At 37.5% G+C, this 288358-nt stretch overlaps 11 protein-coding genes and 1 long non-coding RNA gene across 19 annotated transcripts; 5 read left to right on the top strand and 7 right to left on the bottom strand.

Moving 5' to 3' along the window:
* Positions 1-795: 795 nt before the first annotated feature.
* On the bottom strand, positions 796-41591 carry LOC134661930 (nose resistant to fluoxetine protein 6-like). Its single transcript, XM_063518183.1, has 12 exons — positions 41230-41591; positions 16399-16580; positions 15000-15199; positions 12864-12996; positions 10411-10489; positions 8875-8983; positions 8438-8593; positions 7850-8359; positions 7588-7757; positions 6769-6945; positions 5074-5270; positions 796-1238 (listed from the first exon to the last, which is right to left on the bottom strand). Exons 1-12 carry the CDS (start codon positions 41489-41491, stop codon positions 1107-1109), a joined length of 2307 nt encoding a protein of 768 aa, XP_063374253.1. The 5' UTR covers positions 41492-41591; the 3' UTR covers positions 796-1106.
* Positions 41592-67177: 25586 nt separating this feature from the next.
* Positions 67178-163187, bottom strand: LOC134661099 (formin-binding protein 1-like). Of its 4 annotated transcripts, XM_063517037.1 has the most exons (15): positions 162965-163187; positions 97069-97184; positions 96074-96124; positions 94450-94594; positions 92340-92491; positions 89708-89864; positions 88382-88519; positions 87286-87486; positions 85637-85666; positions 84433-84531; positions 84008-84101; positions 78556-78715; positions 69856-70127; positions 68269-68465; positions 67178-67190 (listed from the first exon to the last, which is right to left on the bottom strand). In XM_063517037.1, the coding sequence occupies exons 1-14, from the start codon at positions 162986-162988 to the stop codon at positions 68296-68298; spliced, it is 1809 nt and encodes a 602-aa protein (XP_063373107.1). In that variant the 5' UTR covers positions 162989-163187; the 3' UTR covers positions 67178-67190; positions 68269-68295. The 4 variants fall into 4 exon arrangements, with proteins under 4 accessions (XP_063373107.1, XP_063373109.1, XP_063373111.1 ...); XM_063517039.1 differs by lacking the exon at positions 67178-67190 and having other exon boundaries at positions 69856-70112; XM_063517041.1 differs by lacking the exons at positions 67178-67190; positions 85637-85666 and having other exon boundaries at positions 84433-84507.
* LOC134661135 (uncharacterized) lies at positions 103988-107386 on the top strand. Of its 2 annotated transcripts, XM_063517085.1 has the most exons (3): positions 103988-104566; positions 104650-104713; positions 104816-107386. In XM_063517085.1, exon 3 carries the CDS (start codon positions 106192-106194, stop codon positions 107206-107208), a length of 1017 nt encoding a protein of 338 aa, XP_063373155.1. In that variant the 5' UTR covers positions 103988-104566; positions 104650-104713; positions 104816-106191; the 3' UTR covers positions 107209-107386. The 2 variants fall into 2 exon arrangements, with proteins under 2 accessions (XP_063373155.1, XP_063373154.1); XM_063517084.1 differs by having other exon boundaries at positions 103988-104713.
* LOC134661136 (uncharacterized) lies at positions 107538-110121 on the top strand. Its single transcript, XR_010097929.1, has 2 exons — positions 107538-109829; positions 109913-110121. It is a non-coding gene; the product is annotated as an uncharacterized LOC134661136 (long non-coding RNA).
* Positions 163188-163448: 261 nt separating the features above from the next.
* On the bottom strand, positions 163449-167164 carry LOC134661653 (dynein regulatory complex subunit 5-like). Its single transcript, XM_063517800.1, has 11 exons — positions 166996-167164; positions 166673-166923; positions 166427-166601; positions 165669-165846; positions 165242-165429; positions 164709-164856; positions 164414-164591; positions 164115-164328; positions 163885-164018; positions 163659-163748; positions 163449-163577 (listed from the first exon to the last, which is right to left on the bottom strand). Exons 1-11 carry the CDS (start codon positions 167159-167161, stop codon positions 163449-163451), a joined length of 1851 nt encoding a protein of 616 aa, XP_063373870.1. The 5' UTR covers positions 167162-167164.
* A 736-nt stretch (positions 167165-167900) lies between these two features.
* On the top strand, positions 167901-188362 carry LOC134661128 (myotubularin-related protein 2). Its single transcript, XM_063517080.1, has 13 exons — positions 167901-168119; positions 168446-168634; positions 170256-170330; positions 171385-171570; positions 171912-172127; positions 172894-173030; positions 173629-173754; positions 174190-174271; positions 174721-174891; positions 175335-175542; positions 178379-178509; positions 180087-180173; positions 188207-188362. The coding sequence occupies exons 1-13, from the start codon at positions 167994-167996 to the stop codon at positions 188351-188353; spliced, it is 1881 nt and encodes a 626-aa protein (XP_063373150.1). The 5' UTR covers positions 167901-167993; the 3' UTR covers positions 188354-188362.
* On the bottom strand, positions 181252-187057 carry LOC134661082 (uncharacterized). Of its 4 annotated transcripts, none has more exons than XR_010097924.1 (3): positions 185804-186118; positions 185541-185636; positions 181252-182062 (listed from the first exon to the last, which is right to left on the bottom strand). XR_010097924.1 is itself a non-coding variant. In XM_063516993.1 (3 exons), exons 1-3 carry the CDS (start codon positions 186793-186795, stop codon positions 181278-181280), a joined length of 507 nt encoding a protein of 168 aa, XP_063373063.1. In that variant the 5' UTR covers positions 186796-187057; the 3' UTR covers positions 181252-181277. The 4 variants fall into 4 exon arrangements, 3 of the variants coding, with proteins under 3 accessions (XP_063373063.1, XP_063373062.1, XP_063373061.1); XM_063516993.1 differs by lacking the exons at positions 185541-185636; positions 185804-186118 and adding exons at positions 186245-186302; positions 186623-187057 and having other exon boundaries at positions 181252-181553; XM_063516992.1 differs by having other exon boundaries at positions 181252-183904; positions 185517-185636; positions 185804-186107.
* An 8817-nt stretch (positions 188363-197179) lies between the features above and the next one.
* LOC134661090 (sarcosine dehydrogenase, mitochondrial) lies at positions 197180-218150 on the top strand. The gene is made up of 16 exons (XM_063517017.1): positions 197180-197540; positions 197914-198024; positions 198879-199021; positions 199932-200144; positions 201295-201418; positions 202509-202717; positions 203249-203432; positions 204443-204533; positions 206599-206851; positions 208881-209000; positions 210206-210348; positions 211670-211775; positions 212897-213045; positions 213664-213935; positions 216231-216397; positions 217790-218150. Exons 1-16 carry the CDS (start codon positions 197408-197410, stop codon positions 218108-218110), a joined length of 2739 nt encoding a protein of 912 aa, XP_063373087.1. The 5' UTR covers positions 197180-197407; the 3' UTR covers positions 218111-218150.
* A 2342-nt stretch (positions 218151-220492) lies between these two features.
* On the top strand, positions 220493-224674 carry LOC134660615 (peptidyl-prolyl cis-trans isomerase-like 3). Its single transcript, XM_063516384.1, has 4 exons — positions 220493-220699; positions 222438-222536; positions 223635-223753; positions 224492-224674. The coding sequence occupies exons 1-4, from the start codon at positions 220559-220561 to the stop codon at positions 224616-224618; spliced, it is 486 nt and encodes a 161-aa protein (XP_063372454.1). The 5' UTR covers positions 220493-220558; the 3' UTR covers positions 224619-224674.
* A 5604-nt stretch (positions 224675-230278) lies between these two features.
* Positions 230279-232542, bottom strand: LOC134661807 (zinc finger protein 497-like). Its single transcript, XM_063518000.1, has 2 exons — positions 231956-232542; positions 230279-231878 (listed from the first exon to the last, which is right to left on the bottom strand). Exons 1-2 carry the CDS (start codon positions 232106-232108, stop codon positions 230337-230339), a joined length of 1695 nt encoding a protein of 564 aa, XP_063374070.1. The 5' UTR covers positions 232109-232542; the 3' UTR covers positions 230279-230336.
* Positions 232543-246049: 13507 nt separating this feature from the next.
* LOC134661791 (protein obstructor-E-like) lies at positions 246050-258003 on the bottom strand. Its single transcript, XM_063517980.1, has 6 exons — positions 257857-258003; positions 254916-255229; positions 254480-254600; positions 253790-253984; positions 253147-253222; positions 246050-246335 (listed from the first exon to the last, which is right to left on the bottom strand). The coding sequence occupies exons 1-6, from the start codon at positions 257894-257896 to the stop codon at positions 246095-246097; spliced, it is 987 nt and encodes a 328-aa protein (XP_063374050.1). The 5' UTR covers positions 257897-258003; the 3' UTR covers positions 246050-246094.
* Positions 258004-282771: 24768 nt separating this feature from the next.
* LOC134660678 (uncharacterized) lies at positions 282772-286596 on the bottom strand. Its single transcript, XM_063516457.1, has 3 exons — positions 286527-286596; positions 284519-284660; positions 282772-282934 (listed from the first exon to the last, which is right to left on the bottom strand). The coding sequence occupies exons 1-3, from the start codon at positions 286585-286587 to the stop codon at positions 282772-282774; spliced, it is 366 nt and encodes a 121-aa protein (XP_063372527.1). The 5' UTR covers positions 286588-286596.
* Positions 286597-288358: the final 1762 nt, after the last annotated feature.

Below are 288358 nucleotides of genomic sequence, written 5' to 3' on the forward strand. Positions count from 1 at the left end.
GTTACCTACTCGTTGATTTAATTTCCTAACTAAAACCATGATATATTATTTTGAACTCATATTTATTATATTTATCTGATAAAGGCAAAACACACAAAGCGAGTTTATTTTTGACATAATTCTTTACTGCGATGCCTTGTTACTAATAGTGAACACCATTTTTCGTATTAGTAAGAAAACGTCCATTGTGATGCCCGGGAGCGAGTATCAAATAAATTACATACTTAGTTACGATCACCTAAGTATTAGAGCATATTCTGAAACTTTTTGAATCTTAATGGACGTATACTCGTATTATATAAAAAAAACACTGCACAAATACTAAATTCAGCGGCAAATATAGGTTTACGTGTTAGAGTTCAAATAGCGCATGAAACTATTACAGATACTTAAGATTTGATTGGAATCATGTTAACTAATATAAGGCATATTTAAATAATGAACACATTCCCTTGGTAACTATCTAAAACTTAATTCGTAACAGATATTTTAGTACTTCCTCACTTATGATACATACAAACTCCATTTCTACGAGAAAGTGCACCTGAGAGCACGGCTGGAAAAACTCTGTAGGTAGTTACTCGTATAATATCACAGTTTCCAATACCCCACTCTCGTTCGTTTTAATTTTACTTATGTATATTAAATTTAATCAGTTTATAATGCCAACAATAAACAGAAAAGTAAATAAGTGACTTCTTGGAATATTCAACATGTCTATTTGGTACATTTTACATATTTGGTTCAAATTCTACTTTGAAGATTGAATAAATACTTTGAGGTGTAGAAACGCCTCCGTTGGTTGGTCTGAAGAGGCCGAATTCCTAATTTGCAGGCTGCGACTAGCAAGCATTGCTCTCCACGTGCCCTGCATATCAATTTAGTCCAGGTTCAGCTGAAGTCCACTGTACAATGCAACGACGCCGCATACTTTATTATTTTGTACGGTGACCACGACATGGATTAATGATGTATGTATAAATAAACCTACGCAGCTACTACAAATAGCTCAGTACATAGTTTCGTTCCAATATGGACAAGCGAAACGCTTAACTTATTCTAGCTATTTACTGCATCTAAATATTATTACAACTAGATGAAGCGTATTAATGGCTTTTGCTTTTGCGGTGTCCACCGCTGACGATCTTGAGCAGCCGCACAACGGGCGCTTCGAAGGCCAGCGAGATCACAAACGACGTGACGAACGCCATCACTGCATACCCCGAGTACGAAATTATCTGAAACAATAAAACATCTCGTTACCGACATAAAGCATAAAAGTTTCCGCTCTGCCGGATCGCTGCCGCGACGTGCGCGGGATAATTGTGGAGCGCCAGCTGACACCGAGAGAGCTCCTTATTATTTAGCCTCCATGAAAAGGACGTAGGTAGGATATTGAATGCCTGTCGTATATTGTCAAACTGAGTGAATGAATACGAACGCATCTCCATAATCTCCATTCTGAATCCGCTTTTATACTCTGCGGTGGAACACTTTGAAGGGTTCTTGTTTTACCCTAAAAATGAACTCCGGTGGATATTCAATTTAACGAACAAAGTTGTTGGGGAAACGATGTGCTTCGGCTTCGGCTGCACAAGTACCCTGCGGAGGCGGAGCCGAGTTCGATTGATTTAATGCCCCCGCGATGCCTCTTCTCTGTACTTGTTGAAACTGGGAAACGTGAGTGGCCAAAAATAAATTATATCCTTGGGCACACATACTTATTCAGCTTCTGAAAAATATTCCCTACATAAAAACATATTCCAACGTGCTATAATTGAAAACCGTGCTCAGTCTTTGGGACTAAAGAGAAAATCCTATCATTGCAGCGCATCTGGGATGCGATGCGAAGCGAGCGAGTTCGTGTGTGCCATTAAAATGAACAGTAGACCGATAGTTTTAATGCAAGCTGCAATATGATATTGTACGCGGTGTTGATAAATTATGAAACCCAGGGGAACAAGACTTTGATGTTAAAAGTTTTTCCCTGCGCTTGTAATGTTCGGGGCAGTTTCACGGGTCGCCGCCGCCACCGCCTCCTAAGGGAATCAAAACTGATCTGTTATTTGCATGTTTTCGTTTTCGAGCTATTTTCGGGTTGGCTTTCACTGTTGTCACATAGACACTACGGATAGTAAAATAAATAAATGGCAAAAGTATAGAAAAAGGCTTAGGTACCTACATACATCTAACTCGGGCTAATAAGTACAACTAATATTGAGTTATTGAATTAAGTTTAGGTGTGCATTGTGTACGAGTCGAGTACGTATACCTCCCCCAACTATATTAATTAATTAATTAAATTGTATTGCGCTATTAACATAGAAGAGTACCTATATATGGCGAACTTATCGCCTTAAGGCGTTTTCTACCAGTCAACCATTTGGCACTTGCACTGACATAATACTTCTTAGAAGGTGACGGCCACGCGTTGACAGATGATTAAAGCGCAACCAACATAGAGCCACTGAAGAACGTAATACCTAATGAAACTATTTATTTAAAAAAATGAATGCTACCTTCATTATCGCCAACTTTGCCTCTAGGGGAAACTTTGCCCAAAACGACAATTTTAAACAAATTCGTTAATGTAGAAAAATGTGTAATACTTATGGCCACCCTGCTATTTTTATTAGAAAACAGGTTATATTTGTGACAAAACTATATACCAAACATGAGCACAACTTGACTTGGGAATTTTCAGCGAGTTGTTAAATATAGGGTATGTTTCGGCGGGCAAAAATTTTTAGAAAAATGAATGCAAGTAGAAAAAAATTGAGAACCCTTTGACAAAAAGTTCCGGGATTCGGCTATAAAACATGAAGCATAGATTATGTCTATTGAGGTTTAATCTAAAAACTCCTAAAGACACTAAAGTTTTGGTAGTGGGCAATGTAATACGGTAATATACAGACCAATGGATGCCAACATTGCCCACCACCAAAAACGGCTTAGGGTAGTCACTTTTGACTAATTTACACAACTTCGCAAGTGTTTGTATACTAAAGTAAGTTTATAAAACTATACAGTATTTAGTTGGTCTTATTATCCTTTATTTATCCCTTTAACGCATGAAAAATACAGCAAAACTCATATTTTTGGCCATTAAACTATTGTAACAGATTTTCTCTAAAGTGACAACCCATGCTATAATAATATACTCTGCCTGGTACTCTCTTCCGAGATTCGCGAATGACCTAACTGTCACTTGCCTACGTCATCATGCTGTTTACAGGTTCTCAAACTTTAAAATGTGGGAGAATTTTAACCAACGGTGAAAATTATTTTAACGGCATTAATTTTAAGTTATTCATGTAGAAACATAGTAAAATAAAACAAATCTATACTGCCCTTTTCACCCCTACTCTTACAGTTCCGAATAGAACAGCCAACCATTTTCGTAACAAAACATTAATTACCAAGCTTACGACGTGAAAAGTTTGGAAAACACTGCGACTGCTGACACTGAGCGAGAAGGAAATAACAATTAACACGCGTTCGACAAGGATGACGGTCAGGGACAAAATGGCGGATTGTCAAATGTGACAGCGCTATCCTGTGTTGCCAGTAGTGTAAACAGAATTACCCGAACGTCTAAAATTTCTTTCGTGAATCGGAAGATATTGCTAACGAATAATTAAAAATGACGTGTTATTGTAAAATTTAAGATAAAATACAAATGAATGAAAATTATAAAATTATAAAGAAATATTTTAACTTATTAACCATAGATATAATGTACCCATGTGACATGTTATGTTGAAATAAAGTGGCAATGTTATTGTGACGTAGGCAAGTGACACTCTGGGAAGAGAAGACCATGTTTTATTAGACCATGTGACAACCCTAGTCTTTGTAAAATGCTAAGGTGAGTCTTGTATGTAAAAAGCAAAAACGGGTAAGCAACATTGCCCACCCAATTTATTCAAATGTTTATATACTTATCGCTAAGTTATTAACAGGGAATGGTAGGATTGCCCAAAAACTTTTTGTGGTCCTTCGACATCATCGTCATAAGAGCTGTATTTGAGCACCAAATTGACGTGGGCAATGTTGGCCAACACCCCGGATATCTTTGCCCGCCCTCTAAAACGCCAAAAAAAAATAGGTAAAAGCATAAAAAAAATTTCTTCAAATAAACTCACGCGTTTGATTACAATGAACGTGCTGAGCAAAAAAAGTCCTCTGATAGTATATTTTTTTTTAGGAATTCGTGTTTTTTCGAAAAAAGCGGGCTAAGTTGGCTATAAAGAGGTACCGAACTAGACCAAACACACTTTTGCAAATCAATAAGCTATTTCGTGAAAGCAGTTCGTTCGAAATAAATGATTGCTTTCGACCTGGGGGGCGATTTTTGAATTTCGACCACTCGATTTCGTGTATTTCGTTCAGTAATATCTCCACTACTATACTTCGTTTTTTTTAGCATTAGAAATTTGGTAAACAATCTTGATGTGTCTTTTAATTGAAAAACACATTTTAAAAATAAGTTAAGGGAAAAAAGTAACAATTATGAATCTAATACGATCTTTTATAGTCTTCTGCTTTCATAAGTAATAGTTATTGATTTTTAAAAAGTGTTTTTCTATTAAAAGACATATCAAAATAGCTTACCTTCTTTCAAGTTCTTTCTAATGCTAAAAAAATCGAACTATAGGCATATAAATTCTACTAATAGAATTGAAAACGAGTGGTCGATACCACTCGATTCCAAATTTCTATCACTCGTATTTCAAAAATTAGCATTTCGCCATTTTCCACCGATATTCGAGTGACAAAATCGAACGATCGAAATTCAAAAATCGGCCCTCTGGTCGAAACTAACTCAGTGTAGGTACCCAAAATAAACTACTACAGGACGAGAGAGTAGGTACATCTCGCATTTCACGGGTTTAATTCGGGCTCAATCGGTATGTACCTACATTATTTTTGTTCACCTACATTTTAAGCGGCACTTAATTAGGTATTTAAAAATAATAAATAATAATAATGTGCTAGGTGAATACAATAACAAAGTATTATTTAACGCATTAGCTTGATATATTATTTTGTCAAGTTATTACAAATACTGACCACCATAGAGTTCTGCAAATGAAAGGGTCCATCCAGAAGAAAGCAGGTATACATCATGATGGTGGGGTGTACGAGGTAGGCGCAGTAGGTGAGCCTGCTCAACGGCAGCAGCCCCCGGTACGACAGCACCGAGTTGACCAAACCGCCGTAGCCGCAGCAGCACGCGATGCTCACCCAGGCCAGCGCCACGCCCCACGCTGCGCATATACATACAAATATTTAAAACCAGATTTTATTAAATACCAAAAACCTTATCATTAGTTGTGTAAGGTGATTTGACTGAATTAATAATCATTTGAGGGTATTATTAAAATCGGTTGGAAGTCAGCTGTCAGTTATGACACTTATGACAGCTGGTGACAGCTGTCAGGTTGGTTTGGCGGCAAGTGGGAGCATGGCGGGGATTCGAAGGTTAACGGCCGTACGGTTCGGACGCTTGGGACAAGCGAAAGGTGTTCAACAAAGTTACCTATTATAGGGAATCATTGTAGTACCTACCGTGTAATAGTAATCGATTAAAATTATATATTATATCGTATTGTGGAGTTTTACTACAGTTGGATGAATCAACTGTAAGCTGCGTCAAGTAAACTGTTTAAAGTACAATTCCGCGGTGAACCGCAGACGGCTGCTGCTAGCAGCTTCCTTTATAAAACCGTGCGGTACTCGCCGTCTGCAACCCAGAATGGAATTCATTTATATCTTTGTTATATGTAAGCCACTCGAAAAATCCAGTTAGTTAAGTACAATAAACATCCGAGCTTAACATTTTTCTGTTTTTTGCTACCAGGCATGGAAACAAAAAACAAAATTCCGTGCACTGCTATAAAAAAGGGTCACATTTTCTATTTTCATCTCTCTCACGGAACGGAAAAAGAAGGATATTTTACGCAATAAAAAGACTGTTTCTAGTTAGAGTTGGGAAAGACTTGAGTTTTATGAGTCTAAATTAGACGAACTCGAATATGCCGAAACTGCTGCTGCTTAACTAACTAAAAAGGACTCGAGATAAATAAAAAAACCCATTTGTTATACCTATAGGTACTGAAATCAAAATTGTGGCTTTTGAAATAAGTACTACAACGTATTTTAAAGTGCGTTACAAATAGTTTGAGTTTTCTCTAGTAATCACAACAGCTTAATAAAGAAGATTTAACTAAATGACTAGTGTCCAAAATACTGAGTCCAGTTCAAAAAATAAGTCGCCAGTTGGCAACGACCCAAGGCTTTAGGTACCAACACTATTCTTAGCCATTGCATGTGTGCTTTGAGCTTTGGAACCTATTGAAGGCGGAAGGCAAAATGGTATGCGTACTGCGAGCCATAGGAGTTTTAATTAAACGAACTTTTATCAGTTTTTGCAGCTTCATAATTTATGTAATTCACTTTGAAACTAAAAAACTTTGAACAATATAGGTAGAAATAAAGAAGCTATGTTTTAAAACACGACATTTTTTTAAAGTTATGGATAGGTAGGTATTTTAAACGGTAACGGTTTCACAATATATTTTAAACGGTGACGGTTTCACAATATCGGCATCAGTTTAGTAAAGTAAATTCGTACCTTGTTGTTTTAGAATCCAATGCAAATAACAGCCCAAACACCGGAATAACCTCAATACAACAAAGTTATTTAACAGCTTAATTATTTCTTATGTAGAAAAGTCTAAAAAACCTTTAGTGTGTGTACGTTACCGGTATGTCCCACACTGACGTAGAAAGCGGTCGGCCAGACCTCAAAGTAGCCGTCCACCATCCCGAAGATGAGGCTGCCGATGATGGCGAGCGACACCGGCCAGCCCACGGCCACTAGCCAGTATGGCATCTTCACCTGGCACTTCGTCTTGTGCAGGTACCAGCCCACAATCATACCTTCAAGTTATTGGTTTTGTTAGTTTTAATTCATATAAAATAATTATATCATGGGTAGAAATTGTCTTGTGTGCTCTGCCACAAGCCAATTTTATATACACAATAAAAATAGTATAATAATAAATAATAAAATAATAGTCGTAGTATTAGTAGTAGTAAGCATTTTATTGTACACAATATATTTGTACTCCGTGGTTTTATTTGAATTTAGACATTGTGTTATAATCTGCTGTATGACTTATTTTATTATCCAAAGACTGTAAAAATACCATACTAATAGAAAATGTTCCGAAATAAGTATATTCAAAGCGTCATCAAGTGTCATTCAAGTGTATTCCAAATGTTCGGAAAGTCCTAACGGAAATGATACAATAACTTGGTACCTATCAATATTTTGTGAAGTGAAAGATTGGCAGCCGTGTGAAGTTATCGATATAGTTCATCCGGCCCATCGGTTTTTGTGGAACGCGTTTAGGGCGGGCTCACTGACCTACAAAGGGGATATTTGAAACGTACTTACAATCTAACAATATAAACGTTTATTTTTTTGGGAAAGGTTCGATGGATATTACAGCAAAAAAGGACAACGCCGCCCCACTTGGGAGTTCGATGAGGAGTTTTTATAAGAGTTTATAGCCTTACCGACTAAATAGGGACCGATTCTGGACCAGGGTTTGTCGTAGAGCCCGTCGAACATTTCAAACGGCTCCTGTATTCGAGCCTTGTACATGCTCGACACGGAGATGTAGATGGTGGTGGCCCAGGAGCTCACCATGATCACACCCAGCAAGCCCACAGCAAACTTTGGATGCCTGATGGATTCAAACAAGCACTAAATAAAGTCTCAATAATGATTAAATATAGTTTTAACAATCTTCTGACGATTTAATTGATGTCCACTTACTTCACTGATATCAACAGTAATATTATGCCCACGACATAAAACTGCATGTCATTGGCCATGTACCAGGACCAAACCATACACATTTCACGCTGAGAGTATAGGTTGTTGATGTAGAGCAGATTTCTCCACCAGAACTGGTCACAAGTGACGTGGTCGTACTGTGCCGGCTCGAACACCGAGTGCGAGTTGGTATACCGAAGAGTTATCTCGTTTAAACCAATCACGAAGGCGTACGCTGGTGATAGTCGCACAACTCGATAAAAAAACAGAACCACAAAATTCTTGATTAGACTGAAAAATTCCCCCCGCGTATATAACTTTCCTTTAGGTTTCTCTAGTAAGTCCTGACAGAACGAACTCTGGCTTATGACGGATACCGATAAAGCGGAATTCGTGTAGCCGTTCATATTTTTGTTAATATGCTGTTTATCTTTCTGCTGCTTCACTTCTTCTCTTTTTACGGCCTTTTTGTCTTCGGTTCTTAGGAACAGGACTGTAACAAGTAGGCCACTGGAAACAAAAAAATAAGTAGGTACAATGTTATTTACTTGTAAGCGTCCAGATTTTAACAATTTTTACTATACGTACCTTATGAAGAAGAAACTGTCCACGCAATAGGAAGCGTTGCCAACAGATTGGTACATGAAGTTCCGTTCTATTATAGTCCTCATTGTCTTGTTCGTAGAGATGTAGAATACAGTCAGGTAAGTATGTACCATTATCACCCATACCACCGATAAGAATCTGGAATACGTATTTATGTTAAGGTGAAAATAATGATATAGCCCACTGATATAGACAACTTAATAGAGCATTTCCAGGTGAAGCCGTCGTCGATCTGTACCGGTGCTCTGTGCGAAAATATCACCTAAGAAGTGTAATATTTTTTTCTACATTTATCATATGATCTAACATTTCGATTGATTAATTATTAGTAACTAATTTAGTACAAATGCTTGCCTCACTGTAAATCAAACCACGTAGGTTGCTTGGATTTAGGTTGAAATTAGTAGTTCAGTATGTACCTGATTCCATGTAGTGAAGTGAGCGCTCCGTCGGTGGGGCGATGCGTGCTGAGGATGGCGCGACCATTCGACAGCATCGAGAACGATAGTAGCACCTCGGCCCATGTACCTGCGCATTAAGGGCCATCTGTTGTGTGTTCTAACAGCACCACACTTAATTGACTAAAGGTAAACCTTATTTCGTTGCAATAAGGTTTACGAAAGACAACAAGTGACACCGATTTTATAATATATGTTGCCTCAAGCTTATACCATTACCATTATATGTAGATAGAAAAATTAGCTAAAGCCTCTCTTATCTGCACGTGAAGTGTTCGCATTAGATTTACCATATGTAAAATTGGTAAAAGGATGTAAAGTCTGCAGACTCATTATACTCCGTCTTTATGATTAAATTTCCATAAAGATTGAACAAAAATGGTTGTCAAGGTCAAGTTATTTTATAAACTGTACCTTACTCACTACATAGTATAAAACAAAGTCGATTCCCGCTGTCTGTCTTTTCCTATGTATGCTTAGATCTTTAAAACTACGCAACGGTTTTTAGGGTTCCGTACCCAAGGGGTAAAAACGGGACCCTATTACTAAGACTTCGCCGTCCGTCCGTCCGTCCGTCTGTCACCAGGCTGTATCTCACGAACCGTGATAGCTAGACAGTTGAAATTTTCACAGATGATGTATTTCTGTTGCCGCTATAACAACAAATACTAAAAACAGAATAAAATAAAGATTTAAGTGGGGCTCCCATACAACAAACGTGATTTTTGACCGAAGTTAAGCAACGTCGAGCGGGGTCAGTACTTGGATGGGTGACCGTTTTTTTGCTTGTTTTTTTTTATTGTTTTGCTCTATTTTTTGTTGATGGTGCGGAACCCTCCGTGCGCGAGTCCGACTCGCACTTGGCCGGTTTTTTTTAATAGATAGAGTGATTCAAGAGCAAGGTTTATGTATAATTTGTTAACCCGTGCGAAGCCTGGGCAGGTCGCTAGTAATTTATAAACTGTAGGTACCTTAATAACTTAACTGTACCAGAAATCAACCTGTATATATTATATACAAATACTTAAATACATAAAAAACAACCATGACTCAGGAATAAATATATGTGCTCATTACACAAATAAATGCCCTTACCGGGATTTGAACCCAGGACCATCGGCTTCACAGGCTACAAAAATCATCTTACCTCTCCCAGGATATCCAATAATACCCCCTAGATATTTTTTACATTGATGGTAAACAAGCATACGCTTTCAAGCCTACTTATTCGGTATTTACTAAATATGTACTTAGTTTGTTCGCGTTTCCATACTTTTAGCATGGGTTGTAGGAACATAAAGTGCCCGATGTCTCTCCCTGGGGCATACCTGACTACATTAGTAATTTTCTTTAGAATTCTACATGTCGCCAATAGCAGATTTAAAGTAAATGTTCAGTATTATGTAGAGAGAACAATATACCGATTATATAATATTACATCACGGCAAATTGCCGGCAGCTGTCGTAACAGTTGCAGTCGCAAATCTGTGTACTTACCGCAAGTTTCCCGCCGAAGGTCTCTGTCTTGATTGTCTTTGGTTGAGTTCCCATCGGCTTGATGTGTGCCGTCGCTGACCTAAGAAATTGACACAATTTTATTTACATTATCGCTTATGCGACTGCATTCATCCATTCATTGCCTACGGAACCGAGGCCAAGGTTAGCTAAGAAAACCGCTTTTGTAAATTAGTGTAATTTGGAAAATTTGTCTTACACCGCTTTCATTCTTGTCCCGAGTATAGCGTTGGTATTGTAGATAATAAATGGGGCATTATCTATGAAAAGGGGCCTTATTGTCGATGGCGCTTACGCCGCACAGCGTCGCGCGGCATTGTATTTATATCGGAGCATCGTTAATAATGGCGTAACCGCCATCGTCAATAAGGTCCATTTTCATAGATAACGTCACAATTAGTGATTGCGATAATAAAGTATTTTTAAAATAAGTACCTAATTTATGTGACCTAGCGGTTTTGTTCCTCTATCGATTTCATCAATGATAATAAAATGTATTATTAGTGTATCTCTTGAAAAAAAAATATGTTGGTGATTAAGTTTATACTGATTTGGGGTTACTTTGATACCCCTTTATTTTGACGGAATCCGATAGAGGGTACTGAACCCCAATAAGGAACAAAACTGCAAAACAACAAAAAATCCGTTTGCAGGTTTAGAATTTATAATGATGGTGGGATTGCTTTGACAAAGAAGGCAAGAATATTTTAGGAAAATAACGCTTTAATGTATTACGAAACTGAAATATGTATTTTTATTTAGACGTATCATAAAATAATGTTAACTACAAAATAACTAACAATATTTAATTATCTATCAGTCATGTTAATGTTATATGAAGTCCAGGTAAGTACCTACTAGACTGTAACCTACCATATCAAAAGAAATGTGAGTATCGGTTAGAAGTGTACCATAGATGAAGTTTTTTTTTTCATTTCAGTGATATCACTACACTTTATAATACAAAGTCCCCCGCCGCGTCTGTCTGTTTCTTTGTTTGTATGTTCGCGATAAACTCAAAAACTACTGAACGGATATTCATGCGGTTTTCACCTATGGATAAGAGTGATTCTTGTGTATAATTTGTTAATCCGTGCGTAGCCGCGGCGGGTCGCTAGTTTAACATGAAATTTGTAATCAATGTAACCACTCACAAGCGATCAAACACACCTTTACGTGTAAAACTCAAAAATAAGGTCGCTTAATATTATGATCTGTTGATACAGACTCCCACAGCTCAGGCACAATGCATATACATTTACTATACTGAAAATGGTACATTACGAGCTATTTGAAGCTCATAAGATTAATACTTAGGTTTAGGTACTAATTTTTAATTTTATTCCATCTACATGCGTTAACTTGCAATCTGCATTCGTCAAGTAACTTACATGCCAAAGCCCAAAGAACCCGTTCCCCGGTATTAAAAACCGAAACACCCCTAACAAGCTAAATCAATCAACGAAAATGCTAAGCTTTTATACTCGTTTTAGTGAAAGCTTAGTCTTAGTATAATTAGATAATGTCAAAGCAAATGGTACAAGTACATATGTAAGTAGTTATTTGATGTTTCTACCCTTTTTATGAGCACACATTCAGCCAATTTGGTCAAAACGATGGACGCAAAAGTGAAAAACTACTTTTATGATGTAAACATTAGCTAGATTAAAGCTGTGCTATTAGCAATGTTACTAATTGCAGCCGAATATGCCGACGCTTTTGTGGGCGTGACAGACAATGAAACTCGATTTACCTCCTTAATTTATCTTTGTGGTTTCAGGCCTTCAGTGTCCTAACAATATCGTAATATTTAATGTGCCGGGGTTACAGAGCGGGACGATTCACAGTACACTTATAGATTTCTTGTGCGTAGGAGTTAAAACATTATGTAAGTAAATTATTCAGAACACTTAAAAAGGTATGGGAATTATATGAAATTGAGAGAATATTAAAGTCTTATTTGTATTTAGAGTCCCCAGCAAGCTCGGCCGAATTTCATCTTCCCATACAAACGAAGTTTCGTTGTCATTTTAATACTACGTGTTGGATTGTAATGAAACTTGCACATGCACATACAATGGCATGGGGTATATCTGGTCCTGTAATTACACTGCTAATAGAGCAAATACAAGTTTTGTATGAAAACTTAAAATCGATGTATTTTTTTAAAGCTACATACAATAATTACAGGACTAGATAAAGCTACCTTATCCTATTGCAAGTACACAGTTTCAGAGCAATGTAGCTTTTAATATTAAAATGAGAGCGTAACTACGTTTGTATGGAGAATCAAGCCTGCTGGGGACTCCAGGCAAGCTCCAAAACTTATCCCGACATTCTACCTATAATAACATTTATTGACAGATTAAAATTTCAGACAAACATTTGTGCGACTTGTTATTTTTATTTTGTGAATAAAGAGTTTGATGCGGTACCGGTTTGTTGTTGTTGTCGTGTTGTGCCAGCTCCAGGTCGCTCGGGTCGGTGCTGTGTTTGAACCGGCGCTCTAAGTAGCCCTCGTAGCAAGAAGCCGTCACCATCAGCAACAAAACTATAATGGATACGGTGCTGCAAAAGAGAAAGTGACAGATGAAATACATTACAAAAGCTTGCAGTATGTACATGATGGGCGGCTTAGCGCGTAGATCAGTTTTATTTATTGTGCAGAACCAGAAATTGAGCGATGCCTGCTGAGTATACCATAAATCACACAGCGTCGAGACTGTTTAAATAATAGGCAATCACAGATCTGATTGAGGTATACCTAGAGATGATGAGTTTCCTGATTATAAGACTCATTACAAAATAAAAACAAATATAAACCTATACTTGAAATGTACGTCGCGGTTTGTAGGTAATGTACCTCTGTGTCAAATTGGCTTACCCAATGGGCATGCACAACTTTCGAATATTTTTGTGACGATAGTCAACAATCATGAATAATTAGATCACAGACGGCGTTGAAAAGTTAAAGTTACCCGGGGTTCCCTTATGTGTGCAAGCAGGTAATATATATAAACACTGGCATTTTATGTTACAAAATGTTAACGTTTTAGTTTCATTTTAGTTCTGTCCCCAAAATAATCAACCTGACATCGCGTGCATTCTTAAATCATTGAAATTAATCGATACAATGCACGGCACAGGGTTGGTGGGCTGACGCCATTAAGTGTTCCAATGTAAACTCGGCATGATACCTATTATTGGATTTTATTTAATCCTCAAACTTGAAAGGCTGGAGATTCGAGATACAAGAATATAAGTACAATTCAAATATGTACCTGGTCCGAGAAAGCAAAATGTTATCTCGCTTGCCTCCGACGCGTCCGCACCCCATAACTTACCCCACCGTACACCCTTCCGCTTTACAGGCCCCAAGGCCACGATTTTCGTATTTGTACTAGAAGTAATTATATCAAGAAATACAATCTACATATTTTTATCTCGTAACCAAAACCGCGTTTTCCTAATTCAGATTAAACTTAATTTATGAACTTTCGACATCCTATAGAGGTAAAGAGTAAACGTATATAAAATAAGCCCTTATCGTAGGTACTTTATTTTCGTACATTATTATAATCTGCGAGCACTAGAATATTCCATTAAGCAATGTTTCACGATAAGATAACTCGGTTTACTCTAATGGTTTGCGGGGATCAAAAAAAAAATACATAAATAAATTGTGAACGTTAAGAATGAGGACATTTGCCTAATTATGTTCATTATACCTCAATTTCCAAGTGGATTGCACTAAACGACGACAGACACACTAATGGCTATCCATTGTGAATGCCTGCGGAGTATTAGTTAGAAGAGTTTTAATATTTCAGCCAGCCTGTAATCATATTTTATTCAGTCCAATCTTGGGGGTGTTTTCCCGGAGAATTTATGAAAACCGTGATTTATGTAGAAATCATAACGCGGCATAATTTATCGTTTTATTTCTGTCCTCCGTCGCGGCCTGCGGGCTGTCAGAGCGAGCTGGGCAATAGGGATTGAGAAATGCATTGCAAACCACTATTTTCCACTGCTTAAAATTTTAAATTATCGTTATATTCTATTGTATTTTTTTTTACTGAAGTTTCTCTGCATAAAATGGTTATTAAGAACCGCGTAATATGTCTTACCGACCTGCCTCATGCATTAATGATGTAGGTACCTAACTAGAAATATCCGCACAAAAACATGTGTATTACCATTGATTCTTCCTCGCGTTGTCCCGGCATTTTGCCACGGCTCATGGGAGCCTGGGGTCCTCTTGGCAACTAATCCCAGTAATTGGCGTGGGCACTATAGTTTTTACGAAAGCGACTGCAATCTGACCTTTCAACCCAGAGGGTAAACTAGGCCCGTATTGGGATTAGTCCGGTTTCCTCACGATGTTTTCCTTCACCGAAAACCGACTGGTATTTCGTACATAAGTTCCGAAAAACTCATTGGTACGAGCCGGGGTTCGAACCCGCGACCTCCGGATTGCAAGTCGCACGCTGTTACCGCTAGGCCACCATCAGCGCTTCCAATTGTTAATTCATTAATTTGTGTATTACAATTGTTAATTCACTAATTCTTACCCTAAAATATGCAGCTTTGTGTCGTGCAGTATATTGTAAGAGCTGGGGACAGGCCGCACGCCGACGGTTCTGACGGCGGACGGCAGGCCAGCGGCAGCCGCCCGCGCGCTTGCCGCGGCCTCCGCCTCGCTCATGATGGCCAGGATGGCCGACTCATTACACGACGCTGGTAGACACTCGCCCACCAGAATCACTCTGCTCTGAAAGTTTAAGTTTATTTCAAATAAACATTTCAAATTGTAAAATACCTGCACGGTTATTTTTCTCAAGTTACGTACCTACAATACAAATACTCTTTATTCCACTCCTCATTACAGAATACAATACAAAGAATAGAGAAAAGAAGAGGTCTAGGTTAATCTCAAAACATATTTGCTAAATATGTAACTATGAACTAAAGTAATGTAACGTATAATTAACTAAACTGTTAAATATACTCAAAATTAACGAGAGTTGGTACACTTGGTACATTAGTGGAGCTCACAGGAACCACTTTCCGTGTGTAGTACCTAATTGACTTGACTGTGGAGCTCGACTGAAATCGTACACGTGCTGGTTTTAGTTATTAGATACATAGTAATTATTAATTGCAGTACGTGCAGTTTCACGCAAAATGAGAATAGATAGGTAAGATAGGTATACACGTATATTTTGATCAATGAATAATAGTTACATTACCTAACCTAGAGAGCAACAGCATCAGCATGCCTATAGTTGCCTTTAAATAAGCAAAGACTCATACAAAATATATGACGCTTTCGTAAGCTTCGTAGGCTTTTAAATTTATTATGATTACAAAAGCTCTCAGCCGACTCGCAAGGTGCAGGCCTAGGTAGTAAGCCTTGTAAGAGCACTGCTAGTAAAATATCAATTGAATTTGCTTTAGTACTTCGCTTAGGTCCTGTACATTACTGAAATGATTTTGCTAGGAGAAAAGAAATTGTAAATGCTTGTGTGCCTTAAAAATACTTAACTGAAACCGAAAAGGCATGTTAGAACTAACTAGTAACTCAGTTAAGTAACTATTTACTTATTTCATCATAGGTACTATTGTCGATAAGGCACAAAAAAAAATGCGAATATAATTAAATACTCATGACAGTTGGAGAACACACACAGAATAATAAAATAAAAAGTCAATGTACTAAGTTTACTCGTATTATTATTTTAAATATTTTTATCACTGTGGTGATGGTCAACATTGTAGCCTTGTGGGTCATTGCAGCTTCATTCTTATAAAAGCTTGAGCTGTTGTACTTGTGAACAAATATGCCTCTTGACTTGAAATAATAATATTTTTTTAATAAACTTCCTCCTTTAACTTGGTACCTAAGATATTGTCCCCCTAAGAAATAAGTAACTGTTTTTCCTGGATAAGCATAAGAAATCAACAAGTTACCTGGGGCAAGTGATCCTCGTCTAGCGTAACGTTGATCCTGACCATGTGGAACTTAGTGTCGAAGGGCGGCGTGGACGCGTAGTACTGCTTGAGGTGCAAGTCACGGCACGAGCTAAGCGAGCCCAGCCAGTACTCGTTGCCAAACATCACGTTCTGGTTGTACTGCCCTGACGCGTCGTACACTGGAACATACGTTTATTAATGTACTAGCTGTTGCCCGCGACTTCGTACGTGTGGATTTGTATATTGGTAGTTATATATTCTACATTAGCTTAGAACATTATGCAGCAAAAGATAGCAGTAGGGACGGTTAATCATTTGTTAATTATTGTACAACGCATCAGATTTGTCTTACACAACCAGGCCACGAAGTTTCAAGCCCCTAACTGAATAAAATTGCTCTCGATATAATCCCTCTCCACAGGCAACTAATACTCATCGAGACATTTCTAAAAACCCCAAACACAATTAGATTGCATTGTTTTATCACAGAGTTCCTATGGCCACCTCCTGTCTCCATCATCAGATCAGCTCGACGGTACCATAATATTGCATTGTCACCCGACTTACATATGTATGCAAATTTTCAGCTTCATCGGAAACCGGGAAGTGGATCAAATTTAACTTGCAAGATTTGGTTACAGACTGACAGAACAACGGGACAGGTGAAAGTAAATAAAAGCTTGTAAATAAAAACCTACTATCTAACTATCTATTTACGAAGTTTAAAGTTCCTAGCTTTAAATAAAATTTGAACCCTCTACCAACTTTCAATCCCTTTTTAAACCTTTTAGGGGATGAATCTTTAAAAATGCTCAAAATTACTTTTCTTATAATATGCCTTTATACAACGATTCAAATAAATGTTTGACCTCCATACAAATTTTCAACCCTTTTTTCACCACCACCACTGGGGGTTGAATTATCAAGAACTAATAAAATACCTTTTTACGAAGTTTCAAGTTGCTAGCTCTAAATAAAATGTATACCGTATACAATCTTTCAACCCCTTTTGAACCATTTTAAGGGATGAATTTTTAAAACGCTGAAATTACTTTCCTTGTGTTCTAATAATATAGCTTAATACAAAGATTCAAGTCCCGCACTCTCAAAAATATTTGATCTCCATACAAACTTTCAACCCCTTTTTCACCACCTCAGGGGATGAATTTTCAAAAACGCTGAAATTACTTTTCTTGCATTTTAATTTAATACCTTTTTGCAAAGTTTCAAGTTCCTAGCTTAAAATAAAATTATCACCCCAAGACGAACTTTTATCCTCTTTTTTAACCCCCTTATTATGCCTTTCTAAGAAGTTTCAAAGCATTTGTAATGGATTCAAACTTTCAACCCCTTTTTAACCACCTTAGGGGATGATTTTCAAAAACGCTGATATTAGTTTTCTTGTATTTTAATAATATATCTTTTTACGAAGTTTCAAATTCCTAGCTTAAAATAAAACTTGAAGCACCATACAAACTTTCATCCCCTTTTTAACCCCCTTAGGGGTTGAATTTCTCAAAATTGCTTCTTGTACACTTTATAAATGTAATCTGGTGTGCAAATTTCAACTTTCTGTCTTTTGTAGTTTCGGCTCTGCGTTGATGAATCAGTCAGTCAGGACACGTGCATTTATATACAGGGTGCTTCCTGTAACAGGAGCAATAAATTAAACTAAAGGCTGTACTCATCAAACTGACCAACATTTGTTCAGCAACTTTAGTTTAATCTAAGACGCAATGTATTGCAAATTTTGTTATGTTTAAAGCATGACAAGCAGCGTCAGACAAATTGATGTCAGCGTACATTGAAGGCAATATTTATTTTGTATGAAAAAGAGGAAGTCTAAAACACCCTGTATATAGAAGACTGTCTGTTGTCAAGATCCGACGTTGATTATTATACACTTCTACTCCAATTGTTTTTTAAATTGACAATTATTTAGGTACTGTCAGCATCAAAAGTAGCGGATGAAACAACGCACCAAAAGTATCTGCCACCCTGGAATAAATTTCCAAATGGAGATAAATCTACAGTTCGCATTTAAAGGTACGTGTCACAGTCTAATTGTTCTACATTATAGAGACATACCTATCTATCTATTTTTGTTAAGTATTAGAGAATGGTGGATACTTTTGATGCTGACTATAATACTGACTATAAATATGTACCTATACAGACTTTAGTTTGTGTACCTAATTCGTAGCGCATTTCCTTATGTCTAGTTATATAAAAACTCGCCAGCATGCATGAGCCCCGAGTCATACGAGTATTATGTTCTCGTCTAGTCAGAGCTTCTGAGGTTCATCCATTAAGTTAGTACAAAAATAATGTTTTAAATCAAAAATCCACACTGTTTGAGACTAATACTTATTAAGTTTAGATATATTCTACAACGGGTAGGAATTTAACAGATAAGTATAGAAAAGACTGTTACTAGGGAAAGCGTTTGCTTGGAGCCAATGAATGTAGAAGTGTCGTAGGAGATATCAATAAAATTAAGACATTTTTTTAAAGTCCATCGTTCAAACAATAAATGTCTCATGCAGTTTTATTATAAGTACGATCAAAATAAACTACATTCAACATTATTATTATTATTGATCCCATTACTGATTGGTTTGATCTACTTGTGTAAAAACTATTGAAATACATAAATATGATTTTTGTTTTTAAATAGACGAACTCCCGAACCTACCGAATAAAAAATTGGCCTTAACGTCTCAAATAACTTAACATTCTACCTAAAGATTGCATTTCGGCACTATTTTGTAAAATACTTGTATGTTGTTCTGCAATCAGTAGAAAATGTGGTATCTAAGTATGGGATGCATACCTACAGAATTAATGCCTTATTCAACTCTGAGTAGCAGTGTGAGATACGAGATTTTTCAAAGTTTCAAAGATTCAAAGTAGTGACGATTTAGCGCTACATTCGCTTCGGCCAAGTTACGTTACATAAAGTAGAAACAACAATATTTAAGTAGTAACATGATGATTTCTAATTTCATTCTCAAATAAATCTCGTTCAGGCTACCTGCATCAGCAAGCCCGAATTACCAGACAATTATAAAGATTGAGTAAATATCATTTTACATAACTAAGGTATCTACATATAGTGATGCGATAGTGACCGCACGAATATCTTGAATGGCAGTGTGTCAGCCCAATTCGCACAGCAAAAAGCGCTGACGCCGCCGGCCGGGAACACACATGAACGTTTCTTACGAGATTTTACGAGTCGGTGCAATTTATAAAAATCAATTAGGCCTACACTTTTGCAATTTTGTATGCCTAAGGCCATTTTTTAATGAATAATCTTATTATATACCATTCTTGAGAAACATGTTCGATAATCGCTCATTTTTAGGGTTCCGTAGCCAAATGGCAAAAAACGGAACCCTTATAGATTCGTCATGTCTGTCTGTCTGTCTGTCTGTCTGTCTGTCCGTCTGTCTGTCCGTCCGTATGTCACAGCCACTTTTCTCCGAAACTATAAGAACTATACTGTTGAAACTTGTTAAGTAGATGTATTCTGTGAACCGCATTAAGATTTTCACACAAAAATAGAAAAAAAACACTAAATTTTTGGGGTTCCCCATACTTCGAACTGAAACTCAAAAAAAAATTTTTCATCAAACCCATACGTGTGGGGTATCTATGGATAGGTCTTCAAAAATGATATTGAGGTTTCTAATATCATTTTTTTCTAAACTGAATAGTTTGCGCGAGAGACACTTCCAAAGTGGTAAAATGTGTCCCCCCCCCCCCTGTAACTTCTAAAATAAGAGAATGATAAAACAAAAAAAAATATATTATGTACATTACCATGTAAACTTCCACCGAAAATTGGTTTGAACGAGATCTAGTAAGTAGTTTTTTTTTAATACGTCATAAATCGCCTAAATACGGAAGCCTTCATGGGCGAGTCCGACTCGCACTTGGCCGCTTTTTAAGATAGTCACTGATTGGTTTGGCTAAACATTTAATAGTTAATTCATAAATCTTTGCATATACATATTTCGGATGAGATTATATTTAGGGTGAGATGCTATTTAGTATTTACAACAACATACCTATTTAACTTAAGCCAGCAGCAGTAATACTCTGACAGTAAACCAAATTCTGTGATTAATGTGATTTTACTTGATCTACGAGTATTGTTCTCAAATTATTTGCAAAACCTCGGGGTAAACGGAAGTTCTCGTTTACATAGGTACCTACTGAAAAAGAATCTTTCAACTCGAAATGAGTCCTTTTCGTACAATAATGATTAATGAACGTACGTGCCGGCCGAGAGGAGGGGGCATGCCTCCAATCCGACACAGAAGGGACGTATATAGACCGCGCTTCTGTAATGGAATACTTAGGCCTATTTAAGTCAGGGTGGCAGCTTGGACGGGCAGCGTGCAGGTTGATCGTCCACGTGGTGTTCCGCGATTCCCAGATTTATAGCCAACATTTATTCATTCCTTGATATACATATGTCCCTTGCAAACGAGTCGATTCTTCTCTGTATTGTGAATAATCATAAGTAGGTTTCCCACTTCAAAAAGACAGAAATCTATAGCCCCATAGATTTCTGTCTTCTGAAATTTGATGATAGATCGCAGTCAACACTGTATACTGTAAAGTCAACAGCATTAGATGTAGTTTGTCGTCTGTTTTTGAGAAATGTTGACAAATGGTTCAAGTAGCTATTCCAGTCGTAGAATAAATGATCAACCAATAAGACCTAAAACTTTTATCGATATATAATAATTAGTGGTGGTATAAAAAACAAGCAACAACGGTTGCACTCCGGGAGTACCGATAGAAGTGAAAACTCACCTCACTATGTTACCGACGCCCGGTAACACGATACATACGTTTAGCGGAGGTATTCTATTTATTTATTATATGTTATTATCATTCTCAAATAAGATCACACATTTTCATTGACATGTTTATTTACATACTGCCATGACAACGTCAAATTATTTGAACATAGGTAAAGAGTCTTGAAAAGGAGTCCGCAACATAAATGTCAAATAACATTGAGTTTTTCTTTATTGATTTAAATGCCATCTAAATTATGAGTGGCCACCTTACGGGGCTTACGGTCACGTGATCGCCTTACGCCCCTTGCGGTCACGTGATCGCCTTACGCTGTCTCGAGTTTATCATTTTTTCCCCACCTCAAAAAGTGCCCAGCACCGCTAAAGAAGTTTTCACTTCAAAAACACAACAGAGTCGCACAATAAGGGTTCCTTTGTACCTTTTTGGTACGGAACCCTAAAAACGAGTAAATAGTAAGCGAATTCAGAATTTACTGTTATTTTTATTATACTAAAGGCTAGGTACTCGTATAGAATGCCGAATAAACATCCTTATGCTTACCCACTTCTGCGGTTCTTCCTAATGCTGATAAAAACAAAAAATAGGATCTACTGTCTAATCTTTGACTCAACTTCAGTGCTGGATAAACCGTGTATTAACATAATACGTGATTTGTCACAAATAGATAACATTTCGAAGAGCTAACATTTCTAAGTTTAGACGACGTTCAGACGTCATGACGTGTATGCTATATTACTTCGGGCAGGAGTTAGGAGCGTCTCTGCGGGAACTCTGCCTGCTTGCAGTAAAATAACTCGAACCCTCTCCGACGGCGTAAAACAAACAAGTTGGTAATTTTTATGGCTCATGAAGGTACAGTACTCGTAAAACATGCCATTAAGAGTTAAAACGTTAGTACAATATCCCGAAACCAATATAAATGTAATAACGGCGTGCTTTAAGTTGGATAGTTTATAATTACACAGAAAGTTCGCGGTACGCCCTTATTAGAATTCCGTAGGCAACTAGGAACCCTTATCGTTTCGCCATGTCCGTCTGTCTAAGGTAAAAGTAAAGCTTAATAAAGTTTTAGCGATAATGTACCTACTTACTCAAAACAAATGTTAGCCGATTTTCAATATTTCACTAGAACATGAAGGCCAGACCAAATACAGGGAGTACAAGCTCATAAAATCCTTATCATTTATTTACTGGGGCTATAAAACACGAAGCTGAACATTCGCTGAGATAGGAGGAGGATTTTTGCTCGCAAGCGGGTGAGATCATCTCGTTAATTATTTATTACCATATACCTACGGATCTATTTACGGGTATTTAGGAGTTAATAATATTATACTATAAGTGGAACAGCTTCAGGTTTGAAAGCTTCAATTTTCAAAGACGCATTCACATCAAAATATCGTAGCCGTTGGCCGTGGTCACTATTGGTGGTCACGTGAATACTATTTAAATTGTAGTTACCTATACATATAGTATTAAACTTGAATTCGATTTCATCAGCGATCAGAATTGTAGAGCCCGTATTAAAGTTAAAAGCTTTTCTCCATTATATGCACGAATGGCATGATGGCAAAAGCTTTCAAAATGGATGGCCGAGGATTGTGTTAATGAGTAATAAAATGACTACCTTCGTTTTATTTATTTTTGAAGTTAGTACACGACACAGAGGCTACAAATGGCTTCATGTATTTAAAAATGGCAGAAAATATTACATACCTAACACAGCAGATTAATTGGGTTGGGATGACAATATGTTACTAAACGGTTAGGAAAATAACAACTTAAACTACCCGTGGCTAGTAACGATGTAACACTGACAAGTGTGTGGGGAGGTTCTGGAATAACATTAAGTACCAAACTATGAATGTCACTCTTAGTAATGTCATTCCCATAGTCTGCATACGTAAACCCGCTTTACGTTAAGTTAAACTTAACGTATCTAGTTTTACTTTTAGAAAGGGCAAAATGTTTATATTATGACTTTCGCAAAGCCGCAATGCCACTCCAAAGTAGTTGATGTTTGCTTAAGCCAGGCAAATATTTGGCATTGTTAGGATGTCCGTGGTTGTGCCTTCGATAATACTTCGCTTAGTAGCTTTAACGATGTAAGCGCCAATGGCTCTAATATTTTATACATATTAAGGAAAAAAATGCAAATTAAACATAGCTAATGCTCCCATTCATTTTATAATTTTAGTTCGTATAAAATATTAAAAACCGGCCAAGTGCGAGTCGGACTCGCGTTCCAAGGGTTCCGTACTTACATTACACAATTTTTAACAATATGTTTTTTTAATGAAAAGTGAGTAAAATATCTTTAAAAAACCCATCAAAAACTGCACATTTCTAATAGGTTTTCCTGTCATCTTTAGGTAAAGAACTATTTAGTGTATTTTTTTCGAAATGTTAGACTCAGTAGTTTCAGAGATAAAGGGGGGGGGGTGGTCATTTTTTTGCTTATTTTCTTGAATAACTGCTAAACTATTTATCTTAAAATTATAAAAAAAAAATATTTGAGATTCTCAAAATGAGCTCTTTCATTTGATATGTAACACGATATAGTTTGAATATGCTAATGTTTGCTCTTTTACCCCCCAAAAGTGGCCTCGATATTTAAAATTCATTTTTTTACGTTACATGTATTTTTAACAATATGTTTTTTTAATGAAAAGTGAAAAACTTAAGTCCGACTCACGCTTGACTGCATATTTCTAATAGGTTTTCCTGTCATCTATAGGTAAAGAACTATTTGAAGGGTGCACGGAAAGAACATGCTAGTCACTTCAGTAACATTTTGAGTAATCGCGGTTTTAAAATTTAGAACAATGTCAAAACGTATGGGGTAATTCCGTGACCAGGTATTATTTAACTTAAAAAAAAGTTGAGTCACATTTATTATACAGTGGTAGCAAAAGATATAACTAATAGTTCATTAACCCTTCGTATATCTAAGCACTGTTCAGTGCTCATGAATTTAAATCCATTGTTTAATTACAATAGGTTTAAATTTATTCGCACTGATCAGTGTTTAGACATACGAAGGGTTAAGAGCTCTTCATTTAGAGATAATAATCTCTTTATCCGAAAAAAGTGACTAGACATGTTCTTTCCGTGTACCCTTCATTTAGTGTATTTTTTTCAAAATTTTAGACCCAGTAATTTCAGAGATAAAGGGGGGAATGGTTATTTTTTGCCTATTTTCTTGAATAACTGCTAAACTATTTATCATAAAATTATATTACGAAGCAGTAGTGTAGAAGAGGATAGGAAAACCGTTGGTAGATCGGCAGGATTATCTTCTACCGTTGAAATATGCACACTTGAGGATAGATTCACAAGTGGACGATGAAATAATAACACGTCGAGATAGCCGATAGTTGGTTTTAATTAACAGTATCGATTACACATCAAAATAACTTAAGATCACTTCGGTTGTCATGAATTACAAAAATCAGATATCAAGAAACGTGGCGATCCCAGAGATGACGTCACGTCACAACCGCTTTGCTCGATCGCCTCAATCATAATGACCCCGGGCCGGTCTTTTCCGCCCTTCTTATATAGCCGCCAACTGTCACTGTCCAGGTGACAGCTCCGCAACGCCATCTCTGATTTCACCCAGGCAACTACCTGACGTTTCTTAAGTTACAAATCGACTAACCATGGTTCATGGTTTACGCATTGTTATCATTCTGATAGATCTCACTCCGACATATAAATAAAATATATTTGAGATTCTCAAAATGAGCTCTTTCATTTGATATGTAACACGATATAGTTTGAAAAACTTTATTTTTGAATTTGCTCTTTTACCCCCCAAAAGTGGCCTCCATATTTAAAATCCATTTTTTTACGTTACATGTATTTTTACAATATGTTTTTTTTTAATGAAAAGTGAGTAAAATGTCTTTAAACAACCCGTAGGGGTCGGATCAAAAACTAAGTACTTAAGTCCGACTCACGCTTGACTGCACATTTCTAATAGGTTTTCCTGTCATCTATAGGTATATTAGGTTAGTTTATTTTTTTTAAATTTTAGACCCAGTAGTTTCAGAGATAAAGGGGGGAATGGTCATTTTTTACCTATTTTCTTGAATAACTGCTAAACTATTTATCTTAAAATTATAAATAAAATATATTTGAGATTCTCAAAATGAGCTCTTTCATTTGGTATGTAATACGATATAGTTTGAAAAACTATATTTTTTAATTTTCTCTTTTACCCCCCAAAAGTGGCCCCCATATTTAAAATTCATTTGTTTACGTTACATGTCCGTCTTTGGGTCACAAACTTACATATGTGTGCCAAATTTCAACTTAATTGGTCCAGTAGTTTCGGAGAAAATAGGCTGTGACAGACATACGGACACACAGACACGCGAGTGATCCTATTAGGGTTCCGTTTTTTTCTTTTGAGGTACGGAACCCTAAAAAGGAGTAGAAATTTACTAGTTTCATACAAAACCGAAGGAAAATAAAATAAAATACCTACTGGAGTACCTAGATACTTGAATACCATGGTGCAGTAACGTAGGTGGTAGAGACTGACACACAGACGGACAACAAAGACTGAGGGCGACAAGTTATTTTATTGTGATATTTTTATTTTATTGTGTTACGTACCTATCTCAAGACCTGTAAATTAAAAAAGGATAGAACCCTTAAAATAATAGCCGCTAGAAAAATCAAACTAAACCAAACTAACTTTTTATTATGTTAGATAAAACAAATAAATATTCATTGCTTGTTGTACCCAGTAATCTGATTATTGATAATTCAGGCAGGAAACAGGGTACTATGATAGTTGGAGGATAAATTCTATTTTAGGAGGATGAAATATTTTATCCGTTTTTTCTGATAATCCAATGTACCCGGTTATTAATAAATTGTCGTATTATTAATATAATATTTACGTTACTACAAAGTCCGGGAAATTGACATTTGTAAGTAGGTACCTGCACTCGGTTGATGGTTGGTCGTTTTCGTCAAATACAGGAATTGAGAAAACTCCTCAAATCTTACGAGAATACATATAGCGGTTTTTGTATTTTCATCAACAAATCAAACATTTCCATTAAAAAGTGTTGGTATGTAGAGGGTGTATATGCAATCGACACTGGCTTGACACATTTAATTTGAATACAGAAGCTCAAGTTTGAATGATGTTTAATTCAAACTTGAGAATGTCAATTACTCTACTTCCAAACGCCGTCATGTAATGTTGTGTTTATAAAGTTTATAAATTAAATAATAAATAATGTATTGACAAACTAAAGTGCCTTCCAGTATTTATAATAAACCTCCAAAGACCTCCTGCAACCAATTAAGAGGTTATGGAGCCCACAAGATAAAGTAAAATTAGTTATTTGTACAACAAGTGATCAAAGTTTGATATTTCTTCGAATGCTTATTTTGAGTCCCGTGCAAGCGAAAGATTCTATAATAGATTCACGAGCGTAGCGAGTGAATCTAATTTAGAATCTTGAGCGTAGTAAGGGACTCAAAAGCGCACGAGATGTAAATAACTTTGATCTCGTGTAGTACACAACATTTTTCACCTCAGCGCAGTGAGAACATACCTATTAGACAACTTGAAAAATGTAATCCTTGTTCATCACTTAATACCTGCACTCATGTTTTCTTAAGATATACAAACAATTAAGTTTTATTACCGCAATGGAACACAAAAACAAAACGTAATAATAAATTCCATTAAAATAATATAGAAATAACAAACATTAACTGACACTTCAAACTTTTTTTTGTAAAAAAAATCTTTGTAAGATACGGTCCGAATTGCGGATACGTACTATTTGTCAACTATGGTAGAAATTCTTAAAAGTAAAATAATTAATTTTGCGTGATGATCTGTGTATTTTTTGAGTTCGTTATTTTAATTGTACAATAAAATACCTAAAATATAGTATTTTATCAGTTTTTATCAAATCTTAAACTTTATTTTTATTTATTAATTATTAAGAATTCATACTCGTACGTGGTTTGGAACGATGCGGTCTGAAGTTTTTCGGGGGTCTATTATAAACCGTGAATATACTGTTGAATGTCGTTTTAACTTTTTTTTGTCTGTTTCTTTTTGCTAACAGTGTGAAAGGGACAGAGATAATAGAACCCAAGTATTTCGAACTTTTATTAGACCCCGCATGTTGAAATGACATTTGACTATAAAGGTCACTTGAATGTCATTTTGTCTCACTCAGTGAGCAAAATCGCATTTTGCTCACTGTTTTTAAGAATCAAAGTACCCTTGTTCGAGCTGCTGAGGTGAAAAAGTAATTTTAGTGTTTCAGGAAAACGATTCAGCTTTCGTACACAAATATTTCAGAAGATAAGCCTAGCAACGGAGTTGTTTACAAAATAAGGCTAGCAACCAGTTTGACGTTTCAGTAAACCGTACGTAATTTTAAATGATGGAGAATATGGATTGCCTAAACAAATTGAATTTAAATTCCTCCTATCCTACGTGGCGTAAATTAGCAAAATTATTTCTGGACGCCAAAGGAGTTGGAGAAGACAGCGAAGATAAAGGTAAAGCCGCAAAGGCTAAATATTTTATTTTAAAATCAATAGATGAGAATATCTTACATTATGTTATTAATTGCTCAACTACAAAGAATATCTTCGATAAGTTAGATGTTGTCTTTAATTACAAAGTGGAAAAAGACAGCCACCTAAAGGTAATTTGAGTACTTATCTTGTTGAATGAGAATTTACTGTAATGTATTTGTTGAATGGGGATTACATGTATGTAATATGTGGGAAATATACAGGGTGATGTAATATGTTGGAAATATACAGGGTGATGTAATATGAGGGAAATATACAGGATGTGTTATGTTTTTTCTGGTTATTGTACTTATATGAAATTATTTATTGGAATATTGTCTTAACTAAAGAATAGCGCTGTAAATTAATGCTTCAAGCAGAGTCGATTGAGGGGGTGTGTTGGTATGTAGAGGGTGTATATGCAATCGACACTGGCTTGACACATTTAATTTGAATACAGAAGCTCAAGTTTGAATGATGTTTAATTCAAACTTGAGAATGTCAATTACTCTACTTCCAAACGCCGTCATGTAATGTTGTGTTTATAAAGTTTATAAATTAAATAATAAATAATGTATTGACAAACTAAAGTGCCTTCCAGTATTTATAATAAACCTCCAAAGACCTCCTGCAACCAATTAAGAAAAAGAAGCGCCATTTGATGAAGTGGATTTAATGATGAACACTAGAACGGAATTTTTCATCGACGCATATTTCACGTATGACGATATATTTTGGCTTCTTACAATTAGTTAAGTTTGTTAAGCAAGTAAGGGTCTAATAAATATGTTTATCTAAGTCCACTCCTGATGATGAGTTCCATGAGGAACTCAAATCTTGATTGATTCAGAATGCAATTTGTAACTTGAAATGTACCCGAAACGCGAAACTTTTGCCAGGCAGGAACGAGTCCTGCAGAATGCAGCGTCACAAATATGTAGGTAAGTACATCAAACTAATAAAAAATAATACAGCCTCAAACCTCAACAAAATATATTTTTGGTAATTAACGAAATTAAAAAAACCGGCACCGACTTCAAACATTCAATTGCTAGCGCATATAAAAGGGATAACATTTTTTATCTTCCTTGTTGAAGTAATTTTTTTAAGGTTGTTAATTAAGGTTTATTCGGGTAATTCTGGAAATTGGGTAATCCCGAAAATCATTGTAAAATCACTCATATTCCGTTGTAGTAAGAGTCAGCTTTCGGAACTATCCGCCACACACCTTATCTATGTAGGTATATTATGAGAGCATCTGCCGGGCTAGCACATGACTGACGCGACAGTATCTCGCGGCGAGATAGACTACCCGTCCCTCTTTTATTAACATAGTTAGAAAAAGACGGGTAGTCTATCTCGCCGCGAGATACTGTCGCGCCAATCATGTGCTAGGGGTGCTGGATTACATATTAAGTTATTTCGCTTTTACTGAACTGTGACGCGGTGGGCAAAGTTATTTTAAAGGGCAAAGTTTTATACTTTGACGGTACGTCACCTTGTTATCGTCTAGATTCCAAAACCAAAATAAATAAAAACGCCTGGAAATATAATATTTTTCTTATCTCTTGGACTTAGACCAAGACTCGTGCGTGCTATTTTATAACATGATAGTAATTAAAAATCGCTGTGAACACAGTCACTGTCATGGTCGAGCACTGGCCCACATCGCGTTCGCGGGTGATCAGATCAATTATGATTGTTGTGATTACACTATTAATTAATGGTGCGTTTTTAGGTAATATACAACTGTACGCGTAGTAACGTATGGCGTATGGCATTCGAATTACGACGCAGATAACAAAATAATTTTACTGTCTTAATTTTGTCAAAATTGCCAACTAAAACTGCGCATAATACTCTGGTTGTTCAATGGAAAATAGCGCCAAATACAAACCCTTTTAAGGCGAAAGTAATAAATTGGGGCCAAAGAATGTCGTTTCGACAAAACTGTTGGTAACACCTTGTCACTTTGTTCCATACTACGTGGAAAGTCGTAAGCTCATGTCATTCAAACGCCAAGAACGTATTACAATTTTACAATATACGCCAGAAAACTCGTTTGCCACTGTGATGATGAGTCATGGAAGAGAAAAAAGAAATAAATGTTTACTGTACAACGTTTAATTAATTATAAATTATAAGGTTAAAACCATTTCGGTTTCTAGACATTCGATTAGTCAAACTGAATTTGAGATGGATTTTAGCTGAATTCGTTCATAAATTATGCATAAACCAAACAAGACCGAAATTGCATTGTTAAAGGTATACAAATAGCATAATTTCGAGTTTGGCGGATATATTTCACTGCCCTATTGATAAATAGTTATTCATAGCCATACCCCGGCCGGCGAGAGCTAAAATGCGTCTGCTCCTAGTGCTTAATTAAATATCGACTATTCTATCGACATATGGATGATGATGAATAGTCGACTTTTAATTAAGCACAATTTCTTTTTTTTTTTAAACTGAGCCATTAGTATTTGTTATTTATTTCAACTTGATACCTCCACGCGTTTCTAAGAATAACCCTAAAACAATTTTAAACTGAATAAATACAAACACTTGGTTTTAATTTTGTTTACAACAATAATTAATACTTCTGCATATCATAACGGTGGTCCAAAGTGTGTGTCCTCGCACTATTAAGCTGTCAACGCATTTTTGCTCTCGCCGGCCGGGGTATGTTCATAGCTCCTCTGCTGAAAAAATATGTAATTTTCAGTTCAACAGATGCCAACCCCGTGAACTGGTATTAGTTAGTTACTAAATACATAGGTGGTTATTGTTATAGATACAGAAAAAACACACGAGATTTTTTGTTAAATCCGTAACAAGTTAATGAAAGACATTTTAGGATTTTTTTCTACCTAATGATATGACTTGTAGCAAATAAGTTTTTATACATTGAGGATGCGTAAATAAGAACCATATTGCAACAAGTGACAAGATGCGAGCGTGATTGATGAAGACTCTCCCCTACACAAATAGCAGACTTGGGCGAAATCTCTCTGCGAAGAGGCAATCTGTCTCACTCAGCCCACAATTCAGTTTTACCTATAGCTTTTACCACATACTTACTTACTCGTAAGTTGGTCTAATAATGCTAATGATCTTATACATATACACACAAACATTAGTGAACAAAGTGCAGGTTAAGATTTAACTGTCGTTTACGCGCAGGTCATACAAACTGTTGGCGACGGCTGCATGAATAATGAATTTAAGGTTGGCGTGGATTATGCTAAATCGGGTCAAAGTAGTGATGGGTTCTTGCCAGTAAGTATTATTTTTATCGGTAATTTTTACTCCACGGGTTATTCTTTAGAGATAGCATGCATTGTCGTACCTTCAAGCAAAGTTCAGCAAAGAATTCGTTTTAGTCTGGGAGCAGTAGGTACGTGTAATTACCTACTTCCAGTAATATTGGATAAATTTCCACCAAAATTAGTAATAATGGTGAAGATAATAATGATATTCGTCATTTACTATCTTGTCATTCATTACATTTTTTAACCTTTAATAAATATTTATTCGAATCCCTTATATCGACACAAATCGTATAAATAGAGGGCCGGCAATCAAAACCCCCGGCCGGGAATCATACCTCAATATTTGCAATTTTGGTTAGGTATAATAACGGGGGTCCGTGCTTATTTCCAGTATTTTGGATGTTGTTGAATTAAGGGTTCAATATTACTCGTACTGAATTCAGTCAAACCAATGTTTCCGGTAACGTTGATGACTTTAGCTGGCATTCTTCCCACTTTACCGACAAGAGCACATCACATCACTGGGTCAAAGTTTTGCTTATTTAACTAGAGATTGTGATGATACTTTGTAATGGTTCGTATAAGTGGAAAGAATCGCACTTTCACGCGTTAGTAATGAAATTTGCGATTAAATAGCCAAATAGGTTATGCGGTGTTTGCGCAAGTGCGGTGCTGCCCCGCGCCGCGTTATGTCACAGCCACGGGCCGCTTGCGCTGTTCGCGTTCTGTTCGCGCGTTTGACATGCCTGCATAGATTCCTCTCCAATAAAGCATTATTTTCTCACTTCGGTTAGCAGATGCGCGCCAAATTGTATTCGGGTCAACGATATTTCACCGTTTCATACTAGTTTAATTTGCTTCAAGCATAATTTTAATCACTCTCAGAAAGTTCGACCGCCAGAGAGTCTTTTAAACCTTTAACTACGAGTACATGTCTTGCTCGGAGCCAGTCGGAGCTACTTATCTATAGGATAGCCAGAGCTGGGCACCCTTAATCAAAAAGTTAACTTCTTTAATCGTTAATCCGTTAAATAAAAAGTTAACTTCGTTAAACGTTAAAACGTTACTTTTCAAAAGTTTTAACGGAAATTAAAGTTAATCGTTAATGGTTAACTCGAAATCGTAAATATACGCAATAGGAAATAAAACTAGTAGAAATAATCATATCGTCGTGTCGTGTGACCGCTCGGTCTCGAATAGTAAGTAAGTTGTTACATATATTTGTCTCTCTCGCACCCGTGTATCTTATATGGCAACTGCTCAGGTTGCCGCGATCGACTCTGTCATACTCTCGTAATAACAAAATTAATACGGCGCACGGGGTAAGCAATATCAGACTCTTAGTCAGTAGTACGATTCGCGCTATGTAAAGTTGCACTGCATACAAACCTAACGCAAAGTAGTCGGAACGTGATCGGCGCGGCGCGACAGCGCGCGGCCTTGGTGTGAGTAGGTACTTAGGTATTAACGATTAACGGACTTAAGGAAAGTTAACGGAAGTTAACAAGTCCGTTACAGGTTTTTAAAGTTAACTTAAAAGTTAATCCGTTACTCGAAAACTTAACTTCGTTAATTAACGATTAACGGACTTCTGCCCAGCTATGAGGATAGCACTGTTCATGTAAATACCTAAGCAATATACAAAATAAGCTGGTACATAAGCTAGATACGTACAGATACATTTAATAAGTTAGGTACAGTCAAGGTAATAAATATCGACACGCACAAAGTGCCTAAAATATGTACACTATAACTATAATATATGGGCAATACAGTGGTGTATACATATTTTTGGCACTTAGTTCGTGTCGATATTTAATATCTTTACTTGTAATAAATTGAAACTGATCAAATTGTATATTAATTGTAAATTGTATATTAATTAAGTTAAGTACAGTTTGTTGGTTTTACCCTATTTCCTAATGGAAGGGCCGAGTCTCTTAACACAAGTATTGTTATACGAGTATTTACCTACTCGTACTTAATGGGAGATTCCAGCCTTTTATGTTTTGTGTATTGTAAGTTAAACCAAAAAAACTATTTGCACACTGCAAATGTGAACAATAACCCTTTCAGGCATCCCTTCTAGTGAATTAAACGGAGAAAATAAATCAATAAATTGAGGAGTATCTTTTCCAATCTCTTGTCATCTATTGTCTCAAAAAAATATTAATTATGTAAGCGTGGCGACATAGGTACTTACCTACTTATGCTGATGTTTTTTAAGAGGCCGGTATCTTAAAATGTAAAATTGATAGATTTAGTCGATGAAATTCTACACCTTTTGTTACGTAATAAAAATAACAAGTACTGGTATCTATTAGCACGTCTTCTCATCTTGCACTTTTACAGATCATTTTTTTGAAAACAGACTCACTAAATTAGTAATGATTTTTTTTCTGATGGACGTTTAGGTAAATGCGCGTAAAGCACTGATTTTGACGATCTTATTTGTAAATTTCGTAAAATTTGGTCTGCTAAAAATGGTAATTATTACACATATCCTGTACTGGAGTACAGTGTACAGTGTGTACACTGTGTGTTCAGGTGGACCTTTAATAGACTACATTTTTGTTATATTATATTGAACAAGAGTAAATGAAAGTTAGACGAAATCAATTTTCACCAGAAATTACTTCAAAACAAGTGACAATTTTTCGTGAAACCGACTTAATGTCAACGTAATTTTGACACTTAAACAATCTACAACATTTTTTCTGAAACTGTTCTTATACATTGTATAAGATATACATCATTTTGTATAATTTGCCACTATGATTTTTTGATGAATTTTTAAAAACTGCCCCTTCCCGTCATATATTGCCGGTGACGCACGCTCGGGACCTCTTTATTAAAAGGCAAGATGAGAAGACGTGGTAATAGAAACTAATACTTGTTAAGTATTTAGATATTAGGTAACAAAAGGTGTACAATTTCAACGACTAAATCTATCAATTTTACATTTTGGCTCTAAAATCGTTAACGGGCTCTTAATGAAAGTTAGTCATAATTCGTCATTTGTTATATTCGTAAATAATACTAAGAAAGTAAAATTTGCATTTTGCCTTGTGCTAGATGGCAGATATCTAAATATTCATTTTATATCTACCTACAGAAGCGCCCTAGATATCAGATGAATATTTAGATATCTGCCATCTAAGATACTTGAAGAACAATAGTGTTGTGATCAAGACTTTTTAGGGGGCATCCATTAATTAAGGACATTTTCTACGACGAGACTACTAAGTCTTATTGTAAATAAAGTCTCATTGTAACCATTGTGTACATAAAAAGTTTTCTTGTTTCCCTTTTTATAATACGTACGTCCTTCACTACAACTAGGCACATAGTATTTTAGATGGGCAATTAATGAAAGATATTCCCATTCAAGCTTACTGGTGCCATAACTGGTCCAGTTTGAGTAGGTACCTTGCATGATATCATTGGAAAGTGTTCCTATAGAAACCGGTTTCGAATGAGGTTTGTTAGAATTATGACATTTTTACAAAATTATTTAGTCACTTGTGAAATGGTTTTCAATATTTGTATCTACTTACGTATGTGAATGATAATAGTTACCTATGAGTACAGGTGGTTTTTATATAAATAGGCGTCCTGATAAGGCGGTCACAAACTAGTAGTGCGCTCCATTCAAAGTGACTTCTTATACAAATCGTTCCCGCATCGTGAGTCTAAAATCTCTTTTCGGCCCATTGTAACGATAAAACTAAATAATTCAAGGAGCTGGCAGCCGAGAGCAGTCTGTCGGTTATTCGTAGTCAAACATACCTACCCACATCAAACCCGAAAGCTCTGTTTGTCTATTAATTTTAGATGCGAAGTCCTTTTGGACTTACCTACTAAGATTCCTGTTTGGTTACAATGATATCAATTAAAAATCTCTAAGGGACTTGAAAACAAATTAAATGAGAAGAATAATTTAAAAGTGATTCATTCATAAGTACCTACCTAAAGATGCATATTAAGCGACTCTTTTACTGAAAGCACCCTACGAGAGGACGCGCAATGATGACGCCCTCATTTTCAACGCACTTCAAAAACTAATGTAAAATATCTGTCTCACTAAATTCATATTTAAGAATCATGCGTTCATATCAAGTTCTATGTTCTATCTACAGAAATACACTCATAAAATAAAGAGATATGAAGTAAGTAGTTAAGGTAACTTAGTGTAAGTAGGTATTATTATTATTCACTCTATTTATTTTTCATCACAAGTTAGGTTATTTATAATATGGATATAAAAATAAAATACAAAAACATTTACAAAATACTTATAACCATATTATAAAAAACATACATATTATTATTATTATATTTATTATATAATATAAACCTTGCATAGTAAACAGGTTAACAATGATGAATCTATTAAACGTAGGTACTCGTACCTATCAGCTACAAGGTTAGGTAGTCTTCAAAGGATCCGAAAAATCTTTCTTCTCTGAAAATTAGTTTAAGTTAATGTGTTTCTAGATCCCCCCATTCATGACACTTAGCATGTCTCTTACTATTATAAATGAAATCAGTTTTGTCTCTTTCAATGTTTTTCGAGTTCAATCAGATAAATAATAACATTAATCTTCCTGGCGTTGTCACGACTTTTTGCGGGCGGCTCATGGGAGCCGGACCCCAGACTTGGAATCCTAAGAATTGCAGTTTTACGCAACCGACTACCATATGACCTTCTAACCCAGTGGGGAAACTAGGCCTTAGGAATAGTCCGGTTTCCAAATATCAAACAACAGGTATCGTATATAACTTCCGAAACACTCATTGGTACGAACCAGAGTTGGGACCGGCACGCTCATACCGCTAAGCTACCAAGTCTTCAATAACGTCAGATAAGTAATAAAAGTTGTATTATTTAAAGTATGCTACTGTTAAATAATATAACTTTTATTAACTATAATATTTAGTAATATCTTTACATGTGGTTATTTAATACGAGTATGTACCAAAGTACCTACTCATACACTCTTATTCCACTTAGGTACTCCAGCCATTGTACGGTTCCTTAGTATGGTGGAATAGAAACACATCCATAACCTGTTTATTTTGAGGACCTGGAGGACCTTCATAGAAAAAATCCGCCGCATTTGTACAAAAGTCAAAACTAATGGACTATAAACTGATTTCCAGATGAAAAGTGTGTAGGATTCTTGCATAAATATTTCCTAATAACCTCCTCCTTTCGTTGAAATTGCTTTAAAATACGAACTTATAATGAAATAAAATACAACATGCTATTCTAATTTAAAGTTTTGCATATTTAGCGGGCTTACTCGTAATATCGCAATTTGACTCAAATTTAGCTGGTTAAGATAGCAAAGGGCTCTGGATTGCGAGGTGACGACACAAACATAAATTACCCTGTAATATAGGACAATGACTGAGATATCTGTTTCTACAGCCGGCCGGCTACAGCTCTCATTAGACGTTGCGCCGAGGCGAATATATGCGCTTTAATAACAGACAAAGTGACAGCAATTAAGTTCTGTTTCCCTTCATTATGACACGCCAAGACTTAATTGAAATTTAACGAGATATCTTAACAATATGAAAGCACAAGTGTGAAAAGTCTATTAAAAAATAAAGTCCTCAAGAATAATGAGAAACATTTAACAACATTTAGATTATTATTTACAGTTTAGATGTATTTAGTAACCATTACAGACATGGTGTTGGTGGTGGTTATACGGTATATGAAATTACTAATGCAAAAACTTCTACAGCGAGGCCGCTTCGACATCCACGGCTTTTGTTTCGCGTCATTTGACCAAGGATTTATGATCGGTCGGTGGGATTCATTTAAAAGAAGCAATTTATTTTGAAATTTATGCATGGGTTTACAAGAGTAGAAATAATTGTAGTTTAAATGTAGGTACTTTTGACATGCATCCTGTATTTTATTAATGAAAATGATATAAGTAATATGTTGTTACCATCAGTCAAACAATAGTTTATTAGCTAGATTATAACTAGTTGAAATTTCGTTAAACAATCGAGTTCGTGTTCTAAGAACAAGTTCCATAAAGCGTTGCACAATAAACATGCTCACTGTGTATATATATATATATATATATATATATATACAGTGTGTGGCCTATAACGCGGGTGAAAAATTAAAACGTAGATTCTACTCCTCAAACAATAAAACTTTTGTTCAACAACTTTTTGAAATTATGTAGTCTTAAAAATGGCCCTTTTTCAAACAAACTAAATAATATTTTCAATGTACTTTAAATTCCGTCTAATTGACATTGCCCGTCAGTCTTGTCACCGTACAGGCATAATCAATTTCGTAATACATTGCGTGTTCGATTAAATTTTAAAGTGTTTTAAAATACAAACCACAAGTTATTTTTAAAAGTCGCTGAACAAACATTGTATAGTTTGAGGAGTAGAATCTACGTTTTAATTTTTCACCCGCGTTATAGGCCACACACTGTATATATATATATATCTCTGCAATACGTGTAGGTACTTATACATACTTATAACAGGTCGTGTCATGGCCGTAGCTAGAAATGATATACAGTTAAGTGAAAATGAGGAAAGCAGACATATGGTAAACTCCGACGAATCGAAAAGGCTTCTAATCTAGCATTATGCTGATGCGCTGCTGCGATCTACTGGTCGTAATACTAGATGACTTAAAATATTTGAATAACTAGATAGGTAAAAAAAGGCCTTCGTATCCTTAGTAATTTCAGTTGCCAATATTGAGATTGAAATACCTACAGGACCCAATAGAGTTTATCGACATATTTCAGGCCCGCGAATTGGCATAGCTGATCTCTTCAATGTATTTTATAAATATCAGAATCTGCCCGAAAATGATCGATTGTTTTGTAAAAGCCTACGTTGCAGACTGTATAAAAGTAACGAGGTATTGACGGGTATTACGGTGGCAACTCGAAAAGGCATGCACAAGTTTCCTCTTACTTGATCTTATGTAGATATTCGTACGGTACGCTCGGAATGTATGCAGAGCCAGCACTCTGATAAACACCAGGCGCGCGATGGCACGCATGTGCTTATGATTACGATAATAATTCAAACATAATTAACTGATATCACAAATTTTGAGGCGCAGGATTCTTTTTATTCAATTATTTTTGTAGCTCTGTCAATCAAAACTGTCTCATTTCGCGGGCGGCTCAGATCCCGGGTAGTATGGAAACGTCACGTCAGTTGGCGTTCATAATAATCGGATTAAATACAAATTCGTTAAGTATAACGTGACGTTTTAGGTTGAGCGCTTGGCCATTAAGCTATATAAGACATACATTTTAATTAAATTTAACTTTTATAATGATTTAATACGAATAGAATATTGTATTATTACAAAGGAAGGAAAGCGTTCTTAATAAGCATCAGGTAACGTTTGTACAAAGTATTATGACCAAATTTACACATTTCAACAGTAAATAAAAAACAATATTTGGAGATTCGTACTATTCGAAGTTTTGTACGATACCTTTTTATTACCCTACGCTCAATAATTTAAAACGAGATCAGTGGCTCTGTAACGATCTCAGTTCCCTATATGATACACATAATGCTCGCTAAATACATATTCTTACTTTCACTCACACTTTTCTAAAATAAGAATCTTTTCTACATAATGCATTACGTCTACGCTCGAGTATTTGCTTTTCTAATATTTGACAAACGGTAAACCTTTGCTATTTACGGTAAAAAAATATATTTACTCATATACCTATGTAGGCTATGTCCGTCTTAAAAGATATAGTCTTATTGTTAGTAATAATCAGGTACAAGCGAAGGTGGCTAAATAAAAAATATTTACCTAGCTAAATATAAAAGTTAATATAAGTTATGTTTGTATAAATATAATTATGTACCTGTTAGATTAACTTAATCGTTATTTAACGCAGCTGTGATATTTTTTATGTAAGACTAAAAATGAAGTAATACTAGTTTATACTATCATTACATAATTAGAGCTTTTAAAGTCGAGTATCGCGATTAAGAGTTACAAACAAACAAACCAACTCCCAGAAAGAAGTAGATTCTATAAAATATCTATAATCGAATTATAGTATCATATCAGTTGTTGATATATATAAATTATGCCAGTTGAGGCTTAAACTATTGAGTTTCTGTTGGGAGTTGCCTTCGTAATGACTCTCTAATTCAACACTCATACTGTTTATCTATAATGTGTCGATAAGTGATGGGGATTTGCAATCCGGATCCGATTAAGTAGTATGGATATGGATCAGACATATCTCCTTTACAATTTATAGTCAGATTCAATATTGATCAGGAATCACGCGTATTTTAAGAATGGTTTTACTTTACACGTGTTGAACTATGCAAATATATATGTAACAATTAAGGGATCTTTAATAACAAAACAGCATATGGGATTGTCATGGAGTATGATATTTATCCGTCCGTAAGTTACGATTGTACGGCTAACAATCTTCGATTGTTACAGTTCATTCGATTTGCTTATGACCAGATTTGATGGCTCGTGTGTCAGTACGTTCGATGGCACCGATCCCTCAGCTGACCCAGTTGCTCGGTGGCTGCGGGCTTTCATGGTTTTTGTTTCATTACAATTATGTAACCTTCCACAAAGAAACGCTACACTCATATCGTGATTATAAAACAAGTCAATTAATCTACACAGACTCTATTACTATTGAGTATACGCGTAGAAAAAAATTGGGTCATGCTCATCGAAATGCTCACAAACGTGATGCAATGCGTCCTTCAAATTGAAAATGATTGTGACAGATTAATTTGCTCGATGACTCACATTCCGTCATTTCATTTCACATTTTTCGAGGGCTAAACCACTCTTTAAATTCCACCAATGTGAGATTAATTTTAAACATTACATATTTAGCCAATTAAAGTGTTTAACACACATTTAAATTTAAACGGTCACCGGCAGCATTCCAAGACCTATTTTAATTCAATTAGTGTTTAATTGCATGTATGTACTTAAAGATTAAGGGATATAGGGTAATATACTCGTAATATTATAATTGCGACCGGTGGCATTAGATTTATAAGTTTATAACACAAATAATTACTTAAAACACCATTCATCCGTTTCTTTTTCTCCAAATTTATATATTGTATTCTTTATCCCCTAAAAACATATCTAAAGATTCTAAAGTGGAGTTATATACAATTTAATTTGGATTTTGAACCAAGCAGTAGCAGTATACGTATATTGTCTGTTTATTGTTTTGTGGCAGTTATAGGTGGCGTTTATTTTTGTTACATATTTTGATAAATTGCTGCATTAAAGGGCTACCGCAACTGAATTTGTAAACAACTTGGCTGAAAAGGCAGTACGAGTAGGTATGTATAAATGTATGACCTAAGTTTTATTGTGATTAATTTTTCGTTGACGTAATTTAGGCGACGTAAGTAGGTACATAGGTATAGTAAGTTATGAGTAGGTAACAAAAATGTAAAAGTTTCTAATGAATAATAAACAAGTGTAGGTACTCACTCGACACTGTTACTGATCATAATATGTATAGGTTCCGTACCCTTAAGAGAAAAACTGTGTTTTACAATAGTTGAAACAAGTGATTGTAATTAATAATATGCACTACCTTGAACACTATTAACTGACTTTGAAGGACCTTCTGCCATTTCATAGTGTGAACAATGGTGTATGCAAAAGTAAACATTACTAGGTATTAATAATAAGTTTTTGGACACTTCGGCTACAACATACCCAGAACTGAAGTTGATTGCATCAAAATGATACAAATAAGTAGTTTTAATTGGAAGAAATTCGGCAAAATGGTTTGATTTAGTGTCCGTGAAAATATTACAAATAATAGAAGAATACAGTTTAGTTCCGCATTTTTCGCATGGCAGGCAGTAGAATTACACCTGAATGCTTTCGCTTCGAGCCTCCGTATATTATTACAAAACAGACGTTGTTGGAAAAAATGGGGGTATATTCAGAGATGGAAAATTCAATGCCAATATTCTTGCAATACATGCATATTGCGATGAATGTCGTCATTTTAATGCAAACGGGCCGCGCTGATATTGGACTCATATTGGTATTACATTGCACGTTTTCGGAGAATAGCCGATCTATAGTTTAGGTACATGTAAGTGTACTCACTTTTAGAAGCCCACACTTTGCCGTCGTTTAAAGCCGCAAAATAGGACTTGAGATCGTCCTTGCACTGTGGAGGTAGGGCGATGCCCTCTTTGTCCACATACGCCTGCCAGTCGTGGTGGTCCATCAGAGTCCGGAGCCACGCCATCCGGGACTGTCCCCTGGTCACCTCCGTGATGTTCACGTCCGCACCCACCACACTCACAAGCACTAGAATCGTCACGATTATCATTGTCCTGGTTGCACGATAAAGTTTAAGGCACATCCTGGTGAATCAGTATTTGAGCATCATCCACTCCACGGTCAGTTGCGATCTCGCACAGGTACTTGGAGGATAATGAACTGAAAATAGAAAAAAAAACACATTCAAAATCTATTCAGAAATGAGACTGAAAAATCATGACACAAGTGGTTCATATCGAGTAGAATTGAGGATCTTCAAGTCATAACTTGACATGATAATATAGTTGTCATACAGTTTGTACATTGAAACAGAATATTAATAGAATATTCTATTAACTGAAATAATCGTGTCTCCACGAAACACGAGTGATCAATATTGCCAGGTGCGAGTGGGAGTGGGACAACAATAAACAGCCGAGTACTATTAATATTTTGGTTTTACTGACTGTAATCTCAGTAGTTACTTAATACTTATGTTAGCCTATTTAAGTAGTACCTATGTACATGTACCGTTTACGGGAGGGTTATGTAATATGACACCGTTCGATTGTGCACCAGATGGTTTACGTAGGTTAGGTTAAGTGGTTACAAATAATCTTCCTACCGTCCGTTCCGGGACGGCCGCTTCTACATATAAACGTAGTCCCCATTTTCCTCTCTGGATAATCACATTATGGAAACTATTATTACATAATATGAAGCATATTAACCACAGAACATATTAAAGAGGTTAGAATGGCTATCGCGCACAGTTAGTATCGGAACCGGTGTCGCCGCTCGTTCCTCTCCACCTTTACTAACACTCGCGCAACGGTAGTAAAAACTAGCTAGCGCCTTGTGTGCGTGGTGAATGGATATGCCTCCTTTAAACAGATTTGACGTCTGGCTTCTTAATCTGAACGTTATTGTGGCGCAAAAAGGCATGTTTACTTCATTTTCGGTCAGCGCGGGCGAGTAGCATGCGAGCGTTAGCTCAAAACCCCGCGGCGACACGTACCCTGCTCGCATCGCCATTCTACTGTGATATTAACCATAGCTTTGTGACGTTTGCCCCATCGTATGACTTTTTTAGATTTTTTATTATTGTAAAAATTAGGAGCGAAACACAGATTTCATACAAATTTTTAAATACTCCCATATGGTATAAATGTACATACAACAAATTGCGTCAAAATATTTACATAATGTTAAATATCTGGGTGACCGAGATTCGCTCGGAAAACATATAAAAACTCGAAAATGCGCGTTTCCCCAGAGATAAGACCTAGCTAGATCGATTTTTCGCCCCCGAAAACCCCCATATAGCAAATTTCATCGAAATCGTTAGAGCCGTTTCCGAGATCCCCGAAATATATATAAATAAACAAGAATTGCTCGTTTAAAGGTATTAGATTAGATTAGATAGATAGATAGATAGATATGCAGAGAGGAAAATGAGTAAGTACTATGTATGTATAAAAAACCGATTTCGCACGGATCCTCCCTTTTTCGACTTAGCTAGCGAGATAAGTTGAATCATCTGATGAAATGTAAACAACATTTTAATAAAATGAAATTGAATTTGGCAGTTACAATTGTCTACTTAGTAATCAACCACTTATTTGCTTGATATTGTACTAATTGAAAATATTTGATAGGCGCTTACTCGTATGTCTACCTACTTACTACCTATGTAGGGTTTTAATTATCATCTATCATACTTTCACCCAATAATAATTACGAACTCCGTCTTGTGATCAACAGATTTTCAACAGAGAATTATCTTTAATAGCAAGCAATTTTTTACTTGAAATTAATGACCGTGCGACACCGTTGGCGATGGAAATTACCTACGCTGTGGAGATGCACAATACACGAGACAATGGCCAATAGGTACATAATGGACCCTGACTTCACCTTTGTGCCAGGAGCCTTGATTAATGATGACGCAGTCACGGGTGATATTAAGGTATTATACGAGATTGTTTTACTTTTAACGCCTGACACAGAAGGGATAAGAGAATGTCTTTTTTTTAATAAGTAAAATTATTATAATTTTCATAATTAGGGCTCATTTAGACGGTGCGAGAACTCGCATGCGAGTTTCATTACATTGCGTCATTTGATCAGTCGGCTGAATTGATGTAACCTCAATGGTCTGCAATACCGTAACTAAAATCGTGTACGAGTTCGCGCGCCGTCTATGAGCCCTTATGTACGAGTAGGTAACGTTTAGCGGCTATGCAAGAGCGGTAGATCATGAGATTGATGAGTAGGTTTGACTGTTTATTATCTTGCTCTACAATTTTCTAATGAGCCAAATTTTCGGTAACTTAATCATAATCAAAAATTAAAATGATCCTTTGCTAAGCTGATTGTTATTCAAAGAAGCCTTCTAATTTTAATTGGTTAAACATTGTGTGAATTGAAAACACTTTGGCAATCCTAATTCGATTCTTATAATATATAGGTACGTAATAATAATGACTGAGGAAATCGTTCGTTTAATGTAAAATATATTTAACAAATTACGCATGTTTCATACATGTAACCATTTTCATGTTAACGTAATAGGTTGATTTAATTTTTACATAATGGTTTGATGCCCTTAATAATACAATAATTAAATTTAAAATATGAAATGTCTGAACCCTATTATACCTACCCTTAGGCCGGAACATTTCAGAATAGGTCCTGAAACACGTAGGATAAGAAACAAGTTAAGTAAAACTTTGTAAAATACCGAATCTTATGGCAGCCGCCCAAGCAATTAAGCGCTACTGAAGACCGGCTTTTTAATATAAACACCGCTCCGCCCGCCCTGAATACGGGCACAGATTACATTCATACGATGCGTCACACGTGCGTGCGTTAAACAAAGACAGGAAGTTATTTTGGTATAATTACATATTTATTACTCCGAATTTAATATGATTTATTTTAACTAATTTTAATAATTATAACCTTGTGTGTTTTATCGTGATTGTAATGTGGACACACTATGTGTATATGTCGCAGTCGGATCGTATAATCCGCCGTATAACATTACGGCTAGCCGTTTTACAAAACAGGGGCGTTTTGAAATGCGGTGGTTCGACGATTAGCCGGATTGAATGCGGCTGAATGAAAATCCGCTTCGCGGGGCTCCTATTTCTGAGCGGTTTGCCCTTCGGGCATCTGAAGCTACCTAACGAACCTAACCTACCTACCTATTGATTTAGTGAGACGTCCGTGAAAACATTACACTTTGGGGAAAAAAGCGTAGGTAGGTAAGTAGGTTAGGTTCGTTAGGTAGCTTCAGATGCCCGAAGGGCAAATCGCCCAGAAATAGGAGCCCCGCTTGCGGGGCTCCGTCTATTTAAGTTGTGAAGGAAATGTTTTGGAAAAGAAACACATGTAGTGCGGTGGGACCATAGTAAAAATAAATTAAATTGCAAACATTGTCAAACTCCGGTTACGTAGGCGACCGAAAGAACTGGTCACTCTACAAGTAGATACGATGCGGCTAAACGTAGGCCGCCTTATTGAAGAACGTATCGCAATGACAATCCGGCTAATCGTCGAACCGCCGCATTTCAAAACGCCCCTGTTTTGTAAAACGGCTAGCCGTAATGTAATACGGCGGATTATACGATCTGACTACGACATATATACATATACACTGTCATATTACTTTCACCTTTCAACACTAACTCATACTAATAGAGTACCTTAAATACCTTTTATCCAAAGGAAGCTTATCTACCCTAATAGTCCCATTAAGTAGTCTGTGATTGGTGGTCGATGCGAAAACAACTCAGCTAGCCGCTGTACCTACTCAATTCCCCCTTTATTATTAACCCATGGTACAAAAGAAGTGTACTGGAACTTCACGCTTTTGTGATACTGGCGGCCTTGCCAAGGTGACAATCGCTATCACCTCGCCATCGCTTTGTGTCTCTCTACCACTCTTCTACATTAGTGTGACGCATATAACGCAAGCATATAATTTTTCATTACCGCAAGGGGGTCAGAAACAGGGTACCTCTACGTCACCCGCGCACTGATCTCGAAACCCGATGTGTGTGAGATAGCGTGCTAGGAAAAGCTGCAAGGGTGTGTGCCTACCGCCGCTGTCTTTAAAGGGGTACTTGACATTTACATTCATACAAATGTATAAGCAATAACTTAATTACCTAAGTATGTATATATATATATTTTTTATAATCAAATCATTTCAAACAATTCTAAAATATAAAAACTGACACTTTTTTTATTTTTTTGTGTTTGCATATGTAGTTAATAAAGAACACCCATTATTATAATTGTAAATATGCCTTAAGGTAATACGGTGTCAAGTGAAGGCGCCAGATTATTATAAGAAATATTTTGCACTTAATATTGTGATGAATAAAACATTAGTCCGACTAGCCGCTTAGGCTGAACTACTGCTCACCCACTCTGTGTCTAGTGCTTATACAATACATCAGACGAAAACAACTTTCGGGAATAAATGTTCGAAGGCATGCGAAACTAAATCTTGGTGTAACTGGGTACATTGTTGATGAATAAGTAGGGAGGTACCGATTTTCTGGCAACATACGTTTATTTTAGTACCTAGATTATTCTCTGTCCGTATATTTTATGAAATTACCCTGCATGATAATGATGAGTAGATGAAACATTAACATGTACGTCGAAACCAATTAGTTTAATAAATATGACTACATATTTGTGATATTTGCACCGTCATGGCGATCCTGATTGTGCAATTTGGCTGCGACACCAGTTGCGGTCGGGCGCACTGGTGGATGACCCGGATCGTGGTTCGGTCTATCAGTATCGAAATAATTGACCGGGTAGCTCCGCATTTTCCACTTTATTACGTTTGTGATTCCTTCCCCTATCCTGTTATTAACTTTACAGACAGCTTGTAAAGCCTTCAAGTATAGTACAAAACTGAAACAAACTGATGTATCTAAACATGTTTCTTTTCTTATATTTTGCTATAGATACACTTACATTATCTCTGGCCATCAAATCGAACTTAGTAACGAATTTTGTAAGTGTCATTTATAAATGTCGATATATAAACTATGTCAACGATTACAGGGCTGGCTTATCCAAAAAGTCGCAGTGTTTTACCTTGACGCGGTCAGCTTTAGTATTTGGCTAGATTTTTCCTCTCTGCTAGCTTTCATAACCGCAAAGAGCCAAGGAGCAGGCAGGTTTATTTCATGAACGGGAGCGAAAACGTCAAAAAGCAGTATAAATTTAAGGGGTGAATTCAAAACTGTAAATTATCTGGCTAAATACAGAATATCATATGTCTGTTAGTTAGTAAACGCCGTAATAAAAACTAATGGTTTCCTACCCCAAGGCGAAACCCCTGGGCATGAGTCAGATAAACGAACCGCTAAGTGTCATATTCATATCGCATAATATAGCTAAATTACATACTACGTGACCCGACCCGTCTATAAATGTGAGTTAATATGTGTTCAAAACGCGAAAGTTTTAAATATTATACTACGTGAGCTCCAAGAATTATATTCGATTTCGGGAAGAATCGGACGAAATAGAGTACCTAATAAAAAATGACAATGTCGTTTTTATTTATGACAAAAAGTCGAACTGGTATATAAAAATAAATGCGCTTAAAGCGTAGTTAAAAGATTAAGTATTCAATCTAAAGATAGGTACAATTAACACAAGACGGTATAAAGGCGGTGGAAGAGATGATTAAATTCTCGGGATATTTTACTAGGAACCAACTAAATTAAGTCGCGACCATAAATCTGGCAAGCGCTTTAGTTATCTCCATCGCACAGCATACAGCGTCCGAGCAGCGAGCGTAACGATAATGACCTGCCAGTAAGTGGCGCGAAAAACCATTACCAAGCAAAGTCTACCCGTCAGTCGCGTTAATCTACTGTTAAGAAATAAAACGAACGGAATAGGCACAGCGACAAACAAAGCGCTTCATTATTACTGCTTGAATAAATAAACGTGAAATCGGTGCGTTTGGACCGGCGCATCCATCATTAGTATTGTGAAAATGGAGGACAACTCGCAGTCCCAGTCCGTAGGGAAATAAAATGATGTATATCATACGAGCTAAGGCTCTAACACGTTGGGCTCAATTAACCCTAAATAGAACATGAATGCTGTATAGCATATAAATATTCTCTCACATTTGTCGACCGAGAATACACGACGAACTTTGTAAAGTAAAGACCGTCAACAGGTGCGAAAGTAGCCAAATATATAAGTATATGTATTGTTAAATATTTCATAAGCCTTAAAAACTTTCCGCATTGACTCCCTTGTTCCTTGAGGAAACTGCGTTACAGATTTCCCCGGGCATGTATAAATTTATCAAAGGGCCGTTATAATATCAGATAGGCAGGTACATACGTACTAAAAGCAAAACTCAAGAGTCAGTCGTGAAATTGTAGACTCAAAGTGATAGATGTAATCATTTGTTGGATATTGTATGATGTCGCGCTGCCGTGGAACGTGGGGATTGAAGTCGTAAAACAGGGCGCGGGCGCCTCGCGTCGCGTGCCCTCGTGTCCTCGCATGGCGAGGGCTGGAGGTAGGGTAGACGCGTTAACTCGTGATCTAAAGACATGGCTCGCTGACATATGCCCGAGCACGTTCATTACCTACCTACTCGTACCTTGTACCAGGGATCGGAACCGGTTTTTTTGGAAAAACTTAGAAATAACCATATTTTTTGAATTATTTTATACTTGAAATATAGGACTCAGTTGTGTTTTTAGGTTACGACTTCGTATTATTAGATTGCCCAATTAGAAATGAAGTAATTAGCAAAGAACGAAAAAATACCGTTTCCGTTCCCATACAAAAAATACCGGTATCCGATCCCTGCCTTGTACAGACACCATTCGACACTTTTTCTTGTTCATTAAAAACTGTACGGCTATTGAAAAGTAAAAACTATATACAAGTATATGCCAGAAAAAAAGTAAGCTTTTATCTTATTAGGCTATTAATGCGAGGAAACTGCGTGTAGAACCAGGCGCAATGAAGGGTTCCGTAGCTTCTTTACATACGAAAAAAGTGTATAGGTTACCCTACGCAATGAAGCACTAAAAATCCTCCCCACTTTACATGTAACGGAACTAGATATTTTTTTTTCACTACTGTCGGCGCAATAATATTTAAATCCATGGCAAATCACAGCATTCTAATAGGGATGATGACACATGTTGAATTTTATAACAAAATCTAGTAAAGTTGATAGCAAACGAGCAATTTATCACAATAATGTGGATATTAAACTAAAATATTGAAAAATTACAAAAATACAGGACCTGAAAGTTTCAAAATTTTAGTTTTTTTTTAACTTCCAAAAACGATAAAAGTAAGGGTACCATTCGATTCCTTACATTTCACCCAAAAAAATATTGTATAGCAACTATATACATAAACGCAATATTTCACCGACAAAAACGCAATTTTCTTGTTTTGTCCCTACTACAAGATGGGCGATGACGTCACGGCCCCTGGCCGTTTTGTATAGGGCGTTTCGCGAGTGAAGTGCGACTGTCGACCTTTGACTACAATTTCTGACTTTTGTGTTACTTTAATGCAATGGGTCCCATATAGACATTTGATCCTAAAAACAAACCCGATCGATTGATACCATAAATGAAAATTTGTCATGTAGCCTATTCTAATAAGCCGCGGACGAACGTACTGACAGACAGACGAATATGATGAAATTATAAAAGTTCATTGTTTACTACGGAACCCTAAAAATTTGATGACGCAATTCGGCATCCTCACGGAGGTAAAATTAACAAACAGTGAAAGTTGACAAAGCGGGTCCCCGGGCCTCCGTTAGAGATGACTCCGTCTCGATTTTCTATCGGTCGTCTAAATGTCAACACCTCTAACCCGTGACTTATGATGAAACCAGAGGGCCTACCGCGAACCACGTTCGACGTGTTGCCTCTCTGTCACACTTGTAAATTCGTACGTAAGTGTGACAGGGAGGCAACACGTCGAACGTGGTTCGCGGCAGGCCCTCAGTTACCGTCCCGTAAACATGTATTTGCGGACACTGGCGCAACGCTTCACTTCAAATCAAAACAACACGATCGATTGCGCAGCGCAGTGAATCAAAATTTTCGAAAAGGCTCTGTTGAGGAATTTACTTTTGTTGGTCAAATCAAATTGTCAGTAAATAAGAACATAAAAAACTATACTCATCCTTTTCTTTTGGGTGCTAGTACTATTGTAAGACAAAGATAGTATGATTCACTCTGTCTATGTTTCAAATGAGACAGTCCTTTGACAAACTATAACTTGATATATTGACAGATAAGATACCTAACCAAGACGTTTACAAATAAGTACTATGTACTTATAACAATAGGTTTAACAATTATAGAGTTCATGAAGAAGCAGCTCAAAGGCAAAGAGCTTGTAAAGTTACACCTTTTTAGGGATTACGAGAGTGATCTACAATAGTTATTTATTTTACAAGGGGGAAAAGTTGTTGTTTAACCGCTCGTGCTAATATTGATACCCGAGCAAGCGAAAAATTCCATAATAGAACCACGAGCGTAGCGAATGGTTCGAAAAATGGAATCTTGAGCGTTGCGAGGGTTTCAAAGCACGAGTGTTAAACAAAACTTGCCCCCAAGTGAAACAAAATTTTTCACCACACTAACCCGAAGAAAATATGAACTAGGTATAAGATATCAAACTAAATCAGATCCAGATTAATGTTATTAAATATTTGTCATTCAAAATCATCACTTAGAAGTAAATTCTACCAGCAAACATAAGAAAACAACTCAAAATTTGCATTTGATTACTTTGCCTCACATGTGAATAAAATGCAACTTTGCTATCAGTTTCTGAACAATCAAGAGAGCCTTTACCAGTTAATGTGTTGAAAAACATTAAGTGATTGTCTATCTAACCCGCACTCAACTGAGCTGCGAACAAATGTACTGAGCTGAGCAACGGTAAAGTGACGGCATATTTCTAAAGGCACTGTTTAAGCAAAGCAAGGCTGAAAGTATCGCAGCTAAATGCGCGACCAGCGGAAAGTGTTTTCAACGTTTTTCCACTTTCCTCGCGCAGGCGTTGCTCCGTCAGCCGATCGAAATGGAGCGGTTACTGCAGAACCGGTCTTTTATACTATTTTACGCAACTAATCGACGCATGCAATATCGTTGCCTGAATTCCGTGCCGATTATTACTTCAGCTATGATTGCGAGAACTAAGTACCTAGATATTTAGGATTCGCTGTGACAGGTAAGCTGAAAGCACCGTACTTAACTCTAATCGGTATTGTTTATACGACAACGGTTTCACTCACTTGAATTTTTAGTCGCTATTGGCGACATGTTGGGTCTGATCGGTATTTTTGAGCAACGTCACTTAGGTAAAGCAACCAGTGCTTAGGTTAATATAATTGAAACATAGTAATGTATCTCTGAACAAACAGTTACAGTCACCTGTGATATCGTTATTGTCGAACGCGGGCTTTTGTAAAGCGCTGTGTTTGAAACTGACCTACTTAACTATATGTTAGGTACTTATTTCAAATACCTATTTGTATATGCTGTCTTGATATTAGGTATCTTGTAAGTACCTAATAGAGTTTAAATTATAATTTGACCTACCTATATGTACAAATATCACCGGTTTTGGAACACTGGTTACCATACTAATAACATGAATAAATAGTCTTAAGTAGAATGTGTGAGCAGTAACTAAATTTATTAATTTATTATTTCGATTCAACAATAAAAAGTATCTTACTACGTACCGAAATAACTAGAATAGGGTATTTGACCGTAATTAAAATAAATTATTTCACACCATGCATGAAATAAAGCACCAGATAATTATTTGAAAAAGATAGATAATAGCAGTTATTTTTAAACACAAGTTCTATTTAATAAATCGGATAGAAATATAAAAAGTAGGCGAGTTGACCGTGACGTCATTGTGTAATGTTTCATATAAATTCCATATTAGCAAATCGTTTTGACAGGTCGAAAACTGAAACTGATTGGACTAGTAGTCAAATACCCTAATGCAACGCATGATCGATTTGTCCCAAATAAAATGATAATTAACAAATACCTATAGGTATCATCTAAAGTCTAAACACTAATACTTATGGCTCTATGATATTTACACTCATTTTTACCCTTACTAAAATCCAAACATATATTGAGCTTCAGTATCTACACACAAACAATATCGTCGTTGTTGTTATAACATTCGTTAAACATGATTACAAAAAGCGGCAAATATAAATACTATGTTGTTATTACAACACTACATAGGTACCTACTATTATGATGGGCAACTAAAACTTTTGATAGTATACAAACCTTTGAAGACCTAATATTTTGAATATCTTAGGCGGTATATTCAAAGTAACACCTCTTGCGTTTTCCACTGGCTTTGACAGCCGTTAAATTGAAAAAGACTGCTGGTAACACAATGTATGATGTCAGATAAAGCCGATGTAAGAATCCCCGAAGAGCGGCCGAGTCGAGTGCTAAGACCGGCGCGTGCGCGTGCTGCGGCAAGCCCTGCGGATACTGCCACCACCACCACCGCCGCTCGATCCCCCGACGGCAAATTATGAAAGTAGCTATGCTACATCACAATTTACCTACTTCTCTATTACCCAATCTAAGCAAGTTCATCTCATCTCTATTTCCTTGAACAACTTTATTTGTGCTAGTGTCACCAAAACACTTACAAAATACGCGCCCGAAAGACACGTCACCCTTTGTTTGCAATTAAATTAATTGAATGTCGCAAAAGTTTCATTAACGGGGAGAGTCTTACCCCTCTGGAATAACAAAGAAGCGTGATGATGACTCCGAGTCCAATATTGGGCGAGACCAGACAAATTACAGGCCCTTAGTATTCCCGGCGGCCTGTTGCGAGCAGAGCCGCATTACTGCTTGTATATTAGACAGGGCATCACTCAAGATCATGCAACGTCTACAGGCTTCCCCATATTTTATTATTGAAAACCACCTCTTTTCTTGTATTTTATAAGGCTTGATTTATAGACAGAACCCTTTCTAAACACTTTGATAACGAAAAGCAGATTTATCATGAGATCCGAATATTGTAACTTATTTGATGAACCCGATTTGGAACACTACCTGCCATAATATTGCCTATACCTATCAAATAATAAAATTTAAAACCGATTAAGGACATGTGTCGGGCCATGCTCAGTAAAGGGTTTCCTAGTTGTATGTCCGTAGGTTTTTTGTATTATGGATATAATAAGCAGAAGGGTGTAACGTGGCAGCAATATTTAACTTACCCATGTTGCACAATGTACTAATAACGATCACTGAGCTAACCCACGGAGACGCACAGGTCAGATAGGTTACTACAAACGCAAATGGCAAAACTATAAGGCTATAAGGGTTACTTAGACGGAGCCCTAAAAACCGGCTTGCTGAAACACAGAATATTGATTTTAACTTCCCGGGGATTTTGCAAGGTTTTGGATTGTATACTTTATGTCGACTGTCACTTTAAATGAGTCTTCACATCACATGTACCTAAAGCTTAAGAAGACGGAAAAACACCGTTTGAAGTAGCCCTCTTTCCTTAGTTACGCTTCCGAATAGATATTTCATTTTGAGGATTTCGCAAATCCCGTAGCAACACAATCCCTTATTCTAACAGTTCCAAGTATATTTGCGGTGACCCAACGAAGGCTCAGGTGCGCCCTTTGTCAGGCCCTGGTAAAGTCGGTTTTACAGTGGAACGTGCAGTGCATTTCATACAATTTGTTTTGTGAAAGTTCAGTACTTAAAGTTCAGTTCTGTTCTAATTTCGGGCTATGAGATAAGATATATTATGCTTATTAAATTAATTAAGAACAATGATAATATAATTGAATTGATTTTACTTTTTGAGCATTGAAGCAAGTCCTGTTAATTTCCATGTGAATTTCGTTCAGTTTTTATAAAATTAGTCATAGGTACATTATGTAGATAGACTTCATAAGTATCATAACAGATAAACATAATTTGATTTGTAACAAAATATGATATGATATTGCACCGTTGTCGTATCGCTATTATCGCTAACCGAATTAAACAGCGAAGTGTATGAAGCTGATTTCCGTGACCAGACAATCTGATCACTCATTTTGCCAAATTACCTATTTACATTAAAATTACGAAAGAAATGAAGAACAAACAAATTTTCGTATTTATACCTTGACGGTGGCGAAAAAGACGTTCAATTTTTAATCCCACATTATTTTAAAACGTTAAGGATAAATATAATTTCGTACAATAGTAATTTAGTAACATACCATATTGAATTTCTTCTTAACGGATTAGTTTGTATATTATTTACGCAACTGCGTACGTTAGTGGATACACACAAACTACTTATCAGTACCTACTCGTTAAACATGTATCTAAACACTGTAGGTATACGTTATGTTGATATTGTTGATGGTCGAAGATGAAATACCTATCGGCGCCGGCGCGGCGTAGATATTTGAAATGCTCTAAGCAGTCTATGACTGCTTGTGTTTACAGCTCATAGTAATACCAGTATGTCAGTAATTCGCTTGCTACAACTAGGATAGGTAACTACACTAACTCGTTTCTGCGGCTCAGTACAACGAAATGTGGCAACTGTCTTGCATAACGCTCTCAGTGTACTGTACGAAAGTCTAAATATGCAATTAAATCACCAATCTGTCCACATACTTCATACAAACGTTAGATAATAACATTGTATATAATTTACAACACATTTATATTAATTAAATAAAAGTTAGTCAATCGGTGGAGGCAGAGTTTAATTGATTTTAGAACTACTTGTATTAAATGTACAAGTGTCGGTAAGTACGTACTGCGTTACTCAGCACTAAGCATCGTTTTGCCAAGAGGCTTCTAAATATATTATTATTTTAGTTTTATGACCTAAGCGTTCTCGAATGTATTCACAATGGATTTCATATGGAAAGCTTACTACACTACGGCTGTCAGTCACGTCTTACAAAATGACATGCCGCTTTGTGAAGCTAATTAAACTAACTGGACTTCTCTGTTTGAACTAGATTTCGTTACTCGCTCGATTCATCTATTTGGGCAAATTAAATAGCGAATAATAATATTTATTACTAATTATCCATCAAACACGTGTGCCTATAACTGGCTATATAATTACATATGTAGTAAGTAATTTATTTCCAGGTACTATTAACTGGTTAGGTTATTAAGTAAAGTAAGTAGCTATCATCTGGTGTTAGGATTAGGTACTTGCGATAGGACTCGGTCGTTAGTTGTATATATTTCGAGTCCCGTGAACCGGCAATTTTTCTCCGGCGTTGCACCGCAGATTACACGCATTATGCAATGCCCAGTACCTACCCTGCCGAAGCAGGAAAGCCATTTAAATATTTGCGCAAGCCTCGACCTCGGGATGTCGTATACCTACTCCCGCAGAACTAGTTCCACTCTGAGAATTAGGTAAATGCAGAAATACGCTAACTTGTGTCGTGCTTAGATGTACAGACTACTCCAATATGATTTAAGACCTAAAGTCGTAGTAGTCGTCGTTACGAAACTAGGTTTGGTAGCCTACCTAAGGAGGTAGGCTACCAAACTTGGAACGACTAATATTAGGCCAAGTATTAAAATGTTAGTGTGTTATATATTAGGGTTGTTGACACATGAGAGTTGAGTTGAAAATGAGCAATTTATCACTATGCATTGGAAACATAAAAAAAATATGGGAATAAGTATGTAATAAAAAATACAAGACCTTAAAGTTATAAACATTTTTTTTTACTTCCAAATAGGAAAAAAATGGTACTATTCGATTCCTTACATTAAATAAAAATATTGTATGGCAACAAAATACATAAAAGCAATATTTCACCAACAAAATCGCAATTTCCTTGTTTTCCATACATTGAAACGGCTTCTAAAGTGTGACGTCACGATGTATTGCCATTTTGTTTGAAGCGTTTCGTCAGTAAAGTGCGGGTGCCAGACTTTGACCATCATTTGTGACTTTGGTATTGCTTTAAAACAATGGGTCCCATATACAGACATTTGATCCTCAAAACAAACCTGGGGGGCCGATTTTTTAATTTCGATCGCTCGATTTCGTCCCTCGAAAATCGGTGGAAAACGGCGAAATGCTAATTTTTTAAATACGAGCGATCCAAATTTGGAATCTATTGGTATTGACCACTCGATTTCAATTCTATTAGTAGAATTTAAATGCCTAGTAGTGGAGATATTAATTAACGAAATACACGAAATCGAGTGGTCGAAATTCAAAAATCGGCCCCCTGATCGACTGATAGGTCATAAAAAAAATTCAAATACCCTATCTCCTGACAAAGCCCTTTCACCTTTGCACCCGGTACAGCTCGCGGAGCTCTTTTTGATTAGTTTATTTATTTGTAGTTTATTAATTAATTTAGATATTTTTAAGTTATTTTTTTTAAGGACTGTAAGTTTTTATTAACGCTATTTGCTCAATAAATTATTAGAAATTAGTAGAAACGACATGAGACTTGCTTAGCGTCTAAGGGTACCTACCCGCATCATAATTATCACGTGATCTTGTGGCAGGGGGTGGGGGGTTGCGATAAAATCACCAAATATCACCAAGGGGGAGGGGGGTCAAAAATAGGCCAAATATGATCAAATGATTTCTGGACGACCCCATATATGTATTTTGGAATAATCCATTCAGTCGTTTCTAGTTCAAAGTCGATTAGCATTTGTGAAATGATTGGACGTTTTCTAATAATTTATTAGACCAAGTAGTGAAAATGTAACAGGTTACATAGGTTATGTTTAATGAAAATGTTTTTTCACAGTACTGCCCCCACCATTTTGGCGCTTGTCATATCATACCTATGTTTGTATTCAGCATATCCGAGATGACTTGAACGGAAATTAACCTAAAACTGATTTACCACCCAAAGACACATATTTGAGTACCTAACTTAGCCTTAGTGCTACAATAGGCAGTGTCCAGGTGGACTGGATAGGTATCCAGCGGCATCGGGGCGGGTGGCGAGCCGATTCGGCGGCGGTCGGCGGGCGCGGCGTTATTAGTGCAACGAGTTACGCAACTCTTGGCTACACGGAAGGCGGTGCAGTGGGCCATTGAAGCAGCAGCACTGCATAATGTAGCAACATATATCTACGAGTATGCATGCAAGCTCTATTACGCATTAAAGTGAATTTTTGTTATTACCTAACGATGATGTATAAACTAACGTTGCAAACTGTCGTCTGCATTAGGGTAACATTCCATTTCTGACCGCAGCTGCACTACTGGTACTGAACGCGTCGCTGTTACTGTCAATTTCTATAGTAAAATGAAGGGTTGAACAGTAGTGCAGCTGCGGTTGGAAATGGACTGTCACCTTTAGGCGTTCGGGGCCAGCTTCAAATCTACGGACTACACCTAGATAGAGTTCTGGTGATCTCGAGACCGTCTTCCGTTTTGTACAGTCAGCGGATGAAACAACGCGCCAAAAGTACCTGCCATCCTGGAATACCTCTACAGTTCGTGTTCAAAAGTAATTGTTACAGTGTAATTGTTCTCCATATAGAGATCTCTTTTTGTCTTAGTCTGATCCGCTACTTTTGATGCTGATTGTTTCTACTGAATACAGAATGCAAATTTTATTTGTAACGTTTTACAGTTAGTATTTTCCTCGCGTTGGTAAGGTGACATTTTTTGTGTTTAACCCTCACTCACTTGGGAGCAAAGTTTGTTTAACCCTCGTTCCTTAAAACCCTCGCAACGTTCAAAATTCCACTTTTATAACCACTCGCTACGCTCTTGGTTCAATTGTGGAATAATTCGCTTGCTCGGACTCGGGTAATATTAGCACGAGCGGTTAAACAACAACTTTGCCCCTTGTAAAACAAATAACGGGAACGATGTTTTGTTTATCCCTCGTGCCTTGAAGCTCTCGCAACTCTCAAAATTCTACTCCACACAATTTTGGGATCCTTCGTTTTCTCGAATATCAATATTAACACGAGCGGTTAAACAACAACTGAACCCTTGTAAAACAAATTGCAAGACCGTCACGTGACTTATCGAGAGATTGAGGCGTCCTTGGGCATTAGTGGGACCAGAGGGCCTACCGCGAACCACGTTCGACGTGTTGCCTCCCTGTCCCACTTACGTACGAATTTACAAGTGCGACAAAGAGGCAACACGTCGAACGTGGTTCGCGGTAGGCCCTCTGCATACAAACAATATTGCATGAACATTTAGCAGTCAAGTTTGTTCGCGATGGATACCACATAATTTGACTGGTGCTCAAAAACAGGCTCGCGTGGATTGTTGCAAAGACATGCTAAAAAAATACAGCGGCGGGACTTCAAAACATGTGTATAATATTGTCACAGGTGACGGATCGTGGATCTAGTCGTATCAACCGGAAAATGAACAGCAGTCGACGGTGTGGGTCTTTCAAGGTGAACCAAATCCAACAAAAGTTTTTCGTGCTCGAAGTACTGCAAAACAAATAGTTACCTGTTTCTTTGGAAAAACTGGGCATATTGCAACCGTTCCCTTAGAAAAACCTAAAACGGTTAATTCTGAATGGTATGTAACCATTTGTTTGCCAGAGGTGATTGAAAAAGTCAGGGAAGCCAATCGCCGCAGACAGAGTATACTTACTGCACCACGATAATGCGAGCCCCCACCAGTCGGCACAAACATCCACCTTTTTAAAAGCTCAAAATATCGATTTAATGGGTCACCCGCCGTATAGTCCTGATTTGGCCCCCAATGATTGTTTTTTGCTACCGCACATCAAGGACAAACTGCGCGGACAGCGTTTTTTGACACCTGAAGCCACGGTCGATGCGTTCAAAACGCACGTTTTAGAGGTGTCCTCATCGGAGTGATCGAAATACTTTAAAAATTGGTTTAATCGAATGAAAAAAATTGTAGACCTCAAAGGAGAATATTTTTAAAAGCAATAAAGTCATTTTTGTTAATATAAACTTGTTTATAATTTCAAATTCCGAAATATAAAAGGCAACCCTCGTATACAGCTATCACACAGCAATAGGTAGGTATGTGTCATGGATTTCGGTCATTCTATTCACGCCACCTTTCGTGCAATGACCTGACAGGTATTGTTGTCCAGGTAGGAAATAGGGAGACACAATAAGTATTTCACAGGGTAGGTACTTACGTTACAGAGTACTACATGGGGTCTCAAGTATTCTCAAATGACTAGCGTCCGAGTAATTTATAATAAATAACAAATATGGGGCTCCCTTTAGGGCCTAGGTCTACCTGTGTAAGATAATATTTAAATACTCGAAATATTATCTTACACAGGTAGACCTAGGCCCTAAAGGGAGCCCCAAATTTATCAAAATTTGTACCTTCTTGAGTTCTTGTACTATGGGCTGGGTACTAGGCGACGATGTAAATGCTTATATAAATAAATAAGTAGGTACTTAGATAATGTACGAGTATAAGTAGGTACTTAGATAATATACCTAAGTACGTAAGTAAGTAGGTACTTATGATTTATAATTCTAATTGATCTTAGTTAGGCCCAAGATACACTTCTTAGTTTTACCTGGATTTACTTACGTAAGTATGGACACAGCTATAGGTACTACCAGGTACTACAGAATGAGTGAAGAATATCGTTATCTCTTTCTAATAAATAGCTTTGTCCCTACACGTAAGTAAAACTTACAAGTATATCTCAGGCCTTAATTCTAAGTAAGTGCCTAACCTACACATAAAGTGGGCTACATGGAAAACCGCTAAATTAAGCAGTAGTATAAAACAGTCTCTTTTTAGGGTTCCGTAGCCAAATCGCAAAAAAACGAAACCCTTATGGATTCGTCATGTCTGTCTGTCTGTCCGTCCGTATGTCACAGCCACTTTTTTCTGAAACTATAAGAACTATACTGTTGAAACTTGGTAAGTAGATGTATTCTGTGAACCGCATTAATATTTTCACACAAAAATAGAAAAACAACAATAAATTTTAGGGGTTCCCCATATTTAAACTGAAACTCAATTTTTTTTTCTTTAAACCCGTTTGGGGTATTGAGATCTAGTAAGTAGTTATTTTTTAATACGTTATAAATCCCCTAAATACGGAACCCTTCATGGGCGAGTCCGACTCGCACTTGGCCGCTTTTTACATTTGAAGAAGTTAAAGTTTATTTATTTAAAATCTATGCTAAAAAGTATTTTTCGCGATTTCGGGGATGACCCTAGTAAGTCGATCCGATGACCTACATATTCAGTCGTGTGAGTGGGTATGGTTAGGCATAACAAACATATGGCGACTTATTATTTATTTAGTCTTTCTTATTTCTCATAGATATAAATAAGTAACTAACTAGGTTAATTCTAAAAGCTTTTGTAATTTTCGAATCTAATTTTCTAAGTACTCGTAAACAACATTTATTAAAAAAAAACCGACTTCAAAACGGATTCTCATCATCACAACTGGGTATTGACAGAAACGGGACCAACTAGGGACTATATACATTCAAACAAAAAAATAATTTTCAAATCGGTTCAGAAATGACGGAGTCCTGATACCATACATACAAAAAAATCCTTTATTGAAGTCGGTTAAAAACACAGTACCATTTCTTCTCTCCCCCATTTCAAGCTTATTAGAAATTGAAATGGTAAAATACATTCCGTCTTTTAATCAACGGGAGTCTAAATTATTTATTTTAATCATCCCTTATAAATGATGAAATTTCCGTGGTATCTTGCGACCCTTCCTTAAGTAGAGATCAAACAGGACAGGAGGGCGGCTGAAGAGGATCCTCTCTCACGCACGACTGTCGCCGTGTAATTCGAATGCGTTCTTCGGAAGAACCCCGAGGAGATTAAGAGTCCATCAACGTGCACACTAGCGCCACTGCTAAATAATCGTGATTATTTCAATTTAACGAAAGATATTTAAAAAAAGGGGGCCGCTACGTACTGTATCTTTGTATTAAAGTACCTTTTGAATACATCAAACTAGTTTATATGTTGCTGGATTCGTCAATCTATGCGTCCAAAGTTAAAACGGCTGTTTTTGTTTTGAGTTTATAGATTGACGAATCCAGCAACATAGAAACTAGTTTGATGTATTCAAAAGGTACTTTAATACAAGATATAGTACGTAGCGGCACCCTTATTTTAAATATCTTTCGTTAAATTGAAATAATCACGATTATTTAACAGTGGCGCTAGTGTGCACGCACCATGAACCATTAATGTATCATCGTGCAACTTCACAAGTAAGGTACACAAATGAATGGATAAAATAACCATAATGTGCAAGATTGGTTTTAGGCGGCCGATTAGGTTTAGGTACAGTCGCCGTCAGATTTATCAGAGCGGCCGAGGTGCTCAAAAAACCTGAACACGCCCTCTAGCGCCTTGACAATTCCGTATGTCTGTGATTTTTTTGCTCGATATTACGGAATGGTACGGAACCCTTCGTGCACAAATCCGACTGGCACTTGGCCGGTTTTTTTTCTAGTGCGACGGAAAAAAAAGTTTATGTTTACTTGCTTACTCCAAACAAAAAGATCTGAAGGAATTATTATTAGCGTACTTAACCTTTTGGACGCCAATGACCGATATATCCGCACCGTAGGTTCAACGCCAAAGACCGATTAATCGGTCACAGACCACAGAGCAACATCGACCTACGTGCATATACATAAAGTTCAACTTCAGTTTTGACACTTCAATGATGTGGCGTCTGTGTGACAGCTTTTGTGTTGACACGGCGTGGAAAAGGTTAATAAAAACACTACTTTTGTTTCCATATCCCCTAGGAGATCGCGACCCACTGTATGAAAAACACTGTTTTAGGTGATTAAACATATTAGTGAGGGCATCGGACTAATCCCAATATAGGTACCTAAGACATAGTTTCCCCATAGCAACGCTTTCGTAATAGCTTTCGTTATTTGTTTAGATTTCCTAATAATAATAAAGACAGATTCTGGGTTCCTTTAGGTTGCAACCTACGGATTTAAATGAGAAATTATTAGTAAGTACCTATTGTTTTTTTTTAGTCACACGTTTTAATAATTGATATACTCTTTTATTGAGTTGTTTAATGTAACACGTTTAAGAACAACAATAATTTCATCTCCACGATTGAAAATTAATTAAATCTGTCGCTAAACCGTTGTACCTATACATGAACAACCAACAGCAGTCTCCATAAAATCCTGCCTAGGATACAGATAGTCATCAGATTAATTAATTGCACTGGTCCTTTAGCCTAATAGGCCTAGACGATTAAGGTCGTCGAGAGGGAGGGCCTTGGGCAGCGCTAGAAAGGAAGCCAGCTCCGGATCTTGTGCAAGCTTAGACGACAAGTGCTTAAACTACGGAAACACATAAGTACCTACGTAATTATGTTCTATAAACCTCGGGTGCACAACTAGCCAGTGCCGCGTGTATATTAACTACCATAGACACAGAGGTCTTTGACATTAAACAGAAAACAATTGATATTGATAGTACCTTTTATGACTAACTTATGACTTATATGGCAACTGCTTTGATAAACGATATGAATATTTGGCATGCCAGCACTTACTTAGTAATGTGTTTTTTTTCCTTCTTTCCTAATTAATGTAGCCACACCATAGATGGTAGATCCTATAGACGTTATAGCGACAAGATTACTAATAGCGTCACGTAACTAGAGTCACAGTCAGCACAGACAAGACATCCTCTAGACTGAGCATAGTAACGCTACCCCCTCTGCCACTATATACGGTAGTTTTACTCCATCTTCGAGTCAGTGTCAGAATCCCGTGCCGTGATTGGTCCGTGTCTTTGAACGGACCAATCGCGGCACGGGATTCGCTCACCTCGTCCCCCCGCACCCCCGTATTTTTGGCAGCATCGGTTTCATGAAATAATTGCTCTAAACTCCGTCTAGAGGATTCCTAGTCTATGGCGGAAAGAGAAGAGTCGTGGAATGTATGGGGGCCTACGACTCTTCTCTTTCCGAACAGACTCTAGCTAGAGAATACCTACATCTGCCATTATATCATAAATGTGAAAGTGCGTATGTTTGTATGTTTGCTGTTGTTGCTCAATCACTACATAATAACCGCATAATGAACTTGGTTGGAATTTGTCACATAGATAACATATGTCATAGAGAAAAAAATACATAGAGTGCTCACTCCATACATCAGTTCAGACTATTAATTTCAGTGTCTACATCTAGCATCGAGTAGCGGAACTATCAGTACTGCTACTTGACAATAGATGTAGCACCGACCGGAAAGTCTTATCTCAACAGCATAGGTAAGACTTTCCGATCGGTGGCTACATCTATTGTCAAGTAGCAGTATAGTTTGTAGCTTTCTAGTAGACCCCGAAGGCTTATCCTATTGTCTATTGTTCAGTAAAACCGCACATGCTACTTACCTGCAAAAAAGGGTCCTAATTATTCTATTTGGCACCTGAGCGCGGGCTAGTCCAACGCTCAAAAAACCAGTGTAGGTGCGCTCTCCGATAACGCGCCTTTGTTACGCATCTCGATGACACATTTTAGACTGGTTCTGTAGCGTTCGACTCGCCGGCACTCAGTAACCGAAGTACCGATTTTTTATGCAGGTGGTTGTGGCACGTGGCACGAGCGGTTTTTCTTAACAATAGACAATAGGATTAGCCTTCGGGGTCTATTAGAAAGCTACGAACTATACTTATAGTTCCGCTACTCGATGCTAGATGCTAATAGTCTTTTTGGTACTAAAACTGATGTATGGAGTGAGCACTCTATGTATTTTTTTCTCTATGCATATGTATAATTATTAGTGATATTGTTAAAAGTTAGTATCGTCAGGTGGTCAGAACTCATTACCACAACAAGTTCGTAGGCATAGTAAACCATATGAGTACTAAAAGGTTGATTTTTGTTTTAAATATTTTTTAGTAATTAGTGAGTTTTGCTTGTCACCTGACGGTATGAAATCGTGGGAACGGTAGAACCCATCGTTCAAATCGTTAAATATACCTATAGGTATCGGCAAAGTATTTCTGACTACGGCAGGAAACACGACACAACATATGCCGTGGAGTAATTAGACAAAGACAACTGTTTTGTAAAGAAATACCGTTTTTATAGTTCCGTAGTTAACTAGGAACCTTAAAATCACATTTTCACACTAAACTGACCGATGGCAAACAATAGCGCTATCTGCTGGACAACGAGTGTACATCTAAGCTAACTCTTTCTTCATCATAACTCGCATAAGCGTTAGTTAGTTCAACGTGACACGAGATGTCTCTTATAGCAAGTTTAACACGGGCAATTTTAGGCAAAATTCGACGACAGGGCTGCCAGATCGTAGCATTGGATACGAAATTCGTATAATAGAATATTTTTCGTATCTATTACGTATAGGTGGTCAATCGGTATAATTGGATACGAAAAAAAAAAACACCGATGTCAAACTACTGACAATACTTACTTCAAAAGACAGTGTGTCGATACTGTTATACAATTAATGGAAAATCGAATGGAAATGGATGAAAATCGAATATCGCAAATTGCGGGCGTCCCTCTCTGTCACTCTTATTACGCCTTCATAGGAGTAAAAGATAAAGACCCCCGTAATTTTCGAATTTCGGTCTTTGCGGTAAGACTCCAATTTTAAAAACATCGATTTAATATTAATCGATTTTTTTTTAATTGTGTTTTCGTATTATGCAATCGAATTTCGTATAATTGCACGCACTGGATCGTATAATAAAAAAATATGTACTGGCAGCCCTGTTCGACGATGACGCCATGATGAGACCAAGCAATTTACTGCGATACTAAAGCCTTTGTTTCACCACGGTGTCAATGGCCACCTGCCAGTGATAATTCACCGTACCTACCGGTGCCTACATTGCTGGTCCAACAAGTAAATATTGACGATACCAAAATATATGTAAACGTGCATTTTAACGTTTTGATAATTGAGGCTTCGTTCAGATATTTGTGAACACTTTGGCCGATCCGATATATCTGATGGCGACTGTACCCTCGTTATATAGCAAGCAGCTATTTCTTGCACACGATTTTCTTGTTTCCACACTTCAAGACGGCTTCTTGGTGATGATAGTGACGTCTCGATCACTTGTCGACTTTTGTATTGCTTCCACATACTATTAGACATGTGATCCTCAAAACAAACCTGATCGGTCATCTAACCTGATGCCAGAGTGGTGAAATAGGCCCTTAGTTACGGCACTGTTGTTCAAATTAGCGGCATAACGAAGGCACCTTATATTGGGTAACGTCTTGGGAGTTGGGTCGTCCCATTCGTTTTTCGTCAAGTTCTTAAATTAGTCCTATTCTGCTTTCGTCACGCATTCTACATTGAAAGCCACCGACGATTGTGACGAATGTAGAATGGGTGACGAAAGCAGAATAGGACTAATTTAAGAACTTGACGAAAAACGAATGGGACGACCCAAGACGATACCTTATATTGTAACCGCCATACTAATTAGTATGAAAGTACTTGTAAATATGTTAGTAAAGTCCGTCAAATTCGGTCCAAACCAACTTTGCACCTATTTGAATATAACAAAGTGAGGCGTGTCATTATAAGTCAATATTTTCATAAAAGATTGCCATCAATGATGATATCGCCACACTTTGTCGTTGCAAATACCATGCAGTTAGGTTGGTCCGACTGTGGTGCGGTGTCGTAAATATTTAACGCGTAAAATTCAATGATATTATATAACCATAGATAGGTTATACCCATACTTGAGGAGCACAAAAAATACTTCCATATTTATTTCTGTGCCTACGAAGAAATCTGTTATTTTTGATTAATTTTCTCATTCCATCCATCTTTGTCACACTCGTTGTTAAACATAAGGTCGACCCTTTCTCTTTCGGTGTGCGGGAGCTCGTTAGCACGTGTACATTTCTCGCTTGTCCAGCCGCGACTAAAGGAAACTTGTCCAATTTATCACAAGTTAAGCGCTTCAATTTTGGAACGCCTATAACCTATCTTGAGTTATAAATCATTGGTAAAATTCAGCCTTTATGCTCCCGAGGTGTTTGTCAACGATTAGAAAAGCGGCGTCCTAGATCTTAACCTTTTAACCGCCGTAGACTGATATATAAGACATAAAATTGGGCTCATTTCGCCGCTGTCTGATAAATAAGACAAAACTTCGTGTAACTTTGTACCCCCCGGCGACACGAGCACGCTCGATGGCGTATTCTATGGCGGTTAAAAGGTTAATAGATGTGCTATACGCGTGCGTGCGTGAGAGACAAAACATACGCAATGCGATACTGTGTTGTTATTTGTTAATAAAAAAAACGTGAGACTGTGACAAGGACAAACAATAATAGCGCTTTGGCTGCTACTCCTACTGAAAGATGCATAAGACTGTCCCGTTCGGTCATTTCCCCCCACCCCTCATGCCTGATCCAGTTATACTAGATTCATGGTAGGTGGTCATCCCCGGTTGATTCACAGCCGTTCATGATGATATTCTATTGATAATTAGACCAACATTATTCTTCTTTATGCAATACATTTGTTTGCATATCATACTGAGCTGCATGAATAGGGTATTTTAGTGTATTTAAAATAAAAATCATTTCATGCATGAAATAAAGCACCAGAAGATTAATAGAGAAACGGAAAGCAGTTAATTTTAGACACAATTTCTATTTTAAACCTCTTATAAAACTATAAAGAGTAGGTTATTTGATTGTGACGTCACATGCTAGTGTTTCATATAAATTCCATAGTAGAAAAATCTGTTTGACAGTTCGAAAAAAGACTGATTTGACTAGTAGTCAAATACCCTAATAGACAGCCACAAAAGGATCGGGTGAAGGTAGCCTGTTCGGAAAGAGAAGAATTGTGGAATGTATTGGGGCCCATACATTCCACGAATCTTCTCTTTCCGCACAGACTCTACAAATTAAATGCAAAGTTGTAATGTCCTCATATAATTTTATATTTTTATATATAAAAATCAAATGCGCTCGTTCATTCCTCCTCTCACTATAAATACACGAAACTATCAGCTCCTTGCATACAGCAAATATTCAGAAAATAGCATTGCCTAATTACGATATTTAGCTAGCATTATAACTATGCAGAATTGAATTAACATTAGCTTTATAATACATCGTGACATATTGAATACACAATACAGTAATCAGTTACTCCTTAATCGTAGGTAAACTGTACGGGTCTATGAGATAAAAGATTCAGTATACAATATATATTTTACACATAAACATTATTCATTTGTCTATTTTTGCTATAATTTCATATACTTAATGGCTGAATCACATGAAAGCAAGAAATAACCACTAGGTATTATAATAAGTACGAAAGAACCTTAATTCATAAAAGCTGGCACAATAAAGAGCTAGATGAGTTACACAATCATTAACATTAACATTACACCATTACTGCCATACGGCACACATGAAAATATGTATGTCATACAAACAACGCTATACATAATAAATAAAATCATGGAATGTTATTATGATTTCCTCTTTTTGTTCATATATGGCATACGCCATAACAACAATCGGAATAGAAAGGACACGATACAAAAATAATGCTAAAATTCTCCATTACGATAAATTATAGCAAAAATACTTGTTTACTATATAGGCCAGAAAACAGTGAAAGTGGATACGCAGCATACTGGCAGCGAGCCTCGCCGTGGCGCCACCGCGTCGCGCCGTCGCCGCGCCCCTGGACCTTCCGTGTCGCCTTACATTACATCTGGAATAGGGACATACATTCATTTTAGGTACATATATTGAAAAAAGAAAAACTCGAACAGTCTCACGACTCTAACAAATTGATTGCCATTTGTTAGACTCGTTATAAATCTTCATTCATCTTAGACATTGGATAATGACTCTGTTCGAGGCTCTCGTAGCGTCAGGCGGATGTACATATTTTCCCGCTTACCCTCATTGCTGGTCTCTAAATGTGTGGAACCTTGAACGTGTGGACCGTATGGAGTACCGAGGCTATAGCAAATATAAATAATTGGTTTGCGGTTAGTCGATAAATCTGACTGAATGGGGTTAGTGGGATAACAAGAGACCCGTATCCGATCGTGTAAAAACTAATAAAATACTGTACTGGACAGGAGAAAATTTTGTATAATTTCATGTGACTATATTTTACCATTGACAAAATTGAATTGTTGTATATGATAATAATGATGAAGAAACTATTTTTTTCTAGATTATAGAGAATGTATGCATTACACCACAGAACATTATTAAAGAGGTTAGAACGGCTATCGCGCGCAGTTAGTATCGGAACCGGTGTCGCCGCTCGTTCCTCTCCACATTTCCACATTTCTCGCGCAACGGTAGTAAAGACTTGTGTGCCTGGTGACTGGACACGCCTCCTTTAGACAGATTTGATGTCTGGCTTCTTAATCTGAACGTTATTGTGGCGCAAAAAGCATGTTTACGTTTTTCGGTCAGCGCGGGCGAGCACTAGCATGCGAGCGTTTGCTCATAACCGGCGGCGACACGTACCCTGTTCGCATCACCATTCTACTTGTTCTGTGCATTACACGACATAATCCTGAGCACGCGAAAATGTACATTTTCTGCAGTTTAGTTATATTAATTTGTTTAAGTAAATTAACTAAAATGTGCTTTGGGTGAGTAAAACTCAGAGTCAGTGACAGCAATAAGTCATACCATTCACCGTTCATAAACGTTTGAAACCAACAATATTCAACAGTTGTTTGTTTAATTTCATGCAAAAGAGGGTTAATGCTTTGAACATTTTGTGCGGGATAGCACTTGGCAGTTGCACCAACCTCATTATGTGTCCACGGCGGGCTAGGCTAGTGCGCCGCGTCCGCGTAGAGCGTGGTGGCGATGTATGTGGTGGGCACGAAGCCCTCCTCGCGCGTGAGCTGGCGCCGCACGCGCGTCCAGCCGTCGCCCGCGTCCGTCTCCAGCACCAGCAGCCGCTCGCCGCACTCCATGCGCATCGTCGACCCCGTGCCATTTGCTGCACCAAATTAATATTATTGTTATAAAACCGGTCAAGTGCGAATCCAAGTGCACCATCAACAAAAAATAGAGCAAAACAAGCAAAAAAAACGGTCACCCATCCAAGTACTGACCCCGCCCGACGTTGCTTAACTTCGGTCAAAAATCACGTTTGTTGTATGGGAGCCCCACTTAAATCTTTATTTTATTCTGTATTTAGTATTTGTTGTTACAGCGGCATTATCTGTAAAAAATTCAACTGTCAAGCTATCACGGTTCGTGAGATACAGCCTGGTGACAGACAGACAGACGGACGGACGGACGGACGGACGGACAGCGGAGTCTTAGTAATAGGGTCCCGTTTTTACCCTTTGGGTACGGAACCCTAAAAATGGGAGCGTCAAGATGGCGGGTGGACCTCGGCGATTACAACCAATTATTTATAAACGCACTGTACCTTGTGTGTACATCAGTGTGCCTGTACAGGATGTGACACGAATAGTGGCGATACGTTTAAGCCTTAAGGTCATATGCGATATCGTGTTCTGATTAGGAAAAAGTAGAAAAAGAAATGTTTTTGCTAGTATAAGTTTCAAGCGTAGTCACATTATTGAGATCGTATTCTGGATAAAGAATATGATCGCGAGAGTCTTAAGGTCCACCCCGGTCTGTATGTGGGTATGTTGTAGTTAATTGCCATTACACGACTGCAGCGCCTTCCATTGTAATCTAGTAAACAACTACATTTAGTGTTTAACAGTAACTTCATGGATTACTGCGACATAATGCATAATATGCATATTGCTTGTATCAGCGATAAAATACATGTATATATACGCATAAGCGAATAGAATAATAGTAGTTTATGCAACAGTGATATAATAAGGGTTCTTAAAATTCAAGGGTCGAAGTTACAAAACGAGACGTAGTCGAGTTTTGTAAAAAAAGACCCGAGAATTTTAAGAACCAATTATGAGCTGTTGCATACATTACTTTTTCTATGACAGCTGCAGCAAAAAAAAAAAAAGAGTTATTATTAAAAAAAAAGAGTTATTATTTAAAAAAAATTGAGTTATTATTTAAAAAAAAAAAGAGTTATTATTGTAAATGAAAACATACCTCTTTCAATCAAGATGATCGGAACTTGTATCTTTAAAAAAAATAAAGCAGTTGTATTATACTCATAAGATGACTAGCAGTCATCTTATGAGCCTATAGACAAAGCATTCAAATGACATTGCTTTAGATATCACTGTCAGTCATTTAATTGACACATTTAAGTGCTGGAGTAGAAAAATGGGATTATTATACTGGACAACTAGCCTATCACTTCTAAACCTTCTCCAGTCACCCTACAAGCATCCTGATATTAGACCATCGTCCACAATCAAACATTTACAGCAGCTCACCTTCAAACGGATAGAGTGCCTTGCAGTACCCCAGCGGCTGTAGGTCCGGTTCGTAGTAGTAGTCGAAGTCGGACTCGTGATCTTGGTCGTGGTCGCCGTTGGCCTCGGCGTGCGCGGCGGCCAGCTCGCCGCCGAGGCCCGACTCGGGCGAGCCGCCGGCCGCGCGCCCGCCCGCGCCGCACACCGACCCGCCGCCCGCGCCGGCGCCCGTGCCCGTCGACACCGACGACTCGGACGCGGACCGCGACAGGGAACCGCTGTTTGAACCGATACTGAAAATTACACTCCTCCTTTAACTTGATCGCTTTTGTACGCTCAACCCATAGACTAGGAATCCTCTAGACTGAGTTTAGAGCAATTATTTCATGAAACCGATGCTGCCAAAAATACGGGGGTGGGGGGGACGAGGTGAGCGAATCCCGTGCCGTGATTGGTCCGTTCAAAGACACGGACCAATCACGGCACGGGATGACTCGAAGATGGAGTAAAACTACCGTATGAGTGGCAGAGGGGGTAGCGTTACTATGCTCAGTCTAGAGGATGTCTTGTCTGTGGCTCAACCACACTATTGAGTTCCATAATTCTTTATTGCAACCATGGTATTACAAGGTGTTCTTATGTTAGTTAGTAAATTCATGGACCCTACTAGGGCGTGGCAACATTAATAACTATTTAATCTAAGTATAACTAATATATAACATAATATTTCCAACAATACGCATAAAAATTAAAACAGTTAAGCACCGTCTAAAAGTAGAGCTTGAGCTAACTGTCCATAAACTCTTATAGAGTATATGGACATTCAATCATTAGGTATGATTTTAGTTTATTGACGAAGGTTGGGTAGTTCGTTATTATCTTTATATTCTGAGTATTTGGTTATACACCGTGAAATTTTAGTGGTTGTTTTCCCGCAACGAAATGATTCTGCTATCGATATACAGTCGATGTGTAATCTTTTTTTTAAATAATGTTAAGAAATGCCAGATTTATAAATGTGTCGAACGAAACTCGAAAGTGACCTAATACCAGTAGTAGCACTGCAGTAGTACCTACCTGATTCTTTTGAGTGAATGAAACAAAATAACCTAAAAAGTAGTTCCATTTATTTTTCCTTCACACATTTTACGTGCAGTTAGTTTGCAGATCCTTAAAAGTAAACATAACAAGTTAAGATCAAGCTTTTAATTATCAAAAACTTAAACACTTAAACTTCCCGATACCGCAATAATTGTTCGAACTGCAATCCGCCACGTTCAATACACAATCTGGCACGTTTAATTTGATTTTGTTTCAATGATATTAGTGTGTCTCTGTCACGTCTAATAACATCGAAAGCGTCGGTTATTGCCACTGTTAACGCTTCTCGATTTTCGTATTCCCGCTGGTACACTAGGCGCTTTAGCTCAGACCGCAAATAAAAGTCCAACGGAGTAAGGTCTGGGCTTCTCGCTGGCCAAGGCACGGGCCCAGCACGCCCAATCCAGCGCCGGGGAAACACGGCATCAAGGTGGGCCCGCACGGCGCGCTGATAGTGAGCCGGGCACCCGTCATGCTGGTAGTAAAGATCTGCTAACACTGCTAGCGGAACGTCGTCTAATAAGTCCGGGATAACGTTCTGTAACATCTCCAAATAACTTCCCCCGGTCAAGTTTCCAACTATGAAATGAGGGCCAATAACGTAGCCATTGACTATCTCAGCCTACACATTTACACTAAACCGCACTTGATGAGCACACTCGCAGATTACATGTGGGTTATTAAAAGCCCAAAAATGTTCGTTGTGCTGATTAAAAAGTCCCACTCGCGTAAATGTTGCTTCGTCCGTCCACAAATTGTTAGCATTCCTGTTATCGAGCAACCACCGACTGAAAGCTACCCTAGCTGGCCCATCGTTTTCGTGTAGGGCTTGCACTTTCCGAAAATGATAAGGATGTAGTCCCTCTCGGTTTAGCACTTTCCACACGTAGTATTGGTTTACGCCGAAAAAAGCCGCAGCCATACGTGTACTACGACGAGGATCTTGTTCGAAGTACTCGATGATCTCTTCGTCGAGTTCTGCATTGTAAACAGCCGGCCGACCTCTGCCCTGTGCATGTGCTGGCGTTTGAAACTGCCCGTGGTTAAGCAGCCGCTGTGTTGCGGCGACAATTGTTCGTCCGTGTGGAACTTGGGGGTTTAAAATCCCCCGAAGACGCAGCGATTGTAAATGGTCCGGTTCCGCGTAAAGTCGCCGAGCGGCGTGGGAGTCGTAGTTAGCCCTAGCGTACAGCTGCACCATCGCGACGTACTCTAAATTAGAATATTCGTAATGTCGATCCATTTTACTCATAGAATTAATATGACTAGAACAACTGTCAATCTTCAAAAGTGCGACCAAAAATGAAATGCAAGTGTGTGCGTAAATTGTCTATGTGAGATCGAAAATAGTGATGTCATGTTACAACATATTAATAATCTGTCGATGTTTGATTGCTTTATCGACTACTTTTTCAAATGTGTTATTTTAAACGTTAAAATTCTACGACATTATGACGTATAAATAACACTTGCACTGCGTGTACTATCAAAATCGTTGCAGACTTATCTTAATGTAACTCTTACTGTGTTGGAAAGTGAAGTTTAAATTTACCGCTAAACATGAGCACCTTCAAAAAGGTATAACAATCGTTATTATTTGAAGTCGGTTATAAAAGCTAATATCTTAATGATGTCTTGTGAAGAAATAATTACATAGCTATTAATATACCGACAAGTTATCGATACTGTCATATGAACATTTTGTCAAGCCCTAGCGTAAAGTAACAGGTTATGTTTTTACACAAAATATTTTAAATTATAGACTAATATGATAAAATATTAGCACACAAAGGAAGAAAAACTTATAATAAACTTTATAAACCGGCTTCTTACACTTTTTACGCTGTTATTTTGACAAAATATCGTTATGAAAATTTCGCTAGGAATATCATAAATCCTCTGAAATTTGTGTTTGCTTGGATTATTTGGCACTGTAACACTGAAATCCGGCACACTACAAGACGCAATCTTCACTGAATTACTTTATTTAATACTTTTCGTCCTAATCCGTGTATATTTTTCAATTTGAAAATTACTGTGATACGCTCTTGGCCGTCCGCGGCCGTCGTCAAAGTCAAAAGTGGTCACGTTTTCTCATTGGTAGTCTGACTCTTTCGCACTCATGGTATGTTCATATACGTGATGGCTTCCCTTTCGCACACTTCAGCTGTCTGTCAAGCGCGAGCGCGAAAATGACAAGTCTGTGATTTTACTAGAAATAGTAGTGATGACATTGACAGGATCTGTTATCACATTAGTTTAATAAGCGAAGAGGATGTAATTCGATTTACCAAAGTTGACACAACGTAATGGCAAGATCAAACTAATAAAAAGGTTTTATTTCAACTGTTAATCGTGAAGGAACAGTCTAAGTGAATTTTAATTTTGTTGTCAAACAGTAAAGCACTCTAGCCTGTTACACAGTTTAAAAAAGTAACATGTGCTTGTTTATTTGTTTATCTGTTTACAATATCGGGAACTGTCGTCGACTTAGTGTGTTACTATTGTTTTTCGCTTGTTCGAGTTTAGGATATTTTTTTGTAATTTTTTTTTTTTGGAAAACAGTTTATTAAACATTAAAACATTAAAACATTATTTATAAGTTTGTCTATCATAATTCGAAAGTACTACCGATAGCAAATCGCCCTGCCGCGGGAAAACCCCTTCGGCCGTGTACGTAACCGACCTTTCGTAACTGGTAACGAAGGAAGAAAAAATGATCTTTGTACGATACTGGTTTCGAATAAAGATCATTTTTTTCTCGTACGTAATCAGTCACCATCTTTCGAAGGTGGTTCGTAACCAGTTACATAGTAAGAATTAATTTTCTTCATACGATCCTTCGCCTAGACTAAGTAAGGACTAGATTACATAACGAAACTGACTGACTGACTGACATATGAACGCACAGCCCAAACTGCTAGTTCTAGAGATTCCAAATTTGGCACGTAGGTTCCTTATAAGGTCTAGGGGTGCACTAAGAAAGGATGTTTCAAAATTCACCCCCTAAGGGGGTGAAATGGGGGTTCAAAGTTTGTTTGGGGAAAACCTCATTTTTTAGTAGTCAGTACGCCGGCGAAGCCGCGGGAAAAAGCTAGTTAATTACAAAGAAAGGCTTAATAGATCTATATTATCATTTAATTATAATTTGGTGCACCTAGTACACTAGCAACTGTATAATGAATTAAAATAAATGCTTGGCGCATAATGTAATGATCCGTTTAAGGGCATAATTTAGTATCGTATTCCCGATTTAGGATCAACTCGTCACACCAAAATTTTGTTCTAACCGGTCATACTGCAGAAAGCAATAATATTTGTTTCAACCCGTCACAAGTAAATTTAGTTCTATTAAGTCACATAGTAATTTTGTAGCTATTGGTCACACTGAAAATCTGTTCCTATTCGTCATTCCGTCAATAAGTTCTAACTGGTCACAAGGAGGATACAGACTATAGAGTCTTCTTTTGAAACTCATTCATGGATATAACAGTTAGTCTAGTCTATAACAGTAAGGAGTTTGAAGAGGTTTCATATCAGTATGTTACCTACGCTCAATGATGATTAAAACATTTTGACTCAGTTACGTATGAGGAATAGATAGTCTTTTTTCGTAATTTCAAATAGAAAAATTCTTCTCTCGTAACTATGGTTACGTACGAAGAAAAAATAATCTTTATTCGAAACCAGTATCGTACAAAGATCATTTTTTCTTCCTTCGTTACCAGTTACGAAAGGTCGGTTACGTACACGGCCGAAGGGGGGAAAACAACCACTAAAATTTCACGGTGTATATTTTAATTGACATTGAATAGGGGCCTTTGTTAAACATTTCCAGATTAGCGGGGATTGCTTGGACTAGTTTGTTACGATGGCGTAGATTATGGATTGGCGGGTTAGGATTTTCGGGATTGTCGAATAAATTTTGATATTTTCGCACAAACTTGTTATCTAGATAATATCTAGTTCTAGATTATTATTACATATGAAGATTCGCTTGGCATTCATATGAGAGTCATTTCACAAATCAAAGGTCTCAAACATTGAATTACAAGTACAAATTATAGATTGTTTCTCCAAGCTAGCATAGATTGTATCAAAGCAATTGTTGTACGGTCAAGGAATTTAATTTCAGTACCATTTAATACCTTGTCACTATGACAATAGTATGAGGTCCCTAGCAACTTTCATATTGATGTTCACTATGACAATGACATGATTGGAAATGGTACTAAAATTAAATTCTTTGAACACACAAATTGATACAAAAATACACCTGCCCCAAAATACCTGCCCGGTTGATCAACTACTTCTTATTGTTTTTATTTCCGGTCAACCACGAAAAAATAATAGCATAGTACCAAATACAAGTTAATTTAAATATCACAAGACCAGTATTTTAAGGAACGGGGAACAAAAAAATCCCCTGTGGCCACGTAGTCCGACTGCTTTGTCCTACTAGTCGGACGACGTGGATTTATTTTTCCCGTTGGTTCGTCTATCGGACTGCATGGAATCGCAATTCCATGTCGTCCGAGTGATCGGTCTACCTGGTTTTTTTATTTCCTGTTAGATCGACTAATCGGGCTGCATGTATTCGCAATTACGCTTAGTTCGAGTGATCGGTCTACCTGGCCTTTTTTTCCTGTTAGATCGATTAATCGGACTAGAAACTTTCACCATAAAGTCATTATAATAAAAACAATTAAGTTCATATTTTTTTTATTGTTATATATATCTAACTGAATAATTTAACATAACAAAAAACAAACTGTGTTACCATAGGATAAACTTTGAAATAAAATACTTGAAGAAGAAGATGTTCGGCACCATCGGTTTGTTTACGTTGGTTTTACGACCAGGCAAATTATTTTAGATACAAATGCTTACAGATTTTGATATATATGTCGGTTTCTTTTTAGAGCGATTGGCTTGGAAAGGCTCGCTCTTTAAATGTTGATAGTATTCAATTTAGTGCGGTTAAAGAAAGTTTTTTTTTAAACAGAAAAGTTGTTTAGTTATGTTAAATTATTCAGTTAGATACAATAAAAAAATATGTTTTTTTTTTATTATAATGACTTTATGGTGAGACCCAATACCAATGAGTTTTTCGGAACTTATGTACGAAATATCATTTGATATTTACCAGTCGCTTTTCGGTGAAGGAAAACATCGTGAGGAAACCGGACTAATCCCAATACGGGCCTAGTTTACCCTCTGGGTTGGAAGGTCAGATGGCAGTCGCTTTCGTAAAAACTAGTGCCCACGCCAATTACTGGGATTAGTTGCCAAGCGGACCCCAGGCTCCCATGAGCCGTGGCAAAATGCCGGGATAACGCGAGGAAGATGATGAATGACTTTATGGTGAGAGTTTCTAGTCCGATTAATCGATTTAATAGGAAATAAGGCCAGGGGCCAGGTAGACCGATCACTCGAACTAAGCGGAATTGCGAATCCATGCAGGCCGATTAGTCGATCTAAGAGGAATTAAAACCGGCCAAGTGCGAGTCGGACTCGCGCACGGAGGGTTCCGCACCATCAACAAAAAATAGAGCAAAACAAGCAAAAAAAAACGGTCACCCATCCAAGTACTGACCCCGCCCGACGTTGCTTAACTTCGGTCAAAAATCACGTTTGTTGTATGGGCGCCCCACTTAAATCTTTATTTTATTGTTTTTAGTATTTGTTGTTATAGCGGCAACAGAAATACATCATCTGTGAAAATTTCAAATGTCTAGCTATCACGGTTCGTGAGATACAGCCTGGTGACAGACGGACGGACGGACGGACGGACGGACGGACAGCGGAGTCTTAGTAATAGGGTCCCGTTTTTACCCTTTGGGTACGGAACCCTAAAAAGGCCAGGTAGACCGATCACTCGGACGACATGGAATTGCGATTCCATGCAGTCCGATAGACGAACCAACGGGAAAAATAAATCCACGTCGTCCGACTAGTAGGACAAAGCAGTCGGACTACGTGGCCACAGGGAAAAAATCCACCCAAGGCCAGCCATACTTTTCATTAATATAATATACCTTCGTATGTTACTGTTCGATTTTATTATTTTATTCGTTACATAATAATTTACTTCGCTTCAGCATTTAATAATAGTTTATGGGAAATCACCACTTAAAATACATTCGCGTCAGTACAGTAAGTAAAGCAAAGCCAAATCGCTAAACAAATAAAATGCTTGCTAAACAACAATATAATTTATGTCAATAATAACACTTCGCTAAGCGCTTCAACTGATTGCTCGCTGGAAGCAAATTATATGCTCGGTAACAAACACAGAAACAGCAAATCATACATTACTAATTAGCAGTAGAAACCCAATCATTTTGCAACCTCGCAGAGCGTAGCTTAATTAACCTTTTGGACTTTTGCCAATGACCGATATATACGCACCGCAGGTCCAACGTCAAAAACGTATTAATCGGTCATAGACCACAGAGCAACATAGACTTAGGTGCATATGCATAAAGTTCAATTTTAGTTTTGACACTTCGGTGACGTGGCGTCTGAGAGACAGCTTTTGTGTTTGACACGGCGTCGAAAAGGTTAATAACACACAGTATATATATAATATTATTGCCTAAAATCTAGTCAACAGATCGACAAAGACATTTTAGATAAATATGCCCGTTTTCTTTAGTAACAAAGAATAAAATAAACCGTCTATTAACTTAATAGCAAAACATAGGGAATTATCTGGGTAGCCACATCAAGAACAAATAATTCGTAAGCAAATTACCACTCCAGTTAAACGATTGGTTTTTTGTCCGATATAAAAAGTGAATGTCAAGAATGTTAGTTTTACAGAGATGCAAGTAGCAACCAATATTTGTCTGGGGACTTTGATAATAAAGCACATTGGCCGTTTTCGATATAATATTTTTATTCACAAGAGCTGGCGCTGAATTTTTATGAAAATGTTGCCAATTCAGTATAAGTTTCGTACGATAACGGTCCATTTATTGAATTTAAAACATAACACAATAAATGGGCGAATCAACTTTTAGACCGACACTAATCTGTTCGTGACATTTAAACTTCAATCTAAAATTTCGCTTCTAAATAATACATTACTTTTGTGTTATTTTATATTATTGTACATTAAAATAAGCAATTTGCTCTCTGATAGACCTAATATTTACTTTTTATTTCATTTTAAACGTTTTAAATTTTTAAATTGATAACGTGTTTTTGGTAACTCCAGAGACATTTTTGATAACGCCAGAGACGCCAAAACAGTCGGCCTAAAGTTTTATTCGTGCAACTAACTATAATTTCTGCCTTTCAGGAAATTATTGATTAATAACCATGTGTGATATAACATAGCTCTTTATACATAGTTTACATAAGGAAAATACCAAGTGGCAAGACAATGATAATGATAAGTCTCGCGTGTCTGAATTCGCGCGAGTTTGGCCTTGATTACACATTGATTAGTGTTTATTGCGTGATCATACATTTGCTACTTGCGTTTAGTAACAAACGTATAACTCGCAAACAAGCCGTAAAGGCGCGATGCGCTTTCGTTTAGGGCCTGTTTATACATTGATTAGAAAGGTAGAGTGTGGTAAATGTGTTGGTAAAGTATATGAGTTGTATTACCTGGTGGGATGCTGGGGCGCGGGCGCGGCGCCGTTGGTCCGCGCGGCGGGGTTGAGCGGCGCGGCGCACACCTGGCTGTTGGCCTCCGCCAGCAGCTCCTCGAACTTGCGCAGCTGCGCGCGCAGCTTCTTCAGCTTGTCGCAGCACTCGTTCAGTTGCCCTGCCGATTATTCTCATCACAATGTGTGGGACAACATTCCAAATTATGTATTTGTTAATAGCTAAAGTACGATTCCCATCGAACGGGCGGAGTCGGCGCGCATTTATATTTGTATGGCCACAAGTCGGTCGGCTCCTCGCGGACTCGACCGGCTCCGGACGGACTCGCAAAATGCGCTCCGACGCGGCCCGACTCCAGCCGGTCGGTGGAAAACGTACATTAGACACACGAATGACACCGACTAACAACACTATTAGCACGTAAGGTTTATCTGTAAGTGCTGGTATGTACAAAATAAAATATACAAAAAAAAACAGTGACGACACGCACTGTGCGCATTCAACAATATTATCTAAAGTAAACGAAAGTAAATCAAAAACCTGAGTAAGGTTATGTTAGTCCGTTAAATATTTAAGAACGGAAAAGACAAGCAACCTGCGTATAAAATAATGAACAAGGTACATTATTTCTAGGTCATATATTAATTATATTACACAATAATTGTAAAATTGTAAACTTTAGCTATTAACTTAACACATTTTATTAATTATTTTCAATATATATATATGTATTTTTCCTTAAACGCGTTTATTTCCCTAACCACAGAAAATGTAGTTATGAGTCAGTAATGAACAGCAGTAAAAACGTAAACAGTTGTGAAATCACCAGCAAGACATGTCACTAAGTCTACGTCATTGTGATGATGACCCAGATGACCTGATGACGTTACATTGTTTGGTGTTACCTTGAACCACACGCACTAAAATCCTACCCTACCTTAGTTATCTAATAGGTATTATTCAATTATAGATCAGACCTGCTACATCTTGCGCGACTTCAAGACGCCCAAGAAAGCAACTCATGCTAGACGGTCAGGTAAAGGTCAAATAAGTATAACGATGTCAATGACAAATTTATAGCGGAAAAACCATTAGGTAAAAGAAATCAAAGTTCGTAATAAAAAAATTGGTTTAGCGATTAGTGATTATTGTGTTAGTTGCACTTCGTACGGACGAAACAATTTTCTCGTGAAGTGTTGGTTTAGCCTTGCAGGCTACATCTAATGTTTCATATCATTTAAACTTCGGGTATAAGAGAGATACATTAGCGCTTAAATCTCTGTATAACTTATAAATAAATAAATAAATATTAAAGACATTTTTACACAAATTGACTAAGCCCCACGGTAAGCTCAAGAAAGCTTGTGTTGTGGGTACTCAGACAACGATCTACCTATATAATATACAAATACTTAAATACATAGAAAACAACCATGACTCAGGAACAAATATCTGTGCCCATCACACAAATAAATGCCCTTACCGGGATTTGAACCCAGGACCGCGGCTTCACAGGCAGGGTCACTACCCACTAGGCCAGACCGGTCGTCAGAGGCATTATTCTATATATATAAATGCAAGTGTCCTGACTGACTGACTGACTGACTGACTGACTGACTGATTCATCAACGCAGAGCCGAAACTACAAAAGCTAGAAAGTTGAAATTTGCACACTAGGTTGAATTTATAAAGTGTACAAGAGATAAGAAGCGATTTTGAAAAATTCAACCCCTAAGGGGGTTAAAAAGGGGATGAAAAGTTGTATGGGGTGCAAGTTTTATTTTAAGCTAGGAATTTGAAACTTTGTAAAAATGTACTATATTAAAAAACAAGAAAACTAATTTCTGCGTTTTCGAAAATTCATCCCCCAAGGTGGTGAAAAAGGGGTTGAAAGTTTGTATGGAGATCAAATATTTTTGTGAGTGTTGGACTTGACACTTTTTATATGGGGATATTATTATAAGACGGGAAAAGTAATTTCAGTGTTTTTGAAAATTCATCCCCTAACAGGGTTAAAAAGGGGTTGAAAGTTTGAATCTATTACAAATGCTTTGAAACTTCTTAGAAAGGCATAATAGCCGATGACAAAAAAAAAGTATTTGCGACGTTTTAGGTAATTCAACCCCTAAGGGGGTAAAAATGGGAATGAAACTTTGCCCTGGGGTGCAAATTTTATTTTAAGCTAGGACCTTGAAACTTCGTAAAAAGGTATTCAATTAAGATACAAGAAAACTAATTTCAGCGTTTTTAAAAATTCATCCCCCGAGGTGGTAAAAAAGGGGGTGAAACTTTGTACGGAGATCAAATATTTTTGAGAGTGCAGGACTTGAATCTTTGTATTTGGGGATATTATTAGAAGACAGGAAAAGTTATTACAGCGTTTTGTAAAATTCATCCCCTAACAGGGTTAAAAAGGGGTTCAATGTTTGTATGAAGTTCAAATTTTATTTTAAGTTAGGAACTTGAAACTTCGTAAAAATATATGTTATTAAAATACAAGAAAACTAATTTCAGCGTTTTTGAATATTCATCCCCTAAGGTGGTGAAAAAGGGGTTGAAAGTTTGTATGGATATCAAACATTTTATCGAATGCGGGACTTGAATCTTTGTATTTCGGTATATTATTAAAATACAGGAAAAGTAATTTCAGCGTTTTGTAATATTCATCCCGCAACAGGGTTAAAAAGGGGTTGAAAGTTTGAATCCATTACAAATGCCATGGTATAATAATATACTCCGCCTGGTACTCTATTCCGAGATTCGCGAATGACCTAACTGGCACTTGCCTACGTCATCATGCTGTTTACAGGTTCTCAAACTTTAAAATGTGGGAGAATTTTAACCAACAGTGAAAATTATTTTAACGGCATTAATTTTAAGTTATTCATGTAGAAACATAGTAAAATAAAACAAATCTATACTGCACTTTTCACTCCTACTCTTACAGTTCCGAATAGAGCAGCCAACCATTTTCGTAACAAAACATTAATTACGAAGCTTACGACGTGAAAAGTTTGGAAAACACTGCGACTGCTGACACTGAGCGAGAAGGGAATAACAATTAACACGCGTTCGACAAGGACGGTCGGTCAGGGACAAAATGGCGGATTGTCAAATGTGAAAGCGCTATCCTGTGTTGCCAGTAGTGTAAACAGAATTACCCGAACGTCTGAAATTTCTTTCGTGAATCGGAAGATATTGCTAATGAATAATTAAAAATGACGTGTTATTGTAAAATTTAAGATAAAATACATATAAATGAAAATTATTAAATTATAAAGAAATAAATTAACTTATTAACCATAGATATAATGTACCCATGTAACATGTTATGTTGAAATAAAGTGGCAATGTTATTGTGACGTAGGCAAGTGACACTCTGGGAAGAGAAGACCATGTTTTATTAGACCATGACAAATGCTTTGAAACTTCTTAGAAAGGCATGGGTGCAAATTTTATTTTAAGCTAGGAATTTGAAACTTTGCAAAAAGGTATTAAATTAAGATACAAGAAAACTAATTTCAGCGTTTTTGAAAATTCATCCCCTAAGGTGGTGAAAAAGGGGTTGGAAGTTTGTATGGATATCAAACATTTTTTCGAACGCGCGACTTGAATCTTTCTATTTGGGGATATTATTAGAAGACAGGAAAAGTTATTTCAGCGTTTTGTAAAATTCATCCCCTAACAGGGTTAAAAAGGGGTTGAAAGTTTGTATGGGGTTATAATTTTATTTTAATCTTGGAACTTGAAACTTCGTAAAAAGGTATTATTTTAAACGGGCAATAAACTAATTTCAGCGTTTTTGAAAATTCATATCTCAAGGTGGTGAAAAAGGGGTTGAAAGTTTGTATGGAGATCAAACATTTTTGTGAGTGCGGGGCTTGAATCTTTGTGCAGAGGAATATTATTGGAATACTAGAAATGTTATTTAAGCGTTTAAAAAAAATCATCCTTTAAAAGGGTTAAAAAGGAGTTGAAAGTTTGTATGGGGTTCAAATTTTCATTTCATTTCATTTCACTTATTTACTGCAATCCATGGTACATATAGGTGTTATAATCATTTAAATTGTAACAGCATGGACCCTGAATAGGGTATAGCATGATAATCTTAAAAACTAAATACTTAAAATTACCTTAAAACATAACATAACATAATTTTGATTTCTACACTGAATAATCCAAATATATTTCCGATGACATTACAATACATTATCAATTAAAATAATAATAATAGTGTCAATTCATTTATAATAATAATTCATTTAATTCTCAGTCGTATCACTATTGTCAGATGCCATAAATTCTTGATAAGAATAAAATGATTTAGCAATTAACCATGATTTGAGTTTATTTCGAAATATATTATAAGTTTCAACGTCTTTAATAGAATCAGGGATTTTGTTATATGTATATTTTATTTAAGCTAGGAACTCGAGACTTCGTAAAAAAGGTATTTTATTAAAAGACAAGAAAACTCATTTAGTGTTTTTGAAAATTCATCCCTTAAGGTGGTGAAAAAGGGTTAACATTTTGTATGGAGATCAAACATTTTTGTGAGTGCGGGGCTTGAATCTTTGTAAAATGGTATATTATTAAAATAGGTACGAGAAAAGTAATTTCAGCGTTTATAAAAATTCATCTCTTAAAGGGTCGAAAGGGGGATGAAAGTTTGTATAGGGTTCAAATTTTATTTAAAGGTACAAACTTGAAACTTCGTAAAAATGTATTTTATCAAAGGAGAAGAAAACGAATTTCAGAGATTTTGATAATTCATCCCTCGAGGTGGTGAAAAAGGGTTTGAAAATTTGTATGGAGGCCAAACATTTTTTTGAGTGCGGAACTTGAATCGTTGTATAAAGGCATATATATGAAGGCATATTATTAGAATACAAGAAAAATAATTTCAGCTTTTAAACAATTCATCCCCTAAAATGGTTAAAAAGGGGTTGAAAGTTTGTATAGGGTTCAAATTTTATTTAAAGCTAGGAACTTCAAACTTCGTAAATAGGTAGTTAGGTAGTAGGTTTTATTAAATAGAGGACATGAAAATCTTCTAAGCGCGACTTGCACCATTCTACTAACCCAGGGTTAACCGGTTAAACCTGGAGTTACCATGGTTACCAGTACAATTTGACACTAAGTTAACGGTTTAACCGCTTAACCCCGGGTTAGTGGGTTGGTGCAAGTGGGCCTAAGGGGGTTTAGAGGGATTATATCGAGGACAATTTTATTCAGTTAGGGGCTTGAAACTTCGTAGTTTGTGAAAGACAAAGTCTCATGCTTTGTATAATATTAATAATTAACAAATGATTAACCGTCCTACCGCAATCTCTTGCTGCATAATGTTCTAAGCTAATGTAGAATATATAACCACCAATATACAAATCCACGCGTACGAAGTCGCTGGCAACAGCTAGTATGGCATATAGAGACGTTGTGATTGTTATCTCACCTTCCACGGTCATTGGATCTCCTAGCGTGGGATTCGTTTCGTAAACTCCTTTCATTTTCATGAGTCCCTCCATGGCGGCTTGTTCCTGGGCCACCTGTAATAACATATAACAATATAAGATTTACGCACAAATGTATGTTAATTGGAATCAGTCTTGATCTGGCTATAATATGAAAAAAAAAATTAAACTATAAAATTCTGGTGTGGGAATGGTAAACAATACCTACTGTTGTGATCAAGTTGGGTTTTAGAGTAAAATCCTAAAAAACTTACTAAACAATCGACATAATTTTCTGACTAGGCTGGTAAAAATGACTAAGGATAAACTATCTAATGATTGGTCTGATAGTTTAAAGTAGGCACAGACTTTGGCCCCCATTTTTGCAGAAAAATCACTAATTTACTCGAATATATAAAACACTTACCTGTTTGTTGAGTTCGTGAACCTTGGCTTGCAGTTTCTTTTTCTTCTGATTGGGCGGCAAATCTGAGTAGTCCTCCTTCCCATCCGTAGACATATTGTTCTGTAAGCGTTCCAACATACCGTGAACGAGACATTACTACGACAAAACACACAACACGATCTTCGCACACAACTACCTACTAATGTCCAAATACAATAGGTATTCACGTTTATACAATCAATTTACTAACTTGAAACCATCGCTATTAAAAAAATCAAATTACCACACGTTTCAAATTCATATCACCCCAAAATCACTCATAAAATTAATAACATAATTACAATAGATGTACCATAAAATACATTGCATCTTCCTTCCTCGTCGTCTATCATTTTTCAGTAAAAACAAACATATTACTTCTACTTCGTCTTTATGGTTAATCATTGTATGCATATTTGGTGCCTTCCATTGTACTAAGTGTATTGCTACCGAAAAAGTTAATTCTATCTGCGTTTCTCGACCGATTGATTACATTCAGTAATTCACAATAAATTATACGGAGCGTGTGTAGTCCTCTTTTACGGTACGTGGAACGTAACACACACTATACACATATACAATATACACATAAATCAAGAAAAACTAGTTTTATTATGTACATAAATTTTATACATATACTAATACTATATAAAACTGACAGCCCTGTGCCGAAAATACTGAAAGCCGTGCAAGCATGAAAGTTAGACAAGCGAGACGAAGGCAAACTTACGGCCCATTGTTTATGACAAACGTGTACTCGTTCTGATCGGCACTTACGACTATCATCCGAATGGCGAATCTCATCTCAATTAGGCTTGTTATGGCGATTGCTTTATTGCGTATTATAATATGTGACTATTTACTTGAAATCTTGACTTTAGTACTTACAATGTTTACATTATAACATATACATTTTCTTTTACAATTGCAATAATTGTGATATGACTCATTACATTATCCTATGTGTAATGAAATCGTGACTCGCTCTCGATATAAATATAGTGCCGTAAGATAGAACAATTTTATATAAGTACCCATGTCAATCACTTAATCATGCACTGTATCGTTAAGGATTATTGACACTTAGATAAGTGATCAGTTGAGCAGTAAAAACAAGCCATAACACCGCGACAAGTAGCAGATTGTCATAAACAGTGAGGGGCCGAGTGAGTCACGCTGCACTGACCTTGAACGAATTGCACGCCTCGACAATCTTCTGTGGCCAAAGCGTTACGGCGCGGAGTCGCGGGGAAGGCAAACAAACAACATTAAACAAAAAAAATGACAGACCAGGACAACACCGCTCGACAGCCACACGAGTGACGCAAGCCACAGGCAACGGACGTCATCCTGCCGCAAAGGGTGTGTTCGAAAAAAGCGATATGTCCTACAGTGATTATGATTCAGACAAGTAAATGATCAACCAAAACGAAACTCAAGTTTTATAGCAAAACAGGTTGTGTTAAATAAAATAATGTAGTGGTATTTAACATGCTTCTCTTACGTCCCCAACCATCGGTGGCTAACTTACATTTTCCGTTCGTGACAAGCCACCGGCCGCAGACAGCCAATTAATATCAATCGGTTGTTATGTGAACCCATGTTAGGTGGGGGTCGAGGGAGTAACAGACAAAAATAATTAGTATCTCCAAATTATAATAAATATATCAAGGTGTAAGCTGGCGTGTAGTCATCAAGTGTTCGAACAGTCCGAACAAACAAACACTTTCATTATTGTCAGTACACTAACACGGAACGTAACTAGATTAACTAGACGCCAGCTGTATACCGTGACCAAATAATAAAATAAAAATATAAGGATATTCGATAAAGTACGTTCAATTACGTAAATAGTACACATAACATACTTCATGCCTTTGCTCCTACTTGTATAAAATAGATATCACATACATGGATCAAGCTGTATGTAGAATAATAATAAGCATAGGACCTTTAACCATATATGAAAAGCATACCAAATTAACGTATTAAATAAAATAAAAAATCTGACTACATAAGATAAAATCTACGGTACCTTAGTCTTAGTGACGCTTATGTCTAATTATGGCATTTAATTTCTAAACAATTCCCAGTTATGCTTAAATAATAGACGAAATCAATGCTATACTTACTCTCGCCAACGATCCCCAAATACTAAAGTTATCAAACTTATGGAGCGAAAATATTAGTCGTACAGTCACCTGCAATAATATTATGTACTCTTCGAAGGCCGCAAAAATATGTGACACGCTCTTAATTCTCTACAAATAAGATCGCGTCAGATATTTTTGCGGCCTTCGTTGTGTAACATATTATTGCAGGTGACTGTACATGCTGACAGTCTGTTTATTTTATTCCAATGTTAGCTAAATATGTCTGTCACGGACCGACTTTTACTATGGGCCTAACCCCGACCTCTGATCAAAGCGTGCTGGTTGATTGATTCATACCCGTTTTCTACGGAACAGATTTGTTATTCGAAAGGTTTGTATGATCCCAGTATTAACCAGACCGTAGAAGCCGACTCCCATGTACTTCTCTTTCGGATCGATATAATTTTACAGTAATAGGTGTCGTGATGTAAGTGTCGGCGGCCGATCGTAAGATCAGGCATATCGTGAAATTCCTAGGCATATACGTGAAAATCTTTGACCCGTTCCCTGAGTCGACGAAGCCCCGCTACGCGGGGCTCCTATTTCTTGGCAGTCGGGCATCTAAAGCAACCTAACGAACCTATCCTACCTATAAAACATTACACAGGAACATTACGATCTGCCTGCTGTTACGATCGGCCGCCGACATAAGCAACATGTAGCGGGCAGCGCAGCGCCTCACCTTGTTGGAGCTGAATATGGAGAGCAGGCCGCCCCGCTTCTTTATCCGGTTGCCGGAGACGGTGCCCCGCACGGTGAGCTGCGCGTGGTGGTGCGGCGCCGCCGCGTCCGTCGTGTCCGCGCCCGCGCGCTGCTCCTCGAACGGGAAGTCCTCGGGCGGCACGAAGCCCGACTTGTATCTGTCTATTACTAGTTGTGTGTCCTGCGTAACGATTATCAAATACATCTTAAAATTCTCACAAAATTAATCTTAACATAACCGCTTAAGTGCAAAATTCACTCAAGTTTAGATTAATCCGTTTCCGCCTACGCGATGCCGTTAGTAAATTGCAAAAACAGAGTGTTAGAGTTCTTCCTCGCGTTATCCCGGCATTTTTGCCACGGCTCATGGGAGCCTGGGGTCCGCTTGACAACTAATCCCATGATTTGATGTAGGCACTAGTTTTTACGAAAGCGACTGCCATCTGACCTTCCAACCCAGAGGAGAAACTAGGCCTTATTGGGATTAGTCCGGTTTCCTCACGATGTTTTCCTTCACCGAAAAGCAACTGGTAAATATCAAATATTTCGTACATAAGTTCCGAAAAACTCATTGGTACGAGCCGGGGTTTGAACCGCGACCTCCGGATTGAAAGTCGCACGCTCTTACCGCTAGGCCACCAGCGCTTCAAATTGCAAAAACAGAGTCCCTCGAAATTATTTCTCTAACTGGTTAGAATAATTAGTTTGCTTAGCTGCTTAGCAAGCAGCATGCGTCTAATGTTTCGTCCAAGTGGAGAACTATAACTTCATAAAGTCCAAGACTTGTGATCGACAACGATAACTTCATAAAGTAATGTTAAACAATGTCCCAGAATCTAGTGAACGGGTTTCGTAACGGATTGCTCATATGCCCATGGTTTATACGGCGACGGCCAACGAGCGAGGTAAATACGTGTATTGCTCTAGCATTATATCATATAATGCAATTTTATTCAAATTAGCTATGAATATAAAAACATAAAAACACTCTAAGCTAATCATACGAGTATTTTTAAATAAACACATTTTTGACGACGCATTGTAAACACCTTTAAACTTTATAAACGCTACGTTACCTCTTTTTCATTAATACTATTGGCGGCGTGTTCCATTCCATCTAAGCACTGCTTTATGATAGGAAACACTTTTCTTTCGACCTCGACAGAACTCAACATGAAATTCTTTATGTGTTTGATTCGTTTCTCGTCCAGATCCTGAAAAATAAATAAATAATAAATAAATATTTGGGGACAATCTTACACAGATCAACCTAGCCCCAAACTAAGCAAAGCTGGTACCTACAATGAGCACTAGGCGACGATATACATACATACATACGTATATAGATAAATACATACTTGTACATAGAAAGAACCCATTCATAACCCAGGAACAAATATCTGTGTTAATCGCACAAATAAATGCCCTTACCGGGATTCGAACCTGGGATCACCGGCTTCACAGGCAGGGTCACTACCCAAGTACCCACTAGGCCAGACCGGTCGTCTAAAATACACGTCATTATTATTAAAAAAAACTGTACTTAAGTTGTATTAAAGTACCTATACATATATTTCTATAGTAAAGTGGTTTACTGAAATAGAAGTGATTTTTCAGTTGTAAAGTGTTTCCATGTGACCTAGTTGGCATAGTGCCAGAGCGCATAAAGCAGCTCTCGAAGCGGCATTTCCCGAATTACGTATTTCAAAGTTCACGTGACTCATGGACACGCTATCAGTGAAAGTTGTTATATATCGATAAGTCAAAAACACACCCATGTTTACTTCCGCACAGAATATATACTGGTTTTATAAATCCTCGAGTCACGGTTGGACGAATGAGGCTTGGTAGCGAATCGCAAGCAGACTTGTTTTTCCGTAAGTTAATTACAGTAATACCACTTGAAACATAATCACTTTGAAGGAAATTAATCCCATAATCGTATTTCTATATGCTCTTACGACGGGTACATGGTTTAGTCGTCAATGCAAATTAAATAACTTTCTACTTATTTTAGAAATAAATAAATTATAATATATAAAACTCTACTCAGTGATTATTCTACTAACAAGAACATAGCTTACAGGTAATGATGATGATCCGAACGACTTATCAAGCTATAAGTTTCTCAATAAACGTCAAAATCGTTTAGGCTCACTCTACCTACACTCGATAGTACGCCGAGCTTTTAGTCTAATTTGATAGTAGAAGTGTAGGTATGTTGCTGATCGAATGAAACGTGCCGTAAAGCCCTAAAGGTTGAAGCGTGAGCGGAGCGCGCCGCTTAATTTTACATATAAAACGCTCGCGCTTCGCTCACGCGCCGCCCGGAAAACTCGCTTGTGTGACGTAGCCTTAAGAAGAAATCACGAGCTGTATTGACTTGTGATTTGTGATCTCACCTGTAGCTGTTTGAAGACATGAGGTAGCCGCTGCTCGTAGTGTTGCCGCTGGGCCTCATTAGTCTTGCGGAGCTGGTCGGAATACTCGTGCTTGGCATCTTCGCACGCTTGACTTCTGAGTTTCATGTTTGCTTTTTGTTTCTCGACTTCAGCCCGACTGCGGAATTAAATAGAAACGATCATTGTGTGAAAGGCTGCGAAGATTTCTGCTGAAGTATTTTCTCAAACAGTACCTAATGAAATATTGCCGTTATGTTCCTTCGAAGTAGCAGAAGCCTAGCCTGCAAGACAACTGTATTTTGTTTCAAAGCACAATGTCATTCGTTATGATTTTTATTTTATTTCTAATAGCGGGATGGTTAATAGACTTAAATATCCACGGTAGATTTTGTGCGGAAGGAGAAGAGTCGTGAAATGTAGGGGAGCCCATACATTCTACGACTCTTCTCTTTCCGCCCAGACCCTAAAGGTAAACGAGCTGAAATTAAGTATCACTCTATTATTAGATTATTGCATTGGTATAAATACAGAGTTACGAATATTGTCCTTACCTAAACGTAGCCAGAGACCATAGACAATATTCATCCTCTTAATTCATTGAGTAACCATATAAATATATAGTTTGCTTCTTAATTTAAGATAATGTGTGATAGCCCTTTTTTTTGACTGAGTGGGAACCCTAATAGCATGATATCCACAGCACAGACAAAATACGCTCGTTCATAAAAATTGTATTTTTTATTTATTGTATTATTAGATTTCACTGTTTTGCTGTCGTTTTATACATTGCATGTTTGAGAAAAACACTATACATGATTATTTTTGTGAAAAAGGCTTGCCAGCCTCATATGTCTATACCTATTCGGCTGGCAAGCCCCTCTTTCGCGGCCTCTGCAGTAATGTACTTAATATTAAATAGTTAGTCTGCTTTACATAAACTGACTGACGGTGTTATTGTGTACTTTATGAACCGCTCCTCGTCAGCTCTCCGCGTTTGGCAAGAGAGCGCCGCGACAGTATCTTGTCTATGAGATAGACTACCCATCTTGTTCATATGAATATAGTTAGAAAAAGACGGATAACTTATCTTGCGCGTGAGATACTGTCGCGACGCACGAGATGGTATCGCAATGTTTCTGTGCAGTTTGCAGACGGCGAAATTTGGAGTTTGAAATTGAGTAAAATTAATCGCTAGTTGAAAATTAAATTAACACAATAATTTAAATATCAAATCGAACAACTAAATTGTTTGATCAAGTATTGGTACAAACGATAATGAACGAGGTAAAGGTAGAAGCATGTGTTTATAAAGTTCCGAGGTCAAACCTACCGATGAGTGTTCCAAATCTACTGATGACCCGTTTAAGGCCATGCGTATGTATCGTATTCTTAGTGGGAAAAGGTAGGCTAAACTACAATAACATTCGTGGTCATGATCATATAACTGTACTATTTTTTTAAATCGGGAAAATAACTGATACCTAATGGCCGCGATCACGTCATTCACGTAACTTTAATTTTAGTGTGTTGTTTCGTCACCGTCTAGAATCTATGTGGACGTAACAATTAAAACAACTATTAATTAAATATACATACATATAATGTTTTATTCGAATGGGCAAACAATAAATAAGACTAGCCTGTACCCGAAATTTGTGATTTTACGCATCTAGGGCAGGAGGGCAGGGCCAATCGACGCCAATATTTCTTGACGCAGGCAGCGTCATGAAGTTTATATGTAAATACATAATTTTAACATTAGGACAATTAAAGCTCAACATTAACCTGTTCCAGTAGGTACAAAGAGTTAGAATGTTTCCTCGTATAAAAACAAACCGGATTAAGGAAATAAAAAAAAAGCGGCCAAGTGCGAGTCGGACTCGCCCATGAAGGGTTCCGTATTTAGGCGATTTATGACGTATTAAAAAAAACTACTTGCTAGATCTCGTTCAAACCAATTTTCGGTGGAAGTTTACATGGTAATGTACATCATATATTTTTTTTAGTTTTATCATTCTCTTATTTTAGAAGTTACAGGGGGGGGACACATTTTACCACTTTGGAAGTGTCTCTCGCGCAAACTATTCAGTTTAGAAAAAAAATATATTAGAAACCTCAATATCATTTTTGAAGACCTATCCATAGATACCCCACACGTATGGGTTTGATGAAAAAAAAAATTTTGAGTTTCAGTTCGAAGTATGGGGAACCCCAAAAATTTATTGTTTTTTTTCTATTTTTGTGTGAAAATCTTAATGCGGTTCACAGAATACATCTACTTACCAAGTTTCAACAGTATAGTTCTTATAGTTTCGGAGAAAAGTGGCTGTGACATACGGACGGACAGACAGACGGACAGACAGACATGACGAATCTATAAGGGTTCCGTTTTTTGCCATTTGGCTACGGATCCCTAAAAAACCGCATCAAAATCCGTTGCGTAGTTTTAAAGAACTAAGCATACATAGGGATAGACAGACAGCGGAAAGCGACTTTGTTTTATACAATGTAGTGATTTATTGTAGTTTTGTAGTGGTTTAAGACATTTGCCTACCATATACTTAAATACAAATATCCCTCAGATATCCCTCCTGCAAAGTTAGCTTATAAGTAATTAAATCGATTTGTTTACCTCAAATTGAGATCTGCATCTGCCCTTTGGAACGCTTCGAGCGCCCGTTCGGATTCTCTCGCTGCGCGCTCGTACGCTCTCCTCGCTCGGTCTAAAGAACCTATGGCAGAGTTCAGGACGGCCATCTGTTTTGCTCCTTCGTTTAAATGTTGCTGAAATAGGGATTATACGATTATTTATCAGAAGCTTAATGCAAGACTAATACTCATTATTCATTATTACGTTCGTGATGGATACAAACGCCGAATATTTACTGCATCCCATTGCAATAACAATATTAGCTACGTAATGCTTTAACATCAATACACCTTGTTATCAAGCTGTATAAAATAAACGGTACCGTCGTTATCTATGGTAAAAGAGAACTGGGAGTACTTGCATTAATATATGTATATTAAAATACCCTCTGGTTCCGATCGAGTACGGTACATACATACATACATACATACATCACTGGCTCAGTGACCCAAAGAGGATCTTGGCCTCTGACACAAGAGAGCGCCACACAGTACATATTTACAATTATTAATTAGTTTCTCCGTCATTTGATAAGGGTGTGTAGGGATACAGATACAACACACGAACTTTATTATTTACTCTTATATATTTTAGACTTATTTGTACGCATAGACTAGGAATTCTCTAGGCGGAGTTTAGAGCAATTATTTCATAAAACCGATGCTGCCAAAAATACTGGGGTGCGGAGGACGAGGTGAGCGAGTCCCGTGCCGTAATTGGTCCGTTCAAAGACACGGACGTCACACAAAGACACTGACTCGAAAATGAAGTAAAACTACCGTATATTTGTGGCAGAGGGGGTACCGCTACTATGCTCAGTCTGGAGGATGTCGTGTCTGTGTTCCTACGTTATAAACAAGTGAATAATCCCTTATATGCTGTTAAATCAAATATTATTATATCAGTCTTTTGAATGGTCACAACAAGCAATCAGCGTAACTACAAATTGGTGACGAAACTCCGCTCCGCCGCGATCCGGATCAATGCAGCTTGTTTGGGAATTCATGTTAATTGTCGTAAGGCAAAACTGTTCTTAGAACTAACAGTTCCACAACAAAAAAGAGCTTAATACTTTACATTGTCCAATAGGAATACTTAGAACTAATGATGTACGTGACCGAGTTCCCGTTCGATAAGACTCGCTGTACGTGAGTCAAACGATTTTTACATGGCACTTGCAAATGCATTAATAACAATATCTGGGGGACCGAGCTTTGCTCGGAAAACATATAAAAACTCAAAAATACACGTTTCCCCAGAGATAAGACCTAGCCAGATCGATTTTTCGCCCCCGAAAACCCCCATATAACAAATTTCATCGAAATCGTTAGAGCCGTTTCCGAGATCCCCGAAATATATATACATATAAATAAATAAAAATACAAGAATTGCTCGTTTAAAGGTATAAGATTCAACTAAATATAGTCTGACAAACTATTATGTCAGTAAAAAAAAAGAAATTATGTTGGAAAATTCTATTTCAATTGTGTTGCCTGTTTTTAGTGACAATAGTAGACATTTACAGTACTGAGCCGCGGTCTCCGTAAGCACAGAAGTGAACTAGATCATGTCAAGTAAGTAGATTGTCCTTGTATAGTTCAACGTAATAGATAACCTATCACTGTTAAATTTACTATACTCGGAGTGCTAGTCATCACAATAGGTACTATATAAATAATTAACACAAGTTGTTTGTTTCTAGGTACTTTTCAGTGTCAAACATTGGGTAGCTCAGCCTACTATTCGTTTTTAGGGTTCCGTACCTCAAAAGGAAAAAACGGAACCCTTGTGGGATCACTCGTGCGTCTGTCTGTCGGTCCGACTCCGACCATTCCCCCCCTTTATCTCCGAAACTACTGGGTCTAAAATTTAGAAAAAAATCCACAAAATAGATCTTCACCTATAGATGACAGGAAAACCTATTAGAAATGTGCAGTTAAGCGTGAGTCGGACTTAATGTACAAGCGTGAGTCCGACTTGCACTTGGCCGGTTTTTATATTTAAATTTTTGTATGTGTAATAATACCATTCAACTGTTTTGAGATTCGTTTTTTCAGGTTGTTCAGTTATCAACACAAAGTCACACGCGTACCTTCCGTTCTTCTCTGAGTTCCTTGGCCAGCAAATGCAGTTCCCGGACAACATTGGACTGTAGGTTCTCGGCGACTACCTCGCGCTGACCCGCGAAGTCGCCCAACTCTTGTAACAATTGTCTAAACGCTTTACATGATGTGTACCTGTAACACAGATTATATACAATTATAACTAAAGAAATGGAATATCTAGCTGTGTCATTGCGGTATCTATATGAGTGACTTATTATGAGCGATTACCTGCAGAAATAAGGACGGTAACATCCGATACAACATTCAAGCGTCGATTGAGAAACTTTTTACTGGACAACCCATTATATTCAATGAGTGAATTTTTTGACATAACTGTATAATTTATAATCGCGTTCCTATTTTTGACATTGTTTTCGTTTAATTATTGTTATTATTTGACGATCCTTCTCAGGTGATTTTTTTTTTCATATTATGAATTTATTTGGATTAAGCATCTTTCTATTATTTAAATGTATTTCTGACGATCACAATACAGATTCTTATAAATTGACATTAATGTAATTTGTACTGTAATCATATATTGTGAAATAAATAAATCTAATCTAATCTATCATTATTGTTTGTCTCATTAGCGCATTCTGTACTCGTCACTCGTACTTGTCTTGTTCGGTCTTTGACATTAATTTTCTTCAGTCATATTTTGTATAACTTGTCTCTCTCTTTACATGTCTTATTCGTTTTTGGCCATAGTCTTCTTTTGTCTCATTCGTTGTATGTATAATCAATGTAACTGATCGCATCTCATAAACGAATACAATTAATGGGAAAATCTTTCAAAATCCACTGGCAAATAATTTAAGATAATAGGTTCTCATTCCAGTTATTTCCATTTTGTTGAAAGTTATATGTAAGGCGGGTGTTGTATATTTTAAACGTTCTATATGTTCTGTTGGATCTTGTATCGTTACAAAAAATGTACCTACAAGACACTTTTGACAATTAAGAAATTTTCACCCTTAAGGAATTATACACATTTAATATTAATCTGTGTGTCAATGTACAATTATCTCTTATCTTGAATATGTAAAGACTCGTATCAATGTAACACGTAATAGTTTCTATAGGGCTAACAAATATAATATTTTTCCTAGAAAATGTAAAGTAGTTACGGAGCAGTGCCATAACGCCGGTTCCATAACTAAGATTTATGGTCGTCTACCTAGAGTCATTAAATCAGCTCTTAAATAGAATTCATAATTATATTCCAACAGGCCGTTATATAATTTAAATCGATTAATAAGTAAATTTCCATATGTTCGTCCATATTTAATAATATTCTCTAACTACGACTAACGAAGCATATACATACATATATATACAATAATAGACTAATGAAGTTTATGTTTTTTTATTAATCTATGCTTACCATTTTTAATGACAATAATAAAACAATACATCGTGTTACATCCTTGTAATTCCAATTAATAGTTTCCTAGTTTTTATTAACCGTTCCGAATATAATAAGCCAGGAAAAACGTTCGCTTGCGCTTAATCACAAAAACATTCATCCAATTAGACAGAGAATTTCTAGTAACGGCGGCCAACAACTGGATACAAGCCAAAAATAAGTAAGCTGAATAAAATACTCACTGGTATTCGTCTTCTTCTTTCCTTTTTGGTTGATAATTTTTGACAAGCCTCCTGTAAAGAAAACATGAATATTAAAAAAAACCTGGTCAGTGCTGGAGTTTTCGACTGGATTTTGACTCGCAAAGGCTCCATGTAGTATTGTATAACAACAAAAGTTAAAATATTGGGGGTCAATTTTATCTAATTTGTTGTTAGAACGCCAATAGAGATTCACACGCTGTCAAACACTGTCTACTTATGACGATTCATTAGATAGACAGCCTGCTGGCAGACAGACGTACGGAAAACGGTAATAACTCTGGGTCACGTTGCCACCTTTCAGCAGAATCACACGAATGATTCGTGTCAGTAATTACTGACAGCATAAAATAGGTGAAGCGATACTTCACACCTGGACAGCTTCTAACACTTTACAAAGCTCAAGTCCGATCGTGTATGGAGTATTGCAGCCACCTGTGGGACGGCTCAGTTAAATACCAACTTGCCGCTTTGGACTCAGTGGAGCGCAGAGCCAGGAGAATGATTGGTGACAAGAAGCTAACGGGTAAGCTTCAGTCTTTGGCCCATCGGCGGAAAGTCGCCAGTCTGTCGGTATACTACAGGTTGCACTTCGGGGAGTGTGCTCAAGAGCTACATGAGCTTATTCCACCGTCCCCATTCTACCATCGGACTTTTAGACGCACGGTCGGTTTCCATCCTTACTTGGTAGATATTCCACCAATTCGCACGAAGCGCTTTGCTTCCTCTTTTCTTATGCGCACTGCCATGGAATGGAATTCCTTGCCTACGTCTATATTTCCGAGCACATATAACCCGGCAACCTTCAAATCAAGGGTGAACAGGCACCTTCTGGGCTCGCTCCATAGTAGGCCACGTCTTCGCCTCGGCTAGTCTGTGGCCATGAGTAAGCCCATTAATTATTAAAAAAAAATAACTGTATCACAATTGAACAAATACACATCATGTTCATACAGTGTTGTTTAGTGAGCGCTCACCTAAGTTTTCCTGCGTATTCTAATTCGATCGCGCATCGCTCCTTTACGAAGTTTCCGTATTTGTCTAGAAATTCAATTCCTTTCTGTGTGTGGGCGGACAAGTTATCATATTGATCCTGTGAACAAAGAAAATAAATATGTTAATGACAAAATAACAATATGATAAAAAATAAGTAGGACATTAGAAACATATTTATTTGGTCATCATAAAAATTAAAAGGGAACTGGAAGTGATACGGGGTCAGCAAGCCGGGATGTGCCCGCTGATAATAGTCACGCGTCATCACAATGCGTATTTACATTAAAGATTTCTCTTTACTAAGCGAAATACATCTGTTCATACTACGAATACGTATGTGTCGCTCATCTGTCTGTATAGTAATAGTAGTAGCATTGTCATTACTCTTTGAATTAAGAACCCAAGAAAAGAAGCAAAAAACGAATGATATCCCAGCGTGGTTCCCACCGGTGATCGATCAGTCGGAACGGGGAGATGGGGCCTGCATTGCGTGCGGAGGGAGGACGCGATGCAGCCATCAGCGCGGGCGCAGGTCGTGAAGGCAGACGCATCGCCCTTGACTCCTCTCGAGGTGCGCCGGGTGCAACGACACCAGCTACTGCCAATTGCTCTGTTGCTAAGGATGTGAAGCTATATATGCGTTTTACGCTTCTATAGTTTTTCACTACCCGGAATATTCACTGGCGCATGGAGTAGAAACGCGCAAAACTAACACATGAATTTTATACACGTGAATACGAGCGCTCATTAATAGTCATACCACATGGTAATAAACTGATGTAGTCAACAATTAATAAAATTTACCGAATATGTGGCCTCACACTTGTGTTGATGTGCCAATGAAAGAGCGTTATTTTAGATTGGGACGACTGTGTGTGGGTGTAATAGCCTGTATAGTCTATCAATAAAAAGACTATCAGGTTAACAACGCAATAACCAATTTTGAATAGACGATGAATGAATAAAATCAATGCTAAATAGGTCAACAAGGCAATAATGGTAGGGAATACTGTTACAATTCGAATGGATGAACAGGAACAGGATAGATATAGATGCATACGTATATGAATATGAGTTCCATTGTGCTCAACGTAATATAGCCAGCCCTAGTAGCACGGTCGCATTTTTATCGTTTGTCACCATGCCTGTCACGTTCTAACAAGTATGTAAGTGCGAAAGTGACGGGCATAGTGATAGTGGATAAAAATGGAACCATGCTGAGCCCGCAGAACACAATCCTCATGTTGGTAGCGAGCAGCTCTCTATAGGTTCATCAGCTTATTGTAATATACCTACATATTTCAAAAGTAACAGGTTTATCGCAATTGTACTGTTCATGTGCTCGATGTCAAAATACTCGCACGTATTGACCCATGCCATTATGATGATATTTATTACAAAGGTCATAATGTCAAGTGTAACTTTCAACCCTGTGTAATAGTGTATAGTTATAGTTGGCTAATGAGGAATATAATTGCTATAGTAACAACCGACGGGAATGCACTTAATTTATGCTTGTTCTGTTCGTGTGAGCGGTTGTTAATTTGATTTTATGAAACTGCAAGCGATAAGGCGTCGACATGTGGAAAATTGCTAGTTCGTTAACCTGCTGAAGCAGGGCAGGGCGGTGCGATTGTGAGAGTGGACGTGGGAGAACTGGAGTGACAACTAAACATGTCGATAAAGCCCCTACCGTACAGCGAGCAGACCCACTTCGTATGCATTAACTTCGCGCATTATTAAAATTGCAGCTATTTCTGGAGCCATTAAGTTCAGCTCGTATGAGGAGAGAGCTCGCCTTACTAGGGGAGACTGGTATAACCGCAACTTTTAATTGAAACCTAGTTTTTTTATGGGTATAAACAGCAGACGTAAGTACAAAAGTTTTTTTTTAAACAATAATTTGATGTTATTGATTCAGTTATTTAATTTCTTTATTATTCAATTATTCCAACCCTGTTTTAATTGGCATTATTAAAAATTAAAATAAATATGATGCAGTCACGTCGTAAACATACTTATAATTTCACTCGTAACAATCACAATTTCCGTTGTATGTCTTACGTGATTTTAAAGACAAACTTAAATTATAAAATCGATCGACACTAACACGTTTCACCAGGACGCCTCATTGGTTCATGCAATAAAATGCACGCCAATGTTATTTAGGTCACCTTGCTATTAAACGGTAGGGGATCTGTTACAAATTAAACACATTAAGTTGACACTATACTCAGGTTGCGTCCAAGTGATATTTCTCACATGACGAAAGATATATAGTTGGTCATTGTGTTGTTAAAGTGTGTGATGTTGTGGAGAACAAAGCCAAATACAACAGCATTGAGAAACGTGGCATAAATTTAACAAAATACGCTCGGTGCTAGTGTTAAGTGTGCGCCGTCACGTCACCGGCGGCACAGATTGCAAAATACTGCAGTAGATATGTCACTTTCCATGATCCCCGTATTGCTATTACAGTTTATTACTGCGCCCACGTCGTCCACAATCCCTGCTTTCCTGCGCGCGTCAGCAATGCCATCTCGGCATATGTGTTTTTTTTTTCCTTCCGAGAGACTAACTGGTAGAACAATAATTTTAAATAATATGTGCAGCCAATGCTGTCACTAATGTATAAAAGACACTGAATAAAGAAGCGCTATCGTCCTGCTGCGCTTTTTTAAGTCAGGCTCTTTTTTTTAAGTGAAAACTTCTTTAGCGGCGCTGGGCACTTTTTGAGGTGGGGAAAAAAATAATAACTCGAGACAGCGTAAGGCGATCACGTGACAGTAAGGGGCGTAAGGCGATCACGTGACCGTAAGCCCCGTAAGATGGCCACTCATAATTTAGATGGCATTTAAATCAATAAAGAAAAACTCAATGTTATTTGACATTTATGTTGCGGACCCCTTTTCAAGACTCTTTACCTATGTTCAAATAATTTGACGTTGTCATGGCAGTATGTAAATAAACATGTCAATGAAAAAGTGTGATCTTATTTGAGAATGATAATAATATATAATAAATAAATAGAATACCTCCGCTAAACGTATGTATCGTGTTACCGGGCGTCGGTAACATAGTGAGATGAGTTTTCACTTCTATCGGCACTCCCGGAGTGCAACCGTTGTTGCTTGTTTTTCAATGTCAGCAATGGCCAGTCACGCTACTAAAATAATTTAGTTATACAAATTATAATAACAATAATAAATGCCATATAAAAAATGGAATCTAAAAATAATAAATGTAATCTGCGACGACGGTTAGAGGCGGTTGGTGGGCGAGCAGCGTCGCTGGAATGCGCGCTCGCTTTGCTGGGCCCATCAGAATGCAGAGCACAGTTCGCCTGGTTGCCGACACGTGTACGACTACCAGTTAGCTTGGCTAATTATTTCAATTACGTGACAATATGTACTTAGAAATATCCGTGCATACGTAATCATCGTCTGTTTTGGCAAAACCATATACACGCTCACATGTAACAGTGCAGCCTCGACTGTGTTAAGATTCACCAAAACCATATGATATTAGCGTTGCCCAGATGTAATAATTTATGTTTATTTGTTTATACCCAACGCTTTTACGGCTATTTTGTTATTGCCCTCTACCAAAGGAAACAAATAATAACATGAAAGTGCTTTTCTAAATATGCCACACATATTATTAAGGTCGTGTCATCGCATACAAATGTAAGTAAAAAGTTGAGCAGTTGAGCTGAAAGTTTAAGGGGCATATGTTCAAAATATTTGCAGTTATTAAGCTCATTTGTAGACCTTTTTTATATTATTGTTTAATTATTTTGTTTTATCACATTACTAATGCAAATAAGTGGAAATGTTGACTGCCTAAACAGTAAACACGCCTTTGTTACACCAACAAGATGTAGCCAATATCAGAGATATTCCTGATCGTTTACCCACAAATCAAAGTTTCGTTTGTGTTGTATAGGTGTAACAAGTTAGTGTTTAAACAAAAGCGCGTCTACGACAGCTCGCAATCCGCTCATATTTGGCACACACGCGTCATGTGTGTCGTTGAACCTGTCAAAGCATCGTCGACGATGGAAGGCCGTCCGCGGTGATAGCTACATGTCGCGGCATGCGATAACCAAACATTAGCGTTAGTGATATGTACTGATATGTCCAACGGCAATTTTGAGGACATAGTGATAGATCTTTATCGCTTGTTTGACCGGACAACTTGCTATAGATTTTTGTTAGGGTAGGCTAGGCGTAAATGTAAGCTTTGTACCTGTAGAGCTTTATAGCGACCTGCCGGCTGCGGTGCAACAGTGGAAGGATATTTAGAGGACACCTTCGCGACCTCGTCTCTGTGGTCTCTAGAATGGGATCACTCTGATTTAATCGTTCCCGGTACAATTCCGTCACACAACCAAAAATAGAACAGGGTCCGTCTAAGTTAGCTTCGCACGGACTTTGAAGTGACAAAGTGTATGCCACATACACGTCATAGTTTCAAAGTATTTTGTCGTTTATGATAGCACTTACAGACTCATCGTAAAGTCTGTGCTGAGTTAGCTTGGTCAAACTAGTTATTATTCTCTTTCTCTAAGTGTAAGGATACAAGGTAAACGCTTAATAAATTAACTGCTGCAAGTATATTGATATGGAGCGATTGGGTTTTACACTAATAGGTATAGCAAATTATTTGAATTAACTGTTCCTAAAGTCAAGGACTACTTAGTTCAAATAATCATTTCGTGGTACAAAAGAAAAACCTTATTAAACAATTTGGGTTTCTATGTCACAACATAGCAACCCAAATTGTGTCTTCAACTAACAGTTAATCTGAAACATAATAATGTACTGTGTCAACTCATCATCATCATCATCAAAATCGATCAATCAAAGAGTTTTCACTCAAGCTAACCTAAATATACCCGACTCTAATAACTGCGCTATCAACATCTTTATAAGAATAGTACCTATTAATTTATTATGATGATATTGATGATAAGCTTTCCGGATAATACAATATGTATAATAGAATCCATAAAATCCCACATACAGTTAACAGTACCGCAAATACATGTTCATTAAAAAAGTATAGTTTAATCCCACCGCATAATATACATTTTCTCGGATATTCTACTAAAACTATTCTCTTTTATTTTTAAAATCATTATTAATGTCGACAAATGTTTGTTCTGTGGATATTGTTATTCCGTTGTTTATTTTTTGTATACGTGTTAGTAGTTAGTGGCAACTTCATTGGTTCATGTATTGAATAATATTAATATCTGTAAGTATTATTGTACCGTTTGTGCCCAAATAAACATTAAAACTAGAGGACGATTCTTAATAGTTAGGTTATATCAGACTCTAAGTAGTAAAAGGCGGTATCGTAATTTAGCGGTCTTCACATCACTACAATAACCTCTGCGACAGCACTATGACGTCTGTCATCTAGAGATCGGTTTTTGCGCGTGATCGGCGTCGCGTATTACCTAAGTCCAAAACTCTGATTATTATTGTGATTCCCTAATAAATATTGTTTAAAATGGTGCTCTGGTGTTTTTACCCTTACAGCTTCAGAAGTGCGATAGTGGATTCCCGCCTACTACGATATAATTTGTCGAAATTGACATTACAAAATTTACCGCGCGTAGTCCTTCCTTGTTTCATTGTTCTGATCGTTAATCTGATTGTAATGAGTAAATGCACCAACACCACTCATCAGTTAGGGACTTAAATATACAAAGTCCAAGATTGGTGTCAAAATCATACCTACAAGAATAGCCTACAAAACTAACCTGTGCCGGCTATTGGCTGGCGTATTGTACCTTTGCCGTGTGTTTTGTGTGTTTTGTGTTTGATTTCAGATACCTATTTCAGTTTATGTACATCAATGATCATGACTGTCAAAAATAAAACATAGTGTCAGTGTAATAAAGCTGCTGGCATGTATGTATTACAATATTCACAGCAGAAGATCACAAGACATAAGCTGACAGATACCATTAGGTACAACTGAATTTTGATATTGGTATGAATAAAATAAATCCTTGGGATTACAGAGTAACTCAGGTAAAAGTTAACTCAGGTAAGAAGTCTGTGTTGATCCAACACCTAACAGTGCTCCGGGGCTATAGTGGTAAATATTCACTGCCTCACTTATATGTTGTGTTATTTTGGTAATTCATGTGCTTTCAGATACATAACATAATGTGATTAAGTATGTCTACATGACATATTAACAAAATGCTATGAACATTTTCTAAAGTTTGTGTCGTGGTGAAATTTACATTCAAGTAAAAAGCATATAAAACAAGTTTGGTAATGTAAATTTAGCCTTGTTTGATGCTATATGTATGGTGGTATTATGCTTTCATGATTAACAATGAGTGCTATTTAATACTTTATCCTTTCAGTCAAATTAAAATATATTTCATGGTTTCAAAAACACTGGAATATTGGATACAATGACAATGAGGAGAAATTACTTGTTGTTTCATATGTGTGTGTGTGTGATATTACACATGCTTATTGCAGCTGAAATAATGCTTTGTTGGTATGTTTTTGGTTTATGTAATTTCCAGAAATTTGACAGCAATGATTCTTGAATTGTACGACCATACCGTCATTGAAGGTACTAGAGTGGCTATCGGGTCAGGCCTCTATAATGAACCCGGATGGACATGGATAATATTTCAAAGTTAGTTGGTTATGGATGCCAGGTATATTATGTCCAAGTGTTCAACTAATTCATTATATGGAGAAAATATGTTGATACTTAATCTCTGATGTCATGGAGAATGAGGTATTTATTTAGAAATAAAATGCTTGTTCATGTTGTACATGTATACTAACGGTTAGTATATGTTACATTGACTGTGGGTTGGTAAAGTGCGCTTTGTGAATAAGCGAAAGGTGACAGTGTAACGTGTCAATAAGTCACGTCACATACTAAACACATATTTAATAAAGTTCTCCATGAGTTAGCCTACATTTGTTTAGATTTATTTCCAAATTAGAAAATATTCCCAATTCCTGTTTTATTTACAACCATTCGCTTGTCACTTTGACGTTTGACAGCGAACTATTTGAGTTTCGTTGTCTTTGACAGATTCGGTAACTTTCATTCCAATGCCTTTAAAATTGTCTCAAACGTTTTCATATTTGATAAATTCTTCTTTTCGTTTAAATTTCGCAAGTGGTAGTTTTGTTTTAGGAAAAATAGATCCGACAATATTTGATAATATATTTAATAATATATTCGTCAAAAATTGTTCAAAATTTATTACAATTTTAGCATTTTGGTTAGCAAAAATCATTCTTATTTCGGATCTGGTAACATTTCTTCTTATCGATGGTTCGATGTGAATTCCGTCTTGTCATTTTACTGTCAGCTTTCTCATTGGAAAACAGATAAAATTTTGATCCGAGAAAATCATTGTAAATTTCCATTATTTTGGTGAAATACCGGCAGTGCTTTGTTCCGGAGGTTTGCTCCGTCCCTCAGGTATGTAGATTTCTATTAGTATTTCCATTTTATATGAAAATTCGGTCTCGCCAGATTTCACATGGAATTCCTCTTTGTTATAGGAATGGATTAGGGGCGAAAATAATGCCGCCACGGCAAACCCCGGCAACCTAATGAAGGGCTAACGTAAGTTTTTCCTCAATTTCCACAATCGTCTTTCGGAAAATGCGATTCCTTTTAAATTTTCCGGTTCGACTTTAGCTGACTCGCGCCATTTTTCTTTTCCAGATAAGGGGCGTGTTAGCCCTTATAACCCTTATAATCCTTTTAATTTAAAAAAAAGAACCTTCGTCTCCTCCATTTTCCCGCCGCTATGCGCCGGTTATGAGATCGCGGCGAGTGAGCTCATGATGCTTTTCTAACCTCCGTACCCCACGTGCTCGCCCGGGTCGGCGATGACGGAACAGCTCTAACCGCCTACACCTGCGGGAACGCTGATGACATCCTTTCCGGGCTCTACGATCTTTGACTCCGCGCAGTGGAGCTCGTGCCGCGTGAGGACCTCTGCCCAAGGCATCCCGCGGGTATTATGTAGTGCCCACCCACAGGTCGGTGACCCTTCTTTATTCAATGTGTCTCAAAAACCTTATTAGATTTATTTAGCTCAAATTTAGATACCACCTTCTGTGGGGCTGCAAAACCAATAACTTGTCAACCTAATTGTAACCCGCCTCCTCGATACAATATAATTTATAAGGCAATAAGTTTGTTTCCTTTCTCTCCTAGCCCTCCCTAGTATTAAAAGACTATTTTGCTCATACGAGGTATCTGGTCATTTAATCTGTTTCTGTGCTTTCTGCCAGGCGCCCGAACCTTTAGTTAAGACTTAATTTCTTTCTTTTTGTACTCTGGTAGGGTCTTTACCCCCTCCATAATTTAGTTGTTCAAAGAACTTCTTTAGGCAGAAGGTACAGACAGAATGATTTGTTGGAAAAAGTGGCTTGGCGGCCGCTCACTGAGCCTCAATCAGATTTACATAGGGTAAGCCAATAAGGGACGTTACATATTTGGCGCCCGAACAGGGACTTGACTTTTTCTTGCTTTTTCAAACTTATTGCCTTAGCGGGAATTTAATTTTCATTAGAATATTGTACCTTTGAATTTAAGTTTGAGACACCTGTGGTATATTGTTTATTGTATTGTTTAATACTGTGTTTATCTTTCTTGAATTCCTGTGTGTGTTCCACAGCTTGTTTTGTAAAAATCTTCCACTTAAAAACTAAAGTTTTACATACAGTGATATAAAAAATAGTTAATCATTTGCAATTAAAATAAACTTAGTGACTAGGTATAATACCTACTTCAGGTCAACAACTTTTTTATATACAGGGTGGTACTCGTTTAAGAATATACAGGGTGAGATTGAAATTGAGATTGATAGTAATTAAATTAAATTAAATTTTGAACTTAGAATATTTTGGCAACTGTGACCTTTGGTTATACAGGGTGGTTTAAATTTTTGTGAAGGTTTTAAAAAAATTTTTTCGACTTAGAAACTTTAATTGAATTTTAAATTCGGATTTATTTTGGAGGAACTTTTAGATTTTTAACTTTGAACTTTGTCTTGTTGTACATCCACGTAGTCGGTTTGATTTAATTTCAAGATGTCGGTCAATGGGGATCGAGAACCTGAGACTGCCCCAGGGGTTTCTCATCCTTCAATGGAGTCGATGACTACCGGTGAACGACACATTAGTGGTGCGGGTGACCAATTTCAATTTTTACCATCTCAGGGAGATTTAATAACACTCTCCGGATACCCTGATGCTGGTCACAACAGCACGGACACCAGTGCGCAGCGACTTCCAACTGCACTCAACTTACCTCCTGTTAACCAGACTATGTTGATGGACAATAGAATAAACCATACTTATACCAAACAGCCTGACCTTACAAAATGTAAAATTAATTACAATGGTAGGACTTGCGTGCGTGAGTTTCTGACTCAAGTTGAAGAACTTCAGTATGCTCGGAGAATCGATGAGGCTTATTTAGTGAGAGCATTTCCGTGTTTACTATCAGACTCTGCTTTGAAATGGTTCCGTACTGTTCGACACCGGGTAACTACCTGGTATGAATTAAAGCTCGCGTTACTACGCCGGTTTGATAAAAATGATTTTGATTATCAGCTTGAGTATCAACTTCGCACACGTAAGCAGAGACCTAAAGAGTCACTTTCGGATTTTATTATTGATCTCATGGATATGAATGGGCAACTCACCTTCCCATTAACTGAAACTGTATTGTTAGGTATATTTAGACATAACATGTTACCGTCTTTAATGGTACACTTTGTTGGTAAAACCACTTATGATATGGATGTTATTGTGCGGCTTAGTAAGGAAATTGATGCGTATACTATGACTGTACCTTCACAGCATCAAAGTACGTCTAACTCTAATTTGGACAAGCCTACTAGAAAATACAATCCCATAGACGTTGTTAAACCCTTAACCTGTTTGAAATGTGAAAAGAATGGTCACCACTATAGGGATTGTAAAACAATAAGAGGCACTATTTGCTTTAAGTGTAAAAAAAGGGACGTCACCACCCTAACCTGTGATATATGTAAGTCGGGCACAACTGAACCGACGAAGGTAGCGTCTCCAAAAAACGAGTAGACGGCGGTCGAACACCATTTCGTTCCGAAGTGAGGCGTGTTTCGGCCGGCCGTGATAACAATTCCATTCCCAGTTTAAAACCCTCCTCGGATGTTATTAAGTCAGAACTTCAAAAGTGTTTAGATTTCATTAGAGTTTATTCCGGCCTACATAGGATAGCGCCTATGTTGTTTGTAAAGGATGATGATATTAGACCCTTCTTGACTTTCCATGTGAACGGGGTAGAACATTCCGGCTTGTTGGATAGTGGTGCGTCTACTTGTGTTCTCGGTTGCAATATACATCGACGTTTTCTGGAAGCCGGTTATACTATAGAACCTAACGTACAGTATTACTTCATTCGTAAAGATTCTCCTTAGTAAATTCTTTGGTTATGTTGTGGACTTTCTTTTTCTCGTACTTTTTTAGGATTTCTCCCCATGTAGGGATGGGTAGTAGAATACGTTTCCCTACCGCAGCCAGAAGCGTGACGTAAGAGGCGTCTAACTGTGCAAACCAGTTCCTAAGTTCAGAAAAGGGACTATTCTAGTTTAGAAGTCCTTTTCCATTTCTCTCTTAACTTTTGTTGTAATTTAGCTTATCTCGCCGCATGATAACTCTAAAAATTCCTAATTTATTCGTTCAAGTAAAATGTAGTTATTAAAATTATAAAATTAGATGGCCGATCGGTTTAGTATAAATTTAGCATAAGTATATTTCCCGGATTTGACTTTTACCTCCCCTCATTGGATCCCTGAGGAAGGACTCGGACTTTACTCTCACCACTTCCTCAGCGAAGTTGGTCATTTAAAAGGCTACACTATTTAGTGCTAGTTCCTTTCCTTCCATTGTGTAAGGAAAGCTGGTGGTGGTGTGCCAGTCACAATTGGTTTATTTGAGTTGTCTCAGTACACTCATTACATTTTATTTCATTTCCTTCCATTGTGTAAGGAAAGCTGGTGGTGGTGTGCCAGTCACAATTGGTTTATTTGAGTTGTCTCAGTACACTCATCACATTTTATTTCATTTACTTCCATTGTGTAAGGAAAGCTGGTGGTGGTGTGCCAGTCACAATTGGTTTATTTGAGTTGTCTCAGTACACTCATTACATTTTATTTCATTTCCTTCCATTGTGTAAGGAAAGCTGGTGGTGGTGTGCCAGTCACAATTGGTTTATTTGAGTTGTCACAGTACACTCATTCCATTTCCTTTCTTTTTCGATAGTCAGTGGTGACAGTACCTAACTGCACTCTAAATTCCCTTTTATTTCCAAATTAGTCAGCGGCGATGGTGCCTAGCTGCACTACCCCCTTTGTTAGTTAATAACAAATTCTTCTTTAACTGTAGGTTAATTTGGCATGTAAAGTGAAACTAGTCAGCGGCGTGGGTGCCTAACTGTACTAATCATCTCCTCGTTTTGTATTACCTTAAGTCTCTAATTAAATTAAAATAGTTCAGCACGTCAGCTTAGCATAAGACAGTGGCAGAGGTGCCTAACTGTATTATAATTCCCTTAACTTAGTATACTATAAATTTTGTTTCTTCATAAATAATAAAATTTAGTGGTAACCTCGTTTTCGCATGTTAGTAATTCCAGACAGTGGCTTTGGGGCTCAACTGTCTCTAATTGTTAGTTAACTTAATGCATTGCATCTGCACGAGTAGAGTATAATTGATTGGTTAGTTTTCATTTTACATCCCTTAAATTTAAGTTTGTTTAATTTCAATTCTCCTAAAATCAATGTAGAAGCGGAATTGAACTGTTGATAGGTGGTGCTGAGGCCCGTCGTTTCTCACTCTTTCCCTCTTGTACCGTAGAACCATTAATAATAGCAAGTTTTAAAGTTAGTCACAGGATTTTCAACTTTAGTTTTTCTATGTCCTATAATTACAATAATTACTCTTATAAGTTTACTCTAGTATTCCGCCCAAAGTATTCCTTGATAAACTTTAAGCTCTGCAGTTCAGTTCTAGTCTAGCGGTTATTTTTGAGTTAGCTTTTGTTTTCTTCCATAAAAAATAGTTCCTATTTTTTATTTTTCACAGAAAGGGGGTAATGTAACGTGTCAATAAGTCACGTCACATACTAAACACATATTTAATAAAGTTCTCCATGAGTTAGCCTACATTTGTTTAGATTTATTTCCAAATTAGAAAATATTCCCAATTCCTGTTTTATTTACAACCATTCGCTTGTCACTTTGACGTTTGACAGCGAACTATTTGAGTTTCGTTGTCTTTGACAGATTCGGTAACTTTCATTCCAATGCCTTTAAAATTGTCTCAAACGTTTTCATATTTGATAAATTCTTCTTTTCGTTTAAATTTCGCAAGTGGTAGTTTTGTTTTAGGAAAAATAGATCCGACAATATTTGATAATATATTTAATAATATATTCGTCAAAAATTGTTCAAAATTTATTACAATTTTAGCATTTTGGTTAGCAAAAATCATTCTTATTTCGGATCTGGTAACATTTCTTCTTATCGATGGTTCGATGTGAATTCCGTCTTGTCATTTTACTGTCAGCTTTCTCATTGGAAAACAGATAAAATTTTGATCCGAGAAAATCATTGTAAATTTCCATTATTTTGGTGAAATACCGGCAGTGCTTTGTTCCGGAGGTTTGCTCCGTCCCTCAGGTATGTAGATTTCTATTAGTATTTCCATTTTATATGAAAATTCGGTCTCGCCAGATTTCACATGGAATTCCTCTTTGTTATAGGAATGGATTAGGGGCGAAAATAATGCCGCCACGGCAAACCCCGGCAACCTAATGAAGGGCTAACGTAAGTTTTTCCTCAATTTCCACAATCGTCTTTCGGAAAATGCGATTCCTTTTAAATTTTCCGGTTCGACTTTAGCTGACTCGCGCCATTTTTCTTTTCCAGATAAGGGGCGTGTTAGCCCTTATAACCCTTATAATCCTTTTAATTTAAAAAAAAGAACCTTCGTCTCCTCCATTTTCCCGCCGCTATGCGCCGGTTATGAGATCGCGGCGAGTGAGCTCATGATGCTTTTCTAACCTCCGTACCCCACGTGCTCGCCCGGGTCGGCGATGACGGAACAGCTCTAACCGCCTACACCTGCGGGAACGCTGATGACATCCTTTCCGGGCTCTACGATCTTTGACTCCGCGCAGTGGAGCTCGTGCCGCGTGAGGACCTCTGCCCAAGGCATCCCGCGGGTATTATGTAGTGCCCACCCACAGGTCGGTGACCCTTCTTTATTCAATGTGTCTCAAAAACCTTATTAGATTTATTTAGCTCAAATTTAGATACCACCTTCTGTGGGGCTGCAAAACCAATAACTTGTCAACCTAATTGTAACCCGCCTCCTCGATACAATATAATTTATAAGGCAATAAGTTTGTTTCCTTTCTCTCCTAGCCCTCCCTAGTATTAAAAGACTATTTTGCTCATACGAGGTATCTGGTCATTTAATCTGTTTCTGTGCTTTCTGCCAGGCGCCCGAACCTTTAGTTAAGACTTAATTTCTTTCTTTTTGTACTCTGGTAGGGTCTTTACCCCCTCCATAATTTAGTTGTTCAAAGAACTTCTTTAGGCAGAAGGTACAGACAGAATGATTTGTTGGAAAAAGTGGCTTGGCGGCCGCTCACTGAGCCTCAATCAGATTTACATAGGGTAAGCCAATAAGGGACGTTACAACAGTTATTTGTAGCTGGTTAGTATTGTCTGTGACAAAAGTAGTCGCTCCATGTTTCCGGAGCCTCCTCGGACTGAATATTTTAAAAGACAGTTCATATCACATATAACCTCCTGCATCTTTGCAATTAACATTAAGCTGCAGACATACTGATAAATAAGGCAGTAAATCATTTGAGATGTTGAGAAAATTTCTGTCTGTACATATTATTGATTGGTTCTATGTATGAAAAATCTTATGAATGTTTATACAAATTAATTGCATACAGCTTATAGTATGTTGTGGTTGTTGTTTTGTTCATTGGGATGTTGGTTTAAGTTTGCATTGCAAATATTTATCACAAAATGTCATGTTATAAAATGAACCAAAGACATATATTTAAACAGACTTACCAAACTAATGAAAGTTATAGGCATGACATTGTCAAGTGTTTGAGTTATTGACAATGATAATCATTTGTGTTCTAACAGTATGTTTCAGATGCATTTCCTTATAACAAAACTTTATTGCTGGTGAAGTTTTGACCATAATTTTATAATACTTGCACCGATGAAGTATGATTACAGGTGTTTCCAAGGTTTAATCTTGTCAAAGAGATGGACATATTGAACAAGATATTTACTGAGCTGAGTATGACACTGGTAAAGCAGGTTGTTGCTAATGGTAAGCGAGGTAAATACTTTCAGGAGTCAATATGGATATTGACGGTCTACATGATACATGTCTTTTACATACAAGTGCGACTGGACTCGTATGTAACGTTCCAGTCCGATAAGTGTTTTATGGGTAAATATTAAACGAAGGTAAATAGCTTGGTTAAAGCTTTCCAAATAACTATTTTAACCCATTCACTGCTAATGAACATTGACCGAAGAATATCATGTCATGAGCTACTGTTGAAGTTATTGACGGTTTTCGTCTGAACTTGTAGTGTGTTATGGTACCGGTTGCATTAATAAACAGTACACTTTTATTACTTCTGGGTTTCATAAATCAGAAGTTATAAATAATAATATGTTTCACAAATTTTGTGGGTTCACTAAGTATGTATTTCATTGTTTTGAAAAATGCATAAATTGTGGTTTATTATGTTATGAACTCATTTATCTTACAATGTGTGCTTGCATGGCATTTAACAAAATTATTTAGTTTTGTGCAGGTATAAGTTAACCTGGATGATGATGTGTTGAGTTATCTACACATAAAATGCACATGCACAGCTGGAGAAAATCAACCATGTGTGTCTTGGGATTGGAAGCTTTATGGTTTAAGCATATGTGCCATGATTTGACTGATTGATCATTATCAATATACACTTCATGATGGTTGAAAAATACAATTTGTGAAACCTCGATAAGGCGAACCTGGGTAAGAGAGGAACCTCGATAACATGAACTTCTGTTCAGGCTCTACTGTAGTTCAATGTTGGTATAGTAAGAGTGTTGCCTTTATTTAGGGGCACGGAAGAGGCAAGCCAAGTTGCACATGATCATTTACAATTGGTTGCATAGTAGCAACTGCTTATTATTTTATATTTCCCATGTTAAGGGCAAATGCTGTTATTTCAGGTACCGTTTTCAGATTAAGAACTGACTACGAATATATTCTCAGATTAGGAACTGAGATATAATTTTATGAGACACTCGGATTGAGAACTGAGTGATTATTTTATTTATATTACTTACTCTCGAGTTCGGAATCGAGTTGTGATTTTGTTTTATCCCAGATTTAGAACTGGGTTACTGTTGTCATACTTATGTGTTTTGTTAACAGGTTTGCCGACTAAAATAAACACATTGTGCTTGATTAATTTTATTAGACACTCGGATTGAGAACTGAGTGATTATTTTACTTATATTACTTACTCTCGAGTTTGGAATCGAGTTGTGATTTTGTTTTATCCCAGATTTAGAACTGGGTTACTGTTGTCATACTTATGTGTTTTGTTAACAGGTTTGGCGACTAAAATAAACACATTGTGCTTGATTAATTTTATTAGACACTCGGATTGAGAACTGAGTGATTATTTTACTTATATTACTTACTCTCGAGTTTGGAATCGAGTTGTGATTTTGTTTTATCCCAGATTTAGAACTGGGTTACTGTTGTCATACTTATGTGTTTTGTTAACAGGTTTGGCGACTAAAATAAACACATTGTGCTTGATTAATTTTATTAGACACTCGGATTGAGAACTGAGTGATTATTTTATTTATATTACTTACTCTCGAGTTTGGAATCGAGTTGTGATTTTGTTTTATTCCAGATTTAGAACTGGGTTACTGTTGTCATACTTATGTGTTTTGTTAACAGGTTTGGCGACTAAAATAAACACATTGTGCTTGATTAATTTTATTAGACACTCGGATTGAGAACTGAGTGATTATTTTATTTATATTACTTACTCTCGAGTTTGGAATCGAGTTGTGATTTTGTTTTATTCCAGATTTAGAACTGGGTTACTGTTGTCATACTTATGTGTTTTGTTAACGGGTTTGCCGACTAAAATAAACACATTGTGCTTGATTAATTTTATTAGACACTCGGATTGAGAACTGAGTGATTATTTTATTTATATTACTTACTCTCTTCAATGTCTGCTATAGAGCTTTAATTATTATGTGCTCTTTAAGAAGGGCTGTTACTTTAGTCTTGGCAAGGGATGCTATCCTTAATAGGCTACTTCCTGGCGCCGGTAATCGCAACAGAGGCTTTAAGGAGCGGCCTGTTGCTTGTCACTATCCTTGAGAGGGTGGTTGTTGCTGATATTTGCAGTGTAGGCCTTAAGAGGCGGACCATTGCATGTGATATAAGACTATCCTTCAGAGGATGGTTGTTACTGGTATTTGCAGTGTAGGCCTTAAGAGGCGGACCATTGCATGTGATATAAGACTATCCTTAAGAGGATGGTTGTTTACTGGTATTTGCTGCAGTGCAGGCCTTAAAAGGCGGACCATTGCATGTGATATAAGACTATCCTTAAGAGGATGGTTGTTTACTGGTATTTGCAGTGTAGGCTTTAAGAAGCGGACCATTGCATGTGATATAGACTATCCTTGGGAGGATGGTTGTTACTCGTATTTGCAGTGTAGGCTTTAAGAGGCGGACCATTGCATGTGATATAAGACTATCCTTAAGAGGATGGTTGTTTACTGGTATTTGCAGTGTAGGCTTTAAGTAGCGGACCATTGCATGTGATATAAGACTATCCTTAAGAGGATGGTTGTTACTGGTATTTGCAGTGTAGGCTTTAAGAAGCGGACCATTGCATGTGATATAAGACTATCCTTAAGAGGATGGTTGTTTACTGGTGTTTGCAGTGTAGGCCTTAAGAGGCGGACCATTGCATGTGATATAAGACTTTCCTTAAGAGGATGGTTGTTACTGGTATTTGCAGTGTAGGCCTTAAGAGGTGGACCATTGCATGTGATATAAGACTATCCTTAAGAGGATGGTTGTTACTGGTATTTGCTGCAATGCAGGCCTTAAAAGGCGGACCGTTGCATGTGAGCTTAGATTATCCTTAATAGGCTAATTTTGTTACTGGTATATCTGCAGTGCAGGCCTTAAGAGGCGGACCATTGCATGTGATACAAGACTATCTTTAACAGGCTAGTTTGTTCCTGGTATCTGCAGTGCAGGCTTTAAGAGGCGGACCATTGCATGTGATATGATATTGTCCTTAAGAGGACCATTATTTCTACTACCGATGAATGTTTTATCTATATCGTATCGTACTATTTGTTGTTGACCTTGAGAGGTTGGCTTGAGACCTTGTTTACAAAAGGATATTTTAATGACCTTAAGACTGATGATCTCAAGGTTACCTTGAAAGGGTTGCTTGCACTTATACCTTCTAGGGATCGCTGGCGAAGTACCGGATCCAGTAGAGTTGGAGGGAGTGCCTGTTCGAAATACCCAGTTGGAGCGAGTGCGTGCACCGGGCTCCGTGACAACCTTATCGTGAAGGGCCGACTTCTACGGTCGTTGCGCCTACAAGGGCAGTGGTGTCCTAGCCTAGGCAGCTCCGCACATGCATGAGACGTGTCCCATGTTAGCCTCTCACGAGTTGTACGCATTTTTGTGCGTGCATGCGAGGGAGTCTTACATCCTACAACGGAGAAGCCAATTGTGAGTTTGTTCCAAGTCTTTGCTTTTAAAACGACACAAATAGTCATTGTTACGTTAAGCGGTCAGTATGAACGCACCGCTCAATGGAAGGTTTGGGCTAGCTGCATATACATGCTAGAAATTTATCAAAATCTAATAAATCCTTGAAAGTTATATGACGTTATTCACAAGAAAATAATTTATGTTAGATGGTGTTACAAAAAAGGGGGTGGTTTATCTACCTGCCGCTAGATGTCACGCTCATCGCAATATTTTATTATTTTGCATAATTAATTGGTATTTATATCCTCTTGGTGTCATATGCACGTGAATTAAGCCTTTTGTGTATTTCAAGCAAGTGCTGAGCAGACTTGCATATCCTAACACCTCTCATACCACGGATTATTTGGTACCTAGCCTGGTCATGCTTTCTTACATTTGGTTCAGTCGGCTTAAGCCCTTACTCCAATTCGACTGAAATAGAACTAAATATCTTGGTGTAAGTTGACAATAACGAAATAGACCGTTTCAACGGAACTCGAGTCGAATTACTCAAAAGGACCAAGGCTTGTATATCGGCTGAGCGTAAAAGGTGCTTGTTCAATTCGCAGAATATTGAACTGGTGGAGGCTACATCCACCTGGTGAAGACCCAGCTTGCTGCGACTGCGTTGGCTGTGGCAGACTTCAGTGGCTGCACTGATGACAGTGACCTGCGGGGCGCTGGTCGGGTCAGGCGATGGCCGAGCTAAAAGGCGGTATCGTAATTTAGCGGTCTTCACATCACTACAATAACCTCTGCGACAGCACTATGACGTCTGTCATCTAGAGATCGGTTTTTGCGCGTGATCGGCGTCGCGTATTACCTAAGTCCAAAACTCTGATTATTATTGTGATTCCCTAATAAATATTGTTTAAAATGGTGCTCTGGTGTTTTTACCCTTACAGTAGAAAGCGTTGATAGTAAACGGATATTTTATTACTAACCATAAATATTTTGATTTCAATGAAATATAACTAACTGAAAGTAGAAATTCATCGGACATACAACAATAATTTTTCATCAAGTAATAAGCATCAAGCTTTTCTTAGGTTGTTAGTGTTAGGACATCATCACACTATCCTACTACCAATACAGTTCATGTTGGTATTATAATATAATAAATTGTACAATGTATAAGTATATCGCCGACGACCTTGTAATCTCGGTATCTAAACGTCTCACTTGAATGCAACTGCCGGGTTGTTAAAGCACGTCAAGACCACAATCAGAGTAAATTTATACATAGGAGTAGTTCATCATTAAACAAACGGGTAGCGCGTGGATAAAACAAGTGATAATACCTACGTTACAAGGGCACAGCTGACTTGCATAGGAAGCCAAAGTAAATGATCCCAGATATGTTATGTTATTGCCCTTTTACCGTGCTATAGGACACTATAAAATAGCAACATGTATAGGAACTAAAAGAGTAGGTGTCGCGTATAAAAATGTGCAACGTTGTCATTCAACTCTTAATGAGCGCAACGCTTCAGGTATCTGAGATATAAAGGATCTCAAGTTATATTAGAGTAATTAGAGAGAAGCTTAAAGGCAAGACAGACACGTAGCAAATTTAGGTGGCATATGATGTGTTCCACACACTGATGCATCATATCCGTTGTCTCCGGTCCGGTATCAAAGCGAGTCATGGCGGAACTCGGTCGCGACTTTGCAATCGATTTGATCGGACAGTGACTCACTGTGGAGGAACGCCCTGGCGTGGCGGCCTTAGCTGATTAGTACTCGTTACTCATCGTTAGTTAATCAGACAACAATACCCATCCCGCCTCGATAAGATTACGTTGATAGAATCGATAGTGTTGATAGCTATGCTTTAATAGTAACTACAAATTATGTCAGTCCGCTTCACGTCGTATTGTGAAGCCCATGCACTGATACTGACTGTTGTTAGTTTTTAAAAGTTAACTAATGCATAACGCAGTTGAACTGAATGAAAATGGTTTATTTATATTTTCTTCAAGTAGGGCCTGGAGGTGTAGGTACCTATCATAATTAAAAAGGTTCTGGAATTTCTGTAATTGCATTTAAGTATGTATCTAAATTTGTCTATTACATATACTTCGTCGTCTAGCACCCACAAGTCCCACAGCACAAAACTTATTGAGCATACTGTGAGCCTAAGTCGATTTGTGTATCACTTTCGAATAATTTGATTAATAATTTGATTTAATATTTATATTATGAAGTTTATGAGGCTAAATCATAAGATCATTTTCTTTCGTAATTAATTACAAATTATATAAGTAATAAAACAATGAAGTGGGTTCATAGTATGCAAGATTAAGAAAGAAATTGTATGAATAAAATATACCTATTGCAATAAACGCATAAGACACGACACAAGAATGATGCTTTCTCAAAACCAGACGACATGGGTGCGGCCCTTATCGCCGAGGGAACACGCACACTACTGCAATTAAAAACTTTGTACGCGAGAAATTATTTCTAGAAACGACCTCGCACTTTTAAAAGGCCATTTTAAATTACGTGTTTCTACGTGCTACGCTCCTGCCTCTCCTCATGCGTTGCGTGCTTGCAGTGGCGCATTCAAAAGTACATTTACTTAATAATGAAGTGCGTGGGTGCTTCGCAAACTCTACTTGCACAACGGTTCGCTCTTACGATTGAGTGTCACTTTGACGTTAGCGAGCCCGACCAGCCAACGGAGCCAACAAGGAAGGACGGACAAGTTTTGCTCTCACTTTATGTAATTGCTTGCACAACACACCAGGTGACATAGTTTACTTATAGGTAACGACACCCAAGTACAGTGGCCAAGTTACTTTCATATATGAATGAACAAAATAATATAATCTGCTGATTTGAGCCAGGATGCATCGAGCCGCATGTGAACCTGTCACTTGCGGCCCGCGAGCTTCCTGGCTATTTTGTATGTAATATTGACAAACGACAATGTCTAGTCTAGTCATAAATAATAACAAAGTGCGGCCCGCGTCAACTTCGTTACCTACTATGTGGCCCTTGGCTGCACTGCACTGCACTGCACTGCATTAGATGATTAGAAAAATATCCAAATTGGACGACGACGCTAGAATTTGATCATGACGTTTAAAATGTTCGCTAAATAAAGATAAATAGAACCTTGAAATGTGACGTCTATGACTTTGTTTGTAGACCGACAATCTGGATTCGCCTGCTAAGTACTTGTTTCGTTTTTGTGAGTTTGACGATTTCTACCAGGCGTATTCTAATTTTAATAACAGGATATGAATCAGTTCTGGATCCGATCTGTCAGGTGTGAAACGTGACATTACTTCAAACAAAAACGTCACTTTTGACACTGCATGATAGATAAGATCCATGTATAAAACAGATCTAATTCATATTCTGTTATTAAAATTTGAATGCACCTGCATGGCTTGTTCTCGACAATCAGGGTAGAAACAGAAATATGTAAGTTAAAGTAATTGTCTTGAAAATATCCTCTCAAATACGTATAAGTTTCAGGGGTTTAGTCACAACTATATATTTATATTGCTATGTTTAAACACGTTTTATAACAGGTTTAATGCAGTATATCTGAATACAAATGATACTTCAGTTTATACAAATGACAACAACATGGACTCGACTACATATAGCTAGCTAGCTTTAGGAATTGATTCGTCCGACAGACGAAAATAAGGTCAAAGCGAATACTTACATATACCCAATATGGCTAGTTAGTAAGTCTGCGTGGCGAAGTATTGATTTAAGCTACATGAAGCTTATAAAACTGATGATAATTCATTTCCTTAATGTAGCCAATCGTCGGTGTGCTTAAAATGAAACCTTATACCGAATAAGAATGATACGTAACTACAAATTGCACAGACATAAATTGCGAGTACAATTATTTTCAGAGATGTGAAAAATACTTTATAAAAAGTATTTAAATACAAAATACAAATACTTTCTTGATATACTATTTCAAATGCAAAATTCAAAATAGTTTTTGAATTTGTATTTAAAATACAAAATAGTTATTTTCAAAATACTTTTTAAAAATACAAATACTTTGCGATAAAAGGTACTCTGAATAGTGAATACCCAGTCTGAATTAAAAAGTAGGTATTACTCAGAATATCCGAATTGAAAAGACTATCTTTATTCTTTGAAAACAGTGTGTCAATCAGTCCTCTATCTACAGTGCAAATTTCTAGTTGTTTGCTCATATTAACCGGAAGGATGGATAGATGATGGTTCCTCGTTTCCGCACTTGTATCGTAAATAACTATTACAGTACATATGGGGCTACTTTTCCGCACTAGCACAGATTATATAATAGTTCTTACGAACAGATACTTATCTCTCAAAGAAAACGCAAATACCTACCGTTTTAATACCTACACTAAAATACAATGGAATGACCTTCAACGCGCCGCCGCGCACCGGCGCAACGCTAGGGTTGCCGATGCTTAGAAATGATTTACTAATATAAGATACCTACCTACTTAGGTAGGTACAAATATAAGTTTTAATTGTCAAACTAACATTAGAACTGGTCATATAAAAGCATAGCGTAAAATAACCATCAGCAAGATAAGTTGCAATAAGTAATTACAATATTCCGTTTATGCGTTTCATTCCGACGAGTGACTGCGAGACATTTTAAAAGGTCTTATCTCCCTGCAGCAAACGCAGTGTTTACGCCGTTTTATAAACCGCGCAATGAATCAATAATTCAATACCACCTAAGTAACTTGTAGCTTGCAACCACAATTGAAACTATCGTAAAAATAAAACCAAAAGTACTTGTATTGAGAATGTCTACCTACTTTTCCTATCTATCGGAAGAGCAAAAACGGTATTTTTTATTAGTTTTGTTGTTTCTGCATTCATCCATATTACAAGTAGTGTTATTTGTTAATTGGTTCAAGACATTTCTTTCGCATACATTTTAGCATATTCGAGCGCGCGGCGACACGACGTGCGTGCGTGAGCGCGCGTGGCAACCAACTGGCTTGCTTTTCTACCGTGAACGGGAACGGATTCGTAGGTATAAAACCGAGCTCGCGCGGAGAGTTCCATAGGCCTGGCACTAGTGCGTAAAATAGCACTTTTGGTGCGATGTTGAAACTTTAAAGTGCCATATGTACTGTAAAACATTGTTCGATACACGTGCGAATAGGTAATTCGCAACTCGTGTCGATTTAAAACACCCCCTTCGGTCGTGTTTTAGTTTATCGCCACTCGTTTCGAATTTCCTCTTTTTCGCACTTGTATCGAAAATAACTATTTTTAACTTACAGGATATTTACTTCAATAGTGTGTGAAATAAAAATTGGATTATTATTTAATACCCAGATTGATAACTAGTGAATATATTTAGTACAATGTGCGTTTAGAAATTATATATTTGCGCTTTAATCTGTCAGCTCCCAAGGCTCATATATGAGCCAGAACGCTTATGGTGACGTCATATCGTTGGATTCGATAGGTTAATACTTCATTTTGTTGTTAGTTTTACTAATGTATCGTTATTTATCTCCTAATACTTAACGATATGCCAAATTATGTACTTTTCATCTGGCGACTGTTGATATATGCTACAATAAAAATAAATATTACTACATTTAGCCACAGACTTTTTTTGCTATATGAGATTAGTATATTATTTAAATAAAACTATTATAAAGGATGATATCGAATGTGTAAATGTCCATTTTTTCTCGTTCCCAATCTGTTTACAAAACTGGACTGGCTGGCTGGACCCTATAAACAATTCATTAGGTATAAGTACATGATAAAACTCACTACAGTACATTATATTTTCGTCATACTTTAGTTAGAACGTCTCCAGAATTTTGAAAAAGTCTCTCTTCTCTCTTTTTGCTCAAACATTTTCGTTGAGAAGCGCATCAGACGCGATCTCAAACTGATTTCTAAATCGGTAGGCGTGAGTCAGGGGCAGTGACGTCACGGGGTGCCGGGTGATACGCACCCCTGCGTCACCGTCACCCCGGCCGGTGAGTCATCGCCCACCTCCGCCGAGACGCCACATTTCGACTAAAATAAATAGAAATTGATATCAATACTCGCAAGGCGTTACAGATCTAGTGCATAATTATTATCGTATTTGTCATGCTACTTCAGTCAACCTCAGTACTATTTATACCGAGACTGACTGAAATAGCAAGACACGTTCGTACGTTTCCGTCAAAATACGATGGAAAACAATTAAGCAATCTGTAGTTTGTTGTAGTTCGATAAACGCGAAACGATTTATTTAATCTAATTGTTGTACAGCGAGCCGTAAAACTGCATGGGCACATTTTGAATGAATGTATTCTAATGATTTAGCTACTTATATTATTATTTCTAAACATTTACTGAAACTATGACTCAGTGGCTTATTTTGCATTCTTTATTTAACCAATAAATATACAAAATAAAATATACCAGTATAAAAAATACAAAATATTCACTTAATGCAACTAGATCATTAGCTTACTTCGTGTGATAATTATTTTTTTACGGTTGCTTAAAATTAAATGCTAATTTGAATCGTAAGTAATAAAAAGTTCAACGTTTTGCAAAATACGTTCCAGATGGGTGGGGTTTGCAATCGAGCGCAACTTACAAGAAATAAATGCAACCTTCGGTGTAATCTGGTTAGCCAAACTTAAAAAAATGTTAAATACAGTTAGTCTGCAATCGTCACATCCAACACCAACATATTTTCAATATTTAGATTAGAGCAAAAATGAACTAAACGCTGTGTTGACTAATATGTCGATTGTAGATAAGACTGATTTCTAACTATTGTGTTTATGACAATAGCGCCTTATTAACAGCAAAAATGAGGTGAATAGGGATGGCGCGAGTGGATAGGGATAAAACCTGGCATGAGATTTACCTGATAATTTAGCCGGTAGACGGTAGCATTTGCTTGTAAATTGCACAAATATTTTGATAACCAACGCTAAATAATTTTATAGATAATACATACTTCGATGCCAGGTTCTAGTAAATCTAAAATCTTTATGAGTGTTGACTTATTTTTTATGAAATTCCAGAGTACACTACACCACCATTCCGTGACATTAAATGAAATAAAAACTTTGAATAAAATACATATATGAAACAAAGGAAAAGAATAAATAATCGTGTTTTATGGCAGTAAAGGAGTTTGGTCGAAGAAGTTTTTTGATTACGGCACGCGGGTTTATAATCACAACAAGGTATTTTTTGTAGCGTTTTTTGTATATTTTTACCTGTATTTTAGGCAAGTTGGGTATCGGTTTTTATTCGAAACCGGATAAATTGAATCTGAAAAAAAAATTTAGGGATTCACGTTTTAAATACAATTAAACATATCGAAGAAACAAATATATATTCAGATCGCAACGCAAACATGTTTACACTTTCCTTTTTATGCAAACTTTCAACAATAAATGCACCGCGCGTCTTTAACAACACGTAACTGATCAACTTTCTTGTTTTGTTTTTAATGCATAACCAATAGCAATAGCAGATGCCTACGTGATTCTGTTTTTTAACTCCCAAAACGTTTATGAAATTTAATCGTGAAGATTTTCAATACTTTCAATAGGGATATTTCAACGTTCGTTCACTATAAGCTAATATCATCATCATCTTCCTCGCGTTGTCCCGGCATTTTGCCACGGCTCATGGGAGCCTCGGGTCCGCTTGGCGACTAATCCCAGTAATTGGCGTGGGCACTAGTTTTTATGAAAGCGACTGCCATCTGACCTTCCAACCCAGAGGGCAGTGTTGGCAAAAAATCAATTCGAATTGACGATTGATGATCGAGGATTGACCGATCAATTCGAATTGACAATTGACGATTGACGAAACTAATTCTAAATCTACTGATTGAAGATTGACGATTACTAATCGTTAATTCGAATTGATCGGTCAATCCTCAATCCTCAATCATCAATTCGGATTGACGATTACTTTGTATGTACCCAAGGACCGGAAAACCGCTCTTTACGCTTAATCCTATCAATTCGGTAACAATTGTTTATTTTATTTATATTTTGTTGATTTTATTGACTTTATTTATTTATTTTACTTATTTATTTATTTTATTTATTCTATTTTGGTTTATTTATATTCTTTATTTCATTTATTTTATTTATTTCATTTACTTTATATACTTTATTTACCTTTGGAAATCTCAGATATCGTTTTAAAGTGCCAACGATCAATGGACAATCTAGAATGAGAATTGATTTAATCCGAAATGAGGATTGATGCGTTAATTCAAATTGATTAAATCGGATTGACGCGTCAATCAGAATTGAATCAATTCAAATTTATCAATTCCGATTGATCAATTCGGATTGTCGCGTCAATTCGATTGATCAATCCGGATTGATTTAGTTCAGATTGATGCCAACACTGCCAGAGGGTAAACTAGGCCCGTATTGGGATTAGTCCGGTTTCCTCACGATGTTTTCCTTCACCGAAAAGCGACTGGTAAATATCAAATGATATTTCGTACATAAGTTCCGAAAAACTCATTGGTACGAGCCGGGGTTTGAACCCGTGACCTCCGGATTGCAAATCGCACGCTCTTACCGCTAGGCCACCAGCGCTTCTATAAGCTAATAACTATAAGCTAATATATTACCTACTTAAACAAAGGATAACTATCATAGAGAAAAAAATACATAGAGTGCTCACTCCATACATTAGTTTTAGTACCAAAAAGACTATTAGCATCTAGCATCGAGTAGCGGAACTACCAGTACTGCTACTTGACAATAGATGTAGCACCGACCGGAAAGTCTTATGCTGTTGAGATAAGACTTTCCGGTAGGAGCTACATCTATTGTCAAGTAGCAGTACTGATAGTTCCGCTACTCGATGCTAGATGTAGGCACTGAAATTAATAGTCTGAACTGATGTATGGAGTGAGCACTCTTGTCTTACTATATTTCTCTATGTCACTATGGTTTCACTGGTTAGCAATGACACATTTCCGCTAGAGCAAGCGTTTGACAAGTGTGCATAAAATGTATTGATAAAATTTTAACCAGCAATACATTGTAAAGTAACATTTTTAAGTCCAAATTTTACCCAAGCTGTTTTAAAAATGTTAATTAGGTGTACATAAATTCAGTTGAAGGTTTAGCTGCGTGTGACTGCTTTGTATTATGATCACAATCAGTGACCAAAAAACTAAATACTCAAATTTGATTCTGTCCTAAATAAGTCCTTCTACTGGAAAACCAATCCGCAACTGTCGCACCAACCGTTCGAGTTCAACAGACTGTAATTAACGAAATTTGTATTTAAGTAAATGGTAGGCAAATGTCTTAAAACACTACAAAACTACAATAAATCACTACATAGTATAAAACAAAGTCGCTTTCCGCTGTCTGTCTGTCCCTATGTATGCTTAGTTCTTTAAAACTACGCAACGGATTTTGATGCGGTTTTTATTTAATAGATAGAGTGATTCAAGAGGAAGGTTTACGTATAATTTGTTAACCCGTGCGAGCAGAACGGGTCACTAGTAAACAATAAGTTAAAACGATTTCAGGAAGTGCTTGAAAGTGTTGAACGATGAGCGAGCGTCGCCCCTGGTGACCGCAAAACGACCCTAATTGTAAAGTTGAAAATCAGAGGGCCAATTTAAACTGTGAATTTTTTATCTTAATTTGTTATTGGCATTTGCGCATCTCACCCTCGCGTATATTAATTATATAGGTACGAGCGAGATGCACAGATTAACAACATATGTAAAATTAACATATTAAGTTAGTTCGAATGTGCCTTCTGCTTCGACACGGCATATCCGGCAAGTAATTCAAACTCGTCAGTTACGTACAAAATTATATAATTTTTGGCACTTTCTATACACTGTTGTCTTTGTACGCCTCACGATTAAACAATAAAATTTATAACGCTGTTATCAAGAGTGGTTTCTTTGTGACAGAAAAATAGCTAAGCCGTGGATTATAGTTATCAATGTTATCATGTACTGACCTTACAATACTAAATAAAATTACCGTATTCCTAATGCTATGCTTAGAGTCCATCTAAGGCTAAGCTAACTCTGCGCCGACTTTAAAAGAACTAAGTGTAGAAGTGTAAGAGTATACGTCCCATTTAATTTTTTTTGCATAAAATGAAAATGACGTTTTATTAGTTTTATTTCATGAGTACCTAACTATAAAAGTAACCGAAGTTAAAAAAAAATACACTTATGATAACATTTCCTTACTTTGTTATTGCAAATGCCATACAGAGTCAGCTTGATCCGACTCTATTTGCGTAATCAATTTAAATTACATTTGTTGTTTGTATATTCGATGAAAATCTTGTAAGTTAAATTTAAACAGACGATCCGGACAGACCTTGGCGTCAAACATTATGCAGTTTGAAGGTGTCCAAAGGTTTGAAAAAACGCAATCAAATCGAGTTTGGGGTCATTTAAAAGGTTTCGAGGAGGAATTGACAGACGTGCAAAGCTTGCGAAAGACATCAAAGTCGTTTTTTTATTAGCGTTTTCGTTTTTACTCTTTTATACTCTTAAACGAGAAAAGTCACTTTCAGAATTTAACAAAATAGGACACTTTAACGACTACTCTTCAATAACCATGAAAACAGAATTGCATAATACGCATAGCATAACGTGTTTCTAAAGCCAGCCTATTAACTATTCCATGTATATTGTATGAGTATTACCGACAAACCAGCGTTTGAATAAAGGTCGGTATTCCAATAACAGTAAAAATTCTACTGCCCGTGGCTTTTAAATCAGTGTAAGTATGCTGTCGGCTATCATTGCACCGATTGCATATAATTTATTTTGCTCGGAACGATAATCATCTCGGTAAATTGCCCTTGCTTGAATGCGGGACTCGACAATGTAAATATCATTCAAAGTGGACGGACTACGTACATTCCGCGTAATCACATGAATACGTACCCACCTAGGCTACCTGCATTTCCTACCAAAGTCAATATCCAAATTCCACGAGTAGGTATGAAGATGATAAATATCACAGAAATATAAATATAAGGAGAAGTGGTTTGACAGCTAAGAGCGTGTCTTTAATTCCTGATCAAATTTACAACGATTTTAGCAGTGAAAAGCGACATAGAACCGCAAAAAAGAGCGAAATATTTTTTACCTTAAATTTTTGAAGTGAAAACTTCTTTAGCGGCGCTGGCCACTTTTTGAGGTGGGGAAAAAATGATAAACTCGAGACAGCGTAAGGCGATCACGTGACCGTAAAAGATTTAGATGGCCACTCATTTAGATGGCATTTAAATCAATAAAGAAAAACTCAATGACATTACATGAAAAAGGTTCTAATCTTGTACGGGCTGAAATACGAGGATCTCACAGTTACATTCTAACTTTATATCACTGAAATATAATTCAATAAAGCTACATCTTGATGAAATCGCTAATAAAAGTGGACTCTAGTACTGGTGAATACAACTCAAAATATCATGACCAAATATATTTAGATGCGAGGTCTGCAAGGTAACTTTACGATTTCTATTCGAATTTTAAACAATTAACGCTACAAATTTGAATTTCGAATTTTGAACAAGCTCACTGACCAGCAATTTCGGAACTAAAGTTTTTCAATAGAAAGGAGGATGGATCAATTATACATAGTGCTGCAGACATTTTGGACTAGTCATTGAGTTTTCACTTCTATCGGCACTCCCGGAGTGCAACCCGTTGTTTTTTTTTATATTTCTCGTATTAGTCGTATACCTAATATGACCTATGACTCCATGAGAACATCTAAGAAACAATTTTGTAGACTTAATCTGTCGCGTGTGGCATTGTGAGTTAGTTTCTGGAGACATTATCTTATCTACGATTCCTAATAGCCATCTCGTCAAATAGACCCTGCCAGAGAATTAGACACGATGACTAACGTCACTCGATAGACACGAAAATTGAATAGGTACTCATACATTTCTAGTATGTACTTTACAAAGGAAGTGTAGATTTTTTTGTGTCCTGTTGATAAATACACAAACAGAGTTTTGGAACAGTTTACTTGACAATTGTAACAATCAACAAGCCGTTGCAGAAGGAGAAAAAGAAAGATCCTATTTTCGTGAACAACTTACGGATTTGAACTATGTTCGCTAATCGGTTTGCAAGTTTCAGTTTCGTGGTCGAGAGTCCGCAGGCCTCCGCAGACAATGGCTTGGCAGGATTCAAAAGCAGACTCGTTAAAGTTACGCGACGGCGCGCCGGGGGCTAGGCCTAACGAGTCGCCACCACTGGCCGCGTATGCCCTCTGAGCCGGCAACATGCACTTTCCTTGTGAAAATATTTTTCATTTGCGCTAACGGACTCGTACGTTGACCCTGCATTTTTTTCTCCGAGTTTTATTAGGGTGACGTAGCCTCTACTTCTACATACGTATACTGTCTGTCCGTCCGACCGTTAATCTACGAATACGTCATATAGGCGGTTGTGATGACATAATAGGCATCGTTATGGCGGATAATAAAATAAGTTAGGTGCCCATACAATTTATTTATTTATGTATGTAGTTATAAAACTGCACAATGGTACTGATTCGTCGAATATGATGAGCACTGGCAGACATGTAAGTGTTCTCTTGATTATTTATTACAAATAAGCATGATAAGTTCCATTAAGGATTAGGGAACAGGTAAACAATAAACATCGCCTATTAAATATGACACTCAGAAAAGCGTTCATTAAGTACTTTAATCACTCTTAGTACCCGATGAATATCGTATAAGAGTAGAAAAGTTAATACATCCCTCACCCTTCCGAAGGGATCCGTGATTGGATTAGTAGGCCCCAAGACAAACTGCCGAGAAGAGGGTAACGGTGTAGTGAGAATTTAATAGTGAGATGCGAGAAACGCTTGTGCTATGTATTGAAAAAATGGGCCAGCCGCATACTATCAAGTTAGTTTACGTTAAACGATCCTTGAAATACTAAACTACTACACACTGATTCATAATTGCTCAAATAACAAACAATACTATACACAGAGTAGTAAAGAGTAAAGACGACATCCTCTACAAGAGATATTTTTCTATATGCAGATATTGCATAATGCATAAAAAGTACCCCCCTGCATACAAACTTCTATGCACTAAGAGGTACATTTGTTATTTGAGGACATTTGTCCTAGGAACCTATTGGCGATTCCTAGAATAAAATACAATAGCTGCGCATAATGTGGCTCAGCACGAGCCTCGAGCCATTGCATTGTTGAAACGCGCGTTTCCGCTTTCTCGGGAAAAAATGCACGCGTTGTTGGAAAGTAAATGTGTAAGCAAATTTTATGAACGCAAATATGAACAGTGAACACTCGCTTAAGTAAAAGTTAAAAATGGAACCGGTATTTTAAATGACTCCAGTTAGGTTGTGGCGGAAAAGTTGTGTTTTGTCTTGAGTTAACAGAACGTTTAAAAATATACATTAAATAAAGCTAAACGCCTTATATTCATACATTGTCCCGGCTTGACGTTATAAACATGGATAAACCCGTTTTTTCGACTATAGATTTACTGTTATGAGATGAGAGCTACTTTTTGTTACGAGTATGCATCATAGGCATAAAAACATAGAAGTATACCTACATTGTCCTAACGGAGCTGATCGGCAGACAGGCGCCAACTGCGGGGTGCTGTAACAAGAGCCCCCTGTTCTGGACGTCTCGTTGTGAACAGCGCAATTACTTACGGGCAACCTCCGTACAGGCGGCGTAAGTTAGTTTTATGAGCATCATATACCAAACGTTCGACTCGGACAGCCAGTACAGCCTTGACCTCTAGATACGTAACAAATATGCCCAATCGGAGTCAAACATACTGAAGTGTCTCAATCGAAAAACTATTTATGTGGTCGCACTAGGCTAAAAACAACCCTGCTGTACAAGCCGCATGGGTGTTTTTTTACGCAGTAGGTAAAGTACTTACTATTATTCAAGACATATATAAAATATTGCTGCACAAAACTTACCTACACAAAAATATGTCCCATAGTTCTTTATTCACACATGTAGTTTGTCCATAGTATGAGTCGATTCACGGAAGCTGGCGTGAATGCATTGGAATGAAACAAAAGTAGGAATGTGTACAAGAGCACTTTCCCTAGATGGCCACAGTGGAGAAGCATACGCTAACGTTAGAAAAAATATCTATGTAGATATAGGTATTGTTATAATTGTGCAAGAGTTGCAAGACGGATAAAGACGTTTCCGAGCACATGATTATTTGTGTGAAAAACTTACAATATTTTTTATAAAATAATAATTTTGACCCAAATGCTAAATGCCTGCGTTTTGATATGGCTGGACCTGAAGATGATGACAATGAATAATCATTGTCATCATCTTAATCGGCCATAATTTTTAGGGTTCCATACCCAAAGGGTAAAAACGGGACCCTATTACTAAGACTCCGCTGTCAGTCCGTCCGTCTGTCACCAGGCTGTATCTCATGAACCGTGATAGCTAGACAGTTGAAATTGTCACAGATGATGTATTTCTGTTGCCGCTATAACAACAAATACATACTAAAAACAGAATAAAATAAAGATTTAAGTGGGGCTCCCATACAACAAACGTGATTTTCGGCCGAAGTTAAGCAACGTCGGGCGGGGTCAGTACTTGGATGGGTGACCGTTTTTTTTTGCTTGTTTTGCTCTATTTTTTGTTGATGGTGCGGAACCCTCCGTGCGCGAGTCCGACTCGCACTTGGCCGGTTTTTTATAGATAAGCATTTGCCCACAATGCTTATATTTTATGGTTATAATTGATTGATCAAAGGAACTTACCTGTAAGTGGCCTGCGATCAAAATTATATGAAGTTGACGCCTCCTCTGTATAACTTGTCGTATGGCTCGTAATAAACATGTCTACATAGTTATAAAGATGAGGCGTCAATGAATATAATTTACCGGCTTGAGTAATTAGCCCAACAGAGCAGCAAGCAGCACGCAACTCAACGGGATTGGAATCGGTTTATTGATGATTTTGCGATGGAATCGCTTTTCCTGGTCGCATGTAACTAGAACATCTTAGTATTGATGCCTCTTCTGTGTAACTATGTAGTCCTGTTTATGACGAGCCAAACGACACGAAAGCACGAAGTAAGGAAATTGTAAACTTTCCACTGGTATCTCTTTTTACAGCTAGCAACACTGTTGCGGGCTTATGTCAAAGTACTGAAATAATTAACCCGTGAAGCGCCCTAGTATCACACGCGTGATACTAATTCCATACTTTTCTGGGTTCTAGGCGCTCCACGAGTTAAAATTAGACTTTCTTGATTTGACATTCATTCATCCCTGGTTGCCCTGAAAACCAGCGCCATGGCTAAGTATCTTAGACATCGGCATATGCTAAGTGGCATCCATTTTGGTGTTAAAATATATTGGAATAAGATGTATTATAGGTTAAGTTTTATGTTTTACACCAAATAAAGTATCTCTATTTCTATTAAATTTTGGGGCTTAGGATAAACTAAAAAAAGTAGGGCCGGCACAGATGAGGCGTCAACTTCAAATATATAATATTGATCGAAGGTCGCTAACAAGTAAGTTTGGTCAATCGTAATAATCACTACATATGATAGTATAAAACAAAGTCGCTTCCCGCTGTCTGTCCGTCCCTATATTGTATTCTTAAACTACGCAACGGATTTTGATGCGGTTTTTTTTTTTAAATAGATAGAGTGATTCAAAAGGAAGGTTTATGTATAATTTGCTAACCCTTGCGAAGCCTGGGCGGGTTTCTAGTTAAAAATAAATAATTAAAAGTACCCACAGATGCTCACTTTCGTGTTCAACCTTTTTCTTTTGGGCCTTTTTATATCTGTGGTGTGACGTGTCGGAAGTCACTGAACACATCGCGATCACAAAGCGTCGTTTGGGTTATTTTCATGGGGGAAATAATAGGAATGATAGAAGGTAAGGTTGTGAACGGTAGAAGTGCATAATTTCACAGTTGAGTGGACGCGGGACCGGTCAGAGGGGTCCGACCGCAGCAGGTGTAGTCGCCGCCATCGCCGCCAGGCGACGCGCACAAGAGACCACTTCAACACGCTTATAGAAGAATACGACCTAGTCTGGCAACTAAAATAACTTAGAGCGGGTGGCACAAAGTACCTTCTTCGAACTGATTCCAGCAGCTAGGACTGTCAAGCATTCGACACCAACAAATGTCAACAACTTACGACGATTACGATTAGACGGTTTGATCCAACCTACCCAACTTTTATTGTCTTGTGTCCACCTACTCGTACATAACTACTTTATTTAATGTTTTGCATTAAACTAGCTACAAAAACAAAACATATTATAAATGTTTTGTTTTGTTTTCTTATGAGACATCGTAATAATTACTGTATCATTATATCATATAAAATGTCTAACATTCTTATTGAATATAAGTAGTAAATATGAATGGGTAAGTCTAAGTTATTACACAAAATTAAATAGAGTAGGTACATAAGTTGAAATACTTATTAGAATTATCTTATTATAATCTATAATAGCAATATAACAATAAATTTAAATTAAAAGTACTAAATAACAATAAAGTAAGCTTACACCCAATAACTGTTAGTCACAATAATTATAAAATTAAATCGCTTGCTGCTTATAAGTCTGTGTAAGTTATGAAGTCAAATTTGACAGCTATGAATTAACCCTTATATAAATTTACAAAGCTTTACCTAGTAGTTTAATATAGCCTCATAGTATCATTAAATGTATAAGGGTCAGTTCATAACTGTCAAAATTGACTTCTTACCGGTCAGAGACTGTAGGTAGTGCGCATTGCATATTAGGAGTCAAACGAAATTTTAAATTTGTACTCTATGTGGTATGGTAATGTAAGTTATCTGAGATGATCAGATCAAATTAATTCAATGTAAATGGTACAACCTTTAGTCTAAGTAGCAGTACATAAACTACAATCAGTATTAAAAAAATAAAAAAAATCAGTATTATAGTTTAGGGGTCATCCATTAATTACATCACACAAAATTTCGATTTTATTTAAACCCTCCTTCCCCCCTTGTCACACTTTTTCATAGGAAAAAGATAGGTCTTTCATACATACTCTCACACAAAATATTCAGTTAAAGCACAGGCCTTAGTAAGACCGTGTTATAAGTTATTTGTCACACAGTTAAATCACAATTCAACTTAAACCAAAATTCACAGTGGTTGCCTTCAATTTAAAGTTGAGTGTCAATACTATAGTAAAACAAGCACTTGAAATACTTTACCATTCTGAAGCACTATTTTGCTGGTATAATATTGGCAGCGGCTTATTGGAAGAGTATATATCCCAGTCGACGAATAAATGATGTGTAAGTAACTCAATTTGATAATTATAATTATATACCAAAACGTTCGCTGAGTAAAAACATAAACAATCGCAACGCATTAATATTAACAATAACTTGAAAACAATAAACTATTACATGTCCACTATATGTACACATTGTTAGTAAACAAATGAAAAAATGTTTTATTATACATCCAGAGCCCGTACCATGAGTCACTAACAGTGTCAAAACTGACATATACGCTGTCGAGAACGTAATTAATCTTCTATACATCTCCTTTGCACTATTATGCGAGTACTAGCGAGATGCATAGAAAGTAAATTACATTCTCGATGGCATTTATGGCACTGCCAAACTGGTGGTAGCCCTGCTGAAATCAGTCACCCTGTTAATATATAAGACCACCACTTAACTCAAAGGGTTATTCCCACTAGTTACCACCAAGTTGTTACCAGTGGTAACTGGGATTTTTTTCCCACCTTTTACCACTGGTAACTACTGGGAAAAATAATTCCCAGTAGTTACCACCAACGCGGTTTGGTGGTAACTAGTGGGAATAATCCAACTCAAACGGTTCGTGAGAATTTACTGTGATTGCCTAAGATATTTTTATATGTTAGGCTGTTTGCGAAGGGTTTTAATAATTAAAACTAGATTAGTTAAGCTCAACAAAGCCTTTATTAGGATACTTAATATGCATCTATCGCAAAACTAACTAACGAACCGTCTCAAATATGTGGTCGTGTTTAATGATTGAGACACAATAAATAACAATGAGTAAAAGAAACCTATTAAGTAAACTTACTTTAGTGTGTATATGTAATATATGTATATAGTTAAATCCCAAAACCTAAGCGAAAAAGTAGGAGGGTTGTTCGAGCACCAATACAACATTAAGGGATTGAAGGAGCCGAGCCGCCTCCAGCATACGGCGAGTGTCGTGTTGGTAGGAGGCGACGCGGTTTCACGCCGCTAACGAGGGCAACGTACTAAGCTCCCATACTCGTTTTTTGTGCAGATTAAATGTCTTGCCTTGGGATTCGCACAGGAACGCCTGCCGGCTCTCCGTTGACATGACGATAAAAAAACAATGATAAATCACTTACGAATACAAACAACAGGACCAGTATAGTTGATTATTAACACAACAAAATATGCGGACGGCATCATCAATTAGACGCTAGTGGTATTCAATACATTAACATTATCCAAGTGGCTCTGGCTTGACGTCAGCATTTGCCGAAATCTCGTTCACAAGCTATTTTGGTTTCCAGCAGCGCCCATAACACGATGAGTGAGCTGGCATGTTTGGAATTTTCAAGTAGTCTGGAATGAGTGACCAATCATAAGATTATTTTAGAGTAAGAACAGAAAATAATTTGACAGAAAGTATTGTTTATTTACTGTTTATTATTACGCGCTTTGCTCGAGTCTGTCAAATCTGGGGCTCAGAGATCCCACGAGACATCATTCGAGACTCGCCTGAGTAGATACAACTAAAAGCAAACACATTAACAGTGATTGCTTACAAGATGCTCTTTGTTCAGACTCCAGCCAGAGTATATATGTAATATAGGCCGAGAAAACGAATACTATATGAAAAACTACGAATTGCCCCTTATATAAACTTGTGAATACAAAAGACATTCGACACTGTATAACATTAAAGAAAGAGAGAGATTAGTCATTTAGGTGTAAATTAAAAAAATACGGCCGTGCATCAATACGAATGAAAGCGAAACAAACAACCGGGAGGAATATGAGAGAATCGTATAAGCACGAGTGCATTAACCCAGTAGCGGACGTTGCTCACAATTAGACTGCCTAAATGTGCGCGCAGGTTCACGAATTGCCTGCCATTGAAAGAACGTGTGTAAACAAACTAATTTAAACGCGTTAAAAGTATCTACGCACTCCCACCCGTGTACTAATGGAAAATTATACAAAGTCACATATTCGAAACCTACTAAAAAAACATTATCATGGTATTTGATAGCTAGGCGGAAATAAATATCGAATTAAAGTAGTGACTGTGAATGGTCTTGAATGATGTCGTATTTCCACCCTCGAAATAACCTGAGGTCGTCGACGACATGTGGCTTGACAGGGGGACAAACACGGTACATGTTTTAATATAAGCACGCGACTATGAATACTATGATCGAGCGTGTCAACAAAACTAACGTATTTCTGCCGCCGCGTTTACTTCCGTTTCTAAATCCCATCAGTTTTCTTTGAAGAAAGACATGAAATCAATTCTCAAAAATTTGCATAAACGAGGATTTGATGTAAATCTATAAGCCCTTATACGTTTATAAGAATAATAAAATAAATTGGAATTCTATAATCTGGACGATCACGCCCTAAATGGCGTTTTCAAAGCTTATTAGTTAGTGTAGCTGTCGTAACATCGGAGCAGACGTTTGCGAATGAACTAATTAAGGTAACTTTTTTACAAAAGGAGCCAATTCAATGCTTCAACCTCCAATCACTCGTTGAATCACAAAACGAAGCTCATTGCCCCAATGCAACAACAGGTGACGCATTCACTGGCTGCACCCGTGCGCTCACTGCTGGCTGTTGTATACATAATAGGTCCTCAGTTTTCTATTTTAGAAAACGAAATTTGCGTCCAATGCAGTGTTTTTCAAAATAATAATATGCATAGTAGCTATAGTCTACGATTCCTATTTATATACCTACCCATATGGCGTACAGTCTAAACAAAGACCTTTTTGTTGACAACTTTTATTGAATGCATATTTTTATATACCGACTTATTATACTAGGTCAATCTAATTGGTCGAAGATGTTTTATTATTTATACCTACTATTAATTACGTCTGATAGAATAATATCAGATCGAAAGATCAGGCAACGCTAGTGCTAGTACCTTTTTGACTATGGGTAGCTTAATAGATTGTTTATAACACAGCATATTTAGCCGACAGCGGCGTCGATTGGATTTGCTCTACGTTCCTTTCACGTTAGCAAAGAACCTTGAAGTGTAATCTCGTTAAGCAGCTGCGCAGCTCACATGAATCGTCCATCGAACATCGTCCAAGGCGAATTCTCACGGAATGCGCACAATCAAAATCTTACGGAGGAATTCCCACTCGCTCGTACAACAACATACGCGCATTGTTTACGAAAACGAATGAATCATTACACCAGCGATGCATACATTCAATTGTAAATGCCTCAATTAAAATAAATAAAACCTAATTGGCAACGAACGCAGGTGTAATTTGAACGTGTAGGCATACCTATGAGTATATTTATTTAAAACTTTATTGGACAGAGGTAAAGAATTATGTATGACTACCAGTCAACCAAAGGGCCAAGCAGAAATACTAAAAGTTGCTGCAAGGAAAAACAAAAATGTAATAAAAATTATTACGCTTTATTAATATAACCGTTTTTACAAGTCGTGAAAACATCTTTATCCGGAACCTTTCACTCCGCCATCATGTATGACGTAATGAGCAAACTACAAATTTTGATATATTATTAAAACTAACAAAGCGTAGTAAATTAGCACCATTAACTGATTGGAAGAAAGCCTTAGTATAGGTATCGTTAGTGAGGTAAGAACCGACTGAAGCGGATCACCCAGTTGAGGATCGAATCAAGGAGCAGCGCGGCGCAAGCGGCGACGCGCGACGTCTCTCTTGCTGCCGCGCCGCGCAACACCACGGCATACTCCAGCACTTTCGCTGTTCGTCACCGGCCACTGGCCAAACGGGAACAATGCGGCAGACCGTTCGACAGGAAGCAAACATAGGAATGTCGCGAATAACTATGATGCCAAGGCACCGGAACGCCCGTAGCAGAAATACCAGCGTTGTGCTACTTTATTTACTCATTTAACAGTACACAGGCGGTGATTGAAAAAAAAATGAGTCCGTTGGCTCGTTGGGTGGACGACATCTGGAAGATTGCGGGTCACTTCTGGATAAGATTAGCTCAACAAGTGGCGTACTAGAAGACAGGCCTATGCTCAGCAGTGGGCGATAAAGGGCTGATATGATGATGATGATGATATTGAAAATATTTAAATGAAGTAAAGTAATTTAGTTTAGTACTAAAGCAATAAGCTTTTTCTTTTGCGATTTTCGCACTTTATTTTAACGAAACGATACCTACTGTCTTATGATCTCTAATGAATTGATTTTCTTATGTGCCGTTTTTTTACTAGTGTGCAATATGAGTAAGTACATAGTAGTTATGCTATGTATTCGCTTTAACTAAGATGTCTTAAATTAGGAGCATGATCCAAAGATAGAATAAAATAGTAAAGTGTGTCAACCGACAATAGAAATCACGCGCGTAACGAGCGCCATCATCGTACCGCAGAAAGCCAGTTGTAGACCCCTACGCAATGAGACTCTCGGATAAGATCAATGCACTCGCAGGCATTTCTTGTATCTTCACAGCCATTGCGAATTAACTGTAATATTTAAAATATGTTGATGTTACTGTTATTTCTATGTTTGTGATTGTAAACAACGTTGTCAGTAAAAAAAGGCGCGAAATTCCAAATTTTGTATAAAATGATAACCCTTCGCGCCTACATTTTTTAAATTTGCCGGTTTTTTCTACTGACGGAAATGGCTTGACAGGCTATAGAATATAGTGTATATTAAACAGAGGCATAATAGAAACAAATACATAATATGTAATTATGTATATCGAGGTAAGCTATTAGGTTAAGCTACAAAGTCCGATCGATATCCAAGCGCATCGCGTTGCCTAACGAAGAGGCAGAAGAGTATTACCGGGCCCCGGCCGGCAGGCCGTCTGAATGTGATAGGTTGCGACATCACATGTGACGAAACCGCAATATATAATGCCATGGGAACTGTACGCGTCTAACCAGCCTAATCGCGACGTCATCGAGACCACCAAACAATTGGATACACATGGATTGCATTATGATACCGTTTACCTTGGTAACTATACTTGTATAGTCAGCCGAAATATTGAATTATTTCAAAGAAACGTGCGACATCCACAGTTTATTTTATCTTATACCTATTGTATCATCACAGATTACTTATAACTGATAGATGATGTTTTGATGTTCAATAATAAAACGGATGCGATATAGCAATTGATATATTTAGAACAACTTTTATACGTCCACAATTAGAGCAACCAGGCAATGAATGCATTCAATATATTCCCGAGTTATCCCTGTGTAAACATTTAAAATAACGAGCAGTGTCGGTGCGTCTTGAACTCTGCGGTTAACGACTATGTCGATGATGCGTCTGTTAGTTCAGGATAGATAAGTTCCCGATTCTACTATCTCGATTACTGTCAAAAGACTGTACGTTCCATTTTATCGCATTATCGTCTGGTATGAGCAGGTCTTTAATAGGCCATCTCAAGGAAGATTAAACTATCCGATCCGTGTGACACGAAGGAAATTATGGTGCAAGAAACCGTGTAACTTTAAAAAGGACAGCGGAGGGGTCACTAGGAAATCGTGCAGGAAAGGAAACCTACAAACCTCATTCGGTGATAAAGCATGCAAATGAAAAATGATGTAATAAGTGGAACATTACCCGGCGGCATTCGAACACCGGACGGTTACTACACGTAACCACGTTACTCACCTGAAACAAAAACAAACATGTATATTAGCGTATTATTTTGCGAGTCTAATTGTTTTTTTTTCTACGGACGAATGAAGGGTACACATCATTAAAAGTATTAATCATCGTCATGTGTAGGCGTCGCGTAGGGGATTTATAAATGTATATTTACTGTAAAGTGTATCGCAAGTGAATGACCTCGAACTTGAGCAGTGCATCTGCAGTGGTTCGAGGAGCGCTTCTGTTTACACATACACACGTTAGCTATCTAGCTAACGTGTGTATGTGTAAACAGAAGCGCTCTGGTAAATGAAATTCCTATCGAGGAAAGGCGCGCTCGCTTCCGCGTGGAGCGTGGAGCACACGTGCCGCCGGCCGAGGCCGGAGAAATCTGGCCGCGCCGTACGGCAATATCTCCACACCGACGCAAAGCACTCACACTCGACTACTCCGCTATGTAACTAAATTCTTTTAATCAGATAATTACCCAATTCGCACGACTGTGACGGCACTTGCCCGCGGCTATGGATCACATTAGTTGTTTGACAGTTACTTAATATTAAATAAAATGATAATAATATAAATATCTCATAATTTGAGCCCCTGAACCCCCTGGTTCGGAACCGTTTTTTGCAAAAACTTCGACATAACCATATTTTTCGAATTATTTTGGACTCGAAATGTAGGACTCAGTTGTGTTTTTAGGTATTATTAGATTGCCCAATTAGAAATGCAATAATTAGCAAAAAACTAAAAAATACCGTTTTCGTTCCTATACAAAAAATACCTGTATCCGATCCCTGCCCTGAACACAATCATGGCGTGAGATGTTACCATTATCACTAAATCACTTTTAATACCCCACCACTACAATGTTATTTAACGTGTACAGTCAAATTAATTAATTTCCTACCCATTGTACTTTGTCACAGTGTCAATAGTATGAAGTCTCTAGCGACTTTCATATCATTGATTGTCACTGTGACGAGGTACGAAATGTGGTTGGAAATTAAATTATTTGAATGTACAAAAATATTTTTATTATATGTACTACACTCGTAGACTGCAGTCTGCAGACTGCAGTAAAAGGTTGGCGTGTCATTTCTAATTTTATTTTAGGATCGATCAAATCGTGACAGTGGTTTTTTTTTTGTAACCGGAAATGATTATTCTTACAAAAACACTTGGTTAAGGTAGGTAAGTAGTTGTTTATGTTGATACTTACTACTAGGTCACGCAAAAAATGTAATACAATCTGTGCACTATTACACTATTAATGCGTGCACTATGCCTATTCAGGCAGGATGTGCTGTTCAAAAATTGTTTCTTTTTTTACATCTTTATTGTACCACATTCAAGAAATAAATGATTATGATTATGATTATGATTATGATTAATCTTACACGTCAAAGCATACCAAATTATCTAAGTACGACGTTATTGTTTCTCTACAAATAAATTCGAATCATAGTTGGAATAAAAAAATATTTACTACGTGTGTCAAAGCATTAGCGTATTAGCAATGCCAAGTGTTACTAGGACAAGCACAACTCGACGTGAAATGATCGGTATCGCGCAGTGATACCATCTGACAAACAAGTCTTGAGCAACTGTGTGTGTCTGGCAATCAAGATGAGCGCTGTGCGATGGAAGCGAACCGCACAGCTTCGTCAGGCCCCTGTTTCGTGTTCGTGCCCATCGAATATCTCAAGGGAACCAATGTAAGTGTAACCGCAAGAACCACAACCCAATTATTTCAAAAAAAAATTGTTTATATTGGTGTGCTTGTGACGAACGATCGCCAGTGCACGGCACGCAATGGCAACAACAGCCCAGTTCACGTGTCATACTTGCAGCTTCCCGTGTCAAACGACTGAAGACTTACGATAGTAACGGTCGACAAGTAAACGGCTTTACTGTACGTTGGCCGAGTTACCACATATTTAATGTGAGCCGTTAAGGTCCGAAGTTCGATTAGGTCAGGTAGCCTCATGTATGACGTATAACTCATGATCATGAGATCGTCCAGTGCCGTCTGACTAAATCCGTCCGTAACTTGTAAGTCTTGTAACTTGCTAGCCTGTTCGAGTCACGTGTAACCATTTTCATAATTATTGCAAGGAGTGGTGAAAGCAGCGAGTCATAATATTACTGGTATCTTCATTTGAATTACTCTTATAATTTTCGCCGCCATTAACTTGATATAAAGTCAGTACATTTCGTGCCCCAGACGCCACGACTTGATATGTTATACGGGTTGTTTACGTGTAATTTTTGACATGGCCTTGATGACCCTTTATTTCAATAACGTGGCGACGAAAAAAATTAAGTAAAAATACTTAATCGCACAACGACGAAACTTGTAACTTACACGAATAAAGCCACATACCGATTTGTATAACTATGAAATATATTATGTGTATCAAAGTTATCGAAAAATACAAGTTTGTCATTAATTTCTTTGATTACTCGTTCAGAAAGAAATGGAAGGCTTAATTTTATTTCATAATACACCCGTAATATGACTATGACAAAATTTCTTTAATACCTATAGATTAAATATTCGTATCCGCTTTCGAAAGGTTAATTTACATTTTATTGGTCGATATGACATAATTAACATAAGCGAGAGTGCGCGAAATCTAGATCCGAAAATACTAAGCAGTATGTAGTTTCGCTTTTAATTCGTTTGAATAAATTCCGGTGACTAGTTCGATTGAGTAACAGACATTGACCTTCGATTTGTCGTTAACAATTCGCGTGAGAAAGTGTTATTTTTCATAACATTACTTCATTTTCTGTTACCTCGCGGTTAGTAATAATAATCACGATAAGCTTTACTTTGCTCGTAATGCCTTTACTAATTTTGACACGTGATTTTATGAACTTTTACTAGACTTAAGATACTAAGTACAAAGTAGGTCTTATGTATATTCAGGCACATGGCAACATATGTATAGAAGTTATGCCACAGAATAAATAATAGTACTAAGTACAGAAGACTCACTCTCTAACAAAACGCGTCTGTTACGATCAGCACAGATATGGCCGCTAGGTGGCGACAGCGCCACGCGCCGCTTATGGCTTTCCCCAAAATTGGGGCCGATCGGATGTACTTTTAGCTACCTGTAGCAAAGCGACGAAATCACGGAGTGAGACACGTCTGGTTAATATGCATCTAGTTACGGAGATATTTTTACTCTCTTTTAATTATACTATCCATTGGATATTAATTATGTAAAGGCACGCCAAGGTCCATGAACTAACATCTGTCAACATAACATAACCATGCAACGGTGAAAACGTGGAACTTTCACATGGCACTTAAAAAGTCGTGTTCACATTCTTTGATTACGTAATAATGCGAAATCCTCCTCCGAATAATAACGAAGATGTCTAGGACAGGTACAATTGTAAATTATGTGTTTGTCAAATTCAACTAAGTACACGTAAAAAACAGCCGTCAATATCATATATAACCTCGTAATAGTCGATGTAGGCTCTAGACTACCTCCTCAAAATACCTCTTTAGTCGCTGCAACTATCATCTGCAAAGATGCTGTGGCCAATGATAAATTTGAACCTTGTTCCAAAGATTCATGCCAGTTGGTATCGAATAATAGGAACGCTACGTTACCGCAAAAATCAATTCAGAAGGTACCTGTTAAAACAAGTACTCATGTAGGATTCGCTGTATTTGAACATTGAAGTTTTGAGCGATTCAAACAAATGTTTTCTTTTCTATCACAATATTCAGTTTAACTAAAAACTCCAACAGCTCAAAAATATGTCACGACGTTCTTAAACCGTCGTCGTAAGAAAGCCTTCACTAACTCACTACATATGTACTTGAGAAAGTTGCACGTACTTGACTTTATTACTCGAAGTAACCTTATTAAAAATAAGTGAATCCGAGAAGTAGTTCAATGATCTTTATAGTTTTCCAGACTGTCTGACAACTAGTCGGTACTCAACGACAATACTTACACAGGCTACATCAAGGAACGTTAAGGGGCCCACTGATTAACAGTCCGCTGGACGATATCGGCTTGTCAGTTAGAACAAAAACATGACAGTTTCAAACAACTGACAGGCCAATATCGTCTGGCGGACTGGTAATCAGTGGGCCCCTTTACATATCTCTAATACTTTGTACCCTTTATAGCAATGTGTTTTTAGCATAAAGTTATGTTGTTTTATCACAACGTTGCGTGTAAATGTAAGCGAGTTTTGGAACAGAATGTAGCAAGCGCACACCGGATCAGCTAATTGCACCATCGCCTTCTAATTGCCTGCGCGCCTCACCTCCATCGAGCTCACGCGCATTTTTTCTCAGGGTCTCGCCAACCAGCAGGTAATAGGCTCGAGAACTATACTGAAGTGTTATTGTTTATTGTCTACTCTACAGCGTAAAGTGTATCATTGCCTTCTGCTTACAGTGTAAGCCTTACACGTAGGTTCTTGTTTGTGAGAATGGCTAGAATTGTCCTGCCAGTACAGAATAAGTAATAGTACATATTCACTGATAGATAGGCAGGGAGTGACGTTGAAAATTATTTTGCGTTATTTTGTGTAACTATTGTATTAGACAGACATCTCTGTCTGGGACCCGAAAGTAACATTTCGCGGCCAACTTGGTTAGATATTAAACTATAATTTAACTATTAATATTAAAAAAAAAATTCTTTGTGGTAGCAAGACATCAATTAGCCACAATTAACTAGCCACTCAATATCAATATTGATATGATTTTTACAACTTCTAATCCGGAGGTCGCGGGTTCAAATCCTAGCTACCTAGTACCAATGAGTTTTTCGGAACTTGTGTATGGAATATCATTTGATTTTCACTAGCTTTTCGGTGAAGGAAAACATCTTGAGGAAACCTGCGTACATCAGCGAAGACATTCAAGGGTATATGTGAAGTCTCCACCCGCATTGAGCCAGCGTGAGGACTATAGTCCCTAGCCCTATCGCGCATGAGAGGAGGATTGTGCCCAGCAGTGGGACGTATATAGGCTGGATCATTATCGTCTGTCTTTCCATATCTCGGGACTAGTGGGGACCATGGGGTCCCGGACCTTTAAGAGGCATGCGTAGGGCCGAAACCAACAGCGCAGAGGCCTTTAAAGACAAATAATTAATCTAAAAGCAAGGGATACACGTGGCGGATACTATCCCCGAACGCACAATATGATACATCCGGAGATGCTCCGCGCCAGTTGCAAAGACTATTTATTGCAGTGCAGCACTTTTATTATTATGTATTTTCAACTTTAAAAAATCTTAAGAGATTTTTACGGTTGCGGTTGGAATGATTCATTTAATTATTTTTTAACAGTCTCCGTTGTCATTAAGTCAGGATCTGGAATCCTGAAGAAATCATCATTCAACTCTATAATAACACTACATCCCTAATGATTGGGTCTTTTTTTCTAGCAACTCGTGCATTTTCTTTCTGATGGCGACATGTAGTGAAGTGGAACTGTTTGTTGATGATAACCATAAAATGTTGGCATTCTTTGTGAAGTTCTTTTTTAGTTACAAAGATCGATTAAACCAACCTCGCAATCTCAAAGGTCTATTAACGACTTTATTTTTATTAAACTGTATCTTCGAGTGCTTCTTAGTACTCATATTTACCAGAGGCAGTTTGTGTGCCAGAGAGTCGATGAGTTGATGTTCATATTAAATGATGAAAGTTTCAGTTAATAAACTTTTCGCTTCAGATTCGAAACAACCACGTATTGATCAATATTATTAACACAAAGCTGTATACCTTGCCATAAAAAACTGCCTGTTCGAGACATTCTATTTGTGACAGAAAGAGCGAGAGTGTCCACTGACATTGATTAAAATCCTGCATGTTTTACAAAGGCTGTCTCGGGCCAGTTAAGGTGATGGTGTAGGATGGTGGCAGAACGCGAGCTGAAAATACAGTGATTAGCATGCAAAAATATCGCCCAACAGTGGGCTTAGCACGGTAGCAGTTATCACGCAATATGGTATAAAATATGTGAATAAAACGTTAGTTACCGACGATTTTATCATGCATACTATGGTAGCAGACGATATATGGAGTTATCCACATTTGACAGCGGTAGATGACAGAAGACAATTTGCATAACATGGGGGTTGGATAATTTGACATATTATCCCATTTTGACAGTTCAACTTAGTTAATTTTATCTAAGTGCTTCTTGGGTGACGATAAGCCTTGTCGTGAAAGCAAAACTAGTGAATAAACCTATTACAAATACAAATTACAGGTAAATATCCGTTTTTCTATGATTATATTGAGAGTTATTAGTTACAATGTTCCGCTTTATATAATATAGTCAATATTTTATTTGCAGGGAAGTCAAATTTTATTATTCCTACTCGCGGCTGCTGTTGAAGAAACAAAGCGTCGAAAAATCTCGTGCATAGCTTTAAGAAACGCTTGCAACCCGTTTGATATGCCAGACGAAGAGTTTCGGCATATTTACAGAGTGTAAGGAGTGTGCAGTGCATTTATGTGCCGAACTTAACGCAGAGTCTCAAAACGGTGATGGATTACCAAAACACCTTAAAGGTAAAGCTTAATAAAATTGTAGTGTTTCTTTAAAGTTAATATGTATTCCATGTAAGACAGGCGTCTCAATGACAATGCTACTAAACTCTTAAATACTATCTCATATTATAATTGTAAAAATTAGTATGTTAAGATATTCTGATGCACAATCTTATACTACTAACTTACTAACAGAGGTTACTTATTTAAGCCACTTTTACCTCAACATTCATATCCTAACCTAAAGGGGAAAGTCTACTTACCTAGGTACTTGAAAATATTACATCTATGTTCTTATTTGTTTTAGGTTTTAACAGTATTAGCTGTAATACTGGTAGCTGATGGCAACTACCAACGCGGGACTAGTCAAGATGATGGCTTGTCCATAGGCCAGACTACTGTAAGTCAATACCTTTCTCGAGCAACTTGCACACAGAAGGTAAGTTCTTTTGAGCACTGAATTAAGTACTTACTAGACATAAAAAACTGTGACGTTCCACTAGGCGTGTCTTAGTAACTTTTTTGAATAAGTATGAGTGTGGCTGTATTGTGCAATGAGATAGGTAACTATTGTTTGATAGTTATGTTAAGTAGTTACTGGGTCTAGGATACATACTGTTATTCTTCATATTCAATTATTCATTATGTGAAAAAAACTGACAATCACAATATAAATTCCTGAAAATCTACCATGTGTAATTTTAAGTGAAATTGTATATTGTGAGATAAATAAATCATATCATATCATAATCTGGGAATGCATTTAAGGTTTAACTAAGGCATCCAGTTCTAGTTCTAATGTGCTGCATTGTTGACAAACATACTTAGTCATATTTTTATTCAAAAAAAAAATACAGGCCTATTGCTTGATGACTAGCGGAATGCGCAGCAAGCAGCAACCTCGAGTCTAGGACAAATCTTAACTTTCATATTTTTGGTGTGCATCAGTAAGCGTTCATATTGCTCTTCACGAGACTCCAATGGATAATACATATATATAAAAACTAGCGGATAATATATATAAAAACCAATGGATATTATTCCCCGAAATGGTCGTTCCCGTCGATTAGTTACTAGTAGCTATATTTTGGGTGCAAATAGCCTGCACTCATGTGAAAATATTTCATTCATAGCTGCCACATGAACCTGCTGTTACTTATTTCCTTATTTTTCTTCCAGAAAACTTCTCGTGGATACAGGGGGAAATTAAGGAAGGCGCTCCCCGAGGACTTCCTAAGCATCATGCACAAAACCGGCTGTTGTTAAGAGCCCATCAACCTGCACACTAGCGCCACTGCTAAGTAATCGTGATTATTTCAATTTAACGAAATATATTTAAAAAAGGGGGCCGCTACGCATTGTATCTTGTATTAAAGTACCTTTTGCATACTCGTACATCAAACTAGTTTCTATGTTGCTGGATTCGTCAATCTATGCGTCCAAGTTAAAACGGCCGTTTTTGTTTTGAGTTTATAGATTGACGAATTCAGCAACATAGAAACTAGTTTGATATATTCACAAGGTACTTTAATACAAGATACAGTACGTAGCGGCCCCCTTTTTTTAAATATCTTTCGTTAAATTGAAATAATCATGATTATTTAGCAGTGGCGCTAGTGTGCACGTTGATGGGCTCTTGAGAATGTGCGCGTGCGAGCCAGCTTAATAAATACTTATTTCGCCTATAACCAACTATGTTTTACTATCACACAAATACCTACCTAATCTATTTACCTATTTTTCTATGGTCAATCTTCATACAAAACAGCATTCCCCGCATGTAGGTGTCGCTTATTCTTATTTTTCATTTTAGCGTACAAAATCTGTCACTGTTACTACTTATAGCTTCTAAACGTATTTAATCCGACTTTCATATATATACACTATAGTATAATTAAAGCATTTTAAGCACGTTCTTATTTAAAGACGCATCTAGTTAGTCTGTGGCGGTCAAAAGGTTAAATAAGAATATTCCTAAATGCTCTATTATGCTATAAGTCTACCTACTTTAGTAACTATAACTACGGTCAGACAGAGTTTAATACTCTAATAATTAATGTTAAATTTTAAAAAACTATGTTAAATTCATTAACAACAATGTCAATATTCTCGCGGCGTTGGCACTGTTGTCAGTCTTCTATGTTTACTAGGTAAGTTAAGAGCCCGTCAACGTGCACACTAGCGCCACTGCTAAATAATCGTGATAATTTAAATTTAACGAAAGATTTTTTTAAAGGGGGCCGCTACGTATTGTATCTACATAGTATTAAAGTAACTTTTGAATACATCAAACTAGTTTTATGTTGCTGGATTCGCCGATCTATGAACTTAAAACAAAAACGGCCGTTTTAACTTTGGACGCATAGATTGAAGAATCCAGCAACATAAAAACTAGTTTGATGTATTCAAGAGGTACTTAAATGTGACGGAATCTATGAAAAGGGACCTTATTGTCGATGGCGCTTACGTCATTATTAAAGATGCTCCGATATAAATATAATGCCGCGCGATGTAAGCGCCATCGACAATAAGGTCCCTTTTCATAGATAATGCCCCAAATACAAAATACAGTACGTAGCGGCCCCCTTTTTTAAATACCTGACGTTAAATTTAAATAATCACGATTATTTAGCAGTGGCGCTAGTGTGCACGTTGATGGGCTCTTAACAATATCGGCTCTGTGCTGCTGGAGAGAATATTATAAATGGGTAAATAACACAACTATTGCCAAAAAGATAAACCAAGTTTATTTTCACATTAAATTATGGTATACAAACAAATCATTAATTGTCGTCCCCGGTGCGAAAGTGCCCATGATGCTAGCAACTTTTCAACGCTGGATTACTATGGGCAGCTTTTGCACCAGGAACGGCTCGGAGCGAGGGCTGTAATGTATAGGTATACATAGTAATGACCTGAAAAGGGAAAAAGTGTTTTGGTCTCAGACACACTCAGAGTACTCAGACAACGATATAACCGGAGAGTTAGCCACGGAAATAGGTACTTATGCAATTTATAGAGCAACGTAATCCCTCTAGTTAGTGTGCCATACTATCATTATTAATTAATCCGGTCGCCTGGCAGCAGTTCAGCGGTGGGTGTGAGAGTGGTTGGGCAACAACGGAGTTGTAAAATCAATTGAAGGTGTGCAATTTATAGAGCTCTGTGTTTGGTGTGATATTATAGCTAATTATGTATTTAATTCAAATATAACAATGCCAGGCGTTTTTGCTTTACGTATATAATCCACTCGTACTTTTCGCAATCGTACTTTTTGTACTCTGTCACAGAATAAATAATAGTACTACTCTGTTCGATTACGCCTAGGTATGTGTTAAGAAAAAGTAGAAGACATATACAACTATGCGTGAAGCAATTGTGAGTCAGGTGCAATTTGCTCATGGTCTTCCTGCAGGCGCTCAAGTGGTTTGTGTACTTTCATCACCTGACACTACTATTCCCCCAAATAAAACGCCTGGCATTGTTATATTTGAATTAAATATATAATTAGCTATGATATCATTTTACAACCCCTTTGTTGCCCATCCACTCACACACCCACCGCTGAACTGCTGCCATGCTGGATTAATTAATAATGATAGTATGGCCCACTAACTAGAGGGATTTCGTTGCTCTATAAATTGCATAAGTACCTATTTCCGTGGCTAGCTCTTAGACTAATATATATAATATACAAATACTTAAATACATAGAAAACATCCATGACTCGGGAACAAATATCTGTGCTCATCACACAAATTAATGCCCTTACCGGGATTCGAACCAGGACCGCGGCTTCACAGGCAGGGTGACTACCCATTAGACCAGACCGGTCGTCAAAACATATATATGTACTTACATAAGAGAATTTGGGACGTTAGCCGCGTACCCTGCCTCGTTTCCAGCCTTGGCCACCGGTGGACTTGATCACTTTATCTTTAGTGTATGACATCTATTTCAATTTATAAGAACTGAAACAAACTACTAATGATGTCGCGGGGTAAACTATAAAAATACTAACGCGTTGGCCACATTGCGCGACTGGCTCCGGCTAAGGCAGGGAAGGCTAGATGGGAACGAAAGGTCCGATCGCTGTGTCTCGCTACAACCTATGGTTGTCGCCTTAGCCGAAGCCAGTCGAGCAATGTCATGGCCAAGCCGTAAGGCTAAAGGCTTCGTCACACAGGCGCGTTTTCCGGGCGGGGCGTTAGCGGGGCGCGCCGCTTTTACATATAAAACGCTCACGCCCCGCCCGGGAAACGCGCCTGTGTGACGGAAACTTAAGCGTATGCTGAGACGCAGGCGACGTAGGTCACGCAGCGCAGCACAGAGCGATTTTTGTAAAGTATAGAACGTCCTTTAGGTACGCACACTCCAGAGTAAGGACGTTCCATACTTTACAAAATCTGCTCTGTGCTGCGCTGCATGAACTGCGTCGCCTGCGTCTCATAATACGCTTAGCCTAGTGGCATTATTCATAAAAGTGTTACTGCCCTGAATTAGCTATGAATCGTTTGTCTTTATCTGTCATTTTGACTTAGATAAAGATAAGATAAAAGATAGTTTATTCAAGTAGGCATAATTACAATGCGCTTATGAACGTCAAATAAAGCTAGGTAGACCGGCTCCCTTATGTATTTGAAAGAAAGGGATAAAAAATTATTTAACTAAATCAGGTCCGTAAAGTTTTATGAATAAGGTGGTAAGTACATATCTTGTCAAATAAAAATGATATTTTTGATAAAAGTTTTTATTGCCGACTATAAAGGCCCCTGTACACAATGGGCCATCGCCGGCCAAACCAAGGGACGCAGCCATGCGGTAGAATGAGATAGCAATATCACTTGCTCCCTCTAACGCATAAATGCGTCCCCCAGAATGGCGCATTGTGTACTGGGGCCTTAACAGGCAATTAATACCTACTCATAAAAACAATTTCTAATAAACCCAAACACAAATTAGGTTGCTTTATATATATCAAAGAGTTTCTTTGACCACATCCTGCGTCCATCATCAGATATTCGGTGGTACCATAATATTGCGTTATCAGTTATCACCCAACTTAAATAATGTATATTAAGTTTTAGCTCAATCGAATAAAGAGACGTGGGGTCTAATTTATCTTGTAATATGTACTTGATACATTGCAACTTAAAGGTTTGTTAGAAAAAACCTTTTAAATACCACTGTAATAGTTTCACCTACATATGCTTAACAAATAAACACTTTTACTATTGACTTCGAAATGCATGGACGTGCCTGCTGAGAAGTGTGTTCCAGGCAGAAAGTCAGAACTTTTTTTTGCCGCACTCTCTCGTTCTATAGCTAAATATTATGACTATCCCTTTTCTAAATAAGTCATTAAATAATTGAGGCTGCAGATTTTAGTTAATTTCTATCGTGTCCTCGATAACTTGAGTGTCCTCCAATATGTTATGACTGAAACAGAAACAAATAGATTAGATGAGGTCATGATTCTATAGTGGCGCAGGCTAGTACAGAGGTTCATTTGCAAATTATAAGAAATTAAAGTCATTTTTAGAAAGCTGTCGTTTTTAAGTCAGGGGGATTTTATAGTTTCATTGGTCCGATTTCGTTTCGACTGAAAATAAATTAAATTTTGTTCCAGTAACTATTAATCCGTTATTTAAAGCATTTTTGTTATTATTATTTTATTAAAGAGTACCTATTATGTATTAAAGTGTAGTCTATGCCACCTGCGGCATAAAAACATACCAATGAACATCTTATTCAACAATATTTGTCTCAGTAGTTAAGCTTTTATGCTAGGGTAATACACGACACAAACATACCCACACACATACATACATACCTACATACATAGGCTGCTAAAATCATAATTCTTCCCATTGTCACGTATACAATCAAACCACTTAGGGTATTGCAAATGAAAACATTTAAAATAAGAGTACCTACTTAAATCTTTCAATTAAACTGCTGGCAATACACACTAGTCTATGCCTGCGCAGTTTAGCATGTACACTGTACAGTTCAACTGCACAGGTAAAGCCGGTTTGGAAACTGCAGTCGAATGCCTTTTTACCTGTGCAGTTAGACTGTACATAAAAATTAAATATTAATAATATTTTATCCTTATGTCTTAGATTCATGGCACAAAGTGTGGTGGTGTTTTTCTTTTGTCAATACACTTGAATTCTTACATACAAAACCAGCTTCTACAATATTCAGACAGGGTAAAAAAAAACAATTTTGAAAGTGAGGTCTACGGGTTCCAAAGTTTTTAATTGTTGTTACAATCATTATGACCTTTTTCTGCAGTGTGAAAAAAATGTCAATTGGTAGTTTAGTAGTGTATCTTTCAATGTTGTTAACTCTAGTTTACCAAAAACAAGTATAACAAACTAGAACTTTCTAGTTAGGTAATTAATCTACAGTTGGATCAACTTTTACAACATCCATTGTTGCCATGACAACTTCATGCAATTATAGTAGTCATAGAACAGTTTTTAACAAACTTTTGTCACTTAGTAAAACATAGTCATAGTAGAAGATCAGTGTCAATAGTTTTAAATGGCACAATAAACTCTTCATGATTTTAGTTTAAGAAAGGTGTACTTACATCTCCAATCCTTGATTCTTCTGGATCCATTTTAGACAAGCCAGTTCTCCCGGTAATTGGTTGAGTTACCGCTCACTGCTAGCGGAGCCTGGGTTGCTGCCACATTGATTTTTCTAACTTTGCAGCTCAATTAACGACAAGTCTGACAATAAAAATAGAATTTATAGATAATTGACACATTTAACAGCTAAATTGTATTCAGTGATGACTTGATGACCCTACCTGCAACGGTAGTTAGAAACTGGATTTGGGCTAATATCAACAAGATAAACAACAAACATTAACACATTAACTGCCAGCGACTCACTAGGGGAGTTCACTGTTCGTAGGCGCTTTTTGCTACATACGGTTTTTCCCGTGTTATCGGCTACACTCGTAGCGCGTAGCTCGCGCTGGCACTGAATGTTTTAAGTAATGCTAAGTTATGGATGTTTCTTGTGTCCATACTACAAACTTTGCTTAGTTTGAGATGAGGTTGATCTGTATTAATTATTAGCATAGTACTTACCGACTTCCATGCCTGCTGCCACTGATCTGTACGGATCGTGCTCTCATAGAACTTGTATGCAGCACTGCACTTATCTCTGGCTTCCGAGAGGCTCATGGTCCTCCCTGTACTCCCTGTAGGCGAACAGGGGATGCTGAGTTATATATTTTGCTAGCATTTTCTTCTGCGTTAATGCATCGACTGAAAAACATATTCATGACAAAATCAGTTATGATCAAACGAATTATAACTTTTTCTGTAAATAAATTATTGGTTTTTAGAGAAACTTACATTATGCGTGGCATTTTCTTTAGATTTCACAGCAAATCAGTATTTTTCTTCAACTTGGTTTGTATTCTGATATTTTCACTGATCACGCGCGTACGCGATGCTTGTCAATGTCAAATTATTGTCAATTGACTCAATTGTCAAACACGATTATCCGTGCATGTTATAATGTAGGTCAATTTGTATAAAGCTGTCACTCATTTAAACACTTTTCAATTTGGAAGTGTAGTAATAAAATTGACTATTCATGTTCAAACTATGTCCGACACACGTCCGACATATGAATAAGGGCAGCCATTGAATAGATTTTTCATAAGCTCTACGCATAGACAGTCGTGGTCACTATCGTATGATAGTCGATAACTTTATTCAATATCGACGTGGTAGGCTTATCGTAGCTCGGGGCCATGCTCAGCGATATGACAAATTTACCAATAACGTTAGAAGACAACGTATCATACCACGTGCAATATGATACGCCCGTGCTAAGCCCGCAGGACGATAAGCCAACCTTGGAACTAGCCAAACCTTTAACATATGCGCTATAGAAGTGAATATTGCTCGATCGGCTATATAGCAGCTTTAGTCGAATAGGCAGGAACTGACTATAACGTCTTTATGCACATGCGACGTTGTTCTACTAAGTGCGCGATATCTTGAGCTTGAGACCAGCCTTGCGTATTCTCGTCGAACCGGTTTTGTGCCTGAGTCCGACTGGACCTGCCGCTACCACTCGCCAAATGAGGCGCGCGCCTGCATTGCAACCTAACAACAGTTGATCCTGGACGTACGCCAGCCTACCTAAATCTTTAGTAAGCATTATTTCAACGTTAGCATCTAAAATAATGCATGCATACATTCAGAAGCAGCTAACCAGAACGCATACCACGATTGCATGATAGTGACAAGATATAGTAATCTCCTCTTTCTACCAGATATTATCTGAAGGATACTCATTTTTTGCCGCACGATATATTAAACCAACATAATTTCTAACTATCATTGCTTATGTTCTACATTAAGTAAGGAAGACAGCCTTGCGCAGTCACTTGGCGAGTATAAATTACGAGCGGGCAGGTGTGGCAGCCATCTAGATATTTGTCAGGGTAGCGCAAAGGTCACGCCTGTGCCGGTAATCCGATACTAGTCCAATTAAGTAGGGAACACTCAGGAGCCCCGCCCGTTTACTGTAAATAGCTCTTTGTTTGGCTGAATTAATCGTCGACCTACATATTTACAGAAACAAGAAACACTAACAAATATAGAATAACATTTTACAAGCATTGTAACTTAACTTTAAAAATCTCTTGGGGTTTAGCATATTTTCGGCGAAATTGACAATTGTTATAAAATACAATAAGTGCGCGTTTCGACGATGATATCATCCGCTCGCCAAGTACCCATAATAGGCCGAGATCTTTTTTCTGGCGGCCCACAAGCGGGCCACATTGCCGACTTCCGTACACAGAATGGCTTAACTGACAGCATTTTTCTACTAACTAATGTCAATTTGCTTACTGGAAGGCGACGCGGGGGCTTAGCAGAATAGTTTGCCAGAATCGATTTTATAAACTATATGAGTGAGTGTAGGTGTACCAACACACGATTATTTCGGTAGTCTATGTATTATATTTGATATACATACCTACTTCATACAGGTCGACTTCATGATGTTTTTTCTTATATTATTTAGATCATGTCCGTCCACGCTCTAATAAACAATTTTAATTTAATACATAATTGTTAGGCTGCATTTGCCAACAAGTAACGGCGAAACTGGCCAAATATATTATATCCTTATTCCTTATTTAAGTTGTAACCAAGGTGTGTTACGATATATTTGGCTACTGTCTATTTGATGTTGACTAATCAGTAATCACTAATCAGTATCTTGCTAATATATCACCACAGCAGGCCAGTGCCATCACCAAGAGCCTTCCACTTCATAACGGGTTTTAAATAATAATAATAACACACTTATAACGAAATGAACATACTGGTGGCACACATTATCTATGACACGTTTGTTCTTCCTCTTAGCCAGTGCGGTGCTTACAGATTCGACATAAATTAAACGATCTGTTATGACTTCACAATATTGGCAAATAATTTCAGGACACAATTTTTAATCTAGACGTTATTAATAGATATTTCATGCACTCTTATCGCTGAGTGATATATTCCAGAAAACCACTATAACTATACCACTACACTCACAGATTTTGCCACGATAATCATCCTAACCAACCAGTCGTACATCACGATGTTATGAAAACAACAACTTTACTATCGACAACTGCAGCGTTAATGTTTATGATCGCATCTCAATACAATACACAGGAGCAGTGTAATATAATCTATTAGAACAGAGAATTGCAAAGAGCTTCGCTTTACTTAAGTAACAAATTTAATACTAGTGGCTCTGTGAGCTGTAGACCTCGCGATAAGCTTAGAAAATGTAAAAGTGAAAAATATTTAGTTCGTTGAGTCATTATCACAGTGAACTAACAATAGAACGCGCCATATAGACGCTATTAGTGCTCAGGTCCTTTAGTAAAAAAAAAAACAGAAAACTGGATCGACAAAAAAAACAATTTTATCATAGGATTGAGTCACAAAATTTCACGTGAATCGGTCGAGAATTGCGACCTGTATACGTCCGGAAATATGAAAGCATATTGTCCAAGTTAAAACGGAGACCTTCGCAAACGTTTACGTTACAGATATGAGTATTAATACAAAAACTGAACGTTATATATGACACCGTAAGATTGTGAACCCGTTAGCTTATAATCCAACGTAGGTTAGGTTAGATTATAATCTCGCTACCGTCAGTTTATAATATAACTAGCGAGATTATAATATGACGAGTGTTTACAATTTTACGGTGACATACATATATAAGGAATAACAACTCTTAAGACACTTATATTATCCAGTGTACTTTTCCTAGTTGCCTTTCCTAGTTTATTAGGTACAAATCCTATGTATTGAACACAGACATCTTGACGACTGAACCACAAAAAATAACAGCCAATAAATACTTTTTGTTGGAATAACTGTACTCGCCGCAGATATGTGAATTCGCCTAATCATTGGTAATAAAAGGCGGTGCCACAGCCGAGATTGAAAAAGTAATCAACGTACCTAACTGTACAACATTTTTAAAATCAAGTTAATTGTAGACAAGGGCCACAGACAATCCAACCTCTAAACATAGCATAGTCGCGCTACCCCCTCTGCCACACATACGGTAACGTTACTCCATCTTCGAGTCAATCCCGTGCCGTGATTGGTCCGTGTCTTTGAACGGACCAATCACGGCACGGGATTCGCTCACCTCGTCCCCCCGCACCCCCGTATTTTTGGCAGCATCGGTTTCATTAAAGAATTGGCCTAAGCTCAGTCTAGAGGTTGGATTGTCAGTGACAAGGGCATATTGTTTAGTGATATTTTGGGATGCCGTTATAATAACATCTGAGGTAAAAAATAAGATGTTAGGTGGGAAACGCGAAAGGTATGTAAGAATTGGGCGTTGCTGGTATGGTTAATCAATTTACTTACACACTTTTAGTTTGTAGTGAAAAAGATATAGCGATGGAGTAAAGACAGTTTTATCACTGTTTATATTTCGATATACTATATCATTCTATTAAAGCATTTCATTTCATTCTCTGTTAAAGGGCTATCACTAAGCAACGTAAATTAAATAGTGTTTTCACCTCAGCAGCTCGAACAAGGGTACTTTGATTCTTAAAAACAGTGAGCAAAATCGCATTTTGCTCACTGAGTGAGACAAAATGACATTCAAGTGACCTTTATAGTCAAATGTCATTTCAACATGCGGGGTCTAATAAAAGTTCGAAATACTTGGGTTCTATTATCTCTGTCCCTTTCACACTGTTAGCAAAAAGAAACAGACAAAAAAAGTTAAAACGACATTCAACAGTATATTCACGGTTTATAATAGACCCCCGAAAAAGTTCAGACCGCATCGTTCCAAACCACGTACGAGTATGAATTCTTAATAATTAATAAATAAAAATAAAGTTTAAGATTTGATAAAAACTGATAAAATACTATATTTTAGGTATTTTATTGTAAGTACAATTAAAATAACGAACTCAAAAAATACACAGATCATCACGCAAAATTAATTATTTTACTTTTAAGAATTTCTACCATAGTTGACAAATAGTACGTATGCGCAATTCGGACCGTATCTTACAAAGATTTTTTTTTTTAAAGTTGTCGATTGAAGTGTCAGTTAATGTTTGTTATTTCTATATTATTTTAATTGAATTTATTATTACGTTTTGTTTTTGTGTTCCATTGCGGTAATTAAACTTAATTGTTTGTATATCTTAAGAAAACATGAGTGCAGGTATTAAGTGATGAAGAAGGATTACATTTTTCAAGTTGTCTAATAGGTATGTTCTCACTGCGCTGAGGTGAAAAATGTTGTGTACTACACGAGATCAAAGTTATTTACATCTCGTGCGCTTTTGAGTCCCTTACTACGCTCAAGATTCTAAATTAGATTCACTCGCTACGCTCGTGAATCTATTATAGAATCTTTCGCTTGCACGGGACTCAAAATAAGCACTCGAAGAAATATCAAACTTTGATCACTTGTTGTACAAATAACTATTAATAAACATACCACTTTAATTATTGATAAACCTATGTATGTCAGAAGAAAGAACTGCTTTGTGGTAGCATAGGGTAGCATAATGAACCTTTTATTATGACGTAGCTTTTAAAAATATTTTTATGGATATGTTTTAATAGTACCTACTAATTCGTTTCAAGAGCGTACAGAGCGTGTCAAAACGAGGGTAACGAATAAAAGAGGGAACCCTAAAATCACTAGAAGCACGAACTCCGAAACACTTCAATAAAATGAGCTGTTGAAATATATACCACAGGCAGGTTTTGTATTTTTATTACTAATTTTTTTTTATCTCATTTTTTTTCACTGTCAAAAAATATAAACAAATGGTTTAGAATGTGCAACAAAACCTCTTTCATATGATACCCCAAGTAACAAGACTTTGAAATTTTGCTTGCTGTTCTAAGTTTCAAATGGATAGCGTATGTAGTTCCAGAGATATTTAGCGATGTGACAGACAGACGGATAGAGACGACATAAGGGTCCTTTTGACTTTTTTTGGTACGGAACCATAAAATACCGAATTTAAAATCTTTCGGATAGATTAACAACAGAATTGCTGTAATAAATATCGATATCAACTCCACAGAGCATCTGCTTTGAGAAAGCTGATCATATACAACGTCTATCAGACTATAGCCACTGCAGCTAGTATCCAGGTCGCGTTACGAAACATAAGCGAACTGGTTCAGGGACATCGCACCCAATTCGATTGTGTAATAACTGCTCTTTATTCTTAATTTATAAAAACATAGGTAGCGAAATATTGAAGACAATCTGCGAGGGACGAGTGTTTACAAACAAAACCCATTTTGCCGGATAGTGATAATACCTAATACGCAATGTCAAGCACATCTTATCTTTGACGTTATCTTATTTTAGATGCACTATCAAATACGACGTTAAGTTCAGTCTTAATCATAGTAATTCGCCGCACAAAGATAAGACTGATTAGTCATTTTTAAGCACACTAAAAACTGTTAAAACATTGCTAATTTAAACGAGAACTCATGAATTATGTATTAGTTAGTACACAGAGGAGGTGGTAAGTTACAAATGTTCTCATTTCACAACAAGTCAACTGGTAAGTACTCTAGTCTGAGTGGAATGCGGGTCGCCAACCAGCAGCGGCTTGTAGCGGCCAGGCTCGCCAGCGTTGACCACTCTCGCATACATTACAAAACGGATACTGCAATATCAATACCGGCCGGTTATATGTGTAGAAAGATCAACGACCTTTCTATAACCAACTCAATCCTTAGGGATTCCACTTAGCCACTTGCACCATCCCACTAACCCGGGGTTAACCGGTTAAACCGCCAACCCAGTGTCGAATTTTACGGGCAACCGGGTTTAACCGGTCAACCCCGGGTTAGTGAATCGTGCAAGTGGCTCCAAGACGTATAAGTATTATGATTGACCTCCACGTAAAGTTACTCTCCTTTTACATCGAAACGCGATCGGTTTCATTTTTCATTGAGCAAACGTAATAACTTAATGAAGGTGTAAAATTACTCGGATTTAGAAACAATAATGGTCTGTTATTTGATTGAAACCATATTCGCGCACGAGCAGGCACGTCCAAGGCCTTTTAAGGTGAAACTTTCCAGCCATTTCCACGCATAAGCGTAATTCGAGACAGCATTATTACCACTGAGGTTTGGACATGTAAGAGCGAGAGAGTGCTCTCTCGAATATCAAGGCAATTTATGTATACGCACAGGGAGTTTATATTAGAGTTGGGAATAACTACAGTTTTACGACTCGAATTTTAAAAACAGAGGTTTTAGACGTTATTTCTTCGAGCAATATTTCGAGATTTTTGAATGTTGACTTAAAAGACTTGAGTCCTATATGTAATATGTCATTGATTACCAAGATTATATTAAACCAACAGTAGAGAAAAACGATGCTTTGACAGATTTTGTGTAGGTACTTATCTAAAGCTCGATGACATCTATATGGAAAAACGATACGCCTTGAAATGTATGTTACCTGACTAAATTATTAGGTAGTTATAAAAATTGGTACTCTCTAGAAAGAACTCGCTCGAGTCTCTTCAGAAGAATGATCCTAAAGAAGTTAAAAAAAATTAAGCAGCATCTTAAAAATTGTGATGGTGAGGATTCCAATCCCCAACATTCGTTTGTATTGCAGGATTATTTGACAAAGGGTGTCTGCCGAGATCCTCACGATCTTAAATCAGCATTGTGTATACAAAACGCATCGCTTAAGGTTCCGGTCATGCCCGTATCTGCGGGCCGCGTCTCTCGCAGCAGTATGAGAGTACCTATATCTCTACACAATCGACGTAGAGGATCCTACGGTCGTAACTTTTTCGTTCCGCTCGTCAGCCAAGGACGTACCGTCTATTTTGCAACACATATGAATACTATGTATGGTTAACATTATTGTTTACTGCTTTGTATATTTTTAGTTGACTTGAATGGGTCTCAATGATGTGGACAAGTGAATGATTCAAACAACAGTCAAAAGGTAGGTTGTTAGTGCTCACTTGAAGATACATATATATTTTTTTATTTTATATTATAGGTACACAAACGCTAGCGCGGATTTTATATTCAAATATCGCGCCCGCTGTTGTTTTATTACCTATAGCGTTAAGTAACAAAAATCGGAATATGTATGTATGTAAGCTTAGTATCTACATACATATTTGTAGCAATGGCTACCAATACATATGTACCTACATACTAAGCTTTTTTGCTCCTCTTCCTCTAATTTACAGATAATAGGTAAGTATTCGTTACAATACCTAATTGAAAGCAGTCGGTACGTGTATTAGCACACAATATACAACAGATATTATTCAAACCACGAACCATTGTTAACTCTGTTCGGGACAGTCATGAATCAGAGTTGATATCATTAATTCATTACACATACGTTGTCTATAATTGCATACGTGTACCCAGCCACTTCATTTAAATTCGAATGGGAAAAACTTACAATAAAAACAGAAATTATATATTTCTAATAGAGGGAGATAAATCTGAACCATAAGACTGAAAAGAGAAGTAGACGATCCGACTTGTATGGTCTGTATAAATCAAAACTAGTGCCTAAAATTTGCACTATCACATTAAAAAGTGTCATTCAATAGAACTTGCTAACTATGTAAACAAATCGCCATACTAAAATTGGCACTGAATGTCAATTTACTAGTAACTTTTGTTTACATATAAGTTCTATTGAATGACACTTTAAACATGATTTTTATCTCCTCCTTGTAAGCCTTTTTAAGCAAAAATGTCTTTTTTGCTTAGCAATAGTGGAGTAAAAAGACAAAATAAATAAGCAGCTTAGAATGCGTTGAGCTGATGTTATTTCTCTGACGTCAAATCACAAGTACCTAACTCATACCCAGACTAGAGAATTACTCTGAACTTTGGAAGGAAAAAACATCAATTCTGAATAGTTAACCTGGTATGCGAAACCTCGTTTTGTTGATGATACATAACGTAGGTAGTCATGTTGAGACAACTAATTAACCTGTAAGATGATGATACCAATGACTAGACAAACTAACGGTGTCGGGAATTACCTAATTACAAAGGTTCTTATAAAACTTATCAACAGTCACTAATAGTCATAATATAAGTGTTGTTTAGAAATTGCACCCAAATACACCATGTCATTTGTCTAATGTATGGTCAAAAACTTTCTATGTACCATCCTTTTCCTTATGATGTGTAAAATATTCACTATCAATAAACTGCTTCATATGTGTAAACACCATTTTATTTATCATACAGTGACACATTTAATACAGGAAGATCACAAGGACAATTTGTTTTTTAGGTATTTAACATTCGAACGGTCGGGTGGTAAAGCCAGCCTTATAATCCAGGGTTTAGGTTTCAATTCCCAATGTTGTCAATGTCAATGGCTAGTTTTTACTAGGGATTGCTCCCGGTACTGAGTTTGTATGGCGAGAACCGGGAATTCCCGGTTCTCGCCATACAAACTCAATACTGGGAGCAATCCGTAATTTTTACTCTGTACAAGGGCTGGTACGAAAGTGAATAGCTGGTAGCGGTTATTTACACGCGTGAGTAGAGCCGGTGCAGCTAACAACTTTCGGCCCAGGCCTCGTATTGCACATGCTAACAAAATAGATAACCCGACTACGGTATTTTACGTTAGAAAAAAACTGTTTCAAACTCGAGATCCTAAACTTAGAAAGTAAGGGATTTCTTAAGTGATCCAGAAGTAGGAGTCTCAACACAAATGTTTATATGAATATAAGTTGACCTTGAGTTTAAGTGTTTACGTAAAACTAATACGAAGGTGGTTCTGAAGATCTTTTATGAAGATTTCATTAAGTAATTGATAGGGACAAAATTGAAAATCAATGATATATAGGCGCAAATCCTTGGAGGATCAATATTATTCAATTTGAAACATGACACTGTGATGCTGTCAGGAACATGTGAACATGATCTGAGACCAGAGCGCCTATTCTGATGATGAAACTGCAGAAGAACTTCAAGCTCTTGAAGCCAAACAATATGTTCAAAAAATTACCTCTTGAAGGTAGATTTATCCATGTTGTGATGACCATACTCCGAGGTTGTGGGTGCAGGAATTCTTTTGTGTATTAAATTGACTGTTTTAAATTGTTAAATTGTTACCAAACCATGAATTAGGAATAGGTAGTAAGCTCCAAATGTGATTAGAAATGTTAAGTTTGTTTATGTTTTTAACATTATTACCAATTTCTTGGCTAGTGTAAAAACCCGGGATATGGTGATCCACAGCCTACCACTAACTAACTTCAACAAAACATTCTGACATTTGAATAATAGCTATTTAACTTAGCAGCAACTTTATGGAATTCTGGTATGTTTGTTTCTTCATCATTAATGTTTGTTTCCATGCATCAAAAATATACAAAACCTATTCCCAACTATAAAAAAATTATGCTTACTATTTCAAAAGAACATTGGTTTTCTAATCTTAGATGATAACTGAATTTGTTACTTCACAGTGGCGTTATCTTTTTGGTGCATATACCACCTAAAGGTGACAGTCCATTTCCAACCGCAGCTGCACTACTGTTCATTTTACTATGAAAATTGACAGTAACACCGACACGTTCAGTACCAGTAGTGCAGCTGCGGTCAGAAATGGAATGTTACCCTAAGGTAACGTAAATGGTAAATGTTTCAAATGTGATATAACTTTGCCCAAGCAAGTACCAGATTTTCATATAGCTAATACTGAATTACATAGGTACAATATAGGTTTACAAACATATTGTTGGCTAAGAGTGGCCAAATCCATTTTTGAAAATAGAGGATTTTGTATCTACTTGTATATACATACTTACTAGTTAAAAATAAATCAATTTCTAAAATGTATTTAGCAGGTTTACACTTACAAGCAACAAAACACCATTGTAACATGAGGTGCTATACATTAACATTGCAGACACATGCACACAGCAACTGTCCCTCTTCCACAAGTTATTGTAGAAAGTGAGGAAGAGAGATCTTTAGTGCTTGCAATTAAGAACCACACTCTAATCTAATCTATATATTTATTAAAGGTGGTGTTCATTATGCACAAAAGTTTGTGAACAGCTATACCTATTATGTTTTCAATTCTTGCTATATGACATTTTGTAATCTACCTTATCTACCTCTCTATCACTATGCATGGGGGAAGGAATGGAAAAATTCGCAAGATTCTGGTAGGCTTCTGTAGCTCAATTGGCAGAGCTAACGCACGGATTGCGGAGGTTGCGGGTTCAAGTCCTGCCGGAAGCGTAATTTTTCAATTTTTTCCTTTAATATAAAAACTCTCTATCACTCTTGCATTATTTTCGTGGTAGGCCTTCTGTGCATTAGACCCAAAATTGATAAGTATTATTCCTATGCAACTGTCTTGCAGACTTAATGCGTGTTTCTGTTAACAGAGATTAATGGTACACTACAAAGACCATAATAATTAGCTAAATAACTTAAGCAATTAAGTGCATTTTGACAATCCATTAACATGAACCTAATTCTACGGTCATTTATTTCCATAACATGAGCTTGTATGCACAGTTATGTATTATTTTGTTTAACTACATAAAAAACACATAAATTATGAGCAAGTAAATTAATTTACGAACAGGATTGACGACAAAGTACCACCTACAACTTCCCACGAAAATACCATGTTAGGGCAGATGTACTGACAGTCTCCTAAATAATTATTACTTTCTACTGTGCAAGCATATTCTGGATTCTCACGATAAAGACTTGATTATTCACATAACAGAGCCTCCATCTTTTAATTCAATAATTTGTTGAATTTATGAGCTATAATACAAATGGAAACTCATATTTAGACTGCAGTAAACATTAGTTAAAACAATGTAAATTCAAATGCAGTAGCCAACTGAACTTGCGAACATTATTTTAACTTACCCAAAGCTCCGTGCCCCAATTCATTTTCACAGCAGTGATGTCAACTCACTCAAACAAATAACACATTGAAACTACACTCACAGTTTCCAGTATTTCAAATAAGTTCACGGTATTAATTAAATTTTATCACTACCACCATTTCAACACATTCCAAAGAAAAACATGGCTGACGAATGTGACACAGAAACTGGCTGCACCGCTGACTATCGTGAAGTGAAAAGCAAATCAAACAACACAAAGAGTACCAACTTGTCTATGGATAATGTTGCCAGTTAAATAATATTACCGTTACTACAGGGTAATAAATAAGATATTCATATGTATAGCTGGTCAACCAAATCTTGTCAGTATAAAAAGGCGCGAAATTCAAATTTTCTATGAGACGATATCCCTTCGCGCCGCCTTTTTCTACTGTCAAGATCTGGTTGACCAAGTATATATTCGTTTATTTGTTTTATATAAAAACAATAGAAAAGCATGAAGACTAGTAATGTTCAGAACTAACAAGCTCATTAGAAACAAATATTTTTATGTGCCGTGGGCCACGTTCACCGCGTGATTGCAGCAATGATCCATCTGAACCTCGACGAACTAATGCACTACGTCGTATTTCCTAAAAAAGAAATATAAAATTATTAATGTGTCTTTTTATCAACTATTATTATGAAAGTGTTATAATCATCAAAAGAAATACTTTTACTGGTTCTATAATTATATGATGGCTGGACCGTCTTGACGTCGGAGGGCCAGTAATTGACGAAGTTCGGGACGATGGTAAAGGACTCTGCAATAAATAAGTAATTAATTACATAAATATTTTCAAAAACAAATGATACATTGAGAGAGGGAGTTTTGATAATTTACAGATTTGACTTTAATTTCAGCCGATAACATTCAATTTGAGGATTTACTTTATTTACCTTTATCATAGGAACAAAGCTAAAATCTGCTGGTAGTGGCTGCGTTTGCATACAGTAAATACCATCTTCTGACGTAACTGATACTATAGAAGGACGAGCTGAGAGTTGCTGTGCTAACAATATTGGATCCGCATCTGTAATTTAATTATTTATAATAAAATTGTATTATATTCTTACAATTCTTTCATACCTAAATGGAATATATGAAAGAAAGTAATTTGACAAAATACCTATATTCATTCCTTTAGCTACTCTTCGAGCTTGCAAAACCCTCCCAGCACTTCTTCTAAATCTAATTCCCTTTTCTGCTTCTCTTCTTAACCTTTGTGCTGCAGCAGCCGATTCACCTATAGCCATTGCCATTGACGACATTCCAGATCTTTTGAGGTTGATATCTATCAAGTAACTTAGGCAAATGGCATTCGACAGACTGTTATCACTTGGCTGAAAATAGAAAATACAAACTGAGTTACAAAATTACGAAAGTACAATGATGGGCGAAATTTATGAATTTGTAACTGAGACTTACAGAGCCAATATCGTTCACACTTATATCCAAAGCTCGTAGAGGTGTTTTAGCCAAGCCAATAGCTCTAGCTAAAAGCTCACCACAAGTTGGAGGACTATCAGCACTTGTTGTTGACCATACACCTGCTGGTGCTTTGGTTAAGGGCATTGCGGTAATGCCACATCCCGATATATTCAAGCTTGAAAAAATATAATTCACATTGAGATCATTTTAAGTGCCTATCTCTGTTATAAAGTGAAGATATTTTCAATGTGTAGGTATAGCATTGTGGAAAATAATGTGAAAAATTCATTACGATGTCAAATTACACCCTCTGGCTAATGTTACTGCAATGTGAGCTATGCCTTCCGATCCAAGCCTGCTATTTAATCTCAAATCCAAATTTCGAATGTTACAGTTAACATGGTTCAGCGCATGTGCTATACTTTCTATCCCTGGAGGACCTAAAGAAAAACAAGTTTTATAAATTAACTAACTTGTCACAATTTTAAGCTGAGATCACCAGCTCTAAGCTAAGATGCATTCAGTTATATGGACTAATTTATTTAGTCATGGAGTCCTTTAACAGGTATACTTTGCCAATTGTTTGGTAAGCTTGGCAGTAATTGTACGTGATAATAAACGAATGAGTTATAAATAATAATAAAAACGTTTATTTCAGGCTAAGCCCATACAATTTTGTTAGTAAATCTTAAAAAACTAAGTATTAATTTATGTTACTAGCATTACAACTAAAGAAAAGAAAATAAAAAAGTAATAAGCGTAAGGTCAGCAGTGTTTCAAATACCTACTTAACCTTAATTCGCAATTTCAGTACTTATTACTTACCAAATATATTATCTGCTAAAATAAGGCTTCGTAAATTTTCATGGCGTAATATAAACTTAGCTATTGAAGCAGCCCCTTCGTCTGCTACTTTGCAATGGCTAAAGTCCAAAGTTTCCAAGCTTTGACTATCAGAAAGTCCTCGTAAGATATATTTAACCCTTTGACAATTCATATCACTTCTAGTAATCCTGCAACATTAGTATGCATGGAGGAAAATACATATTATAATTAGAGTGTGTGCGGAAAGAGGAGTCGTAGAATGTATAGGATCCCATACATTACACGGCTCTTCTCTTTCCGCACAGACTCTATCAGATCAGTTAATCTGTCAGCTCCCACGGCTCATGATATGCCAAAATTAGTTCCATTTATGTAAAATAAATTATTAAAACAAATAAAAATAATAACTTAATAACGTTAGCTTTACCTTACTATTTTAAGTTGAGAACACTTCTCTAAGCCTCGAGCTAAATTCTTTGCATCATTGTTTGTAAATTGGAATTGATCTTTGCGATATTCTGTGTCTATATATCGAAGTTGATATGTAATATGCAACTCCACCAAATTTGATAAACTACCTAAAGCAGCGTGTAGAGATATGTGATCTAAAAGTTGATAAACAAATAAAAAATAATGCTGGTTACTGCTTTATTTAATTGTAGCTGGTCAACCAAATCTTGTCAGTAAAAAAAGGAGCGAAATTCAAATTTTCTATGGGACGATATCCCTTCGCTCCTACATTTTTCAAATTTGCCGCCTTTTTCTACTGTCAAGATCTGGTTGACCAAGTATAATTTATAAATAGACGACGACAAACCAGCAAAGTTTAATGCACATGGCGCTGCTATCTTTAAAAAGACAATAAGTCCGCCATTTGTACATTTTATTTGTATTTTGTGCAATGAACTTAAATAAATAAATATGCCTAAAACATTACAGACAGACAGTTCGGACATTATAGAGGTAGTCTATGGGCTTCTACCTCATTAATTAACTATTTTATGAATATATAGTAAACTAGTGGTACGCGAGGATTACGTCCATCAAACTCCAGAAAGTTGAAAAAAATCCAAAATTTATACGACAGTCTAAGTACATTATCTAGGAGACCGTCCAAACATTTTTGCCCGATTTTTTTTTCCAAGCTGAAAGATAGACCTTTGCTCCGGTAGGTCAAAAAATTACCTCTGGTAAGAATTTCGTTCTTTTTCGGGGGCTTGGTGTCAGACTGCTGTTGGCTAGTAATTAGATCGGCCATTTCAGGTGAAACAGTTCTTTGTATTGGAATATCCGTCGGAACCAAACTTCGAATGCTTAACGACTGGATATACGGCCCACATAGCTTTACCAGAAGAGTAACCTGTAATATTCAAATCTATATAGTGTAATGAAAGATGTAAATTCAGTAGGTAATAATGGAAAAAGTTGTACCTTTTCGGGATCGTATTGACGAGGGTTCATATTTTCTAAAATATCTGCATAATGTTTTTCCATAAAAACATTTATCCATCTTTTCTCATTTGTAATTAGAGGTGAATCAGTCCATCGAGATTTATAACATCTTTTCCAAAATATATCGTTTTTAATGTTATCCACCAGGATTTGCAGAGGTACCTGCGTATCTAATATTTGTAAGAATAAGTCCTTGTCTTTCGCGGTAAAATGCTCTAGCTTCGGATATCCTGAAAATTAGACAAAAAGTTGCAATATTAATATTGTCCAAAGTCTGTTGTAAAAAAAACTTATTTACTTACCCATCCAATTTTCACTTAGTTTTTCAATACAGATTACTGCAAGTGACTTCGGGTGATTAGCGTCCCAATCGAAAGATTCCGATATTAATTTTCTATCTGGTTCAATGTTTTTTGGTGGTTTGTAAGCCAAATAAGTATTTAAATTAATACTTTCTTGCAACTTCATATTGAATAAATAAAAATAAATCCCAACAGAAATGATGTTGGTTATCGTTGTAATGATCAAACAACAAAGCAAGTAAGGTAATAAGGGTTACTATCGTTACTATGTGTGTTTATTATGTTTATATTAAGTAGTGTATATGTTGTAACGTAGTATAAGTATGATATGTTTTTATTCGAATTGTCTAATTCATATACCTGATATACCAGGCTTTAAATACAATTTCAACACTGGTCAAGCGTTTATTTATATTGTGAGCCTGTACATTTCATCTACGAGTTGGGGTAAAACAATTGCGCGCTGGTATCACATCCAGAAGTATTTTTCCGAGACAAAATGATAAGTAAAAAGGCCTAAACATGCTATAAATAAAAAGAGTTAAAAATATGTTAAAAAATTCATTATACCTAATTATTTTCGTTTTAGTTAGAAATTAAATTATTGTTTATTCTATATATGTGTCTACATGACTGTTATATTTTTCTCGCTCTCACTTATGGGTGCGGTGCACCGTGACGTGACCTCGGTGCGGTGCGGTAGTGTGTTACGACTTTAACATGGCTTTAACAATACTCCTTTAATTTCTGTCATCTCATATTAAAATGTCTATGCCAAGTCTATGCGCAAGAATCGAATTATTATTTTTTTATTTTAAGCTGTATGTAGTCAAAGTAAAGTGTATTTTTCATTGTGCCTAAATATATCTTGTCATCAATATGGGCGCGTTTTGCTTACACATAGTGATTTTCACTGTTACTAGTTTGTAGTCTTGTTAATGTTGTAATTAGGATATTCGCTTTACTTACTTATCCACTTATCGTGTCAAATATAAGCAATGGATAAGCATAATAGTACAGAACTAATCAATTCGGACTTTTCGTTGTCCAAAAACGCTAGTTCTGATTCCTTGGATTCGGATTCAAAATCAAGTTCATTGAATTCTAAACACGGACAGGACTCCGTAAGTTTCCTAAAAGGATTAATTTATTCTTATTCAATGTATATTATAACAGTTCGCTTCCTCTGGCTTTAGCTCGGCTTACCTGTGATTAGTTTACTGTCAGCTGTTGTGGGTGCTTTACGTCGTGTTGGAAATAATATCACCATGAGCAAAGTCAAAACGATGCATGTTTGTTTGTTTGTAAATCGAATTCACAGTCAGAAACAGCACAGCAAACTGTTCCAGGCGTGTATAAAACACTATTATATATATATATATATACCTATTAAATTAATTGTAACCATCACATAAAGTGTCAACTTTGCTAACAGCATTTGTATTTACAGCCTCATGTACTGGGTGACATTCAGTTACTAGAAGGTGAAAAGGTGATGGGAGTGGCTCGGGATGTGGCATACTTGTGTCCATACAACGGGCCTTCTAGAGGGGTCCTAAAAGTAACAAACTATCAACTACACTTCAGACCTATGGATGCTGCAGCTATTCACAGTACATTGAATGTGCCGTTGGGTGTTGTAAGTAACATTTTTAAAATATACACTTCTGATCTTATACACAAATATACAAACACTATTAAAAGATGCTGTTATATAAAAGAAATAAGTGTATGATAAAAGTTAGAAAAATTAACAAAACATAGTGTTGGTAGTAGCAACAGCAAAGTAATACTTCTTTTATCTCTCAATGGCTTCATTGACAGTCAACATCTAATATTTTATTGCTATTCATGTAAACTAAGGCCTTGTCTTGATGAAGCTTACTCATCTTTTACCTTATCATAGCAACATCTTGCTTGACATTGTCCAAAAAGAGTATGATTAGTTAGCCTGCAAACCCACATGTCAAACATGAGGCAGAATCCTTGCGATCCATTTTTAATACACTAAATCTATGATCTGTACAGTACAGAGTACACAGGATCTTAGAACTAAATACAGTGTCAACGTGAATCATTTAAAGCAATGCGACTTTTTTATAGGTTTTGTAAAAAATAAGGCAATGCAATAAGATCTTAGTTGTAATATGTCTATTGAACTTTCTCTGTGTCCTGCAAAGTTTGTTTAGGTAAAATTATGAAAACATTAGAAATTTTTTCCTAATTAAGTTGAAAATTAGGTCCATCATTTGTACTATTTTTTTGTAAATCTGTGCACAAAAGTTAGAATAAATAAATAAACTACATATTATACATTAAAGTCAAAAAGCGCCTCTGAAATTTATACAAATTCCTGACAGATCTAAGTTAGTTATGTTTAAATATATGTATTTCATAAATACTTAGTATGGAAAGAAGTACACATAGAGGCAAGGTTCACCTGAAGTTACATAAGTAAAAATATTAACTGTCTACCAAATAAGCAGTGCCGGCCCAAGCCCTTGATCAGGGTAGAGCGAAATCGGGTTTTGGCGCCCTTCATTGAAGTTTTCAAGCATATTTTCCACTCCCCCCTTCGCCACACTCGCGTGCGGCCGCTCCACTCGCTCTACCCTAGATCCGGCCCTGCATATAAGTGTAGCAGGCTGGGCGAATGTAAATATTGCTTTTGACGATTCTATTTTATGTTTATTGTTTGTCAGAGTATGGACTTTAAGCTTATATTAAGATTTAATTTATGTACTAGCCTCTGCCCGCGATTTGAGGCATAGAAGTAGTTAAATATTTCAACCCCATTCTCTTGCATGTGTGTGTGTACTATATACAAAAGGCATATAATGAATTACCTAATTAATACTGAAAACTATTTATACTAGTTTTTTATGACAATGAAGTGGGGAGTTTCAATCAAATTTCTTAACTGAGTAAATAATGTGTCTGCAAAACTATAATTACATTATATTAAAAATTTCAAATACGAGACATCTATCCGAACACTTCACTACTATAGGCAAGAGGAGCTTTACTTAACTTTTTATTTATAAAACTACTAACATCTGCCTGCAACTTCGTTGCGTAGACTGATGATTACAATGGTAAAACTATCCTATTCCTATGTCCTTCAGTCAGTTGTTTAAGTATGAATAACTGAACATGTAACAGACGTCAGGCAGACAGTTACATTCGCATTTATAATATAAGAAGAGATGACTAAAGGATGTTTGTTTTGTGCAACACATTAAAATAACTTCACTTTATAGGTGTCCCGAATTGAAAAAGTGGGTGGAGCTTCTTCTAAAGGCGAAAATTCTTATGGAATTGAAGTATTTTGCAAGGTAAAGTTATACCAAGTTTCCGGTTTTCTTTGATCCTACCTAAGGATACTACTTACAATGTACCTAAGGCATGGATATGGTACTTATCTTTATCAACATGCATAAATGCATGTTTGTTGCTCATCTCAAGTAAACAGTACCACTTAGATAACTTAGATTGAGACAGTCAAAGTTGTCCTATGAACAAAAAGACGCAATAGAAACAGAAACTGCTATTTTTGTTAGTTAAAAAATGTTAACCAACCTAAGTGAACCTACCAATTCCTAGTCAACAGTAGATGATGGGTCATAATTTAAATTATTATGAAAAACATGCATTGTTTATCTTCCCTTGGGTATACTCCCGGCCAAAAGTATGGAAACAAGCTTGTATTATAGTAGAAAAATGTGGTTTTTTTTTTAAGCGATGGATTGTATATTCTACATTGACAATTTAATAAAAAAATGGTTAAAATAATAATACAACATTATACAAGTAAAATACTCAAATGCTGGCTATGATAGTAGCCGCTTAAACATTTTGTTAAAATATATGTGTTTATTAAAAGGGTATTATATCATTTTCCTATTTACATATTTACTTTTTAATAATAGTTTAGGATGATTAGATATTTATCCTGTATTTTTTATTCTTTTGGGGCTGCCTAATGTAAAATGTAGAATTCAAATATACCTACAACAAAGAAAACAACCTTGTTTCCATACTTTTGGCCTTGGGTGTAATACCAAGGAAATATGCAGGATATGCATAAGGAAAAAAACTTCATAATTGTGTTCAGCCCTGATAAAACAATGGCCATAATTGACTAATTAACTAATATGGGAAATAATTAAAAGTTTTTAAGGAAAATACTATTTAGGTACATACGCATTTGTTTATGTACCTATACATGTTTAGAAGTTGGGTATCTCTCCCTGCCATATATTGAATACTATGTAAATTTACCTATTTACTATTTTAGAGAGCCAGGTCAGAGCTCAAGCTCACAATTAGCCAACGTTGCTATCGCCGGCCCAAGCGTATACATTAAAAAAACTTGACACTTTCTCTCAGGACATGCGGAACCTCCGTTTCGCCCATAAGCAAGAGAACCACTCGCGGCGCGGCATCTTCGAGAAGTTGCAGCAGCTGGCGTTCCCGCTGTCGCACCGGCAGCCGCTGTTCGCGTTCAGCTACACGGAGAGCTTCTCCGAGGACGGCTGGCACGTGTACGAGCCCATCTCCGAGCTGAGGAGGATGGTGCGTATACAAGTTTTGAAATACTTAAAGGATTCATTAACAGTTTCACTCGAGATTCGATATCGGAGAACTAAGACAACGGCCACTTCTATATCAAGTGAACTACTGAAGTTTCTAAAAAACTTAATTTCTGAGATTTTACTCAGAATCATACATAAATCCTTTTCATTCTAATTTCCGAGAAAAATGTCCCACAGATAAAGCGGGTGGAGAAAGAATCAGCTTGGCAAATGCAATCTGCCTGCTTGTAAGAGCTGAACATAATAGTAACCTATAGTTTCTTTTAACCGTTTTCGGGTCCCTCATTTAATCACAAGGTCTGAACCTATTACAATTTCCAGGGCGTCAACAACGACATGTGGCGAATAACGCGCATAAACGACAAGTACGAAGTGTGCGACAGCTATCCCTCGGTATGGGCGGTACCGGCGGCGGCCAACGACGAGCAGCTGCGATCCGTCGCGGCGTTCCGGTCCCGCGGCCGGATACCGGTGCTCGCCTGGATACACCCGAGCTCTCAGGCCACCATCGCGAGGTGTAGCCAGCCGCTGGTTGGGGTGAGTATCATAGACAGACTGTTCGAACCTTGGTCGATGGTGAACTTTGTAAACGACAGGTATAGTTTGTAGCTTTCTAATAGACCCCGAAGGCTAATCCTATTGTCTATTGTTAAGAAAAACCGCTCGTGCCACGTGCCACAACCACCTGCATAAAAAATCGGTACTTCGGTTACTGAGTGCCGGCGAGTCGAACGCTACAGAACCAGTCTAAAATGTGTCATCGAGATGCGTAACAAAGGCGCGTTATCGGAGAGCGCACCTACACTGGTTTTTTGAGCGTTGGACTAGCCCGCGCTCAGGTGCCAAATAGAATAATTAGGACCCTTTTTTGCAGGTAAGTAGCACGTGCGGTTTTACTGAACAATAGACAATAGGATAAGCCTTCGGGGTCTACTAGAAAGCTGCAAAATATAAGAAGTGTATAAAATTACAGCAATAACAAAACATTTTGTACCAAAAAACCAGCCGCGGGATTCCAACTTTAATACATCAACTTATTTCACTTCATGTGGGGTGGATCATATCTCTGTCAAATGCTGAACCTGAATACATCTTTGTGAAACAACCTTTTTATGCGACTCCGTAACCAAATCCACAAACTATCAGATCACCCAAAGTGTGAGAGTGCTCGCTTTATCTTCTCAGTCGGATACTCTTGTCAGAGCAGTCGTTGTAATTGAGGTCGTTGTACGGCCTTTTTCGTTGTTTCCGGTGTTGCTTTTCTATATTATAAACTAATCTTTCTATTATAACCTTTTTACAGGTCAGCGGCAAACGAAGCCGCGACGACGAGCGTTACATCCAGACGATCATGGACGCGAACGCTCAAGCACACAAGCTTTTCATCATGGATGCGCGGCCGAGCGCCAACGCCATCGCCAACAAGGCCAAGGGAGGCGGGTAAGTACCGTTACAAAGGAATGATATAGGATGTACGTCATCAATACATAGTATAAAACAAAGTTCCCTGCCGCGTCTGTCGGTCTGTATGTTCACGATAAACTCAAAAACTACTCTACGGATTTTCATGCGGTTAATAAAAATAATAAATTGAGCCTATATACCTACGTCCCACTGCTGGGCACAGGCCTCCTCTCATGCGCGAGAGGGCTCGGGCTATAGTCCCCACGCTAGCCCAATGCGGATTGGGGACTTCACATACACCTTTGAATTTCTTCGCAGATGTATAGGTTTCCTCACGATGTTTTCCTTCACCGAAAAGCTAGTGGTAAATATCAAATGATAAGTTCCGAAAAACTCATTGGTACGAGCCAGGATTTGAACCCGCGACCTCCGGATTGAAAGTCGGACGTCATATCCACTCGGCCTTGATGCGGTTATCACTTATTAATAGAGTGATTCTTGAGGAATTAAAATAGTTTAAGACTTGTATGTTAAGCATCAACCCTGTATCTTTTCATACGCATTGAGCTGTACATACATACAATACATACTTATTTGTTTGTTGCTGTGTTAAAAATATATTTAATGTAAATAGTTACGAGTCCGAGGACGCGTATCAGAACGCGGAGCTGGTGTTCCTGGACATACACAACATTCACGTGATGCGGGAAAGCCTGAGGAAACTAAAGGAATTATGCTTCCCACAGATCGACCAGACGAGGTAAGCGCGGAACCATTGTCACCATAGTAGTCAAATACCCTATAGAGTAGTAGACATGTCACATACACACACACACACACACACACACACACATACAATTTAAGGAAATCAGTTTTAAGAATAGTACTAAATAAATTGTAGATACGGAAGAGCGGCGCCTCCTGGCACAAGTTAATTTGTAAGTGACTTACAAGGAGACACCAGCCATTGTAAGATTTGTACTGGTTTTGAAAGAAATAAAGAATTTTGATTAGATTTATTTTTAATATCTCTTTAATATCTATAAAGTGTTAGATTTTTTTTTATTTGATTACAGTTCCATGAATTGAGACATACTAATTCTCAACCGGCCCAAAGGCCTCCGCTTTCTGACCAAAAATTTAACCCCTGGCGCATCCTTCAGTTGCGAGTAAACTACTGTAATTCTCATTTCAGATGGTTCAGCGGTATAGAGGCTAGTTGTTGGCTGAAACACATCAAATGCATATTGGCTGGTGCTGTGCGTATTGTTGACAAGGTATACATAGTTTTGGTTGCCGTCGTTTTTCTGTTTTAAATCAGCATATATTATACAGCTTTTATTTTTAGGGTTCCGTACCCAAAGGGTAAAAACGGGACCCTATTACTAAGACTCCGCTGTCCGTCCGTCCGTCCGTCCGTCCGTCTGTCACCAGGCTGTATCTCACGAACCGTGATAGCTAGACAGTTGAAATTTTCACAGATGATGTATTTCTGTTGCCGCTATAACAACAAATACTAAAATCAGAATAAAATAAAGATTTAAGTAGGGCTCCCATACAACAAACGTGATTTTTGACCGCAACATCGGGCGGGGTCAGTACTTGGATGGGTGACCGTTTTTTTTGCTTGTTTTTTGTTGATGGTGCGGAACCCTCCGTGCGCGAGTCCGACTCGCACTTGGCCGGTTTTTTTAATAATTTCAACACCAACAACGTTTGTTTATAGGTGGAGAACCACAAGACGTCAGTGTTGGTACACTGCTCGGATGGTTGGGACCGCACGGCGCAGCTCACGGCCCTGGCGATGCTCATGCTGGACCCCTACTACCGCACACTTAGGGGCTTCGAGGTCCTCATAGAGAAGGAGTGGCTCTCGTTTGGACACAAGTTTCAGTTGGTAATTATATTCATTTATCTACACAAATATCATAAACCCTTTATGCATCCTTCAAAATCCGTAAATAATGGCCAACATTAATATAACCTGTTTTGTTAGTTTTATAATATGTGTGTAGATAATGCAGTGTATATAACTGTACATAATTAGGCATTAAAACACTCGAGTTTTAATGCCATTCATTATGTAGCAGTCACATAAACTACTATTAGGTACTAACAACTGAATTACAACTTAAGTGATAAAAACAGAAAATTTATTTAAACTAACTGTCATAGGGTCCAGCATTCGACGCAAGAGATATAGTGAAACTGGATTTAATTATAATAAAGTCAATTTTTTTCTCTGTACCACACTATGTTAACCATCATGCTCACACTATACAAGAAATATGTCAATAAAAGTCACCAAACATAGAAGTTAATTATGAACTTTACCCACAGCGTATAGGACACGGCGACGAACGACACTCTGACGCCGACCGCTCTCCAGTATTCGTGCAGTGGGTGGACTGCGTGTGGCAGCTACAGCAACAGTTCCCTACAGCGTTCGAGTTCAGCGAGCGACTGCTCATCACCATACTGGACCACCTCTACTCGTGCAGATTCGGCACGTTCCTGTTCAACACCGAGAGGGAACGAGTCAAAGAAGGTTAGTTGTCTCTTTCATAGCTCGTTAAGCTTCTAACAAACACTGCGCTCTCCAGTATTAGTGCAGTGGGTGGACTGCGTGTGGCAGCTACAGCAACAGTTCCCTACAGCGTTCGAGTTCAGCGAGCGACTGCTCATCACCATACTGGACCACCTCTACTCGTGTAGATTCGGCACGTTCCTGTTCAACACCGAGAGGGAACGAGTCAAAGAAGGTTAGTTGTCTCTTTCATAGCTCGTTAAGCTTCTAACAAACACTGTGCTCTCCAGTATTAGTACAGTGGGCGGACTGCGTGTGGTAGCTACAGCAACAGTTCCCTACAGCGTTCGAGTTCAGCGAGCGACTGCTCATCACCATACTGGATCACCTCTACTCGTGCAGATTCGGCACGTTCTTGTTCAACACCGAGAGGGAACGAGTCAAAGAAGGTTAGTTGTCTCTTTCATAGCTCGTTAAGCTTCTAACAAACACTGTGCTCTCCAGTATTAGTGCAGTGGGCGGACTGCGTGTGGTAGCTACAGCAACAATTCCCTACAGCGTTCGAGTTCAGCGAGCGACTGCTCATCACCATACTGGACCACCTCTACTCGTGCAGATTCGGCACGTTCCTGTTCAACACCGAGAGGGAACGAGTCAAAGAAGGTTAGTTGTCTCTTTCATAGCTCGTTAAGCTTCTAACAAACACTGCGCTCTCCAGTATTAGTACAGTGGGCGGACTGCGTGTGGTAGCTACAGCAACAGTTCCCTACAGCGTTCGAGTTCAGCGAGCGACTGCTCATCACCATACTGGACCACCTCTACTCGTGCAGATTCGGCACGTTCCTGTTCAACACCGAGAGGGAACGAGTCAAAGAAGGTTAGTTGTCTCTCTCATAGCTCGTTAAGCTTCTAATAAACACTGTGCTCTCCAGTATTCGTGCAGTGGGTGGACTGCGTGTGGCAGCTACAGCAACAGTTCCCTACAGCGTTCGAGTTCAGCGAGCGACTACTCATCACCATACTGGACCACCTCTACTCGTGCAGATTCGGCACGTTCCTGTTCAACACCGAGAGGGAACGAGTCAAAGAAGGTTAGTTGTCTCTCTCATAGCTCGTTAAGCTTCTAATAAACACTGTGCTCTCCAGTATTAGTGCAGTAGGTGGACTGCGTGTGGTAGCTACAGCAACAGTTCCCTACAGCGTTCGAGTTCAGCGAGCGACTGCTCATCACCATACTGGACCACCTCTACTCGTGCAGATTCGGCACGTTCCTGTTCAACACCGAGAGGGAACGAGTCAAAGAAGGTTAGTTGTCTCTTTCATAGCTCGTTAAGCTTCTAACAAACACTGCGCTCTCCAGTATTAGTGCAGTGGGTGGACTGCGTGTGGTAGCTACAGCAACAGTTCCCTACAGCGTTCGAGTTCAGCGAGCGACTGCTCATCACCATACTGGACCACCTCTACTCGTGCAGATTCGGCACGTTCCTGTTCAACACCGAGAGGGAACGTGTCAAAGAAGGTTAGTTGTCTCTTTCATAGCTCGTTAAGCTTCTAACAAACACTGTGCTCTCCAGTATTAGTGCAGTGGGTGGACTGCGTGTGACAGCTACAGCAACAGTTCCCTACAGCGTTCGAGTTCAGCGAGCGACTGCTCATCACCATACTGGACCACCTCTACTCGTGCAGATTCGGCACGTTCCTGTTCAACACCGAGAGGGAACGAGTCAAAGAAGGTTAGTTGTCTCTCTCATAGCTCGTTAAGCTTCTAATAAACACTGTGCTCTCCAGTATTAGTGCAGTAGGTGGACTGCGTGTGGTAGCTACAGCAACAGTTCCCTACAGCGTTCGAGTTCAGCGAGCGACTACTCATCACCATACTGGACCACCTCTACTCGTGCAGATTCGGCACGTTCCTGTTCAACACCGAGAGGGAACGTGTCAAAGAAGGTTAGTTGTCTCTTTCATAGCTCGTTAAGCTTCTAACAAACACTGCGCTCTCCAGTATTAGTGCAGTGGGTGGACTGCGTGTGACAGCTACAGCAACAGTTCCCTACAGCGTTCGAGTTCAGCGAGCGACTGCTCATCACCATACTGGACCACCTCTACTCGTGCAGATTCGGCACGTTCCTGTTCAACACCGAGAGGGAACGAGTCAAAGAAGGTTAGTTGTCTCTCTCATAGCTCGTTAAGCTTCTAATAAACACTGTGCTCTCCAGTATTAGTGCAGTAGGTGGACTGCGTGTGGTAGCTACAGCAACAGTTCCCTACAGCGTTCGAGTTCAGCGAGCGACTGCTCATCACCATACTGGACCACCTCTACTCGTGCAGATTCGGCACGTTCCTGTTCAACACCGAGAGGGAACGAGTCAAAGAAGGTTAGTTGTCTCTCTCATAGCTCGTTAAGCTTCTAATAAACACTGTGCTCTCCAGTATTAGTACAGTGGGCGGACTGTGTGTGACAGCTACAGCAACAATTCCCTACAGCGTTCGAGTTCAGCGAGCGACTGCTCATCACCATACTGGACCACCTCTACTCGTGTAGATTCGGCACGTTCCTGTTCAACACCGAGAGGGAACGAGTCAAAGAAGGTTAGTTGTCTCTCTCATAGCTTGTTAAGCTTCTAACAAACAATGTGCTCTCCAGTATTCGTGCAGTGGGTGGACTGCGTGTGGCAGCTACAGCAACAGTTCCCTACAGCGTTCGAGTTCAGCGAGCGACTGCTCATCACCATACTGGACCACCTCTACTCGTGCAGTGATCTTGTTACACGTGGTTGATGTCGAGAGTTTACATTTATTGACATAGCTTTTTAGTCAAGAAATATAAACAATACTTACAAATATTCGTCTGTTACAGAGGTGAAAACGAAGACGGTATCCCTGTGGTCGTACATAAACAGCCGGCAGGACTTGTACTTGAACCCGCTGTACTGGGGTCCGACGTCGTCGGCGCCTGCGTCTCCGCCCGGACCCTACTCGCGGCCGCAGGTATGTGCGCTTTTATAGTTGGTCAAGGAAATCTTGTCAGTAGGAAAAGGCGGCAAATTTGAAAAATCGCGGGTTAGCAACACTACGTTTGAATAGGGTATTTTCCAACTAGTCAAATCGGCTTCTTTTTTAGAACTGTCAAAACGATTTGCTAATATGGAATTGATATGAATTTCATAGTATGAACATCATGTGTCATTTCATACTATGAAACGTCATTTTAGTCTACCGAATAAAAAAATAGACTAACTACTGTTTATATTTCTATCCGATGTATTAAATAGAACTTGTGTTTAAAAATAACTGCTACCTATGGTTTTCTAGTAATTATCTGATGCTTTATTTCATGCATGGTGTGAAATAATTTATTTTATTTACAGTCTAATACCCCATTGTTCGAAAATCGCGTGTCATTCATATGTTATCTGAGGTAGTGTTTTGTTTACATTTCATCGTTGTTCGATGTACATTGCTGCTTTTTGTTCGTTTCCTAGGATACCATACTTTAGTTTGCTTTACATTGCTACCGACATATCCAGCTTGACAGACAGTATTGATTATCCTAAAGACCTGGTAGTTATACAGTTATATCTTGTCCAACCTAAACCACCTTAGAGCAGGCACTGGTTTCCACAAACTTGTAACTGATATTAAATTAAAATCCAGTGGAAAATAGGATTTTATTGAGATTTACTCCTCACCGGATTTATCACCGCAGTTTTCGAGGCGCTCGTAAATGGAAAATTATATTTCGTACATAAATTTCGTAATAAATCTTGTTAGGCATCCTATCCTTTACCGCACGCCTTGAGATTAGGCCACTGGTGCTAGTACTGCTAGTAGTGCTCAAAAGTTTCTGAAAGTCATTATGTTTGACATATTCAGTTAGGAGCTCCGTAATCGTAATTACTACATAAACTGCAAGCTGTATTTGTGTTACATACAACGTTTGTCCCGAAGTGACGCATGGAGCGTCTGGGCTTGCGTACAAATATTGGGCCTTAAGATCGGTTTTCCTAGGATAGCGGTGCCGTCATATAGCGGCCGTCTCCATACTACGAGTAAATAATACGGCTAAATATGGATGTCGTAGTATTTGTATGGAGACGGCCGCTATATGACGGCACCGCTTTCGGAGGAAACCAAAGCTTAACTGAGTGCAATTTTTAGGGTTCCGTACCCAAAGGGTAAAAACGGGACCCTATTACTAAGACTCCGCTGTCCGTCCGTCCGTCCGTCTGTCACCAGGCTGTATCTCACGAACCGTGATAGCTAGACAGTTGAAATTTTCACAGATGATGTATTTCTGTTGCCGCTATAACAACAAATACTAAAAACAGAATAAAATAAATATTTAAGTGGGGCTCCCATACAACAAACGTGATTTTTGACCGAAGTTAAGCAACCTCGACTCGTGACCGTTTTTTTGCTTGTTTTGCTCTATTTTTTGTTGATGGTGCGGAAACCTCCGTGCGCGAGTCCGACTCGCACTTAGCCGGTTTTTTTTATAGTATTATGCTTTGAACTGTAAGATTTGATACACATGTATTGTATGATTTGTATTAAATTGTATTCAGGTGGTACTTGTGCCGGTAGCGTCGCTCAGGGTCATAAAGCCATGGAAGGCGCTGTACTGCCGGTGGAATCCTACGATGAGACAGCAGGTTTGTATGACATTTATTAATTATTATAAAAATATTTCATGTTTACGACTGTAGCCAAAGATAACGTATGTTTACATAGTTATCATTGTGTTATTATAAGCATATCGAGTTTGACTTATAACCGAATTATTCCAGATACCATGCTTTGATAAGAATTTTATTGTTTTGATATATATTTGTTCGTCAACAGTTTTATATGTAATTGTTGCTGCCGAAAAACTTAAATGCCATAGTATTGTTGAAGTCCCCGCAGCAGTGGCGTAAGCTCTTTTAGTAGCTTTGCATTAGTAGTATTATTTTCCTCTCGAATGGCGTACATTATTTTTTAAAGGGAATGATATCTTCAATAAATCAAAAATGTTAAATATAGGTTTCAAAGCGTACAATTTCTGTCCAGCGTGGAGGTAAATGGCGGCCAAATTAAAAGCAAGGAATATACTATATTAAGTTTAATGTTAAGCAGAAGGCTGGTTGGAAAAAGTGATCGTATATACAGGCAAGTAGGTTCTTATATAGCTATCGTACAGTGCCACACTACTGATTACTTATGAACTATTACATATACTGACATACCTAAACTAAGCTGTTGAGCTCGTATGCTAGTACATAGGAGTTTCGGTAGATGTCACCTTATTTACATATTATAGGACTGTGGTGCTGTCTACCGGTGATTTATATCTAATATCTATTAATAAGTTTGAGAGCCCTAACCTAGATGGCGTAGGCAAGTAGGTATTGCATACCTATTTGTCCATTCCCTGATAAGATAGGTCTTAACATTTTGCCACCCCTTGAAATAGTTAATGTTTTACGAGTAACATTAGGTATTTCAAAGAATAGGACTTATATATTTTTGCCTATTAGTAAGGATGGGCAGAGTTCTTTGTTATGAGTTATAGTTAGGTAATTACTTATATTTAAATTAGAGCTGTGCCCATTCCTATAAATGAAACAACAATAGGACATGTTTTTTATTTTAAATAGGGAGTAGGTATTCTTATTATGTATATACTAGGTAAGTTAGGTATACGTACTTAATTATTATACTTATTACTTAATCATAATTATTTAAACGATAACATTAGGTTGGTAGGTATTAACTACTTATATAACTTGGCCCGAAGTAGGTAATGGACAAATGTTATTGAACGCGCGTTGGATGTCTCCTCTGGCGGTTCGGATGATGGCTACCCTGGTGATGCCATCCCGGCCCGGCTGCGTCGCGACGATCTTGCCCAGCCTCCACCGGCAGGGTGGCAGGCGCTCTTCTCGTACCAGGACGACGGTGCCGACTGCGAGGCTTGGGCCGCGCGCGCTCCTCCACTTCGTGCGCTCCTGCAGCGTTCCGATGTAGTCACGTGACCAGCGCCGCCAGAAGTCCTGGGTGATTTGTTGCAAAAGTTGATAGTGAGTTAATCGGTTTTTTGGTATATGGTTATAATCTTCGTCAGGAAGTGAATTTGGTGCTTTTCCAATTAAAAAGTGAGCTGGCGTGAGGACAGGATAGTCAGGATTTGAAGTAGGTAAGGGACACAATGGCCTAGAGTTCACAATTGATTCTACCTGATTTAGGATAGTTACAAATTGTTCATAAGTTAACAAAGATAACCCTAACACTCTTTTTAAATGATATTTGGTAAGTTTTATACTAGATTCCCATAGTGACCCCATATGAGGTGTATAGACGGGAATAAAACTCCATTTTATGCCCTCGTCTGCGCAATGAGATACTAGTTCGCTCGAGCTGTCCTGTAGATATTTTTGCAAATCTTTCAGTTCGTTACTAGCCCCATGAAAAGTTGTTGAATTGTCACTCACCAACTCCTTCGGTTTACCTCTCCTGGCGATGAACCGTCGCAGCGCCGCCAGGAAGTTGGCTGACTCGAGCCCTGTAATTAATTCGAGATGAATTGCCTTTGTTGCAAAACAAATAAATACTGCTATATAGCACTTATAGACCTTGTAACCACGTCCTGTCCTATCTCTAATGTTATAAGGTCCTCCATAATCGATACCCGTGATAGCAAAGGGGGGGGATGGGTTTACCCTCGAGGGGGGTAAGTCTCCCATTATAGGGTTAGTAGTCTTTGGATTTGCTCTAAAACACGGAACGCATTTATTTACAATTTTTGAGGCTAACATTCTACCTTTAGTTGGCCAGATGCGCTCGCGAATAGTTGATAGTAATAACTGAGGGCCAGCGTGCAGAGTACGTTTGTGTGCGTTTTCCATCAGTAGTTTGGTAAACGTGTGTTCGTGACTTAGTATTAAAGGGTGTTTCTTTTCATACGCATAATGCGAAAGACCGATTCGTCCGCCTACGCGAATGAGTCCGTCTTTCATGAATGGATGTAAAGATAATATTTTGGATTTGTTAAGAACCGGTTTGTTGTTTTGCAACAATTTATATTCGTGTGGAAATGATTCCATTTGTGAATGTTTGATTAATGTGTGATCCGAATTTTTTAATTCTTCTACGGACAATGGTCCTGATAATTTTTTATTCGGATTAATTGTTCGTGTTTTATTTTTTGTGTTATATATAAATCGTAGTATGTATGCTAATACATGAATAAGTGTTTTATCACTTGACCACCTGTGAAAAAGATATTGTAACGTGTCGTTAGATTCGGTGTTAATAGCCAAGGTGAGTATTGTGTCTACGTCGCTCTCGGCCTCGGGTATGTGATCCAGTGACTCAGAATCGTGGGACGGCCATGTATCAGAACTTTGGCTTAACCACGCAGGCCCGGACCACCATAACTGGTTGGTTTCCAGCTTGCCTGGTGCTACCCCTCGGGACAAAAGGTCGGCGGGGTTATCCTCCGAGCGGACCCAGGACCAGTCGTGCTTGCTTGTAAGTGATAATATTTTTGTGACTCTGTTACTAACAAAAGTTAATTTAAGGTTACTATTCTTTATCCAACACAACGTTATTTTTGAATCTGACCACAGGTTGATTTTGGAAATGTCACATTTTAATGCTCGTTTTATTTTGTCTACATGTGTTGCGAGAAGTAAACTGGAACAAAGTTCCAAATTTGGAATAGTTTGGGATTTAATTGGTGTGATTTTTGATTTTGAGTAAAATAGGTGAACTTGAACGTTTCCTACCCTATCGCACGATCGTAGATAAATGGCAGCGCCATAGGCTTTAATACTGCTGTCACAAAATCCATGAATTTGTATCGTTACATAATTAGGTATGACTGTACATCTCGAAATTTTTAATTGGTTTAATAAAAACAAGTCTCGATAGAATGTGTTCCATTCTTGGATCAAGTCTTGTGTTAATTCGGTGTCCCAATCTAATTGAGCCTTAAATAATTTTTGGATAAATATTTTGGCTACTACAATTACTGGTCCCGTCAAGCCTAGGGGGTCGAAAATGGACGAAATTACCCCTAGTACCTTTCTTTTGGTGATTGGGTGTGAAATTTGATTTTCTTTAATGGTGTACATAAGCTCATCTGAGTCACTAGACCACGCTAAACCCAGTACCTTATGTGTTTTATCTCCAAACTCGGTTGTAGATGTGTTTTGGTGTGTATGTGTTTCGCTCACCCGTTTTATGATGGCTTCGGAGTTAGACTTCCATTTCCGCAGCGTGAAGTTGGCTCCTCGCAGGATCTCGTTCACCTGTGATGCAGTTTCGGCTACCTGATTCTTGTCGTCACCGCCGGCGATAAAATCGTCCATGTAGAACTGGTTCGCTATGGCCTCTGCAGCTGCTGGAAATGTGTGTTGGTTCTCGTTTGACAATTGTAACAAACATCTGGTTGCAACATGTGGTGCTGACTTTAAGCCGAAACTTAATGTAGTCAGCATATAAATTTGGAGTCGTTGGTGAGTATTTTCCCGCCAAAATATGCATTGTAGGTATTGTTGATTTGGTTTTAAATAAATACATCTGTACATTTTTTGTATGTCAGCGTTAATAACATATTGGTACTTTCGGAACCGTAGAAGTATATTTATGAGTTCGTCCTGTAATATTGAGCCTTTGTATTGTATATCATTCAATGAAACGCCGTTATCGGTCCTGCATGAGCAGTCAAAAACAATTCGAATTGGAGTGGAGGGGGAGTCGCGAAAAACAGCCTGGTGGGGTAGAAAATTACATGGGCCATCATAATTATCTTGTAATTTAATCATATGGCCAGCTTGTTCGAACTCGCGCATGAAACTCACATATTTATCCTTAAATTCGGGGTTCCGCGCGAACTTAGTCTCTAACGTTTTGAACCTCCGATATGCTATGTGCCTAGATTGACCTAGCTTGGTAGGTGGCTGCTTTAATGGAAGTTCAATTTCAAAATTACCTTCAGAGTTGTGAGTGTGGGTTTTCAGAAATATATCCTCACATTGTTTTTCATCATAAGGTAAATTTGGTGCGGAACCCTCCTCTATTTCCCAAAACTTTTTTAATTGAGTTTCAACTGTAATTTTACATTGAATAGCAGATTCGGATTTTTTATGTACGGGACCCGTAACTAACCACCCCAGGCGTGAGCGTCTCAGAACCGGTAATCCCGGCCCGAGCGAGTATTTACCGGTGAGAAGTAAATCAAAAAATATTTCGCCACCGATCAGCAAATCTACATCTTGAGCTAAGTTAAATTCGTCATCTGCTAATTTATAACGCGGCGGAATGTGCCAACGTTGCACGTTTGGTATTTCAATATTGGTTGTACAAACAGTAGGCGAAATAAAACAGGACAAATTAGTCGTAAAGGTTCCGTCTAAGGAATGCAATGTTATGTCACACGATTCTAGGACAGTAGACACTTTTTCATTGAAACCTATGACATTTAAGGCGTATTGTTCCTTAGGTAATTGTAACTTTTTTACCGCGTTTTGGGTAATGAAATTTTCTTGCGAGCCGTTGTCTAAAAAAGCCTTCATTTTATGCACATTGTTATGCTTATCCCTAACAAGCACTTGGGCTGTTGTGAGGAAAACTGACCTATTTCGCGTTTTGTTTGCTTGTTTCCCGATTAGAGTGTTATTAGACAAGACAGTCTCGATTTGACTAGAACTCGGTTGTTCGTCGGTTAATGTTGAGATTGGTAATCGTGTTGGTGCGGGGTTACTACCTATATGAGTGTTGGTATTTGGTTTGTGTAGTAACGTATGATGTTTGCCCTTGCATACTCGACATGTACTGGCCCTGCAGTTTGTTAAGACATGCGTCCCGGACAAACAATTAAAGCATAATCGTAATTTATTCACGGCTCGGATTCGCGCGATAACGTTTAATGCACTAAACTTTGGACATTGGTTAATGTAATGCGTACTCGAACAATATGGACACTGGTTAGGTTTAAATTGTTTGGAGGTTACCTTAATAGGTTCGGACGTGGTTACCATGGCCTTCTTGGAAGTGCTGGGTGCGTCCGATGGTACTGCTGGGCTGGTCGCTTCCAGCCGGTCAGCTCGGTTCTTTAGGAAGGTTTTGAAGTCCTGCAACGAAGGCAATTTTCTCAAATCAACACTATTTTCCCACTTTGATTGCAGTCGACTATCTAACTTTTTAACTAGTAAGTGAATAATTGCGAGATCCCAATTTTCGGTAGGTACATTTAATGAACGCAAAGATCTCAAATGTTTGGAAATATTATCGCACAGACCTCTAAGACCCGAAGGAGTTGACGGTACAGGTTCCACGTCGAACAAGGCTCGCATGTGGTTGGAAACTAAACGTTTAGGATTATTGTAACGTTCACAAAGCATCTGCCACGCGAGCGTGTACGCTTCCTCGGAGAAATCGAGCGAACTAATTACCTCAAGTGCGCCGTCTCGTAAACAACTGCGTAGGTATTTATATTTTACAATAGATGCCAAGCTAGCTTGATTGACTAGGGCATCAAATGTGTCTCGGAACTGCAGCCACTGTGTTAGGTCCCCATCGAAGCTAGGGAGGCTAATTTCGGGATACTTTATCGACTCACCGAGGGGCTGCTGCTGCGGGGCTTGGGGACTATGGTCATTTGGTATTGATTCGTCATCTATTTTCGCCAGCAGCTTGCCCTTAGCGCTAAGTCGGTAAAATGTGTCCTCGAAAGACTCACGTTCGGCCTCTTGGGCCTCGATGTCACCTTCCTCGCTGCACAGTGTCTCGATCCGGTCCTGTATCTCAGAGAAATCATTGTATAACTTTGGTAATTGATCTAGTCTTAAGCTTATGTCTACAATTACTTCGGCCGTCAATGCGCTTGAGTCGATTTTTTCTATAAATTTCTTAAATATAGTTAGTTTTCGCTTATAGACACCTCGTTTATTTTTTAACTGCCTAACTTCTAACTCTTCTAGGGTTCCTTTGGAAATTTCTGTTTCATTAGCCATGATTAAGAACGATTACAATTTGCAATTGGTAGGGTGATTAAACGATACAGTTGAATTTGGTAGGGAGATTTGGTAAATAGGTTAGGAATTGCCAGCTCACTTGCCTTCTCGATTGAAGCTCGTGCGCGTGGTGATTGCCCTCGCTTGGGCACTCCTTCTGCCTCTGGTGTGGTACCACCCACGTGGTCCCTTTGGTAGTTGCGGTCGTCGTTCCGTGCGCGGGCTGCGGTGCCTCGCACGTGGTCCCGCTTTGGTGGCTCGGTCGGCGCCTTCGCATTGGCTCAGGCTGCTCGATCGAGAGGTGTGGTCGCCTCCTAGTCACCTCTACAGCTTCTTCAGGTCGGCGGAGCCCCACGCGGTTGCTACATACGTGGTAACGTTGCTCTCCCGGCCTAAATCTGGATACGCGGCGATTCTTCGATGTACTGGCTTGCAAATCATACTAAATTTATCAGCGATTCGCTTTATAGTACTCAGATTAACCGCGATTTAAACTCGGGGTCACCATTATGTCCAGCGTGGAGGTAAATGGCGGCCAAATTAAAAGCAAGGAATATACTATATTAAGTTTAATGTTAAGCAGAAGGCTGGTTGGAAAAAGTGATCGTATATACAGGCAAGTAGGTTCTTATATAGCTATCGTACAGTGCCACACTACTGATTACTTATGAACTATTACATATACTGACATACCTAAACTAAGCTGTTGAGCTCGTATGCTAGTACATAGGAGTTTCGGTAGATGTCACCTTATTTACATATTATAGGACTGTGGTGCTGTCTACCGGTGATTTATATCTAATATCTATTAATAAGTTTGAGAGCCCTAACCTAGATGGCGTAGGCAAGTAGGTATTGCATACCTATTTGTCCATTCCCTGATAAGATAGGTCTTAACAATTTCATTACATTATTTTATTTATTTATTTATTTTTATTTTTAAGGAGTAACAATAGCTACAAAAACATTATACAGATTTAGGTAACAATGTAATAATTTTGCTACATACAATACAAAAAATACTATAATAATATGTCATTAGTTAGAAGTAAGCTATGATGCTGTGCCCTTACAGGGTCCATGTGAGACATTGTACATTTATTCTGACATCTATACTGTACCATGGTTGCAATAAAGAATTATGAATGATGAATACAAAGCCAATTACAGGTACTCACAGATAGAAATGGATATAAACAATATATCAAACTTTGCGCGCAATTTCACACAATGCTATCACTATTATATGACTTTAGACATTGTATTTGCCCTCTCGCGCGTGAGAGGAGGCCTGTGCCCAGCAGTGGGACGTATAAAGGCTGAATTATTATTATTATTATTTATGTTTTAAATTGTTATTATCTCTCCTTTCGGAGGTTGATTTACTTCTAAACTCGCGAGCTTTTGGCCAAACGAGCATAGAAGGTACTATAAGTATTATACCTATTGTTCTAGGGTCTTTTGATAGGCGTGCGTGGGGATATAGATCCAACACGTAGAGGCCCTTTGGAGAGCTTTAATGTCATGTAGAACGCCTGCTGGGACCCGTTTACAGGTGCAACAATAGACACCCATGAACCGGTCTCAGCAGGCATTGGGACTATTGTAGAAAAAAAGTGAACAGAATACCGGTCTATGGATTGAAGTTTGGGTGGACTATGAGACTTATTATTATTATTTGCCAACAGGACCCAGTATTCCAACGGAGCCGCGAGTTGGTCGCGCTCCGAGCGCAGCTCGAGGCCGCGGTGGCGGCGGCCGCGGGCGACCACGCGGCCCGCCAGCACCGGCTCGCGCTCACGCCCCCGCGCGTCTCCAGCCCGCACCACGTCTAACACGTGAGCTCCTATTGTAACATTTGAGCCACGTCAACTACCGTCCGTTCTATCATCTTAAAGGTTAGGCTAGTGCAGGGGTCTCCAAACCCCGGCCCGCGAAACGTTTCAATACGGCCCGCGGGCAGCTAACGCGGAAGCCCACTATGGACCAACAGGACCCAGTATTCCAACGGAGCCGCGAGCTGGTCGCGCTCACGCCTCCGCGCGTCTCCAGCCCGCACCACGTCTAACACGTGAGCTAGTATTGTAACATTTGAGTCACGTCAACTACCGTCCGTTCTATCATCTTAAAGGTTAGGTTAGTGCAGGGGCCTCCAAACCCCGGCCCGCGAAGCGTTTCAATCCGGCCCGCGGGCAGCTAACGCGGAAGCCCACTCTGCCGTGCTAACAACATACGCAGTAATCGCAGTTGAAAAGTCATGCAATTGTTTATCTTGTTCTCTTTGAATAAGTTCTTTATTTAAACGATGATTTTCATGCAAGTACTGCACATACTATTAGCAGGGCAGCACTGTGGTCAACTGTGGGCCTTCGCCTTACAATAGCCGATTTTCCGGCGCAAAAAAAAAACCTATGGTGGCCCGCGTGAAAGTTTGTGGAGGTGCGATATGGCCCCCAGGTAAAAAAGTTTGGTGACCCCTGGGTTAGTGTGTTAAACCTTAATATATTTATTCTGTATGGGTTAGTGTGTTGATCATACTTTGTACAGATGTAGTGCATATATAATTATTTTTCATCGTTTTTTTACGGAAATGTACGTAAGTGTCTTGCTATTTCAGTCAGTCTCGGTACAAAAAGTACCTACTAAGGTTGACTGAAGTAGCATGGCAAATACGAAGGTTTCCGAAAAAATACGATGTAAAACAATTATGCACTATATCAGTATTAGCCAAGTCATGCCCAGCCACGCCACGTCTAACCCGTATGAGGTCTTCATAACGTTTGATAACGGCTACATCAGAAGCGAGTCGTTCAATCGTGTCCTTTTGTACATTCAGCCGCAAAATGCATGCCACTATGAATGATTCACTGCGCGCGGTTAATGACACTGTTCTTTTGAATGTAACTGCTGTATAAGAGATTCAAACCCCTTTACATCTAGTTAAACGCTCCTCCACTCTCATTTTAGAGCAGTTTTTAAACCTTTTTCATGACATGACGCCTTTAGTAACTTATATATTGTTTTTGATGAGGCTTAGCAATACCGCGTTTCCCCGTCGTCTCAGATCTCAAACCGTCCAGGAAATTGCTGGGTATTATGGTACTTTTTCTGCCTATTCGCAGACCTGAAGTCAAAAAAAATTATACCATCATAATTTCTAACATTACGAACGCATACAAAAATGATTATATTAGTAGTAGTTACAAACATAAATACAATTTACTTAATCATAATGAGTAAAATCTATTACTCTGCAATGAGCAAAAGGTACATGACATGCTAATTAGGTACTATCGGACTATTTAAAGAGCTGTTCCTCATTAACAAGCTGCGGAACCTGTACTCGTAGGTATGTATACTATCTTATACAAATATGATTTACCTAAAGATAAAATGAATGATATGCACAAAGTATCTTACCGTTATGCAAGATGCTTGGTCTAAAATAGAACTATTATTTTTACTATTACGAGTATATGTCACGTTGTTGGTGGTGAAATGGCCCGCCTTATAGTACATAATGGTACCTCCCATAAGACAAAACTTCGTTAACTCAATTTTTTTGGCGTTTTCCTCGAGATTTGTATCAGTTAAGCTTTGGTTTCTTCCGAAAGCGGTGTCGTCATATGTCGTCTATCCTAGGAAAACCGATCTTTACCGATCTCGAGGAAAACGCCAAAATCGAGGTTAGTTACCCACTTCAGAGATCGACGTTCTATTTGTAACTGACTCGTATATTATGCAAAAATCCTGTTATAAATGTTTAATTGGAAACGATTTTTTACGCTAGTTTGTAGTAATACTATTTAATAAAATATTTGTAGTCTAACATTATGTTTAGACTCGACCAAAAAGAATTAATAGATGTGAATTGTATCTTATATTAATGCATTTACCTGTTATATTCTCTATTACTTACATACAAGGCTTACTTAGTGTATAATTATGAGTTAAACTTTAGTTATACCTAAACTCGGGCAACTCAGTTCTATTTTTTATGTCTACTATGTATGTATACTATGTCAACACGAGCGTACATTTACATAAATAACATCAAGTATTACAATTTAAATATTTTGTTTTTTTTTTATTCATAAGTACGTTATGTATGTCGTGCATCGTAGCTGGACAGTCGAAATAAAGTTGCTTGAGTTTACGGCACTTGAATATGACATTTTCCGGCTACAGAAACCACAGTCGGCTTTCAATAAGGTCTTCTAAACGCATTTATATAGCCGTGGCGTCTTATTTCAAGCCGTCAATAAGATACCTAACTTACCTAAGGTAACTTTTCTTGAAAATGGCACATTGCGAAGCGAACTGAAGTTCTTGTGTTGTTCAAATAATGTACTTATACGTTTTTCTTAGCTCTAGTTATAATTTGCCTTCCTATTGCTATCTGCACACTTTCAGAGCTTTTCACTGCCAAATCATTCATTTTCTGCAACGTGCATCAATATGCTAATGCTTATGGTTACCGGTCACTGCATTTCTTCTAGGGAGATTTTGATCAACATTATGTGTAATTAAATATGGTTGTTGATATTTGCATACTCTTGCATACATTAATTTTCGAATACAAAGGAGATGGTCATTGTGTAATTTTTATCTTGGTTACTCGTCCTGGCAAACTTGTGTAACGTTCAAAATATTGTTTATCAGCTTAGCATATAAAATTGAAATAGAAAATTTATTCTGTATGGCTATAGAAACGAAATCAGCGAAAAATGGAACACACTTTGTCATAATGATAATCACTAATGGCGTTATTCATAAACAACTTAATCAGTTGATGATCGTCATTTGTCCCTATCCGTCGTTATGCCATAGAGAGGTACAAACGACGATCATCAGCTGATTAACTCAAAAACTGAACGGAATTTCATGCTGTTTTCACTTATCAATAGAGTGATTCTTGAGAAAGGTTTAGGTGTATAATTACTACTCGTGCCGAGCTCGGGCGGATCGCTAGTAATGTATACAGTAAGACATGTTAGTTTAATTTTCTTGACTCTTCTTGGTACAACACTGTTTCTTATTTATATTAATATCACTGTGTTGTTATTATATGTAATATGGTAAGTACCTGTAAAAAATGTCTTTTGCTTTAATTGATTGCGACTAGAAATGTTTCTCATGTAGGGAGAGCCAAACATATCGTAATATACTTAGATATGCTGGTGAAACATTTGTCAAATATATTTTCTACAGTTTTCTTCCAAGTATTTTTAAGGTCTCGCATTTTAGGTGGCGAATGGAACGAATGATCAAAGTACGGATATGAATTGCAATAAAGTGTGCAAGTGCAGTATGCACGTCGAATTTTCATGAAAACATGACTTTTCACACTTTGTTCTGTCAAAGTCGGTGGATAGTTCGCGTAGACTCTAGAATTTTAAATATTTGAAGTCGTTGATAACTGTGTTGCAAATAGTGGTCAGTGGGTGTCTTGACATATACACCGTGTTTTTATTGAATTCCGTTAACTTCGGGGTATGGTTAAGTACGTTTAAGAGAACTAAATGGCATAGTTAATAAAAAAAAATATTTTACTAAAAAAAATAAGTTTAAAAACTAATTAAATGTAGCATATAGCGTTGTTGTAACACGGGCATTACATTTAACTCAACCAAACAATTGAAATCTGTGACATATCAATGTCATTTCGAACATCGATCGATCGAGATTGTACCTAAGTTTAATAGCAAATGTATGAACTCATTCTAAACACTAATCAATATGTAAACCGGCCCTAAGGCAAGTGTACACGCTTGTAGAGGCCTTATAGGAAAAAAATAAATTATTGATTATCTCCGAAATGGAGTTAATTAGAATATCGGTGTCTCTGAGAAAGTTACTTGATTTAAGGTCAGGAATGCACCCTTGAAATTAACGGAAAAAAAAACACGGTGTATACGTTTAATATACGGCGTATATTTCATAATAGCAAAGAGAATAGAGTATATAGAGAGTTACTGTCATGGTAAATTATGTAGCCACAGTACATTTACTGCCATCATTCGATAGAAGATTAAAACTGTTAGAACACCATTTGACTTTGATCTTTATTCTTTCACTGATATGTGTTAATTAGTTAAATATCAAAAATCAACGCCATCTATTCGACAGTAGGCCAAAGGTATTGCGCCTTCGCTCGAAAAGATTGCACCATACCTTTGGCCTTAGTCTCGAGTAGATGGCGTATTTTTGATATTTAACAAATTAACACATATCAGTGATATTATGCTTTACAGTACCTATTGTATAAGAAGTTCCGAAAAGTTCAACATATTCACTTGCACTCACACGATCTCACACACAGTCATATACTCGGAATAATAAACCAACAGGAACCGCCATTAACAGGCGTTCCCCTCTGCCAAAAGTCGGCGGCCGCCGGTCAAGGAGGTTATATAAAACTAGTTGCCATACGTCATACGCCATTCAGCAAACGTCAGTCTAAGCGGAATGTTAGGAGCAGAAAATGCCGAATTGTAGCGTTTTCTCCTGTAAAAACCGATCGGACACATCTAGCGTACTTAAAGAACACGTTTCTTTTCATATGTAAGTACTATTACATGTAAATATTATCAAATAGTGCACTAATTTAGCAAAAAACTAAAAAACATTGTCAGTCTGAAAGTGATACCACTTCATGGTACTAGATCTAATTTAGGGTAATATTTAAAGAAGACTTTCTAAATATTCATTAGGTATAAACTTCTAATTTGCGTTGCTTATTATTATATAATTTATATAACACATTATTTTTCTATAACACCTTATTTTTATATCAACATAATCCATTCAAAGAAATAAATAGTATAAATCATAAGTAACGTGATATTACCGATCTGGTCATTGTGCTAGTTTCCGTCCATGCTCTAGTCTCTAGTTTTCGTCCACATGACAAAATAAATAAAAAATAGCAAATTAAATATCAAATATGTTATTTGCTAATCAGCAAATAACATATTTGATATTTAATTTGCTACTTGCCAAATACATTTTTTATGTAGATAGATACTCGTATATTGTCTCGACATTAAGGATTGCTTTAAGTCCAAATTTTTGCAGCAATGTAGATTTATATTCAATTTCTTCAAGTGGACGAAAACTAACGCACCTACCCTACTACCGTTTGAAAATTCATTTTTCTCTTAGTTTCTATCGTATATTTTTTATTTTACATGTCCAATATTTGTATTGTATTTTATTTATTTTAAGGTATTTACTGCCGTCATTTTCCATAAATAGGCACTTTTAATTTATTACTCTGGTATCACTCTACCATAGTTAGCGATGGGACACCATAAAAACCAATATCGATAAAATCTATATGAACATTATAAATATATTGTTATTTTGATTTATTTTTTAGATTTCCAAAAGATGCAATTAATTTTAAACATAAGTAGTTTTCAGCTTACCAAGCCATCGAAAACCTAAAAATATTGCAATATCAGTCACGTTTTAAAGTTCTAAGAACTGCATAAGTAAGTTTGTAATTCCATATAAATATATGCTATTACAAAGTTACTGTTGCAGTTCCTACAAATAGTAGGTAAAGTAAAGGTACACTACGATGATAACCGACTTGTTTCACATTAGCATTACATCTCAAAACTTTTTTGTAGTAGAAGCGTTGCGAGACTTGCACCTTTTTAGGGTTCCGTACCAAAAGGGTAAAAACGGGACCCTATTACTAAGACTCCGCTGTCCGTCCGTCCGTCCGTCCGTCTGTCACCAGGCTGTATCTCACGAACCGTGATAGCTAGACAGTTGAAATTTTCACAGATGATGTATTTCTGTTGCCGCTATAACAACCGCTATTAAAAGCAGAATAAAATAAAGATTTAAGTGGGGCTCCCATACAACAAACGTGATTTTTGACCGAAGTTAAGCAACGTCGGGCGGGGTCAGTACTTGGATGGGTGACCGTTTTTTTGCTTGTTTTGCTCTATTTTTTGTTGATGGTGCGGAACCCTCCGTGCGCGAGTCCGACTCGCACTTGGCCGGTTTTCACATGTAATGTTTTTGATGGTTATAAGTGACTAAAACAGACAGTTAAAATTCAGTCAATAAAATATCGACAATATTATCGACAAGTCCCTCGCACTTTTACGTTTACTTAAAACTGACATCATCTCATTCACGGACAGGGTTGTCTGTGTTTGTTCTTGTATTTGTGTGAATATAGTTTATGCTAGTGTTTGATAATTTTGTGGTGTGCGTGTGTAGCGACGCATGCAAAAAATGCATTAGTGTTTACATTATTTGTGTGCGTTCCTCGCCCCCCGCGCCGAAAACGGCAGAATTTTTCACATAGAATTTAGTGCGTGTCACCACTCCATATTGGATTATTCCTCCGAGGTCATATACCTAGACACACACACACACGTACACACACACATACACACACACACACACAGTTAGAATAAATTGTACTATTAGCTTAAGTTTTCTTTCTATATGCTAGTTAAATATTTCTCAAATCTACAACTTGTTGCTACGGAGGAGCGGGGCTTCCTGATACAGGTATAATATACTTAATAGGGAGTCCCAACCTGTTACCTTCTTATGTAACATTTATTAATGTAAATAAATATTTTCATTAATTTTTTTTTTTCATTTCATTTTCATTTTCATCAGTATTTTAATCTTCTGTCGAAAGATGGCAGTAAATTTACTGTGGCTGCATTATTTACTTTGACAATCCGCCTCTATTTCAAATTCTCTTTGATAATAGCAACTTGTATGGATTTACAAACATTGTAGGGAAGAAATCACATTACCTGGAGGTATAACATTTAGGTAATATTAAACGACCATAATTACTTAAGTATTACGTTGACTTTAAGTGCAATATCTTTCTTTCGTTCATTTATGTTTCTTTTGTTCAGATATCAGTCCGTTTACCTTGATTTAGGCAATAATCGTAATTAACTGTGGCCATAGACTAGGAATCCTCTAGATTGAACATAGTAACGCTACCCCCTCTGCCACTTATACGGTAGTTTTTACTCCATTTTCGAGTCAATCCCGTGCCGTGATTGGTCCGTGTACCAATCACGGCACGGGATTTGCTCACCTCGTCCCCCCGGACCCCCGTATTTTTGGCAGCATCGGTTTCATGAAATAATTGCTCTAATCTGTCTAGAGGATTCCTAGTCTATAACTGTGACGTTATGTCTCTTTATTAAGAATTCTATCTTACAGCAATGATATTATATAACCATAGATAGGTTATACTCATACTTGAGGAGCACAAAAAATACTTCCATATTTATTTCTGTACCTACGAAGAAATCTGTTATTTTTGATTAATTTTCTCATTCCATCCATCTTTGTCACACTCGTTGTTAAACATAAGGTCGTCTCTTTCTCTTTCGGTGTGCGGGACCTCGTTAGCACGTGCACATTCCTTGCTTGTCCAGCCACGACTAAAGGAAACTTGTCCAATTTGTCACAAGTTTAGCGCTTCAATTTTGGAACGCCTATAACCTATCTTGAGTTATAAATCATTGTCTTACAGATAATTCTTAACTCTATTATTTGTTAATTGACACAGAAAGTTGTTGTAAATAAATTTCGTTTAAGTAAATAAATATTAAACTTGTAACCAAGTTATTGTATAAATTGTAGTTTTATTGTCCGTCTGTTTATGTTTTAATTTATTTATTCGTTTTATTACACGGCTTTATAGAATTTTTGTTATAGAACATTACTCTTATTTTTAGTTTTAATTGCTCATGCTCTGAAAGAGGGTCTTTGTTGTTCTAAAAGGTGTGCAGAAAGTTTTACGTTTCTGCACTAGAGCATTTTAAGTTCCAAGTACGATTTTATCAATTTTTTTACGATAAGCAACTGAAATTTGGGTTTAAATGGATTTGTAATATTTACAATTTCCATTCTGATATTTAACTCCCCATTCCATAAATATCGATACTTTGGACTAAACTGATAATTGAAAGTACCTTCAACATATACTATAAAATTTTATACTTAGTCATGTTTTTAAAAAACACATGCATTTTACTTTCCTCGTATTCGAAATGAAAAGTGGAGTGTTTAACTCGTGTGAAAGACATCATTTCAGCCTCGGACTATTGACGCTCTCACTGCGTTCGAGCACCAAACTACCTAGGCAGAATTGAGTGCCTTTCATCCCTTGGTTAACAATCTACTATTTACCCCTAGGTAATTAACTTTTGATGCACTACCAACCATTAAAGTCCTCGTATATTAAACACCCATTTAAAGTTTTCAAACTAAAGTAATTCCATATGTCCGATGCCTTTTTGTAAAACCTTACCGAGATGTCTCCTCAACATTACTTTAACTCTACCATACATAATGCTTGATATAAATGTTTGATAGAAAATAAGATACGTGCCTATTGATAAACAAAGTCCTATTTATATATGTTTCTTTAATGATCAATTGATCACATACACGTAGGTAGTGGTATAATGTAAAGAAACAAGAAAAAAAACTTGCTAACAGAACTGTTATTATTATATTAGAGATAAATTCATCAGCGAGAAGGTAATAGCATAGCTTCAGTAGCGTAACTATATATCTACATTACAAAGTTTGACTAACTTATAGGCCAATTTCAACATACTTATTTACAGGCTGATATGCCAATTTTGTCGGGACTGATATGTACTCGTGACAGCAGAAATAAAACAAACATCTGTTATATTTGATACAAATTGAACTTTGACTGATAGGCGAGAAGATTGTTAACTGCAAACGTCTGTCATTATCATTATCACCGTTTTCTTGGCCGTTACTTAAAAACAAGTCGATAGGCCGGATTATTTAGTCCCGCGTTCAGCTTTGTAGGAAACTGACGCTACCCCCGTATTAGTTTAGTATTCAATATGTATAAATTGTTTAAAAAAGGAGGCGTATCGCGTTATACTACTAAATATTTGAAAGGTTTAAGCAATGAGAGGTACTTGGCGACGAATCCGAGCCAAGATGTTGTTTCTTCGGCGGATGTTGTGATTATTGGTAAGTTTGTTTACTAGTTACATCATTAAAATTATAACTTATCATAGGTACTTAATATTATTAGATGCGAAGGTCATCGTATTATTTTCATGAATTTATATTTTTGAATATAATTATTATGTAGGTATATATGTATGTACCTATGTACAATCTTACATTTTCATTTATAGCATTAATCATTATTGTCAAGTCAAAAGACTCAAAAGGAACCGACTGCTTATTATATACCTATACCTATCGTGTGAAATGTCTATAGTTACTATTGTGTATGTGTATGTTACTAATGTCGGTAGTTACCTAATTAAAAACGAAGTAAATTAAATTTATTAAAAATGTATATTATAAAATACTTAACTAAGTTTGTGGTGTTTAGGTGGAGGTATCGCGGGGTGCAATACGCTGTACCAACTTACTAAGCGAGGCGTGAATGCTGTCCTTCTCGAGAGAGCCAAAATCACCAGCGGGACGACCTGGCACACAGCAGGTAATTATAAAGGCGGGATTCCACCAGTGTGCGGTATGCTGGCACAAATGCTTGAGCAGTAGATTCCTTTATATTTCGTTTCCTTCAATATTTTCATTGGAGGGTCACGGCCAGGCCCTTGGCACTACCGCTTTCTTTTCGTGAGCCTTTTAATGCTCGCAGGCTGAGTTTTAGTACATTATTAAATTGTACAACGGGACTTAATCGCGTAGTATGTAAGTTTTAAGATTTACCTCCGACGTTTCGAGGACGGCGTTGTCCCCGTGGTCGAGACCTCCGAGAGTCTCCGTGAGTCTTCTCCGAGACCACGGGGACAACGCCATCCTCGAAACGTCGGAGGTAAATCTTAAAACTTACATACGCGATTAAGTCCCGTTGTACAATTTAATAATGTGTAAAAATCGTGAAAGTTTAAATCAGTGTGAGTTTTAGTAGTTGGGACACCCTTGGATTTTAATTCGACTTTCTGTGTCTACTACAACATCGGTAAAGAGGAATGCGACCCGAATGCGAATTTGAAATAAGCGCATGCCGTGGCCGAAGAACATCAGGAGTGTCAGTGTCACAGGTGGCTCTTTCAATAACTTATCGCGAAGATGAAGTTCAAACGTCTGATTTATTTCTACATTTGTCCAAAATTCGTCATGTAGGTACTTCAATCAATTATTTATTGGCAAGAACGCAAATATAGGTATATATTATATATATCTAACTATTAAATTAAACCTTGCAAATTTGTTTTGCATGAATGATTATTTACTATAGGTACAAATATAAAGTATAGGACTCTAAACTTCATGTTCCACAAAAGGACTTATGTACTCTTAAAATGATGTCATGTCATCCGTTCACAGGCCTAGTGTGGTCGTTGCGCCCTTGCGACCTTGAAGTAAAGTTGCTGCAGGACTCTCGCCGAGTATATGAGAATCTGGAAAAGGAAAGCGGCGACTACGCTGGTTGGATTAACAATGGCGGCATGTTCATCTCGCGCAGCAAGGTACATTTAAAAGGAAACATCAGTGAAATAAGGGCCGATACAGACGGACTGCAACCTGACTTTATTTGTATGGGAACTGCACGCCGACTTCACGCCATCTACAACGTCCGGATTGCAGTCCGTCTGTACCGGCCCTAAGTGAAGAAGGCTTTAATTTCTTAAAGGCTGTTTTTTCTCATCTAAAGCCCCATTTAGCCGTTTAAATAATTTTCATGCTACTTTCGTTACATTCCGGTATTTGGTCGATACGAAATCTCACGCCGCGGAGTCTGGTAGCGGGACACTGGCGATACTGACGGCGACTGCTAACTGTATTAAAGTAAAGGAATATTCAAATGAAAATTACTTATTGGTTATTGTTACTAACCATTATGGGCCATTGTTGTCTTTAAATAAATAAATTGAATTGAATTGAAAATATGTATATCTATATATTGATTTCCCAAGAGTCCAAGTTCCTTCGAAAAATTAAGCAACGGGCACGGAACGCACGCTCATTTCGTGACCGAGGCGTCTGAGGCTATAGTTCGTTTCTTTTTTAGCATTAGAAATAAGGTAAACAATCTTGATGTGTCTTTTAATTGAAAAACACATTTTAAAAATAAGTTACGGCAAATATGTAACAATTATGAATCTAATACGATCATTTATATTCTTCTGCTTTCATAAGTAATAGTTTTTGATTTTTAAAAAGCGTTTTTCAATTAAAAGACATGTCAAGATCGCTTACCTTCTTGCAAGTTCTTTCTAATGCTAAAAAAACGAACTATAGCCGTGCGTTTCTTGCGCCGCAATGTGTATTATGATAGTTTTTTAGGAGACTTATTATACTACTCGTAGAAAATACAATTCTTAATCAAAATAAATTCCTGGTCACCAGTTCAACCTTTCACTCCGTTCACTATTGTAGGTGCGGACCCAAGAATACATGAGACTGCACACGCTCGGCAAGGCGCTGGGCATCCCTAGCGACGTGTTGGACCCTCACGAAGCACAGAAGCTGTTCCCCATCTTGGACCCTAAGGTCTTCGAGATGGCGCTCTACTCCCCGCTGGACGGGACCGTGGACCCGGACATGGCGTGCCGAGCGCTGATCAAAGTAGCCACTCAGAATGGAGGAAAGGTAAAGTAACACCTAATAGCCTATTACTACATAACAGACAAATTACACTCCCATAAGAATTAGATAGTATTTTAGAAATTGTTTATACGACAACGGTTTCACTCACTTGAATTTTTAGTCGCTATTGGCGCTGGTGGCCTAGCGGTAAGAGCATGCGACTTTCAATCCGGAGGTCGCGGGTTCGAACCCCGGCTTGTACCAATGAGTTTTTCGGAACTTATGTACGAAATATCATTTGATATTTACCAGTCGCTTTTCGGTGAAGGAAAACATCGTGAGGAAACCGGACTAATCCCAATACGGGCCTAGTTTACCCTCTGGGTTGGAAGGTCAGATGGCAGTCGCTTTCGTAAAAACTAGTGCCCACGCCAATTACTGGGATTAGTTGCCAAGCGGACCCCAGGCTCCCATGAGCCGTGGCAAAATGCCGGGACAACGCGAGGAAGATGATGATTGGCGACATGTTTCGGACCCTTCGGGGGTCCATCCTCAGGCTCGAGTGCTCGCGGCGACTGCAACTCGTGCACTGATCGCGCCGCCCGCCTCGTCGCTCGTTGCGCGCTCGCTGACAGGGCGGGGGCGGGGCCGCGGTGCACTCCGCATCCGGAGTTGTCACGTGAAGGAGCCTGAGGATGGACCCCCGAAGGGCCCGAAACATGTCACCAATAGCGACTAAAAATTCAAGTGAGTGAAACCGTTGTCGTATAAACAGTTTAAAATATGTCTCACGAAAGTTTAATATCGATGATTTTAGAAATTTACTATTACGCTGTCGTGGTGCACGTCACGAGTTGGCTCCAGCGCGCCCTGCTAAGTGTAAAATAACTCACTAAGTGAATAAGGGTTTCAGTGAAGAAAGTGGTATATAAAGATAGTGGTATATAGAGATATATAAAGATCAGTATTTATAGGGACCATGCACGTTGGAGAGTCTACCATCTTGTGGTAACGTAAACTTGACATTAACACTTCACGCCAAAGCAGTGCTGCCCCCTACAGTGCACACGCGCTTCATTGCGCGCTGTAGGTTATGCCATCTTGTGGCCTAAATCGGAAACATAAACTTGACATTTACACTGCGCCAATAATGAAGGGGCTCCCGTGCTGCCCCCAACAGTTGATGTTCCCTATAGTAGCTTTAATTTTGCAGGTGTATGAAAACTGCCCGGTGCACGACATACACTACTCTCACAACATACTCGGCAACAAGGAAGTGACTGGGGTGCACACGGATCAAGGGTTCATCAGGACTAAATGCGTCGTCAACTGCGGAGGTATACATTCATTCTCTTTGCTACTTATATACTAACAGTGCTAGTGACTCTGTGAGCTCTGTAGACCTGTGATCTCCGCTATTGAGAAAAAAACCAAAAAATCACGAAGTACGACCTGTAGAGGAAAACAGCCGGACATGCGGAAGATGTTTACTCGCTCGGTTAATCAACCTCTTACCCGTGGGACTACTTGCACTGGACTGTGTGTGCCTCGTTTACAAGCAAAAACGCCTTTGTGCGCCGAGACCCGAAAATAAAATGCAATCAGATAGAAAATGTAAAGCCAGGTTTAGACTAGCAAGAACTTGCATGCAATGCATATTAATTTTCTGTTTTCCTTGTTATATAAATAATAATGTTTGTGTTTTTAACATCAATGTAAATTTATTTGTGTGTCGTTGGCGTACGTGTCGCCGTCAACTTTTTTTAGATTAAGTCAGGTCCCCACAGAAAACCAGCGCCACGGTTTGCCGCGGCATTATGCTGAGTGGGGATCCTATTTTAGCGTCCAAATGTCCTTTATGTCTGCATGCTTTATTTTTTTTTTTTCTTTGTATTCATGTTGTGGCGTTAAAATAAATGTATTTCTTCTTCTTCTTCTTCAATGTTCATTACATTGCGGTATCTGATCATACTTCTGAACGCAGTTTACCTTAGTAGCCGGCAATGTAACGTAAATTGCATGCAACTCGCTTAACCTTTTCGACGCCGTGTCAAACAACCAAGTCAGTACTGTTAACAATTAATTAGGCAATTAGCTAAGTTTACCCGTCTATGTTTTAAGGGAGTTTCCCTCTGCCAACAAACTGTCCTGCAGTTTGGCAGAAGAAAAATATGTATGATAGGGTTTATTTCATCTGAATAAACGATTTATTGTTTATTATTTTTATTTATTTTTATTTTACACAAAAGCTGTCACGCTGACGCCACGTCACCGAAGTGTCAAAACTGAAATTGTACTTTATGCATATTCACGTAGGTCTATGTTGCTCTGTGGTCTGTGACCGATTAATCGGTCTTTGGCGTTGAACCTACGGTGCGGATATATCGGTCATTGGCGTCCAAAGGGTTAACAACTCCCTATGCTCAGGTGCCTGGGGTCCGCGAGTGGCCCGTTTCGCCGGCGTGCCCGCGCTGCCGCTCATCCCGTTCAAACACGCTTACGTCGTGAGCGAAGCCCTACCGGAAGTGCGCGACTGCCCCAACATCAGGGACCATGACGCCAATCTGTACTTCAAGATACAGGGCGAGAGTTGTAATATTGGTGGATACGAGAACAACCCGATTGTACTTGATGAGGTATGTGTTTATTTATTTATGATTATTTTTTGGCTTTTTCGTTGTTTAATCGTTATATGAAATCCGGATGTGATTAAGGGCGCGTGTACACGGTGCCGCCCCCGCCGCCGCCGCACGGGCTCGTGTACACGGTACCGCCTCCGCGCCGCCGCCGCACCTTCGCGATTTGTATTATGTACACGGGACGCGTAAAGCCCGCCGCCGCGCCGCCGCCGCGCCGCTGCCGCACCTTCGCGCTATGTACACGAGATGCGTAAAACCCGCGGCGGCGGCGCGGTGGCGGCGCGGCGGCGGGCTTTACGCGTCTCGTGTACATAGCGCGAAGGTGCAGCAGCGGCGCGGCGGCGGCGCGGAGGCGGCACCGTGTACACACTAACTTTATTCATAATATGTACCTTTGTTAAATGTTGTCCCTTTTTAACAAACATAAATATAAAAATTACTAATAAGGACATACGATTATCTAGAGCTTTTGTTAGACTTGACTGGCATTTATGAATAACACCACAAACCATTTTTTTAATCTACTAGCTTTCGGACCATCAACAATTCCACCTGTACGAGTTGGACTGGGATGTGTTCGGCGTGCACATGGAGAGCGCGGCGTCGCTGTGCCCGCGGCTCGCCGGCGTCGGCGTGAAGAGCACGGTGTGCGGCCCGGAGTCCTTCACGCCCGACCACAAGCCGCTGCTCGGCGAGGACCCTAATGTGTTCGGTGAGTGTTATAATCAGACATACAAGTTTTTGTGGCAAAAACGAGTGTTTGACAAAATGAAACATCGGTTAATCTGTTATCGATAATCGATAAGTCACCACTAGATAGTATAAAACAAGTCGCTGTCTGTCCCTATGTATGCTTAGATCTTTAAAACTACGCAACGGATTTTAATCCGTTTTTTTTTATAGATAGAGTGATTCAAGAGGAAGGTTTATGTATATTTTTTAACCCGTGCGAAGCTGGGGCGGGTCGCTAGTAGATTAATATTTAAAAGATGTACTTAAATTTTCTACTTACTGTAGGTAAGTTACCGAGAAATTTCAAGAATGCAAATCAATTACAAAGCGATACATAATTTCTTTATTACCATACATCGGGGTTTTCGGTGTGGGAATGTTTTACACTAGCCAAATAACAGGTAAAAACTGTAAAAAACTATACTAATTTATCATTTATAATCACATTTGGACCTTACTACCTACGTTTAATTCATAGTTTGGTAATTATTTTTACAATAAACAAAGTACACAAAGTAGTAGTAGTAATAAATACACGAAATCATTCCCGCACCCAAAACCCCGATGTATGTTTATTACATAAATTTAGTACTTAAAAATCAAACCGTAAACTGTAGTATACACTGCCAAAAGAATAGAAAACTACCAATATATCAAAAGAGAAGAAAATATCGAACGTCTTGTCATTTATTTCGCGATAGCTATCTAGTGTCTCCTTATAAAGTGTAATAAATATATATGTATAACGTTAAGGTGTTCCTAAATAAAAATAGGTAACATCGATAACAGATATGTCGATATTTCATTTTGTCAATCACTTTATTATGCCACAAAAACTTCTATGTCTGGTTATAGTTGTGGGTTGCATCAATGCAACCGACCCTATTAGAGACAACCACTACGTCATTTAAGTGCAGCACGATAGAAAGAGACAAGTACAATTAGATGGTAGATCAGGAACTATAAAATATAATTTGTATGATATTTCAGGTCTCTATCACAACTGTGGTTATAACTCCGCTGGTATGATGTTCTCGGCTGGCTGTGGCATTCAGATGGCGGAGTGGATTCTCACTGGCAGGTAATAATGCCTCGTCTTATTTTAGTGTGTCAAAGGACTGTCTTAATTCAAACTATAGACAGAGAGAGTCATACTATCTTTGTCTTACACTAGTACTAGCACCCAAAAGAATAGGATGAGTATAGTTTTTTTGTTCCTATTTACTGACAAATTGGTTTGACCATCTATAACGTCTTCCACTTAATTCTGGTGGTTGATAAAGTTGTTGCGCGCGTCTAGTGGAAAGCAGTTTAGTTTTGGGACTTAATATTTTAATATATTTAGTTGGAGTATTACAGCTATGTCATTATTTACTATTAAATAGGTTGGCACGCAGTCAATCTATGAAAGTCCGTCCGATATGTTATGTTATGAATTAATTCGCTCAATAGTGTCGCACTCGAAGGGTCTATTTTTCATTAGCCCTCTGTGTAGGTAGGTACTTAACTAGCATTAAATGCGGTAAACTTGTTCTAGTACATCCTACTCCAACAGATATTTTATTATAAATGAATGTGCTGCAACCCAGGCTTGCCTCATAAAACAACATTAAAATTTGAATCTATTACAATAAGCATTTTTCTTATCGCTTTGTTTACTCTGTCAACTATAATTAGATCATTGACGACTTTGACGTGTGTCGTCTTTTAACGGGTATAATGACCACTTGACCTTGGTCATTACAATCATGGCAGCTCTGACGAGTCTGACGTAATAATACTAATATGTATTTACTTTTTTTGTTTTAATTTATTCTTAATTAGGTTCATATCTTGTAAGCTAAATTGGGTATTTTCCTCTACTTAAAATAAATTATTTCACACCGTGCACGAAATAAAGCACCAGATAATTATTAGAAAAACATAGACATCAGTTATTATTACATACTATTTCTATTTAATAAAGATTGAAATATAAAAAGTAGGTGAGTTGACCGTGACGTCATTACACACGTTTTCATATAAATTCTATATAAGAAAATGGTTTTGACAGTTCTAAAAAAGAAGCTGATTTGACTAGTAGGAAAGTAGCCAATTGGATCATTTTCTGGCATAAAAAAGTTTGATAACATTAACTATTACTTATTTACCATTATCAACATTATTATGTAGTGATTTGAATATGACTCCAACATTTACCAGCCCCCCCCCTTCCCCCTCCTTCCTTCTTCCTTAATGTTCCCCTTTAAGTAACTTAAATGCTTGCCACATAATGAACTGTGAAACCGAACATTTCAGCAGAGTATACTATCGCTGCAGAAGGCTAGCTATAGGTACCTACTTAAAAAGGAAACCTAGTTTAGTTTGAAACTAATTATTTGAAACTTCCTATAAAAATCGTTAAACGAGCATTTTTAGAAGTAGGTATTAAAAGAGTATCGGTCCTAACAGCCCTCTGATTTCATTTCATATTCAAACTAAAACACTCACCTTCATACAAAGTGCCTATTCGAACATGCCCAATTATTATTCTAAAGTTTCAAATGATTAATCCATCCCAATAGGCTACATGACTAAAGTCTATTTTTTTATTCGGTAGACTGAAATGACAGTTAATAGTATGAACATGAAATGTCATTTCATACTATTAACTGTCATTTCAGTCTACCGAATAAAAAAATAGACTTTAATTTTCATTTACGGTAACAATCGATCGAGTTTGTTTTAGGATCAAATGTCTATATGGGACCCATTACATTAAAGCAAAACAAAAGTCAGAAATTATAGTCAAAGTCCGACAATCGCACTTCACTCGCGAAACGCCCCTCACAAAAGGATAAGTGAACGTGACGTCAAGGTCACTGAGATCCCATCTTGTAGTATGGACAAAACAAGAAAATAGCGTTTTTGGCCGTGAAATATTGCGTTTATGTATATAGTTGCTATACAAGATAAAATGTAAGGAATCTAATGGTACCCTTACTTTTATCGTTTTTGGAAGTTAAAAAAAAACTAAACTTTCAGGTCCTGTATTTTTGTAACATTTCCGTATTTTATTTTAATATCCACATTATTGTGATAAATTGTTTCCTATCTATTTTACTAGATTTCGTTATTAAATTCAACATGTGTCATCCCTATCGCAGGCCCCAATACAACATGTTCACATTCGACATCCGCCGCTTCTCGCCCGCTCAGATGTCGCGCTCGCACTGGGTCCGCGAGAGCAGTCACGAGGCCTACGCCAAGAACTACAGCGTGGTGTTCCCCAACGACGAGAAGCTGGCGGGCCGGGACACCAGCCACGACGCGCTGCACCAGGAGCTGGTGGAAGATGGCGCCGTCATGCAGGGCAGGGGCGGCTGGGAGCGCCCCGCCCTCTACCTGCCCGGACAGATAGTAACTACCGCCACAAAATAGATACAGTACAGAAGCCAATCACATTGTAGCTTTCTAATAGACCCCGAAGGCTAATCCTATTGTCTAAGAAAAACCGCTCGTGCCACAACCACCTGCATAAAAAATCGGTACTTCGGTTACTGAGTGCCGGCGAGTCGAACGCTACAGAACCAGTCTAAAATGTGTCATCGAGATGCGTAACAAAGGCGCGTTATCGGAGAGCGCACCTACACTGGTTTTTTGAGCGTTGGACTGAGCGCTCAGGTGCCAAATAGAATAATTAGGACCCTTTTTTGCAGGTAAGTAGCACGTGCGGTTTTACTGAATAATAGACAATAGGATTAGCCTTCGGGGTCTATTAGAAAGCTACAAACTATACTTCTCTTTTCATACCTACGCTCGTCGGTCGCTCTAGGGTTGTCAACTATGATTTATGCACAAAAAACTATCGTGGTAGTGGCACTCGTATCTAGTAGTGGCCGGGGCGGGGTTCTTACTTACCTACCTAACTGTTCTGTTTAACGTTAAAACGAACCATCGAGATACAAGCAGATACCTACTTACCTCTTTGAAACCACTGGTAGCTTAAAAAACGTCAATTCACCGTTTAATGTTGAATTTAAACAACCGTCCACTGAACAGTTATAATAACTTTTTTTTTGTTTCTCCGTTATTGCACAAAAAAGTTCACAGACGCGTGTCTCAAGCGGTTGGCACTCGCGCTCGCACTGGTCCCAACCGGTCCGAGATATCGTGTCTGTGAGCAGTGTCTATGTGTGCGTTGCTCGAGCGCACTTTGTATGTAGATTGATTTCTGTACTGTATCTGTTTTGTGCTACCGCTCTCTCTCCGCCGTTCACTCGCTGGCTCGCTTTGAGCTTTATAGGACTTTACAGTACATATGGTCATAGAGAAAAAAATACATAGAGTGCTCACTCCATACATCAGTTTTAGTACCAAAAAGACTATTAGCATCTAGCATCGAGTAGCGGAACTATCATTACTGCTACTTGACAATAGATGTAGCACCGACCGGAAAGTCTTATCTCAATAGCATAAGACTTTCCGGTCGGTGCTACATCTATTGTCAAGTAGCAGTACTGATAGTTCCGCTACTCGATGCTAGATGTAGACACTGAAATTAATAGTCTGAACTGATGTATGGAGTGAGCACTCTTGTCTTACTTATTTCTCTATGATATGGTGCTACTTTCCCGCACTAGTGCGTAAATAAGCGCTTTTCGTTGCTATGTCAAATATTTAAAGGGGCATATGTACTGTAAAACGTTGTACGATACACGTGCGAATAGGGAATTCGCAACTCGTGTCGATTTGAAACACTCCCTTCGGTCGTGTTTTAATTTATCGCCACCCGTTTCGGATTTCCTCTTTTTCGCACTTGTATCGAAAATAACTATTTCATTTCTCATGCTCTGTAGGGGAGTCATTGTTGTTCTAAAAGGCGTGCAGAAATTGATACGTTTATGTACTAGAGCATTTTACGTTCGTAGCACGTTATTTTTTTTTATGATAAGCAATTGAAATTTGGGTTTAAATGGATTTGTTTTACAATTTCCATTCTGATATTTAACTCCCCATCCCATAAATAAGGCTACGTTTGCCTAAATTGTTGATTGAAAGTACCCTCAAGAAATACTATAAAAATGTATACTTAGTCATGATTTAAAAAAAACACATGCATTTTACTTTCCTAATATTCGAAATGAAAAGAAGGGTATATAACGATTTAACGAGTTCACCCGAGGGTGAAGGCATCATTTCAGCTTCGGATTATTGGCGCTCTCACTGCGTTCGGGCGCCAAACTACCTCGGCAGAAACGAGAGCCGTTCATCGCTTGGTTAACAATTTACTATTCAAATATACTTGGTCAATCAGATCTTGACAGTAGAAAAAGGCGGCAAATTTGAAAAATGTAGGCGCGAAGGGGTGTCGTCCCATAGAAAATTTGAATTTCGCGCCTTTTTTTACTGACAAATTTTGGTTGACCAGCTATATTTATTTTTCTAGGTTCGCGTGCAACAGTACGATTGGTATGGAAGCAACAACTATCCGAAGAACACCGATACCCGCTACGAAGAGATAGTCAAAGGGGATTATTCCTTCGACTTCTCAAAGCACTTCCCTATAGTAAGTAATTTCGAAATCTCGTATGTTTTGATAGTTATTGTCACATAGGCTCTTCTCAAATCTAACCTAACTTCATAAAGCACTTCGCCAAATATGACAACTGATGATAAAAACACCACAAGTATCTTTCTCTCTGTCTCTCATCTTAGCGTCGTCTCATGCTTCGGTTCGCTCGCTCGCAGCCTAAGAATTTGTTTTATTGTCACATGGCTATACTTAATCTGACTCTTGAATTTACTTTTCTTGAGCAAACTACTGCAGACGCAAAAACAGCGAAAGTAGATTGCGCTGAATGGCGTGTAAGTTACAATGTTTTGTTCATCCTTATGCGTCTATCATATTCATAAATAATACAAACTACATAAAACAAGTTATATCAGCATCCCTGGTGCGCCGTGTGCGTGGCAGTCCCAACAGCATCCAGAGGACAGGGTTGACTGTCCCTACTTGTCGCACTGTGAGGGATTGCATTTCCCCATCAGTGTTGTGTTGTTTTAAATTTTTGTACCTACTAAAGCTTTGGATTCCTCCGAAAACGGTGCCGTCATATTACGGCCGCTATATAGCGTTGACTGACGTCACTAGAACGTTGTCTATGTAAACAAGATGGCGCGGTTTCCTAGACGGCGTTACGTTACGTTGATTGTCAACGTAACGTAAGATGACGGCCGTCATGACCTTCTCGATAGTTTCGTGAACGTTTTATTAGATAGCGGTGACGCCATTTTGAATAAATGACACGAGATTTGAATAAATGATTCCGTACTACGATTATTTTCCTCTTCTGATGATATTTCATCCTCCAAGTAAATTATAGATGATCAAGCAAATCTTGTCAGTAGGAAAAGGCGCGAAATTCAAATTTTCTATGGGACGTTATCCCATCGCGCCTACGTTTTTCAAATTTGCCGCTTTGACCTTGGTGGATGACGGTGTGTTATGACGCCGTGGTACTTTCCACATGTCGCCACCGTAAAGACGGCCGTCTTTTGCAGCCGCTATATGACGGCCGTCATATGACGGCACCGTTTTCGGAGGAATCCAAAGCTTAACCCCCCTAGCTTGTAAGCTCTACTAATAAAAATGTGTCCATGTGTTACACGAAAAATAAATATTCATTCATTCATTTATACAGAAATATTAGGTACAACTAAATACAAGTGGGTAAATCGGGTAAACACATAATAAACCAAGTTGAATAACAGATCCAAGAAGAAGCCCTAACGTGCAGAAACGGCGCAGCGCTCTTCAACATGTCGTACTACGGCAAGTTCTACATCACCGGGCCCGACGCGCAGAAGACTGCCGAGCTCGCGTTCACGGCTGATCTGTCTAACAAAGACGATAAGTAAGACATTTATAGTCCGTAGATTGGAAGCTGGCCCCGAACGGCTAATCCTTTGTCTATTGTCTTAAGTAATGGCTCCTCTACACGATGGGCCAACGCCGGCCACTCCAAGGGACGCATTTATACATCTCTAAGGATAATTTGATAAACTATGTTATTTTTTAGTTCTGACACTTAGAGACATTTACACCTCTAAATAAGTTTAATTTTTTTTCCATGTATCTGTTTTGTTTTTATTTTAATATTATTATTATAGTTTTTTTTATGTAATTCGACATTAAGAGACATCTCTAAGTAATTGTATTACGTTAGTTTGATTTGGTAGTTGTAGTTGTATTTAATAATTGTTGATGTATTATTATTATTATTTTGCTTGTATGTAAATTCAATGTTGACGTGTAAAAGTGCCCTTGTGGCCTATTTGCTGAATAAATGTTGAAGTTGAAGTTAGAGGGAGCAAGTGATATTGCTATCTCATTCTACCGTATGGCTGCGTCCCTTGGAGTGGCCGGCGTTGGCCCATCGTGTAGAGGAGCTATAATACCGCACGTGCCGCTACCTGCGAAAAAAGGGTAAGCCTGCACTCAGTAATCGTAGTTCTTGGGTGGTCCCTGCCACACAAGAAATGGCAAATTATTTTTCAATTTGTTCATTTTGAATGTTATTGCAATTGCCATAGGAGTTGTAATTCAATAACCAGTTAAAGTGATTGAACCATTTTTTATGCAGGGAGTGGCACATGCCGATTTACTTAACAATAGACAAAGGATAAGCCGTTCGGGGCCAGCTTAAAATCGACGGACTATAACTTCAGTCAGTTTCATACACTTTTAAGTCGCAGCCCTAACGTGCAGAAACGGCGCCGCCCTGTTCAACATGTCGTACTACGGCAAGCCGCCGAACCTTTTTATCTCACGGAACCATAAACATGTATTAAAACAAGTCTTTTTATTGAAAAAATTTCCGGCAAGCACAGGCAGAATCGTATAGGCAGGATAGCGTTGGTATTGTACTTTGTACTATAATCGCATTATGTTATAAAATATTATAAATGACTGTAATCCTAATTACACACATGGGTAAAAAACAGTACATATTTAGTTAGAATTTGAGTTTCATTTGAATACACGAATTATTGGCGCTTGCGTGGCTAGTAGGTACTTAGGGGCCTACTGATTACCAGTCCACCGGACGGTATCGACCTGTCAGTTTTCGGAACTGTCAACTATTTGTTCTAACTGACAGGCCGATACCGTCCGGCGGACTGTTAATCAGTGGGCCCCTTTAAGGTACACGTAACCTAACGCTTACATGTTGTCAGGGTCGTGTACACGCTGATGTTGAACGAGAAGGGCGGCGTGGAAGCCGATGTCACTGTCAGCATCCTGGACGGCGGCAGCGGGCAGCTGCACGAACCAGTGTTCAAGGTATTTATTAACATAATACCTTTTCCGTTATGCCATAGAGAAAAAAATACATAGAGTGCTCACTCCATACATCAGTTCAGACTATTAATTTCAGTGTCTACATCTAGCATCGAGTAGCGGAACTATCAGTACTGCTACTTGACAATAGATGTAGCACCGACCGGAAAGTCTTATCTCAACAGTATAAGACTTTCCAGTCGGTGGCGACATCTATTGTCAAGTAGCAGTACTGATAGTTCCGCTACTCGATGCTAGATGCTAATAGTCTTTATGGTACTAAAACTGATGTATGGAGTGAGCACTCTACGTATTTTTTTCTCTATGGTTATGCGTCCATAACTTATCACCTGGTCTTTAAGATTTTTCATTTGTTCAGTGCACACTTTTCCGATTCCTCAGCTCAAAATAGGGATGTTGACACATGTTGAATTTTATAACAAAATCTAGTAAAATAGATAGCAAACGAGCAATTTATCACAATAATGTGGATATTAAAATAAAATATTGAAAAATTACAAAAATACAGGACCTGAAAGTTTAAAAATTTAAGTTTTTTTTAACTTCCAATAACGATAAAAGTAAGTAAAGTATTCGATTCCTTACATTTCACCAAAAAAAATATTGTATAGCAACTATATACATAAACGCAATATTTCACCGACAAAAACGCAATTTTCTTGTTTTGTCCATACTACAACGTGGGCGATGACGTCACGGCCTCTGGCCGTTTTGTATAGGGCGTTTCGCGAGTGAAGTGCGACTGTCGGACTTTGACTACAATTTCTGATTTTTGTGTTACTTTAATGCAATGGGTCCCATATAGACATTTGATCCTAAAAACAAACCCGATCGATTGATACCATAAAAAAAATTAGTCATGTAGACAATTCTTTAGGCTGGTTTTAGTGTCACGCGGACCGTCCGTGCGGATCGCTCCGCACCGGACCAATATGTATTAAGTTCAGGGAGCGTTTTAGAGTGGTCCGCGCAGACAGCTTGCTCATACAATTTGCCAATCCGCACGGACGGTCCGCGTGACACTAAAACCAGCCTTAGAGTAGGTTTTATATGTGTGAACTCTACCTAAAAAGTATTGATAATATAAGTATAATATGACCTAGGGTCGCGGCTACTACGTTGTGACCAGTGGGTTCAACGCGTCCCACAGCCTCGCGCATTTACGGAGGATCATCAACACACACAAGCTGCGAGCCACCATTACTGACGTCACCAAGCAGCTGTGCATCCTCAGCGTGCAAGGCCCGCACAGGTACCGTCTATCCCAATTAGAGATGCAACGGATAGTTGTTTGGCCGGATACCGGATATCCGGCCTGGACACTGGCCGAATATCCGGTATCCGGCCGCCGGATATTCAGCCGGCGGAACTATACCTACATTTTGAGTTTTGCAGGTGCGCGTCGTGCAGGTTTCGACCTGTTTCGTAGTGAACGTTCGCGCGGACACATTTCTAGGATCGTTAACGAGTTTTATCATGTCATCACGTAGTAAGTTCGTTTATAGTTACAAGTGCGCGCGCGTATTTTTGTGTAAACAAATAAGTGTATTGTGTGACATTGGTTACGTATTCATTTCTATCTACTGTGTAGTTAGCATTATGACCGTGACTGTTCTTTAGATTCCATTTTTTACCCCAAAATGTGTTAATTTAACTATCCGGTATCCGGCCGGATAGTGGGTTACTATCCAGTATTCGGCCGGATTCTAAAATAACGGCCGGATACCGGATAGTAACCGGATATCCGGTGCATCTCTAATCCCAATGCCACAAGGTCGCGGTTGCTATGGTAACAAGTTTGTTCACCTCGTTGTATTTACCAAGTGATTCTTCGACAATGTTATCTTAATATGTAAACTTCGATTTCCAGCCAAAGAATCCTTCAACGCTTCACCGACTCTGGTCTCTCGAACGACGCGTTCCCCGTGAGCACCCACCGCAGCATCCACTTCTCGGAGGCGCCGCACTCCCCAGACAAGAGCTACACGTGCCGGGCGCTGCGCATCGGCTGGGCGGGCGAGCTCGGCTGGGAGCTACACATACCTTCAGCGAATGCCGTCTCCATTTATAAGGCGTTGAGTCGCGCGCATGGCTTGAACAATGCTGGGTGGAGGGCTTTGACTTCGCTCAGTGCCGAGAAAGGTTTGTCAAATTTAATGTTTCGGCATACTTTAATGATGTTTTTTCTACTCCAGCACTTAAATGTGTCAATTAAATGACTGACAGTGATATCTAAAGCAATGTCATTTGAATGCTTTGTCTAGTTTGCTGCTAGCAGTCATCTTATGAGTATAATACAACTGCTTTATTTTTTTTAAAGATACAAGTTCCGATCATCTTGATTGAAAGAGGTATGTTTTCATTTACAATAATAACTCTTTTTTTTTTAAATAATAACTCAATTTTTTTTAAATAATAACTCTTTTTTTTTAATAATAACTCTTTTTTTTAATAATAACTTTTTTTTTTTTTTGCTGCAGCTGTCATAGAAAAAGTAATGTATGCAACAGCTCATAATTGGTTCTTAAAATTCAAGGGTCGAAGTTACAAAACGAGACGTAGTCGAACCCTTATTATATCACTGTTGCATAATAGTAGTTTATGCAACAGTGATATAATAAGGGTTCTTAAAATTCAAGGGTCGAAGTTACAAAACGAGACGTAGTCGAGTTTTGTAAAAAAAGACCCGAGAATTTTAAGAACCAATTATGAGCTGTTGCATACATTACTTTTTCTATGACAGCTGCAGCAAAAAAGAAAAAAAAAAAAAAAAAAAAAAAAAAAAAAAAAAAAAGTTATTATTAAAACAAAAAGAGATTATTAAAAAAAAAAGTTATTATTAAAAAAAAGAGTTGTTATTTAAAAAAAATTGAGTTATTATTTAAAAAAAAAAGAGTTATTATTTAAAAAAAAAAAAGAGTTATTATTGTAAATGAAAACATACCTCTTTCAATCAAGATGATCGGAACTTGTATCTTTAAAAAAAATAAAGCAGTTGTATTATACTCATAAGATGACTGCTAGCAGTCATCTTATGAGCCTATAGACAAAGCATTCAAATGACATTGCTTTAGATATCACTGTCAGTCATTTAATTGACACATTTGAGTGCTGGAGTAGAAAAACTACTATTCAACCATCGTAAACGGTCATTTAATTATAGTTTGTAGCTTTCTAATAGAGCCCGACGGCTTATCCTATTGTCCATTGTTAAGTAAAACCGCTCGTGCCACAACCACCTGCTTAAAAATCGTTCGTTCACTTTACCCAGGTAATTGAATTACAACTCCTATGGAAATTGCAATAAGATTCAAAATGGACTAATGGATAAATATGTGTGTGGTCCGTTCAACTCAGTAACCGAAATATTGAGTGACGGCGAGTCGAACGCTACAGAACCAGTCTAAAATGTGTCATCGAGATGCGTAACAAAGGCGCGTTATCGGAGAGCGCACCTACACTGGTTTTTTGAGCGTTGGACTAGCCCGCGCTCAGGTGCCAAATAGAATAATGAAGACCCTTTTTTGCAGGTAAGTAGCACGTGCGGTTTTACTGAACAATAGACAATAGGATAAGCCTTCGGGCTCTACTAGAAAGCTACAAACTATACTCCCAGCAGTAAAATATATTCGAGAAAAGGATGGTACGGCCGTGCCTCTGTTTTGCTCGACTTGGCGGGGGCACTGCCGTGCCCCCAGATTTTTTCGAGAAGCTTCATGGGCCCGTTTCTCAAAAGCTTGTAACTTTTGTAATACAAAGCGGATGTCACTTTTTGACAGCTTTTGTTAGAAAGGTACTCCCACTTGTATTTCAAGTTACAAGCTTTTGAGAAACGGGATCCAGGTGGGGAAAGTTAATAGATTATTTAAAGTGATAATGATAACTAATAAATATAAAATTGCTTTATGTATAGGCTCCTAACCGATAAAAGTATTCTTTGCACTGGGTATGTACATAAAGTAATATATATGTAAGTTTATTTAATTATAGTATGTATATGTAAGTTTATTTTCGTTAGTATGTATATATCACTATTTTTTTTTGTCTTAAGTTACCTATTCTGCGTTTTTTTTTGTTTAATGCCTGCACCTACTACTGTTTCTGTTTAGCCTGGTGGTTGACTGGCAGAGAATGCCTTTAGGCATTAAGTCCGCCATTTGTACTTTATTTGTATATATTGTGCAATAAAGTTTAAAATAAATAAATAAAACCTAGGTCCTAAAACCTAAGCTCGTGCCAACTATATAAACCTTTGACTGTGGCCAACCCCATTGAACCCTTGCATCATTACATTGGCCCTGCAGCAGTGTTGGCCGAAAGTTAATGCAAATTGAAAATGCTGGCCATTAACCATTATAAATTGAATCGTAAACTATAATCGTCCGATACGGTTTAAGGTTCAATTTATAATGGTTAATGGCCAACACTGCCCTGCAGGTTACCACCTATGGAACGCTGACGTGCGGTCGGACGACAATCCGATAGAAGCCAATCTCGGGTTCGCGTGCCGCAAGGCCGGCAACTACGTCGGCAACGGGCACGTCACCCGCGCGAGACAGCAGGGCGTCACTAAGAAATACGCTTTCTTTACACTGGACGACAAGGTAAATATCTAATACTTTTAAACGAGCAATTCTTGTTTATATATACTTATATATATTTCGGTGATCTCGGAAACGGCTCTAACGATTTCGATGAAATTTGCTATATGGGGGTTTTTGGGGGCGAAAAATCGATCTAGCTAGGTCTTGTCTCTGGGAAAACGCGCATTTTCGAGTTTTTTTATGTTTTCCGAGCGAAGCTCGGTCACCCAGATATTAATAATAATAGTACCTACGGTACTTTTATACTCCTAACCTAAGACCCAAATGAAATAAAGATAGTACGTTACGTCTATAATAATAGTAATCTTTGTTCTTTAAATGTAATCGAACTTTAATATACTACGTAAATATCAAATAAAATAAATACCTCATGGAGATAGTTAGATGTACATATTATATCTAACTATCTCCATGAGGTATTTATTTTATTTGATATTTGGGCGTTTTTTTTTGTTGTCCCAAACACTTTTTTTTTCAAATTTGGGATTTTTTTATGTTATTTCTACTCAGAATCACGAGCTCTTTCTATCCTAATAGGAGAAAAAAAGCGGCCAAGTGCGAGTCGGACTCGCCCATGAAGGGTTCCGTATTTAGGCGATTTATGACGTATTAAAAAAAAACTACTTACTAAATCTCGTTCAAACCAATTTTCGGTGGAAGTTTACATGGTAATGTACATCGTATATTTTTTTTTAGTTTTATCATTCTCTTATTTTAGAAGTTACAGGGGGGGGGGGACACACATTTTACCACTTTGGAAGTGTCTCGCGCAAACTATTCAGTTTAGAAAAAAATGATATTAGAAACCTCAATATCATTTTTAAAGACCTATCCATAGATACCCCACACGTATGGGTTTGATGAAAAAAAAATTTTTGAGTTTCAGTTCGAAGTATGGGGAACCCCAAAAAAATTATTGTTTTTTTTTCTATTTTTGTGTGAAAATCTTAATGCGGTTCACAGAATACATCTACTTACCAAGTTTCAACAGTATAGTTCTTATAGTTTCGGAGAAAAGTGGCTGTGACACACGGACGGACAGACAGACGGACAGACAGACAGACATGACGAATCTATAATATAAGTTCCGTTTTTTGCCATTTGGCTACGGAACCCTAAAAAGTGTCCCAAAATTTCCATACGTTTTTCGATCTTTCCATTACGCGACCATCATACAAAGTCTATGAAAAATGGTGACGGAATGGAAATAAAAACCTTAGGACACTTTTTTCTCCTATTAGGATAGAAAGAGCTCGTGATTCTGAGTAGAAATAACATAAAAAAACCCAAATTTGAAAAAAAAAAGTGTTTGGGACAACAAAAAAAACGCCCATTTACGTAATATATTAAAGTTCGATTACACAATAAATATTTTTTAAACATCTCCGGCAGGTTGCGCTATTCGGCCAAGAAGCCATATTCAGAAACGGTGAACCGGTAGGCTACCTCCGGCGCGGTGACTATGGTTACCATCTCGACAAACCCATCGGCATCGGCTACGTCAACAACAAGGGATCCGTAGTCACGAAAGACTACCTGGAAAGCGGCGACTACGAAATCGAAGTAATGGGCAATAAATACAAAGCCACGATGCACACAAGGTCTCCGTTCGACCCCTCTGGCCAAAGAATCCTTGGCAACTATGGATGCGTGGAAGAGAATTCGCATGATCCTCATGCGGGGCAGAATGAAAAGGCTGGCGGTGTAGAATAATTTGTAAATCTGATCTCAATAAACGTTCTAGCATAGTTTAGTGTAGTAGTTTTTTGGGTTCAGAGTTCCGTACCTAATTCAATTCAATATCTTTAATGTCAAAAATTACAATACAAAATAAAATTAAAAATACGTAACTTAAACTAAATTAAAAAGTATTACATGTACAGGTGATTCATGAGATCATGAGACGTGAGCAGGACCATAGAGAAAAAAATACATAGATTGCTCACTCCATACATACAGTTTTGGTACCAAAAAGACTATTCATTTCAGTGTCTACATCTAGCATCTAGTAGCGGAACTATAGATGGTCAAACCAATTTGTCAGTAAATAGGAACAAAAAAAAACTATACACATCTTTTTCTTTTGGGTGCTCGTACTAGTGTAAGACAAAGATACTATGACTCTCTCCATTATGTTTGAAATAAAACAGTCCTTTGACACACTATATCAGTACTGGTACTTGACAATATGTATGTGTATATGTTGATCACAATAGATGTAGCTCATGTAGCACCGACCGGAAAGTCTTTAATGTTGTTGAGCAAAGCTTTGAGCATTAATCACCAATTTACATTCCATAGATACTGACTTCGAAAATTGGCATTTTTGTGTCCGCACCTGCCGATTTGATCGTGGAATCAAATTGGCGTTTGCGTCCGCACGGCCTGATTCGATCGGACAATTTCATCAGATTGGCGAAAAATTGTCTCGTCCACTTTAAGTAAAACAATCACGTTTTTTTCTGTTGGTAAGTTATTGGTTAGGACAAATGTATCTACAGTGATGGAGACAAGTTGCTTCGGACCTTCGGACAGTGAGTATTTGGTGAGTATTGTATTCTTTGCTTCGGACCTTTGCTAATAATAAAACCTCTTGCTGTCTTCATGTTTGCCATATTCGTGGACAGAACATACGCAATGCGAGTAATGCGACAAAATTAAAAACAATAATGGTACAAAATATCATAATAAATTTAAAGGAGTAATACACTACCGCACCTCACCAAGGTGGGGAATAAAAACATGTGAGATAGACAAGGACAAACAATATTAGCGCTTTCTCTGCTACTCCTACTAAAAGTTCCATAAGTGCATCTCGTTCGATCATGTGACCCCTCCATATTGTACCTCTATTAATGCGGTCTATTTTTTTTAATCTGTGAACGTGAATGTCAATATTGCAGTGTTGCCAGATCGTACCTTTTAGTACGGTTTTGCGTACTATTTTGGATCCTTGCGTACCTTTTTTGTACGCAGCGTACATCGTACTAAATTCGTACCTTTTGAAGTACGATAGTTTAAAAAAAAAATTCGGTATGTTGGTTAATTCGGGTCAAAATTTCTAATTTGAAAATAATGGCCAACATAAAAAAGTACCATGTACATGTAGGTACTATAAGGAAATTAAAATTATGGACAATATATGTCCAAACAATGTACTTACGTAATTACAAATAGCAGTTGCAGTCGGCAGTTGTGTCTTAACAAAACTCTGATACCTAGTCAAAATTCGGTCGGCCATAATTTTTCATGTATATCAATTTAACTTTGTTTATGTTAAAATGTATTTACTGAGAGAAATACTTAAAACAAATGAGTTGTATTGTGTACTTTAAAATACTTAGTTCTTTTTTTAATTGCAAATTGCAATCGCAAAATGATAGCAAAATGTAGGCAAACGCTGATGCTGTTTTATAATATAACATTTTTGAATCTGAGGGCCTACCGCGAAAACCGAAATAAGCAAATTGCGGGGTTCTTTCTTTTTTACTCCAATGAAGGCGTAATTAGAGTGACAGACAAAGATGCCCGCAATTTGCGAACTTTGATTTTCGCGGTTATAGCCCTGAGGGTCAACCGCGAACCACTTTTGACTTGTGGCCTCTCTGTCTCACTTATGAATTCGTACGTAAGTGTGACAGGGAGGCAGGCAACACGTCGAAGGTGGTTCGCGGTAGGCCCTCTGGACTATTCAAGTTATTTTTTTTCCAAACAGGGCTATAACCGCGAAAATAGATGTTCACAAATTGCGGGCATCTGTCTCTGTCACTCTAATTACGCCTTCATTGGAGTAAAAGAGAAAGATCCCCGCATTTTGCGAATTTAGGAATTCGCGGTAGACCCCCAGATTCTTCAGAAATATTATTTCTGTAAGAAATTTATCCTAAAAAAAAATCCGCACTTTTTTTACCCAAATCGTACCTTTTTTGACGTACCTACGTACAAAAGCTGGGAGCGCTCTGGCAACACTGCAATATTGTCAATGTGAAGTCTTCAATCTTGAATTCTTGATATTTTTTGTTGATATTATTGAAAAGTAACCTCTAACCTAACCTAACCCTAACCTCACTTAGTTTGTGTTCTAACAATATTTTTGTTTGAACGAAATACGATACATTTAACCAATTTCAAAAACTTTTATGTTCATATTAATTAGCAAGCATGTCTGTTACGTTGCATACAGATGTTGGTGATATAAAAATCGAATTATTCTGCGAGCAGTGTCCAAGAACATGTGAAAATTTTTTGGCACTTTGTGCAAGCGATTATTACAACGGTTGTTTGTTTCATCGAAATATAAAGGTAAGTTACAGAAATATGTCTAAATAATAACATGTAAGTGAGGTTTTTATTAGCATTAATTTTGTTTGAAAACCGTACAACTCGTATCGACATATGAAAGGTTAAAATGTTAATAATACGGTAAACCTCAGTAGAAAGTAGAACAAAAAAATAAGTCTTAGTTTTTAAGTTTATGAAATTTATATGCATGTTAGTCTGTGCGGAAAGAGAAGAGTGTTGGAATGTATGGGGCCCAATACATTCCACGACTCTTCACTTTCCGAACAGACTCTAGTCTATAAGGTATAGGGTAATTGTGTCAGATACCGTCCAATTATAGGAGATGCCAACTTTGAAATGCGAAAAAAATATATTTAAGTTGTCTTACTTAAATGTGTTATATTTGTTTGACTTGTTCATATTGTCTATTTTAGGTTAATATTACGTGACCTTAAAAAATAATTACGGTTTAATTTATAAAAAATATTATTTGAAAAAGTAGTGTTACTTCAGTTTCCAATCACCTATGTAGGTAGATACCTAAGGTACCAGTTTTCGTCCATGTATATTCAAAAAGTTAAAAATCGATTATATATTTCGTTTTTACTTCTTATGTTATATAATTAATCATTTTTAGTTGGTTTTATAGCTTCTGCCCGCGACATCGACCGCATGTGATTATTTTCATTATAAACATAACCTATGTCCTTCCTTGGGATTCAACTATTTTGATAACAAATTCAACAATCCTTAATTTAAATCGGACCAGAATCAATTGTACATAATACCATTTTATTCACGCACCGTTGACAAGGGAGTGGATGTAAACTAACTGCCAGCTTTAATAGGCGATACAGATCATATTAAGAGGAAAAACCATTGTATTTAGTAGATATTTATAAAATCACCATACCAAATAAAACATCCATCAATGGACGAAAACTAAAAACTTCATAAAATTGCTATGTTAGTTCTCATCCACTAAATTTCTCTAAGATTTCTTTAAAAAACTTCATAAAACTGAGCATTTTTAGTTTCATTATACTTCTAAGTATATATGCTAACAATTTTACTTAAAATAGCCGAAACACTTAATAAACTTACCATAAACCCCAAAACCTTTTTTTTATTTGTTTTATGACCTTTGACAGGCACGGATGCAATGCTGCAACACATATATATTATTAATATCTGGGTGACCGAGCTTCGCTCGGAAAACATAGGTATAAAAACTCGAAAATGCGCGTTTTCCCAGAGATAAGACCTAGCTAGATCGATTTCTCGCCCCCGAAAACCCCCATATAGTAAATTTCATCGAAATCGTTAGAGCCGTTTCCGAGAGCCCCGAAATATATATATATATATATATAAATAAATAAATATATAAATAAACAAGAATTGCTCGTTTAAATGTATTAGATTAGATAGATACTCTTTGGCTGTGACTAATGTTTTATTTTTAATTTGCTACTTGCGAAATATCATTTTTATGTAGATAGATTTTTTGACATTAAGGATTCCAATAATAAGTCTAAAATTGTGTGGTAAGGTAGGTTTATATGCAACTCCGTCAAGGATGGAAAATGATACTGGCCAGAAAGAGGCATAATTACCCTATATAATATGACTAACCTTGTTGCCTGAATCAAATTAAAAATTAAATTAAATTAAAATTATGCTGGGACACTACTGATTAAGGCAATCAGGCTAAAATGGCAACAAATAATAATAAATGATGCCTTTTTCTTTGATTTTACAGGGATTTATAGTTCAAACCGGTGATCCTTCAGGAACAGGCAAAGGAGGAACCTCTATATGGGGAAAAAAATTTGAAGATGAATTCCGAGAAGATTTAAAGGTAAGATGGCGGATCACAAAAGTACCTACATTCCCAAACATTGACATCAACTTGTACATTTTACTGTATACTGTTTAGCAAGTGATACTCTGAAAAGATGAATGCTTCTATAATAATAAATAATTATTCTTATTGAATTATCTGTTTAGATTATTTTAATTGTCCGTTTCTTCAAGTGATTTTATTAATTAAACAGTTTAGTTCACTTTCAAGGCAGTTTACTAAAACTAATCGACTTAAAAAATAATTTATCAAACTAGTGGTAAAAGGTGGAAAAAAAATACCACTAGTAATAAATCGGTGGTAACTAGTGGGAATAACAGAATAGCTGCTTATGTTAGGGTTATCTTGGTTTAAGTCTTTCTCCCCTGTATGACTAGCATGTGTAGCTAAGTCAGTGGTTCCTAACCTGGGGGTAATTACCCCCGTGGGGGTAAAACTTGTATTTTACGGGGGTAATAAGCTAATATAACAATACAACAAACGTACACGTTTTATTTTTTATTACCATTGGGAGGAGGGGTAAAATCAGGTTCCCTAGTTAGTCATAGGGGTGACCGGATCGAAAGGTTAGGAACCACTGAGCTAAGTGTTAAGGAATAAAAATATTAGTGATGTACAGACTATGGTTTTGGCCGACTAGCCGACTAATCGGCGCTCGGATGGCCGATTAGTCGGCTAGTGGGCTAAGTTCATAATCGTTACTTCCCGGTAAAGATTACATTTGTATTGCAACTGGAGTAGCTTTATTCAAGTTCGAATGCACTAGAAAATATTTTATTTTGCTTCTTGCGTCATCGCGCTTTCAATATCAACTGAAATATGTTCTGTGCTACTGCGACGATACACCCACATAATACACGAATTTAATATGAACACTAGCTCATTTTGTACCCTAAAATATGTATTTGAGTAAAATGGGCATGTAACATTTGATTAATATTGTGTTTTTATTTTATTTATGTCCTGCTAATTATTAATAGGCCGACTAATCGGCCTTTTTTTGCCGACTAATCGTCGACTACAAATGTGGCCGGATAGTCGGCTTTCCCGACTAGTCGGTACATCCCTAAAAAATATATATTTGTTTGCTTTCAGCACAATGCAAGAGGGATGGTGAGCATGGCAAATAATGGTCCAAATACCAATGGCAGTCAGTTTTTCATTGCCTATGGGGAGCAACCACATTTGGACTTGAAATACACATTGTTTGGAAGGTAGACACTAATAATACTTATTAAGTATATCTTGGTATAATCTGGTATTTATATCCATGTTTCTGGGGGCATGGTAGTCTGGCAAGTTAGGGCCATCCCACATCTAGCGTCTTTCGAGCGTCGGCGTCTACATCTCTATGGCCGCTGCTCGACACAACTGCGCAGCGACGTCATTTTCCATAGCGCTGACCAGACGCCGACGCTCGAAAGACGCTAGATGTGGGGTGGCCCTTACGAAAAGGGGGTTTAGTCCGTGGAAATCGGACGTACCCACAGGGCTTCTCCCGGGCCAGTGGGATCCATAAGGGATTCCCCCTAGGTCATAAAAAAAAAGGGTTAGCCAACTAAGAGTCAACCGTAGGTATGGTACAGTTTAATCTGTTTAAATGGTTAACTCTGAGTTAATAATTGGCTAACCCTGGCCCTGGCACGCGCAAGTGGCCCATATAATGATTAACAAGAATTGCTTGTTTGAAGGTATTAGATAATTAGAAATAATCTAACACAGGGTCATATATATGTGGTACATCACATTTTCAATAATGATAATATACAGAGAGGAAAAAGGGGACTATGTATGGAAAGGCAGTTTTGGGGCGGTTGTCCACCTTCGTCTTAAGATACCTTTAGCAAACACACAAGAACACAATTTTTGCTGAAGTGGAACTGCTCTTGGAGTTGATTTTTGTCTTGTTAAAAGTAATTTTCATATATATGTAGTCCTTTTCTCATTTACAGGGTCTTAGATGGATTTGAAGCTCTTGATGACTTAGAGAAGATGGCAGTAAACCCGAAAACATACAAGCCACTTAATGATGCCAAAATCACGTCAGTTACGATACACGCAAATCCTTTGGCTGGTTAAACGATATGATTATGAAGACATGTCTTTATTTTATTTCTACATTAAAATTAATACTTTTATAAGTTAAGTATGGAGTTTAATTTATTCACATAAATGTTTTCAATCGTTACAAATATATATGATCTCCATTTACTTTTGGATGTAAAATACGAAAAGTGCTATTTTACGCACTAGTGCGGGAATAGCACTTTCCGTGCGTATGTCGAAAGTTTAAAGTGCCATATGTACTGTAAAACGTTCTATCGACACGTGCGAATAGGTAATTCTCAACTCGTGTCGATTTAAAACACTCGCTTCGGTCGTGTTTTAATTTATCGCCACTCGTTTCGAATTTCCTCTTTTCCGCACTTGTATCGTATATAACTATTAGGTCACCCTCTAGGCCCATAAGTGGGATTATGTTCCCGTTACGCGAGAAGAAAATCTCACTTCCTGGCCAAGGCAAGACGTAAAACTTTATACAAACCACGGGCGGTAAATCGTGAAGCCCCAGATCGCATATTTATGGTCCTCACCTTCGGTTCGCGCCACAAACACCTGCGATCTGGAGCATTTACGAATTCACCTCCCTAAAGGTATGTAATGTACTATTGTGTATATTTACAACGTATTGATTTTATAAAAATAAGCATATAAGAATTTTGAGATTTGTTTTTTTGGACCACCATCAACAGTGGCCCCATCTGGTGAGCAAAAATAAACGCTAGCCCTCATTGACCAAGGCGAAGTGAGATGTTGTGGTACTTGTGGTCTAGTTTTTGCTACTAAGATTTGTCTTCACATGTATTTGTTGGAATTTCATTGTTTAGTTAGGAATATAATAGTAACTATCTTTTCCCCGCGACTTTGTCTGCTTGGAATGATAATGATTGAACAAAACTATCTTACTGTCCCGCCGCGGGCGGTAGAGATTTTCGCATTTTAGGGATAATGTATAAAAATATACATAAATAGGAAACGCACGAAATTACTATGCGACAGCATTTATTGCGCAAAGAGAAATATGTGAACAATGTATGATAATAAAAACAAAACTGCATCTTCATCGCAGTGGCCAATCGTTTATATCGGGCGGCCCAATTTTTATTCGCGGTAGCTCTTGAGAGCCTTCCGCCAACATCGAAAAATCGTTATCTGCCTCTATTACCGCTCTTGCGTATTCGAACGACAGAGGCAGATAACGACAATTTGATTTGCGTTTTTCGAGGTAGGCCCCAACACTAATAGGATTAGAAATTAGAAAACATAAAAACAGATTAAAAAAATACTTACTACTAAAATGTTATAACAACATGCTCCCTGCTGTCTCAGGAAGAAACAAAGGTGCGGTTTTTCTCATCTTTCATTAGCATTAAACAATACATTCATTTTAAATAACACAAATAAATAATAATAATAAATCAGTGAATGTGGACTGGCAAATGCCAGTATGAATCACCTTTACCTACACATAAAGGAAATTGAAGTACAAATTTAATTACTTACATTCGTTTTTTGTAAAAGTTACAGTACCTTTTCAGAATATGTAACTAAGTAGTAGATAAGACATTTTTGAAATCTGATCAGCAGTTATTATTAATAACGTTGGAATGCAGGGTTCATAATATACACATATTACAGTACAATACATATGGTGCTACTTTCCCGCACTAGTGCGGGAATAAGCACTTTCCGTGCCCATATCGAAAATTTAAAGGATGTAGGTACTGTAAAACGTTGTACGATACAGATGTAGTGCATAATTATTTCCATCGTATTTTCACGGAATCGGACGACCGTATCTTGCTATTTCAGTCAGTCTCGGTACAAAAAGTACAGTTTGGCTGAAGTAGCATGACCAATAAGTACGACCGAGAAGATACTATGGAAAACAATTATGCACTAAGTACATCTGTACAAGTGTATCTTGTGTAAAAATGGAAAATAAAGGCTCTGAAATCAAAATCTGCAGAGGAGTTAGACAGGGAGACCCGCTCTCGCCTAGAATTTTTATTAGGTACTGTTCTTGAAAGTATTATGAAAAAACTTGACTGGAAACAGAGGTTTAAACATAAAAGGCAATTTTCTGAGCAATTTGAGGTTCGCCGACGATATCGTTCTCTTCTCAGAAACAGCAGTACAACTAGAAAAAATGGTTTGCGAACTTCACAAAGTCAGCCAGGAAATAGGACTAGAGTTAAATGCCACTAAAACTAAAATCATGACTAACTGTATAAAAATACCCATCAACGTCAACACGACCCAACTGGAATATGTACAGGATTATATTTATTTGGGTAAACAAATTAGCATTTACCAAGTCCAGACACTACGACGAAATAAACAGGCGAATTAATATTACATGGAGTAAATTCTGGAGTTATAAAGAAGTGTTGAAATCAAACCTTCCTATAAAGCTTAAGAAGAAAGTACTAGACACCTGTATACTTCCATGTCTGTCATATGGCAGCCAAACCTGGGTATTCAACAATAGTATAAACAATAAGTTACAAGTATGCCAAAGAGCTATGGAAAGGAGTATCTTAAATATTAAAAGGAGAGACAGGAAACGAAACGCGGATATCAGAAAAACAACAAATGTAATAGACGCCTTGGAATATTGTAAAAAACAGAAATGGAGATGGGCTGGACATGTAGCACGCATGAGCAAACAGAAATGGACATACAAAGTGACTACTTGGCCAGGACCACAACATAAACGAAAAAGAGCAAGACCAAGACAGAGATGGATAGATGAAATAAACAGAGTAGCTGGCAAAGACTGGATGACCAAAGCTAACGATAGAGATGTATGGAATAATATGGAGGAGGCCTTCACTCGAAGAGAGGTCATATAAATAAATAATTTAATTAAAACTTGCATGACATATATTGAATAATAAAATAACCAAAGTATTAATGAATTAGGTTAGATAAAAATGTAATTTACTTGCTGTTAAAATGAATTGTGAAATTACCAATCCAAAATAATTTTGCACGTGAAATTATTTACGAATTGTTAGGTATTTTTAATGTATTAAGGAATAAATGAGGCTATAATAATAATAATAACATCTGTACATGTGCGAATAGGTAATTCGCAACTCGTGTCGATTTAAAACTTTTCTTTTTATCGCCACTAGTTACGCATTTCCTAGTTTTCGAACTTGTACCTATCGTAATGTACTAATACGTTTATTCCGTACACCTTGTGATGAATATTGACCAAATTGTAGTTTATTACTATCATTATTATATGAATGTTGTTAAAAAGTACTGTGCATGATTTAATGACGTTATACATTACTTACTTTATAGAGGTAAGTGTTCCATCACATAAAAAATAATGCATTAATGTACCTATTTCTTTTTACTTATCAGTATCATCAAATTAATTATAATGACTTGATTTTTATTTGCATAATTGTAGTTGATACATACATATAATTCGTAATAACATGTAGTAACAGAATATTTTTTTAGGGAGCAGGAACTCCACACATGTATTAAATACTAATATGACTATAATAATGTATTTCTTAAAGATATAATACCAGCATAAATTATTTCTGAAAGTTTAAAATGGAGATTGTTTTGAAGTATTAATAAACATTCTGCAGTAACCACATTTAGTTATATTACTTGTATTAATATGGTGGTACCCTAGATCCACATTATGTATTTGCTCTGTTGTGATACTTCCATAAAAGTTAAAATAGTGTTGATATAATTAAATTTATTACTATTTATAATAATCCCATTTAGAACTCTAAAATTTAACAGTTACAACAATAGGTCTATCTATATTGTTCATCTTACAGTAAATTATCCAATAAATGTTTCAGAATGACATGGATTGAAACATTTTTATCTAAGGACAGTGGTGTTTAGGTGAGGGTGGGGAGGGTCGATCCCTAGGGGACACTTGGTAAACTTCATTTTTAATCAAACCAAACGAAATACATTTTTTTGCACTGGTAACACTCATTCATTCGTTCCTAACTTCACGTTCTGTCATGGCACTGTATCGGAAAAGTCAGTGGTTCAAAAATGGCGGACGGTGAAAGATTTTCTGCGTACTATATTCAATTTTCGGTAAGCATTAACTGGATTTATTTTATAATATGAGATGGAAATGATGTTAGTGAGTGTGCTTATTTTATTTGTTGTTTATTGAAGTGATGATTAACTTGGATTACATTGATATACGCGAACACACGTTTCGAGTACGGCACGTTTTATAATCTTACTATGTATGGGGAGACTTTGTCTTTTTCTTCAGGGGAGATATGATTCCGGGATCATGTCACCCCCAAAGCGATCAAGTATACATTGTAATAAATTTACTTACAAAATGATAGAGCTATCATAAATGTTTTCTTTTCTTTAGTAAATCATGCCGCAAAAGTACGACCAGAGAAACACTGATTTAAACTTTCAAGGTTTTTGACTCATTATTTTTTATTAAAACGGGATTTAATGGCGTATAGTTCAGTTTTTAATTATATAACCGACTCCGAACTCCGAAAACGGAAATATCCCCGTGGCCTTTGAAAAGACTAACTAAAGTTGACATCAACATTTTACGAACTACCCGCACTTGGTCTTGTTTATCAAGTTAAACGTTTTACACACAGGGGATGTTACTCGGTCGACAAACAACACTTATACTTAACGATATTTGGTTTTCAACCGGCGATATTTGTTTTTATGGATGAAATGCTATTTCAATGGCTTTCCGACCTTATGTACTATAGAATTGATGGTCCATAGAAAGGATTTTAGGATTATGCAGCTCAAACACCGACCTCGAAACGTGAGCAGTAAATTTCTAAACTTATTTATTATAGTAAACAATAACGACCAGAGATGGGTAAAAAATTTAAAATTGCTGTAGGTATCTGACGCTAAAAATACCTTCATAATAACTTTAAAAAATTTAGCTTGTTACAAGAAATTTTATGTTAATAATTTAGATTTTTGTTTTTTGTTTAACTTTTTTTTTGGTTCAAAAATTGATTCCCTATTTTATGTTGTTTTATGGATAATACGATTACATTGTTTTTTAAAAGTATAAGATTATGGATTAATATGTGTTTGATATCTTCATATATTAATTTTCTGTAGATAAAGTGAATAAATTAATGTAGATACTACCCTCGAAATATGACATTGCCGCTTAAAATCTTTTTACCAAGTGTCCCCAAATCTGGAAGACTTGATCCCTTCGGCTTAGACGTCTGATTACCGGAAATACAACTTCAAAGCATAGAAGATGCAATATATATATGTTTGCTGTGTATTTTACAAATTATAGATGCATTGCTAATAGCGATCCGAGTTATATAATCAATGAGAATCTGGTATGGGGAGACATGGTAAAAATCTGTTTACCATGTGTCCCAAGAACCAGGGTCACTTGATCCCCCTAGGAACAAGGCTCCCGACCAGGGGTAAACAAGTCTCCCTTACATAGGGGACACATGGTAAAAGTCAACAGCATGGGTTTTCATTCAATAATGGTCTAATTTATTGCACAAATCTGTTCTAATTCAAACTATTAATGAAGAGATAAATTCTGAATCGTATGGTCTATAAAGTTTTTCAATACTACAAATAGTTAAGAAAATGTATGCTAAAAACAAAAGGGGTGATCAACCCTCCCCAGTTTCCCCTATAGTGTAGCAGTGCCACAATTCAAATAATCAATGAAAAGTTATCAATGTTAAACTCCTGGTCTCAGGTCTCCAAGTCGTAATAGTTGTCATCTATTGGGAACTCGGGCTCATCCTCCTTTTTTATCTCGGGCTTGTCATCAAAATTGTCAGTGAAGTGAGATTTAATGTGGGCTACTAAGTCAGCTTTCTTCTCAAAAGTGAGCCCACATTCAATACAAGGCATGTTCACAACCAGACATTCATGAGTTTCCTCATGTTTATTCAGTTTGTCTTTCCTGTTGAATTTCTTATCACATTGACCGCATGAGAAAGGCTTCATACCAGAGTGAAGGGTCACATGTCGGTCCAGCTCTCTCTTGCGAGAAAATTTCTTGAAGCATATTTTGCATTGAAATCCTCTGTTTCCAATGTGTGCTATTGAAACATGAGTCTTATACGCATCTAACGAGGATAGCTTTTTTGGACATTGGTGACATTTTATATTTTTAGGCCTGTTTTTATTTGATACTGGTTTAGGTTTTGGTGGAGATGTTGTTAGCTTCCCTGAAGTGGAAGGGGTTCTATGTATTTGATTAATAAAACTACTAACACCGGAAATGTGGTCTGGTACTCGGGGGAGATCATAATCAGCACCTTGGTGGGTGGGAGAAGTCAGTAAGTTGCTGTAAGGGTTGACATTGACTACCATATCATGTGTCTCCTGCTCATTATCTATTTCGTGCACTTGGTTGGGACTCAGAGGACCATGTCTGACTTCATGTTTAATTAATTTATCTCTTCTACCAAATGTCAAAGGGCACTTTCGGCATGCATATGGTTTCATTCCGGAATGGACTAGGACATGACGCTGTAAGTCATTGCGGCACACAAAGCTTCTTGGACATAGAGGGCATACATGTGGCTTGGTGCCCGCATGTATCCTGAGATGTTTGCTTAGATTTGTGTTACGAGAGAAGCTTTTGAGACAGTACTGACACTGAAATGGCCTGATGCCAGTATGAACTATTGAATGCTTCCTTAAATCTGATCTGCGGCCAAAAGACTTGTCACATTCCGGGCAGTGATAAGGCTTGTCAGTGCCGTGTACTTGCTTGATATGCTGGACATATTGGTTTCGCTCAGGGAAGACTAAGCTACATTCTATACATTTAAATGGCAGGTTAGGATCATGGCAAGTAACCTCATGTTCTTTACACTTATCTTGAGAAATGAAAGCTTGATCACAATATTGACACATGGCAACATTTTTGAAGAATGACTCTGGCATATGATCTCCATCAGGGGTGTTGTTTCGTTCTGTGGCATCTGCATCGGGTTGATCTGCGTTGTCAGACTCCTCTGAGGAATCATAGTCTAGGCTTGGATCTACCACCATAACAACACTGTCTTCTACAATGTAATCTTGTTTGTTGATATCTTGAGTGGTGGTGTAGAAATTGGACATCTCCGAGGAATTAGAATTGTCTTGTTCATTGACTCTATTTGTGATCTGTCTCAGTCTTGTCTCATTCTGGATACATTGAAGGCGAAATTTCGAACATTTATCTACTTTAAACAGGCATTTGTAGCAGATTCTTCCAGGTAGGCCATCATTAGGGTCCATCTATAAACAAAGAGAATAATATTGATACACATATAAATCTTTGCCAAGACTAGGCTAATTATCTGATTTATACCAACCTGAAGTTCGGCAAATTCAGCGATTTTCGAGGTTAGCGCCGAATTGGTTTCATCATCAGGCGCGGCTCCGAAAATCGACACCATTAGAGAGCTCTTGTTCAAACACAAGCGACATAGCGTGTGGAAATTAGCTATTATATAGGAGTCTTCCATTTTCAAGTCCGTAAAATATTGCTTTGCACTATAATATGAATCCAAACCAAACACTCGCACGAATCACAGTCAGACAAAGAAAATATCGATTAGAAACAAATTTAGACACAGAGTTGAAATAATAACAGGGTTCTGTTCTGTGGCTAGGGCTCGCGATCGCTACTACGCAACCGTTCGATGCGAAGGGGCAACTAGGGCGATGCCCGCCCGTCAGGGCTGCGCCAGCGGATGTCGAGCGGCGCCTCGCTTTTCACCCTCCACGCGATATTCACAGCGCTGCATGATATCCGTCACGGGTATTTTGTTTGTGCTTATTATCTAATTTTAAATAACAACGCGAATAATAATCTTCAAAAAATCGTTTTTTCAGGAAGTAATAATTCAAATTTGAATTTAGGAAGATGCAAATCCGCGCTACTTTCGCAGAAAAATGACAATAATTCCCTTTTTTTTTTTCTCTGTTTTGGCTTTTGTTAGGTTAGCCAATGTCAAGTTGTGAAGGTATTAAAACTATAGTCCGTCAACCAAATCTTGTCAGTAGCAATGTAAAGCAAACTAAAGTAGGGCAACACTCAAAGAGCAGTATTGCGCTAAGAAAAGCAGCAATGTACATCGAACCAAAAGATTTTTTTTCCGCTGAGCGCGCCCTGCGTACGTCAATTCCACAGACCTAGAATCCGCTCATGGTCAATTCAAATTGTCACTCGCGGTTTATTGAAAAAATTTGAAACATGGACGGACAATTTAAAAGCGATGTTAAAACAATGTTAATCAAAATGATGAACAAATTTGAAGATATCAAAAACAACTCCCTATCGTAGTGCTTATATTCTCTTTGTTCCCTATCTATATCTTCTAAGTTTACTAAAATAAAATCATATCAAAATGCAGATAATTAGATAGTGCATATATTTGTTATTTACAATATAATATGCCACTTGTTAATGTAAATTAGTGTACTCTTCTGGATGAATATGACATACCTGTGTAATTTTTTTGATTGGTATATATTGTACAATAGGATTACATATTAAAAATAAAACAACTGATATTTGGGTGTTTATTTAATTTAAAGGTAAATAAGATAAGGGTCACTTTAGCTTACACTATAATTCAGGTCATTAATTGAAAAAATATAATGAAGTTACCAATGTTACCGGGTCACTTCCACCAAGCATAATACTCTGTAGTATTCTATTGCATCTTTGTAAATAGTCACAACTGATTGCTGAAAATATTAGACATGTGGGCCTATGGACGGTTTCCAGGACACAATTTATGGTCTTGTTGGATAGATTTAGGCATACGTTTTAATTTTATTTATGCCTTTTAACCCTAAAACAAAAAACTGAACATTATCTTAAAAGTTCGAAAGAGTTCTTCCAGTATGTACTTGTCATAACCTCAATTTTTAGTAATGTTTACCATCAACGAGCATGATTGTACATTGTAGGCCCCTTAGCTTTGCTTATTCTTATTTAATGTATTGGTATTTAATGGTGACAGCAGAAATATCTCTTGAAACAGAAACGATTCAGAATGAAAACAAATAAGGTGACGGCTGTCATTCACGATCCCATCACGATCCACATTCCACAGATAAAACACAGATGACACGCATTTTGGAATTATTCGAACACAGTGTTGCTAACCCGCGATTTTTCAAATTCGCCGCCTTTTACTACTGACAAGATTTGGTTGACGGACTTTATTAAAAGTTAGGGAAACAAGGAATTAGGAAATACGGATAAGACGAAAATTTGGAAAGGAAAGGATTGGATTTACTGTCATATATATAATTATATTATATGTATACTATATTTTTATATCATTCTTTTCTAAAAATACTGATATGATTTTATAAATATCATACGAGTTACTAAATAACAAGCAAATTATGGATGTAGGAAATGGTATGCGTAATGATTCAAGGCTGGAAAGGAAATCAGACCGATCATAAAGAGAGCATGCAAAGAAAATATGGTTCATGTCCCCATATTCACCACAAGGACAATCAGGATCCGGTTTTTTGTTTATTGTGTGTAAATGCGCCGGGGAACAAACATGTCCCAGGCGCATTCTACACAAAATAGACGTTACAGTTTTCGAAAAAAATATTTTGCTAAACCAGGGTTTCCTTGGAATTGACGGCTGAATATGCCTATAATGTTCACCTTTTGAGGTTTCCTTATTCCAAATCCCATTCCAATCCTCATACAAATAAACTTTTGACAAATTTATTAAGTCATGACAATAATTATGGTATGGTACAATATCTCCCACGTGAATAGCCTCATTTGCCAATTGGTCAGCTCTTTCATTGCCAGGAATACCCACATGGCTTGGTACCCAAGCCAGCACGACAGCACAACTCTTCTGTGAACATTTATATAAAAGATTCCTAATATTAAAAACTGTTGGTATGTAGCAGTGCTTTAGAAGCCATAATGAGGTTCCCATTTAAGTCTCATAAACAGTCTCCAGTTGTTTTTGTTGGTATGTAGAGGGTGTATATGCAATCGACACTGGCTTGACACATTTAATTTGAATACAGAAGCTCAAGTTTGAATGATGTTTAATTCAAACTTGAGCTTCTGTATTCAAATTATGGTTTTAGGTATCTTCAGCATAAGTATATATTCTATAGCCTTAAATAAACCATAACATTCACCAGTGTAGACGGAAGTTTCAGGTGGCAATTTGATGAGTTGTTATCCTTTGTCTTGTGAATGGAAAATTCCAACGCCAACGCAACTCCTATCACCATGTTTGGAGGCATCTGTGTACAAACTGCCAATTAGCCCATTCACTATTAAGAAGGTTAATAAATTCCATTTTTGGATTAATATCATTTTTAGATAACCTTATGTTCAATCTAATATCTGGATTTGTAATTAGACTGTTGTAGTCATGTTGATATAAAGGAAGAGTCGCGCTTCTGTAAGTGGGTGCTTCTAAACTTTGATATTTTTTATAGCTCTTAACAAGACAAGGAGAATCCTTATGGGCCCAATAATTAGCGGTTCCTACCAGTTCTGCTAATAGCTTTACTTTTGGAATCAGTGGATGAGAATCCAGTTGCAGAGTACGAAAAAAGAATTTATCACAGAGAAACTGTCTTCTAAACGCAAGGGGTGGATCACAGCATTCTACTTGTAAGCAACTTATTGGACTCGATTTCATTGCACCTGTAACCAACCTTAAAGCTTTAGTCTGAATAGAATCAATTTTTTTGATCGCTTTAACATTTCCAGGGTGTAGAAGGAAAGTACCGTAATCTGAAACACTTCTAATCAAAGCGTTATATAGTAATCTCATAGTAAAAGGATGAGCCCTCCACCAGACTCCTGTCAGGCATCTTAAAATGTTCAGATTCCGTTCACATCTTAATGCAATATTTTCAAAATGAGGAAGTCCAGTAAGTTTACGGTCCAATATAACTCCCAAAAATTTTACATTATCTTTAATTACCAATGGAGTACCATTATAATTTATGTTAATAGGAGGAATATTTTGCTTTCGAGAAAAAACTACAACAGAACTTTTAGAGGGCGAAAGATCTAAACCATTATTATTTAATCAATTATTTAAGGCACCCAAAGATGATGATAATACATTACTAATGTTTTCTAAAGATCGCCCAGAAACATATTGAAGAACATTTACTTGCCCTTCAACAGAAAGTTCCAAATCATAAGTATAAATGTTGTATAGTAAAGGACTCAAAACAGATCCTTGTGGCAGGCCCTTCCAAACTGTTCTTTTAATTACTTCATTTGCAGACTGGTCTAATGGATACTTTATATACCTTTCATGCAACATATTTATTACGAAATTAATCAAAAAGTTAGGAACATCTAGTTGAATTAATTTATTTTTTAAGATTGAAATGTTGACGTTGTCGTACGCAGCATTTATATCTATAGTGTGTCAAAGGTCTGTTTGATTTCAAACATAGACAGAGAGAATCATACTATCTTTGTCTTTCACTAGTACTAGCACCCAAAAGAAAAGGATGAGTATAGTTTTTTTGTTCCTATTTACTGACAAGATTTGGTTGACCCAGTATAGAAAGAGTAGAAAGGCAGCAACTAAAAAGTAATTTCTAGAGAAACTTATTCTGATATCTGTGGTAAGAATGCTTAAACTATCAAGAGTACATTTACCTTTCCTAAAACCAAATTGATTACAAGATAAAAGTTTATTATGTTCTATCTAATACAGTTGATAAAGCTATCGGTCTATACGATGTGGGATCTGAATTGGGCTTATTCGGCTTCTGAATTAAAATCAATGTTTGAGTCTTCCACTCTTTAGGAACACATCCTGTTATCATAACATTGTTAATCAAATTAAGGAAGTAACAAAGACTGTTATCGTCAAGTGACTTGGAGGATACAACTAAACGGAGTAGCCATTAACAGGCTTTCCCCTCTGTCGAAAATAGGCGGCCAACGGTCATACACAATGTATGGACTGACGTTTATCTGACATGGCTATTTTTACGTTACGCATACATTTGACGTTCCCCTCCCCCGCAAAAATCGGCAGACTGTTTTGTACAGAAAATTACAGACATGGCGTCTCCGAAGTCAAGTGACAAGAAAGAGTAAGGAATCCCGTCTTCACCGGGTGCAGAATCTTTAGTTGACGAAAGTACACCTTTCAATTCAAAAAGTGAAAAAGGAGAATTTAAAACATCTTCTACCTTATTATTAGATAACATTAGTGGCCTTAGAATCATAAGATGCTCTGGGACATAAGGTGGACCCAAACGATCCATGACTTGTTCTGCTAAAAGTGGGGATATTTTACTCTGTGTGTCTTTAAATGCCGATCTAAACCTTCTAATGTTTTGCCAAACTATAGATGGTGCGCCATTAGGACTTAACGATTTACAAAACCTATGCCACCCTTCAAACTTTTTTGTTTTAAGTAATTCTTTAGTGGATTTAGCAACTTCTAAGTAGTTATCAAAGTTATTATCAGTCATTTCTTGGCAATACCTTTTCTCGGCCTCCTTTCTTTGTTTAACTGCAAGAGTGCAATCTGAATCCCACCAAGGTGGGGATGGAATGAATTCTGGACCACTACTTTTCAAAGGTAAGGTTTCATTAGCAGCCTCAACCAAAGCTGTGGCAAATGCTTGTGAACTGTCTAATATATTCAAATGGCTTATTTCGGGCAAATTATTAATTTTTTGTTCTACAGCCTCTCTATACTGATGCCATTTATCATCAATCAGCCTGTGCTTTATACGGGGATGTCTGACATGCTTGGGAGGTTTCTTAAAGAAAGGAAAGGTAATGAAAATAGGATAATGGTCGCTACCATACGTGGAAACTGCAGTCGACCAATATAGAGATGAAGCAAGATCAGGAGTACAAATTGACAGATCTATTGCACTTGAATTTCGAGCGAGCCTAGTTGGAGATCCAGTGTTCAATATGCATAAATTACGTGAACTAATTAGGTCCAACAATTTTTTCCCATAGTATAAAGTTTGAGCAGAGCCCCAGAACTCATGGTGAGCATTAAAATCCCCTAAGCATACAAATGGTTTAGGTAAGAACTTAAAAAGTTGTTCAATTTCTTTAAAAATATTATTATTAGGTGTTTTATAACAATGACACAAAACAAATGCTAAAGTCCGTCAACCAAATCTTGTCAGTAGTAAAAGGCGGCAAATTTGAAAAATCGCGGGTTAGCAACACTGTGTTCGAATAATTCCAAAATGCGTGTCATCTGTGTTTTATCTGTGGAATGTGGATCGTGAAATTCGTGAACGACAGCCGTCACCTTATTTGTTTTCATTTGGTTTTCATTCTGAATCGTTTCTGTTTCAAGAGATATTTCTGCTGTCACGATTAAATACCAATACATTAAATGAGAATAAGCAAAGCTAAGGGGCCTACAATGTACAATCATGCTCGTTGATGGTAAACATTATTAAAAATTGAGGTTATGACAAGTACATGGAAGAACTCTTTCGAACTTTTAAGATTATGTTCAGTTTTTTTGTTTTAGGGTTAAAAGGCATAAATAAAATTAAAACGTATGCCTAAATCTATCCAACAAGACCATAAATAGTGTCCTGGAAACCGTCCATAGGCCCACATGTCTAATATTTTCAGCAATCAGTTGTGACTATTTACAAAGATGCAATAGAATACTACAGAGGAGTATTATGCTTGGTTGAAGTGACCCGGTAACATTGGTAACTTCATTATATTTTTTCAAATAATGACCTGAATTATAGTGTAAGCTAAAGTGACCCTTATCTTATTTACCTTTAAATTAAATAAACACCCAAATATCAGTTGTTTTATTTTCAATATGTAATCCTATTTTACAATATATACCAATCAAAAAAATTACACAGGTATGTCATATTCATTCAAAAGAGTACACTAATTTACATTAACAAGTGGCATATTATATTGTAAATAACAAATATATGCACTATCTAATTATCTGCATTTTGATATGATTTTATTTTAGTAAACTTAGAAGACATAGATAGGGAACAAAGAGAATATAAGCACTACGATAGGGAGTTGTTTTTGATATCTTCAAATTTGTTCATCATTTTGATTAACATTGTTTTAACATCGCTTTTAAATTGTCCGTCCGTTTCAAATTTTTTCAATAAACCGCGAGTGACAATTTGAATTGACGTACGCAGGGCGCGCTCAGCGGAAAAAAAAATTATTTTGGTTCGACGTACATTGCTGCTTTTCTTAGCGCAATACTGCTCTTTGAGTGTTGCCCTACTTTAGTTTGCTTTACATTGCTACTGACAAGATTTGGTTGACGGACTATATTTACAACCACTGCTATAACAGATAATTCATCACTATGTACAGGTAGAGTAATAGAATAGAGTGTTAATGAGTTTTTGACAAGTATGGCCACTCCACCATACCCATCAGGTCGGTCTTCTCTCAGACAGACATATCCTGGTATTTTAAACACTGAATCCTTTCTCAACCATGTCTCTTGAAGACAGATTAGAAAGGGATCATGTTTATTAATAACATGTATTAAATCTTGTTTTCTATTGATTAGACTGCGAATGTTCCACTGAACCACTAAGCGTCTCTGATCCATTATTGTTGTTTTTGAGTTGGTATAAAGCATTAATAACTGCTGCATCATTGGACGGTGATACTGTGTTAGATTGGGACATTAAATTCATAAGAGCTTTTACTATGGCATCAATACTAAGCGTTTCTTCTTTGTTATTACTATTAAAAACAGGTTTTTCCGTATGAATAACTGGTTGTTTTACTATTTCAGAATGAGCATTCCTATCATACCCTTTGCCTAACTTTACGGGAGCCCTGGGTTTAAGAAAAACAGTTTTTTTATAAGATTGGTTATTTAACACTGGTATTATATCCTGGTTACTCTGTGAATCATGTTGTACTTGTGAGGAAGATGACAATGGTGTTGCAAGCAAGGCCTCAGCATATGAGACCCTAGACACAGGCGGGTGAATTTTGGAAGCTTCCATGTAAGAGATGCAACTTTTGCTCATAGTTTCTTTAATAGCTCTTTGTCTGTTAAATTCTAAACATTTTTTTCTAGTGGCTTGATGTGAACCTTTACACAAGCAACACTGATAGTCATCCTCCTCTACATCACAAGAATCACCAGAGTGACCTTGTCCACACTTGAAACACCTTGGATTTGAACGGCACTGATTTTTAACATGCCCATAGCGACAACAAAGGAAACATTGAACGGTAGGATATATATATAGTTCTACTGGCAAAGCCATGTAGCACATGTACACCCAGGTTGGTAATACTTGCCCATCAAAAGTAAGTATAACAGTACCAGTATTCACAAATTGGGTATTGTTATTGACAACAATTTTCCTTTTTATTCTTCTTATTTTTATAATTGGCCCACAGCCAATTGGCAGGTTAATAGAAGTCTGGACTTCATCATCAGTCAAGTCAAGTGGAACACCTTTAATCACTCCCATGCGAGTGACATTGAATGTTGGGATGAAAGCATTGTATTTATTTATTCCTAAGCTATGATTACTTAAGAAATTGTTAGCATCAGTGAATGTAGCAAATGCAATGCTTACTCTATTTCTGCCTATTCTCTTTAGACTGCCATTGACAACACCTTGAATGTTATTTTGTCGCATAAAACGACCAAAAGTTATAGGATGGAGAGTTGTGCCATCACTGCTGGCTTCTTTTTGAACATGTACAACAAAAGGTGCAATGTCAGACTGTTGGTAGCGGTCACGACCAACAGGCACATGAGTAGGTGGAGAGTTATTAAGAGTATTTGTATTTTCAGAGGTCAGGTTTACAATGGGATTCGGTTTTTTTATTGGCTGTTGATAAATGGTATCATTCTCTTTTAATTTTGCTTCAGCAACGCAAACACAATCTGTATTTTTATTCTTGGTTGAACCAGATTTTCGTTTTCTTTTATTACAGTTTGTACACATTTTTGAAAGAATTTTTCTTTTTAAAGTTGCGTCCGAGGTATTTGATACTGACGCATCAGTATCCATCGATGATTCCATCGCAGAAATTAAAATGTCTATTGATGTTTTCGACCCTGAGGGAATCGTTCCCCCGGGGTCAGGGGGCTGGCTATCCCCGTCCCCCATAAAAAACTACATATAATTAGCACTTACCTCTATATGTACACCAAACTACTAAATAATATTAAAAACTAAGTCTAAATCTACAAATATATACACTAAATACAGACTCCAATCCTTTAAAAATACAATTTCAAAACTTTAGTTACGAAAACCGCGTCCGCCGCGCCCGAAGTTTCCCGCCCTTTTCAACCAGCGATAAAAAATAATTCCTTATAAATTAGTTTTCGTTACTCGTTTGGCTTGTACACAGCACTTCACACATGTTCACACAACATTTTTATTGGTCGTATATCCCATGGTGAAGTGTTGTGTCACAATATTAGCCAATGAAAATTAAGTTATTTTTTTACAGCATAGGCGACCGATGAGTGGAAAACTTATTAAGGACTCTACAGACACTGGGAGACCAATCCAATTTAAAGCCCCCTCCAGTCCAGAGGGGCTACCGCAAAAACCGAATTTCGCAAATTACTGGCATCTTTCTCTGTCACTCTAATTAAGCCTTTATTAGAGTAAAAGATCCCCGTATTTTGCGAAATTCGGTTTTTGCGGTAGCCCCTCATGGCCGTTTAAAATAGTAACAGACTATCGCACAGAAGGCCTACCGCGAACCACGTTCGACGTGTTGCCTCTCTGTCGCACTTGTTAATTTGTACGTAAGTGTGACAGGGAGGCAACACGTCGAACGTGGTTCGCGGTAGGCCCTCAGGACCTTGGTGCGGTGCGGCGCGTTTATCGATAGTGTGTAAGCTTCCATCGCACATAATTATTATTAATTTATTAATAGTGGTACGATGGGCATGCACGTCGCACCAACTTTACATTAGCAGCTCGTGGCTCGGCTCGCGGCTCGTGTCGTGGCTCGCCTCGAGCGCGTAAGCTCGTCGAGCTAATGATTACACTCGCCTCGTGGCTCGGCTCGTCTCGTGTTTCGTAAGCAAGGGGGCGCGAGCCCCTTTTGACTCGTGCCCAAAAACCGCTCCGCCACGCGAGCCAGGCGAGCGCGAGACGAGCCACGAGCCCACCATTTACACTCGCGTCTCGTGACTCGGCTCGCGGCTCGGCTCGTCGGCTCGTGGCTCGCACGAGAATGTAAACGAGTATGAAAATCGACTCCACACTCGCGTTCGCGGCTTCGCGCCCGAGCGTGCGACGTGCATGGCCATCGCACCACTATTAATAATAATTATGTGCCATGGAAGCTTACACACTATCGACTATCGGTTAACTGGAAGAGATCCCTCAAAGGGATAAGTTCGCCTTTGTACTTCTTACTAATTGTATGTTATTTTTAATATGTCTTTTTGTACAATAAAGAGTTTACTACTACTACTACTGTCGATACGTGCGCCGCACCGCACCAAACTCGCGGTGCGGTGCGATAGTCTGTTACCACTTTTATAGTTGTCAAGACAAGTCTTTAGTCTATTCCCCAAAAAAACATTTGTGCACACACGCAGTATCTTTTTGGCACTTTTTCGATACCTAATTCGTGTAATAACCATTTAAAAAATATTGAATGAAATACACGGCCATATTCGAACTTTAAGATACGTCAAATACTAGAGATTGAAACGATATGGATTGGATATGTCAGTGTCAAACAAGTGTCAAAAGTGACGCGTTTGTTTGAAGAAACGTCACTTTTGACACTTGTTTGACACTGACATATCCATTCCATATCGTTTCAATCTCTAGTATTTGACGTATCTTAAAGTTCGAATATGGCTGACATTGTTGCCAACCTTTTTTTTTTAATTCTTCCTTCTGGACAGGCTAAGACCATAGGCCATACTGCCTCGTCTTCGGTAAGATTAAATTTCTTAAGTCTGTTTTAGTTATAAAGTCTTCCTTTTTATAAATCCATAAGTCAAATCCAATGGATGTTGCCAACCTTATTTTAAATCATTTTTAAATGTCATCTCTGACATTTAAGTGAACATAGACATGTTTTTTTTTAAATTTCATTCATTCTATTTCCGGCCGTACCCTCCATTTTTACAAGCTTTTATTTAACTTGCAATGTACCTATGTAAGTAACTATGTCAATATGTAACTATGTTTGTGCGGGGCAAATCTTGCAAGCTAAATTTGACCCACTTCCCAACTTCCAATGAAGCTGAAATTTTGCATCAATATGTAAGTCGCATGACAATGCAATATTATGGTACCATCGAGCTGATCTGATGATGGAGACAGGAGGTGACCATAGGAACTCGATGATAAAATAAGCAACGTAATTATTGTGTTTAGGGTTGTTAGAATTGTCTCGTTGAGTATTAGTTGACTGTGGAAAAAAAGTACAGTCAACGATAAAAACTAGTATCATAATAATTAATTTTTTACACAAGCTGAAGATTGTTAGAATTGTCTCGTTGAGTATTAGTTGACTGTGGAAAAAAAGTACAGCCAACGATAAAAACTAGTATCATAATAATTGAATTTTTACAAAAGCTGAAAATTTGCATACATACATATGTAAGTCGGATGACAATGCAATATTATGGTACCATCGAGCTGTTCTTATGATGGAGACAGGAGGTGGCCATAGGAACTCGGTGATAAAATAAAGCAACGTAATTGTGTTTAGGGTTGTTAGAATTGTCTCGTTGAGTATTAGTTGATTGTGGAAAAAAAGTACAGTCAACGATAAAAACTAGTATCATAATAATTAAATTTTTACAAAAGCTGAAAATTTGCATACCTATACCTACATAATATGTAAGTCGGATGACAATGCAATATTATGGTACCATCGAGCTGATCTGATGATGGAGACAGGAGGTGGCCATAGGAACTTGGTGATAAAATAAGCAACGTAATTATTGTGTTTAGGGTTGTTAGAATTGTCTCGTTGAGTATTAGTTGACTGTGGAAAAAAAGTACAGTCAACGATAAAAACTAGTATCATAATAATTAATTTTTTACAAAAGCTGAAGATTTGCATATATATGTAAGCCGGATGACAATGCAAAATTATGGTACCATCGAGCTGATCTGATGATGGAGACAGGAGGTGGCCATAGGAACTCGGTGATAAAATAACACAACGTAATTGTGTTTAGGATTGTTAAGATTGTCTCGTTTAGTATTAGTTGACTGTGGAAAAAAGTACAGTCAATGATAAAAACTAGTATCATAATAATTAAATTTTTACAAAAGCTGAAGATTTGCATATATATGTAAGTCGGATGACAATGCAAAATTATGGTACCATCGAGCTGATCTGATGATGGAGACAGGAGGTGGCCATAGGAACTCGGTGATAAAATAACACAACGTAATTGTGTTTAGGGTTGTTAGAATTGTCTCGTTGAGTATTAGTTGACTGCGGAAAAAAGTACAGTCAACGATAAAAACTAGTATCATAATAATTAAATTTTTACAAAAGCTGAAGATTTGCATATATATGTAAGTCGGATGACAATGCAAAATTATGGTACCATCGAGCTGATCTGATGATGGAGACAGGAGGTGGCCATAGGAACTCGGTGATAAAATAACACAACGTAATTGTGTTTAGGATTGTTAAGATTGTCTCGTTGAGTATTAGTTGACTGTGGAAAAAAAGTACAGTCAACGATAAAAACTAGTATCAAAATAATTGAATTTTGACAAAAAACTTATCATGGCTCCGTACGTGAAGGTTATCCTATAATTCTCCGTTGACGTGCAGTTCGTCTTTGTCAGCAATCAGCCATGAAAAGAAATAACTTGAAATGTATAAGAACTATGTATGCTTGTACGGGTCAAATCATGCAAGTTAAATTTGACCCACTTTTCGGTTTCCGATGAATAGAAGGTGACAATATTGGACAAAATATTATTATGACATGAAGCTGATCTGATGATGAAGCTGTGTTTAAGCACTGAAAGCCCATGATTGTTCTGTGTTTAAGCACTGACAGCCTCGGAGCTCGCACTTCGCATTTAGACACTTATACTATTGTTCTGTGTTTAAGCACTGACATTCTGAACGCTTCGGGCCGTCGGCCCTACGCGGAGCTCGGCCTTCGGCCTTCGCATTTAGCCTCTTATACTATTGTTCTGTTTTTAAGCACTGACATTCTGAACGCTTCGGGCCGTCGGCCCTACGCGGAGCTCGGCCTTCGACCTTCGCATTTAGACACATACTATTGTTTTGTGATTAAGCACTGACATCCTGGACGCTTCGGGCCTTCGGCCCTACGCGGAGCTCGGCCTTCGGCCTTCGCTTTTGGACTCTTATACTATTGTTTTGTGATTAAGCACTGACATCCTGGACGCTTCGGGCCTTCGGCCCTACGCGGAGCTCGGCCTTCGGCCTTCGCTTTTAGACTCTTATACTATTGTTCTGTTTTTAAGCACTGACATTCTGAACGCTCGGCCTTCGGCCTTCGCATTTAGACACTTATACTATTATTTTGTGATTAAGCACTGACATCCTGGACGCTTCGGGCTTTCGGCCTTCGCATTTAATCACCAAATACACAAATATTTACCCTACTTAAGGCCACTTATGCTTGACGAGCAGCGAAGAGCTTCGAGCCTAAGAATACAAAGACTTACTCGTAATCGTAAAATCAAGTCTTTGATCAACCCTCTAGATATGTCCCTACAGATTTCAGAACAGCTTAGTAACGGAGATGAACAGACTTAGAAACCTGTCCAGGGAGAACTAAAAAGTAAAAAACAAATTAAAAGTAAAAAAACTTATTTAAAAACAAGCTTTTATTTAAATGCGCTAAAAATAATAAAATAAATTTTTCCTTGGTTGGTTGGCTTTGCGAGGCCCCCCTAAGTGCGAAGCCATAGGTGAAGGCCCCATTCGCTCGCGCCTAGCTACGCCACGGTGTCCGGCGCCGAACATCTAGATTCTAGAAGGCAATCCCTCAGATCTCGTGCTCAGACTGTGGGTATTACACTATGTTTATTTAAATGACTGAGAAGGACTAGCTGAAAGTAAATTATAGAGTATATATTGACTTACAGTCAAGGTCTAAGATATCGATATTTCAATAAATATGTAATATTTTTGGATTAATTAAGAAACAAGTGTATACAGTCAGCTGCAAAGAGAGTTGACCCTCCAGCTAGAGCTTGCACGATGGATCTGAAATGTATGGGAAGATTCGCGGATCCAGACCCCGATCCGGATAATTTCATTTCGGATCCGGATTGCAAATCATATCCCCAGCATTAGAAATTCGTTATGATTAATGTTACTGTGTAACAAAGATTTCAATAAAAAATAATATCTATGATTTACCTATGTCCGTTACACAATATTTTTGTCAGTAGTTCCAATAAGGGCTTAAATACGTAAATTTTATATCTTGTACCTTGACTGTAACTATATTGTTTGTGTATTAGAATCGTCTTTTTTGTTGTAGCTGGCGTGCATTGAAAGATATTTCTTTGGCGAGTCGTTGGTTCTCTTCGTCCCTGGCCCTGGCGGCGGCGGCGCGGAGGTCCTGGGGACAAGCCGCCACCTCGTCGGCTGAGACACAAGTGGAGGTAAGGTCGTCGAAGCCGGATTCGCCGCCGCAGCTCAGCGCGCGAGGACGGCCTTCGATGCAAATGAAATATTTCTGGCAGTTCGTATCGGACCTGTGAAACATGAGGGTAGGTGTTAGAGTATGAATCGGTACCGTTTAATTAATTTATTCTGAAGAATAGGGCTCCAAATTAAAAATCTCATGAAACGTAATAAGTATAAGTTGATATTGTAAGTCAGGTCAGGGTTCTTGTTCAGTTATATTATGTTACCTTGTATACCTACTTATTATGTTGTAGGTACATGAATGTAATGATTAAATAATATGTATATTATTTAAGTACCTATATATCTATTTCAAAAATTAAATTAACAATTTTGTAACATGCATATTGCCTACCACCATAGATTACATAATAGTTCTTACAAGTACCACGTAGTTGTAATAATAATAAAATAGGTATGATTAACGCGGCTAAGTATAACAACAGAATAAATTATAATTACACGTACCTAAATGTTAATCGCGCATAATATTTGTGAGAATCTGAATATTTTATATTACATATTAGATATGTTTATACCTCAGAATCAGAATGTCAAGGGTATGTATAATCAATTAATCATCAGCGCATCGCGATAGACCTCTGCGAGTCTTACACGCTCACTTTGACTTGTTTACTCTTATTATATAAAACTGCTTTTAGAGTCCCGTTAGTCCCGTAGCTATTATCAACTATTATATAAGATTTGTAAGCTACAGTTTAGATGTTGAGGATAGGTATCTCAAACGAGAAACGAGGCGCGGAAAGAGAAGTGTCTGGGGCCCAATACATCCCACGACTTTTCTCTTTCCGAACAGACTCTAACTTACTTATGTACAAGTACAAATATGTAACAACTTTCAACCCAACCCTTCTAGTAGTTTCGGAGCAAATTGACTGTAATGGCTTCTGTACACGATGGCCCAGCGGTAGACCAGCAAGAAGGCCATGCGATGGTTATCGCTCCTCTACACGATAGCCCAGCGCTGGACCAGCATGATAGTTGAGAGCACGTTTTATGGAATGGGCCACGTGTAGATGCGTACGCTCCATCGCTAGCTCACTACATCACATGATGTGCGGACGAAAAACTGACATCATGGTCATCCCATCGCCATCCCGCCGCGCCATTAACCATCCGACCCCACTACCCTCTCCATCTTAGTGGGCCAGTATGATGGCCCATCGTGTAGAGGAGCCTGACAGACGGACAGACGAATCGACAGCCAGACAGATGAGACAGAGACACACGAGTGACACGAGTGATGTGATTTTATAAGAGTTCCATTTTTATAAAGTGTAACCCTAAAGATTCGCTCAACAGAATACCTACAGTAAGTACCGCTTCCATCTTGAAATTGAAGTCCGTTAACAATTAGGCAACATAATGTATACATGTATATGTAGATACAAATTCAGGGTTTAAGGAGGTCATACTCATATTGTTTTGAAAGTTATTGGCAACGCGTTTAGAAAGCAGGCATATGTATATGTACCGAAAATCCGCAAAATGCTCACATATGCCAGCTTATGCAAGGTGTTGGTATTTCTAATAAAGAGTTACGTCACCAAGGTCGCGCTCATCTGCTGACATTTAGCGGCCACCTGACACGGACTGACCGGTCAACATTAGCAAATGCCAACCTGTTACGATGTTTCATGAACTACTAATCAAATTATACATACCTACCTTTATTATCTAACATAGCTTGACACCTCGACCTTGTCTGCATCAAACCATGCTACGACTATAACTTAGTTCGTAATAAATATTTATTTATCAAGAACTCGAAAATAGATGCATACCTATTACTGCAAGCGTTGAACGGGTCAAACAGACGGACAGAAGAAGGACGAGTTAAATACAAGTTTTTGTGGCAAAATAAAGCGATTGACAAAATGAAATATTCGACATTTCTGTTTTCGATTGACGTTATAGGTATTTATTACATTTTAAAAGAAGATAGCTACCGCCAGGGCCGGATTAACCCTAAGGCAGAGTAGGCAACTGCCTATGGGCCCCGCCTCGGCTAGGGGGCCCCGGCGGCCCCGCGCGCGCCAAAAAAAAATTGTGTTTCATATGGCCAAAATTCATAAATAATTTTGTATGGTACCTACTTATACCTAATGTCCAATATCAGTTTTTCAGACACACAATCATCAAATGATTATGTAAATTATGTTATTTTATAGCTTTTAAAGTCTGTAAATCGAGCTCGAATTTCTGGCTCCCGAGGGCCTAAAACCTCATTAATGAAACTTCGGCCCTCCGAGTAACTGATGATTGGTTCGTATCAGAGCGCTGCTTTCTTACAGTTCGACCTTCGGCGTCGCTTTTTAACAAATATAAACATTGATTTCAGAAGCTTAGCCTTTTGCCTCGCATGAAAGCTCACCTCGCTGGTTATAAGTACGCTTTGGGCTTGTTAAGTATGTGGAGATTGCTGAGCTCGACCTTCACCCTCACTTTTTACCTCAATTTTTGGTTCGTCTACCAAATCTCTTCTTCAGCTTAGCCTTTGGCCTCGCTGCGCCAAGCTCGGCCTGCGGTCTCGCTTTTTAATACAATGGACATTGGTTGGCGTCTGTGATCTAGCTGAGCTTATCCTGAAGCACGGCTTTGACCTCGCATGAAAGCTCGCCTCACTGGGTAACTTCGGATTTTTAGGGTTTTTTAACACGCTTTCACAATTTTTTCACAAAAAATTTCGCGCTCGCTGCGCTCGTGATTTTTATTGCTTTTCCGATTTACCCAGTACTTACATGCTAGTTTGACTGGTTAATGAATAATCATTTAAACACATGTAAAATATTTAGGTATTATTAGGTTAATTTTAATCATGTGGCTCGTATGGTCGGACAATCGCTGTTCAGCCTCGCAAAATATTTAACTACTTATTGAGAAAAAAAGAGCTCTCCCCACACTGGACTCAAGGAAGAATCGGCAAAAACTAATATAAAAAACCTTTATGTCCACGCAAGAGCGAAAAAGACATCGTTCGGCATGTTCGGATCGACTCAACCGACACCTGAAGGTTGAAATTAAAACCGCAAACTTACTTCCCTGTACTGAACAACTGAACCATGCAGAATTAACTGTAAGGGGGCCCCGAGCATTGCACTGCCTAGGGGCCCCGACATGCTTAATCCGGCCCTGGCTACCGCGAAATATACAACACGCGATATATTGGTAGTTTTCTGTTCTTTTGGCACTGTATACTACTTACAGTTTACGTTTTGATTTTTAAGTAGGTACCTACTAAGTAAAGAAATGATGTAAGGTAAACGTACTGGTGCTCGACGCGGTCCCAGTACATGTCATTTTGAAACTTAAGTAATTGTCAATAGCGGTGACAGCAGGGTGCCATCTATTGGGCATTAGCATGTCGAGCACTAGTACGTTTACCTTAACGCTTTGTAATAGATTTGCATTCTTGAAATTTCTCGGTAGGTAACTTACCTACAGCAAGTAGAAGTTACATGTTTTAAATATTATACAACGCATGAGATTTGTCCTTCACAACCTGGCTACGAAGTTTCAAGCCCCTAACTGAATCAAATTGTTCTCGATATAAGTAATCTCTCTCAACCCCCAGAAGATTTTCAAGTCCACTATTTAATAAAACCTACTACCTAACTACCTATTTACGAAGTTTGAAGTTCCTGGCTTTAAATAAAATTTGAACCCTCTACCAACTCTCAACCCCTGTTAAAACTTTTAGGGGATGAATTTTTAAAAACGCTGAAATTACTTTTCTTGTATTGTAATAATATGCCTTTATACAACGATTCAAGTCCCGCACTCAAATGGATATTTGGGTTCCAAACAAATGGGGGATGAATTATCAAAGTCTCTGAAATTAGTTTTCTTTTCTCTTAATAAAATACCTTTTTACGAAGCTTCAAGTTCCTAGCTTTAAATAAAATTATAACCTATACAATCTTTCAACCCCTTTTTAACCCTGTTATGGGATGAATTTTTAAAAACGCTGAAATTAGTTTTCTTGTGTTCTAATAATATGGCTTTATACAAAGATTTAAGTCCCGCACTCTCAGAAATATTTGATCTCCATACAAACTTTCAACCCCTTTTTCACCTCCTCGGGGGATGAATTTTTAAAAACGTTGAATAGGTTTTGTTTTTGTTTTTTAATAAAATACCTTTTTACGAAGTTTCAAGTTCCTAGTTTTAAATAAAATTTGAACCCTATATAAACTTTCAACCCCTTTTAGACCCTTATAGGGGATGAATTTTTAAAAACGCTGAGACTACTTTTCTCATATTCTAATAATATGTCATTATACAAAGATTCAAGTCCCGTACTTACAAAAAATGTTGACTTCCATACAAATTTTCAACCCCTTTTTCACCACCTTAAATGTTGAATTTTGAAAAACGCTAACATTAGTTTTCTTCTCTTTTAATGAAACAACTTTTTACGAAGTTACAAATTCGTAGCTTAAAATAAAATTTAAACCCTATACAATCTTTCAACCCCTTTTTAACCCTTTTAAGGGATGAATTTATGAAAACGCTGAAATTAATTTTCTTGAGATCTAATAATATGCCTTTGTACAAAGATTCAAGTCCCGCACTCTAAAAAATATTTGATCTCCGTACAAACTTTCAACCCCTTTTTCACCACCTCGGGGGATGAATTTTTAAAAACACTGAAATTAGTTTTGTTGTTTTTTAATTTAATGCCTTTTTGCGAAGTTTCAAGGTCCTAGCTTAAAATAAAATTTGCACCCCAAGACAAAGTTTCATCCCATTTTTACCCCCTTAGGGGTTGAATTTCCTAAAACGTCGCAATTCCTTTTTTTTTTAATCGGCTATTATACCTTTCTAAAAAGTTTCAAAGCATTTGTAATGGATTCAACTTTCAACCCCTTTTTAACCCTGTTAGGGGATGAATTTTTAAAAACGCTGAAATTACTTTTCCTGTCTTATAATAATATACCCATATACAAAGTTTCAAGTCACACACTCACAAAAATATTTGATCTCCATACAAACTTTCAACCCCTTTTTCACCCCTTGGGGGATGAATTTTCGAAAACGCTGAAATCAGATTTCTTATTTTTTAATATAATACATTTTTACAAAGTTTCAAATTCCTAGCTTAAAATAAATCTTGACCCCATACAACCTTTCATCCCCTTTTTAACCCTTTTAAGGGATGAATTTTTAAAAACGCTGAAAATAATTTTCTTGAGTGTTAATAATATGGCTTTATACAAAGACTCAAGTCCCGACCTCTCAATAATATTTGATCTCCGTACAAACTTTCAACCCCTTTTTCACCACCTCGGGGGATGAATTTTAAAAAACGCTGAAATTAGTTTTCTTGCTTTTTAATTTAATACCTTTTTGCAAAGTTTCAATGTTCTAGATTAAAATAAAATTTGCACCCCAAGACAAAGTTTCATCCCCTTTTTTACCCCCTTAGGGGTTTAATTTCCTAAAACGTCGCAATACTTTTTTTTGTAATCGGCTATTATGCCTTTCTAAGAAGTTTCAAAGCATTTGTAATGGATTCAAACTTTCAACCCCTTTTTAACCCTGTTAGGGGATGAATTTTCTGAAACGCTGAAATTACTTTTCCTGTCTTATAATAATATACCCATATACAAAGTTTCAAGTCCCACACTCACAAAATATTTGATCTCCATACAAATTTTCAACCCCTTTTTCACCACCTTGAGGGATGAATTTTCGAAAACGCTGAAATTAGTTTTCTTGTTTTTTATTATAATACATTTTCACAAAGTTTCAAATTCCTAGCTTAAACTAAATCTTGAACCCCATACAACCTTTCATCCCCTTTTTAACCCCCTTAGGGGTTGAATTTTTCAAAATAGCTTCTTATCTGTTGTACACTTTATAAATGCAACCTAGTGTGCAAATTTCAACTTACCAGCTTTTGTAGTTTCGGCTCTGCGTTGATGAATCAGTCAGTCAGTCAGTCAGTCAGGACACTTGCATTTATATACAGGGTGTCCCAAGAAGTAGTGATATACTGAAGCTGGGAGGTAGAGGACCTAGAGGGCTATCTGAATCACCCCCATGTATGTTCCGCGATTTTTCGTATTTTCGGAGTTAAAGTTAGAAAAAAAATCAAGCATCTACCGCAATAATTCACGTCACCATAAATAAAAATCTCATCGTACTCGGCGATAGGTGAAAAATTAAAAAAAATCATAACTCCGAAAATACGAAAAATCGCGGAACATACATGGGGGTGATTCAGATAGCCCTCTAGGTCCTCTACCTCCCAGCTTCAGTATATCACTACTTCTTGGGACATCCTGTATATAGATTATTACTTATCGATAAGAGATTTATCGATGTTTAATTTTCTCAAACACTCGTTTTGCCACAAAAACTTCTGTCTGTTAATAACTAAGTATGCTCGGGATTTTGTCTGCGTGGGATGATAAAACTACCCTACATATGCTGTTCCGCGAGCCTCAAACTATTTATCTCGATACCAAATCATTCAAATCATTTAAATCGGTTCAGATAGACAGATTTAGTTTTGCATTTATAATATTAGGTAGCTAGATAGCTAGTAGGGATAATTAGTGCTTTCTGAGTTTCATTTTATCTTTAAAACGTTAAGCGACGCGTAGACTAGCAAGAACTTGCATGCCTTGCTTGTTACCTTTTTTTTCCACGGAGTGGGAATACATTTACGCACGGTGTGTGGGACTCGCCGCTCCTTATCCCTCTCTTGGCGAGAGGGAGGGAGAATTGTCCCTAGTCCCTGCCCACTAAACCCACTCCGGCGTTTCACCCTTTTTGCCTTTCGTGAGGGCGCACTGGGATCGATGTCATTCCACCACGGTGCGGCGTCCTCCCCGCTTGCTTGTTACCTACCTATAGTATCTGTAGCCAGCAGGTGGGCCAAGTTCTTTAGATATTGGCACCTCAGGGCAGCGGAAGCCAAGGAAAGCTGAAATAACGTATTCATATTTGTTATAATTGCAAACTCAGTTTATAAGTTAGCGGCTCTACATAAGTATATATGTATATGTACTTAGGTACAAAGAAAAAAAAAGTAATAGAATAGGTACCTATGTTATAAGTACAAAGTTAAGGCCTGTCCAGACGAGAACAATTTTTCGCTATTCTGATTAAATTTTCCGATCAAATCAGGACGTGCGGACACAAACGCCAATTTGGCTCGCCGAATTCGACCGCCGATATATCTACCTATCTAATACCGTTAAACGAGCAATTCTATATGTATTTATATATGTATTTCGGGGATCTCGGAAACGGTTCTAACGATTTGGATAAAGGGACAGTTGTTCGGAACTGTCAACTTTTTGTTCTAACTGACAGGCCGATATCGTCCGGCGGACAGTTAATCTGTGGGCAGCCCCTTTACAAAACTTGGTCTCCCAGATATTAAATATTATGATTCATATATATGAATCAGACAGATGTTTGGTGCTTAAGATTAGCACGAATAAAGCTCTTGAGTAATTTGTGAGACTATGTTCGCATTGTAAATTACCTTCGGCATCACAATCGGCGACTTCATCGGGCCATTCGCAGCGGTAGCTCTCCGCGCTGAAGGCCAGTCCCTCGGGGCACGTGAAGTCATAGCCTACACCATTCACACAGTTCCTGAAACCACTGCAGTTCCTCGCATCACCCAACTTGAAGTATCCAAACTGATGGGGACAGTCCTCCGTCGGTTGAGCAGGCTCTATAAACACACAAAAACTTCCTTCATCTGAGACGTTCCTACGATTTTTATGTACTTATAAATACATAATAGGTGATTATGCAATCGCATCGCTGAAAAGGCATAGGTAGATATCAATTTAATTATCAGCTAGAGCAGTACAGCTAGATGAGTAGAATTATTTCAACACTCATAGGTAGGTACAGCAGCAATATTCATAACATAACTACATAATATATTACAAATCATTGTCTCGATACCGCTATGGCAATATAATAAAGTTAAAATGTTTGTAAAACTTCTACAGAGTAGGTACCTATTAGTCATGCGACGAGGAAACCAAAGTTTAAGACGCGCGACCAGCGTTTATTATTCATCTCACATGCAACTTAATTTAATATTGAGTAGATAGACGTCTTGCATATAGGTAGGTGGTACCTACGCACGCTGAGAATTGACCATAGATATAGGTACTACTACTACTGCTACTCATAGTAATAATCTGTCTGTACTCACGCAAAGCTGAACGTTCAAGGCATTGGACTTCATTGGGGTATTGACAAGGATAAGTTGTAAAGAGCACGTTAGCATTGAACAGCAAACCGTCTGGGCAGGTCTTTTCTTCGGCTGTTCCGTTCTGAAAATTGGTGTTATGATGAAAAAGCCATGACTGGTGGGCAAGTTGCAGAAAGCTTTGATAATTGCAATTTTGGAAATTTTGTGCAAGCCATTAAGAAATTTTCCAGAATGGAAATATGTAGCTTGTAAAAATTACCCCATGTAAAAAGTTCCCCATTATGATAATTTCGAAATTATACCATGTGAAAATTTCGCTGGAAACATTCCGACAGCACATTAGTACCTAATGTACTGTATAATATCGGCCGATAACTATGTATCTAATGGGTGAAATGGGTCAGCCAATTATGAGAATTCATGAGTCTCAACTTACTATGCACTCAATGTATCGATCACAGCTCCCAGACACAGGATAGCGTTCATTCAACTCCTTGCAGGAGCCAGCACTAGTCCTGGCTGGTTGCTGGTGGAATTGACTGCTCCGAGTGCTTGCGGTGGTCTGTTGGAACCCAGATTGGCGGCCAAAGGCCGATTCGCTTTGACCTCCAAAACTGCTAAACGCGCTGGCCTGAGTTTGGGTGCGTGTGTTTCCGAAGTTTCCAAAAGCGTTTGACTGTGCCTGGAGGCGCGAATTTCCGAAAGCATTTGAACTCCGTCCACTGTTGAAACTGCCGAATTGAGCTTGCGCTGTAACAAAAGTATGTCATATAAAGAACTCTGAACCTCACGACTCAAAATCGAGGGTTTAAATTTAATAATGTATGGGGTTGTGTGTCAGCCATGCAATACGCTATCTACATCCCGTCACGTCTATGGTCAAATCTTCCAATTAAAAAAAACAATGCGTGATGTGTAGTTCTGTATTTTTTTGTATGTTGTTTGGAGTCCTTGGACGAATGTGAAACTATGTTTTGCAAGCAAAACAAAATTTGTGCTGCCTACGTAATTTGCGAAAAACTGCAAACAATTCGGACTTTTCAGTTTATTCAGTTAAAAGTACATTAACTAAATTTGGAACAATTTAAGCCCAGTTACAGCGCCGTATGTCAAATAGTTCTTGAGATATGGAACTTTAAAAAAAGGGTATTTTTTTTCCTTAGAATGTAATTTTTAGTTTTTCCTATATCTCAGGACAAATATTGGCACAACCGCTCATGCTATGAGATATATTGCGATGAATAAAGTTGTAGCAAATTTAATTACCTTTCATTTAAGTGCAAGAGAGGGTCAGTAAGTTCTACAGTTCTCTAGTTATCGTAAAAAAATTAAATTGTTATAATGGGGAAGGCAACTAATGTATTGTTTAAGCCGTTTAAGGTATTGTCAAAATTCGTATAACAGGCAGTACCATCGTCGAGAGTGACATCTACGATTAGCTTTTACCGGCCTTCCCCGATAGCAGCAGAGCGATGTTAGAGATCAACCATTTTTAAAATGACAAGTTTTGACCAAAAACCCACAGTTTTATAATAAAACTGAAAAAAGTCCGAATTTTTTGCAGTTTTTCGCAAATTACGCAGGGAGCACAACTTTTTTTTGCTTGCAAAACATAGTTTCACATTCCTCCAACGACTCAAAACAACATACAAACAAAAATACAGAACTACATCACGCAATGTTTTTTTTGTAAGATTTGACTGATGTAGAAAATACTTTACGATAATTGTGCATCAACTATAAAATAAACACATACGCAACTTAATGTTTACATTACACTTATAAATATTTATGCATTAAACCGCCAAGTGTTAAATTACAAGCCACAATTCTACGTGCAAGACGTTGAATCCCAAGGGGCATTCAGAGAACTTCAATTTCGGTCATTGTTAACAGACTCGTTAATGGCAGAGATTCATTAGATTCAGTGAATTATTAATTTTAATTGATCATTGTCTTTGTAACGCTATCTCACATTAAGCCAAGAATTCCAATTTTATTCAGTACCTACTTATTTATTGTATTGAATCATATTTTTATGAAAATATATCCTCCATAGTTACGGATTCACGAACTATACCTACCGCGGTATTCGGAAAACAAGATACGTTCTAGAGAAGAGAACGATACTATATGTACTAGATACCAACAAGTTTAGATTTCAACTAGATATCTTTTGCAGCTCAATTCGGGCAACCAATGTCACTTTTACGTTAAATTATCGTTTTAAGATCGTTTCAAAATCGTTTCGAGATCGAAAAATACACAACGAGACGTTTTAGATATTGTGAAAATCGTTCAAGAGTATCTCCAGAATCGCGGAAATGTCAAATTTGACAGGCTAGATCTTAAAAATATCTTTGTCGTATCTTGGTGATGTCTAATAGATATCTAGTTCAAAATCCGAATCGGGGCCCTATTTAAATGATTTTAAATGATTTCATTGTGTAACATACAACGACTTCGTGACACATAACATTTTAATTTACAAAAACTAGTAGATTAGATTGTTAACCAAGGGGTGAAACGCACTCATTTCTGCCGAGGTAATAGTCCGAGGCTGAAATGATGCCTTCACCCGAGTTAAACACTACTTTTCATTTCGAATACGAGGAAAGTAAAATGTATGTTGTTTTTAAAGAACACGGACTGAGTATATATTGTTATACTGTTTCTCGAGGGTACTTACAATTAACAATTTAGGTAAAAGAATCGTTATTTTATGGAATGGGGAGTTAAAAATCAGAATGGAAATTGTATAACAAATCCATTTAAAATAAAATTGCAATTGTTTATCTTTAAAAAAAAAGAAATCGTACCTACTTGGAAAGTTAAATGCTCTAGTGCAGAAAAGTATCACTTTCTGCACATCTTTTAGAACAAAAATGACCGTCTTTCAGAACATGAGAAATGAAAAAAATTAAATTGTCCAAAATTCGTGAAAATAAAATTTGACTAAGTAGTATGCTAGTTTGTGATTTGCAGGCTAAACAGTAAACAATAATTCGCAGGTTAGGGTTACATTACAAATGTCAGTTTTTGTGAGGAATTACGTGCGCGAGGTTTTAAATTTTGACATGATAAACTAATATGTACATTATTTTTAAATATAATAATTAAATAATTATGTTTAGGCATATGTGCAAAAATATATAGGTAGGTAAGTATGTAGGTAGATACCTATTTAATTTAAATGAGTTTTTTTTAGATGAGTTCATGAACTGGAGCTAATCCAGAAAAAAAAGGTATATATCTACAAATAAAAAAAAGCACTTTTACAAATGACAGATTTTCAAAACTATTATTCGTTCCGGTGGACTCATTCAGTGCCTGTACGATTCTTTATTTATACCAACAAAAACAAGCAATGCACTTACCAAATGCGCAAGCGCTTATAAAACACAGTAGAGTCTTCATCGCGTACGTTCAGCTCAATGTTGCTGCGTCGTATGAGTGGCGATCCGGAGACCCAAAGAGTCACGACCTTGGGGACAGACATATTGCCACACGGCCTCATCTCGCGCGCCGCACCCTGTTTTACGAAAACGACGAGTTGTGAGTTGTGATGAAGTTGACGCGTGTCCTGCGTGTTGGGAAACACGATTTTGCCTATTCCTTTTACGAGTTTGGAAGCAGACCTTATGATTCGGTCAAATTGTGATTTTTGAAAAACAAATTATAAATAATAAATAAATAAATAAAAATCATTTATTTCAGACTAAAGGTCCATACATGGTTAGTGAACGTTAAAATTAAAATCTTATTACTAGTGTTATAGTCAGCTTGAAATGAATGTAGTATTTACGCACACTAGCGTCCCATTCCCTCACCCTGTCGCCCCCTCCCCCATTTCTAGCATAAAATATGTCTAACCTGAACTTCATGAATATTATATATATATATATATATATATATATATATATATATAAATGCACGTGTCCTGACTGATTGACTGACTGACTGCTGACTGACTGACTCATCAAAGCAGAGCCGAAACTACAAATGATAGTATTTTATATATATAATCTATATATATAAATGCACACGCGTGTCCTGACTGATTGACTGACTGACTGACTCATCAACGCAGAGCCGAAACTACAAGCCGAAACTACAGCCCTTTTTGGATTACCTATCCATTTTTCGAGTAATCTGAGTTGAAGTATTTGGGTGATGGGTAAAGATAGCGGTGGCAAGGCCGCCAAATATATTTGAGATTCTCAAAATGAGCTCTTTCATTTGATATGTAACACGATATAGTTTGAAAAACTTTATTTTTGAATTTGCTCTTTTACCCCCGAAAAGTGGCCTCCATATTTAAAATCCATTTTTTTACGTTACATGTATTTTTAACAATATGTTTTTTTTAATGAAAAGTGAGTAAAATGGCTTTAAACAACCCGTAGGGGTCGGATCAAAAACTAAGTACTTAAGTCCGACTCACGCTTGACTGCACATTTCTAATAGGTTATCCTGTCATCTATAGGTAAAGAACTATTTAGTGTATTTTTTCAAAATTTTAGACCCAGTAGTTTCAGAGATAAAGGGTGGGGGGGGGGGGAATGGTCATTTTTTGCCTATTTTCTTGAATAACTGCTAAACTATTTATCTTAAAATTACCTATATAAATAAAATATATTTGAGATTCTCAAAATGAGCTCTTTCATTTGGTATGTAACATAGTTTGAAAAACTTTATTTTTTAATTTGCTCTTTTACCCCCCAAAAGTGGCCTCCATATTTAAAATACATTCGTTTACGTTACATGTCCGTCTTTGGGTCACAAACTTACATATGTGTGCCAAATTTCAACTTAATTGGTCCAGTAGTTTCGGAGAAAATAGGCTGTGACAGACGGACGGACAGACAGACACGCGAGTGATCCTATTAGGGTTCCGTTTTTTCCTTTTGAGGTACGGAACCCTAAAAAGCTGAGCTTCGCTTAAATGTCTTGAAGTCATTAGTCGGAGTCACTTGGGGTTCTGACCCTAAGATATTAAAAACGTTGTAGGTACATTTCTGTGGTTCGTAGTCAATTTGATTATGGGTGCATCTTCTATGCTAATATAACGCATCTAGTCATATACTTAAAAAGATGGATGTCATTCAGAATAGAACCATACGTATTATCACTGGTGCTATGATGTCTTCCCCTATAAATTCTTTAGAAGTTGAATCCGGTGTTCCGCCACTATTTATAAGGGGAACTTACCTTATTGACAAATTTTGCCTTTCCTTAGTCAGTTCCGATAATGTTCTTGTGAGTCGGTATACATATACTTATCGCTGAGTTATTAACAGGGAATGGTAGGATTGCCCAAAAAACTTTTTGTGATCCTTGGACATCATCGTTATAAGAGCAATATTTGAGCACCAAATTGACGTGGGCAATGTTGGCCATAACCCCGGATATCTTTGCCCGCCCTCTAAAACGCCAAAAAAGTGGATAAAAGCAAGATTAAAAAAAAATCTTCAAATAAACTGACGCGTTCCATCACAATGGACGTGCTGAGCAAAAAAAGGGTCATATATTTATTTAGAGAAATTCGTGTTTTTTCGAAAAAAGCGGGCAAAGTTGGCTACAATGACGGTTAAAATTGTCGACTACTTCTGTTTGTAACTTCTGTCCCGCTAAAGATTGTAATCTAGACCATTTATTTTTTAATTGCCCCTATTTTAATGTACAGAGATTATTATTTATTTGCACTTGTAGTGACATAGGGGAGCCGGGGGCTTAATGTAACAGGGGTAAGTAGTAACGCTCAATTTTTACGGGAAAATAAAAACATTTTCTTTTTTTGCTGAATGACTTTCTCATAACTCGAGGAATAACGTAAACACCGCCATTGCCCCGCCAGACATCGAAGCGAGTGGATGTGCATACGAGCTCTGTATCGACCAGGTATTGAAAAAAATTACGGGGTAAGTTGTAACAACTCCCAGTTTTTCAAAAAGTTTCAAAGGGAGCGTTCAAGTATTACATAACGCAATTTTTTAACATTTTAGACCCCCCCTCCCCCCCCATGTAACGCGCCGTAACGTTTTTCTGTAAAATACCAACTATACCTAATACCTACAATTCAAATCAGTACACTGTACAAAGTACACAAGTACACATATGCTGGCAATACGATCACTTCATTCCGTTTCATAGTAAATTCTGGATTCATTGAAATGACTACGTCTCGTAAATTATTTAATTTATTTTAGTCGAAAGACGTAAGTAATTCCACTGTGTTTTTTAATGCTACTGATAAGGCCATATTGTGACAAGATCTCCATATCTAAACAAACAACACATTACATTTCCATTTTTCACTAAAGTGATGTTCAGGAAGTAAACGTTACGTAACCACCAAGTGACCATTTTTTTTTACCTAAAGGCCACAATTATGTGGCGTAAAGTACCTGAAGGGTTAAAAAACAATGTTACGTAACGCGTAGTTCAAACTCCCCGCTCTCCTATTAAAAAACACAAAAATGCCAGGAACTTTTAAGGCACTTTGTATTAAGTATATAAAGTTATATTTGATTTTGCAATAAAGACTTTCGGCCTTTTGTAGGTGTCCGACTCTTTTTGTTTTGTGGATTGATGGTCGTTTGTGTAATTTTTAAGTAGTTAAGTTTCTATAATTATATCAGTTTGTAATGTATAGCTGGTCAACCAAATCTTGTCAGTAAAAAAAGGCGCGAAATTCAAATTTTCTATGGGACGATATCCCTTCGCGCCTACATTTTTCAAATTTGCCGCCTTTTTCTACTGTCAAGATCTGGTTGACCAAGTTATAGGTATTCATGTTTAAACTGATGGCCGTGTTGCCAATGCTTCAATAAAAATAAAAAATAACTTTTGCTAAATAACTGTCAGATAGCGTCTCGGGGGCAAAACTCAATAAACGATAACGTTAATTTTCTGCGTGTAAAACCAACGATTATCATAATAAAACTAAGATTGACCAAGAATAATAGTTTTATTGTTCATAATAGAATCATAATATAATTGAAAACGAGTGGTCAATACCACTAGCTAAATTCCCAATTTTTATTGCTCTTATTTCAAAAATATTAATCCGCCGGTTTCCACAGACTTTCAAGTTACGAAATCGAGCGCTCGAAATTCTAAAATCGGGCCCCTAGTCTCTAAATTTATACAAATCAATGCAGTCCCACAATAAGCTCTTATTGAGCTTCCATTTTGAATTATTGGCTATTAAAAATAGAGTATCCATTTTCTATGGACGGATGGATGCTCAATTAGAACTTATTTTAGGACTGCATTGATTTGTATAAGATAAGACTGACCCATAATTAAATTTTACTTTTTATTTAACCTTTGTTCTTAGGAGGTTGGATGTCGTTTTTTACCATATATCCTTTCGTTGTCCTATGATGATGTCTGAAAAAAAAAATCGTCTGACCAATGTGACCAACCCGGTTTTATTTTGGTTAATCTAGTCATAATCTAATCATGGATGTAAGTAAAATGATCTAGTACACAATAAGTAGAGGAAGAATATTTTTCGTTTATGTCTTTTTTGGGATTCCACATTATTTTTAGATAGTTTAATTCTATAATAATAATAAAAAGTTACACATGCGACGTTTTATTGACAATTTTTTTGGGAAAGAGTTGATTTTGGTTCAAATTTGTTGTTAGTTATTACTTAGGATTTTTTTCATAACTTAATAAACGTTACATCCATTATGTGTTATTATCATTTTTACTTTTAACTATCGAGCGAGCAAAATCGCATTTTGCTCACTGAGTGAGACAAAATGAGCAAAACGCGATTTTGCTCACTATTTTTAAGTAGCAAAGTACCCTTGTTTGAGCTGCTGAGGTGAAACAAACTTAATTATTGGTATATCTTAAGAAAACATGAGTGAATAGAGGTAAGTGATGAAGAAGGAATACATTTTTCGGGTTCTCTAATATGTTCTCACTGCTGAGGTGAAAAGTTTTGTGAACTACACGAGATCAAAGTTATTTACATCTCGTGCGCTTTTGAGTCCCTTACTACGCTCAAGATTCTAAATTAGATTCACTCGCTACGCTCGTGAATCTAGTATAGAATCTTTCGCTTGCACGCTCAAAATAAGCAGTCGAAGAAATATCAAACTTTGATCTCTTGTTGTACAAATAACTATTTCAACTCGTCAAGTGAGTCATGGTACAACTTTAAATAGAAATGCTCAAATATATATCTTGTAGGCTACCTTTTTGAATGTATTTTCCCATACTAGAGTAATGCAAGTTTCCGTTAAAGTAGGTTTACAACATTTTTACTTGAAACATTTTTACTAGAGTTGAAACTTTACGTAGGTACATCCGTAACTATCAGATGAGAACGCAATTATATATTCAAATGAACTCTTCGATTTCTTTAGAAAGGTGTAGCCAGAGGAGTAGAGTAGGTAGGAGTAAGTAGCCTACTCGATAGACAAGCATTATGCAAAGGAGAGGAAGAACAGTCGGCCATAAGTGTGTAGGTATGTTTAAATAAAACCGGCCAAGTGTGAGTCGGACTCGCGCACGAAGGGTTCCGTACCATTACGCAAAAAACGGTAAAAAATCACGTTTGTTGCATGGGAGCCCCACTCAAATATTAATTTTATTCTGTTTTTAGTATTTGTTGTTACAGCGGCATCAGAAATACATAATCTGTGATAATTTCAACTGCCTTGCTATCACGGTTCATGAGATACAGCCTGGTGACGGACAGATAGACAAACAGACAGACAGACAGACGGACAGCGAATTCTTAGTAATAGGGTCCCGTTTTTACCCTTTGGGTACGGAACCCTAAAAAACCCTTTTTACTTACATCTGCTTAGCATTGAGACAGTACTGGAAGAGCTCAGTCAAGTTTCTGTCCTCTGGGAAAGGACTGTAGCCCACGGTCTCACGGCACTGGAATCTTAAGTCCATACAGATAGTGTCCATACGTACAAGATAGGTATCATAATATCCTGTACCATTCTGTTTGCAAAGTACATCAGCGCTGAAACACAAAAATAATATCTTATACATATATATATTAGGTATACTAGCTGTTGCCCGCGACTTCGTACGCGTGGATTTGTATATTGGTGGTTATATATATTCTACATTAGCATAGAACATTATGCAGCAAAAGATAGCAGTAGGGACGGTTAATCATTTGTTAATTATTGTATTATCTTTGTTTTGTTTGTATTTATTACTAAATTGTGTCCCTGTAATCAGTCAGAGATATTTTTGAATGTTTCTTTAATGTGCGAGTAGTCATTGGAGTCGTTGTCATGTCTAAACAGGAGGGTAACGTCGTCAGCAAATATGATAGATTTGTGGTTGGTAATTTTAGGAAGATTGTTAACTAATATAACTAAAGCGCCGCAAATATGCGTTCCTAACGGACCAATACGATTTTGCGGCGCTCGCCATTGAAACACTGGGCCCATGGTCGACCGACACCAAACAATTAATAAAGGAAGTGTCGGTCAGACTAATAGGTGTCTCGGGCGACCACAGGGCGGGCTCCTTCTTGGCTCAAAGTTTAAGTCTGGCGGTTCAAAGGGACAACGCCGCCAGCATTCTAGGTTCCATTCCAGAAGCGGGCAGCTTTGGAGAGATATTTTATATTTAGTTTTAGTTGTTATTTTTAGGTTTTATGTAAATATTGTTTCATGTTATCAATAGTTCATTCATACACTTATAAAATAATGAGTAAGGTTGGCATAGTTACGGGAGGTTATAAATGTGCTGTAAAAACCCCTCCAGCCAAAAGTTAGGTTCTAGCAATATTTGGGCATGAGCCGGTTTTGTTATTGGTCCAGTGCATCCAACCGCTACATAATAAGAGCAAACTTACTTAAATATATAAATTAGGAATATGAAACATCCTAATACACTACCTTGGGGGATAGAGCAATAATGGTGTGCCAGTTAGATTGCGGTTTTATTAGTTTGTCGGAGTCTTTACAATGGTGGTCTATTTGTACGTCTGCTGTCTATTGTTAAGATATGATTTTAGCCAATTATGAGCATTGCCGCGAATTCCCATTTCATACAGTTTGGTGAGTAATATAGGGTGAGATACCCTGTCATAGGCCTTGGACATGTCCAATATAAGACCAATAGCGTAGTTTTTAGTTTTAAGGTGTTCCAGTATTCTTTGGATAAATGTGTAGACTGCGAAGGTGGTTGATCGATTTTGGCGGAAGGCAAATTGATTCTCTTCTAATAGGTTGAATTTTTCTAGAAAGTTATAAATTCGGTCTGACATACATCTGTAACATTAATTTGTAATGAAGGTAACCACCCACTAACATTTTAGTTGTAGGTAGACGGACCTAATAAGTTGACAGTGCAGCTGACTTGAGACGAGTTCAGTCGTACGACGGTTTGGAATCCTAAACGGTCGATTGTAAAGAATACTTTATTGTCAATATAATTGTGAACTGTTGAACATCGTTTTATTGTTTCATTCCGTTAAATACATATCAATAAAAGTGCGGCATCGTTTCACACCTTGCAAATATTTTTGAGATTGTGGGTAGGAGATTATGCTGTTTTCCGCCCTTTTTTAAAATTGGTTTTAAAGCTGCTATTATTAACTTGTCGGGAAAACAACATTCATGGAAGGACTGGTTAATTAATAATGTGTTCGGTGGTGTTAGTTCGTCGTTACATGCTTTTAGGTATTAAAATTGGGGGTATCTCGTCAAAGCCGCAAAAGTGTATTTGTTTGGTAGGTTATTTATAACTTTTTGCACTTCTAATTCAGTCACGGGCTGAAGGAATATTGATTTGATGGACGGGGAAGTACAGGGGCGACCACGGGGCTGATTTGTGTCTGTGCTTTGGCCTACAGAGGTAAAGTAATCATTAAATGTATTGGCGATGATCTGAGGATTTTCAATTGTAGTGTTATACATTTTTATTATTATTTATTATTCAGAGCCCACTGTGTCCCTCTGCTGGGCAAAGACCTCGCCCCCCTCTTCCTCCACTCGTCTTTATTTAGTGTAATATCTGGCCAGCCTCTCGAGAAGGAGTCCAAGTTATCCCGCCATCGCCGACGAGGCCTCTCGGCTCCCCGGTTAGACTCGTGAGGCTCCCACTCTGTGGTTAACTTGGCCCACAAGTCGTCCGGCATTCGGCAGACATGACCAGCCCAGTCCCATTTTAACTTAGCCGCTTTCCGAGCTACGTCCATATTCGAGTCTTAGAGCGCAGCGTGGTGTTTCGGACACGATCCCTTAATTTTACACCTAATATGCTGCGCTCCATAGCTCCCTGGCAAACCCCGAGTTTGGACTTCTGAGCTTCCGTTAAAGACCAGGTCTGAGCACCGTAGGTGAGAACTGGAAGTACGCACATGTCCATGAGACTACGCTTGAGTGATAGAGGTAGGTCTCCCTTCATCAGGTGTTTCATTGACCAATAGCTCTTCCAGGCGTTTTCGGTGCGTCTTTGGACTTCTTTCTCTTGTCGCGCCTGGAAAGAGACTATTTGGCCAAAATAAAGGTATTCTTGGACATATGCCATGTGTTCTTCGTTTATCTCAATCTCACGTTTTGTGATGTTAGTCATGACCTTGGTCTTTGACATATTCATCTTCAGTCCAACCTCGAGGCTTGCTAGCATATGACGTAACTCGGATGAAGTTGAGGAAAACAAGACTATATCGTCGGCGAAGCGAAGGTTGGTCAGCCTCCTCTCCCCAACGCGGCGCAAGTTTTCGGAACACGTGCTCTAAAATGCTGGTGAAGAGCTATACATTTTTAGTTCTATATTTTTATGTTGTTTACTGGTATTTTTCCTGTTATCCTTTTTATTACTTGCCACATAGTTTTAGTATTGTTATTTGATTTTTCCATATCCTTGACGTAACTAAGCTTTTTCGATTTTTTTGCATTCAACTCGGAATGCACAGAATGTTATGAGGTATTCACCATGCAATTTATGTTATGGTACCGTCGAGCTGTCCTGATGAGGGAGACAGGTGGTGGCCATAGGAACTCTGTGATGAAAGAATGCAACCGAGTATAATGTTACCTGTGGTAAAAAGTACAGTCAGCGATAAAAGCTTACAAGCTTATAATCTAAATCTACATTTTTCCAAGTACCTCTAGGTGATGGTTTTAAAATCTTCCACTGGGCCATCGTACTTTGTTAGTGGGCACTCCAAAACAATATGTCTGAGAAGATAATTATCATTCACGTGTAATTTTTTTTCAAAGCGGGAAAGGCAAAAACATCAATTTACTCACTCAAATAATCCGCTTTATTTTATATGCGTATTTTACCCAAAAAAAAACATTCATCGCACCAACTTTAAAACATTAGGTTGATTAGGTAATAATAAAAGCTCGCATCATAATTATCACGTGATCTTGTGGCAGGGGGTGGGGGTTGCGTTAAAATCACCAAATATCACCAAAGGGGAGAGGGGTCAAAAATAGGCCAAATATGATCACATGATTTCTGGATGACCCCTAAAATATATGATCCAAACCGTCATTATATGTGTTATACTCGTAGAAAGCTGCCTTACTTCATGACTTCCCAGCAGTTCATTAAGTCCTTCACGCATTGCGGCAGATTAATACCGCCGCGATGGCGAGGCTCAAAAAGCTCCGTCATTGATTTATAATCGATTTTGCCGCTAAACATGGATTGTCCCGATGTCCACCCTGCCACTGCAACCAACAACGTATGTTGTACATGTATTGTACAGCCATAGTAGCGGATGAAACAATGCGTCTATAGTAACTGGGCTATAACCGCGAAAACCGATTTTTGCAAATTGCGGGCATCTTTCTCTGTCACCCTAATTACGCCTGTGTTGGAGTAAAAGAGAAAGATCCCCGCAATTTGCGAATTTCTAGCCATAGCCAAAATGACAATCGTACATCGACAAACAGTAAACGAAACGAAAAAATTGATCGGGATGACTAAAAGATGCGAAAAGTCACGTGACGTATTCCCATACATTATTTAAGTTTCTAGGCCCCCAGGTAGGGTTTGCAAGATCCGTCAATTTTTCGGATCCGGATATTTCGGATATTAAAATTTGACGGATCCGGATATCCGGATAATTCGGATAATACGGATCTGTATCAAGAAAGGTGACGAAATTTACAACTTACATACAACGAACAGCTAGTAAAATGTAAAATGTTAATTACAATTATTGATAATTATTATTATTACCTCAAAACGATATAAATAAGTATAATAAGATATTCAGTGTAGTCTTAATTAGGTATTCCTATTAATAATATTATGCATTTTTTTAGGAGGCCGTAGTCGATTTGTAACCGAAAACGCCAAAAATGAAGTAATTAAAGCAAATTTATTTCTATATATCTGCACAGAAGAATTAATTCTAAAGGTGCCTAAAACACCGCTTTAACTTCGGCGTTTTTTCTTAAATTTGCCATTATAAGCTCACAAAATAGAAAATGGAGAAAAAGTTACATTTATGTACTTTTATTATTTTATACCGGTGTGGTGTGATATAATTTATACTATTAAAAAACGTACTTCCTTTACCTTGGTAAAATAGCTATACCTTCAGTCGTTAGATTGAGAAAAATGGCTTAGAAAAAGTATCTAACTCATTTATTCAGTCCCCATTACAACAATCTTCCATTATAGGTATATATAAATCCAGTTAATTACTGCAAAATAATGTGAAATTACTACAAAAGTTTCGTGAAATTAAGAAATTTGGGCTACAGCTTCTTAATAACGAGAAAAAAATATCAATATTAGTTACTCAGTTAGCAGCACATCAAGCACATGTTATTTATGCTAACAGAAGACTGGGAACGGACACGATAACACAAAAAGTCACTGATAACAACACGCACAAGCACTAATGAAGTTCCAGGTAGACGACCCAAAACCTGTGACTGAGCGAAAACCTGATAACAATTACTTTAAAACATACAAATATTTACCCTTATTCCAGTCAGGAGGCATGCAGGTAGCTCCTTTTAAGACTTACTGTTACTACAGTTTAGTTTAAGCAATATTTGTACTTATTTTATGACGTTATCGCGTACCAATAACGCGACCAATGCAATATTTAACGGATCCGTGAGATCCGAAATATCCGGATCCTATGATACGTTGGATCCGGATCTTAGATATGACGGATATCCGGATATTTTGGATATCCGGATATCCGGATCTCAAACCCTACCCCCAGGCCACGTAGCTAACGTGCCAATTGCTTACGCTCCGTCGTAGCGATCGAAACGCAACTGTCACTGTCGCACTAATATGGAAGAGCGATAAAGATAAGAGACACAAAGCGTTTCGTTGTCGAAGCGATAGCGATTGTCAGCTTGGCTAGGCCGGCAGGTTATGATATTGATCTGGGGCCTAGCTAAGATGACAATCATACATCAACAAACGCCAAACCAAAGAAGAATTCGGAATTAAATGACAGATGCTATGAAGAGTACTTGACTATTAACGATTGTCATTTTGGCTAGGCCTTCTGGATTTGTTATCAGTGTCAAAAGTAACATTTATTTAACCAGAAACGTCATCATATATCAAATCCATAACTTGGATATATAGGTGCGGTACTGGTAGTTATTCTAACCACATAATATACATTATTGAAGAATTACCTTTGATCAGAACTAGCAGTTACTTTGCGGTTTTAGGGATTTCTAGTATTAGATATGACTGACATAATAAAATAAAACTTTCACAAACTATAAGAAATAAGTTTATACAGGGTGACCTTAGTCATTAGACAAACCCTGAAACCCCACGTAGCTCGTAAGGTTACTTCTCAGAAATGATCTAACGTTAATATTTTTTAAAATTAGAACAAAAGATAAACAAATAATTTTTTAAACAAAAGTTATCTCCAATAATCTACAAAAAAAAAGGTAGGTACTGTATTAATCATTGGCACTTGGCAGTGCTTTTGACAATTGGTTCGAAAATGTGCAGCATTGATGACATTTGTCAAAAGTCAGAATCTAATCTTATTAGTGCCACAAACATAGCGGGAATTGTATGTCTGTGGCCACAAATAAAAAAGCGGCCAAGTGCGAGTCGGACTCGCCCATGAAGGGTTCCGTATTTAGGCGATTTATGACGTATAAAAAAAAAACTACTTACTAGATCTCGTTCAAACCAATTTTCGGTGGAAGTTTACATGGTAATGTACATCATATATTTTTTTTAGTTTTATCATTCTGTTATTTTAGAAGTTACGGGGGGGGGGGGGGACACACACACATTTTACCACTTTGGAAGTGTCTCTCGCGCAAACTATTCAGAATTAGATTAGAAACCTCAATATCATTTTTGGAGACCTATCCATAGATACCCCACACGTATGGGTTTGATGAAAAAAAAAAATTTGAGTTTCAGTTCGAAGTATGGGGAACCCCAAAAATTAATTGTTTTTTTTTCTATTTTCGTGTGAAAATCTTAATGCGGTTCACAGAATACATCTACTTACCAAGTTTCAACAGTATAGTTCTTATAGTTTCGGAGAAAAGTGGCTGTGACATACGGACGGACAGACAGACGGACAGACAGACAGACAGACAGACAGACAGACAGACAGACATGACGAATCTATAAGGGTTCCGTTTTTTGCCATTTGGCTACGGAACCCTAAAAAGGGCGAGGAAGGTTTCATACTATTTATTACCTCAGGAGCTATAGTTTTTTTTTAGCATTAGAAAAAGGTAAACAATCTTGATGTGTCTTTTAATTGAAAAACACGTTTTAAAAATAAGTCACGGCATATATGTAACAATTATTAATCTAATACGGTCATTTCTATTCTTTAGCTTTCATAAACAATAGTTACTGAATTTCAAAAAGCGTTTTTCATACTGTACTTATATAAACTTACCACACAGGATTAACAGCCAGAGGTCACGACTCATTATGCTCTGTAGACTCTGAAGTGCCAACGAACTCTAACTCGAGTCCTGAGCCTGACGTCGTTTTATAAGTTTTGTAACTACCTATGTAGACTTGTAGAGGAAAGAGGATGGCCGCTTGCTGCTACAAACGTACATAGTCCCTATTTTCCTCCCTAGATATTGACATTATGGATAATATTTTACACAATATATTGTGTATTAACCGTACTCGAAGCTACGCCCATTCGTTTGATATTTTTCCTTTTTTTTATTGTTATAAAAGTTAGGAGCGAAAATCATTTTCCATAAGTATATTTTTTTTAATGCGAATTTTTAAATTATTATTTATTATAGAAGCCATACGATCTATACTAATTTAAAAATTCGAAAAGTATCTAACGAATGGACATAGCTGTGGTTGATGTACATAAAATTGTGTCTAAATATTGTCAAAAATATTAATATCCAAAGAGGAAAATGGGGTTTACCTTTGTATGGAAAGGCGGTTTCGGGGCGGTCGTCCACTTTCGTCTTAATCTTAATTAACTTGTTTAATGAAAAATGTCTGTTTAGCGATGTCTATTGGCATGACAGACTTAATAGTTCAGTATTAAGTAGATTTCATTATGCACAGCCCATAGAGTGTTAATTATAGCACATTGGTACCATTTTAATTGATTGACTTTGTTTCTACCTATTTACATGTCACACAAAAATAAAATGGTGATCAATTTCTGCTTGATTAAGGCCCATGCTGGCCTTGATGGAAATGAGAGGGCAGATCTTGCGGCCAAGCATGCGGCCGCATTGCATAAACTACCGGATTATGACTATTTCCCCCTATCATATATCATATGCCTCACATAATAAAATAATATCTGGGTGACCGAGCTTCGCTCGAAAAACATAAAAAACTCGAAAATGCGCGTTTTCCCAGAGATAAGACCTAGCTAGATCGATTTTACGCCCCCAAATACCCCCATATAGCAAATTTCATCGAAATCGTTAGAGCCGTTTCCGAGATCCCCGAAATATTCCTATATATATATATATATATATTTATATATATATATAAAACAAGAATTGCTCGTTTAAAGGTATTAGATAGATATTAGATATACAGACAGTACCACAGGAAAACACGCAAAACAATGGTTACCTACTCTGGATGACATTAAACTTCTCCATAAACATACAACTATAGCCTTTTAACTAACACAGATACTAACAGGCCATGGCTACACTAGAGCATATCTTAAACGATTTCACATAACTGATAATATCTGGGAGACCGAGCTTTGCTCGGAAAACATATAAAAACTCAAAAATGCGCGTTTACCTAGATATAAGACCTTGCTAGATCGATTTTTCGCCCCCGAACACCCCTATATAATAAATGTTATCTAAATCGTCATTATTTATTTATACTGACGGTCATTACTTATACTGCCCGGTCATTATTTATACTGCCCGGTTAATAGAGTCGCCCGTAACATATCTTTATTATCAAATTGCCCAACGATCGCTTAGCAATATTCATAATGACCAGACAATGTGATAAATAATGAAGTTTAGTTTAGATACTTTAGATAATAATTAATCACTTATAGCTTCACAGATTTAATTAAGCAAAGAGCAACCGCCCGCCCTTATCTCCAGCGAGGACCGATTGACTCACATCCACGACTAAAAACTAAAATAATCTTTAATAGAAAAAAACCGACTTCTCTAGAGTCTTTGCGGGAAGAGAAGAGTCGTGGACTGTATGGGGCCCAATACATTTCACGACTCTTCTCTTTCCGCACAGACTCTAACTATACTTAACCTAACTCACTTAACGACGCTTATATTTTATTTGTTAATAATACTCAAAAATGCGCGTTTTCCCAGAGTTAAAACCTAGCTAGATCATTTTTTCGCCCCCCATCCATCGAAATGCTAAATTTGTTGATAAAAAGACAAAAATGACTATATGCCTTTAAGATTTGAGGAGTTCCCTCGATTCCTCATGGATCCCATCATCAGAACCCGAACTTGACAAAAATGTGGCCTAAAACTTAGGTAACTTGCTTAACAAACATAACGAAGAGGACAAATCGCCAAACGTGACTATGCGTCGTTGAAGAGTTCCGTTCTGATCATCATCAGCAGTTCCACTTCCTCAAATGTCACTTTTTTGAATGTGGCATGATTTGTTGATAAAAACATAAAAATCTCTATATGTATGCTTTTAAGATTTGAGGAGTTCCCTCGATTCCTCATGGATTCCATCATAAGAACTGGATTTTGAAAAAAAAACCGGCCAAGTGCGAGTCGGACTCGCGCACGGAGGGTTCCGCACCATCAACAAAAAATAGAGCAAAACAAGCAAAAAAACGGTCACCCATCCAAGTACTGACCCCGCCCGACGTTGCTTAACTTCGGTAAAAAATCACGTTTGTTGTATGGGAGCCCCACTTAAATCTTTATTTTATTCTGTTTTTAGTATTTGTTGTTATAGCGGCAACAGAAATACATCCTCTGTGAAAATTTCAACTGTCTAGCTATCACGGTTCGTGATACAGCCTGGTGACAGACGGACGGACGGACGGACGGACGGACAGCGGAGTCTTAGTAATAGGGCCCCGTTTTTACCCTTTGGGTACGGAACCCTAAAAAACGGGACCAATCTGTATGCATATACATACATATAGATACAGCCGTGACAGACAGACCGACAGACGGACAGACTGACAGAGGAGTCTTAGTAATAGGGTCCCGTTTTTACCCTTTGGGTAAGGGTACGTTTTCAAAAGGTTTATTCTCAGATTATTAGACTTATAGGTACAGTCGACGTCAAAGAGAAATTTACAGCCAAAGTAATAAAAAAATGTTTACACGACCTAAATGCTATGACCATAAAGTCGTGTAAATAATTTTTTGTAACGTTAGTCGTAAAGATCTCTTTGACGTCGACTGTACATCCCATCTACGGCCCATCTCAAGTTGAGTCCATAGAATTAGAATAGACAAGAACAACTGTCAATCTTCAAAAATGCGACCAAAAATGAAATGCAAGTGTGTGCGTAAATTGTCTATGTGAGATCAAAAATAGTGATGTCATGTTACAACATATTAATAATGTGTCGGTGTTTGATTGCTTTATCGACTACTTTTTCAAATGTGTTATTTTAAACGTTAAAATTCTACGACATTATGATGTATAAAATAACACCTGCACTGCGTGTGCTATCAAAATAATTACAGCCTTATCTTAGTCTAACTCTTACTGTATTGGAAAGTGAAGTTTAAATTTACTGCTAAACATCTGCACCTTCAAAATGGTAGGTACTTATAACAATCGTTATTATTTGAAGTCGGTTATAAAGGTTAATATCTTAATTATGTCTTGTGAAGAAATGATTACATAGCTATTGTTAAAACTACACTTTAAAAACCCAAAAATTTATTAAAAGAAACAGCGAGAGAACAATTTTGCTTAATCACTAACGTCAAATCTGATTTTTCTCATCCACCCTCATTTAGTCATTTGACTTTTATTAATAAAAACGGGTAGTTAAGTAAATGTTGCTAGTTGAATGAATGGAACCAGATTTGGATATTTTTTGATTAAACAGCTATACTTGGTCAACCAGATCTTGACAGTAGAAAAAGGCGGCAAATTTGAAAAATGTAGGCGCGAAGGAATATCGTCCCATAGAAAATTTGAATTTCGCGCCTTTTTTTACTGACAAGATTTGGTTGACCAGCTATATTAATATACCGACAAGGGCGACAAGTTATCGATACTGTCATCTGAACATTTTGTCAAGCCCTAGTGTAAAGTAACAGTTTATGTTTTTACACAAAATATTTTAAATTATTGAGTAATATGATAAAATATTACCACACAAAGGAAGAAAAACTTATAATCAACTGTATAAACCGGCTTCTTACACTTTTTATGCTGTTAATTTGACAAAATATCGTTAAGAAAATTTCGCTCGGAATATCATTATTCCTCTGAAATGAGTATTTGCTAGGTTTATTTAGCCCCGTGACACTGAAATCCGGTACACTACAAGACACTATCTTCATTGTATTACTTTATCAAATAGTTTTCTTCCGAATTTGTGTATATTTTTCAAATTGAAAATTACGGTGATACGCTCTTGGCCGTCCGCGGCCGTCGTCAAACTCAAAAATGGTCACGTTTTCTCATTTGTAGTCTGACTCTTTCGCACTCATGCGATGTTCATATACGTGATGGCTTCCCTTTCGCACACTTCAGCTGTCTGTCAAGCGCGAGCGCGAGAATGACAAGTCTGTGGTTGAGTCCATATAGAGCGCACTAACAAAAGGTTTTTATTGTTTGTTGTGCTGTCAAGTCCATAGATTAGTATATGTTATGGTCAAGTCCTGGTAGGTAAGTATAAATAAATTAAATAAAAGATATGTGGCATTACATTATTTCTTTTTTATTATCCTTTCCATTACATACAGTTGATACAGTATACCTAAACAGTTGTTAGGAAAACGGTATCGTCTTTATTAGGTTGTTATTACACGTAGTAACACACACACACACACACACACACACACGTGTTGTGTACGCGTTGGTTACACGTAGGAACATATTTTAATGGGTAAGTAAGCTATAGAGTCGGACCAGGATAACTCTGCAGCGATTTTTATAGCACAGGCGTGTCACTGTTATTTAAACGTCATGAACGTCATCATTTACATTTAAAATAACACTTTAACGTCTGTGCTATTAAAATCGCTGCAGAGTTATCTTGGTCTGAGTCTAAATATTATTGTCCACGTTTGTGAACGATTTGGGTACCTATTAGTCGTTGTTACTCTTATTTTTGCCGTAATTGCCCCCATCTATTAGGTCGCCCTTCTGACTCTTCTCCATCTTGTGTAACTGCAGCCACCACCAACGATCACCACGAACAGTATACTGGCTCGCGTGCGGCCTGAGATCTATCTGCGATCTGAAATTCATTCATCATAATTTTAATTGGACATGTCAGCCTCAGACAACTACGAGTTACAGCATGAATACCTACAGAAACGACGATCTCAATTCTTGCCGGCGAAGTCAACAACAACGCATATTCTTAATTGAACTTGGCTCTCATTTCACATTTATGTTTTTGATGATACCTACTATACAATATAAGTGCGATAGAAATGCCTTATGCTTATATGACGACTTCGGAGGGCCTACCGCGAACCACGTTCGAGGTGTTGCCTCTCTGCCGCACTTGGTAAGTGTGGCCCTCTGATTCCATTTTGTAGCCTAAGCAAATTAGAAAAATCTGCGGAAATAATTCGTGTAGTTTTGAAAATTGGTACAGATATACCTTGTGGTGTCCAGATAAACATACTAAAAGTCCTCGAGGGTAGGGGGTGTGCTGAGGGTGTAGGAGGGGGTTGAAGGTATCTTTTTTCATATTTTTGCTCATATCTCGAATATCTGTACGAATAGCATTATAATTACTTCGGACAAAAGTTTTAACATAAAATTTCCTACAAATTTTGTTATGTTTATTTTTACTCTACGATCAATACTTTAGGAGCTACAGGCTGTTAAAATTAAATAAGGGATAAAAAATAGACGATTTAAGAAAATGACGATTTTTCGTAATTGTTCATCATAAATAAAAAAAATATTTTAGAGTAAGCAAGTTAAGGGACCTGCTGATCAAATATAAAAAAAAGCGGCCAAGAGCATGTCGGGCCATGCTCAGTGTAGGGTTCCGTAGTTACCCGTCTGTCAAAATAGACTATTTGCAAAAACTCAAAAACAGCTATACAGATTAGGTTCGCTATATTTTTCTTGAAAGTCTTTACTATGTTTTCACGATTTTTTTCATATTTTTTGGACCCATGGTTCAAAAGTTAGGGGAACTAAAGGGGAAAACTCAACTTTTTTCTTTGAGATCGATTATTCCCGAAAATATTAAGTTGATCAAAAAATGGTTCATGAAGACCCTTATTAGTTTTAAAAGACCTATCCAACGACACCCCACACTATAGGGTTGAAGCGAAAAAAAAAATCATCCCCACTTAAATGTAGGGGAGCCACCCTAAAAAATATTTTTTCTAGTTTATATTTTACGACTTCGTCAGCGTAATACTTTATTCTAAACTATTTTTTTTATTTATGATGAACAATTACGAAAACACTACGTTTTCTTAAACCGTCTATTTTTTATCTCTTATTTAAGTTTAACAGCCTGTAGCTCCTAAAGTATTGATCGCAGAGTAAAAATAAATAAAACTAAATTTGTAGGAAATTTTATGATAAAACTTTTGTCCGAAGTAATTATAATGCAATTCGTACAGATATTCGAGATATGAGCCAAAATATGAAAAAAGGTACCTTCAACCCCCTCCTACACCCTCAGCACACCCCCTACCCTCGAGGACTTTTAGTATGTTTATCTGGACATCATAAGGTATACCTGTACCAATTTTTAAAACTACACGAATTATTTCCGCAGATTGGCCAAATTTGGCTTAATTTGACGTGGCTATTGTTAGCACAAATCACAGGGAGGCGCTAACGCGCATGTGAGGTCAAAGTCGTATATCCAAATATTCTCTGGCCCAGCCGGGCTAGCACATGATTGGCGCGACAGTATCTCGCGGCGAGATAGACTACCCCTCCCTCTTTTATTAATATAGTTAGAAAAAGACGGGTAGTCTATCTCGCCGCGAGATACTGTCGCGCCAATCATGTGCTAGGGGTAGAAAAAGGTCAGTGAAAAAGGCGGCAATTAAAAAAAATGTAGGCGCGAAGACTTGACTTCCCATTTAAAAACAGAAATTCGCGCCTTTTTTACTGACAGGTTGGGTGTGTTTCACTTTAAGATGAAAATCATATCAAATTGATAAAACGGAATAGGCGTCAGTTTCATTTTTCAAATCACCTATTCGGAAAAGGGAACTTTTCGGTCAGGAGAGATCTTTCCTTTCTTGCTTAGAGTGATCAAAGTGGTACTTTTCTGTTTTAGGACATTTAATTTTGCCAGTAGGTACTTATAAAATATTACTACGATGAAATGGGTTTATCAACTTTTTCTTGTCACACGCTATGATGGTTACGGTCTCCTGAGTCACTCTTAAAATACTAGGTTTTTCGTATTTAAATAAACCAAACTTGCATTTATGGTAGTTATAAGACCTTTCCATAATGGGACATCTAATGAGCATGTTAGTAGAACATGGTTGTGACGTTTAGCGTCGCAGTTAGGGTTGGAAGGAGGTAGGAAGGAAATGAAAGTTGGAAAGAGGTAGGAAGGAAATGAAAGTTTAATTTAGAAAAGTTAATTAATATTAGGTATTTAAAATTACAATAAGTTAGCTAGGGCCGTGAGTCCTTATAACTGAGCCGGCAAGAATGAAATAATGAAACAAGTCTTTAATAGGAGGCACTTTCCTGGGACTCTACTTCGCAGGCGGGCAGTTGTAGATGGCTCCGCTGAACAAAGCAGGCATCGCAGTCGCAGGTCCGGAATATTTTAAGAAGGCTCCGCACTGTGGTCCAGGATCCTCAGCTCGGAATGGAAACCTTCCAGATTGTGGAGCATGCGCATAGCGCAACCCGGGGTAGTGCAGGCTAGTGGGTTTTCAAAGTCAACCCCAGACTTGATCCCTAGCAATATTGGTCTTATTAGAATATGCACACAACGGTGACTGCGTCATCCGGCCCGCAAGGAAAGAAATATCAGGAAAGTTAACCTTTTAGCATTTCTTTAGTGTTCACGGATGAAGCAGTCAGAAAAGAACAGATTAGTTAACAGCATAAAAGAATACAACGTAAAATTATTCCCATAAGAAACTTAGATTAAAGATTCACAACACTTACCCGATCCGGGGAAATGTACACAGCATAATAAAAACTAACGGCAGTTTGCGATCTATATTAAATCAAGGTTAGTATTATTTTGTATTAAATATCGAAGATTATTAGCGAAAATATGTGAGCAATCAATGAATCTACACCATATTTTTCATGTGACAGATTCACAAGATTCCTGAAGGAAATTTTAAAATGTAAAGTTTTTTTGCAACCGGCCAGCACAAAGCGCCGAGTGCAAACGAGGTTTTATAGCAAACCGTTACATACCCCCCTTTTTAGGTTAGGATTTTTGCTAAGAAAATCCGCTGCTAAGTCTATTTTACTTAATAGAAATACAAGTTATCAATCAGGCTTCACACACAAAATACCTCTTCATACTTACAACACGCAGACAAACAAGCAATAAACACTATAGAACAGTGTTTTGCGTCCATACAGACTGAGTATTTTACTTAAGCTAGAATAAAATACTCTCATATAACTATTAATAGATGTTGATTAGTCTAACTCTAAACCTCAGTATTCAAGTTGTTCCGCATACTATTCTTTTTTATAAAACTTTGTAGAAGTCTTATATCCTAATATAATAGGCAAACAGCTCATTAACCGGTAGGGGATAATGGCAAATTAATTTTTCGAACTTTGTAGAAGTTCATTAACCGGTAGGGGTTAATAAAAAATTAATTTGTACCTAATAAGTAATTAGAAAATTCAAAGAATATGATAGCGGTTTAGTTAGTAAGTACGAGTTTCATGAGGGTAGTTTTACAGAATTAGACTATAGACGTAGATAGACGTAGAGATAGCAACAAGGGAAGAAATTAATTTTAAAACTTTAAGGATGACAGCATAGTCTGAGACTTAGAAAGACTATCCTTGACACCATTTAGATCAATTGCAGGCTCTAAGTGAGATTCTAAAATATCCTCAGGTGGTATGTTTAATTTTACAATCTGGCTTCGGAGATCTTGTACTAAGCCAGCTGATCCACCTCTGAGAACGACCTCGTATTCAAGCTCAGCTTTTTGCAGAGACAAAAATTTAATAGGGTGAGCCATGATTAAGTCACACGAATAGGGTAGGTGTTGTGATTACACAGTAGGTTGAAATACAGTTTTAGTTTCTTAGTATGTGGTTTTAAAACTCAGTTAGTTAGTTAGTTAGTTAGAAGCTACATTAGTAAGGTAAAGGCTATGGAAATTACCATTTCCTTGACAATAATTAACAAAAATAGAAAACCACGTACCAAGGAACTGCTCTAATCAAACTTAAACTAAATATGACAGTACAAAAATGACTTAAAAATTAGAATGACAAATGAAGTTACCTACATCAGTGAAAACCAAAAAAAATGCTAAAGACCTGTTTCGGTAGTGCTCAGCTCAGTTAAACCTAGTATGGGCGCCAATGTGACGTTTAGCGTCGCAGTTAGGGTTGGAAGGAGGTAGGAAGGAAATGAAAGTTGGAAAGAGGTAGGAAGGAAATGAAAGTTTAATTTAGAAAAGTTAATTAATATTAGGTATTTAAAATTACAATAAGTTAGCTAGGGCCGTGAGTCCTTATAACTGAGCCGGCAAGAATGAAATAATGAAACAAGTCTTTAATAGGAGGCACTTTCCTGGGACTCTACTTCGCAGGCGGGCAGTTGTAGATGGCTCCGCTGAACAAAGCAGGCATCGCAGTCGCAGGTCCGGAATATTTTAAGAAGGCTCCGCACTGTGGTCCAGGATCCTCAGCTCGGAATGGAAACCTTCCAGATTGTGGAGCATGCGCATAGCGCAACCCGGGGTAGTGCAGGCTAGTGGGTTTTCAAAGTCAACCCCAGACTTGATCCCTAGCAATATTGGTCTTATTAGAATATGCACACAACGGTGACTGCGTCATCCGGCCCGCAAGGAAAGAAATATCAGGAAAGTTAACCTTTTAGCATTTCTTTAGTGTTCACGGATGAAGCAGTCAGAAAAGAACAGATTAGTTAACAGCATAAAAGAATACAACGTAAAATTATTCCCATAAGAAACTTAGATTAAAGATTCACAACACTTACCCGATCCGGGGAAATGTACACAGCATAATAAAAACTAACGGCAGTTTGCGATCTATATTAAATCAAGGTTAGTATTATTTTGTATTAAATATCGAAGATTATTAGCGAAAATATGTGAGCAATCAATGAATCTACACCATATTTTTCATGTGACAGATTCACAAGATTCCTGAAGGAAATTTTAAAATGTAAAGTTTTTTTGCAACCGGCCAGCACAAAGCGCCGAGTGCAAACGAGGTTTTATAGCAAACCGTTACATGGTACAGCTAGCAGTTCTTCTAACAATCTATGCTACTATTGTCTCCTCGCTGATGGGACAGAACTGGACAGGATAACAACAAGAAATAGTAGATAATCGATAACGTGCATACTATTTTTTTAGCGCAAAAATATTTTGGTATAAGTACCTACATAATAATTTCCGCATAGGTGATGTGAAAAGCAGTATGTGTCACATATCCGTCACTACGCTCAGAATTCTATTTTAGAATCCCTAGTCTAGTTACGCTCGGGATTCTATTATAGATTCCTTTTTCGGGATTCAATAAACGCCCACGCCACACATGTCACAATCTACAATAAGGTATTTGACTGTGTTAAAAATAAATTAATTTACAGTACATATGGGGCTACTTTTCCGCACTAGTGCGTAAAATGGCACTTTTCGTGTGTATGTCGAAACTTTAAAGTGCCATATGTACTGTAAAACGTTGTTCGATACACGTGCGAATAGGTAATTCGCAACTCGTGTCGATTTAAAACACTCCCTTCGGTCGTGTTTTAATTTATCGCCACTCGTTTCGAATTTCCTCTTTTTCGCACTTGTATCGAAAATAACTATTACACCATGCATGAAATAAAGCACCAGAAGTTTAATAGAGAAACGTAGACACCAGTTATTTTTAGACACAATTTTTATTTTCAAACCCGTATAAGCCGTATACTATAAAGAGTTGGTAATTTGATCGTGACGTCACATGCTAGTGTTTCATATAAATTCCTAGCAAAATCGTTTTGACAGTTCGAAAAAAAAAGAAACTGATTTGACTAGAAGTCTGTGCGGAAAGAGAAGAGTCGTGGCAGAAACGGGAACTAACATTTTCAATTTTATATGGCAATAAAACCTTTGACACCTGTCTTGTAAAAAGTAAACAAACTTCTGTCATTGTATATTTTATTAACAAAAACCGCAAGTTTTATTTATAAAATATTTTCAAAACACGATAAAACCGTACATAAAACCACAAGGAACATTATATTTAACATTGTTCGGTTTTGTCAGCGGGGAGAAAACGGCTAAAAGCCGACTATCGACTTACAAAAAGTCGCGGCACGTGTTTCCGCTATTGACGGGATTGATGTTGTATTTCATATTAAATAATTACCTATTTAATAGGCCCCCTTAGTAAATTGTCTCCGGTACATAATCGGTAAGTATGAATATCGGTAAGTATGAATGACCTGCGTATTTACGAAAATGAACATATTTTGAATGAATATTCAAAATATGTTCATTTTCGTAAATACGCAGGTCATTCATGATCTTTAAAATAACGGACAATTATTCTTGATACTTGCCATTTTATGCATATTTATATGTACCTATTTTATTTTTCAGGATTGAGTAAAAGTAGTTACGGTATCTCGAATAAAAGACCACTAAGTAGGTGATATGCAAGAATTTGTAATCTACGTGCCAGATTTAAGCACATCCAATTCAGATAAAGATAGATCTATCAGTTCTATGAGTCTTCCTGGTTGTTCTGATGAAGCTAGCTCAAACATAAATGACATTGAATATTCAGACTTCGATTACAAAGAATAAAACTTTTTCTAATAAAATATTTATTTATTTGTAAGTTCGTTTACTAGGTTCTGTTAGTTACGAAATTATATTTCATATTTAGCAGTGACTTTTCGGTGAAGTAAAATATCGTGAGATGAGAGAACCGGACATATCACAATAAGGCCTACCTACTTATGCACTATTTTTATATCCCAGATATTAAGTTACAGTTGTATTGCCCAATTTCTACCCGATCTACCCGGTTTTGTATTAAAATATCTGTTGGAATGCACAGATTAGGCAGTACTTAAACGAGAACTCTTGTTTGGTACTAAAATGACAGTTGTATTGGGCAGATTCTTAACTAGTTTTAGTAGTTTTGTTAATCGAACTGTCACTTTAGTATCTGAGACATTCCAACAAGAGTTTGTTTAAAAAATAATAAGAAGAGGGTAGAAGAAAACTAGTGCCTGCGCTAATTCAGAGGATTGAGTTGACGAGCCGACACCACCAGGCTCCGATTAGTAAGCCGTGGCAAAAAACCGGAACAAAGGGATTCAAGTATCATGACCTTTAGTGTCGTACTATAATCACGTGACCAGTGTTGTCAGCATAGCAAAAACCATAAAATAGCACTGGCGCGCCCTCAAATCCCACGACTCTTCACTTTCCGCACAGACTCTAGTAGTCAAATACCCTATTGTTGGGTGCTTACAACTGTAATTTGGTCGGAGGGCAGTAATTCCAAGTAGACAAATTGACCGTATGGAACGGTTGAGGCCCCGTGAACTCCGTGCATTGGAACCGCAAGTCCATGCATATGCTCTCGAGGGCCTGTCTGTATTCACGGGTATACTTGCAGAAGAGATCGGGTCTGAGAAATAAGTAGGAGTGATTAGTATATCATGAATGACAAGGGTCCCTTTGGGTACATTTGATAAAAGCCAATCGTACTAGAAATCACTAGTTTTAGGAATCTCTAACGAACTGAGAGACGTCGTTTACAAAATCTCGGTTACCCGTTGCACAATGTACTAATAGTAGGATGGCAAATCCGGTTTTAGATTAGGTACCGTAATTCGGGGTGAGTAGGTTTCGCGGGGGGAGTTGGCTTGCGAATCCAGACTTTCTTTTTTGAGTAGTTACTTTAATTTTTGGGCTTATGTTGCTCTCAAAGTAATTTGATTATATTTTTAGACATATTTTTTCTTCTTTTCGTAACACTTAGCTCCCAAATCATACAATTTTGAAACATAAATTCACTCTCAAAGTTGATGCTCGAAATCGGTGGATTTTTAGTTGATTTTAACTTTGATTTTAAGTAATGTTTACCAAAGTAAGTGTTCATATACTATTCGGATATCGTTTATATACTTACATGGCTTATTGGAAACAGAAAAACATATGTTATATTTTCTTTATTTATAATGGTTTTAACATAGAAAACAGTCCAACCGCATTTGATGAATTTTATGGGGTGAGTAGGTTTGTACTGTGGGGTGAGTTGGCTCGACAACGGGGACAGTTTGCTCACGAATGGGGAGAGTTGGTGTTACGAACGAGGTGTACCGGCTTGGTAGAGGGGGGAGATAGCGTTCGTAGTTCAGGGTTGTCGATTTACATAAGTAGTCAAAAGTGTCTTACATTATAATGAAATGGTGAATATTATTTTAAAAATCATTGAAGTAGCAAAGAAATTAAATAAAATGCAAATTAAATCAATACGTTATATTAAAATTTGCAATTTATTTATTTCATACAGTAATACAGGCTATTACCTACTGAGTGGTTCATCATCAGCCATAAGACGTCCACTGTTGAACATAGACTTTCCTTTTAGCTTAAAGGGGGGGTGAAATTATAACGCGAGCGAAGCCGCGGGAAAAACCTAGCACGTCATAAAAATAAGGGTCACTACTTATCGAAAACATTAAGCCGGTTCAAATAGGAGCATAAATATAACATAAATTTGCTACATTAATAAAAAAAATCTCTTGACAAGTCGAGCTATTGTCTTAATCCAAAAGTGGCAACCCTAGCAATTTTTCCAACTCACCCCTTTGGTAAGCCATCTCACCCCAACTACGGGGTGAGCTGGTTTTGCCTACTATTATGCATTTTTCGTAGAAACTATGCAATGTAGCAACAAACTATCATTGACAAAATAAAATTCATACCTCCGGAACACTTTTTTTGTATATAAATCAATGTGCCACATATAAAAATAAACTTTTATCTAGGTTTGAACTTCGATTTCGCGCCAACTCACCCCGAATTACGGTACCTACTTTCCGTTCAAGTCATCTCGGATATGGGTATATATTTGGTATCAATGCATTCAGTATGGTAGGCATCTTATACACACAAATAGGTACCTATATAAGATGACAAGCGCGAAAATGGTGGGCGTAGTAACTGTGACGTCATAAAGTCGACGGTATAAATAAAAATGCGTTACTTGACAAGTTCCCAGCAATTCAAAAGTTGTTTCATGCAGGGTGGTAGGAACAGCTGACCACGATGTTTCACGTCGTACTCCTCGGTCATTGGTTTATAGAAGTTGTTGGCATTGTATATGGTCTGCTCTAAAGTCCCTGTAACTGTTCATTTACTTACTGTACGTAGGTTTTATTTATTTATTATTTATTGTAATTAAATGTAAAACTTACAATTGAACAAAGCTCCACAAAACTGTATTTAGTTTGACTGTGGAGTCAAGTATCAATCTTTTTTTAACAAGCTTTTATTAGGTCGACCTGTATGTAATGTAACTATGTAATGGAATCTAAGGTAACTAATTTAACCATCTTCCAAGGATCGTAGCGTCATGAAAATTGGCAGGTGTATGTAGTTCTGATGACAATACAATAATATGGTACTGTCGAACTGATCTGATGATGGAGACAGGAGGTGGCCATAGGAACTCTCGACCTGTATGTAACTAACATGTAATGGAATCTAAGGTAACTAATTTAACCATCTTCCAAGGATCGTAGCGTCATGAAAATTGGCAGCTGTATGTAGTTCTGATGACAATACAATAATATGGTACTGTCGAACTGATCTGACGATGGAGACAATAGGTGGCCATAGGAACTCTGTGATAAAACAACGCAACCTAATTGTGTTAGGGGTTTTTAGAATTGTCTCGATGAGTATTAGTTGTCTGTCGTAAGAAAAGTACAGTCAGCGATAAAAGCTTGTACCAAAAATAAATTTTTGCCAAAACCTTATTATACTTAGTTCTATTATTAGGTACCTATGAATAGAGTACAAGAAAGTTTAAGTATTTTCGATAAGCAATTGAAATTGGGGTTTAAATGGATTTGTTTTACAATTTCCATTCTGATATTTGACTCCCCATTCCATAAATAACGATACTTTTGCCTAAATTGTTAATTGAAAGTACCTACCCTAAAAATACTTTAAAAATGTATACTTTGACATGTTTAAAAAAACACTCCTCGTACTCGAAATGAAAAGTAGAGTGTTGAACTCGGGTGAAAGGCATCATTTCAGCCTCGGACTATTGGCGCTCTCACTGCGTTCGAGCGCCGAACTACCTCGGCAGAAATGAGTGCCTTTCATTCCTTGGTTAATAATCTAGGTACCTACTATTAAAGTGTACTAAAAATCAAAACAAAAGTTATTTTTAAAAGTAGCTTAACAAATGTTGGTCAGTTTGAGGAGCACAGCCTATTACAGTTACATTTTTTGCTCCTGTTTTAGGCCCCACCCGGTATGTATTACGCCGAAAAATAGAGGTATATTTTTATAATATTATTTTCTCAAATACTTCCCCCTACTCGCATTTAAAGTCAGGATGTTTTGTTGAAGCAACCTGTTGGAAATGTAAGAAATGTATATCATTATTATTGGCAAAGCACAAAGGTGGCCAAAGATCAAACTATTTATTTCTAATTTTATTACTAAATACTACCTATGTAGTTGTTGATGTTAATATGACATCTTTTACCACAGACACCACAGTATTGAATTGAGGCATCCGGTGTAATATTCCATGTGTTGTTATAATACTAATTAACTTAATTAATTACTTTAATGTAAGATAAACATATAAGTAGGTACAGTCAGCAGCAATAGTTGCTAAGTGGGCAAGGCGTTTAAACGGACCTTAAACCCCTTCACCCCCACCCCCGGGTACTTTTGTATCTTGTTTAATACACCATTCCCTACAACTATGCCAGAATTGGCGTACACATGTATTATTTCCCCCGATTGGCAATTTTTGGTGTTCGTTTGGTGTACTATCAGGCGGTCTAGCATGAGTTGCGTTCTCGCGCGCGACTCCATACATCTTGCGCGACTTCAAGTATGGAGTCGCGCGCGAGAACGCAACTCATGCTAGACCGCCTGATGGGATAAGACAAACACTGGGGCAAGAGTAACCCTTGTGGAATCTTCATACTGTTACATGCATTTAATTGGCAAATAATATTACTTACAGTAGAGCGAAATTAAAAATACTGCGATTCCGGCCCCACGCTTCATAGTGACAACACACATATTTGTGGTGGACTACTAAATGATTCTGGACACTGTAATCTACTCGATTAAAGAAGCTGGCGCTTATTTGACGATGGATATAGGCATGCCTGACTAATCACTAGACTATAAGTAGGTAATAGCCAATTCACTTATTGGTGATTACGTTCTTTTATCTTAGATCGATTTAACAAAGCTGGAATGAACTGTTGGATGGTTGCATAAGTGAAAAAACCTACTTTATTGTTCGGCCCACAAAAGTTCACATTGTCGCATGATCTCATTATGATTCTTGTTATATTGTGCGCTGTCATCCCCATCGACACCTTAAGAAAAAATCGGTCAAGAGCATGTCGGGCCATGCTCACTTGCTCAGTGTAGGGTTCCGTAGTTAACTTTCTGTCTGCTAAACGTGGGATATTAGATACATTACAAGCATAAGGCAGTAGAGGAAGCGGGGCAGTTTGGTACACCTTTTTTTAAAATTGATTTAGGCCCCAAGATTAACTCAAAATACAATATTTTTATACTTAGTTGATTACTGAAGACTGATGAGTATAACAACATATATTTCTTGAATTGATGCCCAGTAATACTAGTAATAGAGAATATGGATTTTAACAAAAAAATAGATTTTTTCTCATTATGCCCCACCTGCAGGACACTTTAATACCATGGGATACTATAGTTGGTCAAACCAAATTGTCAGTAAATAAGATCAAATAAACACTATACTTACTCATTCTTTTCTTTTGGGTGCTAGTACTATACTTACTCATTCTTTTCTTTTGAGTGCTAGGACAAAGATTAGTATGATTCTCTCTGTCTATGTTTGAAATGAGACAGTCCCTTGACAAACTATACGATACATCATTTTGGTACGTGATACTTTGGCATGTACATGAATCAAGTGCACAAAGGTATGTAAATAAAATTTAACATTCACTGTCACATTATTTTTATTTAAACTTTTACAGCGACTAATTTTACATGATGATTTCTAAGAAATTGTTTAAAACATTATAAAAGATAAGCAATAAGTTTTTTTTTTAATATTTTGATAAATATGTATATTAGTAAATGATCACATCGAGAGACTTCAATAATATTGCACTTATTATCTACGAGGCACTTGCAGCCTACACAAGTGAAAACTCACCACATGCGTATACCGAAACCAAAGCCCGTTTACATGTTAACTTACGACTAATAACTAATAAGATCTAAACGAGAAGAATACTGACTTTAACTTAAATAAGCTAGGTAGTAAGTCAAACATACAGATCTGTTAAAAAAACGGATACGGCGAAGAAAGCAAATAAAAATCAACCTAAATGTATACCTACATGCTATGTCCGAACGTGGTGAGCTTAAACACTTGTTCTTAATTACATTACTAATTTAATCACCGATAAAATAAGGCCCGTCACATAGTCCGAATGTGCCCAGAGTAACTTGCGCGCGAACTGTCGCATTTATATCGATTAATATTAAAATACGATTGTGCGTCTGCGATGACAAGAAGTGAGCTTATGTCTGTGTAAGTTCTTTTGGGATGTCGCAGCAGTATTGCCCAACCCAGCCCATAATCCAGCCCGTGTACTCGACAGTGGCTTCACCTTGGCAGTTATGGACCAATTGAGACCACTAAAGTTTACATTTATGCCGCAACGACTTCTGTAAATGCAATTACTTAGCTACAATTACACGGCACTTCGCATAATGCTTATATACAACTAAACGTATTGCACATTATGTTAAAGTCGTATTACCCGTACACCCTATAAAATGC

This window comes from Cydia amplana, chromosome Z, assembly GCF_948474715.1.
Source record: "Cydia amplana chromosome Z, ilCydAmpl1.1, whole genome shotgun sequence".
Classification (NCBI taxonomy): domain Eukaryota; kingdom Metazoa; phylum Arthropoda; class Insecta; order Lepidoptera; family Tortricidae; genus Cydia; species Cydia amplana.

Bases quoted from the DNA above. Each gene is read 5' to 3' on its own strand.
- LOC134661930 (XM_063518183.1), bottom strand. From the start codon at position 41,491: ATGTGCCTTAAACTTTATCGTGCAACCAGGACAATGATAATCGTGACG. The intron at 6,946-7,587 runs GTAAGGCTATAA...AATAACTTGAAG, and splicing joins AATCGGTCCCTATTTAGTCG to GTATGATTGTGGGCTGGTAC. The intron at 1,239-5,073 runs GTCAGTATTTGT...TTATTGTTTCAG, and splicing joins ATTTGCAGAACTCTATGGTG to ATAATTTCGTACTCGGGGTA.
- LOC134661135 (XM_063517084.1), top strand. From the start codon at position 106,192: ATGTCGGTCAATGGGGATCGAGAACCTGAGACTGCCCCAGGGGTTTCT.
- LOC134661099 (XM_063517037.1), bottom strand. From the start codon at position 162,988: ATGAATTGGGGCACGGAGCTTTGG. The intron at 97,185-162,964 runs GTAAGTTAAAAT...CTTTGTTCACAG, and splicing joins ATTGGGGCACGGAGCTTTGG to GATCAATATGATAACTTGTC. The intron at 85,667-87,285 runs GTGAGGCGCTGC...CTTTGGCCACAG, and splicing joins CCATATTCAGCTCCAACAAG to AAGATTGTCGAGGCGTGCAA.
- LOC134661653 (XM_063517800.1), bottom strand. From the start codon at position 167,161: ATGAAGTTGCAAGAAAGTATTAATTTAAATACTTATTTGGCTTACAAA. The intron at 165,847-166,426 runs GTAATTTTTTGA...ATCAACTTTTAG, and splicing joins GAACGAAATTCTTACCAGAG to ATCACATATCTCTACACGCT. The intron at 163,749-163,884 runs GTAAATAAAGTA...TATTTATTGCAG, and splicing joins GCTTTGTTCCTATGATAAAG to AGTCCTTTACCATCGTCCCG.
- LOC134661128 (XM_063517080.1), top strand. From the start codon at position 167,994: ATGGATAAGCATAATAGTACAGAACTAATCAATTCGGACTTTTCGTTG. The intron at 171,571-171,911 runs GTGCGTATACAA...TACAATTTCCAG, and splicing joins TCTCCGAGCTGAGGAGGATG to GGCGTCAACAACGACATGTG. The intron at 174,892-175,334 runs GTAATTATATTC...CTTTACCCACAG, and splicing joins TTGGACACAAGTTTCAGTTG to CGTATAGGACACGGCGACGA.
- LOC134661082 (XM_063516991.1), bottom strand. From the start codon at position 185,543: ATGGTAACCACGTCCGAACCTATTAAGGTAACCTCCAAACAATTTAAA.
- LOC134661090 (XM_063517017.1), top strand. From the start codon at position 197,408: ATGTATAAATTGTTTAAAAAAGGAGGCGTATCGCGTTATACTACTAAA. The intron at 201,419-202,508 runs GTATACATTCAT...CCCTATGCTCAG, and splicing joins ATGCGTCGTCAACTGCGGAG to GTGCCTGGGGTCCGCGAGTG. The intron at 213,046-213,663 runs GTACCGTCTATC...TTCGATTTCCAG, and splicing joins AGCGTGCAAGGCCCGCACAG to CCAAAGAATCCTTCAACGCT.
- LOC134660615 (XM_063516384.1), top strand. From the start codon at position 220,559: ATGTCTGTTACGTTGCATACAGATGTTGGTGATATAAAAATCGAATTA. The intron at 220,700-222,437 runs GTAAGTTACAGA...TTGATTTTACAG, and splicing joins TGTTTCATCGAAATATAAAG to GGATTTATAGTTCAAACCGG. The intron at 222,537-223,634 runs GTAAGATGGCGG...GTTTGCTTTCAG, and splicing joins AATTCCGAGAAGATTTAAAG to CACAATGCAAGAGGGATGGT.
- LOC134661807 (XM_063518000.1), bottom strand. From the start codon at position 232,108: ATGGAAGACTCCTATATAATAGCTAATTTCCACACGCTATGTCGCTTG. The intron at 231,879-231,955 runs GTTGGTATAAAT...CTTTGTTTATAG, and splicing joins CTGAATTTGCCGAACTTCAG to ATGGACCCTAATGATGGCCT.
- LOC134661791 (XM_063517980.1), bottom strand. From the start codon at position 257,896: ATGAAGACTCTACTGTGTTTTATAAGCGCTTGCGCATTTG. The intron at 255,230-257,856 runs GTAAGTGCATTG...CTTTTGTTACAG, and splicing joins TATAAGCGCTTGCGCATTTG to CGCAAGCTCAATTCGGCAGT. The intron at 246,336-253,146 runs GTAGGTAACAAG...CATGTTTCACAG, and splicing joins GCTGGCTACAGATACTATAG to GTCCGATACGAACTGCCAGA.
- LOC134660678 (XM_063516457.1), bottom strand. From the start codon at position 286,587: ATGTGTGTTGTCACTATGAAGCGTGGGGCCGGAATCGCAGTATTTTTA. The intron at 284,661-286,526 runs GTAAGTAATATT...GTAAATGAACAG, and splicing joins ATTTTTAATTTCGCTCTACT to TTACAGGGACTTTAGAGCAG. The intron at 282,935-284,518 runs GTAACGCATTTT...CTTATTTCTCAG, and splicing joins AATTGCTGGGAACTTGTCAA to ACCCGATCTCTTCTGCAAGT.